This window comes from Rana temporaria, chromosome 11 (assembly GCF_905171775.1).
Source record: "Rana temporaria chromosome 11, aRanTem1.1, whole genome shotgun sequence".
In the NCBI taxonomy this organism is placed as follows: domain Eukaryota; kingdom Metazoa; phylum Chordata; class Amphibia; order Anura; family Ranidae; genus Rana; species Rana temporaria.
In genome coordinates, this window is record NC_053499.1 from 158,162,701 (window position 1) to 158,449,864 (window position 287,164).

At 47.6% G+C, this 287,164-nt stretch overlaps 8 protein-coding genes across 17 annotated transcripts in view; 4 read left to right on the plus strand and 4 right to left on the minus strand.

Annotated features, from left to right (window-relative positions):
- The window catches only part of NFAT5 (nuclear factor of activated T cells 5), a 118,651-nt gene extending 98,192 nt beyond the window's left edge, over positions 1–20,459 (plus strand). For all 6 annotated transcript variants that reach the window (XM_040329530.1, XM_040329532.1, XM_040329531.1 and 3 more), the window contains 4 exons: positions 11,609–11,760; positions 13,666–15,910; positions 17,155–17,372; positions 20,205–20,459. In XM_040329530.1, the coding sequence (XP_040185464.1) occupies positions 11,609–11,760; positions 13,666–15,910; positions 17,155–17,369 (2,612 nt within the window). In that variant the 3' untranslated portion in view covers positions 17,370–17,372; positions 20,205–20,459. The remainder of the gene's footprint in view (positions 1–11,608; positions 11,761–13,665; positions 15,911–17,154; positions 17,373–20,204) is intronic.
- Positions 20,460–31,921: 11,462 nt separating this feature from the next.
- On the minus strand, positions 31,922–44,642 carry LOC120917922 (NAD(P)H dehydrogenase [quinone] 1-like). Its single transcript, XM_040329537.1, has 6 exons — positions 44,511–44,642; positions 36,349–36,513; positions 35,700–35,830; positions 34,755–34,868; positions 33,698–33,799; positions 31,922–32,298 (listed from the first exon to the last, which is right to left on the minus strand). Exons 1-6 carry the CDS (start codon positions 44,515–44,517, stop codon positions 31,987–31,989), a joined length of 831 nt encoding a protein of 276 aa, XP_040185471.1. The 5' UTR covers positions 44,518–44,642; the 3' UTR covers positions 31,922–31,986.
- Positions 44,643–47,652: 3,010 nt separating this feature from the next.
- Positions 47,653–59,824, plus strand: ATXN1L (ataxin 1 like). Its single transcript, XM_040329538.1, has 2 exons — positions 47,653–47,823; positions 57,534–59,824. The coding sequence occupies exon 2, from the start codon at positions 57,651–57,653 to the stop codon at positions 59,751–59,753; it is 2,103 nt and encodes a 700-aa protein (XP_040185472.1). The 5' UTR covers positions 47,653–47,823; positions 57,534–57,650; the 3' UTR covers positions 59,754–59,824.
- A 20,493-nt stretch (positions 59,825–80,317) lies between these two features.
- On the minus strand, positions 80,318–92,889 carry ZNF821 (zinc finger protein 821). The gene is made up of 7 exons (XM_040329539.1): positions 92,769–92,889; positions 90,487–90,575; positions 88,365–88,472; positions 86,881–87,008; positions 85,474–85,575; positions 82,517–82,683; positions 80,318–81,056 (listed from the first exon to the last, which is right to left on the minus strand). Exons 2-7 carry the CDS (start codon positions 90,524–90,526, stop codon positions 80,405–80,407), a joined length of 1,197 nt encoding a protein of 398 aa, XP_040185473.1. The 5' UTR covers positions 90,527–90,575; positions 92,769–92,889; the 3' UTR covers positions 80,318–80,404.
- A 3,759-nt stretch (positions 92,890–96,648) lies between these two features.
- On the plus strand, positions 96,649–110,106 carry IST1 (IST1 factor associated with ESCRT-III). 2 transcript variants are annotated; one of them, XM_040329541.1, is made up of 10 exons: positions 96,649–96,772; positions 99,949–100,048; positions 102,232–102,412; positions 102,495–102,582; positions 102,878–102,961; positions 103,066–103,176; positions 105,102–105,296; positions 107,475–107,588; positions 108,107–108,146; positions 109,421–110,106. In XM_040329541.1, exons 2-10 carry the CDS (start codon positions 99,961–99,963, stop codon positions 109,606–109,608), a joined length of 1,089 nt encoding a protein of 362 aa, XP_040185475.1. In that variant the 5' UTR covers positions 96,649–96,772; positions 99,949–99,960; the 3' UTR covers positions 109,609–110,106. The 2 variants fall into 2 exon arrangements, with proteins under 2 accessions (XP_040185475.1, XP_040185474.1); XM_040329540.1 differs by having other exon boundaries at positions 96,650–96,768.
- A 1,764-nt stretch (positions 110,107–111,870) lies between these two features.
- PKD1L3 (polycystin 1 like 3, transient receptor potential channel interacting) lies at positions 111,871–211,405 on the minus strand. Its single transcript, XM_040327788.1, has 53 exons — positions 211,037–211,405; positions 207,153–207,269; positions 205,928–205,992; positions 204,861–204,918; positions 202,645–202,706; positions 201,082–201,144; positions 198,791–198,958; positions 196,580–196,698; positions 194,776–194,899; positions 192,136–192,264; positions 191,486–191,684; positions 190,044–190,225; positions 188,394–188,624; positions 186,157–186,252; positions 185,863–186,041; positions 185,629–185,775; positions 183,475–183,674; positions 182,091–182,290; positions 181,834–181,975; positions 179,947–180,169; positions 177,141–177,348; positions 176,922–177,012; positions 172,600–172,824; positions 170,375–170,494; positions 167,627–167,652; positions 166,627–166,815; positions 165,229–165,360; positions 162,134–162,307; positions 160,872–160,999; positions 159,201–159,327; positions 157,869–157,997; positions 155,082–155,295; positions 153,136–153,335; positions 152,368–152,598; positions 150,776–150,877; positions 148,583–148,758; positions 146,797–146,943; positions 145,800–145,990; positions 144,348–144,550; positions 142,673–142,856; positions 140,892–141,084; positions 140,575–140,797; positions 138,851–138,950; positions 137,830–137,973; positions 135,071–135,253; positions 128,191–128,473; positions 126,089–126,222; positions 123,594–123,721; positions 122,037–122,197; positions 119,589–119,799; positions 117,372–117,473; positions 114,219–114,350; positions 111,871–112,324 (listed from the first exon to the last, which is right to left on the minus strand). Exons 1-53 carry the CDS (start codon positions 211,305–211,307, stop codon positions 112,214–112,216), a joined length of 8,277 nt encoding a protein of 2,758 aa, XP_040183722.1. The 5' UTR covers positions 211,308–211,405; the 3' UTR covers positions 111,871–112,213.
- A 9,573-nt stretch (positions 211,406–220,978) lies between these two features.
- Positions 220,979–258,458, plus strand: DHX38 (DEAH-box helicase 38). Of its 2 annotated transcripts, XM_040329542.1 has the most exons (26): positions 220,979–221,121; positions 226,701–227,111; positions 231,111–231,274; positions 234,474–234,587; positions 236,334–236,487; positions 236,580–236,698; positions 239,003–239,079; positions 239,167–239,322; positions 239,842–240,003; positions 241,691–241,798; positions 241,881–241,996; positions 242,799–242,936; positions 245,461–245,833; positions 245,921–246,061; positions 247,967–248,077; positions 248,161–248,277; positions 250,217–250,324; positions 250,428–250,540; positions 252,678–252,886; positions 252,974–253,128; positions 253,859–254,014; positions 254,647–254,781; positions 254,868–254,993; positions 256,706–256,801; positions 257,036–257,157; positions 258,147–258,458. In XM_040329542.1, the coding sequence occupies exons 2-26, from the start codon at positions 226,774–226,776 to the stop codon at positions 258,229–258,231; spliced, it is 3,693 nt and encodes a 1,230-aa protein (XP_040185476.1). In that variant the 5' UTR covers positions 220,979–221,121; positions 226,701–226,773; the 3' UTR covers positions 258,232–258,458. The 2 variants fall into 2 exon arrangements, with proteins under 2 accessions (XP_040185476.1, XP_040185477.1); XM_040329543.1 differs by lacking the exons at positions 220,979–221,121; positions 226,701–227,111; positions 231,111–231,274 and adding an exon at positions 234,146–234,294.
- Positions 258,459–261,409: 2,951 nt separating this feature from the next.
- Positions 261,410–287,164, minus strand: part of PMFBP1 (polyamine modulated factor 1 binding protein 1) — a 48,878-nt gene continuing 23,123 nt past the window's right edge. For 2 of the 3 annotated variants that reach the window (XM_040329545.1, XM_040329546.1), the window contains exons 18-40: positions 285,756–285,923; positions 285,513–285,596; positions 284,735–284,902; positions 281,408–281,629; positions 280,492–280,722; positions 278,399–278,629; positions 276,018–276,140; positions 275,804–275,930; positions 275,567–275,724; positions 274,257–274,503; positions 272,582–272,771; positions 272,340–272,493; positions 271,520–271,687; positions 271,273–271,440; positions 270,090–270,257; positions 267,576–267,743; positions 266,924–267,091; positions 265,887–265,949; positions 265,686–265,795; positions 265,475–265,549; positions 264,267–264,360; positions 262,647–262,699; positions 261,410–262,577 (exon numbers count right to left, since the gene is read on the minus strand). In XM_040329545.1, the coding sequence (XP_040185479.1) occupies positions 262,505–262,577; positions 262,647–262,699; positions 264,267–264,360; positions 265,475–265,549; positions 265,686–265,795; positions 265,887–265,949; positions 266,924–267,091; positions 267,576–267,743; positions 270,090–270,257; positions 271,273–271,440; positions 271,520–271,687; positions 272,340–272,493; positions 272,582–272,771; positions 274,257–274,503; positions 275,567–275,724; positions 275,804–275,930; positions 276,018–276,140; positions 278,399–278,629; positions 280,492–280,722; positions 281,408–281,629; positions 284,735–284,902; positions 285,513–285,596; positions 285,756–285,923 (3,411 nt within the window). In that variant the 3' untranslated portion in view covers positions 261,410–262,504. The remainder of the gene's footprint in view (positions 262,578–262,646; positions 262,700–264,266; positions 264,361–265,474; positions 265,550–265,685; positions 265,796–265,886; positions 265,950–266,923; positions 267,092–267,575; positions 267,744–270,089; positions 270,258–271,272; positions 271,441–271,519; positions 271,688–272,339; positions 272,494–272,581; positions 272,772–274,256; positions 274,504–275,566; positions 275,725–275,803; positions 275,931–276,017; positions 276,141–278,398; positions 278,630–280,491; positions 280,723–281,407; positions 281,630–284,734; positions 284,903–285,512; positions 285,597–285,755; positions 285,924–287,164) is intronic. The other variant, XM_040329547.1, reaches the window with a different exon arrangement.

Genomic DNA, 287,164 nt, shown 5'->3' on the forward strand with positions numbered 1-287,164 from the left:
TGCCCCCGGTCTGTACACACCCGCTAGCAAAGATCTGAATCGCCCTCAAAGCCATAGTGATCGTGTGATCTGCACTTTAGAAGTGGGCAGTTCAATGTAGGCAAGTTAGTAAAAAGAACAATAGATTTGTGGTAGCCTTGGATACATGTATGTATAGAAAAAAGTTTTTACATTTTGGCAACTACTTAAAAGCTCAACTCCATTTAATGTCCCTTTAAATAGTTTGGGCCAAGCTATTTACTGCACTCACAGGTGTGCTTGCTCAGCGCCCTGTATTGGCTGTATGTAGCCTCGGCTATAAACAGTAGACAGCGTTGTGTTCCGGCAGTGGGATGGGAACAAAATAGAGTCGCTGCTCAGCCATTTACTGGAAGCTTTCTGGTCTATAAATGAATACAAAGCTTCCTCTGCTTGGCGGAGTCGGAGATTGTGATGTCATCTGCCTTGCACCACCGTGCGGCAGCCAAATGAACTTTGAGATGTCTGTGTGACATTTCAGTGAGGTTCACGTTTAAAAAAACGGTGCAATGCCCCGAGATCAACGATGCACTGATCTGGGGGGACTACACCGCACACCAGCCGCTGATGTAAATGTACCCTAAAAGTGTTTATCATTCTGCTCCCAGCAGAACTATTTGGAGCTCTAACATTGTGGACCGCTGCTTCCTGTTTGGCAACAGTGTATAGGTTTCAATTGTGCCCGTGAAATGGTATCTCCCATCGAGGGTTACCTTCTACGATGTGCCCTTGCGGCCCCGGTCACGTCCCCCCAGCTGATCGGAAACTCGGCAGGAGTGCGGCTCCGTCCTGCGCATGCGCAGGCACTATTCGATGGGGGGGGCACTTCTCGACAGAACACCGGCACCTAGGGGTTAAATACATGTTTTTTTCTGAAAGTTGGGCTTTCAAGTGACATTATTGGCCAGATTCAGGTAGGGCAGCGTAACTTTGTGCGGGCGTAGCGTATGGTATTTACGCTACGCCGCCGCAAGTTAGAGAGGCAAGTGCTGTATTCACAAAGCACTTGCGTCCTAATTTACGGCGGCGTAGCGTAAATGTGCCGGCGTAAGCGCGCCTAATTCAAATGAGGAAGAGGTGGGCGTGTTTTAGGGAAATTAAGCATGACCCCACGTAAATGACGTTGTCAACGAACGGCGCATGCGCCGTCCGTGGACGTATCCCAGTGCGCATGCGTCGGATAGAATGCCTAAGATACGTCGAACACTGCATACGACGTGAACGTAACTTGCGCACAGCCCTATTCGCGTACGACTTGCGCAAATGACGTAAAAAGATAGGCTTGTTCCGACGTCCATACCTTGCGTGGGCTGCGCCACCTAGGGAGCAGCTTTATCTTTACGCCGGCGTATCTCTTATGTAAACGGCGTAACTAATTGTGACGGGCGCACGTACGTTTCGTGAATCGACGTATCTTGCTCATTTGCATATTCAATGCGGAAAACAACGGAAGCGCCACCTAGCGGCCAGAGTAAATATGCACCCTAAGATACGACGGCGTAGGAGACTTACGCCGCTCGTATCTTAGCCTAATTTAAGCGTATCTGTTTTTTTACGCTTAAATTAACGACGGCTTAGATTCAGAGTTACGACGGTGTATCTACTGATACGCCGCCGTAACTCTCTCTGAATCTAGCTATATAAATGCTTTTCGAGTCTGTGTACTGCTTTGGTTTATGGAAATGCAGTGTGATTTGCCTATCATCGGCATAAAGTACATGAATTTCAGCCTGCCTGTAGGGAAATAACACAAACGTGTGATCCAAGAATCGTCAGGATTCACAAGGTTCATCTGATTCACACGAAGGGGCCCGTCCAGTACAGCCGCGCATTAAACGGGTAGTAAATGCCTGTTTACAAGCCACTTCCCCTCTGGCTCCTCCAACACGTGACCGGTGTTTGGTAGGTTGATTTGCATTGCCCTTCTCCCAGATGAAGCTATGGAATGCGGGTTTGTGAATGGCGGGACGTAATGGAGTTGACTTGTGACTTCGATAAAAGGGGAGACCGCCGAGCGAAATGGGGGCAAATAACTTCCCACTAATTCTTAAACACACAACGCCGGTGGGAAATTATTTCTCGCCCATAGAAAGAATACAGCCCAGGTGACGGACAACATCGACCAGCTGCCGAGGTATTCTGCAGTGCCAGACGGCCGTAAAACAAGCCAGCATCTGCAGGCCGCTTCAAAATAACGAGACAGACGCGCGGGGTCCCTTGCCAGGGAACTCCTGTATGGGATTCTTTTTCTAAAATTTGCTTTGAAAAAAACCTCAGAGAGGCTTAAGAACAGTTCCTGTTTTTCCTGTCCCAAAGCCGGCCAAGAAAAGAAGATGCCTCATAATTCCTCAAATTGAAAAATCAGACTGAAACTTAAGTTCTTAATGCTAGACGAGGATCAGACATCTAGAATCTCCGAAATGCTTCCCCAACACACAGGCAGAAAAATGTTACGCACAAATCTGCCGATCCTTCCCGGGTAAAAGAGAGAGTAAAGTGTATTTTTTTCTGTGAGCTCATACTTGGTTCTGATTGATCTACACGGATTTACCTTGAGGATTGTAAATAGTCCATTTTTTTTTTTAATAACAAACATGTTTATACTTCCCTGCTCTGTGTAATGGTTTTGCACAGAGCAGCCTGTGCACAGGGCGCCGGACATTAAAAGATGGCGGCCAGAGCTTCGGACGGCCGGGGGGACACCGGAAATGAAATTTTGAAGCCGCACACTGGCTTGAAATTGCGTCCCCCCTTAACCACTTAAGCCCCGGACCAATATGCTGGCTAAAGACCCAAGGTGTTTTTTACAGTTCAGGACTGCGTCGCTTTAACAGACAATTGCGCGGTCGTGCGACGTGGCTCCCAAACAAAATTGGCGTCCTTTTTTTCCCGACAAATAGAGCTTTCTTTTGGTGTATTTGATCACATCTGCGGTTTTAGTTTTTGCGCTATAAACAAAAATAGAGCGACAATTTTGAAAAAAATGCAATATTTTTTACTTTTTGCTATAATAAATATCTCCCAAAAACATATATAATTATTTTTTTCCTCAGTTTAGGCCGATCGTATTCTTCTACCTATTTTCGGTAAAAAAAAAATCGCAATAATCGTTTATCGGTTGGTTTGCGCAAAATTATAGCGTTTACAAAATAGGGGATAGTTTATTTGCATTTTTATTTTTTTTATACTAATGGCGGCGATCAGCGATTTTTTTCGTGACTGCGACATTATGGCGGACAATTTTGACACATTTTTGGGGACCATTGTCATTTTCACAGCAAAAATGCATTTAAATTGCATTCTTTATTATGAAAATGGACAGTTGCAGTTTGGGAGTTAACCACAGGGGGCGCTGTAGGAGGTTAGGGTCACTTTGTGAGTGTTTACGAAAGTAGGGGGGTGTGGCTGTAGGTGTGACGTCATCGATCGTGTCTCCCCTATAAAGGGGGATGACGCGATCGATACGCCGCCACAGTGAAGCACGGGGAAGCCGTGTTTACACACGGCTCTCCCCGTTCTTCAGCTCCGGGGGACCGATCGCCGCACTCGAGCGGCGATCGGGTCGGCGCGCGCCCGCGACCCACGGCTGGGTACAAGTACAGACGTATATATACGTGCTTGTGCCCAGCCGTGCCATTCTGCCGACGTTATATGTGCAGGAGGGCGTCCGGAAGTGGTTAATATCGCGCCGGGGGCCCACGGCACCCCCTGCAACCCCCCATGCTACGCCACTGAGGTGAAAAAACACCTTGCTGTGCCTGCCCCCCCCCCCCCCGTTTTACTAACCTGAGCCCTGAATTTCCGTGGGCGCGATCCTGCGTCACTCTCCCCACGGCTTCTCGGCTCTTCATTGGATAGATTGATAGCAGCACAGCCATTGGCTCCCGTTGCTGTCAATCAAATCCAATGGCGTGGCTGCCGGGGGGGGCGGGACCGAGTCATACACTCGGCGGCTACGTACGCCGATTGTATGACACGTGCGCGCCCCCGCAAGGTAACCCCCTCGGGCAGGGGCGGACTGAGATAGGAGATTATGGGGCCCCCAGGAAATAGATTATGGGGCCCCCAGGCAATAGATTATGGGACCACACAGCAGGGGCAGACTGACCATTGGGACTCCTCTTCTAGGTCCCCGCCGGCCCTCCTGGCTTCTCCCCCATCGCTGAATGTGAATGTACACAAATACAGTGGGCAAAAAAGTTTTTAGTCCCCACCAATTGTGCAAGTTCTCCCCCCACTTATAAAGATGGGAGGGGCCTGTAATTGTCATCGTAGGTAGACCTCAACTATGAGGCTGCATTCACACCTGAGCGTAGGTCGTTCGGTCATTTTTTTCCGGCGTTTTGTCGCGCGTATTCATGCTTATTTGTACGTTTGCATACAGCGTCGTCCGACGTTTTTGTACTTCGACGTTTTTTATTTTAGCCATAGGAAAAATTATCATCTTTTCATCACTTCTTGCTATGTTGGTAGATTTTTTTTATCTTCTGCCTGGGTGAAATGTTCTGGCCAGTGCCTTCAAATGCATTGGGAGCATTTGATGGCACAGTGGCAGCATTGGGAGCATTGATGGCACAGTGGCAGCGTTTGATGGCACAGTGGCAGTGTTTGATGGCACAGTGGCAGCATTTGGAGCATTTGATGGCACGGTGGGAGCATTGGATGGCACGGTGGGAGCATTGGATGGCACGGTGGGAGCATTGGATGGCACGGTGGGCAGCATTGGATGGCACGGTGCTGAAATTGATGGACACAGTGGTAGCATTGGGAGCATTTGATGGCACAGTGGCAGCATTGGAGCATTTGATGGCACAGTGGCAGCATATGGGAGCATTTGATGGCACAGTGCAGCATTGGAGCATTTGATGGCACAGTGGCAGCATTGGGGGAGCATTTGATGGCACAGTGGCAGCATTTAATGGGCACAGTGGCAGCATTGGAGAATTTGATGGCACAGTAGGAGCATTGGCTGGCACGGTGGGAGCATTGGCTGGCACGGTGGGAGCATTGGCTGGCACGGTGGGAGCATTGGCTGGCACGGTGGCTGCAATTGATCTGCACAGTTGTGGTATTTGATGGCACAGTGGCTGCGTTTGATGGCACAGTGGTGGTATTTGATGGCACAGTGGTGGTATTTGATGGCACAGTGGCTGCGTTTGATGCACAGTGGTGGTATTTGATGGCACGGTGGGAGCATTGGATGGCACGGTGGGAGCATTGGATGGCACGGTGGGAGCATTGGATGGCACGGTGGGAGCATTGGATGGCACGGTGGGAGCATTGGATGGCACGGTGGAGCATTGGCTGGCACGGTGGCTGCAATTGATGGCACAGTGGTGGTATTTGATGGCACAGTGGCTGCGTTTGATGGCACAGTGGCTGCGTTTGATGGCACAGTGGCTGCCTTTGATGCACAGTGGTGGTATTTGATGGCACAGTGAGCTGCAATTGATGTTGTTTTTGTTTTTGTTTTTTCAATTTGTTTGCGCCCCCCCAAAAATTTGAGCAGCGGCCGCCACTGCCAGCAAGTGTCCTATTGTTGGGTGGGATTAGGCAATAGATATAATCAGATGGTCACACGGGTGACACTGGGCCGTGTTTTGATGCCTTTGTACTTCCCCGAATTCATGTAAGAACAAAGTCAGTTCTTTGATGTTGATAAGATCAGAACAAGGGTCCGTTTCGGAGCATTGACTCTGCGGCCTGTTTCCTGCCAGTCCCCCGTCAGGAAGAGATCCAGTCATGGCTGTACTATGCCATACCCAGCTTCTTCTTCTTCATGCATTTCCTGGCCAAGGTCTGGAGACTTATCAAAGGTTCCCACAGAGATTGCAGGCACGGGACTGGCAGTGTCTAGGCTGAGGACCTAGGAGAACAGAGGATATAAAATGTAACGGCTAAGTGAGAGAACAGATGGCGGTGTGAGATGTTTCTCCACAAACCTCGGCGTCTTCTCACATTAAACGCGTCTATTTTTGAACTTTGAGCAAATATTCCATGTGTACTGCTGGCTCCTATCCATTTTATTCATGTGAGAGACTGGGCTTGCCACTTTGAAATTAAACAAGGATATGGGCTGTTTATTTACAAATGATATAACATTTTCACTGCATTGAAGCTACGCTATGTTACCAAAAGTATTGGGACGCCGGCCTTTACACGCACATGAACTGTAATGACGTCTTAGTCCGTAGGGTTCAATATTGAGTTGGCCCCACTCCCTTTGTAGCTATAACAGCTTCACCTCTTCTGGAAGGCCGTCCACAAGGTTTAGGAGGCTGTCTATGGGAATGTTTGACCGTTCTTCCAGAAGCGCATTTCTGATGTTGGAACGAGAAGGCCTGGCTCGCCGTCTCTCTCCTCCAATTCTTCCCAAAGCTGTTCTTTTGGGGGACTCTGTGCAGACCAGTCATGTTCCTCCACCCCAAACTCATTCATTCTTTTAAGGTCCAAATGATTTGGTGGAGGGGGGGTTATGGTGGGGGGTTGTTTTTCAGGGGTTGGTCTTGGCCCTTTAGTTCTAGTAAAGGGAACTCTTAAGGCGTCGGCATACCAAGATATTTTGGACAATTTCGTGCTCCCAACTTTGTGGGAACAGTTTGCGGATGGTCCCTTCCTGTTCCAACATGACTATTCACAAATCAAGGTCCATAAAGACATGGATGAGCGAGTTTGGGGGTGGCGGAACTTGACTGGCCTGCACAGAGTTTGAGGGACCTCAAACCTTCTGTTGCTGCAGCTCCCCCCCCCCAGACCGACACTTTTACTTACCTGAGCCCGATCCAATCCAGCAATGTGCACGAGCGCAGTGGCTCCAGTCGCTGTGTCTCTCTCCTCATTGGACAGATTGCTAGCAGGAGCCAGCGGCTCCCGCAGCTGCCAATCAAATTCAGTGACATGGGCAAGGCCGTGTCCTGCTGTCTGTGTCAGTGGCCGCAGCAGTGGGTCTTGGGAGCGTCTCCGCATGGGTGCCCCCAGGGAAAGCGGCTTTCCATGGGGGCACCTGATGAAGAGGAGGGGCCTGGGGCAGGGCCGAGTCCTGCTGTCTGTGTCAATGGACGCAGCAGCGGGTCTTGGGAGCGACACCGCATAGGTGCACCCAGGGAAAGCAGCTTTCCATGGGGGCACCTGATGAAGAGGAGGGGCCTGGGGCTGGGCCGAGTCCTGCTGTCTGTGTCAATGGATGCAGCAGCGGGTCTTGGGAGCGACACCGCATGGGTGCCCCCAGGGAAAGAAGCTTTCCATGGGGGCACCTGATGAAGAGGAGGGGTGGGGCTGGGTCCTGCTGTCTGTTTCGATGGACGCAGCAGTGGGTCTTGGGAGCGACCCCGCATGGGTGCCCCCAGGGAAAGTGGCTTTCTGTGGGGGCACCTGATGAAGAGGGGCCTGGGGCAGGGCCGGGTCCTGCTGTCTGTTTCAATGGATGCAGCAGCGGGTCTTGGGAGCGACCCTGCATGGGTGCCCCCAGGGAAAGTGCCTTTCCATGGGGGCACCTGATGAAGAGGAGGGGCCTGGTGCAGGGCCGAGTCCTGCTGTCTGTGTCAATGGACTCAGCAGCGGGTCTTGGGAGCGACACCGCATGGGTGCACCCAGGGAAAGCAGCTTTCCATGGGGGCACCTGATGAAGAGGAGGGGTGGGGCTGGGTCCTGCTGTCTGTTTCGATGGATGCAGCAGCGGGTCTTGAAAGGGACCCCGCATGGGTGCCCCCAGGGAAAGCGGCTTTCTAAGGGAGCACCTGATGAAGAGGGGCCTGGGGCAGGGCCAGGTCCTTCTGTCATGCGTGCCCCCAGGCAAAGCGGCTTTCCGTGGGAGCACCTTATGAAGAGGAGGGGCCTGGAGTGCCTGGCGGGACACCCTAGCAGACGAGGATCAGGGCTGCTCTGTGCAAAACCATTGCACAGAGCAGGTAAGTATAGGCATGTTTGTTATATTTATAAAAAAAAAAAGGAGGGTTAACAACCCCTTTTTAAAGTCACAGGAACAGATATGCAGGCACACATAACCTCCATTTTCATACTTTTGCTTGACTTTCACGCCGTCCTATATTTTGGCTTGAAATTTTTATTCCTTGATCTTTCTTCTTTCTGTACACAGACATCCTTTGCCATTTTTGGGGCAGGTTGGGGGTTGCCCATGGCAATCAGCCAGGTGTGGATAAGATCTCTCCATTGTAGAAAGCCGTGTTGTACCGGTTATGCCGTGCTTCTGTACAATCCATTTTCTCTTCATCCTAATATTTTAAAAACAAGCTGGGCCTGTAATTTCAGGTGCCGTGCTTTTTCAGCCTGTGGCACACCGTGCCGCTATTTTAAGGTTTATCCTTGAATCACCTTTGCTTAATCCTCAGGGTCTTAAATCGGCAACACAGCACAGGAGTTCTCCCAGATCTGATGAAGGGGTTATCTGTGGTCAGTGCATTGCTTTCACATCGATGCGTTTTCAAGATAATCGCACCTATGCAAAAATTGTAATACCTGGAGCTTTGCAGTAAAACCTTTTGCACTGCGGCATATGCTATGCAAGGTAAAAGAAATTGCCCAAATTTAGGATATTTTTTTTTATCTTTTAGTTTTAAATAGAGTGGCGAGGGATTACAACACTTGTCCGTTTTTATTGCTGTCTGTGTCCCCGTTGGGGAGATTCACCCTCTTAGGCCCCATGCACACGAGACGCTGGTAAACGCGTGTTCAGAGGCATTTGGACAGCTTTTTCAACACATTCAATGTTATCCTATGTGTCCATGCACACAGTCACGTTTTTCTGCGTTTTTCGGCAGTTGCGTTTAAGCTAGTTTTTTCAGAAGCAAAAAAATGGGTTCAGACGCAAACGTTTTCGCGTTTCGGACGCAAAACGCTGCCAATCGCGGCAAGTGGATAATCCACTTGTGGCAGGTGATGTGGCAAGTGGGCAATTCACAACTTGTGGCAGGTGTCGTGGTCAGGTGACGTGGCAAGTGGACAATCCACAACTTGTGGCAGGTGACGTGGCCAGTTGACGTGGCAAGTGGACAATCCACAACTTGTGGCAGGTGACGTGGCCAGGTGACATGGCAAGTGGACAATCCACAACTTGTGGCAGGTGACATGGCCAGGTGACATGGCAGGTGACGTGGCCAATCCACAACTTGTGGCAGGTGGCGTGGCCAGGTGATGTGGCAGATGACGTGGCAAGTGGACAATCCACAACTTGTGGCAGGTGACGTGGCAAGTGGACAATCCACAACTTGTGGCAGGTGACGTGGCCAATCCAGAACTTGTGGCAGGTGGCGTGGCCAGGTGATGTGGCAGATGACGTGGCAAGTGGACAATCCACAACTTGTGGCAGGTGACATGGCCAGGTGACGTGGCAAGTGGACAATCCACAACTTGTGGCAGGTGACGTGGCCAGGTGACGTGGCAGATGACGTGGCAAGTGGACAATTCACAACTTGTGGCAAGTGGACAATCCGCAGCTTGTGGCAGGTAATGTGGCAAGTGACACACTAAATACACGTACACTGCTGCTCTCTCAGCTGCTACTCACTCTGGTCTCACAAAATGGCTGAAATGGTTAAATAATACTGTTTTTTGAGCTTAGGGAGGGTCTTATGATGTTTCTTAACTAAACGCTTATAAACGCAAACGCGGTAAAACGCCGCAAAATTCGCTGCAAAAACAGGCGTTTTAAACGCCTGTTTTTGTGTGTGAAAACGTGTGTTTAGATGAGTTTGCATCTGCGTCTCGTGTGCATGGGGCCTAACCATTATCATTAACCACTTGCGGACCAGCCGCCTCAGTTTTACTGCGACAACATGGCTCGGCTGGGCGAAACAACGATATGTTAGGTCGCTTCGCCCTGTGGCCACTAGGGGCACGTGCCCGCTGCTTGCCCCCGGAGCGGATGTGAGGGCCCGGCGGGCGCGATGGCTGCGGGCACACGCGATCGCTCGTGACACAGCGAGAACCGGGAGCTGTGTGTGTGTGTAAACCTATAGGAACCTATATAGAAGACCAAAACCTAGCGCTAAGGAATAAAAGGTACAACTGCTCATGAAATGGGTCTTTTGGACAGGCAGTTGGAGGGGGTGGTGGTAAAAATGGGCAGCTGAGCTGGACGGGGCGGCAGTTCAAATGCCTCTGAATTTGTATCTCGCAGTCCTGCTTATCAATCTCATCCATTGAGTTCAGTGTGGTTTTGGAGAGTTAAATCAGGTGGTGAGGTGAAAATATAACACCTCCTCACGGCTTGTCAAATGTCCTCTGAAAAGCACTGCGACTGGAAGGAGAGAGACCGCAAATACAAAAAAGATGGCTCCCTGGCCTACTGCAATATCCCATGTAACGTTTATTAATAGTAAACTTCATAAAATGTACTGGCAAAGCATGCATTATTGTCAGGATATCAGGCTGCTACTCCATAGTGAGGTAGTTCATCAGATGTAGAGTGCTCCCAAGCGAAGTAGAACTCCAACTGGGATCCCACCTGACCAACGAGTTTCGAGGGCTGAACCCTCTTCTTCAGGGCAAAAGTTTGTTATGAAGAAGGGTTCAGCCCTCGAAATGCATTTGCAAGCTTGGATCCCGGTTGTAGTTCTCTTTTTGCTTGGAAGCATGCTGAATCTGACGAACTACGTCGCTACGGAGTAGTATCCCGATATGCTGACATCACTACATGGTTTGATATTGCTGGAAGCCCTTGAGGCGTTTTAGTTTGCATTTGTCGCGCCATACAAGTTACTCACTCACTCACTGGAAGCAGAGAACCTCAGATTGGTACAGTCACTCACTGGAAGCAGAGAACCTCAGATTGGTACAGTGGGGATTTCTGAAGAACAATTGTCGGGCTTCCAGGATTTGCAGCATGCAAGTGCTGACCCAGGAAGAACTTGGCCAAGCAGAGTGAAGATAGAACATCAGAATGTCTCCTAGGCAATGCTTTCCTGCCAGATCACCCCCCCCCCCCCCCCTATACCGATCAGCTCCTCAGGCCCTCTCCTTCCAGATCTTGCAGCTCTTCACATGGATATCTATTGCCTGCCTCAGTGCGTCTCAGAGAGGCGTGGAGGCCTTGAGGGCCAGATAGGGACAGCCTAAGGGCCCAATGGGGTTCTGGGGCTGCAGTTTGCCCAGGTCTGTGTTACATGAATACCAGGGTTACCAGTCAACTGGGTTAGGAAGCACAAGACATTTGTCCTAGGGAGACATGAAGTATACGGGGCCATGGAGACCGATATTCATGCTAGGTAGTCCCAGTGATTCTCCAAACATGCACCATCAGCTTTGATTGGGTAAGGTCGTTTCTGTGAAAGTGATCCCTTTCCAGCATGGAACTCTGAGCTCTAAGGGTGCTTAACCTGCGGCCCTCCAGCTTTTGCAGAACTACAAGTCCCATCATACCTCTGCCTTTGGGAGTCATGCTTGTAAATGTCAGCCTTGCAATGCATCATGGGACTTGTAGTTTTGCAACAGCTGGAGGGCCACAGGTTGAGCACCCCATGGTTTTAATAGATGTCAATGTCTGCCGTGATTTGTGGTGGGAAGCCCCTGTTGCCGTATTGTCTTCTCCTGTATATTTCTACCATCTTACTCTCCTCTTTCTCTGTCTCTCCAGCAACCGTGACCTCACCTGTTTGCAACATTGACCAAGTGAACCTGCTCCCTCCCTCGAGAGGCTCTCCAGTTAAATCCAGCGGCATCATCAAAAATGAAGACGTGGCTCCTATGGAGCTGACCGGAGATCAGAGAGCTTCACCTCTGTACAAAGTACGTGTCTGCTTTCCCCCGGCAAATATTTGGAATAGACTCGATTTTTGGCAGAATTTTTAAGTAGATAACTTATCGCTGCACCAAACGAATCTAATACAGAACAAGCCTAGGAAGAATGGGCAAGGATATACAGCGGAACCTCGAATTGCGGTTAACGAGCATTTTCGCAATACGAGCGCTGTGTTTTAAAAAATCCTTACTCTGTTTGCGAGTGTTGTCTCTCAAAACAAGCGGGATTCAAGCCAAAATGGTGTGCAGTACCGTGCTTGGTCTGGGGGGGGGGGGGGGGCGCTGGAGCCATTCAGAAATGCTTGGGAAAACTCAAATACTCAATTCCTGATCCTTTCTGAGGTTTTCTGAGTTCAGCCGAGCTGTCCTTTCCGAGAGTTTCCGAGGCTTTCCGGCGCCCCCCCCCCCCCCCATCTCTGGCCACATGCGGTATTGCATGCTATTGAAGTCAATGCGGAACAAATTATCTTAGTCTCCATTGACTTCTATGGGGAAACTCACTTTGATATGCGAGTGCTTTGGATTACGGGCATTCTCCTGGAACAGATTATTCTCGTAATCCGAGGTTCCACTGTATACAGTAGATGCATGTCTTATTGAAATTGGTTACAGCCATTTGGCTGTTTGCAAAGCCATAGATTTGGACATAAAGTAGAACTTTTATCTATAAGGCCCCTTTCACACTGAGGAGTTTTTTTTAGGCGGTTTAGCGCTAAAAATAGCGCCTAAATACCGCCTGAAAAACTCCTTTCCTGCAGTCTCAATGTGAAAGCCCGAGGGCTTTCACACTGAGGTGATGCGCTGGTGGGACCGCTCAAAGTCCTGCCAGCAGCATCTTTGGAGCGGTAAGAAGAGCAGTGAGTTTACCGCTCCTTCCCATTGAAAGCAATGGGCACCGCAGCAATACCGCCGGCAATGCACCTCTGCAGAGGCGCATTGCCGGCGGTATTAACCCTTTTTCGGCCGTTGGCGGGGGTTAATGCCGCACCGCTAGCGGCCAAATAAAGATGAGGGACCCCAGAAGAAGAGTATCTGGGCTTCTCTGTGAAAAAGCATTGCACAGAGCAGGTAAGTATGACATGTTTTTTTATTTTTTTTTAAAGTTTAAAAAAAAATGTAAGCGGTTGTATACCTGCTGCACCGCATACTAGCTCATTATGAAATACTTACCTTAGAACGAGACGTCGGACACTCACCTGGTCCACGCCGAGGGAGATAACATGTTGCCTTGGCGTGTCTTTTGGGTATCGCGGCTCCTGAGAGCCGGGCCTTAAGCCGAGAATCCCCTATGCGCATGCGCCGCTGCAGTCAGCGGCTCATTGCAAGGGAAATATCTCCTTACCTACAGGTAAGCTGCTGACTTTTTTAATAATCGGACACTTACCTGTACCAGGGTCCAGCGATGGGGGGGAACAAACCCCCGCTCATCTCCCCCCTCCTCTGCGCGGCTTCACAGTTGGGCACGTACTGCGCGAGCCGCGCTGCGGCTTGCCTGTAGGTAAACCTAAAAAAAAAAAAAAAGACTATACAACCGCTTTAATTTTTAGGGGGCCTGAGGTCGCTGCAGAACACACAAGGTTTTTTTATCTTCATGCATACAGTGCAGTGGTAAAAAACCTTGAGCCTTTAGAACAGTGATGGCGAACCTCGGCACCCCAGATGTTTTGGAACTACATTTCCCATGATGCTCAGGCAGTGTAGTTGAGCATCATGGGAAATGTAGTTCCAAAACATCTTGGGGTGCCAAGGTTCACCATCACTGCTTTAGAACTACTTTAATGTGGCCACAAAGATTAAGGCCATAGAAGCAAAAAAAAAATGTGATATTGCCCTCCCTATATTTAAAAAAAATAAGTTCAATAACCTAAAGGGTCCTTCATCTTTTGTCCACAGACATCCAACATTGCCGTGTCCGCTCAGCAAAACCTGGAGAATTCCTCTCCCAGTGGGTCCTTTTCACCCTCTGTGTCGCACCTTCCCACTGAGACTGACCAACAGACTCTGTTCACACAGGAGTCCCTTTCCACCATCCAGACACAAGACATTGCTCAGCCCAGCAATTTCCAAGCCTCTCCCAGCCATAACGAGGACGCCATCATGCAGCAGACAACATCATTTCAGTCAATGGAGGCCCAGCCGAGAGATACGCTGCAGTCTGATAGGGCGTTGGTCACGCTGTCTCAGATGGCTGAGGCTACACAACAGTCCCACGAGCCGGCATTACAAGAACAGGCTCAAACACTACAGCAACAGATCTCTACCGGTCTGTTTCCACCATCAAACAATGTTGGCCAGATGCAGAACACGATTCACCAGCTCCAGTCTGGCAGCTTCCAGTCCAATGTTTCCAACAACAACACCGACGTGGATTTGGTTCAGCAAGTCCTAGAGGCCCAGCAGCAGTTGTCTTGCGTGCTGTTTTCTGGTCAAGGCAGCAATGAAAACGAGCAATCGGCAATTGGACAAGTCCAAGAGCAGATCAACGCCGGGATATTTCAGCCCGTCGGTTCCATACAAAACCAAGCCGGTCAGGGGATGTTCTCCTCCTCTGACCAAGTACATAGCAGATCGGAGAATGTGCTTTCCGCGAGGTCTGACAGCCTTCTCCAACAGGCTAAAAACGCGATGTCAAGCCAGCAGCAAGCCATGGAAACCAACGCATCCCTTGTTATGGAGATGCAGCAAAGTATTCACCAGTCCCAAGGGTCCATTCAGTCTGACATTTTCCAAGCACAGAGCCCCAGCTCAGGAGCCATCCAGTCCCCTGTGTTCCAGCACCAGCAGGGAACCCATATGATGAGTGGACTCTCCGCCAGTGAAGAGATGCAGATGCAGTGCGATATGTTCTCCTCGCCGGGCGTTACTGGGAATGATGGTTCTGCAGGGCAGCAGCAAGTGTCGGCAACAAACTCCAATATGTTTCAGTCCTCCAGCTCAGCAGATGGCAACGGCACCTCTACTCAGCCAGAGCAGATGCAGAACAGCGTTTTCCCAAGTATGGTCCAAATGCAGCATGGCGGAGACGGCCAAAGCCAAGTGGACCTTTTTTCATCTGCAGAAGAGATGCTTGGAGTCCAGACAGGTGGGGGGCAACAGCAAGGAGCCGGGCTGTTCCAGCAAGCTGGAGACATGATGGGGCTTCAGACGGGCAACTTTTTGCAGCAGTCTCCCCACTCGCACAATCAACTTTACCACTCCCAGAACACGATAGGGGACAACCAGAGCATGGCGCAAGAAACGCAAGGATCTCTGTTCCACCCCCAGGCCTCAATGGTGCAACATCAGAACTCCACTTCTGCACAAGATCAGATCCAGTCTTCGCTTTACCACCTGCAAGGCACGATATCTGCTTCATCAGAGCAGCAACCCAACAATATGTTCTCCATGAGCTCCTTACAGAACAATCAAGTGCCTCAAGAGAAGCAGCTGTCTTTCTTCTCAAGCCAGAACTCTCTTCCTGAGCAGCAGTCGGCATTCCAGCAACAGACGCAACTGTCTCACATCCAAAACTCAATGTTAACCCAGGAACAGCAGCAGCAGTCTCAGCAGAACTTGTTCCAGGCCCAAAACCAACAGAACTCCCTCTTCCAGGCCACTCACTCCATGGTGGGTATGCAGAGCAGCCCTTCTCCCCATGAACAAAACCAAAACCTTCTTTTTAGTGCACAAAGTTCTATGGCCAACATGGCTTCACCTGAGCAACAGCAGAGCATGATGTTTAGCCAAAGCCAGGAGCCAATGACAACCCAGGATCAGCAGAACCAGGCCATGTTTCACTCGCAAAGTATGGAGTTTCAGGCCCAAAGTCCGGTCACCTCGCAGCACGAGCAGCAACAGGCACCCATGTTTCACAACTCCCCCCAACTTCAGCTGGTTCAGCCCTCCTCAACGTCTCAAGAGCAACAAGTGACGCTATTTATGTCCTCTGCCTCCATGTCTGCTCTGCAAAACAATATGAGTCAACAGGAACTCCAACAGACAAGCTTATTCCCTCAGTCTATCCAGGGAAGCACGCCTCCTCCTCAGCAGCAGAATTCTATGTTCCACAGTCCTGCAGGGGGCGCTATGAGCCAGATGCAGAGTGCATCAGCATCGTCTCCGCAAGCCACCGAAATGTTCCTGTTTGGGATTCAGAACAGTAAGTTGTTTTTCTTTTTTAAGGCATGTAGCTTAGTCTCCAATGGAAAAAAAGGGTATCCAAGAGGTGCTGGCGCTTTGATATGAGTTTAACCCCTTCAATACCGGGCTTTAAAACCCCCCTCCATACCGGGCCTATTCTGGCACTTCTCTCCTACATGTAAAAATCCTCATTCTTTTGCTAGAAATTTACTCAGAACCCCCAAACATTATATATATGTTTTTTTTAGCAGACACCCTAGGGAATAAAATGGCGGTCATTGCAACTTTTTATCTTGCACGGTATTTGCGCAATCATTTTTCAAACGCCTTTTTTTTTTTGGACAAAAAATGGTTTCCCGAATTAAAAAAGAACAAAACGGTAAAGTTGGCCCAATTTTTTTGTAAAATATGAAAGATGATGTTACGCCGAGTAAATAGATTGGATCATTTAATGGTAAACTCAGGCTTGTTATATACAGTTAGAAGCCCCAAGAAACAATGGCTTAACTCCACCCACAACATGACACAATGGGTGCTCAATACACATTCCTTTAGATAATGACATTCAGATAATCTACATGAACTAATTACTAGTCATTTACCCAGACGTTCTGACTCCGCGATAAGCTATTCTCACCTGATACACAATACACATTCCTTTGTAGACGTAATTGACATGCTAATCCACTAGAGCTGAAAAGTCAGCCATCTGACCTTTCAGACTGCCAACCCCCAACACATCTATCATCAATAGACTTTCACACAATGAAATATCTTGGGAGCCAGACTCAGTTAACACCTCAACAGTATGTGTCCCCACATGAATGAGTCACTCTCCTATTGACCTATTGACCTGTTGGGGTCAGAATTAACAACTTGTAATATTTCAAGATATCCTGCAATACATGAATTATCATTACTGTCCCATCTCATGTAATCCGAGATATCACCAGAAGGCAAGTGGTTAAAATCCTAAAAGGTGCAGGAATTGAAAAAAAAAATTGTCAGAAGTGATTCATGCTGATAGCAAAGGAAGGAGGCAGCAGACAGAAATGACACTTGGTGTTCTGGATTGAGACAAGTACACACTATAGAGGGATATGCCTTGTTCATATTTCATGTCTGAGGTTTACAACCACTTTAATTCAAAATGTACTCCAATGTCTTTGAACATTCCAGGTCTCTTCTAATTAAAATAAATTGACTAACAACTTTAACTCTATAGATGTCAGTCTAGTAATTCAATTACCATTTTCCATTCAGCTTGCGCTCAGCTTATCTCTGAAGCCTCGGGACAAATGCCCGACCAGATGATGGCGCTATCTCAGCCGGGGCAATCTCAAGGAGATGGGCAGTCTGTGACGTCACTTCTATCCCAGCAGAATTCCTCAATGGCGAACGATCAGAATATGGAGAAGATCAGCAATCTACTGGTGTCTCTCCACAACCAGGGGAACGGCATGTCTGGATCATACTAAATGGTAAACACGGGGGAGGGGCGCATCTTTCTGCTCTCTCCGGTGTCTTTTTTTATCAGTTTGATGAAGGTTATGACATTTATTAAGAAATGTTCAGAGCTCCTTCCATAGTAATAGGTGTCCATTATAGGCCAGTCTTACATACTCCTGCCCTACGTCAGTCATTCTTTCTCCAAACTTTCTCATATCCCCCAGAAAAGCCACCAGACTAGAGGTTATGTTGTCATTTTTTATAGGCTATTAAAAATATATATATATATATATATATATATATATATAATATATATATATATATATATATATATATATATATATATATATATATATATATATATATATATATATATAATTTAATAATAATTATTTTCCAATTAATATTATTATGCAGTATTTTATTCCACCAGTAGTTGGAGCTGTAGTCTTTTTCTTTACATTGTTAGCTATGTATTCTTTTCATCTGTGCAGAAGCTCAATCGGCCATTGGAGCCTCATCTTGTCCCCCATCAGACTCCCCAGTATGAAGTTTTAATCAAATAGACTCATAATGAAGCCTGATGCACACTATGGGGTAGAGTTACTAAGGCTGGAGCACTCAGAATCTGGTGCAGTTGTGCATGACAGCCAATCGGCTTCTAACCCCAGCTGGTTCAATTGAGCTTTGACAATAAAACCTGAAAGCTGATTGGTTACTATGCAGAATTTCTTTACCTTTTTATGCTTTCCTTGCTTTAAGTTAAACCGTGTTTAAGCATTGAATCCCCCCCCCCCCATACTTACCTGAGCCCTCATTCCATCCAGCACTCTGCCGTATCTGTAGCTTTTCTGTTCCCTCGCTTTGCTGGGGCACTGGGAGAAATCTGCTCCCGCTGCTGTAAATCAAAGCCAATGGGGACAGTGCCGAGTCCCACTGTCTGTGTCAATGTACGCAGCAGCATGGACACTGGACAAAGAGGAGGAGCCAGGAGCACCAGCAGGGGACCCGAGAAGAGGAGGTTCGGGGCAGCTCTGTGCAATCCCATTGCACAGAGCAGTTAAGTATAGAGATGTTTATTATATATAAAAAAAAAAGAAAAACTTTTCCAATCACTTTAAGTCCTGTTTCAAGCAGAATGGCCTGCAGCCTCTCCCAGTGTGTTTACATCCTGTCATCTCTAGGGGGTGCTGTTTGAAGACAAGTCATTGCTCTCTATTACATTTAATCTACAGACTGCGATACTTGAGGCCACGCCCACCGCCCCCCTTTTCCCACCACCCTTTTCCCACACCCCCCTTTCCCACCACCCTTTTCCCACGCCCCCCTTTTCCCACTACCTCCTTTTCCCCACCGCCTCTTTTCTTTCTTTTCCCCACCGCCTCTCTTCTTTTCTTTTCCCCTCCGCCTCCCTTTTCCCCTCCGCCTCCCTTTTCCCCTCCGCCTCTTTTTTTCCCACACCCCCCCTTTTTCCCTCCGCCTCCCTTTTTCCCTCCGCCTCCCTTTTTTCCCTCCGCCTCCCTTTTCCCCTCCGCCTCCCTTTTCCCCTCCGCCTCTTTTTTTTCCCACACCTCCCTTTTCCCCACCGCCTCTTTTCCCCACCGCCTTCTTCAGTTTTTTTTCCCCACCGCCTCTTTTCTTTTCCCCACCGCCTCTTTTCTTTTCCCCACCGCCTCCCTTTTCCCCACCGCCTCCTTCAGTTTTTTTTTTCCCCACCGCCTCTCTTCTTTCTTTTCCCCACTGCCTCTCTTCTTTCTTTTCCCCACCGCCCCCCTTTTCCCACCGCCTCTTTTCTTTTTTTTCCCCTCCGCCTCCCTCTTCCCCTCTGCCTCCCTTTTCCCCACCGCCTCTTTTTTCCCCACACCTCCCTTTTCCCCACCGCCTCCTTTAGTTTTTTTTTTCCCCCACCGCCTCTTTTCCCCACCGCCTCTTTTCTTTCTTTTCCCCACCGCCCCCCTTTTCCCACCGCCTCTTTTCTTTCTTTTCCCCACCGCCTCCCTTTTCCCCACCGCCTCCCTTTTCCCCACCGCCTCCCTTTTTCCTACACCCCCCTTTTCCCACACTGCCTTTTTTTTTCCCACACCTCCCTTTTCCCCACCACCTTTTTTTTTTCCCACGCCTCCCTTTTCCCCTCCACCGCCTCTTTTCTTTTCCCCTCCGCCTCTTTTCTTTTCCCCTCCGCCTCTTTTCTTTCTTTTCCCCTCCGCCTCTTTTCTTTCTTTTCCCCTCCGCCTCTTTTTTCTTTCTTTTCCCCTCCGCCTCTTTTCTTTCTTTTCCCCTCCGCCTCTTTTCTTTCTTTTCCCCTCCGCCTCTTTTCTTTCTTTTCCCCTCCGCCTCTTTTTTCTTTCTTTTTCCCCATCGCCTCTTTTTTCTTTCTTTTCCCCACCGCCTCTTTTTTCTTTCTTTTCCCCACCGCCTCTTTTTTCTTTCTTTTCCCCACCGCCTCTTTTTTCTTTCTTTTCCCCACCGCCTCTTTTTTCTTTCTTTTCCCCACCGCCTCTTTTTTCTTTCTTTTCCCCACCGCCTCTTTTTTCTTTCTTTCCCCACCGCCTCTTTTTTCTTTCTTTTCCCCACCGCCTCTTTTTTCTTTCTTTTCCCCACCGCCTCTTTTTTCTTTCTTTTCCCCACCGCCTCTTTTTTCTTTCTTTTCCCCACCGCCTCTTTTTTCTTTCTTTTCCCCTCCGCCTCTTTTTTCTTTCTTTTCCCCACCGCCTCTTTTTTCTTTCTTTTCCCCACCGCCTCTTTTTTCTTTCTTTTCCCCACCGCCTCTTTTTTCCCACACCCCCCTTTTCCCCACTGCCGCCTCCTTTTTTTTTTTTTTGTTACCAGTACATATAATGGTTTCTCTTTTTATTTCCTTTTAGATGCAGTGAAAAGGAGTTTCCAAACTGTTCAAACAAAACTGGATTGATTTGTCTATCCGCCACGGTCCAAGTAGAAAACGGTTCTTCGTGTCGTCCCCTCTGACCCGTCCTCGTCTCTCTTCAGTATTTTAGCGACCAAGACTCTCTATAGTTTTATTATGACATCATACTCCCGAAAGCCGTAAGCTCCGAGGCACTCAGCCGTTAGTTACCGCTTTCTTTCCTCAGTGGTAGTAATGTTTACCTCTTATTTCACCCCGTGTCCGCGTGGTTTTATGTAGGCGTGTAATGTATGTATATAGAAATTTGTACATAATATATAAATATATATATATTTTTCTCTTCTATTTTTTCCCCCCTGAAGGAATCCCATTTAATATCCCTTCTAAGAAACTGTGATAGCGCGCCCGTTGCATTAACCCGCCTCCTAACAGAGCAAGGCCGCAAAGTGTTAGCAAGCAAGGCAAGTCACCTCTTTTCTATGACAGGCACCCGAGATCAGGCTTTCGGTGCTCCGGGGTCCCGGGGTTGGGGACCCGTTTGGCAGTCAGACAAGATTTTCCGTGTCTTGTCATTTACCTAAAACGCATAGCATCTTTACAAAGCACCTTGCTGCATGTGGTTAACGGCCCTTCCCAGGTTAGGCAAAACAATGCTGCACTTAACCTGTCTTCTGTCGCCCCCTAGTGGGGGAGAACAGATGCAGCGACTTTTACTTTTTATTGAGCCATGTAGATAAATACTTCAGTTTTATCTTTTTCTATTTTGTAGCTGACCTCTTGTTTCCCCTCATCGCTCTTTTATGTGTGTCTGTGTGTAACCTTTAACCTCTCCTAATTGGAGACATCGGATCCGCGATTGGCTGCTACTGATCCTTCGGCTGGCAAGGCTGCAGATTGATTGCCCAACGCGCTCTGGGAGCCGACGAGTCGGAAGCAGCAAATCCCTGATTTCAGCGCTTTCAGTACCGATATGAAGGGAACTTTTTTTTTTTTTTTTTTTTTTTCAGTGAGGCCTGATCGCAGGCCGTTTTTTTTTTTTTTTTTTTGTAACAAGTTTTTAATCATGTAAGTTTTTTTAGATGTGTTTTTTTTTTCTGTTTTAGCGAATGTTTAATTTTCTCTTTTTTTTTTTCCTTGAAAGCTCTATTTTGTATTTAGGAAAACTGATATTTTGCTACATGTACTGAGCAAAGTGCGTTAGCAGAAGTATATAAATATATATATTAAGTATATAAAATGAGAAGAAGTTTATATATAAATATTATACATAAGATATTCTTTTCTTTTTTTTTTTTTGTGGCAGGTTTTGTCCGTCTTTGTCTCTGTAGCTCCTTTGTGAAGGGGTCAGGGAACAACTGGAAGTGCTGCTTTTAGCTGGGATGGGGATTTTGTGTAAAACGGTGGCCAGGTGAAGTGATTTTTTTTTTTTTTTTTTTTTTGCGCTGGTCCATCGCTGATTTTTTTTTTATCTCCGCATTTTTTTACATGTAGTTTAAAGGTCCACTAAACTCTAAAGAACGAAATCCTTCGTATGTAGGAGTTGCATTGGTCACTTGGACAGGAAGGAACAGACAGAAATTAAAACATTGTCACTTACTAACTCTGTGCCACTGTTGGAGAGATTTACCATCACTTCCTGTCTAGAAAGTGAAGGGAATTTCTAACCCAGCCGTTCTCAACCTGGGTTCCTCCAAAGGTTGCCAGGGGTGCCTTGAGCATTCATCAATTGGTACCTCTCAGATAAGTTACCACTGACCCCAATTAACTTTTCAGGTAATTGTAATGGTGACATTCTTCTCACTGATCACCAATGTAAGGAACATTCTTTTCACTGATCACCAATGTAAGGAACATTCTTCCCACTGATCACCAATGTAAGGGACATTCTTCTCACTGATCTCCAATGTAAGGAACATTCTTCTCACTGATCACCAATGTAAGGAACATTCTTCCCACTGATCACCAATGTAAGGAACATTCTTCTCACTGATCACCAATGTAAGGGACATTCTTCTCACTGATCACCAATGTAAGGGACATTCTTCCCACTGATCACCAATGTAAGGGACATTCTTCTCACTGATCACCAATGTAAGGGACATTCTTCTCACTGATCACCAATGTAAGGGACATTCTTCCCACTGATCACCAATGTAAGGAGCATTCTTCCCACTGATCACCAATGTAAGGAACATTCTTCCCACTGATCACCAATGTAAGGAACATTCTTCCCACTGATCACCAATGTAAGGACATTCTTCTCACTGATCACCAATGTAAGGGACATTCTTCTCACTGATCACCAATGTAAGGAACATTCTTCTCACTGATCACCATGTAAGGAACATTCTTCCCACTGATCACCAATGTAAGGAACATTCTTCCCACTGATCACCAATGTAAGGAACATTCTTCCATTTTTCCAGCTGGCCACCAATGTAAGGGGCATTTTTCCAGCTGGCCACCAATGTAAGGGGCATTCATCCTGCTGGCCACCAATGTTAGGAGCATTCTTCCCACTGGCCGTCAATGTAAGGGGCATTTTTCCCACTGACCACCAATGTAATGACATTCTTCCCACTGGCCACCTATGTTAGGGGCATTCTCCCTGACAACCAATGTAAGGAACATTCTTCCCACTGACCACCAATGTAATGACATTCTTCCCACTGGCCACCTATGTTAGGGGCATTCTCCCTGACAACCAATGTTAGGAGCATTCTTCCCACTGGCCGCCAATGTAAGGGGCATTCTTCCCACTGGCCGCCAATGTAAGGGGCATTCTTCCCACTGGCCACCAATGTAAGGGACATTCTTCCCACTGGCCGTCAATGTAAGGAACATTCTTCCCACTGGCCGTCAATGTAAGGGGCATTTTTCCCACTGACCACCAATGTAAGGGGCATTCCTCCCACTGGCCGTCAATGTAAGGGGCATTCCTCCCACTGGCCGTCCATGTAAGGGGCATTCCTCCCACTGGCCGTCCATGTAAGGGGCATTCCTCCCACTGGCCGCCAATGTAAGGGGCATTCTTCCCACTGGCCGCCAATGTAAGGGGCATTCTTCCCACTGGCCGCCAATGTAAGGGGCATTCCTCCCACTGGCCGTCCATGTAAGGGGCATTCCTCCACTGGGCCGTCAATGTAAGGGGGCATTCCTCCCACTGGCCGTCAATGTAAGGGCATTCCTCCACTGGCCGTCAATGTAAGGGGCATTCTTCCCACGGAATACCAATGCGCTAGGACCCTTCACTGATCCCCAATGTCATAACCCACTTGTCCACTGACCAGTCAGAGAACTACAATTTTCACTCTGCGTTTTTCTGGCCATTATTATTATTGAAAATCCTTTTGTTGTATAGAGCAGCCCAGGGTGTCAAATAAAAATAGGTACATACGCAACATTCCTAATTGTGATATTTATTCTTTTATCTGCAGCTTCCTGGTCACACTCATGTCTCCGAGTTGTGGATATAATAATTATTGCCCGAGACTGAAGGTTATTTTCAAGGGTTCCTCCATGTTAAAGGTTGCAAAAGGGGCTGGTCTAACCCTTCTCTGCCCTATACACAATATTTGATGCAGCTGGGCTTTTAAAAGTATCCACAACTCTGCATAGAGAAATGTTTTATTTATGTAGCTCTGCTGTGCAGCAAATGCTGACAAACAAAAGGAGATGGCCAAATTACCGCCAGATTTTCCCTTCAGTGGGGTTAATGGGCAGTAAGTTAACTTTGTGTATGAAAAAGAATGCTCTTCCCTATACTAGTTTAATTTTAACATATCCACATTTTAATGCTGAATTCCAGACATTCACAGAAGCCTTTGTATTTTGTGAATGAGTTGACATAATACAAAGGCTTCTGCGAATGGGCAGGAGGAGGAAGAGAAGCAGACATCATAGTTTTAGCAACTCTGCTCGTGAAGGAGCCACGTCAGAGCCTTCCCTTACATCATCACATCAGAGCCTTCCCTTACATCAGGATCACATCAGAGCCTCCCCTTACATCAGGATCACATCAGAGCCTCCCCTTACATCAGGATCACATCAGAGCCTCCCCTTACATCTGGATCACATCAGAGCCTCCCCTTACATCAGGATCCCCATCAGAGCCTCCCCTTACATCAGGATCCCCATCAGAGCCCCCCTTTACATCAGGATCCCCATCAGAGCCCCCCTTTACATCAGGATCCCCATCAGAGCCCCCCTTTACATCAGGATCCCCATCAGAGCCCCCCTTTACATCAGGATCCCCATCATCCCCCCCCCCCTACATCATGATCCCCATAGGATTCCTTCCTTACACCAGGGTTTCTATCAGAGCCCCCCCTTATATAAGTGTTCTCCCTTACATCAGAGCCCCACACTACATCAGGGTTTCCATCAGAGCCCCTTTTAAATCAGGGTCTCCAACAGTGTACCCTGAACATCAGGGACCCCATCAGAGTCCCCCTTAATTTAGGATACCCATCAGCGGAGACCAGCTGATCTGTGTCCATAACCCTTCTAGCATTGCTCTGCAGAATTCTGTTCTTTCCTGACACTTTCATATTTATCCAATCATTTGATTTGAAATCTCGTTTTGCATCAGCCGAGTCTCAGTGAAGGTTTAGTGGTCCTTTAAACTTTTTGTAAACCGTATTAAAGTGATTCACACGTTCCCAATGAAATTTCTGATCTTTCCAAAATGGCATCTGAGCCTCAGTTTCTTTTAGCTAATCTAACATAGTCTGATCACATGACTCCAACACCGCCCCCTCCTCCTCCATTACCCCACCCCTTTATAATCCAGCACCGCAATGTGTAACTGGTCACATGACTCCCCCCCCCCCCCCCCCCCCTCCTCCATTACCCTACCCCTTTATAATACAGCACCGAAATGTGTAACTGGTCACATGACTCCCCCCCCCCCCCCCCTCCTCCATTACCCTACCCCTTTATAATACAGCACCGCAATGTGTAACTGGTCACATGACTCCCCCCCCCCCCTCCTCCATTACCCTACCCCTTTATAATCCAGCACCGCAATGTGTAACTGGTCACATGACTCCCCCCCCCCCTCCTCCATTACCCTACCCCTTTATAATACAGCACCGAAATGTGTAACTGGTCACATGACTCCCCCCCCCCCTCCTCCATTACCCTACCCCTTTATAACCCAGCACCGCAATGTGTAACTGGTCACATGGCTCCACCCCCCCCATTACCCTACCCCTTTATAATACAGCACCGCAATGTGTAACTGGTCACATGACTTCTTCCCCCCCCCCCCCCCATATTACCCTACCCCCTTTATAATCCAGCACCGCAATGTGTAACTGGTCACATGGCTCCAATATCCAGTGAGTCCAACTGGAAGACTGACGCATTTAAAAAAAAAATCCTAGTATACCCTCCCCTCCCCCTCCCCCCCCCCCCCTCATTACCCTACCCCTTTATAATCCAGCACCGCAATGTGTAACTGGTCACATGACTTCTTCCCCCCCCATATTACCCTACCCCTTTATAATTCAGCACCGCAATGTGTAACTGGTCACATAACTCCACCCCCCCCCCCCCCCTCATTACCCTACCCCTTTATAATCCAGCACCGCAATGTGTAACTGGTCACATGACTTCTTCCCCCCTCCTCCATTACCCTTCCCCTTTATAATCCAGCACCGCAATGTGTAACTGGTCACATGACTTCTTCCCCCCTCCTCCATTACCCTTCCCCCTTTATAATTCAGCACCGCAATGTGTAACTGGTCACATGACTTCTTCCCCCCTCCTCCATTACCCTTCCCCCTTTATAATTCAGCACCGCAATGTGTAACTGGTCACATAACTCCCCCCCCCCCCCCATATTACCCTTCCCCTTTATAATCCAGCACCGCAATGTGTAACTGGTCACATAACTACGCCCCCCCCCCCATTACCCTACCCCTTTATAATACAGCACCGCAATGTGTAACTGGTCACATAACTCCACCCCCCCCCCCCCCCCCATATTACCCTACCCCCTTTATAATCCAGCACCGCAATGTGTAACTGGTCACATAACTACGCCCCCCCCCCATTACCCTACCCCTTTATAATACAGCACCGCAATGTGTAACTGGTCACATAACTCCACCCCCCCCCCCCCCCATATTACCCTACCCCCTTTATAATCCAGCACCGCAATGTGTAACTGGTCACATGGCTCCAATATCCAGTGAGTCCAACTGGAAGACTGACGCATTTAAAAAAAAAATCCTAGTATACCCTCCCCTCCCCGTCCAGTGGGGGGGGGAGGGGTGGTACAATCTGTTTTAGGCCTCAAAGTTTCCTGACCAGTACAAGGAGCCTAATCAATGCCGGATTATATTCCGTTTAGTTATTGCCTCTCCTGGACTAACCCAACCCTTATGTAAATGTTCTGACAAAATAGGAACCTCTCTAGAGAAGGATTTGCATCTGTAAACCAACTACAACTGACAGATTTTGCAAAAAAAAAACCGCACACATGCGCCATTATACAAGGTTTTATATTGGTGCAGTACCGCTGCTGAGCAGCAAAGGGAGCTCCTGCGTCATTCTGTAATTTTATCATACATCTCGTTTCCCTGCATCAAGATAAATCTCCCCTCAGCTGTTTTTTTTTATTTTCTTTCTTTCTTTTTTTTTTTCTCAAATATTGGTTACCATTTGCAACAAAAGTGGTTAGAATTTATTTGTTGCTAGGCGGACTTGCATACCCCCCAGCCAAGGTTCCGCTACGTTTTTGAGGCTCTTTTTTTTTTTCCTTCATCTCGGCGGCCATGTTCACTTTGCAGGAAGACGTTTTAATAGAATGATGCTATTTTTTGGTTACTCCTTGTTGTTGTTATAATGTGTTTTTTTTAATAATGATCAAGTTTGAAGAGTGTAGTTGGCCATTGTCAAGCTACGCTTTCTATTGGATAACCCCCCCAGATTTAGGGGGTGCATGCAGGGAGGACGGACAAAGGCTCAAGGTGTTGGCGCTCTTTTAGACAAGACAGTTCGTTGGGTTTGCTCCTGCTGGTGCTGGTTCACAATCTTAATGGGTCCCGGGGTAATCGGCTGATTTTTGGCCGCAAGGACACATGAGAGATTCCCGATGATGTCATTAAATCCCAGTCGCCCACCTAAGAATCAGATCCTTGTTTACATGTGCGTCGCTTTTAAATCCACTTCCATTACTGATCCTGACACTGAGGGGCATCTTGCACAAGACGCAGTACAGTGGAACCTCGGATTGCGAGCAACGCGGTTAACGAGCGTTTCGCAATTCCAGCACTGTATTTAGAAAAATTCTATCTCTGTTTGCGAGTGTTGTCTCGCAGGATTCAGGCCAACGCGGTGTGCAGTACCGCTTTCGGCCTGAGGTGGGGGGGTGCCAGAGCCGAACGGCGCCGATCGTAGCCGTTCATAAATGCTCGGAAAGCCCCGGAAATATTCCATTCCCTAGCCTTTCCAAGGTTTGCCGAGGTGTCCTCTGGCCTTTACGGCTGATTCTGAGGCTCTCTGGTGCCCCCGCCTCTGGCCGCATGCGGTATTGCATGCCATTGAAGTCGATGCGGAACTAATTATTTTAGTTTCCATTGACTTCTATGGGGAAATTCGCTTTGAAGTGGGGAAGGGGGACCTGTCAAAAACGGGTACCTGTCCCCCCCCCCCCCCCGAAAGGTGACAAATGTGGCACCAGAGGAAGTAAATAAGCAGAGGCTCCACTTTTGAGTGGCACTCCGCTCAAAAGTGGACCTTTTACAGAAAAAAAAAAGAACTTGTGTAGTACACCCCCCTTACTCCCCCCCCCATCTTACACCCCTCCATCCCCCATCTTACACCCCTCCATCTTACACCCCTTCATCCCCCCCCATCTTGCGCTCCTTCACCCCCCCATCTTGCGCTCCTTCACCCCCCCCATCTTGCGCTCCTTCACCCCCCCCATCTTGCGTCCCTTTATCCCCCCCATCTTACGTCCCTTTATCCCCCCCATCTTACGTCCCTTTATCCCCCCCATCTTACGTCCCTTTATCCCCCCATCTTACGTCCCTTTATCCCCCCCATCTTACGTCCCTTTATCCCCCCCATCTTACGTCCCTTTATCCCCCCCATCTTACGTCCCTTTATCCCCCCCATCTTACGTCCCTTTATCCCCCCCATCTTACGTCCCTTTATCCCCCCCATCTTACGTCCCTTTATCCCCCCCATCTTACGTCCCTTTATCCCCCCCATCTTACGTCCCTTTATCCCCCCCATCTTACGTCCCTTTATCCCCCCCCATCTTATGCCCCTTCACCCCCCCCAACTTGCGCCCCCCCCATCTTTCGCCCCTTCACCCCCCCATCTTACACCCCTTCACCCCCCCCATCTTACACCCCTTTAATCCCCCTCCCCCATCTTACACCCCCCTCCTTATCCCCACTGTACTTACCTTCAGGGTTGCCGAGTTGTCGGCATCCCCATCTGTCATCCTCCGTTGCACAGCAGGTGCCATTGCCGCGTTAAACTGGATTCTATGTAATAACGGGACCAGGTGGGCACAGATTACAGGTCATACAACTGATGGCCATTAGGGGGCACCAACTACTAAAAAAAAAAAAAAAAAGCCTTTGAATAAGTCATTCCAGCAGTGACCACATGGGGGCGACTGTTAGCAACGAGCTGCTAGTTTTTTTTTTTTTTTTTTAAAGCGGAAGTAAACCCATCTATTTGATAGTTTAAAAAAACAGTTAACATTCCCGGCATGCGGGAAATGCTAGATGTCACATTTGCTTGTGCTCGCAACCAAACTGTCAAACCATCCAATGGCTGGTTTCATAACTGATCATGTGCATCATTGTGCCAGTTGCAGATTAAACCAAGGCCAAGATGGCGGCTTCCTTGGCTGAAAACAATAGGAGGGTTTACTTCCACTTTAAGTCGGCTCCTTGATCCTCTCTCTCCGTCCTCCTTCCATGTAGGGGGCAGTGCAGTGCGCCGCTCTCCGGAGTAACCTGCAGCAGCAAACCTTTTTTCTACCGGGCAACGCAGATTCGGTCTGTCGCGGGGCAGAGGTATTTTTATTGTTTTTAGCAATCTTGTAATAATAACGTGTTAAATATTAAACAAAGGATATTTTGCTTCTATTGGGACATTTGTATACTCTGCAAATATATTTCTGTAAACGGCTCAAAAATCGACAAATAAAAATGTTGAAACTTTTCAGTGTTTTGTTGTGTCCGTGTTTTTAACCACTTCACCTCCGGAAGGTTTTACCCCCCTTCATGACCAGGGCATTTGTAGCTATTCTGCTTTGCTTTAACTGGCAATTGTGCGGTGCAACACTGTACCCAAATGTTTGTTTTTTTACACAAATATAAAAATTAAAAAAACGTGGTTCTATTTATGTAAAAAAAAAACATTTGGGTACAGTGTTGCACCGCGCAATTGCCAGTTAAAGCAGCGCTAGAAAATATAGAATTTTTTAAAATTTTCAGCCTTTTTTGGTCGATATAATAAAAATAAAAAAAAACGTGGTTCTATCGACCAAAAAAGGCTGAAAATTTTAAAAAAATCTATATTTTCTAGCGCTGCTTTAACTGGCAATTGCGCGGTGCAACACTGTACCCAAATTAAATGTTTTTCATGTTTTTTTTTTTACACAAATAGAGCTTTTTTGGTGGCATTTGTTGGGTTGATATTTTAATAATAATAAAAAAATGGGTACAGTTTTGCACTGCGCAATTGCCAGTTAAAGCAGCGCTAGAAAATAGTTTTTAAAAAATGTCTGCCTTTTTTGGTTGATATAATAATAATAATTCAAATTTTAAAAAATGTTCAGCCTTTTTTGGTTGATATAATAATAATAATTCAAATTTTAAAAAATGTTCAGCCTTTTTTTTTTATTTATTATTTCAACCTTAAAGGCAGAATTTTTTTAAAAAATATATATTTTCTAGCGCTGCTTTAACTGGCAATTGCGCAGTGCAACACTGTACCCAAATTAAATGTTCATTTTATTTTTTATTTTTTTAGTTATTAAAATATCAACCCAAAAACACAGTGGTGATCAAATACCACCAAAAAAAGCTCTATTTGTGTAAAAAAATTAAAAACATTTAATTTAGGTACAATGTTGCACCGCACGATTGCCAGTTAAAGCAGTGCTAGAAAATATAGAATTTTTTAAAATTTTCAGCCTTTTTTTTTTTTTTTTTCTAGCACTGCTTTAACTGGCGATGCAACACTGTACCTAAATTAAATGTTTTTCATGTTTTCTTTTACACAAATAGAGCTTTTTTTGGTGGTATTTGATCACCACTGTGTTTTTGGGTTGATATAATAATAAAAAAAATGAAAAACATTTAATTTGGGTACAGTGTTGCACCGCACAATTGCCAGTTAAAGCAGCGCTAGAAAATATATATATTTTTTTAATTGTCTGCCTTTTTTGGTTGATATAATAATAATAATAATAATAATAATAATAAAAGGCTGAAAATTTGAAAAAGAACTTTTCTAGCACTGCTTTAACTGGCATTTGCGCAGTGCAACACTGTACTCAAATGTTTTATTTTTTTACACAAATAGAATTTTATTATTATTATATCAACCAAAAAAGGCTTACAATTTTTAAAAATATATATACATTTTCTAGCACTGCTTTAACTGGCAATTACGCGGTGCAACATTGTACCCAAATTAAATGTTTTTCATGTTTTTTCTTTTACACAAATAGAGCTTTTTTTGGTGGTATTTGATCACTACTGTGTTTTTGGGTTGATATAATAATAAAAAAAATAATAATAAAAAAAAAAATGAAAAACATTTAATTTGGATCACCACTGTGTTTTTGGGTTGATATTTTAATAACTAAAAAAAAAATAAAAACATTTAATTTGGGTACAGTGTTGCACCGCGCAATTGCCAGTTAAAGCAGCGCTAGAAAATATATATTTTTACATTTTCTGCCTTTTTTGGTTGATAGATTTATTTTTATTTTTTATTATTATTATATCAACCAAAAAAGGCAGAAAATGTAAAAATATATATTTTCTAGCACTGCTTTAACTGGCAATCGTGCGGTGCAACACTGTACCCAAATTAAATATTTGATCACCACTGCGTTTTTTTTTATTTTTATTATATCAACCAAAAAAGGCTGAAAATAAAAATATTTTCTACTTTGTATAAAATAAAATGCCTTCATAAATTTAGGCAAAATGTATTCTGCTACATAAAAAAAAGGCAAAAAGTATATACAGTGGAATTCTCGTAATCCAAAGCACTGGCATATCAAAGCGAGTTTCCCCAATGAAGTCAATGGAAACGAAAATAATTTTGTTCCGCATTGACTTCTATGGGATGCAATACCGAATGCGGCCAGAGGTGGGGGGGTCTCGGAAACGCCCAAGGACAGCTCGGCTGAACTCGGGGAACTGAGGTTTTCTTATCGGCTCTGGCGCCCCCCCCACCTCAGGCCAAACACGGTACTGCACAACACTTTGGCTTGAATTTGCTTGTTTTGTGAGACAACGCTCGCAATCCGAGTTAGGGTTTTTAAAAATACACAGCGCTCGTATTGCAAAACGCTCATTAACCGCGTTACTCGCAATCCGAGGTTCCACTGTATGACTTGTGTAGCAATTGTATACACTATATAAAATCCTATTTTTTATTTATTTTTCATCCTGGTGATCGATTGATTGATTATGGTGGAATGCATGTTGTCTCAGAAACATCAGCCCAGTCAGTAGAGCGCTCTGGTTTATTTGCCATGGAATAATAACAATGATGAATAGAGAGAGCGCTCAGAGCTTTGTACAGCCGGCCTTCACCTGGCTGTCAGGCGGCAGCGGTTTGCCCATGTGTTGCCCCACGCTGGGCCCGTAACGCTCCTTGTGCTTCTCCGTCACGTCCTTCTTCAGCACGAACCCCCCGGGGAAGGTCATGTCAAATTCCTCGTTGGGCACGAAGCTGATGGGCTTCTCCTCCCAGATCTTGGCCAGACGAACCTTCCAGGCATCCAGGATGACGGAACGTGTCTCGGGAGGGGTGTGCCCGATGCTGTAGCTGATCTGAGGTTCAAGAACCTGGAAACCACAGAAGTGCAGGACGCCTCTCTGCGGGAGACACAGCGGGAGAGTCAGCAGACACAAGGCCACAGGCTGGCCCCTGATTTATACATAGAAATCCCAATTACACAAAGCACAAGGTAATAACGTGTGAATTCCTTACAGAGGACGGATCATCTCCTCACAGGTCCCGATTACATAGGACTGTGCCGTCACCTGCTTCTCTCATATGGATCAGGGGGGGGTCTCCAAACTTTCTAAACAAAGGGTCGGTTTACAGTCCTTCAAACTCGATGGGGGCCAGTGGGAGGAAAAAATGTCCCATCTTTGGTATTATGTGGATGACTAGTGCCCCATTATTGGTGTCAGTGGGAGAAATAGTGTCTCATCGTTGGTATCAGTGGGGGGGGGGATAGTGCTCCATCATTGGTCAGTGGGGGGGGGGAATAGTGCCCCATATCTGGCGTCAGCGCTGGGGGGGAAGGGTGCCCCATATCTGGCGTCAGCGCTGGGGGGGGAATAGTGCCCCATATCTGGCGTCAGCGCTGGGGGGGGGAAATAGTGCCCCATATCTGGCATCAGCGCTGGGGGGATAGTGCCCCGTATCTGGCATCAGCGCTGGGGGGGGGGGGATAGTGCCCCATATCTGGCGTCAGCGCCGGGGGGGGGATAGTGCCCCATATCTGGCGTCAGCCTGGGGGGGGGGGGGGGACAGTGCCATATCCTTGGTGTCAGTGGGGGGAATAATGCCCCAAGGGGCGGATAAAAGCAACCAAAGTTTGGAGACCACCGATACCATCTTTGTTCTGGTATCATGACTGACGTCATCACAGCTTAGGCAAAGTTACCTGACTTGAACCCAAGGCTTTTATCTGCAGGTAACCCTCCCCCACCCTTCCGATTAGCCCATTGTCCCTGCACCCAATTCGCCTTCGAGCACCGTCCCTTGTCCCTACTCTACTCCCCATAGACCTCCCAGCAACAATATAGACCCCCCCTCAGCAACAACAGATCCTCTCTCCAGCAGCCAAAGGCCCCCTAGCAATAATAGATTCATCCCAGCAACAGTAGATCCCATCTCCAGCAGCCGTATATTCATCCCATCAACAATAGATCCATCAGCAGCAACAATAGATCCACCAGCAGACAGAATCAATAGACACCACCCTCCTGGCAACAATAGACTCCTCCCAACATCAGTAGATCCTCTCCAGCAACAGTAGATCCCCCAACAGCAATAACTCTTCTCCAGCCTGCCCAAGCACCCCTTGCCAGTACATAGGAGTGCCGCACTGTGTACCCACTGAAAAATAATCCCCCGTGGAAAACATAAAGTGGCTAAAAGGCCCCACTAATAAAGCCTAACAATAAGAAAACCCGACTGTTTTTACCTTTTCTATACACAGCGAGAAATACAAAAGTTCACCGAGATCTACAAAGCCGTTACCTGGAGTGGCCAGAGGATGACATTCATGTCGCCATTGACCCCAGTAGACGAGTACATGGACTCCAGCCCCCCGGTGGTGAAGGAAAGAATAGCTTTTTTATTCTGAAAAGAGAAAAGTACAAATTTACAGACTGAATATTAAATACGGGGAGGAGCATTTCATAAATGTAACCTTTTACAAAAGCAGGAAATCTGAATGACTGAAATACAATAAAGACTACTGATCCTCTCTACACCCACCAACCCAGGGGGGGGGGGGGACTGCAGCAGAGCCTTCGGGTCATTACCCAAAGGGAATCTTCATGGACACAAGTGTAATCTCTTCTCTCCTGTCGCGAGATAATAAGCGCGGGGGGGGGGGAGGGACGGGGTTAGTCTGGGGACCATTGGGCCCCTTACAGGTGTAATGCAAAAAATAAATAAATTAAAGAAAAATGAGAGGTGGGCCAGCCGGGCCTGCAAGGGGCTCTGGGGACCATCGGGCCCCTACAGGTGTAATGCAAAAAAAAAAAAAAAAAAAAGGCAGGGGGGCCAGCCGGGCCTGTAAGGGGCCCTGGGGACCATCGGGCGCCTAACAGGTGTAATGCAAAAAAAAAAAAACAGGAGGGGGGCCGGCCGGCCGGCCGGGCCTGTAGGGGGCGCTGGGGACCATCGGGCCCCTACAGGTGTAATGCAAAAAAAAAACGGGAGGGGGGCCGGCCGGGCCTGTAGGGGGCCCTGGGGACCATCAGGCCCCTTACAGGTGTAATGCCTGTACCCCCCTGATGGTGGCCCTGTATGCAATATAAAGACTTAAGTGCATAAAGGTGTAACAGCTATGTAACTGACCTTCAACGACGTGTTCATGTACAATAGTTTTTAATTACAATGATAAATACTGCTTTTTGTATTACTATCTGAAAACTACAGCGAGCATGCGCGGAAGATTGCCTGGCCCTATGGGAGAAGGGCTACAGATGGGGAACCCTAGGGCTGCACGCAATGATGATGAAGTTTGGGGTTCAAGCCTTTGAAGTCGGGTAGAAGTAATAGATAAGGTAGTGATTTCCCCGCTCACCTTGAAGGGCCCATCATAGAACATGTCTGAATAGGTGTATGCGAATCCCCCAATCAAAACGCGATCAAACCAGCCCTTCAGGATCGCTGGAAATCCGAACCAATACATCGGGAACTGTTGAAAACAAAACCAACATTAAAAAAAAAGGGGGGGGGGGGAGGGGTCATCCATCGTGGCGCCTAACTTTGGTCATAAAAACTATGGGCCAGATTCTCAAAGGGCTTACGACGGCGCGCCGTCGTAAGTCCTAATCTGGCCCGGCGTATCTATGCGACTGATTCTTAGAATCAGTTACGCATAGATATCCATTAGATCTGACTAGGCGTAAGCCTCTTACGCTGTCAGATCTTAGATGCATTTTTTTTTCCCGCCGCTAGGTGTCTCCGACATCGTTTTCCCCGTCGTCTATGCAAATTAGCTATTTACGCGAGATTCCCGAACGTACGCGCGGTCGACGCTGAGAATTTACGACGTTTCCGTAGCTTTTGCGACGCGTAAAGTTGCCCCTGCTATATGAGGGGGCATTCAATGTTAAGTATGGCCGTCGTTCCCGCGTCGAAATTTAAAAAAGTACGTTGTTTGTGTAAGTCGTCCGTGAATGGCGCTGGACGCCATTTACGTTCACGTCGAAACCAATGACGTCCATGCGACGTCATTTAGTGCAATGCACGTCGGGAAATTTTAGGGACGGCGCATGCGCAGTAGATCGGCGCGGGGCCGCGCCTAATTTAAATGATCCACGCCCCCTACCTGGATCATTTGAATTAGGCGGGCTTGCGCCGGAGAATTTACGCTACGCTGCCGCAAATTTACAGGCAAGTGCTTTGTGAATCAAGCACTTGCCCGTAAAACTTGCGGCCGCGTAACGTAAATGAGATACGTTACGCCACCGCTGTTTTACGCCAGTCTACGAGAATCTGGGCCTATGTGGCCTTTTTTGCCCACCTGAAATATCACCAGATCGGCATCGGCCAGCTTCTTCTGTTCCTCTACAATGTCTTTACTCAGGCGGCCTTCTTTGTAGGCCAGGGAGGACTCGGCCGGGTATTTGAAGTTCTCTGGATCATGTGGACTTCCTGTATGAAAAAATAATCAATGAGGCAAATAAATATGTATAGTCCTTCCTTGCAGAGTCCCTCACTAAGCAGCAGTATGGTGCAAGGTTGGTGAGCACTTTTTTCCCCCCCTTTGTCTGAATTTCTCACTTCCTGTTCCTCCTCAGTAAGCTTGCCCCCATCATCCGAGCCGTTCTGTCTGGGGGTTAGTCAGCGTGCTCGCCCCTTCCATTGGGACTACATCCCTGCGGGGAGACGCCGTGGGAGCCAGAGCAAGAGGGGGAATCTGTGCTGCACAGGGTGATTAGGGTGTGCCTGGGCACACCTGGCACACCCTGTGCGCACGCCTATGGCCTTTACTAAAACAATCAAAGGACAAAAACAGGCGGAGCCAGGTATAAAAGAGGCACCAAGGGCCGCATGGTGTCTACACACAGCCCTGCCTGTAGGTATTTGGTCGGAAAGCACCCTGTATGATAACATGGCCGCGGTTCCCATTTGGATCTGGTGAAAGATGGAAGGTTCGTCATGTAATGTACCTGTGACGTCATCCCGCGACACAAGAGGGTTGAACTTCATGGCATAGAGGTCAGACACCGTGACGACCCAGCCTTTCTTCTTCAAGGCTTCCACAGCTGCCTCCTTCATGGCGAAACTGAATGAGGTCCGTTCCTGGTGAGCCAGCACCACCAGAGCCTTCTTACCTGGAACCAAAAACACGGGAACAGACTGCTGAGAAATCCAGTTCATGGGAAAGCAGGTCATATATATCATTTATTATTATGACGGGACAATGCAAGGTCAGGGTGAAAATAGCACTTAGGCTGCCGCAGGGTAGTATTCCAACATAATGACCCCAAACACACCTCCAAGATGACCACTGCCTTGCTAAAGAAGCTGAGGGTAAAGGTGATGGACTGGCCAACAGGGATGAGCCAAGCCCCCCCCCCCCCCCCGGGTTCGGTTCGCACCAGAACATGCAAACAATTTATTGGAACACGCAAACACCGTTAAAGTCTGAGGGACACGAACATGAAAAATCAAAAGTGCTAATTTTAAAGGCTAATATGCAAGTTATTGTCATAAAAAGTGTTTGGGGACCCGGGTCCTGCCCCAGGGGACATGTATCAATGCAAAAAAAAGTTTTAAAAACAGCAGTGATTTTAATAATGCTTAAAGTGAAACAATAAAAGTGAAATATTCCTTTAAATTTCGTAACTAGGTGGGGGGGTGTATAGTATGCCTGTAAAATAGTGCATGTTTCCCGTGTTTAGAACTGTCTCTGCACAAAGTGCCATTTCTAAAGGAAAAAAAGTCATTTATAACTACTCGCAGCTATTCATGAATTGTCGGGTCCCGGCAATACAGATCAAAGTCATTGAAAAAAAAAACGGCATGGGTTCCCGCTTTAGTCCATTACCAGGCCCTTTGGGTCTGGTATGAATATTAACCACTTAAGCACCGCCTCCTGCACATTTATGTCGGCAGAATGGCACGGCTGGGCACAGGCACGTACCTGTACGTCCCCCTTTAAGTGCCCAGCCGTGGGGGCGCGCCCGCAACCCGGTCCGAAGCTGCGGGACCCACGGACCCGATCGCCGCCGGTGTCCCGCGATCGTTCACCGGAGCTGAAGAACGGGGAGAGGTGAGTGTAAACACACCTTCCCCGTTCTTCACTGTGGCAATGTCATTGATCGTGTGTTCCCTGATATAGGGAAAGACGATCAATGACGTCACACGTCCAGCCCCGCCCCCCTACAGTTAGAAACACTTATGAAGTCACACATAACCTCTACAGCGCCCCCTTGTGGTTAACTCCTAAACTGCAATTGTCATTTTCACAGTAAACAATGCATTTTTATAGCAATTTTTGCTGTGAAAAGGACAATGGTCCCAAAAATGTGTCAAAATTGTCCGATGTGTCCGCCATAATGTCGCAGTCACGAAAAAAATCACTGATCGCCGCCATTAGTAGTAAAAAAAAATATATATATTAATAAAAATGCCATAAAACTATACCCTATTTTGTAAATGCTATAAATGTTGCGCAAACCAATCGTTAAACGCTTATTGCGATTTTTTTTCCCCAAAAATATGTAGAAGAATACGTATTGGCCTAAACTGAGGAAAAAATAATTTTTTTTATATCTTTTTTGGGGGATATTTATTATAGCAAAAAGTAAGAAATATTGTTTTTTTTTCAAAATTGTCGCTCTATTTTTGTTTATAGCGCAAAAAATAAAAACCGCAGAGGTGATCAAATACCACCAAAAGAAAGCTCTATTTGTGGGAAAAAAAGGACGCCAATTTTGTTTGGGAGTCACGTCGCACGACCGCGCAATTGTCAGTTAAAGCGACGCAGTGCCAGAAGCTGAAATTTTGCCTGGGCAGGAAGGGGGTGTATGTGCCCAGTAAGCAAGTGGTTAAGGGGAAACCTGAACCAAAAAAAGAAAGTGTGGGGGTCCCCCCCCCCAAATTCCATATGGGGCCCTTCAGGTCTGGTATGGATATTAAGGGGAACCTTAGCCAGTGTTCGAGTCAAACTCATGTTCGACTCGAACATAAAGCTCATCTCTATCGGCCAATCTCGTCTCAAGACCTAAAACCTATATTATATATATTTTTATAATAATAATAATAATAATAATAATAATAATAATAAACATATAACTACATTGCATTTATTGACATTTTACATCTGTCTGTCTTTTAGCGTTACCATTTGAATTTAACTTGAATGTTCTTCCAAACGAATTTTCATTATTTCTTTACAAATTTTCTAACAAAGTGTATGGCCGGCTCCGCCCTTGGCAAATATTTGCGTTGCTTGGCAGGCCCTGCTCAGGTGGCGGCGCTGGTGCCATATATAATTTAGCGCGGAGCGTGTTTATTTTGTAGGATTTAATAGTCCCTTATGATCTCAATAAATAGCCCGGCCCAACTCCCCTGTGCAGGCAAGCCTGGAGGTTCAACTGCCAGCAAACAAATACATTGAGTAAGGCAAGTCGCCAAGCTGCGATTTATGAGAATCGCACGTTTTGTGGTCTTAGAATTTGCTTTGGCGTGCCAAGCTGACCAGATTTCCAGAGCTTCCATTTTTAAAAGCTCAAGGCAATTTTTTTTTTCTTTAGCTTTGGATAGAGCAGAAGCATAAGAACATTGTCACCCGGAAAGAGAAAGATCTCCATCCATTGGCCAGCCAATAAAAAGCTGACAGAGCTTCTAACCTTCCTCTACTTGTAGTCAGGGGCAGTCTACTTTCTCCACTGTAAGTGGCGCTTGTCTGCAATGGAGAGGAACTCAAGGGGAACATAGTTCCTCTATGGTTGCCTGGGTCACTAAGGAAGCCATCTGATTGGATGCTTCTGCACCATGTGACTGGCAGCCATCTTGGATCAGGCAAAGCCTATTTAAGGGCCCTAGCACCCAAGCTAATGCCGCGGTCGGAAATTCCACCAGCAAAAGTCTGCTGTGAGCTTTTGGTCGGAAATTCCGACCGTGTGTATGGCTCCATTCGGACTTTTGCTCGGAATTTCCGCCAGTAAAAGATTGAGAGCTGGTTCTCAATTTTTCCAACGGCAAATTCTGTAGCAATTCCGACGCACAAAATTCCGACGCATGCTCGGAAACATTTCGCCGCATGCTCGGAAGCATTGAACTTCATTTTCTCGGCTCGTCGTAGTGTTGTACGTCACGGCGTTCTTGGCGCTCGAAAGTTCAGAGAACTTTTGTGTGACCGTGTGTATGCAAGACGAGCTTGAGCGGAATTCCGTCGGAAAAACCATCCAATCCCCCCCCCCCCCCCCCAAGCACCAATCGCCCCCCCCCCCCGAAGCATCGCTATTTCTGCCCATATCCAATTAACCCTGCTGCCTGGACCCCTCCTACTGGCCTGGGCCCCGTACAAGAGGACTGGTGGTGCCCCGTTATCCACGGCCCTGATAGGGACCAGAAAGTGAACATTTACCCCGGAATCTGTCACATGACTTGTCTAATCCCTCATAAGCCGCCAATAAGACACCACCTGACCCCCCAGTCTTATGATTTGCTGCCAGAGAAAGTTCAGACATTCCTAACATGATGGTAATAATACGAGAAGCCTGGAAGGAAGGTTCTGAAATTCCTGGATGGATTTCATAGTTAATTGTTTCATTTCAAGGCTGCTTTTAACATAAAAAAATAAAGGAATAAAGAAAGAAAAAAAAGGGAAACACCGGACGAAAAAAATAAAAATATATACCCATCTTCAGGGCCGGACTGGGACTAAAAAAAAAAATCGGGTCGGGTATTTTACATCGAGTAGGCCATGAGATATTTACCGGCCCCTTCCCCAATCTCCATCCTGATGGAGGCAAAAGGGGGGGTGGAAAGAGCACAGGGGGGCAGAGAGCATGGGGAGGGGGAAGAAGAGAGCATGGGGGAAGAAGAGAGCATGGGGGGGGGGAGAAGAGCGCATGGGGGGGGGGAGAAGAGCGCATGGGGGGGGGAGAAGAGCGCATGGGGGGGGGGGGAAGAAGAGAGCGTGGGGGGAATAAGAGAGCATGGGGGGGAGAAGAGAGCATGGGGGGGAGAAGAAGAGAGCATGGGGGGGGGAGAAGAGAGCATGGGGGGGGGAAGAAGAGAGCATGGGGGGAATAAGAGAGCATGGGGGGAAGAATAAGAGAGCATGGGGGGAATAAGAGAGCATGGGGGGAAGAAGAAGAGAGCATGGGGGGAAGAAGAAGAGAGCGTGGGGGGAATAAGAGAGCATGGGGGGAAGAAGAAGAGAGCATGGGGGGAAGAAGAAGAGAGCATGGGGGGAAGAAGAAGAGAGCGTGGGGAGGGAGAAGAGAGCATGGGGGGGGAGAAGAGAGCATGGGGGGGGAGAAGAGAGCATGGGGGGGAGAAGAGAGCATGGGGGGGAGAAGAGAGCATGGGGGGGGGGAAGAAGAGAGCATGGGGGGGGGAAGAAGAGAGCGTGGGGGGGGGAAGAAGAGAGCGTGGGGGGAATAACAGAGCATGGGGGGGAGAAGAGAGCATGGGGGAAGAAGAGAGCGTGGGGGGGGGGAGAAGAGAGCATGGGGGGGAGAAGAGAGCATGGGGGGGAGAAGAGAGCATGGGGGGGAGAAGAGAGCATGGGGGGGAGAAGAGAGCATGGGGGGCAGAGAGCATGGGGGGCAGACAGAAAGAAGTGGGATAGAAGATGAGGGAGGAGGCAAACTACTCTGAGTCCACCATATACAGAAAGATGTCGGCTATCTCTGGCCCTGGAGGTTCTCATTAGACTGAAGTTGGCCTGGGACCTCGCTACACACGCCTTCCCTCCTGGCAGACCGCCGTTCTTCCTCTTTGCTGAATAAACAGCGGGTGCCAGCGGATTTAGTGTCCGCGGTACCCACTGCTGGGCTCCCGCTGTGATCATACACACCCCCCTTACACGGAAGAGCTGGGTTATATATAATATATATATATGCCCACACACACACACACACACACCATATATACTCGAGTATAAGCCGAGTTTTTCAGCACATTTTTTGGTGCTGAAAATGCCCCCCTCGGCTTATACTCGAGTCACCTTTTTGCGCCTCATCTCCTGTACTCTGGGGACCCGGTACTGGCCGGCCGTAGGTCCCCTGGACCTAGGGTTGCCACCTCATCCCTTTAAAACAGAACACATATTTATACACAGGTTCTGAGGCTAATTTAATGTAGATAAGGCACCAAGTGAGTTTAATTACCACCTTAATCAGCCACAGAACCTGTGTAATTAATATGTGTTCTGTTTTAAAGGGATGAGGTGGCAACCCTACCTGGACCCCAAACTTGGCACACATGTTTCTCTATAAGTGTGCAAAGTCTGTTGTCCGGGGAACCACCGATTTTTCAAAGCCGGGCACCCTTTCCATAGACTCCCATGTTAAACGACCATCCCCCCAGTGATTTTGGGGACTCGGTTCCGGGCAGCCGTAGGTCCCCTGGACCCGGAACTTGGCACACATGTAGCCCCATTTCTCCTCTACAAGTGTGCAAAGTCTGTTGTCCGGGGACCCTACGGCCAGGGAACCACCGATTTTTCAAAGCCGGGCACCCTTTCCATAGACTCCCATGTTAAACGACCATCCCCCCAGTGATTTTGGGGACCCGGTACCGGGCAGTCGTAGGTCCCCTGGACCCGGAACTTTGCACACATGTAGCCCTATTTCTCCTCTACAAGTGTGCAAAGTTTGTTGGCTGGGAGCACCAATTTTTTAAAGCCGGGCACCCCTTCCGTAGACTCCCATGTTAAACGTAAGTCTAGTCATGGGCACAGTGAGGCCTCGGCAAAGTGAGGCATGGGTACAGTGAGGCATGAACATGGACACAGTGAGGCACAGTGAGGCATGGACACAGTGAGGCATGGGCACAATGAGGAATGCGCATGGACACCCTAGGCTTATACTCGAGTCAATAAGTTTTCCCAGTTTTTGGTGGTAAAATTAGGTGCCTCGGCTTATATTCAGGTCGGCTTATACTCGAGTATATATGGTATCTTTTTCCAATCATAGGAAAGCGTCCTCCTAATTTTTTTTTAGGGAATGCGGTGAAAACGATGCAGGAGAACAAGTACAAACAACAAAGGCAGCCTGGCAAACCTCAGATCTCATCATGATTAAGCAAAATTGCTTTCATCCCGATCACGTGACGTGCGGAGAGGTTCATGTGCCAGAAATAAATGAATGGGAATAAAAGGAGGGCTCTCTGTTCACTCCCTTCCAGGAGGAGTACGGGCGCGCCACCATCCAACACAAACATACATACATATAGGTGGATTCAGATAGGTTTACGCCGGCGTATCAGTAGATACGCCGTCGTAACTCTGAATCTGCGCCGTCGCAAATTTAAGCGTATTCTGGAAACCAGATACGTTTAAATTAGGCTAAGATACGAGCGGCGTAAGTCTCCTACGCCGTCGTATCTTAGGGTGCAAATTTACGCTGGCCGCTAGGTGGCGCTTCCGTTGAGTTCGGCGTAGAATATGCAAATGACTAGATACGCCGATTCAGAAACGTACGTGCGCCCGTCGCAATTAGTTACGCCGCCACCTTGCCCTCCTTTAGTCACAGAGCCCCCCTGCCACCCACCTTGCCCCCAGTCTCTGTCAGCGCCCCCCCCCCCCTTTTATCTACCTCACCTACCCCCATCACAGCACCCCCTGCTTTATTACAGCAACCCCCTTCTACACACCCCAATCCTCTCAATTACAGCGCCTCCCTCCATCATGGCGCCACGCCTACCCACCTCGGTCACAGTGCCCGTCCTCCATCCACAACACTTCCTCGTTTACAGTACCCCATCCCTCTCATTGCCCCCCCCCCTCCACCCCACCTTGCCCCCAGCACCTCCCTCCACTCCACCTTGCCCCCAGCACCTCCCTCCACTCTCCTCACACAAACACAAGTTAGGCACACATTTAACCCTCTGATCGACCAAGCTGTTTAACCCCTTCCTTGGCAGTGTCATTAGTACAGTGACAGTGACCCGGTCCGAAGCTCCGTGACCGCGGCCGCGGGACCTGCGGACACGATCACCGCTGGAGTCCCGTGATCGGTCCCCGGAGCTGAAGAACGGGGAGAGCTGTGTGTAAACAAACCTTCCCCGTTCTTCACTGTGGCGCTGTCATTGATCGTGTGTTCCCCGATATAGGGAAAGTCGATCAATGACGTCACACGTCCAGCCCCGCCCCCCTACAGTTAGAAACACAGATGAGGTCACACTTAACCCCTTAGCGCCCCCTAGTGGTTAACTCCCAAACTGCAATTGTCATTTTCACAGTAATCAGCACTTTTTGCTGTGAAAATGCCAATGGTCCCAAAAATGTGTCAAAATTGTCCGAAGTGTCCGCCATAATGTCGCAGTCACGAAAAAAAAATTGCAGATCGCCGCCATTAGTAGTAAAAAAAATAAAAATATTAATAAAAATGCAATAAAACTATCCGCTATTTTGTAAACGCTATAAATTTTGCGCAAACCAATCGATAAACGCTTATTGTGATTTTTTTTACCAAAAGTAGATAGAAGAATACGTATTGGCCTAAGCTGAGGAAATAAAAATGTTTTTTTATATATTTTTGGGGGATTTTTATTATAGAAAAAAGTAAAAAATATTGCATTTTTTTCAAAATTGTTGCTCTTTTTTTGTTTATAGCGCAAAAAATAAAAACCGCAGAGGTGATCAAATACCACCAAAAGAAAGCTCTATTTGTGGGGAAAAAAGGACGCCAATTTTGTTTGGGAGCCACGTCGCACGACCGCGCAATTGTCAGTTAAAGCGACGCAGCGCCGAATCGCAAAAAAGGGGCATAACCTGCATAATGGTCCGGGTCTTAAGTGGTTAAGTTCAGTAAATCACGGCAAACAATCAGAAATCAAACCGGGACAAATCAGATTCTAATCGGTTGCCAAAAGTTAGCGCACTCAGGAATAGTAATTCTTTATAAAGTACAGCTGTGTTTACACCCAATCCCCCCCCCATCGTAATCAGAGATGGTTCAATCCGCACCCAGCCCCCGGGGAGGTCTCCCTGGGCTCAGTCATTGTAAGAAGAAGAGAGAATAAAATATACAAAGATCTGCAACATTCCTGTCCACACACCATGCAATCTGTGCAACCCGATGGGATCTACATGTATAGATTGCAAGCCTTTGTGCCAAGTTCTGTCCATAAAGTAGAAGGAACTCACCAGCCATGTCCTTGTCCTGGGCAGTCCTCCTCCTTGTATGGTGTACACAGCCAGCATGACAGAAGATGGGGGTGTGGCTGGGTGAGGTTTCTTGGCCCCGCCCCTGGGGAGGAGTTTGATGACAGCTTTCCTCTGGGCGGGGATTCCTCCTGACTCTGTGTGTAGAGAGATACAAACACTCTGATACATTGTAACGTTTTATATTGTTTCATTTATCTCTGAAAATACATTTTACAAAGTTCATGCCGCTCAGCGTTGCCAACCGACCAGATTGAAATGTACTGGCGCAGCCACGTTTTTACTGGCATTTCGCAAAAGTTACTAAATTACATTTTTAGGTGCAAATTTCAGTATTTAGGCAAATAGCAATGTGATTTAAGGTAAAAAAAAACATATTTTTGTTATTATCAATATAATAAGGGCAAATTATTTAGTCACACCACCCTCTGCCACCAACACCCCTCTGCCACCAACACCCCCTGCCTTCACCCCCCTCTATCACCAACACCCCCTGCCTTCACCCCCCTCTATCACCAACACCCCCTGCCTCCATCCCCCTCTGCCACCAACACCCCCTGCCTCCACCCCCCTCTGCCACCAACACCCCCTGCCTTCACCCCCCTCTGCCACCAACACCCCCTGCCTTCACCCGCCTCTATCACCAACACCCCCTGCCTTCACCCCCTCTGCCACCAACACCCCCTGCCTTCACCCGCCTCTGCCACCAACACCCCCTGCCTTCACCCCCCTCTGCCACCAACACCCCCTGCCTTCACCCCCCTCTGCCACCAACACCCCCTGCCTTCACCCACCTCTGCCACCAACACCCCCCTCTATCACCAACACCCCCCTGCCTTCACCCCCCTCTATCACCAACACCCCCTGCCTCCACCCCCCTCTATCACCAACACCCCCTGCCTCCACCCCCCTCTATCACCAACACCCCCTGCCTCCATCCCCCTCTGCCACCAACACCCCCTGCCTCCACCCCCCTCTGCCACCAACACCCCCTGCCTTCACCCCCCTCTATCACCAACACCCCTCTATCACCAACACCCCCTGCCTCCACCCCCCCTCTGCCACCAACACCCCCTGCCTCCACCCCCCTCTATCACCAACACCCCCTGCCTCCACCCCCCTCTGCCACAACACCCCCTGCCTCCACCCCCCTCTATCACCAACACCCCTCTATCACCAACACCCCCTGCCTCCACCCCCCTCTGCCACCAACACCCCCTGCCTCCACCCCCCTCTATCACCAACACCCCCTGCCTCCACCCCCCCTCTGCCACCAACACCCCCTGCCTCCATCCCCCTCTATCACCAACACCCCCTGCCTCCACCCCCCTCTGCCACCAACACCCCCTGCCTTCACCCCCCTCTATCACCAACACCCCCTGCCTCCACCCCCCTCTGCCACCAACACCCCCTGCCTCCACCCCCCTCTGCCACCAACACCCCCTGCCTCCACCCCCCCTCTATCACCAACACCCCCTGCCTTCACCCCCCTCTGCCACCAACACCCCCGGCCTTCACCCCCCTCTATCACCAACACCCCCTGCCTTCACCCCCCTCTATCACCAACACCCCCTGCCTCCATCCCCCTCTGCCACCAACACCCCCTGCCTCCACCCCCCTCTGCCACCAACACCCCCTGCCTTCACCCCCCTCTGCCACCAACACCCCCTGCCTTCACCCGCCTCTATCACCAACACCCCCTGCCTTCACCCCCCTCTGCCACCAACACCCCCTGCCTTCACCCGCCTCTGCCACCAACACCCCCTGCCTTCACCCCCCTCTGCCACCAACACCCCCTGCCTTCACCCGCCTCTATCACCAACAACCCCTTCCTCCATCCCCCTCTGCCACCAACAACCCCTGCCTTCACCCCCCTCTGCCACCAACACCCCCTGCCTTCACCCACCTCTGCCACCAACACCCCCTCTATCACCAACACCCCCTGCCTTCACCCCCCTCTATCACCAACACCCCCTGCCTCCACCCCCCTCTATCACCAACACCCCCTGCCTCCATCCCCCTCTGCCACCAACACCCCCTGCCTCCACCCCCCTCTGCCACCAACACCCCCTGCCTTCACCCCCCTCTATCACCAACACCCCTCTATCACCAACACCCCCTGCCTCCACCCCCCCTCTGCCACCAACACCCCCTGCCTCCACCCCCCTCTATCACCAACACCCCCTGCCTCCACCCCCCTCTATCACCAACACCCCCTGCCTCCACCCCCCTCTGCCACCAACACCCCCTGCCTCCACCCCCCTCTATCACCAACACCCCTCTATCACCAACACCCCCTGCCTCCACCCCCCTCTGCCACCAACACCCCCTGCCTCCACCCCCCGCTATCACCAACACCCCCTGCCTCCACCCCCCTCTGCCACCAACACCCCCTGCCTTCACCCCCCTCTGCCACCAACACCCCCTGCCTTCACCCCCCTCTATCACCAACACCCCCTGCCTCCACCCCCCTCTGCCACCAACACCCCCTGCCTCCACCCCCCTCTGCCACCAACACCCCCTGCCTCCACCCCCCTCTATCACCAACACCCCCTGCCTCCACCCCCCTCTGCCACCAACACCCCCTGCCTTCACCCCCCTCTGCCACCAACACCCCCTGCCTTCACCCCCCTCTGCCACCAACACCCCCTGCCTCCAATTCGGATCCGTCCAAATCGCCAAATAACGAAAATGTCTTAATCCGCACATGTCTAATTCCCATTGGCACACCGCCCCCTGCCGGCACACAGTGACACTACCAGACTCGGAGTATTGTAATTCCCATTGGCACACCGCCCCCTGCCGGCACACACTGACACTACCAGACTCGGAGTATTGTAATTCCCATTGGCACACCGCCCCCTGCCGGCACACACTGACACTACCAGACTCGGAGTATTGTAATTCCCATTGGCACACCGCCCCCTGCCGGCCACTCCCAGGCTCCACAGCCCGACGTGACAAAAAAAACCCGCCGCTTAGCCTTTCCCGTCACCATAGTAACCTCCCCAGGCGCCTCTTCGTCCCCGACTGATGACGGCATCACGTTCGGGGTCACGTGGTGGGCGCCGTTGCTAGGGAGTGACGTAGCGCTCACGCAATTTTTAGACGTCGGTTGCTAAGGGAACGTCACGGTGACGCGACGGCTGCTGTGACCGGGCAAGGCCGCGAGGAGGCGCCGGGGCCGGAGAGAGAGAGAGAGAGACTGAGAGAGAGAGGTAGAGGCCGGGGAGAGCGCCATGTAGAGGCCGGGATCAGGCGGCCTACGGGGAGTCCATCATGAGAAGATGTACCGGTGAGTGGAGGAGGGGTGACGGCTGTATGGGGGGAGGGGGCTGGTTGGGGTTTCCAGGGACATGGTGGGGGGGAGGGGATCCCCCCCTGGGATTGGCTGGATTCCTTCTATAATCAGCTCTGTCCTTGGAACTCCTCCGCCTGGACCGGCCAATCCAATCCCTCCGATGTATCCGGAATATTCTCACCGGACCGGGCATCCGACTCCGGGACTCTGATCCACGCTGAGGGCGGCACAGAGAACGGGGAGATTTTTGTGCCATTTGTGTCCCATTGGGGAGATTTCCCTTCACTTCCTGTCCCGGAGACACAACAGGAAGTGGGAGAAAATCGTCACAAAGTAAGGGGAACCACCATTTTGGTTGTTACGGTAACAAGCGTCCCACCCATTAGAAGATTTCCCCTCTAGTCCTGTCCTGGTGGCCAATCAAAACGTTGGATTTCTCATCACTTCCTGTCCCAGAGACACAACAGGAAGTGGGAGGAGATCTACCATGTGAGGGGAACGCCCTCTCTGGGCTGTCAAAAAGAACGAGTGTCCCCCATTGGAAGATTTACCCTGCGTTCCTGCTTTGGTGACCGATCATAGCGTTGGATTTCTCATCACTTCCTGCCCCAGAGACACAACAGGAAGTGGGAGGAAACATATACAGAGGCCTCTGGGTTGTTATGGTAACAAGTGTCTCCCATTAGAAGGTTTCCCCTCTAGTCCTGTTCTGGTGACCAATCAAAACACTGGATTTCTCCTCACTTCCTGTCACAACAGGGAATAGATTTCCTCCCACTTCCTGTCACAACAGGAAGTGGGAGGAAATCTACCATGTGAGGGAAACGCCCTCTCTGGGCTGTCAAAAAAAAACGAGTGTCCCCTCTGTTCCTGCTTTGCTCACCGATCATAACGTTGGATTTCTCATCATTTCCTGTGGGAGGGAAAAATTCTATCAAGTGAAGGAAACGCTCTCATGGTTGTCATGGGAACCAGTGTCCCCCCTCCCCCATGGAAAGATTTCCCCTCTAGTCACTTCCTGTTCAGGAGCTACAACAGGAAGTGGGAGGAAATGTCCTCCTGGTTGTTACCAGAACTTGTGTCCCCATTGGAAGATTTCCCTTCTGTTCCTGTTTTGGTGACCAATCGTAACATTCTCGTCATTTCCTGTCCCGGGGACACAATAGGAAGTGGGGGGGGAAATCTCCACCAAGTGAAGGAAACGCTCTTATGGTTGTCATGGGAACCAGTGTTCCCCCCTCCCCCATGGGAAGATTTCCCCTCTAGTCCGTTTTGGCAGCCAATCAAAAGGTTGGATTTCTCATCACTTCCTGTTCAGGAACAGGAAGTGGGAGGAAATCTCCACTGGGTGAGGGAAATGCCCCCTGGGTTGTTACCTGAACTTGTGTCCCCATTGGAAGATTTCCCTTCTGTTCCTGTTATGTTGACCAATCAAAACAATGGATTTCTCATCACTTCCTGTCCCGGGGGCACGATGAGAAGTGAAAGGAAGTCTTTACCAGACGGGGGGGGGGGAATGCTCTCTGGGTTGTTATGGTAACAAGTGTCCCCCATCAGAAGGTTTCCCCTCCAGTCCTGTTCTGATGATGAATCAAAACATTGTCTAAGTCAGGGGGTCTCAAACTGGCAGCCCTCCAGCTGTTGTGAAACTACTTCCAGAAGTGCATTTGTGAGGTCAGGCACTGATGTTGGATGAGAAGGCCTGGCTCACAGTCTCCACTCTTCATCCCATAGGTGTTCTATCGGGTTGAGGTCAGGACTCTGTGCAGGCCCGTCAAGTTCCTCCACCCCAAACCCGTTCATCCATGTCTTCATGGACCTTGCTTTGTGCGCAGTCATGTTGGAACAGGAAGGGGCCGTCCCCCAAACTCCTCCCACAAAGTTGGGAGCATGAAATTGTCCAAAATTCCCTCCCCCACCTCCATCAATGAGCCTTCCCTCCCCCACCTCCATCAATGAGCCTTCCCTCCCCACCTCCATCAATGAGCCTTCCCTCCCCCACCTCCATCAATGAGCCTTCCCTCCCCACCTCCATCAATGAGCCTTCCCTCCCCCACCTCCATCAATGAGCCTTCCCTCCCCCACCTCCATCAATGAGCCTTCCCTCCCCACCCCCATCAATGATCCTTCCCTCCCCCCACTTCCATCAATGAGCCTTCCCTCCCCCACCTCCATCAATGAGCCTTCCCTCCCCCACCTCCATCAATGATCCTTCCCTCCCCCCACTTCCATCAATGAGCCTTCCCTCCCCACCTCCATCAATGAGTCTTCCCTCCCCCCACCTCCATCAATGAGCCTTCCCTCCCCCACCTCCATCAATGAGCCTTCCCTCCCCCACCTCCATCAATGATCCTTCCCTCCCCCCACTTCCATCAATGAGCCTTCCCTCCCCACCTCCATCAATGATCCTTCCCTCCCCCCACTTCCATCAATGAGCCTTCCCTCCCCACCTCCATCAATGAGCCTTCCCTCCCCCACCTCCATCAATGAGCCTTCCCTCCCCACCCCCATCAATGATCCTTCCCTCCCCCCACTTCCATCAATGAGCCTTCCCTCCCCACCTCCATCAATGAGTCTTCCCTCCCCACCTCCATCAATGAGCCTTCCCTCCCCCCACTTCCATCAATGAGCCTTCCCTCCCCACCCCCATCAATGATCCTTCCCTCCCCCCACTTCCATCAATGAGCCTTCCCTCCCCCACCTCCATCAATGAGCCTTCCCTCCCCCCACTTCCATCAATGAGCCTTCCCTCCCCACCTCCATCAATGAGCCTTCCCTCTCCACCTCCATCAATGATCCTTCCCTCCCCACCTCCATCAACGAGCCTTCCCTCCCCACCTCCATCAATGATCCTTCCCTCCCCCCACTTCCATCAATGAGCCTTCCCTCCCCACCTCCATCAATGAGTCTTCCCTCCCCCCACTTCCATCAATGAGCCTTCCCTCCCCCACCTCCATCAATGAGCCTTCCCTCCCCCACCTCCATCAATGAGCCTTCCCTCCCCACCTCCATCAATGAGCCTTCCCTCTCCACCTCCATCAATGATCCTTCCCTCCCCCCACTTCCATCAATGAGCCTTCCCTCCCCACCTCCATCAATGAGCCTTCCCTCTCCACCTCCATCAATGATCCTTCCCTCCCCACCTCCATCAACGAGCCTTCCCTCCCCACCTCCATCAATGATCCTTCCCTCCCCCCACTTCCATCAATGAGCCTTCCCTCCCCACCTCCATCAATGAGTCTTCCCTCCCCCCACTTCCATCAATGAGCCTTCCCTCCCCCACTTCCATCAATGAGCCTTCCCTCCCCCACCTCCATCAATGAGCCTTCCCTCCCCCACCTCCATCAATGAGCCTTCCCTCCCCCACCTCCATCAATGAGCATTCCCTCCCCGCCTCCATCAATGAGCCATCCCTCCCCCACCCCCATCAATGAGCCTTCCCTCCCCCACCTCCATCAATGAGCCTTCCCCTCCCCACCTTCATCAATGATCCTTCCCTCCCCACTTCCACCAATGAGCCTTCCCTCCCCACCTCCATCCATGATCCTTCCCTCCCCACCCCCATCAACGAGCCTTCCCTCCCCACCCCCATCAACGAGCCTTCCCTCCACACCTCCATCAATGAGCCATCCCTCCCCCACCCCCATCAATGAGCCTTCCCTCCCCCACCTCCATCAATGAGCCTTCCCTCCCCCACCTCCATCAATGAGCCTTCCCTCCCCACCTCCATCAATGAGCCTTCCCTCCCCACCTCCATCAATGAGCCTTCCCTCCCCACCTCCATCAATGAGCCTTCCCTCCCCCACCTCCATCAATGAGCCTTCCCTCCCCCACCTCCATCAATGAGCCTTCCCTCCCCCACCTCCATCAATGAGCCTTCCCTCCCCACCTCCATCAATGAGCCTTCCCCACCCCACCTCCACCAATGAGCCTTCCCTCCCCACCTCCATCAATGAGCCTTCCCTCCCCACCTCCATCAATAAACCTTCCTCTCCCCACCTCCATCAATGAGCCTTCCCTCCAAACCTCCATCAATGAGCTTTCCCTCCCCACCTCCATCAATAAACCTTCCTCTCCCCACCTCCATCAATGAGCCTTCCCTCCCAACCTCCATCAATGAGCCTTCCCTCCAAACCTCCATCAATGAGCTTTCCCTCCCCCACCTCCATCAATGAGCTTTCCCTCCCCCACCTCCATCAATGAGCCTTCCCTCCCCACCTCCATCAATGAGCCTTCCCTCCCCCACCTCCATCAATGAGCCTTCCTCTCCCCACCTCCATCAATGAGCCTTCCTCTCCCCACCTCCATCAATGAGCCTTCCCTCCAAACCTCCATCAATGAGCCTTCCCTCCAAACCTCCATCAATGAGCCTTCCTCTCCCCACCTCCATCAATGAGCCTTCCCTCCCCACCTCCATCAATGAGTCTTCCCTCCCCCCACTTCCATCAATGAGCCTTCCCTTCCCCCACCTCCATCAATGAGCCTTCCCTCCCCACCTCCATCAATGAGCCTTCCCTTCCCCCACCTCCATCAATGAGCCTTCCCTCCCCACCTCCATCAATGATCCTTCCCTCCCCACCTCCATCAATGAGCCTTCCCTCCCCCACCTCCATCAATGAGCCTTCCCTCCTCCATCAATGAGCCTTCCCTCCCCACCTCCATCAATGAGCCTTCCCTCCCCACCTCCATCAATGAGCCTTCCCTCCCCCACCTCCATCAATGAGCCTTCCCTCCCCCACCTCCATCAATGAGCCTTCCCTCCCCCACCTCCATCAATGAGCCTTCCCTCCCCCACCTCCATCAATGAGCCTTCCCTCTCCACCTCCATCAATGAGCCTTCCCTCCCCCACCTCCATCAATGAGCCTTCCCTCCCCACCTCCATCAATGAGCCTTCCCTCCCACCTCCATCAATGAGCCTTCCCTCCCCCACCTCCATCAATGAGCCTTCCCTCCCCACCTCCATCAATGAGCCTTCCCTCCCCATCTCCATCAATGAGCCTTCCCTCCCCCACCTCCATCAATGAGCCTTCCCTCCCCCACCTCCATCAATGAGCCTTCCCTCCCCCACCTCCATCAAGGAGCCTTCCCTCCCCACCCCCATCAATGAGCCTTCCCTCCCCCACCTCCATCAAGGAGCCTTTTTTTTATTGGATTTATTTTAAAATGGAAAGTAGAAAATATATTTTTTTTTACCCCCAAATTTTTGCTCACTTTTTCTCTTATGTCCCAAAAAATATAAAACCAAGTGGAGAATAAATGCCACCAAAATAAAGCTCCATTGGTGGGAACAAAATGCTAAAAATCTAATTTTAGGTACAGCGTAGCACGACCGCGCAATTCTCATTGAAAATGCGACGGCGCTGAAAGCTGAACATTGTTCTGGGAAGGAGGGGGGTGAAAGTGCCCCCCGGTATTGAAGTGGTTAATGTGCAGTTTGTCTTTTCACCACAATAATTGTGTTTATACTGCACTTAGATGGCGCCCTTCTCTCTGCTAAGCGCTTTCGTTTTTGTTTGACTTTTTTTTGGTCCAAAAGCATTAAAAACCAACTGCAGATAAAGGCCAGGATTCACAAACAGCGGCGCATATTTATGCCGCCGTAGCGTATCTCCTTTTCGCTACGCCGACGCAGCGCAGAAAGGCAAGCACTGAATTCACAAAGCCAGTGCTTCCAAATCTGCGCTGGGTTTCCTAGGCGTAAGCCGGCGTAAGTGGAAGTGGGCGTGAGCCATGCAAATGAGGCGTGACCCAATGCAAATGATGGGCTGAGTCTCAGACGATACGTATAATGAACGGCGCATGCGCCGTCCCGTGGACGCATCCCAGTGTGCATGCTCAGAATCACGTCGGAACAACTCCCTAAGATACGTCGGATCACTGCCTACGGCGTGAACGTAACCTACGCCCAGCCCTATTCACGTCCTGCGTAAACTACGTCGGCTTGTGTTCCCTTTGCATGGATGCTGCTGAGTTTCACCTCCTTTATGGGGCATAACTTTACGCCGGACGTATGACTTTACGCGCACTGCGTCGGACGGACGTACGTTCGTGAATCGGCGTATCTCCCTCATTTGCATATGTGAATAGAAAATCAATGGGAGCGACAAATGCGTCCAGCGTAAATATGCGCCCACTCTACGCCGGCAAGTTATGTCGGTCGGATGAAGCCTAAACTCTAGAAGTTCAATAGAGAGACTCTCTCTACATGCCTCCAAAGCCTCTAGTGCAGGGATCCTCAAACTACGGCCCTCCAGCTGTTGTGGAACTACACATCCCATGAGGCCTTGTAAAGCTCCGACATTCACAGACATGAGTGGGGGATGATGGGAGTTGTAGTTCCTGGAGGGCCGTAGTTTGAAGACCCCTCTGCTCTATTGTGTAAGTGGCCTAAAAATAAAAGTGTAATAAAATCCGGTCACGCGATGCAGCCGATCGTATTGGAGGAGGAGATTCCTGCAGAGGCTCAGATGAGTAACGTGATGTGCTCACATGATACTGAGGTCTGCTGGGAACACACATGTAGGCGTGACATGGGGGGGGGGGGGGGGATGATGCTGAAAACCGGCCTCTGTGAGTGAAGGAAGACAGACTTTAAAGCTCCACCAAGAATAAAAAGAAATTCTAAAATGCTGCAAAAAAAAAAATTTTTTTTTTTAATATTACTTTTGTTTTTTTTATACAAAGCTGAAGTGCCTGTTGCTAGGCAGATCGTCCTAATCTGCCACTTCCTGATCCGCGGTCGGTCTTCTTTCTTCTGCTCCTGTGGAATGGGGGAGCGGTGTCTTCTGGGACCTTGTGTGTGTCCCAGGAGACATCATCCATTCACGTCGCGCCGCGCGGCTTGCACATGCGCAGTAGGGAATCGGGCGGTGAAGCCACTTCCTGATTCCCTCACCGAGGATGGCGGCGAGGAAGCCAAGACCCGAGCGTTTGCTCGGCTTCCGTCATCGCGGGCACCCTGGACAGGTAAGTGTCCTTATTAAAAGTCAGCAGCTACAGTGTTAGTAGCTGCTGACTTTTAACCGCTTAAGGACCGCCTCCTGCAGATATACGTCGGCAGAATGGCACGGCTGGGCACAAGCACGTACAGGTACGTCTTCTTTAAGTGCCCAGCTGTGGGTCCGAAGCTCCGTGACTTCGGGACCCGCGGACCCGATCGCCGCTGGAGTCCCGTGATCGGTCCCCGGAGCTGAAGAACGGGGAAAGCTGTGTGTAAACACACCTTCCCCCGTTCTTCACTGTGGCGCCGTCATTGATCGTGTGTTCCCTTTTTATAGGGAAACAGAATCAGTGACGTCACACCTCCCTACAGTTAGAAACACATATGAGGTCACACTTAACCCCTTCTGCGCCCCCTAGTAGTTAACTCCTAAACTGCAACTGTCATTTTCACAGTAACAGGTCCCAAAAATGTGTCAAAATTGTCCGAAGTGTCCGCCATAATGTCGCAGTCACGAAAAAAATCGCTGATCGCCGCCATTAGTAGTAAAAAAATGTTTTTTATAACAATGCAATAAAACTATCCCCTATTTAAACGCTATAAATTTTGCGCAAAACAATCGACAAACGCTTATTGCGATTTTTTTCACCATAAATATGTAGAAGAATACGTATCGGCCTAAACTGAGGGAAAAACAATTTTTTTATATATTTTTTTATATATTTTTGGGGGATATTTATTATAGCTAAAAGTAAAAAATATTTTTCAAAACTGTCGCTCTATTTTTGTTTATAGCGCAAAAAATAAAAACCGCAGAGGTGATCAAATACCACTAAAAGAAAGCTCTATTTGTGGGGAAAAAAGGACGCCAATTTTGTTTGGTAGCCACATCGCACGACCGCGCAATTGTCAGTTAAAGCGACGCAGTGCCGAATCGCAAATACTGGCCGGGTCCTTTAGCTGCCTAAGGGTCCAGGTCTTAAGTTGTTAATTTTTTTTTAAACCGGACCTCCGCTTTAATATATTTGTAGCATGCCGCCTTCAGAGCGCACTTTGCCGCTGTGCCCTCAGAACCGGTGTAATTTTTATTGTGCTGCCAGCGCTGCAGCCAGTAGGAACAATTGGGGGCGGGATTTAGTGATTGACATGTCAGAAATGATGAGTGGTGTGCAAAAAAAAAACATGATCCAGTCATTAACCGCTTGTCGCCTGCCTCGCGTAGATATACGTCGGCAGAATGGCACGGGCAGGCAAAGCAATGTACAGGTACGTTGTTTTGAATCTGCGGCCTAGCGGGTGCGTTCCCGCAGGACCCGCGGACTGGGTATCCGCCGGTGTCGCAGAGAGGCAGAACGGGGGGAGGCCTTTGTAAACACAGTACTAATGACACTGGCTGGGAAGGGGTTAATTGTGTGCCCAACAAGTGGTATTGTGTGCTGCTTTTTACTAAAAATCTTTGTTCCTTCTCCCTGCTTTGCAGGGAGAAGACACAAAGATAACGTTCCCTCTGTATAGAGTCCTGTTTTGATTGCCAGCAGTGTACAAGGCACATCACTAGGCCGGTACGGGCCGCCCATCCGCAGTACATTCCGGTGACATGTCCGCTGGCATCCGACCCACTAAAGTGTGACGGATGGAAACCCTATTTTCCTTCCATCTGGCGGATCGGATAAAAACGTTCCGCCTTCATCCGATCCCCCATAGGGCACAGTGTGCAGAGACAGACCTGTCACCTGCCTGCTCAGCAGGGATCGATCGACGGAGCGATCCCCACTGAGCAAAGCGGAGCCGGTGCATTGCCATGAAATGAGATTTGCCATGGAATGAGATGGTCCGCCTCCATCACATCCTATTGGCTCACTCATGTCACGTGACAAAACATCAGTCACAGCTAGGCTATCATAGGGAGAGGATCTCCTCTCCCTGTGATAGCCCGATAGCACTGTCAGCAGCGTGCCTCCCGCCAGCGCTAAGTACACCCCGCGCCCGCAGCTCTACTCCCCGATTACGTACACCCCGCGCCCGCAGCTCTACTCCCCGATTACGTACACCCCACGCCCGCAGCTCTACTCCCCGTGCCCCGTTAAGGCTCAGGGAACGGGGCGAGTCTACGCTATTAGACCACCAGCTCTGCCATCATTCTGGGGCGAGTCTACACTATTAGCGTAGACCTAGCGTTGGCTACGTTACGCTACTAACGTAGCCAACGCTAGGTCTACGCTAATAGCGTAGACTCGCCCCGTTTCCTGAGCCCTAACGGGGCACGGGGAGTAGAGCTGCGGGCGTGGGGTGTACTTAGCGCTGGCGGGAGGCACGCTACTGACAGTGCTATCGGGCTATCACAGGGAGAGGAGATCCTCTCCCTATGATAGCCTAGCTGTGACTGATGTTTTGTCACGTGACATGAGTGAGCCAATAGGATGAGATGGAGGCGGACCATCTCATTCCATGGCAAATCTCATTTCATGGCAATGCACCGGCACACGGACAGGTCTGTGTGAAAGGGCCCTTAGGGGGTTGGCTGGGCCCTCCTTTCAAGGTAAAGGGATACAGTAATTAGGTGGCGGTGGGCTGGGGACCAGGGGTTTGGCACATCACTCATGGAAGTGCGGACTTCAGGGGACTATACTTTATTGATGGGACGGTAAAGGTAACAGGAAAGGTATTTAAATATTTCTGCTTGTTGGCAGAAGTCATTGTCTTTCTTGGTTTGTTTCATGTGATACTCTTTGTCTCTTACTAATTCACAGTCTTTTTCTCCAGTTGTTAGCTCAACAAGATGCCCACAGGATCCACGTGGTGTCATCACCAGCCATTGCCGCAAGACACCCATGAAGCTGCCCGAAAGCCATAGAGGCCCCACTAAGAGCTGGAAGCACCATGAAGCCTGCACACGAGCGCAGCCAGGAATGCCTTCCACCAAAGAAACGCGATCTGGTCCAGAGCATTATAAACATAGAGTTGCCGCCCAAGGTGGATAATGTCGCCGCCACCGCCTCCTCCTCCTCCTCCTCCAACCATGGTCCAGCTCCTGAGACACATAACAACTGGCCCAGAGGCGTGCTGGTGGCAGCAGGACAAGGACATGGGGTCAGCTATGAAGTGGCCGGGGAAGGCGCAGAGACTGTCACTGTGGATCAGTATGGAAACCTTTACAAACTTGCTGTCCCATCCGCTGCCTTCTCCTCGCAGGGCCTCCACTCTGTGGTGGGATCCATTCCTCCCTCCTTTAATGTAGCATCTCAGTTGATCCAGCATCCAGGAATGACATATCCACCCATCCATTATACTCCCATTTCCCACGCATCTGTTCAGTTTCTTGGGTCTCCTTATGCCGTTCCATATGCTGTCCCCCAAGGCTTTCTTCAGCGAGCTGTGATCTCTCCTCCCGCTACCATGGCTGCTTCTCATGTTCCTCACTATGTGCCATATAACTCCATTATGTCCGAGGGGGTGACTCCACCTCCGCAGACTCCATCTCCACACTCTTTTAATAAAGTGAACACAGCACAATCACCCCCTGTGCTCCTGGGTGTCGTCCCTGTCGATGTCACAAAGGGAAGGGTTCCCATATTTTATCAGCATTCTTCTCAGCTGCCAGCGGGCTATCCTGTGCATGAAATGGTCTTGACATGCCCTCCTAATCAAGACCATAGCTCGGCCTCTCCAAACCGCAAAGAAGCGTTGATCACGCCTAGCAATGGGGCCCAGAGAGGACCTGATTCTGCCCCCATTCGGAGGGGCAGTCAATCTGTGGACCAGTACATGCATGACGCAGAGCTGCATATGGCAAGGGGTAAGGGTGAAGGTCTGTTGGACTGTGACGTATACTTAGGACATGCACCACAAAGGACAGAAGTCACTTTGATGACCCATCGGAGCACTCCTGATACGGATCTAGAAGTTCAGAGAGTGGTGGGAAGTATGGCATCCCAAGAGTTCTGTACGCCCTCCGTTCAGAGAAAGGACAGGATCAGCCCGTTAAACCTTTCCATCGATGGTAAACATGAAGCAGAGCAGGGCAAAAAAACCATGGCGAGTCCATCCAGAGGAGAACTTAGGGGCTTATACAACGTTCAACACCCTCTCCAATACACAGAGAAAACTGCACTTATATCAAATGGAGACTCAACCCAAGGAGCAATGTGTCACAAAGAGAACCTACCTTCAGAAGTTCCCCAACATGCCTCTAAAACCCAAAGGACAAAATCTCCTGGAGGCCTCAACAGAGATTCTTCTCACCCAGATAGAAGCTCTCCACCCACAGGACCCACTCAGCCTCCACATTCCACCACCCTTCCCTCCCACTTTATGAAAGGAGCCATTATTCAGCTTGCCACTGGAGAACTGAAGAGAGTAGAAGACCTGCAGACCCAGGATTTTGTGCGCAGTGCCGAGGTCAGCGGTGGCCTTAAAATCGACTCCAGCACTGTGGTGGACATCCAGGATAGCCAGTGGCCAGGATTTGTGACCCTTCACTTCATTGTCGGAGAGCAGCAGAGCAAAGTCTGTTTGGATGTCCCACCTGAACATCCATTCTTTGTATATGGTCAAGGCTGGTCATCTTGTAACCCTTCCCAGACCGCTCAACTATTTGCACTTCCCTGCCACCAGCTCCAAGTAGGAGATGTCTGCATCTCCATTAGCCTGCAGAATTTAACCAAGAACGGCGCCTCCCCATCGAGTGGCATCTCTGCTCATCAAGCCCTGCCGCTCCCTAATGAGAAAGCAGTGTTACAGTCTAGGGAGTGCCCAGAGAGAGACGGCGATAAACAGAATCGGCGCCAGAAAGATGGCATGGCACAGAGCTCTCATACCCTGTCCATGTCCTCTCTTCCTTTAGCTCAGTCAAGCTGGCCCAGTTCAGCAGTCCAAAGATACAGTGGGCAGGGTTCAGAAACCCGGCCTTCGCCTTCACGACACTCTTTCATTCCGCAGGAGGTGAAGTTGTCCATCGAGGGCCGGTCAAACGCAGGGAAGTAGCGCTACATACAAAAAAAATAAGGCCCCCTCTGCAAGCGGAATAAATTTGCACAGTTAGAGTACAGGGATAATAAAGGAGGAATGCGGACAGGTCCCTGCTGACGCAGGAGTTTAAAGGGGCAGTCCACCCCAAAAGTGATATTTCAGTTCTGGTGTGTTTGGTCACGTACTAGCTCCGCCACTGAGCTTTCTAATCCTACTCTTCCCTTTGATCTTCTTTTATTTACACTATATGGCCAAAAGTTTGTGAACATCCAACTATGATACCTATATGAGCATTGCGGCTAAACAAGGTCTCAAATCACCTGGGAAGGCCAGTCATAAGATTTTATGCCCATACAGCCAAATCAACATTTGTGAAGTCAGGTACTGATGTTGGATGAGGAGACCTGGCTTACATTTGGCTTTTCAATTCATCCCAAAGGTGTTTATTAAGGTTGAACCATCAAACCATGTACAGAAACCTCAAATTAAAAGCATAATCCGTTCCAGGAGAATGCTCTTAATCCAAAGCCCTTGCATATCAAAGCGAGTTTCCCCATAGAAGTCAATGGAAACGAAAATAATTAGTTCTGCATTGACTTCAATGGCATGCAATACCGCATGTGGCCAGAGGTGGGGGGGGCGCCGGAAAGGCCCGAGGACAGCTCGGCTGAACTCGGAAAGGCTTGGGAATGGAGTATTTCCAAGGTTTTCCGAATGGCTCTGCTCTGGCGCCCCTCTACATCAGGCCATACGTGGTACTGCACACTGCTTTGGCTTGAATCCTGCTCGTTTTGCGAGACAACACTCCCAAACCGAGTGCTCGTATTGCGAAGCGCTCGTTAACCGCGTTGGCTTTGTATAAAAAGACATGTCATGCTGGAGCAGAAATGGGCAGCCAGCAATTCGAAGTATCCACATGCGAAAATCTTTATTTGCTAATGGGCTATGATTAAGGCCAAGTGCGTAAAGCCTCGTACACCCGATCGGATTTTCCAGCAGACAAAGCCTCAGACTTTTGTCCGAAGGGCCTTGGCCAAAAACTTGTCTTGTATACAAACGGCATTGATTCCAAGCATGTGTGTGCCTGCCATCCAACATTTGTCCGCAGGAAAATCCGACAACAATTGTCCAATGTAGCATACAAACGGTCAGATTTCCCTCTAACAGCCTGTCATCACACAATTCCTGTCGGAAAATCCGATCGTGTGTACGAGGCTTTAGATTTTTTTTTACCATCTATTCACCATGTAGAGCAGGGGTGCCCAACCTTTTGAAGAGCGAGGGCCACTTAAGCGACTTGGTAACAAGTGCGAAGTGGGTGGATGGCAGCCCACTCTACTCTATAGAGCCCACTCTACTTTAGCGTATCGGATTGGAGGTAGATGTTTGTAAACGGACACAAGTCCATTTACATCTGCCACTCCTTAGAGATGAATGGAGGGTCCGATTGGGTCGGACTGCCCGCATGAAAGGGACACTGATGCACTGTTGTTTACACGCATTGGGGGTGCAGCACAGTTCACCTGTGGCTTTTCTGCAGGTTAGCTGCACTTTGCCATAGACCTCTATAATATCCTGTAGGTGTGGTGCACTTTCAGAAAGCTCACCAAACTCGCAGGTAATAGAAGTGTATGGCTCAGTGCAGGTAACACACAGGTGCTCTTCTCTGCACCTGCGGATCAGTTTGAAAGCAGCCCAGTAACCACTGCAGAACAGATATGCCCATATATACATTGATTTTAGTAATACATTTACCATTAATAACCGTATTCTATTCCATCCCAGAGCAGGAGGTCGCGGGCCGCATCAGAGGGCTCGGCGGGCCACTGGTTGGGCACCCCTACTGTAAAGAATAGACTTTCTCATGTTGATGCTATTGGCTAGATTTCGGAATCTGCGCCGACCTAAGTTTAAGTGTATTCTCAAACAGAGATACACTTAAACCTATCTAAGATAGGACGGCTTGCGCCGTCCTATCTTAGGGTGCATATTTAGGCTGGCCACTAGGTGGCGCTTCGGATTGCGGTCGGCGTAGAATATGTAAATCACTAGATATGCCTATTCACAAACGTACGCCCGGCCGACGCAGTACAGATACGCCGTTTACGTAACGCATTATCAGGCCTAAAGATATTCTATCAAATAGTTGGAATAGTAATGTTAAAGTATGGCCGCCGTTGCTGCTTCGAAATTCGAAATTTTTACGTCGTTTGCGTAAGTCATCCGTGAATAGGGATTTACGTCCACGTCGAAACCAATAGGCCCATGCGGCGTACTTTGCTGCAATGCACACTGGGATATGTAGGCGGACGGCGCATGCGCCATTTAAAAAAAAAGTCAATCACGTCAGGTCAAGCCCCATTAACATAAAACACGCCCCCTCAGCCAAATTTGAATTAGCCGCCCTTACGCCCGCCTGATTTATGCTACGCCGCCGTAACTTAGCAGGCAAGTACTTTGAGAATCATGTACTTGCCTCGCTAACTTACGGCAGCGTAGTGTAAATACGCTACGCCGCCGCAAAGTTAGGACAGCCTTTGTGAATCTACCCCTTTGAGTTGCCGGCTGTCCATTTCTGCTCTAGCTTTTGCTTGGGTGCATGGAAGACCCTCGCAGCTGGGAATCTGAATAGGCGTTGCCTTTTTGTTGCGTAGTCATGCTGGAGCAGAAGACGTCTTTCACCAAGGTTGGAAGCACACAAGTGTCTAAAACAGTCTTTCTCAGCCTCTTCAACACAGAGGAACCATAGAAATAACTTTCCAGTCTCAGGGAACCCCTATACAATGTATGATACATTAGTGTGATGGTCAGTGGGAAGAATGCTCCTTACGCTTGTGGTCATTGGGAAGAATTATCCTCCTAAAAAGATCAATGGTGTCAGTGGGAACTTATCAGAGAGGAAGAAATTCCTCATTGCTCAAGGAACCCCTAGCAACCTCTGGAGGAACTCTAGAGTTCCATTGAACCCTGGTTTAAAATGTCTTTGTATGCTGTACCATTAATGGCGCGTACACACGATTGGATTTTCGGTCGGAAAAACCTTGGATGTTTTTTCCGTCAGAATTCTGCTCAAGCTTGGCTTGCATACACACAAGTTCTCTGAACTTTTGACCGTCAAGAACGCAGTGATGTACAACACTACAACGAGCCGAGAAAATTAAGTTCAATGCTTCCGCACATGCGTCGAATTGTTTCCGAGCATGCTTTGGAATTGCTACAGACAATTGGATTTTCCGATCTGACTTTTTTTCCGTCTGAAAAATAGAAAACCTGCCCTCAATCTTTTGTTGGCGGAAATTCCGACAGCAAAAGTCCGATGGCGCCTACACACGGTCGGAATTTCCGACCAAAAGCTCACATCAGACTTTTCTTGTCGGAAAATCCGACCGTGTGTACGCGGCATTACAGTACTCTTCACTAGAAACATGTGAACTCCACATACATTTGGCCATATGGTGTATTTTATAGGGAGCAATGGGACTTCTCGGGAGCAGCGCCACTCCAGAATGGGAAGGAGATGAATACTCACTGGAGGGATTTCGCTTCTGGAGTCCCCTAGCGATCGAAGGAGACGTTGGGGAATGTATCTCTCACCAGCAACTGAAGTATACATTTTACTTGAACTGACCCTTTAATTACCTCGACTAGACAGTTACTGCCTGTTATTTAGAAGGAAAACTTCAAAGGCTTTTATTTTCTTTGTAACCATGTGAAACATATTGTACTCTTCATAAATTGTTGTTCTCCATGCATTAAACAAGAAAGAACTTACCACAACTGCTGTTAGTGAGGTTCCCAATCAGTGCCGGGAGGATTCCATTGGCCGATTTCCTGGAAGATGTACTTGTAGGCTGGTTTGTCACTGCGTGTGATGCCTGCCTGGTGTTTGATTCTGGAGGTTGGCCAATGAAATCCTCTAGCTCTGAATGAGAACCAAGGCCATGTTGAGGCTCCCAATCAGGGCTGGTATGATCCCATTGGCCGATTCTGGAAGCCATGGTTGTTTAAACGGCTGGTTTGTCGCCATGTGTGATGGCATCCTGGTTTTTCTACACCAGGGCCAGCATTGGTTCTGGAAGTTGGTTCTCATTCAGAGCTAGAGGCTTTCATTGGCCAACTTCCAGAACCAATGCTGGCCTCAACATGGCCTTGGTTCTCATTCAGAGCTAGATGCTTTCATTGGCCAAGGCCATGTTGAGGCTCCCAGTCAGGGCTAGTATGATTCAATTGGCAGATTCTGGAAGCCATGATTGATTAAAAGGCTGGTTTGTCACCATGTGTAATGGCATCCTGGTTTTCTACCCTAGGGCCAGCATTGGTTATGGAAGTTTGCCAATGTGATGCCTGCCTGGTTTTTGATTCTGGAGGTTGGCCAATGAAAGCCTCTAGCTCAGAATGAGAACCAAGGCCATGTTGAGGCTCCCAGTCAGGGCTAGTATGATTCCATTGGCCGATTCTGGAAGCCATGATTGATTAAAAGGCTGGTTTGTCACCATGTGTGATGGCATCTTCGTTTTCTACCCCAGGGCCAGCATTGGTTCTGGAAGTTGGCCAATGAAAGCCTCTAGCTCTGAATGAGAACCAAGGCGATGTTGAGGCTCCCAATCCGTGCCGGGATGATTCCATTGGCCAATTCCTGGATGCCATACATGTTTAAAAGGCTTTTTTTTTGCTGGTTTGTCACCATGTATGATGGCATCCTGGTTTTCTACCCCAGGGCCAGCATTGGTTCTGGAAGTTTGCCAATGAAAGCCTTTAGCTCTGAATGAGAACCAAGGCCATGTTGATGCTCACAATCCGTGTCGGTATGATTCCATTGGCCAATTCCTGGATGCCATACATGTTTTAAAGGCTTTTTTTTTTGCTGGTTTGTCACCATGTGTGATGGCATCCTGGTTTTCTACCCCAGGGCCAGCATTGTTTCTGGAAGTTTGGCAATGAAAGCCTCTAGCTCTGAATGAGAACCAAGGCCATGTTGAGGCTCCCGGTCAGGGCTGGTATGATTCCATTGGCCGATTCTGGAAGCCATGATTGATTAAAAGGCTGGTTTGTCACCATGTGTGATGGCATCCTGGTTTTCTACCCCAGGGCCAGCATTGGTTCTGGAAGTTGGCCAATGAAAGCCTCTAGCACTGGATGAGAACCAAGTGTCGGGATGATTCCATTGGCCAATTCCTGGATGCCATACATGTTTAAGAGGCTTTTTTTTGCCATGTGTGATGTCATCTTGTTTTTTTTCTGGTTCCCAGGGCCAGTATAGTTGGCCAATGAAAGCATCTAGTGCTGGATGAAAACCAAGGCCATGTTGAGGCTCCCAATCTGAGTTGAGATGATTCCATTGGCCACTTCCTGGAGGCCATATTTGTTTAAAAGGCTGGTTTTGTCGCCTTGTGTGATGGCATCCTGGTTTTCTACTTCAGGGCCGGCATTGGTTCTGGGAGTTGGCCAATGAAAGCCTCTAGCGCTGGATAAGAACCAAGGCATTGTATGTAATGGCAGTTGTGATAGGCTCCCGTTACAAGTTTTGTGCAAGGATCGGGGGAGGGGGAGCAAAAAAAGGGGGTTTTAAAATATTGCAGAGTGAGATAATATTTTGCAGAGAAAAGAACACTGGCTATTTTTGGTATGCGTCTTCCTGGGTTTTCTTCTAGGCTTCCACTGGAACTGCATGTTCTTTCGCGACGTTGATTTGATCATTCTTCTTTTAGTTTGATAGGCAGCTTTTCCGACTCCTTTCTTTAGCACCGAGCAGTGTTGCAGTGCCGGTGAAGATCCATAACACACCCAGGACTTCTGAGAGATGATGTTTGCTGAGTAGCTGACATTCCCGAGCCAGCGCCATAGTCTTGGCACAGCAGGGTTCCTAATCTACCCCAAAACACACCCAGAGTGCAATAAAAAGGTACATGTCCTGTTGTAGCATTGGACCCTGGCTCTCCCTGCACCTTGTTTGATTCTGACTGAAAGCTTTACCTGCAGAGACATGTTATGTTATATAATATATATATTGATCTCAGCTCTGGAATACACTTGGTGTTTGGTAGTATGCTGTTTTTTTTTTTTTTTTTTTATTGAATTTCCACACTGCCAAACCTGCTTTAGAAGGCACCTGTACCCATTCTGGAAATCACTGGACACTACATTAATTCTCTTATTACCCCCCCCATCCCTTACCCTAATTTCTATAAGGACTCTTACTCGCTAGTGTTATGATGCTTCTACCTTCATCTGATCACATGTGAACAGAAAGACAATGCCCGGATGATTTTCCCGAGGCGGCGAGCAGTCAGTGCACTGGCTTGCTGTGTCTTCCTTACACCCAAATACAACATGGGAAGGGGAGATAGAAAGCCAGGGACTGGTCCTTCTTAATATGAAGATATTATTGCAGGTGGAGTGCAGAAAATACAAAGGCTTAAGTGTTTCGTCCTATAGCCTAAAGCTGGCTACACATTACGCGTTTCGTCCTATAGCCTAAAGCTGGCTACACATGACATGTTTCGTCCTAAAGCTGGCTACACATACAATTACATTTTTTTTTAATTACCTTAAAGCGGTGGTTCACCCTCCATAGCAACATTTTAGCATAAATTAAGGCATAGTAGCGCGAGCTACAGTATGCCTGTCTTGATTTTTTTAGCGCGGTACTCATAGTGCAATCCTGTATAGAAGATTCCGACTCCCCGCGGGGAATGGGCGTTCCTATCCAGACGGAGGATGATTGACGGCCGGCTCTGGCACGTCACGCTCCCCGAAGACAGCCGGAGTAGGTCTCGGCTCTTCACGGCGCTATACGGCGCCTGCGCACAGACTATGCGCAGGCGCCGTGAAGAGCCAAGCCTATTTCGGCTATTTCCGGAGAAGCGTGACGTGCCAGAGCCGGCCGTCAATCACCTTCCGTCTGGATAGGAACACCCATTCCCCGCGGGGAGTCGGTATCTTCAATGTAGGATTGCACTGTGAGTACCGCGCTAAAAAAAAATCAAGACAGGCATACTGTAGCTCGCGCTACTATGCCTAATTTTATGCTAGAAGAAAAAATATATATATTTTTTTTGTTTATAGGGTGAACCCCCGCTTTAAGGCCCCTTTCACACAGTCGAACCGTTCAGGTCCGCCTGTCAGTTCTGTCGGCGGACCGGTACTGACTCCACGCAAGCCTATGGATCGTCGGATGTCAGTGGCGTCATGTCCGCTGACATCCGATCCGCAAAAATCAGCCGTATGTCGATACGTCGCCATCCTTCCATATCGGATCGGGTGAGATCTGATAAAAACGGACATGCTGTCCGTTTTCACCAGATCTCTCCATAGGAGACAGCGGCGCTGGACAAGCCCCTCCCCGCTCAGTAAGCAGAGAGGGACCTGTCATCCGCCAGCTCAGCGGAAAGATTTCCCGTTGAGCTGGCGGACTCCGTAGCAGTCCGCCTCGTCTGAATGTAGCCTTAGATTTACCTTCAACTATGTAGTGCAAGGGCCTGCCTGATTGCATACAGTTTGAAAGTGTTTGGGTTTGACCTCCTATTATATGGTTTTGGTAAATGTAAAGGAAAATTGTATAATGAGTAGTCCGCTTTAGTCATTGCCATGATGGCACACGATCGTAAAATCCAACAAGAAAACCGTGGTGTTTTTTTTTTTTTCTAACGGAATCTTGGCTCAAACTTGTCTTGCATGCACACGGTCACACCAAATTCCGACCATCAAGAACGCGGTGACGTACAACACTACGACGAGCCGAGAAAAATTAGGTTCAATGCTTCTGAGCATGCGTCGACTTGATTCCGAGCATGTGTTTTTTTGGTGCGTTGGAATTGCATACAGACGATTGGAATTTCCTCCAAGAGCTTTTCTTGTCGGAAATTTTGAGAACTAGCTCTCAATTTTTTTTGGGCGGAAATTCCGACAGAAAAAGTCCGGAGCCTACACACGGTCGGAATTTCCGACTAAAAGCTCACATCCGATTTTTCTTGTCGGAATTTCCGATACGGTGTACGCAGCATTAGGCTATAGGCTGAAACGCGTAAGCCTTTGTATTTTCTGAACCCCCCGAGTTGCCGGCTTCCTATTTTCATCTGATCACAGCACTGTGATAAACTAGCAAAGAGCAAATATTTCTCTAGGGCAAGTGCAGGTGGTCATTTTTTTTTGGGTGGTTTGGTAACCATTGACTGCACCTTAAACACTGGACACTCCTAGGTATGGCCAAGAAGATATTCCTTTTGGCACATGTCCTGTTTAGATTGTCAGTTCCTTGATAAAGTTTCACCTTTAGTGAAACTGGTTGTACTTGTGTTTACTGGAGTCGGGGATCTTGCTGAGGCTTCGAAATTGGGATCCCAATAAGAGGGTTTTACTTATCTGGACCCGGTTTTCTTCTCCCGAGGGACGAGCACACTAGCTGGTGTCTCGTGTCCTGATTGGATAGATTGATAACAGCGCAGCCATTGGCTCCCGCTGCTGTCAATCAAATCCAATGTTGCGGGCGCCGGGGGGGGAGGGGGCTCCTTTCATGGGGGCAAAAGGATGGGATCACCTAATCATTTGGCATTAGGGAGAATTTGTTGAGGGACCTCAACTCAATGGTTGGGCTTTGAAGGCCATGGCTGTTATGTAGAGTTGAGAATTCCAGTAGGTGTTTTTTTTTTCTACTGGAGTTCTTTAGAGCTAAAGAAGCCAGCATGTGATTCAGTTGAAGAGCAAGGCAAAACAGACCTTCCAAAAGAAGTAAAAGCACCTGCATATGCCATAGAGGGCAGTTGTCATGAGGACTATTTTCACACTGCAGATGAAGGTGGACATGTGTTAGTATGCTCAATGGGAAGTTTTAAGAAGGGTGGACAAGTCACTGGATAGAATAATGACCAGTGTTGGTTTTATCATGAACTCTAAAGATAGGAAACAGATTTTAAGCAATGTTGTAGGATGGGGGTGAGTGGCACCATTTTATAGCATGGGGGTTAAGTGGTGCCATGTTATAGCATGGGGGAGTTAAGTGGCTCCGTGGTATAGCATGGGGGGGGGGTTGAGTGGCTCCTTGCTATAGCATTGGTGGGCGCGAGTGGCTCCATGCTATAGCATTGGTGGGCGCGAGTGGCTCCATGCTATAGCATTGGTGGGCGCGAGTGGCTCCATGCTATAGCATTGGTGGGCGCGAGTGGCTCCATGCTATTATCATTGGTGGGCGCGAGTGGCTCCATGCTATTGCATTGGTGGGCGCGAGTGGCTCCATGCTATTGCATTGGTGGGCGCGAGTGGCTCCATGCTATTGCATTGGTGGGCGGGAGTGGCTCCATGCTATAGCATTGGTGGGCGGGAGTGGCTCCATGCTATAGCATTGGTGGGCGGGAGTGGCTCCATGCTATAGCACTGGTGGGCGCGAGTGGCTTCATGCTATAGCATTGGCGGGCGCGAGTGGCTCCACGCTATAGCATTGGCGGGCGCGAGTGGCTCCACGCTATAGCATTGGCGGGTGCGAGTGGCTCCACGCTATAGCATTGGTGGGCGCGAGTGGCTCCACGCTATAGCATTGGTGGGCGCGAGTGGCTCTATGCTATAGCATTGGTGGAAGAGTGGTGTAGATGGTCCCAGCCAGTGTTTGCTATTTTTTTTTTAATCAAGAAGCTTTATTAGGATAGAAAGAGGAACACGAGGGCAAGCGCTTTTACTGCATTCACACACCGTGTTCAATGAAGGTACAGCTTCAGACGGAGCCTTTGTTCAGCCCCTTTTTATTTTTAAAGCTCAGCCCACATTTTTATGATTATTTTAATCAGTCCCCAGATCCTACGTTCCATATAATTAACCAATAACCTATTATGCATCCTTCGAAGCCTTAGATTTTAGGCAGGTGCTTCTTATCCTATTATGCTACCTGATCTTTAACAGAGCATTAATCTATATTTTGTTGTGCTTTTTTGTAACAGTTTTAAATAAATCAATTTGTACTGTATATTTGTATTCCAGCTGAGAAGCATTTCTTTTTTTTATTTTTTTTTATTTTTTCTCCTTTTTGAAAAAAAATCTCTGTACTTGGGTTGTATAAAGACTGTATTTTCGTGCTAAATCACATTTAACATATGTAAGCATTCTATGTACCAATATGCCTATATATAAACACATAGCTCTTTTTTTTTCTGGGTGTGTGTTCCTTGTTCCTGGCCGGATCGTCTCCTGTCTATACTAAGCAGTGCTGAACCTTACGGGTCATCCACACTCGGCAATACATTAAAGAGGACCTGTACTGTTGCTAACACTGAATTGAGGTTTTAATAAAAAAAAAAGAGTTTTATCATTGACCTGTAGATCTTTAGTAAATGCCACATTTTGCCGGCGGCCTATCGGTTTTTGTGACAATTTCACCCTCGTTTTAATTGTTTACCTTGGCCTCTAGTATAGTAGAACTTTAAGTCCTGATATAGTGCATTCCCAGCGCTTCACTTTCGCTTTTGTTCATTGATGGACACAGCACCCTTGACCTTAGGGTTATATCGCCACCTTTAGCCCCCATTCACATCTAGGCGTTTTTACGCCTGTAGCGCTACGCCGCTGCCGCCAGAGGGCTGGAAACACATTTCCCTCTATGGAGATGGTTCACATCTCCACGCCTGCCGCCTGAAAAAAGGTCCCGGACCTTTTTTTCAGGCGTCTTTCGGCGTTCGGCTAGGAGATGGGAAGCATCTCCATAGAGGGGGTCAATCTGGGGCACATCTAGGCGGACAATACCGGCGTTTTGTCGCCGCAAATCGCGGTACAAAACGCTGCTATTTGTACCGCGATTTGCGGCGACAAAACGCCGCGATTTCGTCCGCCTAGATGTGAATGGAGCTTTAGGAGTAGGACTAGCAGAAACCAAAAAACAAGCACAGCACTGCCCAGGGGAAGTCTTTACTGGTAGAACCCCCCCCCCCCCCCCCCCACTCTGCTCCCCGCAGCTCAGTTTTTTCTGCCTAGTCTAGGAGAAAGACCTGGCTCCCTGCTGGGACCTGTGGCTTGTTTTGGTTTTATTTTTGATTATTATTTTTTCCTGTGTTCCTACCCCTCGTTGTGGCACTGCTTTGGGACGTCCCTAAGGTCAAGAATGAGGTGCTGTGTCCGCCAATGAACGAAAGAGAAAACTGGATTTTTTTTTCTACTCCCCCCTGTAAAATCCCTTTTTCTGAGTTCATTGACGGACACAGCACCCACCCCTCCTGTTTTTGTTTGTACTGCTTTGTAATGAACTGAGCTGCCAGGAGCAGAGTGGGGGGTGGTTACTACCAGTAAGGACCGCCCCTGGGAAGTGCTGTGCTTGTTTTATTTTTTGTTTCTGCCTAGTCCTACTCCTAAAGGTGGCGATATAACCCTAAGGTCAAGAATGAGGTGCTGTGCCCGCCAATGAACAAGAGAGAAAACTGGATTTTTTTTTTCTACTCCCCCCTGTAAAATCCCTTTTTCTGAGTTCATTGCCGGACACAGCACCCACCCCTCCTGTTTTTGTTTGTACTGAACTGAGCTGCCGGGAGCAGAGTGGTGGGGTGGTTACTACCAGTAAGGACCGCCCCTGGGCAGTGCTGTGCTTGTTTTTTTTTTGTTTGTTTCTGCCTAGTCCTACTCCTAAATGTGGCGATATAACCCTAAGGTCAAGAATGAGGTACTGTGTCCGTCAATGAACTCAGAGAAAATGATTTTATAGTAAGTAGAAACAAATCTATTTTTTTTTCCACATTTTGGTATGTTACAACCTTATTCCAAAATTGATTAAATTAATTAATTTCCTCAAAATATATATATATTTGACTTGGTTTGCGAGTGTTGTATCGCAAAACGAGCAGAATTCAAGCTAATGGGGTGTGCAGTACCGCATTTGGCCAGAGGTGAGGGGGCGCTCGGAACGGTTTGGAAATACTCAAGGGTTTCCAAGATCAGCTGTCCTTGAGTATTTCCGAGGCTCTCTGGCGCCCCCCACCTCTGGCCACATGTGGTATTGCATACCATAGAAGTCAATGTGGAACGAATCATCAAGGTTTCCATTGACTTCTATGGGGAAACTCGCTTTGATATGCGAGTGCTTTGGATTACAAGCATTCTCCTGGAACGGATTATACTCATAATCCGAGGTTCTACTGTACAAAGATTCACAGGTAAAATATTCCAAGACATGCAGCTGGCATCAGAAATATCAGTTCACCTTCATGGAGGTGGCTGCTGCTTAGCTTTGTAGTATTATTTCACATTTACTGCAGATGTGGTCCAGTTTTTTTTAGATTCATACTTACCTAGGTGGATGCTGCATCTGTCCCTCGGCACCTCTGCACTGAGAACCGAGCGATCAAATGCCACTGATTACTCAGTTCTCACAGCTCCGTTAGTGGAGAGCTGGTGACTGTCAGTCAGCAGCTCTCTGGAGTGTTGGGCTGTAGAGGGGGCAGGAGCGGCCAGCTCAGGCTCTCAGTAGCTCGCTGAGAGGCTGAGCCAGGTGCTGGTCCAGGCATGGGGGGCGGATCCTGCCTCTGTGGTCGAAGGTAACGCCCCGAGCCTGGACCAGCTCTGGGACTTCAGCCCAATGTCTGCTGAAAACGGGTCACGGGAGTGCAAATCGAACTGCTCTCCTGGGATCCACCATTGAAGTACAGCCAACGGAGCTTTAGGCTACTTTCACATTGAGGCGCTGGCCGCGATGACGGTAAAGCTCTGCTAGTTTTGGCTGCGCTTTTAACCCCCCGCTAGCGGCCAAAAAAAGGGTTCAAAGCGCCGCTCGCTGCCAGAGCGCTTTGGCAACACTAGCTATTGATTTCAATGGCAGGGGCGTTTCGGGAGCGCTGTATTCTCCACTCCTAAACCGCCCCAAAGATGCTGCATGCAGGACTTTTTTTCCCGTCCTGCAAGCGCACCGCCCCAGTGGGAAAGCACTTGGGCACAAGGCAGGCAAATCACAATCTTATACAGTGAAATCTCGGATTGCAAGTAACGCGGTCAACGAGCGTTTCGCAATACGAGCAATATTTTATTTATTTTTTTAAATCCTGACTCGGTTTGCAAGCGTTGTCTCGCCAAACGTGCAGCAGTGTGCAGTACCGCATTTGGCCAGAGGTGCGGGGGGGGCGCCGGAGCTGATTGGAGCCGTTCGGAAACACTTGGAAAAACTCTGAGGGTTTTTGGGAGTTCAGCAGAGCTGTCCTCCCCAAAAACCGAGCTGAGTATTTCCGAGGCTCTCTAGTGTATGGCCATATGCGGTATTGCATGCCATAGAAGTCAATGCAGAACAACTTATTTTTGTTTCCATTCTATGGGGAAACTCGCTTTGATATGCAAGTACTTTGGATTACAAGCATTCTCCTGAAAGGGATTATACTCGTAATCCAAGGTTCCACTGGACTTACATTTTGGGGATCTTCTCTTTGGATATCGGTTGCTAGAAAAATCCTCCATTGATTTGTGTCATTACATCCTCTGATGGTAAGGTAGCGTTTCTCGACCTTTTTTCAGTCAAGGCCTATTCCCTAGGACAGGGGTGTCAAACTCAATTTGCTTGTGGGCCACATCAGCATTATGGTTGCCCTCAAAGGGCTGGTTGTATCAGCACCCCACCCCCCCTTACATCAGATTTCAAGAGCCCATCACCATCAAGCATCCCCCCCAATATCCCTTACATCAGTGCACCCCCTTGTCTTGTGCTGCTGCCAGGAGGACTTGACAGAGAAGTACAGGATCTGGTGGAGGAGTCCTGTCCTCTCTGCTGTTGACTGCTGAGACCAGGTGGGGGGTGTGAGGGCCACATGAAATGACCTAGAGCAGGGATCCTCAAACGACGGCCCTCCAGCTGTTGCGGAACTACACATCCCATGAGGCATTGTAACACCCTGACATTCACAGACATGACAAGGCATGATGGGAATTGTAGTTCCTGAACAACTGGAGGGCCGTAGATTGAAGACCCATGACCTAGAGTGTGGGATTCAGCCTGCGGGCCTTGTGTTTGACACCTGTGCCCTAGGGTCTCTGCTTAAAAAAAAAATATATATATATAAAATGTTGGGGATTCAATGCGTTTCAAAAATTGCTGTGCAAATACCATGCGACATAAAAAGTTGCAACAACCACCATTTTATTCCCTAGGGTCTCTGCTAAAAATGTTGGGGTTTCTAGCCACTTGTCCATCAGGCCAATTTCAGCACTTCTCTCCTTCATGCAAAAATCACAATTTTTTTTGCTAGAAAATTAATCAGAACCCCCAAACATTATATATATTTTTTTTAGCAGACACCCTAGGGAATAAAATGGCGCTCATTGCAACTTTTTTTCTCGCACGGTATTGGCGCAATAATTTTTTAAACGCCTTTTTTGGGGGAAAAAAACGGTTTCATGAATTAAAAAAAATAACAAAACAGTCAAGTTAGCCCAATTTGTTTGTATAATGTGAAAGACGATGTTACGCCGAGTAAATAGATACCCAACATGTCACGCTTTAAAATTGCGCACACTCATGGAATGGCGCCAAACTTCGGTACTTAAAAATCTCCATAGGTGACGCTTTAACATTTTTTACAGGTTATTATTTTCGAGTTACAGAGGAGGTCTGGTGCTAGAATTGTTGCACACGCTCTAACGCACGCGACGATACCTCACATGTGGGGTTTGAACGGTGTTTACATATGTGGGCGGGACTTGCAAGCGTGTTCGCCGCTTCTGAGCGCAAGATAACGGGGACAGTGGCGTTTTGAAAGAAAAAAAATGTTAATTTTATTTTTATTTTACTTAATTTTTTTTTTATCACTTTTATTCCTATAACAAGGAATGTACACATCCCTTGTAATAGGAATCAGTGTGACAGGTCCTCTTAAGGCTGCATTCACACCTGAGCGTAGGTCGTTTTTTCCGGCGTTTTGTTGCGCATTTTCATGTGTATTTGCATACAGCGTCGTCCGACGTTTTTGTACTTCGACGTTTTTTATTTTAGCCAATAGGAAAAATGATCATCTTTACATCACTTGTTGCTATGTTGGTAGATTTTTTTTTATCTTCTGCCTGGGTGAAATGTTCTATTGATTAAAGCGACAAAACGCCCGTAGCAAACGCTCGTTGTCGCGCTAGTCGTTTGAATCGAGCGTTTCCATTACTTTCTACGAGAAATGGAAACGCTCAAAAACGCCCAAACCCCCCCGATAAAAAAGGGTCCCGGAACTTGTTGGAGCTTCAGGCGTTCAGCGCTTTGTAGTGGAGATGTGAACCATCTCCATAGGGAATAATGTATTTTTTCCCCTCTAGCGTTTTTGAGCGTCGCGCTTCAGGCGACAAAACGCTCAGGTGTGTATGCAGCCTTATGGAGAGATGTGGGATCAATAAGACCCCACATCTCTCCTCCAGGCTTACAAGCATGAAATCGGTGAAAAAAAAAATCACTGATCACATGCCGACAGCCACGATTGCGGCTTTGTTTACTTCCGGGTACCGGGCGTGACATCATAACGTCGTGCCTGGGCCTCCGACGGTCATAGAGATGACCGGTGACCATCTGGTCACTAGTCTTCTCTATGCTTTCCAGGCAGCGCTGACCAATTCGCTCTCCGGGCCCCCGATGGCACGGGAGAGCCCGGAGAAGCACCGGATGGCAGCGGGAGGGAACCGCCGCTTTGATCGTTCTTATCGTGCACAGAATCAGCAGCTGAAGACGGCGATATCTGAACGATGCCTGTAGCTGCACCCATCATTCAGGTATCACCGCACAAAGTGGAGGACGTCATATGACGTCCTCCCGTGGACAAGTGGCTAGCAAAAAAAATGATGATTTTTACATGTAGGGGAAGAGTGTCAGAATAGGCCTGGGCTGGAAGTGGTTAAAATGCTAAACAGGAAAAAGGTTTTTGTGTAAAACTAAAGCCATTATCACTCTATATTAAAATAATTTATTGTCCACATAACATTTTGTACAGTTACACTGATGCCGTTGCAATACCTCTGCGCACGCACGCGCACACACACACACATATATAAATAAACCATACTACACACATACTCACACACTGCAGAGTTCAGACACGGCATCGGCCATGGGAACGGCGTGCCGACTCTGCTTATTTTCTTCATACCCTGTTGTATAACACAGTCTGACCTCTACAGGAGGGCCGGAGGCTGCTCATCTCTCACATTGCAGGAGAGTCTATGACTTTTGAACCCTGCACACATATAATAATAATAGTCTCATTGTCGTTGGGTGTACAGGATGCGCACACCAGAAATAAAGACATTGACCTTTTTTTTCATTCCTCCAGCAGCTTTTTGTAATCCAAAGTGATGTTTTTTTCCGCGTCGTCCACCCCAGGAGGCAGTGCAGGGCTCGTCTCTGTTCTTATGATTCACAGTCAGAGAACCCAAGCAAGAGGTATAGAAAGAACCCATGAAATTGTATCACATTCTAAAAGGAATTATCGTTCGTACTGCTTGTCCCTGTGTGCGGTCTGATTTAAAGAGAACCTGTCATTAAATTTAAACCTAAGGTTTTGTCATTTTTGTAGCACAGCGGGCATCTGATACATCCAGTCTCCTGGGGGCCTTTCCAGAACTCAAATGCTCAGTAGATGGCCATGGTCGAGAGGCTGATAAAGATCCCCCCCCCCCCGTGGTCGAGAGGCTGATAAAGACCCCCCTCACCTTCTCCTCCTTGAGGCCTTTCCAGAGCTCAAAGGATCAGTAGATCCCCCCCACCTTCAAAGGAAGCCAACTCAAAGGATCAGTAGATGGCCATGGCCGAGAGGCTGATGATCCCCCCCACGAGGTCTTTCCAGAACTCAAAGGCTCTGTAGATGGCCAAGAGGCTGATAAAGATCCTCCCCTTCTTCTCCCCTTGAAGGCCCTTCCAGAACTCAAACGCTCAGTAGATGGCCATGGCCAAGAACCTGATAAAGATCCCCCTCACCTTCTCCCCCTGGAGGCCTTTCCAGAACACAAAGGCTCAGTAGATGGCCGCGGTTGAGAGGCTGATAAAGATCATCTTCTCCCCTTGAGGGGGGGTGCAGAGGCGACAGCCGTGGATGGAGGGAGGGGGGGTGCAGAGGCGACAGCCGTGGATGGAGGGAGGGGGGGTGCAGAGGTGACAGAAGTGGAGGGAGGGGGGGTGCAGAGGTGACAGAAGTGGATGGAGGGAGGGGGGGTGCAGAAGCGACAGCCATGGATGGAGGGAGGGGGGTGCAGAGGCGACAGCCGTGGATGGAGGGAGGGGGGGTGCAGAGGTGACAGAAGTGGAGGGAGGGGGGGTGCAGAGGTGACAAGTGGATGGAGGGAGGGGGGTGCAGAGGCGACAGCCGTGGATGGAGGGAGGGGGGTGCAGAGGCGACAGCCGTGGATGGAGGGAGGGGGGGTGCAGAGGCGACAGCCGTGGATGGAGGGAGGGGGGTGCAGAGGCGACAGCCGTGGATGGAGGGAGGGGGGGGTGCAGAGGCGACAGCCGTGGATGGAGGGAGGGGGGGTGCAGAGGTGACAGCCGTGGATGGAGGGGGGGGGGGGGGGGGGTGCAGAGGCGACAGCCGTGGATGGAGGGAGGGGGTTGCAGAGGCGACAGCCGTGGAGGGAGGGGGGTGCAGAGGCGACAGCCGTGGAGGGAGGGGGGTGCAGAGGCGACAGCCGTGGAGGGAGGGGGGTGCAGAGGCGACAGCCGTGGAGGGGGGGTGCAGAGGTGACAGCCGTGGATGGAGGGAGGGGGGGTGCAGAAGCGACAGCCGTGGATGGAGGGGGGGGGGGGGGTGCAGAGGCGACAGCCGTGGATGGAGGGAGGGGGGTGCAGAGGTGACAGCCGTGGATGGAGGGAGGGGGGTGCAGAGGTGACAGCCATGGATGGAGGGAGCGGGTGGCCTAGGTGACAGACCCTGCCACAACCAAAAGTCTACTGGCTGCCATTGGCCAGCTCTTGGAAGCAGCGCCAGTTATGGGGAAGTGCACTCCTCGGGGACATCACACATAGATGAGTGTCTTCTCTGGGGAGATTGGCTCGGGGTGGGGGGGTCTCATCAGGAACAGCCTCTCTCATCTGTGAATGCTTCACTAAGACTGAAAGGGAGAAAAAAAAAAAACCTGGAAGCCGATTGGTTTCTATGCAGAGACGCACCAGATTTTGCACTCTCCAGTTTTAGTGAATCTCCCCCAAAGTGTCTGACCACCTTGAAGGCAGGTGATGTGCCATTGGGTTCTGGTAGGTCCTAGGGACACAAAGAACATTTTAAACGACCATTAAGGGCCTACCCGGCACCCCCACCCCCCAAGCATTTTCCATTGAAAACATTTTAATGAATAGAAATGCATTTCAATGAAAAAAAGCACTGAACCCACGAGGTAGGAATAGACCCCGAAGGTCCACAAGACACCTTTAGATGTTTTGCTAGACGATAATCAAACATTTCTTTATATTAATGACAGGTTGGCTTTAAAAGGCACATGTAATGTTGGAGAAAACAAAATCCTGGTGGAAAGATGGTAATAAAGACTAACCGTGTGTTCAGCCTTGTAAGGAACCATTGTAGCTTTGTCCTGTATAATGCCTTTTCCTAGGCCACCATCCTGACCCCACCATCCACCGTCCTGACCCCACCATCCACCATCCTGACCCCACCATCCACCATCCACCGTCCACCGTCCTGACCCCACCATCCACCGTCCTGACCCCACCATCCACCGTCCTGACCCCACCATCCACCGTCCTGACCCCACCATCCACCATCCTGACCCCACCATCCACCATCCTGACCCCACCTTCACTACTTAGCCAGTCACTGACCAAAAATAAATAAATATGTGTGCTTATCAGATGTCCAGACACCAGATGTACACACGGTCGCTCCAGGTCAGTGGCTCACCAAGGGAAGAAGTCAGGTTCTGTGTGCTGGCCCGGTACGGCCTCTTCAGAAAGAGTTCAGCAACAAGACCCTTAAATCTCTCCCAGTTTTGGATAAGAGAGGTCAGGTTGGTGCGCCTTGCCCCGGTGTTCTGAGGAGCCAATAAGACAGCCGAGTCTATGTTACCCAACCTGCCACAACATTTTCCTACAGCCAGACCACATGGAGGCCTCCATGGCTAGAGGAACCCTACACTGGAAGTACAGAGCCAAGGCTACAGCCAGACCACATGGAGGCCTCCATGGCTAGAGGAACCCTACACTGGAAGTACAGAGCCAAGGCTACAGCCAGACCACATGGAGGCCTCCATGGCTAGAGGAACCCTACACTGGAAGTACAAAGTGAAGGCTACAGCCAGACCACATGGAGGCCCCCATGGCTAGAGTAACCCTACACTGGAAGTACAGAGCCAAGGCTACAGCCAGACCACATGGAGGCCTCCATGGCTAGAGTAACCCTACACTGGAAGTACAGAGCCGAGGCTACAGCCAGACCACATGGAGGCCCCCATGGTTAGAGGAACCCTACACTGGAAGTGCTACAGCCAGACCACATGGAGGCCCCTATAGCTAGGGGAACCCTACACTGAAAGTACACAGTACAGTGCCCACCTCTTTCCTGTTCCACGGCTTTTGTTTCCTACAAGTACAGGTGCTTTTCCAGGACAAGCAAATCTACAACTGAGATTTCAATTCTGAGTGAATGTCAACAGACCGACCCATCCCCAGGCTTCCCGTCTCATAATTACCTTCACTGGAGAGCCTGACCACCCCACTGGGGAGACCATTGAAGGCCAGATGAAGCCAAAAGTTGCTTTAAATAGAACAGCGAGGAGTTAAAATTTCTGGCAGGATTTAAATTAGTATTAAACCCAAAAGCAAACATTGATTATATTATATGAATTAACTCCTGTGATCCCAGCCGGCGGGTACTAGAAAGCTCCCGATGCATAATAGCGCTTGGGAACTTTCTGATCATGTCACTGTTGTGACCGCTGTGATTGGCTGTCACATGACCCGAATGCCCGCCTCCCGGCTTTTAGAACCCTCAAAAGGGCTGGGAGGCGGTCGGCAGGAAGAGGCTAAGCACGACTGCGATGCTAAACATTCTCAGCTGCTGTACCTGCGGGAAATGCAGGGAAAAGGTCGCACCTTTTTTAAAACCTCATGGTTCCAAGTAGGGTTGCACCAATATCGTTTTTTTTAATCGGCGGGTACAAGTGCAGACACTTTGGGGGTCCATACAAAACGAATGTGCGCAGAAATGCGTTGCGATTTCTGTCCGAATGCGGTTCCCGCTGCTCTGTGAACCCAGGCTTGTCATAGTGATTTCAGCCTGGAGCGGTGCTGGAAACCGCATGCGATTTGGGGCAGGAACCGCACCCCATTCCTGATCGCACCGCAAAGTATCAGTTTTGGCATTGGGAGCATTTTCACAAGGACTCGTAAAAATACTCGGTATTGGTGCAAACCTAGTTCTATGCGTTTCCGTGCATGAGAAACTGCGCCGTTGTTTCCAGTGCCTAGGGGTGCCATTAATAATTATTGGCACCCCCCCATGCATCTGCTAAACAGCAACGCGTTTCTGCTGATCGGTGCGAGAATGCATGCGATTCACATGCAGCCCTGCACCCACATAGATGTGAGCCCCTGCCTCAATCCACTCCAATTACAACCGCAGTGAAAGCGGGAGCTCAGCAATTTTTCCAGTGGGGGGGGGGCAGCACTGTCAGCATTCACTCAAACCAAAATCGCAGATTTGGATCTCTTTAACCTTTTACCGCTGGATAAAAGTGTCAGCGGGTCAGTGGAGAGCGCCATTACTCTGATCGTCCAGCGCAATCTTCCCGAGAATCTGCTGCTCCAGCTCATTGTTCCCCACCGGAAGCTGAAAGAAGTTGATCTCGGCAGCTAAAGTGGCCATGGCGGTGGGGTCCTGCCCAAACTGCGCCCGGAGCATCATGTCCATTTTCTCCAGGCGCCGTTTCAACCGCTTGGCCTCGCGCTCCTTAACAAGTCTGGCCTGCCGCTTCTCCGGACTCTCGTTGGCGCGCTTTAGCCGCATGGCCTCGCGGTCCCTCTGGAGGCGCCTCGCCCGCTGTTCATCCGTCTCCTGCATCCTCTGCTGCCTCTTGGCTTCCCGGTCCCTCATCCTCCTGACCTCCCGCTCCTCGGGGGTTTCGCTGTCTCTCCGGCTTTTCTTGGCGGTGCGTTCTCGCTCCAAGCGCTGCATTCTGGCCTGCACGGGCTCGTTCTGTCTGCGGGTCGACCACTTGCGCACCGCGGGGCTCTGGGATGTCACCATCTTCCGGTAGGCCACGCAGTTGTTGCACACGAGTAACACCCCTGCCGGGTAGATGGGGGTGAAATCTTCGTCTTTTCCTTCCTCACTATTGGGGGATTTGTGATTGTTCTGGTCCCAGGAGTCTGAAGACAAAAGCTCAGGGAGCTTCTCACTGAAAAGGAAGCGGAGGAGACTTAGAAGACTGGACTGGAAAGACACACAAGTCAAGACTAAAAATACTCCGTAGATATCAACCACCAGGCTTTTTGCGGCACTTTTTGTGTACAAGTTTAAATCAGTATTGTTTGCTAGAAAATTACTTATAACCCCCAAACATTTTAAATTTTTTTTTGGAGCAGAGACCCTAGGGAATAAAATGGCGATCTTTGCAATTTTTTATGTCACACTGTATATGCGCAGCGGTTTTGCAAATTATAAATTTATTTTAAAAATACACTTTAACCACTTACCGACCGCCGCATGTATATGTACGTCCACAGAATGGCACGTACAGGCATATGGGCGTACATGTACGTCCCTGCCTTTCCACGGGTTCGATCTGGACCCCCCCCCCCCCGCTACATGCGGCGGTTGGATACCCGCGGGGAGCGATCCGGGACGACGGCGCGGCTATTCGTTTATAGCCGCTCCGTCGCGATCGCTCCCCGGAGCTGAAGAATGGGGAGAGCCGTATGTGAACACGCTTCCCCGTGCTTCACTGTGGCGGCGCATCGATCGAGTGATCCCTTTTATAGGGAGACACAATTGATGATGTCAGTCCTACAGCCACACCCCCCTACAGTTGTAAACACACACTAGGTGTACCCTAACTCCTACAGCGTCCCCTGTGGTTAATTCCCAAACTGCAACTGTCATTTTCACAATAAACAATGCAATTTAAATGCATTTTTTGCTGTGAAAATGACAATGGTCCCAAAAATGTGTCAAAATTGTCCGAAGTGTCCCTAGTAATGTCGCAGTCACGAAAAAAAAATCGCTGATCGCCGCCATTAGTAGTAAAAAAAAAAAAAAATTTATAAAAATGCAATAAAACTATCCCCTATTTTGTAAACGCTATAAATTTTGCGCAAAGCAATCGATAAACGCTTATTGCGATTTTTTTTTACCAAAAATAGGTAGAAGAATACGTATCGGCCTAAACTGAGGAAAAACATATTTTTTTTATATATTTTTGGGGATATTTTTTATAGCAAAAAGGAAAAAATATAGAATTTTTTTCAAAATTGTCGCTCTATTTTTGTTTATAGCGCAAAAAATAAAAACCGCAGAGGAGATCAAATACCACCAAAAGAAAGCTCTATTTGTGGGGAAAAAAGGACGCCAATTTTGTTTGGGAGCCACGTCGCACGACCGCGCAATTGTCAGCTAAATCGACGCAGTGCCGAAAAGTAAAAACTGTCCGGGTCCTTTACCTGTATTTTGGTCCGGGTCTTAAGTGGTTAATAAATAAACAAAACACAATATTTCCCCAAATGTTTTTGTTCTGAAAGACGTCATAGGTTGTCCAGTCAGAACGGGAGAGCCACCGCCCGGCTGTCATATTGCTCATAGGCCAAGCGGGATGTGGATAAAGAGATTATTACGTCAAACGTTCGCTCTCTTTAAATTCACCTGTTGAACGTTTCAAGGGTGGAGAACTGAGCCCCGCAGACGGCACAGTTGGAAAGCTGATCGTCTGAATGTATAAGAAGGTGACGTCCCAAAGAACCCGGAGAGCTGAGAGCGCGGCCACATACCGGACACAGGTAGCTCTTAGCACTGACCACTGCAGCCGTGTGCTGGAAAGAGAGAGACAAGAAGATAGATTGTGGAAAGTCTCCATTTGTGTGTAAATCATACCGTATCCGCGGTCCCCCTAAAACATGCCGTATCTGCGGTCCCCCCTAAAGCATGCCGTATCCGCCGTCCCCCCTAAAACATGCCGTATCCGCCGTCCCCCCTAAAACATGCCGTATCCGCCGTCCCCCCTAAAACATGCCGTATCTGCAGTCCCCCCTAAAGCATGCCGTATCTGCTGTCCCCCCTAAAACATGCTGTATCTGCCGTCCCTCCTAAAACATGCCGTATCTGCGGTCCCCCCTAAAACATGCTGTATCCACGGTCCCCCATAAAGCATGCTGTATCCGCCGCCCCCCCAAAACATGCTGTATCTGCCGCCCCCCCCCCTAAAACATGCTGTATCTGCCGTCCCCCCTAAAACATGCCGTATCTGCCGTCCCCCCTAAAACATGCCGTATCTGCAGTCCCCCCTAAAGCATGCCGTATCTGCTGTCCCCCCTAAAACATGCTGTATCTGCCGTCCCTCCTAAAAAATGCTGTATCTGCGGTCCCCCCTAAAACATGCCGTATCTGCGGTCCCCCCTAAAACATGCTGTATCCACGGTCCCCCATAAAGCATGCTGTATCCGCCGCCCCCCCCAAAACATGCTGTATCTGCCGCCCCCCCCCCTAAAACATGCTGTATCTGCCGTCCCCCCTAAAGCATGCTGTATCTGCCGCCCCCCCCTAAAACATGCTGTATCCGCCGCCCCCCCCCTAAAAACATGCTGTATCTGCCGCCCCCCCCTAAAACATGCTGTATCCGCCCCCCCCAAAACATGCTGTATCCGCGTTCCCCACCTAAATCATGCTGTATCCGCATTCCCCCCTAAATCATGCTGTATCCGCGTATCCCCCCTAAAGCATGCCGTATCCGCCGTCCCCCCTAAAACATGCCGTATCCGCCGTCCCCCCTAAAACATGCCGTATCCGCCGTCCCCCCTAAAACATGCCGTATCTGCAGTCCCCCCTAAAGCATGCCGTATCTGCTGTCCCCCCTAAAACATGCTGTATCTGCCGTCCCTCCTAAAAAATGCTGTATCTGCGGTCCCCCCTAAAACATGCCGTATCTGCGGTCCCCCCTAAAACATGCTGTATCCACGGTCCCCCATAAAGCATGCTGTATCCGCCGCCCCCCCAAAACATGCTGTATCTGCCGCCCCCCCCCCTAAAACATGCTGTATCTGCCGTCCCCCCTAAAACATGCCGTATCTGCCGTCCCCCCTAAAACATGCCGTATCTGCAGTCCCCCCTAAAGCATGCCGTATCTGCTGTCCCCCCTAAAACATGCTGTATCTGCCGTCCCTCCTAAAAAATGCTGTATCTGCGGTCCCCCCTAAAACATGCCGTATCTGCGGTCCCCCCTAAAACATGCTGTATCCACGGTCCCCCATAAAGCATGCTGTATCCGCCGCCCCCCCAAAACATGCTGTATCTGCCGCCCCCCCCCTAAAACATGCTGTATCTGCCGTCCCCCCTAAAGCATGCTGTATCTGCCGCCCCCCCCTAAAACATGCTGTATCCGCCGCCCCCCCCTAAAAACATGCTGTATCTGCCGCCCCCCCCCTAAAACATGCTGTATCCGCCCCCCCCAAAACATGCTGTATCCGCGTTCCCCACCTAAATCATGCTGTATCCGCATACCCCCCCTAAATCATGCTGTATCCGCGTATCCCACCTAAAACATGCTGTATCCGCAGTCCCCCCTAAATCATGCTGTATCCGCAGTCCCCCCTAAATCATGCTGTATCCGCAGTCCCCCCTAAATCATGCTGTATCCGCAGTCCCCCCTAAATCATGCTGTATCCGCAGTCCCCCCTAAATCATGCTGTATCCACGTTCCCCACCTATATCATGCTGTATCCACCGTCCCCCCTAAAACATGCTGTATCCGCGTTCCCCACCTAAATCATGCTATATCTGCAGTCCCCCCTAAAACATGCTGTATCCCCCGGGCCCCCCTAAAACATGCTGTATCCCCCGGGCCCCCCTAAAACATGCCGTATCCGCGGTCAGCCCTAAAACTGTTTTTTGAATTTGTAATATTTGTGCCACAATTAAATAATTTTGTATTCATTTTTTTTTTACTTTGTCCTAATCTATTACTTATTTTTTTTCTTTTTAACAAACTTTCATCAGAGTAGTTCAGCATCACCATAGTAACACTGTACTACTCTGGGGGTAATCAGGGATTATTATTTTATTTGTTTACACTTTTCTGTTACGGTGAAGATCATTGTAACAACAACGTTTTCAACTGTCATGAATGGGTTAACCATTTATGACAGCTGTGATCACTATTGATCCGTGATTGGCTACAGCTATTCACATGGTACAGGGTGCTGCGATTGGCCCAAGTACCATGTGATAGCTGAGGGTCAATCACAGCATAGTCAACACAGTTATGAATGAATTCATTCATAACAACTTTGTTGACAGCAAAGTTGGCAACTGCCATGAATGGGTTAACCATTCATGACAGCTGTGATCACTAGTGATTGGCTACAGCCATTCACATGGTACAGGGTGCTGTGATAGCTGTGGGCCAATCAGCTTTTATGAATTAATTCATTTATAACAGCTTTGTTGGCATTGTGATCACATGATCTTCGCGATCCGCAAGCCGCTGTTGACTGCGGGTGCCGCCCAGCCACAGTAAATGTACCACGGCTGGTCAGCAAATGGTCTATCAACTTGCATACAGCCGTTTCAAGCCGGGTAACTTTCCTTGGTGAAAGATGCGCACTGACCTGATATACGTGACTAATAAGTTGCTCCTGACTTTCACACTCCAGCTGGCAAAGTGGGCACAGATACAGAACGGAATCCAGGTGACCGAGGGCGTGGGGAACCTACAAAGCCAGAGAAAAGAGGACCAGTCACCTTTGTGTTTAATACATAATTATTCATTACAAACCAACTGGATCCATAGTATTTCAAGCACATCCTTGGATTCCTTACCGCGGTCGGGTATTTAGGCAAGGACTCCAGAATTCCCTTTATTTCATTGCCCAGGAGTCACCGGTGTTTTTGTACCGCCGGTCTGTACAAATCAATGACAGGCTGACAGATGTCACTGCTGTACGCCCATAACCTCACATCAAAGCAGTTACAAGAATGGATGTAATCACCTAGGGTGCAAACTGCCTGCGTCCAGAGCCGCTTATCCACCCATGTATGCACGCAACTACTCCGATGGGCGGTTATGGAGCAGCACAGCATTGAGGTCCGTCAGCCTGCCATTGATTTGTACAGGTGGCTGTACCCAAAACCGCTTGCGACTCCTGTGACTTCCAGGGGCCAAAAAAACACTGAATTCTGGTGGTGTACAACCCTCTGCCCCATGTGCAGAAGCCCCAATAGAGAACCCTGAGGTTTTAGGGGCCCTGCGGCTCTCTAGAAGAAGCACCTGCTATTGGATACCAATATGATTATGGCTCCATTGAGGGGCACTGCTAGGTCTACAAAAGATCTGGGGCTAGAGCCCACAGCAATGACGTAAAGAAAGTCATACGCTTGGGCGGGCATACACATGTATATAATATATACAGTATGCATAGGTGTGCGCAGCCTATTGCATTAGGGTGTGCACCCCAAAGCCCAAACACACACTATCGATGGCTCACGATGTTCATTCAGAAAGGGAAGGGGGTCGGTAAATTACATATTTACTGGCCCCTTCCCCACTCCTAAAACATCCCAGCAGCAACAGCCGATAAGAGAGGAGGGAAGCTGGCAGTGCTGCGGGGGTAAATATGGGAGCCAGGGCAGTAGGAGGAATCTGTGCTGCACAGGGTAATTAGAGTGTGCCTGGGCACACCCTGTGCGCACGCCTATGACAGTATGTATGTGTGTATGTATATATAAAGATACAGATATAAAGATCTGTATGAAGAGGACAGTAGAGAAAACGTCCGTGGGCCGGGTGCCCACATTCAGCGGTGGCAGGCCGGGTGTGGCCCAAGGGCCACGGGTTTCCGACCCCTGCCCTAAAGATTCGGGACTATAGCCCCAGTAGCCACCCCCTAGCGACGCCACTAGCTCCATTACAGGTACACTTTTATGGGTTAATAAAGGAGACATGCAGGACCAACAAGGCGCCAGCAATTTGGAAGCAATGTTACTTTCAGCATTTTTAAATAGCGGCGGTCACCTACCCCACTGACAGAACGGCTCTCTTCCTTCCCTCCTCTGCTGACTCCTGGCTCTTCTTTGTCACCGCTGTCTTCTTCTGAAGCCGGAGAAGACAGGTCATCAATTGTGGTCTCGTCTTCATCGCTGTCACCTGCGGTACAGATAGGTGAGGCGCCTTGCAGTCAACGACTAATACAGACAGTAATAAAAAGGATAATTGAAACATATACATCACACACACCTCCTAAAAAGGTACATACACCTCCTACAAGTCCTCAATAAAATGCAAAGGGGCTCATTTAGAATAGAGAACAGATATCCAGAGACGCACACGCACGTGCACACAATTTCCAATGCAGGTGGAGCCAAAAGGGTTCTTTCTGCTTAACACACCTTTGCGATTTCCCCGTGGCTGATACCTTGAGATCCACCCCTTCTGGTAAGAGGCGCTTATTGCATGTGGGAAGATGAACTCTGAAGCCCTTTTTTTGTGAATCACTTTTCACTTACAAGAGCACTTCAACCGGACTCTTTTTCATTTATTTTATTCATTTGCCTTTGGACTTAAAAGTAGAATATATATATATATATATATATATATATACACACATATACATATACATACATATATACACACCATATTTATTGGCGTATAACGAGCACTTTTTTCCCCTTAAAATCAGGGGGAAATCGTGGGTGCGCGTCATATGCCGATCTCCGCTTTCTGAGCGCCGCCGCCGACATATACCGAGTGCAGGAATCACACTTGTGCGGTGCGAATTTCAGCTGATCCATTGCGTTTTAGCCGCAGATTAGCTGCGAATTTGGAGACCTGGGAGAGGGGAGGGGGAGGGGGGAAGTGTATTGAGCTGAATGAGACAAATCCTGAAGAGAAATGAACACATCTGCGAATCAGCTGCGTACCCATAGAAGATAATGGGCCTGAATTCGCACCTGAGCCGCACCCCAATGCCTAAAATACGCACACGTTTTTTCTGCAATGCGCAGTGCGAATGCATCGCACATATGTGAACCAGCCTCATTGAAAACAATGTATTTAGAAATGTTCTGCGCATTGGATGCGGTTTAAGCCGCACTCAATTCGCATAGGTGTGAATCCGGCCTCAGTCGGAAAAAAATGCACCGGTTTCTTGCTGGAATTTCCGATCGCGTGTACGCGGCATTGGTCGTGTATTTGGACTTTATAAGTAGCAGCATCTTCAAATTATACACATTTTGCTTTTTTAGGGTGAGCGCAAAATATATTTTCTATATACTGATCGCCATTTAATTCCCTAGGGTCTCTGCTAAAAATAAAAAAATAAAAGATATAAAAAGTAATATAATTTTCTTGCAAAAAAAACTCAGATTGAAACTTGTAAACAAAAAGTGTCAGGAAGTGACTGATGTGGATACAGAAGGCACAGGTGTGAGTAGGAAGGGTGAATATCACTGATACTAGAGTCTCCCGTCACTCATCCGCAGCCACACGCGGCTCCATACTTACTGCTCATCCTGTCACTTTGTTCCATCATAGAGGCTTCCTGTTTTATGATTTCTGTTTTCATCATTGCTTGACGAGCCTGCTGCTCCAGTCCGGCAAACATCTGCTCCCCTGCCCAGGAAACAATAGGAAGCGTTACAAGTCTTTGTAGGGTACAAACACAGAATAAGGAAGGTCATGGGATTCTTCTACTATTTATCAGTAGCGGCTTAAAGCGGAGATCCATCCTCAATCACAACTATGGCTTGAATAATACAGGACCCCAACCCTCACTCATTATATATATATATATATATATATATATATATATATATATATATATATATATATATATATATATATATATATATATATATAAAAAACACAGTGGAACCTCGGATTGCGAGTAACGCGGTTAACGAGCGTTTCGCAATACGAGCGCTGTATTTTTTAAAATCCTAACTCGGTTTACGAGTGTTGTCTCGCAAAACGAGCAGGATTCAGGCCAAAGCGGTGTGCAGTACCGCTTTTGGCTTGAGGTGGGGGGGGGGGGCGCAGAAATGCACAGGAAGGCCCGAGGACAGTTCAGCTGACCTGGGAAAAGCTTGTGAACAGAGTCTTTCCGAGGTCAGCCGAGGTGTCCTCGGGCCTTTTCTGAAACTCCTCGGCGCCCCCCGCCTCTGGCCGCATGCGGTATTGAAGCATGCCATTGAAGTCAATGTGGAACAAATTATTTTCATTTCCATTGACTTCAATGGGGAAACTCGCTTTGATATGCGAGTGCTTTGGATTACGAGCTTTCTCCTGGAACAGATTATACTCGGAATCCGAGGTTCCACTGTATATATATTTTTTTTGTCTTTTTGTACATTTTCTGTTGTCTGCTGTACCTCCGTCCTACCTAGCTGCGGCGCGGTACGTCACTTCCGCTTTCCCATTGGCTTCTGGGATAGCTGTGTCATTAATCCCAAGAGTCAATGGGCCTCACCCCCACACCCCGCCGCAGCTAGCATCGCGTTATTTAAAAAAACAGAATGGACGCGATGCTAGGTGGAGATAGGCGCCATTTTTCAATTGGGAATAGAGGGGTAGATTCACAGAGAATTTACGCCGGCGTATCCATAGATACGCCGCGTAAATTCAAATCTGCGCCGGCGTATCTACTTTCTGTATTCAGAAAGCTAGATACGCCGACTTTAGCCTAAGATACGACTGGCATAAGTCTCTTACGCCGTCGTATCTTAGGGTGCATTCTTACGCTGGCCGCTAGGGGCGCTTCCGTTGTTGTCGGCGTAGAATATGCTAATTTCCTAGATACGCCGATTCACAAACGTACGTGCGCCCGGCGGTCGTTTTTTACGTCGTTTGCGTTAAGGCTTTTTCGGCGTAACGTTGCTCCTGCTATTAGGAGGCGCAGCCAATGTTAAGTATGGACGTCGTTCCCGCTTCGAAATTTGCATTTTTTACGTCGTTTGCGTAAGTCGTTCGCGAATAGGGCTGGACGTAATTTACGTTCACGTCGAAACCAATACGTCGTTGCGCCGTACTTGGAAGCAATGCACACTGGGATATGTACACGGACGGCGCATAAAACGTCAATCACGTCAGGTCATCATACATTTACATAAAACACGCCCCCCTTCCACATTTGAATTACGCGCGCTTACGCCGGCCCCATTTACGCTACGCCGCCGCGACTTACGAAGCAAGTGCTTTGTGAATACTGCACTTGCTCCTGTAAGTTACGGCGGCGTAGCGTAAATACGAGAATATACCCCTTAGTCTTTTGTTGGTATTGGTGCTGGGTGGAGGTGCAAGTACCGGCAGCGACTGGCGGCCGGAGCAGCAGGCACAACAGGAGCAGGATTGCTAGAACTCCAACGCCGTCATCGCTATGGAAACCTGACCGACATACAGCGGGGCACGCTTTCTTCCCACTGCACATGAGCAAGATCGGGTGGTGCATGCTGGGAGCTACGGCTTCATTCCCGCAGCCCGGTATGAACCTGGGGCTGGAATTATAATTCGGGGTAGTGAGCCCTCCTTTCACCAATCGTATACATACTGCGCAGTAGGCGTGTCTCACTTCCATACTGTACATGTGTAGAGGGGAGCCGTTTTATTGGGTCACTTTCCTGATACTCACAATGTACTTTATTTGGAGTTGTTTGTTTCCTCCGGGACATTTTATGACGAAGGCTTCACATCCACGCCGTCCCTCTACACAGAGCAGCTCTGAAACAACAAGGAATGGCGAATTCAACACAACAATTCCAATTCGCTTTTTAATAACCACTCCAGTCCAAAGCCAATTCTGACATTTCTCTCCTACGTGTAAAAATCTGCATTTCTTTGCTAGAAAATGACTTAGAACCCCTCAAAAACGTTTTTATAATTTTTAAGCACAGGCCCTATAGAATAAAATGATGGGTGTTGCAATTTTTTTTGTATGTCACACGGAATTTGTGCTGCTTTTGCAAACAGTGTATTTTTTAAAATAAACTTTATTAAATTTTAATGCACAAAAACACAGTGCAATACCCAATTGTCTGTACAAATATAAAATATGACGTTACACGGAGTAGATAGATACCTAACATGTCAGTCTTTAACCGGTTAAGGACCGGCTCCTGTAGAATTACGTTGGCAGATTGGCCACGGCTGGGCAAAGTAACGTATATTTACGTCACTTTGAAATTCCCGCGAGCTCCGTGACCGTGCCTGCGGGACCCGCGGACTCGATGTCCGCCGATGTCCCACGATCGTGTCACAGAGCTGCAGAACGGGGAGAGGCCAGTGTAAACATGCTTTTCCCCGTTCTGCCTAGTGACATGTCACTGATCGTCTGTTCCCTCTCATCGGGAGCAGCGATCCGTGATGTGTCACATGTAGCTACGCACCCTAACAGTTAGAATCACTCCACTTAACCCCTTCAGCGCCACCTAGTGGTTAACCCCTTCACTGCCCGTGTCAATTTCACAGTAACCAGTGCATATTTGTAGAACTGAGCGCTGTAAACACGACAATGGTCCGAAAAATGTGTCAAAAGTGTCCCTCGTCTCCTTTCCATTCCTCTCCAGTGCAGCTGAGGCTGCAAAGAAAAGGACTGGGGAATCTCCGTCCTCAGTCCCTTGCCCTGTCTCAAAAAAGGGAAGATGTCAGGAGTCTTTTTAGACCCCTGATATCTCACCAAAGCCCCCCCCCCCCCCAATAGGGCTGATAAAAAAACTAAAATAAAGAATTGTAATAAATATGTTAAATTGTTAAAAAACAAAACAAAAAAAAAACACTGACACCGTCCACTCCCCTCCCCCCCAAAAAAAGAAAGCATTGTCAAAAAATATATATAACAAAGAAAATATAAATATAAAAATAATAATAATAAAAAAATAAATAAAATACTGACACAGTCCATGCCTCATCAGTGCCTTTAAGTGCTGCATATTAGTGCAGCCTCATCAGTGTTGCGAATAATTGAAAAAAAGTATTGGTACTTGTAATCAGTCTTAAAAAAAAAAGGGGGGTACCGGTTCAACCCTGCCGGGAAGGCTGCTTACCACCTGCAAAAGTGATCCAGTGGCTAATTGGCTGCTGGGATCACTTTTACATTGAAGCCAACTGGCTTTAACCTGGCGACGTACGGGTACATCAGCGAGGGTGAAGTGGTTAAAGTTGACCTCCAGGCAAACATTTCCGTAATACAGACATACAGGAGCTGCATTACCCCCCAAAGGACTTGTCATTTCAGCCGGCCCTTCCTGAGACTTAAAGGTGTTGTAAAGGTTCACTGTGCAGCTTCAAGTGGCACCCCAAATCAGTGCGGCACCGCAAATTCGGCATCGCATCGATTTGAACATGGCCACTGCCAGCAATAGGATGCGACTTGTCAAATCGCTCCAATGAGAACGGGGCTTAGATGCACACAAAACTATACGCATCTAAAACGCTGCGTCTTCGTTTTTTTGGGCTCTATATCGCTCACAAATTTCAGTAGCGCAACTGAACTGCCAATAAATGTCCCATGCCACCACCGCCGCCACCTGATCAGCCAGAAACCAATCCGGTGTGGGCGCCTGACTGACGACAAGAACAAATCGGAAGCAGATCATTGGCCGACCATACATTAGGAGGATGCAGACGGCGCAATTATTATTGATGCTTCCAATGAATGACCTGCAGGCTGCAACAATAAAAAAAAAAAATCTGTCTGCTGATGGTGATCCCATAGAATACCTGCTGTGCACCATTGCAGGAGGGGTATGGAGCATGCATGGTGCAGGGTTGCCCGGATCCCAGCCACCTCCTGCACCCTGCACCGCTCACCAGTCTGCTGCATTAGAATGGGGGAGGAGGGGGCTCCAGGAAGGACACAAATTACAATGGCTCCACCGTGCACTGACAGGCGGCCCTGTGCCCACGCCTACCTACCTGCATGGTGTCCCGGTCACCCCGGAGCGGCCCGCCCCCCCGGTATCCCGGGTGTGTCCCGGTTCCCGGCGGCTGCTGGATTCTAGAGGGAGAGAGGCCCTCCGGTGACGTCAGCGTCACATGACCCGTCGGGGGGAAGGAGGGGGAGTGCATTGTGTCTGTGGAAGAACTCCTCACACATACAAACAGTACTAATAAATCACTCAATATCAACCCCAATGTGTGACAGGAAAGTGTAAGACACCCCAAAAAATGAGCCCGTTAAAAAAATCACACTGAGGGCCCCATTCACACATTGCGTTGCGGCAACATGCGCCATGGCCCTGTTCACACGGTGCGCCACACGTATCCTTGCATACTGCGCGTGGCGCCCATCTTTACCCACTATCTGGGAAAACATGGCCATCACAGGGGTACGCATTGGTATGCCCTGTCCTGTGCGTTGCGGCCGTGCGCACTAAGGCCTCATTTACACGGGGCGTATGAATGCGTACCGCGCATGGCGGCCATGTTTAACCAGAACACCTGTGCATCCACGTGTGGAAAAACATGGCCCTCACAGGGGTACGCATTGGTATGCCCTGTCCTGTGTGAACAAGGACCTGGTCACACTTGTGCGTTGCGGCCGTGCGCATCAAGGCCTCATTTACACGGGGCGTATGAATGCGTACCGCGCATGGCGGCCATGTTTAACCAGAACACCTGTGCATCCACGTGTGGAAAAACATGGCCCTCACAGGGGTACGCATTGGTATGCCCTGTCCTGTGTGAACAAGGACCCGGTCACACTTGTGCGTTGCGGCCGTGCGCATCAAGGCCTCATTTACATGGGACCAGTACTGTGCCCTCCTGACCTACCCTGTACTGTGCCTTTCTGCCTCCCTCTGTACTGTGCCCTTTGTGTTGATTAGTCTTTGATTTTATGGCATTTCTCATTGTTTCAAATAGATTTTATTGAAAGTACTAATCAATATATTTTAAATTCTATCAACTATTCATACTATAATTCTTCAGAGTAGGGGTGCAAATTGGGGCAGGCTGGTAGGGGTCCCAGTGTATTACTTTGTCCAGGGGCCCATGATGTTATTAAGACAGTCCTGCATTATTGGCACCCTCAACCGCTATGGTCATACAAGTTGATGGTCCTTCTACTGAAAGATCTTATGGCCATCACATCTTCACATCTTCACACCGCCATCTCTGGTCAATGATCAGACATAATCCCTAAAGCCAGTGATTGTTTCCTTTATTGGTCACATGACTGGACTGGGTGTAACTCTGTGGATATGACAGTCTGTGTACAATGAGCGGCGCTGTGTTCCGGTGATCTGACGATATGGTTCCGGCTATCGAGATGGTTCCTGTAAGGACTGCGCAGGCGCAATCCTTGCCGACGGAATATACCGAACCTCCAGGGTGACGTTGGAATTTGAGGTAAGTGGCCAGTCGGCCTCACGTCCTTGCTACGCTCGCTCGGCCTCCTGGCTCTTTTTTTAACATCCTCCAATCCAATGAGCCTGGATGCCCGTGATCTGACGATATGGTTCTGGCTAAGGAGATGGTTCCTGTAAGGATTGCACAGGCGCAATCCTTGCCAACGGAAATCTCCGAACCTCGGCCGGCATCCAGGGCGACGTGGACATTGAGGAAAGTGGCCAATCGGCCTCACGTCCTCGCTACGCTCGCTCGGCCTCCTGGCTCTGTTTTTAACATCCTCCAATCCACGGGGATGTTAAGGAATGAGCCTGGATGCCGGCCGAGGTTCGGAGATTTCCGTCGGCAAGGATTGCGCCTGCGCAGTCCTTACAGGAACCATCTCGATAGGGGAAACTTAACGACAAGTCACCGGCCGAGGTTCGGAATTTCCGTCGGCAAGGATTGCGCCTGCGCAGTCCTTACAGGAACCATCTCGATAGGGGAACCTTAAAGCGGGGGTTCACCCTATATAAAAAAAAAAAAAAAATTTCCTCTAGCATTAAATTCGGCATAGTAGCGCGAGCTACAGTATGCCTGTCTGTATTTTTTTATCCCCGTACTCACTGTGCTATTGTACATTGAAGAATCCGGGGAATGGGCGTTCCTATGGAGAGAGAAGGTGATTGACGGCCGGCCCTGGCACGTCACGCTTCTCCGGAAATAGCCGAAATAGGCTTGGCTCTTCACGGCGCCTGCGCATAGCCTGTGCGCAGGCGCCGTGAAGAGCCGAGACCTACTCCGGCTGTCTTCGGGGAACGTGACGTGCCAGAGCCGGCCGTCAATCATCCTCCCTCTCCATAGGAACGCCCATTCCCCGCGGCAGACGGAATCTTCAATGATCAATAGCACTGTGAGTACGGGGATATAAAAATACAGACAGGCATACTGTAGCTCGCGCTACTATGCCGAATTTAATGCTATACTGTTGTTAAGGAGGGTGAACCACCGCTTTAACGACAAGTCACCGGCCGAGGTTGGGAGATTTCCGTCGGCAAGGATTGCGCGTGCGCAGTCCTTACAGGAACCATCCCGATAGCCGGAACCATATCGTCAGATCACCGGCAGCAAGGTGGTCAACTTCCTTTCTGCTGCTAGATATAAAGAGAGCTCAGCTGAGTGCTTCCCCACCAATCAGAAAAAGACTTGTATTTTTGTCGATGAACACAAAGCTTCCTCTGATTGGATGAGGTGGAGAGGGAGGAGGATGACGTCTCTATTTCCACCTCAGCCAATCAGAGGAAAGCTTTGTGTTCATTGCTAAAAATACAAGGCTTCTCCTGAATGGTGGGGAAGCACTCAACCCCACTACTTTCTTTAGACGAAATGTTGGCATTACTGCTGCCAGAACATAATGCCGCTTGTTGTTGTTGTTATTACTATTTTATTCTTATACACCATTTATTGTATTTGTTGTATGTAGTTGTTGCCACAAGGAAATATTACAGAATAGCGGCCATGTCATTATCTTATAAAAATAGATTCTTTGGGCCAAGCACGCTATTTAAAGTGACATTGAGGCCGGAGTTCTACTTTAAATTGAATCTAGAGCTATTCTTTTTTTTTTTTTTTTACAGAAATAGAGCTATTATTTTACTTTTTTTATTTTGTTTGTTTATTTATTTTTTTGTGGTTGAACTGGATGGACTTGTGTCTTTTTTCAACCTGACTAACTGTAACTTTTGAGAGAGAAGAAAAAGATCAGAACCCCTGCCGGGTTTTGATTGCTGTCTTTGTCCGCCGCTGGGGAGATTCACCTCTCTTTTTGTTGTGGTGATGGGCTGATCGCAGTCACTGGGACAGAGAATAATGGGAAGTCCAACATTATATCTGTCATCAGAACAAGAGGTGAAGAGAAATCTCCCGGTGAGGACACCTTTTCTGGTGACAACTCTGTTTTATTCCTAACTTTGGTGGAATTTCCTCACTTCCTGTTGTGTCTCTGTGACAGGAAGTGAAGGGAAATCTCCCCTGTGGGGGTCACAAAGAAAATAAAACCTGATAGAGGTTCTAACACTTCCTGTCTGTATCCAGTCTACAAATAAAGACCGGGCCTTAATATGAGTGTATGAGGAGGACAAGTCACATCCAGAGTACACCGGACCCTTCTTTGTTGTCTGTGTTTAATGGAAACTTCACAAATCAGCTTTCTGGATCTTTACTGACTACTTTGTATGAAATAAATAAAACGAGAACAGGGAACTCTCTCTACAGCCCGACATTCCTGAAGTTTTACACAATTCTATCAAAAGACAAACAAAAAACCCCAGAAATAGAACATGACACTCCGCTTTATTATCACTTCCGCACATGTGACCCCCCCTGGGCTGTCACATGACGTGACGTCACCCGCAGAAACACGCACTCACCCACCTATCAGCTGCCTGCTGCTCCCTTCTCTGGTCCCGCCCACCGCCCGGCACATGACTGTGCTGTCAGCGGAGGGGCGGGGCTCCGATACGGCCAGGGGGAGGAAGGCAGGTAGAAGGAGGAAGAGGCCCATCATCACCCGGAGAGGACAACGCCGGTCTGTATATAATATATACTGTATATAGAGGAGTATATACTATATATATCTGTATAGAGAGGAGTGTATATACTTTATATAAAGGTGTGTGTATATATGAGAGTGTATATCTATCTATCTGTATATATATATATCTATCTGTATATAGAGCAGAGTGTATAGTATATACTGCATATAAAGGAGTGTATATAATATATACTGTGTGTAGACTGATATATCTGTATATAGATATATATATAGAGGAGGGTATAGTGTATATACTGTATTTGTGTCTGTATATATCTATCTATCTGTATATAGAGCAGAGTGTATAGTATATACTGTATATAAAGGAGTGTATATAATATATACTGTGTGTGTAGACAGATATATCTGTATATAGAGTGTATATTGTGTGTGTGTATATATATATAAGGAGGGTATAGTGTATATACTGTATTTGTGTCTGTATAAATCAGGGGTCTTGAATTAAAATTCAAGGAGGTCCGGTCACTAAAACTTTTTTTTGGGCCGAGGTCCGAATCTCAAGTCCCCTTCACAGCGCCCCTTAACATCAGGTGTCCCCATCAGAGCGCCCCTTAACATCAGGTGTCCCCATCAGAGCGCCCCTTAACATCAGGTGTCCCCATCACAGCGCCCCTTAACATCAGGTGTCCCCATCACAGCGCCCCTTAACATCAGGTGTCCCCATCACAGCGCCCCTTTACATCAGGTGTCCCCGTCACAGCGCCCCTTTACATCAGGTGTCCCTGTCAATTCGCCCCTTTACATCAGGTGTCCCCGTCACAGCGCCCCTTAACATAAAATCAGGGTCACGCTGATGGGCACATTTTATGCTAAGGGAAACCCTGATGGGCACAACAAAACGTGATCCTTAACATAAAATATGTCCAACAGCGTGCCCCTTAACATAAAATGTGCCCATGGGCTCGTTGGCGGGAGGGGAAAGGAAGGCTCGTTGGCGGGAGGGGAAAGGAAGGCTCGTTGGCGGGAGGGGAAAGGAAGGCTCGTTGGCGGGAGGGGAAAGGAAGGCTCGTTGGCGGGGGGGAAAGGAAGGCTCGTTGGCGGGGGGGAAAGGAAGGCTCGTTGGCGGGAGGGGAAAGGAAGGCTCGTTGGCGGGAGGGGAAAGGAAGGCTCGTTGGCGGGGGGGAAAGGAAGGCTCGTTGGCGGGGGGGAAAGGAAGGCTCGTTGGCGGGGGGGAAAGGAAGGCTCGTTGGCGGGGGGGGGAAAGGAAGGCTCGTTGGCGGGAGGGGAAAGGAAGGCTCGTTGGCGGGAGGGGAAAGGAAGGCTCGTTGGCGGGAGGGGAAAGGAAGGCTCGTTGGCGGGAGGGGAAAGGAAGGCTCGTTGGCGGGAGGGGAAAGGAAGGCTCGTTGGCGGGAGGGGAAAGGAAGGCTCGTTGGCGGGAGGGGAAAGGAAGGCCCGTTGGCGGGGGGGAAAGGAAGGCTCGTTGGCGGGAGGGGAAAGGAAGGCTCGTTGGCGGGGGGGGAAAGGAAGGCTCGTTGGCGGGGGGGGGGAAAGGAAGGCTCGTTGGCGGGGGGGGGAAAGGAAGGCTCGTTGGCGGGGGGGGGGAAAGGAAGGCTCGTTGGCGGGGGGGGGAAAGGAAGGCTCGTTGGCGGGGGGGGGAAAGGAAGGCTCGTTGGCGGGGGGGGGAAAGGAAGGCTCGTCGGCGGGGGGGGGGGAAAGGAAGGCTCGTTGGCGGGAGGGGAAAGGAAGGCTCGTTGGCGGGAGGGGAAAGGAAGGCTCGTTGGCGGGAGGGGAAAGGAAGGCTCGTTGGCGGGAGGGGAAAGGAAGGCTCGTTGGCGGGGGGGAAAGGAAGGCTCGTTGGCGGAGGTGGGGAAGGCTCATTGACAGAGGTGGGGAAAAATGTAATTGTGTTCTAGGGCTGATCCATCTTACCCACTGCTGTAGGCCCAGTCCTAGGAAGATCTCCTGGTTTATAGGACTGTAGTGTAAGCAGGTAATGCGCTCAAAGAAATGACACCTCTGTGTCCTGAATAATGTAGAAGATACCTGTGTGTGGTGTTTCTGTTCTCTAGGCTGTCAAAGGGCAGAAATAAAGGGCACTCATATTGCAGTATCTGTGGAGTTATCTCACTGGCTTGCTTCCCTGTGGTCACAATGCAATTTTGTATATGGATCATGGAGTAGTCATTATAAAGCTAGAAGTGGGTCTATGGATAGGGGAGTAGAAATGATAAAGATAGAGGTTGGTCTATAGATGGTTGAGTAGAAATGTATAATGGAAGTGGGTCTATGAATGGTGGAATAGAAATGATAGAGATGGATGGTGGGATAGAGATGGAAGGGGGGGGGGATCACCGCCGACTGTCCTTGTGTTCTGCTCCGTGTGTCCCCCTCCGTTCTGCTCCGTGTCCCCCCTCCACCCCCTCTGTCCTCGATCTGTCAGGATGGAGAGTGGAAGTAAGAGCCGGTAAAGCCGACTCCTTCCTTTTTGCAAATAAACAGGGTCGGTGATCACTGACTCTGTCCATTCACATAACTGAGACATCGTAACCTGTGATTACAATGTCTCAGTTTATGAATGGAGAGGAGCCTCTGTCTTCTCTCCATTCATTTTTAGTTCTGCTGAGAAAGGCACTTGGGAAATCTCTATCCTCAGTCCCTTTCTCTGTCTCAAAGGGAAGATGTCAGCGGTCTGTTAGGATCCCTGATATCTCACCAAAGCCCCCCATCAGGGCTGATAAAAATTGCAATAAATAACCAAAAAATTAATTGGTCAAAATAATGATTTTTTTTTTTTTTATAAAAAACACACTGACGCGTCCACCCCCTAAAAAGAAAGCATTAAAAAATAAAAATGACAAATAAATTGTAAAAAAATAAACTGACACCAAAGTATTGGGACGCCTGCTTTTACACACAGACTTTAAAGGCGTCTTGGTCCGTAGGGTTCAGTATTGAGCTAGCCCCCGCCCTTTGCAGCTATAACAGCTTCAACTCTTCTAGGAAGGCCGTCCACAAGGTTTAGGAGGGTGTCTATGGGAATGTTTGAACATTTGTGAGGTCAGGCACTGATGTTGGACGAGAAGGCCTGGCTCACCATCTCATGTGCGTGTAAAGGCCGGCGCCCCAATACTTTTGACAATACAGTGTGTGTGTGTATATTATGACTTTAGCTTTCATGATCTTTTCACATTTTATCTTCACCTCTCTTGGCAGTAATCGGACATCATGTTGGGTTCTGGGTTCAAAGCCGAGCGGCTTCGCGTGAATCTGCGACTTGTCATAAACCGGCTGAAGCTCCTGGAGAAGAAGAAGAGTGAGTTGTTGTTCTACCATTGGTCCTTTTACATGCCGGAGTCCAATCACTCTGGGCAGCCAGAAGTAGATGAGGGGTTGCTTACTGTTTTTTTTTTTTTAAAGAGACTAATGGGTCCATGGAACCATAACCTGAGGTCAGGGCCGCCATCAGGAAGGTGCAGGCAGTACACCTGTAAGGGGCCCAGTGGTCCCCAGGGGCCCGGATGGCAACCCCCTTTTTTTGTATCTTTTTTTTCATCAGCACCCAAAGCCCCCACCTCACCTCTAAGGGCCCCCTTCTCAACTTGCGACACTCCCCCCCCCCCCTTCTCAATTTGCCCCTTGCGCCAGCAGCCCCCCCCCCCGACTTCTAAGGGGCCTGGATGGCACCCCCTTTTTTTGTATCTTTTTTCATCAGCACCCAAAGCCCCCCCCCCCCCCGACTTCTAAGGGGCCCGGATGGCACCCCCCTTTTTTTGTATGTTTTTTTTCATCAGCACCCAAAGCCCCCACCTCACCTCTAAGGGCCCCCTTCTCAACTTGCGACACTCCCCCCCCCCCCTTCTCAATTTGCCCCTTGCGCCAGCAGCCCCCCCCCCCGACTTCTAAGGGGCCTGGATGGCATCCCCTTTTTTTGTATCTCTTTTTTCATCAGCACCCAAAGCCCCCCCCCCCCCGACTTCTAAGGGGCCCGGATGGCACCCCCCTTTTTTTGTATGTTTTTTTTCATCAGCACCCAAAGCCCCCACCTCACCTCTAAGGGCCCCCTTCTCAACTTGCGACACTCCCCCCCCCCCCCCCTTCTCAATTTGCACCTTGCGCCAGCAGCCCCTCCCCCCCGACTTCTAAGGGGCCCCGATGGCACCCCCCTTTTTTTGTATGTTTTTTTTCATCAGCACCCAAAGCCCCCACCTCACCTCTAAGGGCCCCCTTCTCAACTTGCGACACTCCCCCCCTTATCAATTTGCACCTTGCGTCAGCAGCCCCCCCCCCCCCGACTTCTTAGGGGCCCGGATGGCACCCCCTTTTTTTGTATCTCTTTTTTCATCAGCACCCAAAGCCCCCCCCAACTTCTGAGGGGCCCGGATGGCACCCCCTTTTTTTGTATCTCTTTTTTCATCAGCACCCAAAGCCCCCCCGACTTCTAAGGGGCCCGGATGGCACCCCCCTTTTTTTGTATCCTTTATTTTCATCAGCACCCAAAGCCCCCCCCCCGACTTCTAAGGGGCCCGGATGGCACCCCCTTTTTTTGTATCTCTTTTTTCATCGGCACCCAAAGCCCCCCCCAACTTCTGAGGGGCCCGGATGGCACCCCCTTTTTTTGTATCTCTTTTTTCATCAGCACCCAAAGCCCCCCCGACTTCTAAGGGGCCCGGATGGCACCCCCCTTTTTTTGTATCCTTTATTTTCATCAGCACCCAAAGCCCCCCCCCCACCTCTAAGGGCCCCCTTCTCAACTTGCGACACTCCCCCCCCTTCTCAATTTGCACCTTTCACCAGCAGCTCCCTCCCTCCCCCCCCCCCCAGTTCTCTGCTCCAGGGGGCCCATGCCTGAAGCTGTGTAAAATTCCTGCCTGAGGTTAGCGTTTAGTTACTTTACTTACACTTTACTTACACTAATGAAAGCTTGTTTGTGATAGGTTGCTACAGACTCTGCATTGCATTTTTATTTATTTTTTTGGCACCAACAACCTGCTTTCTTGTACAGAATGATCTTGCTGATTCTAATAGTGCAGGGGTATGCAATTAGCGGACCTCCAGCTGTTGCAAAACTACAAGTCCCATCATGTCTCTGACTCTGGTGTCATGCTTGTGGCTGTCAGAGTCTTGCTATGCCTCATGGGAATCGTAGTTCTGCAACAGCTGGAGGTCCACTAATTGCATATTCCCGTAATAGTGTATGCTAGGATCCCGCACACAGCCGCCTCCTTGGCTGTGAATGGTCACATGTAGTTTAGTGTAGTAGCTCTTGCCAGAAATTTTCATGAACCAAGAATATAGCAGAAGTGGCTCAGATATTTATTTATTATTTTAGGCCTTATGTACACTGGACATGTTGCTCTCTCTCCTAAACACCTTTCCTTCAGACAGCAGTGTTTTGGCATTGATGCCTGTAAACGAGCGTCCAGCGCCTTGGTGTTAAGTCATTTCATTGGCCAGAATAATTATTTTTTTCTGTGTGTCCCCCCCCTCCCTTCACAGCTGAGCTGGCACAGAAAGCGAGGAAGGAGATCGCTGATTACTTGTCCACCGGAAAGGATGAAAGGGCGAGGATCCGGGTGGAGCACATCATCCGAGAAGATTACTTGGTGGAAGCGATGGAGATCCTGGAGTTGTACTGCGACCTGCTGCTGGCCCGATTTGGGTTGATCCAGTCCATGAAGTAAGGACTCTACCTGATAGGCCACACATTATGGCATTGGATCGGATTCAATGGTTTCTTATTCCGTCTCCTTCCATTGTAGAGAGCTGGACCCCGGCCTGTCTGAAGCAGTCTCCACCCTCATCTGGGCGGCTCCACGACTACAAACTGAGGTTTCTGAGCTCAAGACGGTGAGTTAAAGGAGTTGTCTACTTTGCTAGAATAGATTCTATTCCCATCACCTCTCGATCTTTGTCATAATGACTAATCTCCTGCAGGAAAAAACGCTCTCGCTTGTTTTAGGAGAATGAATAAGCAGCTTGTGGCATTTTAGTTTGTTTTGGCCATAAGGTAGCCAAAGCTACAGTAGAAAAGCCTGTTTCTACAGTAGAAAGTTTGGAGACCCCTGCCTTAGAACATTCCAGAATGTAGGAAATTGCGTTTCCTTCTCTAACAAGTGATATTCCCTTCTTCTTCTTCCTGCAGGTTGCCGATCAGCTGTGTGCCAAGTACAGTAAAGAGTACGGCAAGCTGTGCAGGACAAACCAGATTGGAACAGTAAACGATCGGGTATGGCGGGGAAGCGTTTTTATGCATTTTATTGTCTCATTTCATGATGAAGACAGAAACTCCAGAAGTTGGAAGATAAATGGTAACCTGTTCTTTCCCCTTAGCTGATGCACAAGCTGAGTGTGGAGGCCCCACCTAAAATCCTGGTGGAGAGATATCTGATCGAGATCGCCAAGAACTACAACGTTCCGTATGAACCGGATTCTGTCGTCATGGTAGGTGAAGATCCTGCTACTGTCAAAGCGTTAGTAAACCACATTTTTTTCCCCCCCTTCTCACCTGAAAGGTGATGTCATAGGGCCAGATTCAGGTACAATTGCGCCCGTGTAACGTAAGCCGTTTACGTTACACCGCCGCAAGTTTTCAGTTTTAGTGCCCGATCCACAAAGCACTTACCTGGAAACTTGCGGCGGTGTATCGTAAACACGTCCGGCGCAAGGCGGTCCAAATCGAATGGGGCGAATACCATTTAAATTGGGCGCGCTCCCGCGCCGGACCTACTGCGCATGCTCCGTTTCGAAATTCCCGCCGTGCTTTGCGCGAACTGACGTCATTTTTTCGATCGGCGACGAGCGTAGCGTACTTCCGTATTCCCGGACGTCTTACGCAAACGACGTGAAATTTTAAATTTCGACGCGGGAACGCCGGCCATACTTTATACAGCAATACGTTTGCTGTGTAAAGTTAAGGCACCCAAAACGACGACTAACTTTGCGACGGGAAACTAGACTAGCGGCGACGTAGCGAATGCGAAAAACCGTCGTCGATCGCCGTAACTCCTAATTTGCATACCCGACGCTGGTTTACGACGCGAACTCCCCCCAGCGGCGGCCGCGGTACTGCATCCTAAGATCCGACAGTGTAAAACAATTACACCTGTCGGATCTTAGGGATATCTATGCGTAACTGATTCTATGAATCAGCCGCATAGATAGAAACAGAGATACGACGGAGTATCTCCTTTGTGAATCTGGCCCATAGTGTGCTAGTGTGCATTGCATACTAGCACATTATGTGAAGTTTACCTGAAAACGAATGTATTATGTGGGAAATACTACGAATCCAGTGCGGGTTCCCGCATCGCACCTGAATCGCCGGTGGTTCACCCTGCCCAATGCGAACCGCCGTGGGTGTCAATGCAAAGTTAAAGGGGTTGTAAAGGTACAATTGTTTTTCCCCTAAATATCTTCCTTTACCTTAGTGCCGTCCTCCTTCACTTACCTCATCCTTCCATTTTGCTTTTAAATGTCCTTATTTCTTCTGAGAAATCCTCACTTCCTGTTCTTCTGTCTGTAACTCCACACAGTAATGCAAGGCTTTCTCCCTGGTGTGGAGTGTCGTGCTCGCCCCCTCCCTTGGACTACAGGAGAGTCAGGACGCTCTCTACGTTGCAGATAGAGAAAGGAGCTGTGTGTTAGTGGGCGTCCTGACTCTCCTGTAGTCCAAGGGAGGGGGGGCGAGCACGACACTCCACACCAGGGAGAAAGCCTCGCATTACTGTGTGGAGTTACAGACAGAAGAACAGGAAGTGAGGATTTCTCAGAAGAAATAAGGACATTTAAAAGCAAAATGGAAGGATGAGGTAAGTGAAGGAGGACGGCACTAAGGGAAAAGAAGATATTTAGGAAAAAAATCGTACCTTTTACAACCCCTTTTAATGACATCCCCAGATCGGTTTGTGAACTGTGAATTTGGACAGGAATCGGATCGCATGGGTGTGAAAGCCCCTTCGATATGATTCTGGTGCGTACAAAAAAAAGGGGTCCTGCACGAGTTGGGTCCAAATGCAAATTCAGCCATACAGTTTTTATATCTGGCATTGCGCCAGTGTAAATTGGCCCTTACTGGGAAGCACCAATACTGAGCCATGGGGAGCAGATTAGAACTGTCAAAAGACCTGCGTAACAAGGTAATTTTTCTTTATACAATTGAAAAAGGAAATAAAAATGCCTCTATATGAGTCAAGGGTTTGTTTAATTGATATGTTGATAATTACTCGTTCACACAGCATAGCTTTTCATTCTAAACTACATCCGCCATGCTGTGCTCTGTCTAGGAATATCAGACCTTCCTTCCATATATAACCAGTCAGTTTGTGTCATGTGACTTGATGTTCTTTTTTTCCTTTTTATGCTTGAAGGCCGAGGTTCCCGCTGGTATAGAGGCAGACCTTATAGATGTCGAATTTTCAGATGAGAAAAAGCGAGGAGGAGGAGGAGGAGGTGGCGGCGGCGGCGGCGGTGGAGGAGGTTTTGCAATGCCATTGCCAACAATGGGTGCCATGCAGATGCCCACTCCCACGATTCCTTTCTCCTACCCTGCGCCTTCTGGTCCGGTATGTGTGTTTTTTATATATATATTTAATAGGGGGCGGTATGCAATATATAGGATTTACTGCAGGAACAAAAATTCTATACAGGCAGTCCCTGAGTTACGAACATCCGACTTGTGAACGGCTCCTACTTACGAACTGGAGGCGGCGTGACGTCTCTGCCATTCTGCGCATGCGCGGCCACTTTTTCGACAGAACATCAAGAATGTACTGTTCCGACTTATGAACAAATTCGACTTAAGAAGAAACCTACAGTCCCTAGCCCGTTTGTAACTCAGGGTCAGGGACTGTCTGTACAGAATAGATTGACGCAAAGACAATGGTTACATTGCGATAAAACAAAATACGTCAGTGTCTTCTATTCATTACATGGAAACCTTTGGTAATATGCTTGGTACTAACTCTCTGAATATTCATTAGGGTGGCTCTCCAAGTAACCCCAGAAAAATACTAGAGAATAAGAAGGGAACAGGGGAAGATTAGGGGATTCTAGTCAAAGTTGAGAGGGAAAGGTGTGTTGGAATAGAGGAGGGGTTAGGAGGAGGTTATAGTCCAACCAAGAGCCCCCTTAGGTCTGAAAGACTGTAAACTGGCCCCTGTTTAGAAAGTTTGGAGACCCCTGATATGTAGCATCAATTACATACAGTATACAGTGCTGTGTTCTGGCAGTGAGATGGGTTTTCTCATCCTGCAGGGGCGCTGTATATACTGTATATAGCGTCAATTACAGTATACAGCGCTGTGTTTCCGACAGTGGGATGGGTCTTCCCATTCTGCGGGGACGCTGTATAGCGCTGTATATAGCGTCAGTTACATACAGTATACAATGCTGTGTTCCGGCAGTGGGATGGGTCTTCTCGTGGGGGGCACTGTATAAACTGTATTTGGCATCAATTACATACAGTGCTGTGTTCTTGCAGCGGGATGGGTCTTCCCATCCTTCGGGGCGCTGTATATGGCATCAATTACATACAGTACTATGCTCTGGCAGTGGGATTGGTCTTCCCGTCCTGCAGGGGCGCTGTATATAGTATCATTTACATACAGTGCTGAGGTGGAGATCATGACATCATACACCCATCTCAGAGGAAGCCATGTATTTAAATACGAACAATAAGGGCTCTTTCACACAGGCGGACCGTTCAGTCCCGCCTGCCAGTTTTTTTTGCGGACCTGAACGGGCGCTCCGTGCTCCTCTATGGAGCCACGGATGTCAGCGGTGACATGCCCGCTGACATCCGATTCGCCAAAGTGTGACGGAGGAAAAACCTACTTTTTCCATCCCTCGATCGGATCGGGTGAATACGGACAGATGGTCCGTGTTCATCCGATCCCCCCCCATAGCGGAGAGCGGAGAAAAAGCCAGGGCGGTCCTTGCACAGTGTGCGGGGACCGCCCTGTCATCCGCCGGCTCAGCGGGGATCAATGGAGCGATCCCCGCTGAGCAAGCGGAGGTTCACAGGGCGGATCATTACTGATCTGCCCCGCGTGAAAGGGGCCTTAGAGGGATTTCATACAATCCTTATGTAGACCTAGCAACAGTATGGATGTGGGAAAAAAAATAACTTAAAGCGGTAGTTAAGACCTAAAAAAATCGGACCCTGCTGCAAGGCACATTGTGCTAGTGGCACATGCATTGCATATTGTGCTAGTTCAAATTGCATACTAGCACATTATGACAGACCTACCTGTAAAACAGGTCCCTCCAGTGGGGCACTGTCACTGCATACAGGGGTCCTGTCTTCGATTGGCCTTCCTTCCAGGTTCACGGGCTCCGGCCCGCGATGACGTCACTCCCGCACATGTGCACTGGAGCCGCAGTCACGGCACAGAGCTCTGGCTTTGACGATACATTGTGTGCCCCCAATTCAGAGCGCAGTCTGCATGCGTTGGTGACGTCACCGGCTTCAGAACATGTGCACATTTAGGAGATGTTCCTTGTATCTATAGGTCAGTTGTTTTTATTAAATAACCTCCTTGTGTTTATACAGAACAATAGCAAAGGGCTGCCGTGTACTCGAGTTTAATGCATAAGAATTAATATTGTAATTTTACCCCAAGATTGTAAAATTGGCCATTTTTAGTTTTTCTAATTTATTTATACAGTATTATAGGATATACTTTAAAAAAAAGTTTAAATTAACAGACATTTCATGTACTTCTCCAATCATATTGTAATAGGAGAATTTCAATGGACCTGCCGTGGGAATGTACCAGCCTTATGGCAACCAGCATCCTCCACCGATAGGAATTGTGCCACCGCCGATCCCAAACATGCCTCCTTCATATGACTTTGTAAGTAGTGAGGGATGGCTCCTTCTTTTACTGGACGTATGCTTCATTATTAGATCATGTTACAACTGTAATTCGGGGGTTTATAACAAGTGAGGCGGGCCTCCAGAACCTCCTTGTGACACTTCCAGGAATTAATCTTCTTTTGTAATAAAAAAATAAAATAAAGTCACGCTATGAATTAAGTTCAACGAGGTGCATGGCACCTCCTGGGCTTGTGTCTATTATTTTAGTTCTGACCGCTGCAGCTGCTGTACCCCCTCTCCCTGCCCATTCACAGAAGCCTTTGTATTTATGTGAATTGATTCATAAAATACAAAGGCTTCTCTGAATGGGGAGGGGTGGGCATGGCCGCTCTGTGTGCCTTTCTCCTCTCACAGCCCTCCGGGTCCCACAGTGCAGTTATGAAGTCCAGTAGAAGGATTCTTAAAACTGAATTTCCTGTGTTATTGGGAGGTGTGTGTGTGTGTGTGTGTGTGTGTGTGTGTTTTTAATGCTAACCTATCCCTTTCCTCCAACAGATTAAGAATGATGGACCTAATGCTCCTCCAGCACAAGATGGTAAGGATATCTGGCAATGCATAGCTTGTCGTCAGAACTGTATGATTGTAGATATATTGTGACCTGACATGTGCCAGCACCTAACCACATGTCCTTTGGGAAAATACAAAAAAATCAGAAATGCTCAATCCAACTAGTCGGCACAAAAAACCCCAATAAAATTTGTTTTTAAACTTAAAAATCCAAATAGAACTCCCTTATATTATATCTATCTGTAGGGATAGATGGAAGGTAGGGTTGTCCCGATACCACTTTTTTAAGACCGAAATGTGCTGAAAAACTCGGTTTATACTCGAGTATATACAGAACCGTATTTATCGGCGTATAGCGCGCACCCCAAGCTGAGGAGGGAAGTTTAGGGAAAAAACGTACATTTTGGATGTCTTGCCCGGCGGCCTTGTCCGGCGTCTGTCTGCGGCCTTGCGCGGGTCCGTCTGCTGTCTTGTCCGGCATCCGTCTGCGGCCTTGCGCGGGTTCCGTCGAGCCTTGTGGGTGTCCGTCTGCGGTGGTGTTCGTCTGGGGGTTGCAGCGTCGTGTGTTTGAATTTGGCGCGCTGTGCAGAGCTGGATTTCCTGCGCACTCGGCTTCTCTCGCGTGGCTGCGGGCGGAGCTGAGCGCGCACTACACTCGGCTCGGGAGATGTCGGAGACAGCGGGGATCGACGGATATCGCGCACCCACGATTTTCCCCTGATTTTAAGGGACTCCAGCGGCGATCGGGTCCCGCGGCCACGGAGCTTTGGACCAGGTCACGGGCGCGCGCCCACGGCTGGGCACTTAAAGAGGACGTACAGGTACGTGCGCGTGCCCAGCCGTGCCATTCTGCCGACGTATGTCTGCAGGAGGTGGTCCTTAAGTGGTTAAACACAAATAAGACTGAACAAAACCTTCAACGCAGCACTTGAAAAATGTACAAATACATTGGTACCAGTACCCAGGAATGGCGGTCAGGAGAGGCAGGGAGGCAACCGGCACTTTAGAGAGGATGGAGCAGCTAAAATAGACAATGAGAACACAGCCCAGCTGCCTACCTGGAACCCCATCATTTATATTCATCTCAATGAATGAAGAGCAGGTTTGCCTTGGCGGGAGCCTCATGGTATGTCCCTGGGTGTGCCGAGTTTATAGTTGGGGACCACACTTTGTAGAGATGACATGGCCGTGTGCCTTCGCATGTGTTTGTACTGTACTGTGTATTTCCCTACCCATGGTGCACCTTTCCTCCTAAATGTAAAATTGATTCTAGTTGCCATCTTTTCTTTGACGTTTCCCTAGGTCCAGCAATAAACGCTCCTGTTGCCAAGCCACGGTCAAAAATGGCAGATAACTTTGTCTTGCCCGAGTTACCTTCCGTTCCCGACACCCTTCCATCCGCCTCAGCCGGAGTGGGCACTTCCAGTTCAGATGATATTGATTTTGATGACCTCTCACGTAGGTTTGAGGAGCTAAAGAAGAAAACCTAAGCGGTGGGACGATCCTCCCAACTCCCGACCCCTGACTCTCTTTTCTGAGAAGGAATTTCATATCTAAAAACTTTTACTGTAAATCCTGCAATGAGCGGCTCCTTCAGATACCTCCTGCCACAGGCAGGGAAAGTGAACTCTCCTCTACTTTTGCAGGTTCTTCATGACCCTTGCACTAACAATGGGGGGTAGCTTTTGGCTATAGTAGGGAAGGGTGTATGTTTGTTTTGTTTTTTTTGTCAACAGGGGGGTTTTCAGTCTTAAAGTCTAAACCAAGAACCCATTTCTCTAAAGCTGATGCCTTTTTTTTATTAACCAAGAACTTTGGAACTCAACTTGTGGAATTATCAACCCGATAAAATGTAAGACTTCTCTTTGCTTAGCACGTAACGAGCGGCTCTTAATACATGATTTTCTAATCTTTGTATATATTCACGAACTTATGTTAGGCTTGTTTAAGTGTGCTGTTCTTCAAAATAAAGCCATGGCCTTCTTAAATGTGTGTGCAGTCTTATTGGGACAAGCGACGTTTGCGGCAAAGGTAGTAGGCTTTACAGAGGCCGATTGTAATGCCCTGCCCCGGGGGTAATCCCATGTGGCGGTGACTGTCTTGGTAGAGGAGCCAAGCTTTGATTTTTTTTCATGTCGTTCCCAGTTCCCATTGCTGGTGGTCTGATGACTGGTGAGGGGATTTCCGGACTAGATGGACACTTACAAAAATCTCTTGGTAAATTAACCACTTCTCGCCCGGTCTATAGCAGATTGGCAGCCAGGAAGTGGTTATGTTATCCTGACTGGGCATCGTATGGCGTCCGGCAGGGTAACATGCAGGCGCGCGCCCACAGGACCGTGCAGTCTGACACGCCGCATCTCCGATCTTGATAAGGAGCCTCTGTCAGAGGCTTCTTACCACGTGATCAGCTGTGACCAATCACAGCTGATCATCGCGTGAACCAGGAAGTGCCGGTAAACGGCATTCCTCAGTTTGCGCCAACAGGGAGAGCTGAGTGGTGGCTCTCCATGTCACTAATTGACACTTGGTGCCCCAATAATAGTCTGCCAGTGCAATCGATGCCCAGCAGTAACACCTGTCAGTACCTCATTAGTGCCACCTGTTGGTGCCTATCAAGTGCTGCATATCGGTGCCGCCTCATCAGTGCCCATCAATTCTACACATCGGTGCCCGTCAGTGAAAGGGAAAACAAAATTTTACGACAAACGAATAAACTTTTTGGTATTTTTTTAGTTTGTTTAACAAAAAAATAAAAACCCCAAAGGTGCTCAAATACCACCAAAAGAAAGCTCTATTTGTGGGAAGAAAATTATAAAAAAATGTAGTTTGGGTCCAGTGTTGTATGACTGCGCAATTGTCATTCAAATTGTGACAGCGGAAAATTGTCCTGGGCAGGAAGGGGCGAAAGTGCTGGTGATCTGACAATATGGTTCCAGCTATCGAGATGGTTCCTGTAAGGACTGCGCAGGCGCAATCCTTGCCGACGGAGATGACTGAACAGGGGGTGGCCATGGATAGATTTGTGCTATGCATGAATCTATTCATTAACCATATAGGGGGGTGGCGTGGACAGGGGGGCCGGCACCCCCAACGGATGGGCCACCGCTGGCGGTAAGGTAAGCGGGAAGTGTTGGTAATTTCAAACAACTTTTTGAGATGGGCATCTAGCAAACATACAGGGATATAGGAAGTAGAGAAATAATTGCAGACATACACCCACACAGGTTGGATTGGTATCTTTATTCAACCTTGCAAACTATATAATTTCACAGGAGTTCCAGTTGAAGCACATCTCAGGGCAGTTCTCATAAGTGAAACCATTTTGATTCTCTCTTGGCAAAACTACTGTGTTTCCCCCGAAAATAAGACCTAGCGTTATTTTCCAGGAGGGCTGCAATATAAGCCCTACCCCCGAAAATAAGCCCTAGTTTAAAATGCTTGTAAAATCCTATAATCCACTCTTTATTACAGGAGTAAATAATGTACAATCTGTGTTTTTCTGTAATATAATTGCGTGGAAGAGAGCTCCGGCGGGTCACAGAAGCGCAGAGAGACGCTATAACGAAGGTATTTTGCACAATTATATTACAGAAACACACACATTGTACATTATATAATACTGTAATAGAGTGGATTATAGGATTTTACAAGCATTTTAAAAACTCGGTTCACACTGGCGATTCCTGACAGGCATGGGGGGAGAGAAGACAGCACATTACACGGTAAGACCTACCCCTGAAAATAAGCCCTACTGTGTCTTTTGTTGCTAAAATTCGTATAAGACCCGGGCTTATTTTCGGGGAAACACGGGACTACTTGCTTTCACAGTGGATAAGTATTCGTACCCCGCTTCAAGTAAATGTAGGGAGAATATTTGATTGCACGGAACACCGTTACATCCCAGTGCAGGCAAACATGGCCCTCACACGGGCATACACTTGAGTGTGAACAAGGCCTAAATCTCCGGTGCCCAACACAATCTAAACACCAGTTTTGGGTGGTCTGGGGCTTCATGACTGGTAACATTGGCGTCTCAGTGTCACTTCTACATTGCGCTTCGCTGGTGAGTAATCCGGCTGTAATGTAATCTCTTCACTCCTCCTTTTCCTTCTCTTCTGCGGTCTCCTCCTCCTTTTTTCGTATTCCCAGCGCCCCCGACAGCTTCGTTACCAGCATGTCCACCAGTTCCTTTTCTTTATAAGGCTAGAAGGACACAAGGCACCAGTTACTAGAAGGGAACCTTTCTTGAGAAAAAATACCTCTACTACTACTACTACTACTACTACTACTACTACTACTTCCCCTTTAGAGGAGGCTGGTTCACTGGCGGCCATGATGGACCTTTGTCTTTACTAGGGGGTAACTGAGCAGAAGAAAGCTTGCAGTCAGGTTAGTGGGGCATCCAGGCATCTAGCATTTTCGGGAGTAGACAGCCACTGTATGCCTGTCAACACAGGGTTTGTTTAGGGCCCTGGTGCCCAATCTGCTGCCTGTGGGCCCCATGCAGCCCATTGGCATGAAATCTGTGTTTCCCTATTGCCCTGTAATAGTAGTAATATGTCTCCAGTCTGACTGTCACCTGAAGCATGTCCCCATTCTCCAGCAATTCCTAGAGCATGTCTGCCGTCTCTGACCATCTTGTGTGTCATATCTGCCGTCTCTGACCATCTTGTGTGTCATATCTGCCGTCTCTGACCATCTTGTGTGTCATATCTGCCGTCTCTGACCATCTTGTGTGTCATATCTGCCGTCTCTGACCATCTTGTGTGTCATATCTGCCGTCTCTGACCATCTTGTGTGTCATATCTGCCGTCTCTGACCATCTTGCGTGCTATGTCCGCAGTCTCTGACCATTTCTTGTACCATGTCCCAGTCTCTGATCATTTCTTATACCATGTCCGCAGTCTTTGACCATTTCTTGGGTCATGGCTGCAGTCTCTGACCATCTCTTGTATCCTGTGTGTAGTCTCTGACCATCTATTGTGTCATGTCTGCATACATTCTACAAGAGATGGTCAGAGACTGGGACATGGTACAAGAAATGGTCAGAGACTGCAGACATGATACAAGAGATGGTCAGAGACTGCAGTCTCTGTACATATCTTGTACCATGTCTGCAGTCTCTGACCATCTCTTGTATCCTGTGTGTAGTCTCTGATCATGTATTGTCATGTCTGCATACACGCTACAAGAGATGGTCAGAGACTGGGACATGGTACAAGAAATGGTCAGAGACTGCAGACATGATACAAGAGATGGTCAGAGACTGCAGTCTTTGTACATATCTTGTACCATGTCAGCAGTCTCTGTACATATCTTGTACCATGTCTGCAGTCTCTGATCATCTCTTGTATCCTGTGTGTAGTCTCTGATCATCTCTTGTATCCTGTGTGTAGTCTCTGACCATGTATTGTCATGTCTGCATACACGCTACAAGAGATGGTCAGAGACTGGGACATGATACAAGAGATGGTCAGAGACTGCAGTCTTTGTACATATCTTGTACCATGTCAGCAGTCTCTGTACATATCTTGTACCATGTCTGCAGTCTCTGACCATCTCTTGCATCCTGTGTGTAGTCTCTGACCATGTATTGTGTCATGTCTGCATACATGATACAAGGGATGGTCAGAGACTACAGACATGATACTACAGACTATGCAGTCTTTGACCATCTCGTGTACCATGTCTAAAGGTCCCTGACTACATCCCGTTCTGTGTCTGTCCCTGATATTGAATATTGTCTGAATTTTAGGTGTGGCCCTTTGGTTACTTTGGGGGCTGCACATGAGCCCCCCCCCCCCCCCCAAATATCATAAGAAAGTTGACCACCACTGCTTTAGAGAGACATTGCCTCCTTGCCCATTCAGTACAAGTGTCAGTGTCTCTGGAAAGGGCATTCCCCCAACCCACATACAATATACTTACCATTGTCCCTTCACAGTTGCCTGCTTCGCCGCAGCCAGTGACACTCCCTAGCACTTGGGGAGTATGGCGGAACATCTTACCTGCCCCCTGTGATGAGGTCTGGGACTAGCAGCCACTTTCCCAGAGTTTAAGAAAAAATAAATAAAAATAAAAATCAATGTGTAATTACCGTGGGGTTCTTGCGCTCGCTGGAGAATACATGAAGCAATGCAGACAAGAAGACGTTCACAACTACCAAGACTAGGAATACGACACAAGTGAAGATGAGCAGCGATCCCAGGACTGGGTCCAGGTTGATGACCTGAAATGAAACGGACAATTCAAGAAGAACTAGAATTATAGAAGAGGAGATGAGCGAGGGAATGACGGGAACTACATGTGAGCAGAACGAAACCCCTCTAGCGGGAAGTCTGAACAGAAAGGGCCAGATTCAGGTACGAGTTACGACGGCGTATCTCCAGATACGACCCCTGTGCGGGGTCGTATCTATGCGCCTGATTCTTAGACTCAGTTACGCATAGATTTCCCTAAAATCCGACCGGCGTGAGTCTCTTAGTTGCATATTTACGCTGGACGCTAGGTGGCGCTTCCGTATATTTACGCGTAGAATATGTAAATTGGGTAGATACGCCGATTCAGAAACGTACGTGCGCCCGGCGCATTTATTTACGTAGTTTACGTAAGGCTTTTTCCGGCGTGTAGTTACCCCTGCTATATGAGGCGTAGCCAATGTTAAGTATGGACGACTGGACAGCGTCGAATTTTCCGTCGTTTGCGAATAGGGCTTTGCGTAAGTTACGTTCACGTCGAAAGCATTGACTATTTGCGGCGTAATTAGGAGCATGCGCACTGGGATACGTTCACGGACGGCGCATGCGCCGTTCGTTAGAGACATCATTTACGTGGGGTCATGCTTTATTTGCATAAAACACGCCCACCTCTTCACAATTTGAATTAGGCGCGCTTACGCCGGCACATTTACGCTACGCCGCCGTAACTTCGGGCGCAAATTCTTTCAGAATACGGGACTCGCTTCTCAAAGTTACGGCGGCGTAGCGTATATGAGATACGCTACGCCCGCCTAAAGATAGGTGATTCTTACTGAATCCAGCCCAATATATTTACAAAAAATTTAATTTTGAAAATCTTCATAGCAGTACAATAGTCACCACTGCAGTGACATGGATGGTGTCACATAAGGGCATTGCACCATACAGAACAGAACTTGGAAGTCCTTGAGAGCTTTTGCCATAATGGAGAGAATTAGCAAAGAGTGGGGCGAGATTTATACCTTCACTACTCTTCTCAGCTGAGGAAGTGGAGCAGATCTTGTTCCCATTCAACAAAACTGATGCACAGAGAGAGCAGTTCAGCTGGAGATGCATGCCCTGGATCGCTCTGCCAGACTCCTTGCTCAGCTGATATTTGAGAGGGGCTGTTAACACTGCAGGCTCTGCTTGTGCAGTTTAATCACTGCACGGGTAGAGAGGCATGCGCACTATCGGCGGGCATGCCATGCACTGTACACCAGGTCTAATCTGGTGGGGATCTGCGGCAGTTTGATGTCAGAAAAACTTGCCAGAAGCGACTCATGCAGACCGCAGAGGAAGGAAGCAGCAGACAGAAATTACACTTAGAGCTAGTTTACAGTTGCTTCAAAACAAGGCTTCGGACAGGCTTTGTTAAAGCTCTCAGAATAACAGTTAAAGCTTCTGTCACTAAATATAATGATTAGCTTACAGTCCTGTATACACCTTGCTTTTGCTTGGTGCTTCAATGGGGCTTCGATGAGCCTTTGGTGAATCTTTAATGAGGCTTTGGTGGGGCTTCGATGAGCCTTTGGTGAGACTTCGATGAGCCTTTGGTGAGACTTCGATGAGCCTTTGGTGAGACTTCGATGAGCCTTTGGTGAGACTTCGATGAGCCTTTGGTGAATCTTTAATGAGGCTTTGGTGGGGCTTCGATGAGCCTTTGGTGAGACTTCGATGAGCCTTTGGTGAGACTTCGATGAGCCTTTGGTGAGACTTCGATGAGCCTTTGGTGAGACTTCGATGAGCCTTTGGTGAGACTTCGATGAGCCTTTGGTGAGACTTCGATGAGCCTTTGGTGAGACTTCGATGAGCCTTTGGTGAGACTTCGATGGGCCTTTGGTGAGACTTCGATGAGCCTTCGGTGAGACTTTGATGAGCCTTTGGTGAGACTTCGATGGGCCTTTGGTGAGACTTCGATGAGCCTTTGGTGAGACTTCGATGAGCCTTTGGTGAGACTTCGATGAGCCTTTGGTGAGACTTCGATAAGCCTTTGCCATAGACTTCTATGGAGGCTTTGAAGATGCTTTGAAGCACAACTAAAGCGACATGGGGTATAATTTTTTAAGCAAAGCCAAAGCAAGGCATAAACAGGACTGTAAGCTAACCGTTTTTTTATTTTTTAGTGACGGGAGCTTTGACTGGCATTCAGAGAGCTTTAACAAAGCCTGACAAGTACACACTATAGAGGGAGATTTATATATATATTTATGGTCCAAGGAAGGAAAACCGACCAACTGGTGTCAGGGTCATGTGTTGCCAAGGATCATTGATGGACATGGAGAGTGAAGGCTGGTCTATGGAGTCTAGTCCAAAAGAAGAACTACTGTAGATCAATATGCTGAGAAGGTGAATGCTGGTTCTGATAAAAAGGTGTCAGAACACACAAAGCATCGCAGTTTGTTGTGTATGGGGGCTGTGTAGTCGCACACCAGTCAGGGTGTCCATGTTGTCCCGTGTCCACAGCCAAAAGTGCCCACACTGGGCAGGTGAGCCTCAGAACTGGACCATGGAGCAGTAGAATAAGGTGGCCTGGTCCGATTCTTTCAAGAATGGTTTGAGGAACATAACAAGGAGTTCAAGGTGTTAACCTGGCCTCCAAATTCTCCATATCCAGTCAGGATGTGCTGGAAAAACAAACCCAGTCCATGGATCCTGTAAGGATCTGCTACTGATGGCTTGGTGCCAAACCCCACAGCATACCTTCAGAGGTCTAGTGGTGTCCATGCCACAGTGGGTTATGGCCATAATGTTATGATCAGTGGTTCTCAACCCTGTCCTCATGTACCCCCCAACAGGCCATGTTTGCAGGTTTTCCTTTATCTTAAACAGGTGCTTTAAATCAGAGTTAATGGCTTGGTACTTTGGACAGCTATTTTATCCAAGAGAAATTCCCAAAACATGGCCTGTTGGGGGAACCTGAGGACTGAGGAGGAGAACCACTGATGTAGAGCATGTCAACATGGGACATCCCATGGAGTGTGGTTGGAATTATTTGATATTATGTCTCTTACCTCATTATAATCAAATATCCCAATGAGAAGACTAAAAATGGTCACAAAGGCTTTCACAGGAGTTCTGTAGTCGCTGATAGTCCAACCAAACAGCAAATTGCACTGAAAGGAAAAGCAAGAAAACGTCACACAAGGTTCTTCCTCGTCACGACTGTCCTGGGTACAATTTTTGCAGCAGATGCAACCAATTTTTTTGTATTTTATGATGGTAACACAAAACCACAACGGTGATATTATAGTGTCAGTGAAAGTTATATTAACCCCTTCGTGCCTGAGGGTAAAACGAAGATGGATGGATGCACCCAGAAGGAAGAGGGGCGAAGATGGATGGATGCACCCAGAAAGAAGAGGGGCGAAGATGGATGGATGCACCCAGAAGAAAAAGGGGGCGAAGATGGATGGATGCACCCGGAAGGAAGAGGGACGAAGATGGATGGATGCACCTGGAAGGAAGAGGGGCGAAGATGGATGAATGCATGCACCCGGAAGGAAAAAGGGAAAAGATGGATGGATGCACTCAGAAGGAAGAGGAGCGAAGATGGATAGATGCACCCGGAAGGAAGAGGAGCCAAGATGGATGGATGCACCCGGAAGGAAGAGGGGAAAAGATGGATGGATGCACCCCGAAGGAAGAGGAGAAAAGATGAATGAATGCACCCGGAAGGAAGAGGGACGAAGATGGATGGATGCACCCAGAAGGAAGAGGGGGCGAAGATGGATGGATGCATGCACCCGGAAGTAAGAGGGACGAAGATGGATGCATGCACCCGGAAGGAAGAGGGGCGAAGATGGATGGATGCATGCACCCAGAAGGAAGAGGGGGCGAAGATGGATGGATGCATGCACCCGGAAGTAAGAGGGACGAAGATGGATGCATGCACCCGGAAGGAAGAGGGGCGAAGATGGATGGATGCACCCGGAAAGAAGAGGGGCGAAGATGGATGGATGCACCCGGAAGGAAGAGGGATGAAGATGGATGCACCCGGAAGGAAAAAGGGAAAAGATGGATGGATGCACCCAGAAAGAAGAGGGGCGAAGATGGATGCACCCGGAAGGAAGAGGAGCGAAGATGGATGGATAGATGCCCCTGGAAGGAAGAGGGGCGAAGATGGATGGATAGATGCCCCTGGAAGGAAGAGGGGCGAAGATGGATGGATGTAACTCGGAAGGAAGAGGGGGCGAAGATGGATGGATGCACCCGGAAGGAAGAGGGACGAAGATGGATGCACCCGGAAGGAAAAAGGGAAAAGATGGATGGATGCACCCAGAAAGAAGATGGGTGAAGATGGATGCACCCGGAAGGAAGAGGAGCGAAGATGGATGGATAAATGCCCCTGGAAGGAAGAGGGGCGAAGATGGATGGATAGATGCCCCTGGAAGGAAGAGGGGCGAAGATGGATGGATGTAACTCGGAAGGAAGAGGGGGCGAAGATGGATGCACCCAGGAGGAAGAGGAGCGAAGATGGATAGATGCCCCTGGAAGGAAGAGGGGTGAAGATGGATGGATGCACCCGGAAGGAAGAGGGATGAAGATGGATGGATAGATGCCCCTGGAAGGAAGAGGGGTGAAGATGGATGGATGCACTCGGAAGGAAGAGGGGCGAAGATGGATGGATGGATGCACCCGAAAGGAAGAGGAGCGAAGATGGATGGATAGATGCCCCTGGAAGGAAGAGGGGTGAAGATGGATGGATGCACCTGGAAGGAAGAGGGACGAAGATGGATGGATGCACCCGGAAGGAAGAGGGACGAAGATGGATGGATGCACCCGGAAGGAAGAGGGGGCGAACATGGATGGATGGATGCACCCAGAAGGAAGAGGGGTGAAGATGGATGGATGGCTTGGCAGTCAGCACCTCTCATCCAGATCTATCCAGCCCCAACTTTCCTTTTCTGAGGCATAGTGCCGGGGATTGGAGTGTGGGCAGACACAGAGGGGTAGGAGTGGGGGGGAAGAGGTTCAGATGGAGCCCTCTTTCCCATCCCATCTGTGTGTTGGGGGGGGGGGGGTGGTTGGTGTTGGCTTTGGGCACTGTGAAAGAGTAACAGACACTCTCAGCTTAGACAACTGCAGCCAGCAACCCAGCTGGGAAGCCATAGTCCAGTCTAAATAATGCATGATTCCAAACCCGAACTGTCCGGGTGAATCCTGGACGGGTGGCAACCCTAGAGTGTAAGGATCCTAAGGATATCAGTAATATATATGAATCTACTCACAGAGATGCTGTAAGCCACCAGGAGGATGATGATGGTGAGAAGGAAGCCGCTGATTTCATTCCAGGACTTCTGGAGGGTTGCTGTGATCAGATGCAGGTTGGGGTTTAAGTTGAGGAGGTGCCACAATTTAGCGGTCATAAGAGCGACAAGAAAGGCAACTCCATAACCTTGCGCTGAGTCGATCATCGCTGTCTCATAGAAGCTAATAAACCTGTATGGAAAAAAATAAACGCGATTGTCCATTATTACCCAATTTGTTGTATTTATTGCTCGCAGTATCTCAGGAGCCATTCACCTTCCTTTATTCCTGTGTGTGGTATGAACATGTTTGTTAAAGTGCTATTACACACAGAACAATGGGCCAGATTCACAGAAGAGATACGACGGTGTATCTCCTGAAACGCCGTCGTATCTCTTGTCGTATCTATGTGGCTGATTCATAGAATCAGTTCCGCATAGATAGCCCTAAGATCTGACAGGTGTAATTGACTTACACTGTCGGATCTTAGGATGCAGTACCTCGGCCGCCGCTGGGTGGAGTTTGCGTCGTTTTCCAGCGTCGGGTATGCAAATTAGCAGTTACGGCGATCCACGAAGGTTTTCGCGTTCGTTATGACGGCGCAAGTCTTTTTTTCCCGTCGCAACGTTAAGTGTGCTATTAACATGGTGTAAAATTACTCCACCCAGTCGCGATTCACAAACACGTCGGGCCGCCGTAATTTCGCACAAAGCACGTCGGGAAAATTGTGAACGGAGCATGCGCAGAACGTCCGGCGCGGGAGCACGCCTAATTTAAATGGTACACGCCCCATTTGAATTGGGCGGGCTTGCGCCGGACGGGTTTACGTTACACCGCCGCAAGTTTACAGGTAAGTGCTTTGAGAATCAGGCACTTACACTGAAAACTTGCGGCGGTGTAACGTAAACGGAATACGTTGCGCCGCCGCAATTGTACCTGAATCTGGCCCAATGTTCTTATGTAACAGCCTGATAATAGACATGTGCAATTCATTTGAATTTCGACAAATTTGTTAAATTCGGAAACAACTAATTTAACGAAAACCCTTTTAACAAATTTTTCCAAGTATTCGAAAATTTGCAAATTCGTCAATTCGCAAATTAGAAAATTCGTAAATTTTCAAATTCATCAATTCGCAAAATTCGTAAATTCAAAAATTCGCAAATTCATCATCTAATAAATTCGAAAATTCTTCAATTTGTAAATTCGAAAAACCCAAAAATTAAAAAATCTGAAATAATTAACTAACTATTAAATTATAGGTATTGGAATTTTTAATTATTTCAAAATTTGGCTGTAAGGGAATGTCATGTATACAAATTTATCCGAAGTTACGAATTATCCAAAATAACGAATGCCGGATAATTCGTAACTTCGGATAAATTCGTTATAAGTTATGTTTACTGACAAATTTGAAAGGAAATTCCAATGCCTACAATTTAATAGTTATTATTATTATTATTATTAGTTAGTTAGTTATTTTGGATTTTCTAAATTTCAGGTTTTCAAATTTTTGTATTTTCAGTCTTATTTTCGGATTTTCATTCTTATTTTCGGATTTTTTAATTTTACAAATTATCCGAAATGACGAATGCCGTATCGAAACAAATGGAACGTAATGAATTAATAATCAATAGCAATAATAAAAACTTGTTATTATTTATTATTTAATTTGTTCCATTCCATTTGTTTAGATGCAGCATTCGTTATTTGGGAATTCGTTACGTTCACTAATACCGCGTACACACAACCGTTTTTCATGACGAAAAAAATTCCATTTTTTAAATTGGTCATTAAAAACGATCGTGTGTAAGCTCCACAGCATTTTTCTCGACGAAAATGTAAAAAATTTAGAACCTGCTCTATTTTTTCTCATCATTTTTCTCGTCGCGAAAAACGGTCGTGTGTAGGCTTTAACCACGGGGAAAAAACGCGCATGCTCAGAAGCAAATTATGAGAAGGGAAATTTGCATAATCAGCTCAAAGGGTGGCGCCATTCGAATGGAACTTCCCCTTTATAGTGCCGTCGTACGTGTTGTATGTCACCGCGCTTTGCTCGAGTGTTTTTTTCGTGTGTATGCAAGGCAGGCTTGACAAGAATCACGTCGAGAAAAACTTCGTTTTTTTTTCCCATGACATGAAAAACTGTCGCGTGTACGCGGCATAACAGACACATTTTAAGGGAAATTATAATACCTATAATTTAATAGTTAGTTATAATTAGTTGGTTAGTTTGTTTATTCTTTTCGAATTTTCGGATTTTCTTTTGGATTTTCAAATTTCCAAACGTTCGGATATACGAATTTTAACATTTACAAATACCACATCTAAACAAATCCAACAAAACAAATTAAAATTTCTTCGAAGTTTACGAACTTATTCGAAATAACGAATTTCGATCATAAAATGACCAAATAGCGTCACCTTACCTTGAGTGATCAACGTGGTAGCGATTTATATCCCGCCTCCTAAGAATTATCCGCTTAATATAGAGCCCAGTGTTGGCACAACTTATGAAAATAATGCAGAGATCCAGTAAGTTGTGCGTCTGACGGAAATACGACCATTTCTGGTCTTTGAGACGCATCACCTGAAAAGGAAATACGGATCTGGTCTATTGCCAACTCCTGCACATTGTATGGAGACATTCAAGATCTGGATATTTGCCAGGATAGCATTCAGGAAAGGACTGAGAACCTCTGGTCCATGGGGGTCATATACAACCAAGTGGCCCTTTCATGGAAGGGACAGATTTCTATTATTAAGGGTAATTTTTTTTTTTTTTAAATGTCATCTTCAGTTAAAGTAGAATTCCGGAATACCACCTAACCAAACTACCGTAAGTCTTAAAACTGTACCTTCCCCCCTCCTAACACCCAGGGCCGGGACAAGAGGTGGGCAGAAGGGAAAAAACTGCCCTGGGCACTGTGAATTTTGGGGGGCAACACAAGGAGATTGAAGGGAGGGGATTTGTGCTTGGATACCCCATCACCCATCTCAATTAATGGCATCTCAGTCTTGGTCTGTAGGGTTCAATATTGGCCCACTCTTTGCAGCTATAACAGTTATTACTCTTCTGAGAAGGCCGTCCACAAGGTTTAGGAGTGTGTCTATGGGAATGTTTGACCATTCTTCCAGAAGCGCATTTGTGAGGTCAGGCACTGATGTCCTGGCTCGCAGTCTCCGCTCTAATTCATCCCAAAGGTGTTCTATCAGATTGAGGTGCAGGCCAGTCAAGTTCCTCCACCCCAAACTCGTTCATCCATATTTTTATGGATCTTGCTTTGGGCACTGGTCCACTGGGATTATGGTGTGGGGTTGTTTTTCAGGGGTTGGGCCCCTTAGTTCCAGTGAAGGGAACTCTTAAGAAATCAGCATACCAAGACATTTTGGACAATTTCATGCTCCCAACTTTGTGGGAACAGTTTGGGGACGGCCCCTTCCTGTTCCAACATGACTGCCCACCAGTGCACAAATCAAGGTCCATGTTTGGGGTGTAGGTACTTGACTGGCCTGCACCTCAACCCGATAGAACACCTTTGGGATGAATTGGAGCAAGGACTGAGAGCCAGGACTTCTCATCCAACATTAGTGCCTGACCTCACAAATGCTCTTCTGGAAGAATGGTCAAACACTCCCATAGACACCCTCCTAAACCTTGTGGGCGGCCTTCCCAGAAGAGTTGAAGCTGTTATAGCCGCAAAGGGCGGGGCCAACTCAATATTGAACCCTACAGACTAAGACTGGGAGGCCATTAAAGTTCATGTGAGTGTAAAGGCCGGTGTCCCAATACTTTTGGTAATATAGTGTATCTGGAAAGACATCCCCTCATCTACTGGGCCCCACACAGTTGCATCTCAACAGTAATCTATATCTCATAATATCCTTATTTCAAATTGTATTTGCAAGAAGAGAATACTTCACAGGAACTCATAACCTAATTTTTGTAAAGTTCTTTAGGTATATGGTGATTGGGTCTTTCTTACCTGAATTATAATGGTGTACAGTAAAATGAGGAAAAACAGAATATCAGCCCCAAGCTGCAAGGTCACCGTTGTGTCAGTGGTCGAGTAAAGACGCATGATCTGCAGGTCAATGGATGGCACTAAGCCTCCTGTGATAGGGAGGGACAAGGGTTAGATTCAGCTACAAGCAGAACGCATTATAGTGAATGCCAAGCAAATAGAAAAATAGACAGTTAAAATACAAATTATGAAGATATCTTAACTGTGAAAGGATGTACAGCTAGGTTTGTGGTCCAAGCACCCCTGTTACAAAGCACAGACAGGTCCCGTACCTCCAGAGAGGCAGCAACACACATTGATCAAAAGCACAACCCAAGCTTACTGATTGGACGATGAGGGAACAGCAGTGCACTCTGGGCCACCAGTTCTCCTGTACGGAGCCCAGGCAGCTGGGTGAATGTAGGCAGGGAGGGTGAGGAGGCAATTACTGGAACCGATCTCCTGTATGGCTCTCTCCGCAGCAGCTGAAAGCTGCCTTCTCCTCCTCTCCCTCCCATGGCCGTATTTAATGTTGATTGGACCCTGGGCAAAAAAATTCTTCGGGCCTCCCCCCCCCCATGCAATTTTGCCCCCCACCTGCCCTGAGACATTTAATAAATATCAGCTAGACTTAAAATCAGTTTATCGGATCAGGCAGTGGTTGCGATTGGTTGCCAGAGGATACAGCATATCATTACCACTTACTGACTGGTTGCTAGAGGTTACAGCACATGATTTATTTTTGTTGATTGGTTGCTAGAGATCACTGTACAGTAATACTGCTCACTGATTGGTTGCTAGATAAATATTAATGACAGTTATTTACATGTAAACACAGGGTCTGCAGGTGAGTCATCTGTACACGATGATAGGGCAGAGCTGGGCAGCATTAGTAGCAGCACTTCACACTGAGATATCAGGACACAGCACATGACTAAAACCTCAAGGGAATTTAAACTGGGATGGTTGGCAGCTGCTTTGGGCCCCATGACAGGGTCCAGGGCAGCTTCCCCTTTTGCCCTGCCTTAAAGACGGCCCTGCTCCCTCATCCAGGCTTTCAACTGCTGCAGAGCGAGCCCTACAGGGGAACGGTTCCAGTAATCCCCCCCCCCCCCCAGCATGACGGAGCATCTTGCCAAAAGTGATAACTAAGTGGTTGGGGAACAACACATCAACATTTTGGGGCCATGGCCAGAAAACTCCCCAGACCTTAATCCAATTGAGAACTTGTGGTCAATCCTCAAGAGGCGGGTGAACAAAAAAAAACACAAATTCTGATAAACTCCAAGCATTGATTATGCAAGGATGGGGGGCTACCATCAGTCAGGATGTGGCCCAGAAGTTAATTGACAGCATGCCGGGGGGAATTACATAGGTCTTGGGGGAAAAAAAGGGTCAACACTGCAAAATATCCGTCAATAAAAGCTTCATGTAATGGTCAATAAAAGCCTTGGACACTTATGAAATGCTTGTAATTACACTTCAGTATCCCATAGTAACATCTGACAAAAAGATCTAAAAACACTAAAAAAGACTTTGTGAAAACGAATGTAACGGTATGGCCCGTGGGACCCAGAGGCTCTTGAAGGATGCGGGGTACTCCTGTGTCAGCTTCACCAATGACTCTTGTGTCTAGGGTCATCCTATGTCCACTAGGGGCATAGGATGACTGAGAAATTATATCATGGATTACATGAGATGGGACAGTAATGATAATTCACGTATTGCCGGATATCTTGAAATATTACAAGTTGTTCATTCTGAACACAACAGGTCAATAGAGTGTCTTCTTCAATGTGGAACATAGACTGTTGAGATGTTAATTGATGTTAATCACCTCCAGCGACCTGGCTGTAGTGATAAAAGCTTGCTGTGATTGCATTCTATTGTCTATTGTGCTAATTAAGTCTGCCTCTCAAGAACCTTTTATTGTGTGAAGTTCTATTGATGATAATATGTGTTGTGACTTAGCACCCTCTAAAGGTCAGACATCTGACTTACGTCTACAAAGGAATGTGTATTGTGTAGCAGGTGAGAATAACTTATCGCAGAGTCAGAACGTCTGGGTAACGATTAGTAATTAGTTCATGTAGATTATCTGAATGTCATTATCTAAAGGAATGTGTATTGAGCACCCATTGTGTAATGTTGTGGGTGGAGTTAAGCCATTGTTTCTTGGGAATTCTAACTGTATATAACAAGCCTGAGTTTACCATTAAAGTATTCATTCTGTTTGGAACCAGAGAACAGAGCTGTGTCTCGTTATTCTGGGGAAAATCCAATGGGTCCTGTCTGCTGGATTGTGGAGTGTCAATAAGCTGTCTTGGGTTGGTGGAATGGAATATCGTAACGGCGTTAACCCCTGACCGTTACTATTAATATTTGTGTCATTCTCAAAACTTTTGGCCCTATTACAGTAGATCTGCCTTGAGTTCAGCTTTAAAGAGGAGTAAAGGCTTTTTTAGCTGTTACTTTACCGATCACAGTGGTCTCCAGGATAAAGGTTACAATGGCAAAGAGGTTGATGTTGGCATTGTACACATTGAACTCCACAAAAAAAACTTTGGTCAAGCCGTCTAGCCAATAACTGCTTTCCAGCTGATCAAGAATACTGTAGAAATAATACAGAGATTAAATAGTTAACTTTGTTTTGACGCCATTTGGGTAAAAAAAAAATTATATACTGAGCTGAATGGTTAATTATACACATCTGAATTTGCTGAGCCTTCCATGGCCATTGGTCAAAATAGACGCAAGGGTGTCAAATTCAATTTCATCATGGGCCGCATTACGATTGCCCTCAAAAGGGCCAGTTGTATTTGTAAGATTAGATGTCCAGCGCATCCCCTCCCCCTTACATTAGATGTCAAGAGCCACCCCACCATCAGAAGTTGAGTCCCCCACTCTCCCTTACATCACAGTGCACCGCCCTTTCCTTTATGCTGCTGCTGGGAAGAAGCTGGATGCATTGCTTGAAAGCAGAAAGTAAGGGTCTGGAGTAGGACCGGAGGAGGGCCACATGAAATGGCCTGGAGGGCCGGATTCGGCCCGCGGGCCTTGTGTTTGAAACCTGTGAAATAGAGCATCTGAGATTTGACCCATGCTACCCCATTGATTTACATGGTTCACCCAGGAGATAAGTCAGGCAATGCATATGTGGATTAAAGGATTAGTCTACTCAAAAGTTACAGCGGCGTAATAGTAGAGCCCTGTGGGAGTCAGCCCCTGGCTTCTCATGTGCCTTGGATACTGCAGTGGTGAAATCCCCCTGTCGCAATTCCTTCCCACCTGGGAATTTCTGGCGTTCTCACCCACCTTTGAAACTGAAAATTGAAGAAACTGTATTACGGAAGAGGTAGAGGTAAAGGGATAAGTCCTATGTGGGAATGGCTACCCAAACTTTCTAAATAAAAGGCCAGCGGCATAAGTTGAAAGGGGCGCTTCACAACAACAGGGAGAACTAAGAAGGAAAGTCTGTGCCAGAGGGGATTTCACCTGGGGATGATACTAAATCTATACTTCGAGAGATCTCAATTTCTGCAATCGCATGAATAGCCTTGAGCCCTGGAAACGAAAATAATTTGCTCCGCATTGACTTCAATGGGATGCAATACCGAATGCGGCCAGAGGTGGGAGGCGCAAGAGGACACCGAAAACGGCCGAAAAGGCCAGAGGACACTTCGGTTCGTTTCCTGCGCCCCTGTACCTCAGGCCAAATAAGGTACTGCAGGCCTATTTAGCTTGAATTCTGCTCGTCTTGCGAGTCAACACTCACAAACGAGTCAGAATTAAAAAAAATAAGTTGCTCGCAAATCAAAACGCTCTCAAACCAAGTTACTCTTAAACCGAGGTTCCACTGTACTCTGCTTGTCTTGTATTGTTTTCCTACAATTGTAAGTCGTTTGTATGTACAGCATTCTTGTTTAGTAAGCACATTAAAGCGGAGGTTCAACCTTAGACAGCACATTTCCCCCTTAGATTCCTGCTCGTTTTGTCTAGGGGAATCGGCTATTTGTTTTAAAATATGAGCATTACTTACCCGTTTACGAGATGCATCCTCTCCGTCGCTTCCGGGTATGGGCTGCGGGAATGGGCGTTCCTTCTTGATTGACAGTCTTCCGAGAGGCTTCCGACGGTCGCATCCATCGCGTCACGATTTTCCGAAAGAAGCCGAACGTCGGTGCGCAGGCGCAGTATAGTGCCGCACCGACGTTCGGCTTCTTTCGGCTACGAGTGACGCGATGGATGCGACCGTCGGAAGCCTCTCGGAAGACTGTCAATCAAGAAGGAACGCCCGCTCCCGAAGACCCATACCCGGAAGCGACGGAAGAAGATGCATCTCGAAAACGGGTAAGTACAGCTGATATTTTAAAACAAATAGCCGATTCCCCTAGACAAAACGAGCAGGAAGCCAAGGGGAAAAGATAAAAAAATAAATAAATGGTTGAACTCCCGCTTTAATATACTACAGGAGCTTCTGCTTCCTTGCTTTACTGAAAAGTGACCTAAAAGATGCAAAGCTATGTATACCCCTTGTGGTTTAGATGTATATAGCACATACTGTATCACCATGTCATACCTGGCTGCAGATGTATTGTCCAGGCCTATCTCTGTCACATAGCCACCTCCAGAGTAGTAACCTTGCTGCGCCCAGATAGGATACCCTCCAAGCTCCTCTTCCGAGTAGTATGACCACATGTCCCCTGGGGTATCGTTGTTGCGGACAACGCTCCACTGAGGACTGTAGCTGCTGGTGTCCTCAGAGTCATAGAGTTCTGCATTTCCACCACTGGTAGGGACTCTCCTCAGCTGCCGGATTCGGGGGCTGCCCACGAGGAAGCAGTTCCCGTCTGTAATGAAGCCTGGAGCAATGCAACAGAACAGGAAAATCATGAAAAATTAAGTCAGAGAAACAGTTAAAGCGGAGGTTCACCCTAAAAACATGTATATAACATTACATTCTGCATACTTCCAACATTTACAGTAGGCTGTTTTTATTTTGCTGTACATACCGTATTATTGCTATTTTCCACCTGGCTTCCGGGTACACACTCCCGCGGGAGTAGGCGTTCCTATGCAGAGGCGCAGAGTCATGTGGGACTTCGCCCAGATGATTGACGTCTTGAGAAAAACTTCCCCTCGGCGGATAAGGCGTGTCACGAGTTTCCGAAAGTAGCCGGACTGCGAGTCGGCTCTATACGGCACCTGCGCACCGACTAGGAGCCGTGTAGAGCTGACTGCGCAGGCGCCGTATAGAGCCGACTCGCAGTTCGGCTACTTTCGGAAACTCGTGAAATAACTAAATATTAAATTATAGGTATTCTAATTTCTTTTAAAATTTGTCTGTTAGTGAACGTAACGAATATGAATTTATCCAAAGTTACAAATTATCCGAAATATAGAAAGCCGTATCTAAACGAAGGGAATGGAACGCATTAATAATAATAAATAATATTAAAAACTTTTTATTATTATTATTTATTATTAATTCGTTACGTTTGTAACCTCGGATAAATTCATATTTGTTACGTTCACTAACAGCCTAATTTGAAAGGAAATTCAAATACCTATATAGTGGAACCTCGTATTGCGGTTAACGAGCATTTCGCAATACGAGCACTGTATTTAAAAAAATCATAACTCGGTTTGTAAGTGTTGTCTAGCAAAATGAGCAGGATTCAGGTTAAAGCCATGTGCAGTACCATCTTTGGCCTGAGGTGGTGGGGGGTGGCGCTGGAGCTGAGCCGAACGGCACCAATTGCAGCCGATCGTATCTTTGGCTCCGTTTAAGGTCCGAATTCAGGCAAAAATTTGGACCCGATTCATTCCGGAATCGGAGAACAGGGAAGCACCGGACCCCCTGCTGCGAGCCGCGGCCTGCAGCTAGTGTGAACCCGGCCTGAAGATACTTTTTATTGGAGAAGGAAAGAGTATACATTATGTCCAGGCACCTGTAGCGTCCTTGCAAAGCCCTGTTGGGAGTTGGTACACTCTGTGAACTTTGGGGGTCTTTAAGCTCCGCGAGACAAGTGCGTAAAACCGTGTCAGTAAAGCAAAGGGTCTTTATTGGTGACCAAACAAAACAAAATAAAGCTTTTCTTCAGCATCCAAAACGTCACAACAAAAGTCCTGCTTGTTTCCAGCATAAATTAGGAAAAAGTCTTTCTTCAGAAAAAACAGCCAAAAGAAAGGCACATACGTTTTTAGTAAGAAGTCCTCCAGACCTTCCCTGCAGACACAGCTTCACTTCCAAACTACTCACAAGTCCTCTCTGAGCAGCTAGCAGACTTCCATCTTGTCCTCACAGGTGCACTCTCCCAACTCACTCACTCCCTCCAGCATCACTTCCTGCTTTAATGGGTGGTTGTCTGAGATTTTAACCCCTTGTGCGCTGGCTTCCAGGGTTTAGGAGTGGAGGCTCCATCCCACCCAAATAACACTTTGGAGCCTCCAAAATTCCAGGCCCCAAACTACTTTATTAAGATAGAGAAGACTGCAAGCCAGTCCTCTCTGAATTAGCGCCTGCCTGGAACTTTTCACCCACTTTTGGGTGACCCCCTGAACCTTCTACCTCTATTTAAATGGACCATAGTCCAAACAGTGGTGCCGTATAGCACCCGTCCAGTACCCACCCCCTGTGTCCTGTACATATCCCCCCCCTCTGCCTCAACGCGGAGGTGTTGGAGGCAACAGTAGACACCATACAATGGACTCGGGAGAGGGCATCGGCATTCTGATGCTGTCTCCCGGGTCTGTGCTCTACCATGAAATTGAACTCCTGCAGAGACAGAAACCACCTTGTTACCCTGGCATTGGTGTGTTTGTTCTGTCTCATCCACGTAAGAGGAGCATGGTCTGATATAAGGCGAAACTTCCTACCTAGGAGAAAATAACGCAGGGAGTCCAAAGCCCACTTGATGGCAAGACATTCGCGCTCCACCACCGCATAGTTTTTCTCAGCTGGCGTCAGTTTCCTACTAAGAAAAACGATTGGATGCTCCTCTCCGTTGATTTCTTGAGACAGAACTGCTCCTAGCCCTTCACTTGAGGCATCTGTCTGCACTACAAAATCCTTAGAAAAATCTGGCGCCACAAGCACCAAACGGCATTCTTTTATACTGGAAGTGACCTTCCGGGGTAGAGAAAGCTGTTTTCTCTCTGGCCTCCTTGGTCAGGGGAATCTGCCAGTAACCTTTTGTGAGGTCCAGCGTGGTGATGTACCTGGCAGGACCCAATCTCTCAATCAGCTCATCTACCCGTGGCATGGGGTATGCATCGAACTTGGAGACCTCGTTGAGTTTTCTAAAATCGTTGCAGAAGCGGAGAGTACCATTGGGTTTGGGCACCAACACGATTGGACTGGACCACTCGCTCTGCGACTCTTCGATGACCCCAAGTTCGAGCATCCTTTTAACCTCTCCAGACACTGACACTCTATGAGCTTCTGGGATACGGTAGGGTTTAAGCCGGATTTTCACCTTGGGCTCGGTCACAATGTCATGCTCAATGACGTTGGTGAGCCCTGGCAACCCTGAAAACATGTCCCTATTCCTTTGCAGAAATTCTTTTACTTGCTGGGTTTGGGGCCTAGTTAGGGTAGCCGCAACCTGCACCAGGTTGATCCCTACATGGTCCCCTAACTGTACCGCCACCACCGCGGACACCGGTTCTCTGTCTCTCCAGAGCTTCAACAAATTTATGTGATAAATCTGGTAGGGTTTTCTTTTTCCTGGTTGGTGTACCTTATAGTTTACCTCACCCACTTTCTCTACTACTTCAAATGGACCTTGCCACTTGGCCAAGAACTTGCTCTCCACTGTGGGTATTAGGACAGCTACCCTGTCTCCTACTTGTAACTGTCTCACTTTAGCCGACCGATTATATACCCTTCTTTGGGCATCCTGAGCCTTCTGCATGTGCTCTCTCACCATCGGCATCACTTTAGCCACCCTTTCTCGCATTTGAGAAATATGCTCTACCACGGTTTTGTGCGGGGAGGACTCACTTTCCCACGTTTCCTTTACCAGATCAAGCAACCCCCGGGGCCTTCGTCCGTACACCAGCTCAAATGGCGAGAAACCCGTGGATGCCTGAGGTACCTCCCGGATAGCGAACAACAGGGCAGGGAGTAACATGTCCCAATCTTTCCCGTCTTTCTGGACCACTCTTTTTAACATGGACTTTAGAGTTTTGTTAAACCTCTCAACTAGGCCATCGGTCTGCGGGTGATAGACGGACGTCCGCAACTGCTTAATCTGAAACAGCCTGCACAAGTCCGCCATCACCTTTGACATAAAAGGGGTGCCCTGATCCGTTAGTATTTCCTTGGGGAACCCAGTACGTGAGAACATTTGAAATAACTCCCGGGCAATGGCCTTAGAGGACGTTTTTCTCAATGGGACTGCTTCTGGGTATCTAGTGGCGTAGTCTAGGATGACCAATATGTATTGGTACCCCCTTGCCGACTTTACCAGGGGTCCCACAAGATCCATAGCGATCCGCTCAAATGGGACCTCAATAATTGGCAAGGGTACTAGGGGGTTTCTATAGCGGGGCACTGGGGCAGTTATCTGGCAAACAGGACAAGACTCACAATATCTTTTAACCTCAGCCTTCACCCCTGGCCAGTAAAACCGATCGGTTATCCTGGCCTCCGTTTTCTCCGCCCCCAGGTGTCCTCCCAGTGCGTCGTTGTGGGCTAGATCAAGGAGCATCCGCCTATAGGGTTGAGGGACCAGCAACTGCTCTATGGGTTCCCCTCGGCTCTCAGCCACACGATAGACTAGGTCCCCCTTCAACGCAAAATGAGGAAACCTCTGATCTGCACCTGGTATTTGTGAAACCCCATCAATGACAGAAACCTGCTCTCGAGCGTTCACTAAGGTAGGATCCTGTAACTGGGCGGTGCCAAACGCACCCCTGGGTACATCCAGGTCTGGATGCACTGGCCTTGGGGATGTTTCCCCCTCACCCTCCTCAATCGGGGAGAGCTCCTCGTCATCCTCCCCCAGCATGACTTGTAATGGGGAGACTTCCCCCCCCTCAGAGTTCAACTTGGTTTTGAGACCTGACACAGGACCACTATTATTAGAACTAAGATTCTCTGCAACGTCATTATCACCAACAGGTATTTCCACATTAGAGGGGTGTGTTGTGGAGGTTTCAGGCCCGGATCCCCCAGACTCTGTCCCTTCCAAGCTCAGTGTCCCCAGTTCTCCTGGCAGACCCGTCTGTACCTGGTCCCATAGTTCCAAAAATAGTGGACAGTCCCGCCCCACTATGATGTCATGTATCAAGCTTTTTACCACCCCAACCTCCTGGGTAACCGAGGTATGGCCATAGGACACAGTTACCGGGACCAAGGGGTACTCCTTGGTGTCCCCATGGATACATACTACCCGTAGAGTCTTAGTTACTGGGCCTATCCTCCCAAGCACCCTGGCATGTACGAGTGTGACCATGCTGCCGGAGTCCAGTAGAGCCCTGGCAGGAAGGTGGTTCACCCACACTTCGCACTCAAACCGTCCTGCAGCCAGGTCAAGATGAGTGGTACACACACTTCGCATATAGAAGGAGCTTCTCCGACCAGTTCCGCACTCCATAGGCTCCTCCTGCAGTGGGCATTGTGCCCGGGTATGCCCCCAGGACCGACATCGCCAACATTGTATGTCTCCCATCTTTGGTACAGGAACCGACCTCCGTGGTTCTAGGGCAGATGGTGTAAACCTGCGGACGCCAACATCTGGCAAGGCTTCTCTCCTCAGGTTGGTGACTGGTCTGGGTGTCCTTGGCGTGGGTTCTCGACGCTTGGTAGGCCCAAGCAGGTCCTCCACCACGGTGTACCGTTCAACCAGCTCGACCAGCTGGTCAGCATTAGTAGGGTTTCCATGGCTTACCCAGCGCTGTAGGTCATCTTGTAGGGACCGTAGGTACCGGTCCATCACCACTCGTTCCACCATTTGTGGACCTGACAACTTTTCTGGCTGCAGCCATTTTTTAACCAACTGAATTAGTTCATGCATTTGGGACCTGGGGGGTTGGTCAGGTTTGTACCGCCAGCGATGCACCCTTTGAGCCCGGACGGCTGTGGTCACTCCCAGGCGGGCCAGGATCTCGGTTTTTAGACGCTCATAGTCCCTGATGTGCTCAACTGGGAGGTCAAAATAGGCTTTTTGCGGGTCACCAGTGAGGAAAGGGGAGATAATGCCAGCCCATTGGTCCCGGGGCCACCCCTCTCTCTCTGCTATCCTTTCAAAGGTGGTGAGAAAGGCTTCCACGTCATCGCTGGGCGTTAGTTTTTGCAAAAAATGGCTGGCCCTCACAGACACTGGGTTGCTAGTGGCAACGACCGCTTGCACTTGTCCCTGAGCCAGCTGCTGTACGGCCTCCTGCAAAGCAGCCACCTGTGCTTGAGTGGACTCCTGCTGGGCCGTAAACTGGGCGGATAGCAGCCGTGTATTTTCCTGCTGCGCAGCTATAGCCTGTGCCAGGGCCTGCTGCTGCTGAGCCATCGCTTCCTCATGGCGACGGTTTGACTCTGCTGACGCTTGCTGTTGGGCCACAGTGGCTTGCTGCTGGGTCACAGTGGCTTGTGCCAAAGCCTTAACGACCTCCTCCATGCCTTTGTCTGCTGTTTGTAACGCCTGGGCAGACTTCACCCAAGACATGCCATAAGTATACGGTCTCTTTAAATGTCAGTTTTAAACGTTTTTTGCGCCTGCAAATGCACTTTGCCCGCATTCGACACCAGTTGTGAACTTTGGGGGTCTTTAAGCTCCGCGAGACAAGTGCGTAAAACCGTGTCAGTAAAGCAAAGGGTCTTTATTGGTGACCAAACAAAACAAAATAAAGCTTTTCTTCAGCATCCAAAACGTCACAACAAAAGTCCTGCTTGTTTCCAGCATAAATTAGGAAAAAGTCTTTCTTCAGAAAAAACAGCCAAAAGAAAGGCACATACGTTTTTAGTAAGAAGTCCTCCAGACCTTCCCTGCAGACACAGCTTCACTTCCAAACTACTCACAAGTCCTCTCTGAGCAGCTAGCAGACTTCCATCTTGTCCTCACAGGTGCACTCTCCCAACTCACTCACTCCCTCCAGCATCACTTCCTGCTTTAATGGGTGGTTGTCTGTGAGATTTTAACCCCTTGTGCGCTGGCTTCCAGGGTTTAGGAGTGGAGGCTCCATCCCACCCAAATAACACTTTGGAGCCTCCAAAATTCCAGGCCCCAAACTACTTTATTAAGATAGAGAAGACTGCAAGCCAGTCCTCTCTGAATTAGCGCCTGCCTGGAACTTTTCACCCACTTTTGGGTGACCCCCTGAACCTTCTACCTCTATTTAAATGGACCATAGTCCAAACAGTGGTGCCGTATAGCACCCGTCCAGTACCCACCCCCTGTGTCCTGTACAACTCCTACAATGGCATTGGTTCCCCCCTATAGGTCACATGACACACTCACCTGGGTATTGCCCATACAAGTTGGGCAACAAAGTGCCTCTTGACCAGCTGTAAAAGTCCGATATGGCTCCAATCGTGGAGTAGGACTCGGCGAAGCTCGTCCTGATTGTGCTGTACAAATTGTAATCGTTCCCTTTGTCACCGTATGCCATAACCATAGTGGTGGTGAGGAATATCAAGTGGACTGCGGATATAGAAAAAGAAGCATGGCAGAGTGACTTGGCACACTTGTTAGGTTACAAAAGCCGACAAAAGTTCTGCGTTTTCCATTCAAATATGCATGCGACTGCGTTCAAATGGAAATCGCAGTGCTTGCAAAGAAAAGGCTTAAGGCTGCATTTGGGCTGCTTTACCTGCAGCTGAAAAACAACTAAATTGGATGTGCTGCATCCAAGGAAATGCGATGCACAGAGGGTCAACTGCCGCCTCTGAACCACCATTTCTACTGCTCCTATGAAGTCAATGGGATTTTGCTGATCTGCGTTTGAAAAGTGCATCAAACACAGAAAAACAAGACCCAGCTACATGAGATCCTTCAAATCCTGGATAAAAAAAAAACATACATAGTGCTATCCAAAATTTGTGTAAAAATTTGACAAATTTAAGTAAAAAAAAATAGAAATTAATTCAATATGATAAAAAAGCTCTTTCACTGCTGAACTAATCAAAATCTTCTTCCGCTCCAAAATGTTTCAACTACTTCATACTTTCACCTACAGACGCCAAATAAACTTTAAAATGTTCACAAAATATTTAGCTATTCTGCTATATCTTTTCAGTTTGATATCTTTTACAGTTTTTGTGAAAAAGCTGTTTAGGTTTAGTGATCATTTCAGGAAATGTTATCGATTAAACAGAGGGGGCCAGATTCATAAAGCACTTACACCGTTTTTTTGGTAGATGCACGGCGTAAGTGCAGATTTGCGCCGGCGGATCGCTGCGCCTTACCCAGAGAACCAGATTACGCCTCCAAATAGACTTCATCGCCTCGGTGTAACCTTTCCACGCCGGTGCGGCGTTGGCGCAGATTTACGCTGGTCGGATCTGGCGCGGCCATGGTTTTTGTGTTTTAAATATGCAAATGAGGAGAGCAGCTAAAGCAGCAGTGTTACAAACGAACTGAGCAACAACACTTGCTGGACAACACATAGAGGCGGTCCCCATGTTGGGAGAGGCCCTCAATAATAACAGCCCTCTCCTCTGGGCTGAAATTGGTCATCCGCCCACCTGAGGATTCCTCATCAGCCATAACTGCCCCACCACAATGCAAACGACCTAGCTTAGAAAAAAAAAAAGCTTCAGTACATTTGCACCTGCAGGGCGGAAGTCTGGGCTGATTCATGGACTGGGCTTTGGTAGTGGGTCGGCGTAGCTCAGGGATCACGCCGGGGCGCAGTTCTGAGCATGTGCAGATTGGGGCATTTACCCCTGGATGTCACTGAGCATGTGCGGTCTAAGATGCGCCCCGGCGTGACCCCTGCGCCACGGTCGGCACTTCATTAGCATAGGGTGACTCCCAGTTGGCCTTACCCCGCCTTACGCCGTCTAAAATCCGCCCCGCTGGGGCATCGTATACAAAAAAAGTTTCTTGAATCACCTAACTGCCGCTCCGCGCTGGACCGGTGTAGTCTAAAAATGATGCACCACGCCGGTGCAAATCTGCACCATTGTATATGAATCTGCCCCAGTGTGTATTGGGCTTATTCTTTGCAAACTGTTTTATGAAATTCATGTTTATTTTAAAACCATTCCTACTTTTCCAACTCTTCTCACTTCTTTAACTTTTTCTTACGGATTTAAGCTATTCATCCAGTTAGCTTTAGCAATTCAGCTATTCAGCATTCCCACACATTTTCTGCAGGAAATGCATTTTCTAGTTATTCTTTTTAATTTGAATTTTATTCCGTACGTTTTTTTGGCTCTGCGTAACTTCTACATACTTTAGGCTATTAAAACCATTCAACTTTTAAAATGTTCAGCTCTTTCAGCTAATGATGGGACCTCTTCAACTTTTTTTCCTACTATTTATACTTTTCAAAATGTTAAGCTTTTTACCACTTTTTTTTAACATTGAAGTCAATGAGAGCATGCTTCAAATCCTTAAAATCTTCTTCCGCTCCCAAATGTTTCAGCTCCTTCATACTTTCACCTACAAACTTTAAAATGTTCACAAAATATTTAGCTATCCGGCTATATCTTTTCAGTTTGATATCTTTTACAGTTTTGTGAAAAAGCTGTTTAAGTTTAGTGATCATTTCAGGAAATTTTAATCAATTAAACAGAGTGTGTATTGGGCTTATTTTTTTCCAACTTTTAAAGCCAACAATTCAGTTTAGTGTCAGCTTTAAAATAATAAAAAAAAGCTTTTCAGCTTTTACTACTTTTCCAACTCTTCTCACTTCTTCAACTTCTTCTTACGGATTTAAGCTATTCATCCAGTTAGCTTTAGCAATTCAGCTATTCAGCATTCCCACACATTTTCTGCAGGAAATGCATTTTCTAGTTGATTCTGTTTTTAAATTTTTTCCCTGCCATGTTGGTGTTATATCTTTCACTTGGATGACAAGTTGCACTGAGTAAATACAGATGGATAAAACAAAAACTGTGTCTGCCTTCATTTCAGGCTGAAAAGCAACAAAATTTGATAATTTTAAAGGAAGATGATTCTTTTCTATACCCACTGTATATAGCTATATGAATACTCTGTAAAGACGATGGCGTTTTTTTTAATAAAGCAGAAATGGTGATCAATTTTCATACCGATAATGTCATGAATTAACGTGTAAAGTTTCCGCTCCATCACCCTCTGTTTCTTCAGGCTGGTTGTGTTCTTGTTCGGTGGAGCACAATAGACTGGGTTGGTTGGGTCTCTACATCCTGACAGCTCCCAGTCTGGGCGACTTTCTGCAAAAGAGGAAAAACAATCAATGTAACAAATAAATTATTCCAAGTTCTTATTTAACAAGAATGGAGGTGAAGCTGGAGGTATACCGTATATACTCGTATAAGTCAAGTTTTTCAGCCCTTTTTTTGGGCTGAAAGTGACCCACTCGGCTTATACTCGAGTCAGTGTTCCATGACATGCAGATTCAGACGGCGGGCAGTGTTAAAAAGTCGCTCTCCTCCTTGTCCTGTTCTGTGATAGGCGGAACACTCAGTTTCCCAGCAAACACTGTGTTCAGTGTTCCGCCTATCACTGACGCCCTCTTGTCCTCTCGTCTACCACAGCGTCCTTGATAGGCGGAACACTGAACACAGTGTCTGCTGGGAAACTGAGTGTTCCGCCGATCACGGAACAGGACAAGGAGGAGCGTGACTTTTTAACACTGCCTGGCCGCCGTCTGAATCTGCATGTCTGGGACTATCACGAAACAGGACAAGGAGGAGTGCGACTTTTTAACACTGCCCGGCCGCCGTCTGAATCTGCATGTCACGGACTCAGGTACACGGCAAAGTGATTCTGCAATGGGCATGGTGAGGTCTGGCTTCAATGGGCACAGTGAGGTCTTGCTGCAATGGGCACAGTGAGGTGAGATTGCAATGGGCACAGTGAGGCATGCAAATGGGCATTGTTGACCCTCTTTTCCACTTACAGTAGCTGCTGCATTCTCACTCTAGGCTTATACTCAATACGTTTTCTCAGTTTTTTGTGGTAAAAGTAGGTGCCTCGGCTTATATTCGGGTTGGCTTATACTCGAGTATATACAGTAATTTGGGTGTTTATTTAGAGGTGTGATTCGAGATCTAGCTTCTAACATATCGTAGCCAATTCTATACAAACCTAAAAGGCCAATAATCCCATACAACTGCTGCTCTTCTGCTGCATCTTCAATGTTGACTCGTCTCAGCACACGAAACATGATGATAGTTTGTGCAAAGACCTTCATGGAGAATAAGGGGACACAATGGCAGAAACAAAGTGTCAACAGTAGCGGCACAGAATGCAAGTCTATTACATCCACATTGCGTTTGTAGGAGTCTAACCATAGTTTGCTATATTTTAATAGCATAAAGTTAAATGACTGACCAGCTTTCTATATCGCTGGAAACCCAAAAAAGGGCTTTCTGGCTTGACTGGCTGATTGTTTGTTCCTAGTCAGTAAGCAGTTAAACAAATAGTATGACAGCCCTGGAGCCCTACAAAGAGATGCAGCTTACATATTCCTATCTTAACCATCTCCCTTAAAAATCGCCCACAACCACCCTTGGGTGAACCATTGTCTTCTACCAAACTTTAACTCTTTCCTACTTGAATCTTGACACTCGACAATATAAATTGTTTATGCCATCTGAGCCACATACCTTGGGTGGACCATTGTCTTCTACCAAACTTTAACTCTTACCTACTCGAACCTTGCCACTCTACGATATCAACTGTTCATGCCATCTGGGCTGCCCAAACTTTGACACTTTCCCACTTGAATCTTGACACACTACGATATCAACTGTTCATGCCATCTGGGCTGCTCAAACTTTGACACTTTCCCACTTGAATCTTGACACTCTACAATATCAACTGCTCATGCCATCTGGGCTGCAGGCCATGGCCTACATGACCCTTGGGATGATCCCTTCCCTCTTCTCCTTTTCTCCCATACTCCTCTTCTTTCCTTATTTTTATTTATCCACAGCCCCCCCCCCCCCCCCCTCCGAAAAAAAAAACTATTGTCAATCTCTGAAGTCTAGACACCATAGTCTCTACCCCTTTCCCCCATTTTTTTCTATGCGACACCTTTATAAACATGTATACTTACGACCCCTATCCTAGTAGAACATCTATCTTGCCAAATATTCCTATGAGGCGTCCAATCACAGCAGAGGACGAGAGGAGGAGCGGGCGGGAGAAGACATCGGGGTCGGGGAAGATGGAGGACACCGCTCGCCGTCTGTCGCGTCACCCGCTGCCCAACCGAGACAAGGTAAGTGCCGGGCAGATGACGGGGGGCACAGTGGCAGCACATGGGGCACAGTTGCAACACTTGGGGCACAATGGCAGCACATGGGGCACAGTGGCAACATTTGGGGCACAGTGGCAGCACTTGGGGCACAGTGGCAGCACTTGGAGCACAGAGGCAACTTTTGATGCACAGTGGCAGCACCTGGGGCACAGTTGCAACACTTGGGGCACAATGGCAGCACATGGGGCACAGTGGCAACATTTAAGGGCACAGTGGCAACACTTGGGGCACAGTGGCAGCACTTGGGGCACAGTGGCAGCACTTGGGGCACAGTGGCAGCACTTGAGGCACAGTGGGAGCATTTGATGGGCACAGTGGCTGTGTTTGATGGGCACAGTGTCTGCGTTTGGTACAGTGGCTGCAATTGATGTTTTATTTTTTATTCCTTCCAGAATTTTTCCCTTATAGAGAGCTAAAAAGATCAATGGTGTCAGTGGAAACTTATCCGAGAGGCAGAAATTGCTCACTGCTCAAGGATCCCCTAGCAACCTCTGGAGGAACCCTGGGTAAAAAACCCTGGTTTAGACACTTCTAGTGAGTTGTGTACCTTAATTGGTGGTATTAAAACAATACTCTGGAACAAGGAGAGGAGTATAGATATGAGCCAGCTGATGGCCTTGTCCTTCGTCATATCCAGGCTGATAAGCACCATGTAGTAACCTGAGAAGGAGCTGATGGCAAACAGGAAGAACCAGCACAGAAAGGTAAAACATTTCGGCATACGGCAGCATCGCTTTTGAGCCACGGTGACGGGAAAACTGTTGGTCACACTGTAGAAGGAGATACAAGAAATAACCAAAAGTGTAACGAGGAAGTATGGGGAAAAAGCCACCTTTGTTTGGTGGGATGACAATTACTAAATACCTGCTGGGAAGTGGGGCATTTGACACATTTTGACTTTTCAGCAGTTCTTTCAGGTCGTACAAGATATTGGAGGCTTGGATGTAATCGACAGGCCTGGAAACATATGTAAGGTCCACGGAGGCAACTTGATATTGGAGCTTTTCAATTACTTTGTACACATAATGTAGAAAGTGACAGTGCTGGGCTGTGATCACTAAAGGAGAAGCATAATGAAAAGTAATTAAGTTGCAGGTCATGAATATATCTCCAAACTGCTTATATTTGTAGAAAACAGTCATTTTGTTCAAGTATGGACAGGTGTGATAGATTATTCTAAAATTACTATTTTTAAGTTAGGCTAATTCTTTTATATTAGAATGTTTTCTCTTCTTATATTATTTTAATTTATTTTTATATGTGCATGTGTGAAAAAGATGTATCACAATAGTGTTTATTTTCCTTGAAGAGATTTGTCAAATATTGTTTTAAAGGCACAGTACATACAGAGAGAGCTATTGAAATCAAAAGCAGCTCCATCCCCCCTCCTTTCTACTGCACTCCTAAAATTCCTCATTCCAAAGAACAAATATGGTCTTGCAAGAGGAAACCGCCCCTCCCCCTCCTTCTCCTTCTAGTATGCACTCAAAACATGGCGAATGTGAAAGAGACTTTACATGTGGACTGTTTGTACTATGAAGAAGCCCTTGCAGAGCTGGCTAAGGAATCCCTGTATATGAATTTTGGACAAAGAACTTACATGCCCAGTACATGTGCTTTGGAAATGTGAGCCTATGCTACAGACGTCACAGGGGGGTGGGTGAGGGGGTTGGTTGGGTAAGTGGGAGTGGATGTATAAGTTAACCAATTGAATGCATATGTTTTGTGATGTCATATTGTTTATAAAAGGCCAATAAATGGGTTTGGCCTTCCTGTTGGGCTGAGCTGAAAGGTGAGAGAGATGTAGATTCTTTGTCTGCTCTGCATATTTCACCTTATAATTTGAATCAAACGGCAGAATGGGTTAGCCCTGAAGTTGGATCAGGGGTCAAATCGCTATCACAGGCAGTGGCCATCATCCTTAAAGGGGTTGTAAAGGTTTGTTTTTTATTTTCTAAATAGGTTCTTTAAGCTCGTGCATTGTTGGTTCACTTACCTTTTCCCTCGATTTCCCTTCTAATTTTTTTTTTCTTTGTCTGAATTTTTCACTTCCTGTTCCTCCTCAGTAAGCTTGACCCCATCACCTGAGCCGTTCTGGCTGGGGGTTAGTCAGCGTGCTCGCCCCCTCCCTTGGGACTACATCCCTGCGTGGAGAGACATCATCCAAGCTGTTCTGGCTGGGGGCTAGTCAACGTTGCTCGCCCCCTCCCTTGGTACTACATCCCTGTGTTCACAGCGTCTCCCTGAAGGGATTTAGTCCCAAGGGAGGGGGCGAGCACGCTGACTAACCCACAGCCATAAAGGCTTGGATGATGGGGGCAAGCTTACTGAGGAGGAAAAGAAAGTGAGAAATTCAGACAAAGAAAAAAACATTAAAGCCTCGTACACAGGACCGGTTTTCCCGGCGGGAAAACTGCCAGGAGAGCATTTGGCCGGGAATCCCGTCAGGAAAAAGCCTGACCTTTACCCCATACCTCACAGAAAGAGAAAAAAAATACGTAATCATCCAGAAAAAAACACCCACAGCTACTTTTCTTATACTTCTTGAACCCTTCCGACTGCTACAAAATTCCTGCTTTACAATGTCATCATTTAAGACTATCAAATGTTGTGGGCTGTGCATGGTAAGGGTATGACTTACGCACCAGTCACGCGCCGAGTGTTGTCATGACTCACTCCTTCCATACACACATAGTTCTGGATCAGATGAGAAATCGAATCCAAATATTCAATAAATGATTCGCTATTTGAGGTTAGCAAGTGCTCTGGGCTATCACCAAGAACCTGGATGATGTATTTCTGTAGGAAGTCTACAATGCCTTTTATGTCCTGGGGGAACAAAATAATTCAGTGTTCATCAATATTACGTGATTCACTATTACAATTTGATGAATAAGCGTAAGTGGATTAAAGTAAGACCAGGTGTTGGCTAATTCAGTAGAACATCCAATTTTCCGAAACACATTAGTGGGTTCTTCGCCATACTTCATGATCCATTGAGTTAGACAATAAATGGTATCAGAATAAGATTACTGGAAACATGTTAATGCTTTTAATAAATAAATACAGTGCCTTGAAAAAGTATTCATACCCCTTGATATTTTCCACATTTTATCATATTTCAACTAAAAACGTAAATGTATTTTTATTGGGATTTTATGCGATAGACCAACACAAAATGGCACATAATTGTGAAGTGGAAGGAAAATGATAAATGGTTGACCTCATGCCTGCCTCCTTTGCCTCCTTCGTCTCCTATGCTGACCTCGTGCCTACCTCCTTCGCCTCCTCCGCTGACCTTGTGCCTACCACCTTCGCCTCCTCCGCTGACCTCGTGCCCGTCTCCTTTGCCTTCTCCGCTGACCTCGTTCCTGCCTCCTCCGCTGACCTTGTGCCTACCACCTTCGCCCCCTCCGCTGACCTCGTGCCCGTCTCCTTTGCCTCCTCCGCTGACCTCGTTCCTGCCTCCTTCGCCTTATCCGCTGACCTTGTGCCCATCTCCTTCGCCTCCTCCGCTGACCTTGTGCCCACGTCCTTTACCTCCTCCGCTGACCTCATGCCTGCCTCCTCTGCCCTCGCCCTCTTCACGGTCAGCACCTCAGCCCTGTGTAGGGACCCTTGTGTTCCCCAGCCAGGCTAATGGGGAAGTGGCTGCACCCCCTAGGCACTTAGCGGGAGCGCCTGCCCTGCATACTTACCAACTAAGCTGCCTGGCCGATGTCATTTGCCACAACCCCACCAATGTTATGTGCTTCAGGAATTGTGATGGGTAAACCTACTGACCAATAGTAAGAAATATACTCAGGAGGGGGTGGAACTAGCACCAGCAACCAGGAGACACTCATTGATAATTGCATGGCATGCTCTACAGGGGAGCAGTAGCGTTAGGCAGGCACCTTAAAGGACTCACAGTTTAAAGTGTCCTCTGCCATAGTGCAGTAACACAGAGCAACTAATAGGAATCCAACCTGTACCATTATGACTTTACTACAGTGCAGTGTTCATTTTGTTGACAAAAATATTTTTTGTTGATGACTAAAATACAATTAAAACTAAAATGGCATTTTAGTCAAAAGACTATGATGACTAAAACTAAATCTGATGTAAAAATAAATAGAGCTACTGTGAGTTCTGCACTAACTCTTTATTGAAGAAAGCTGAAGAAATGTCACATGGTCAAAAAAAAAACACATGTACAAATCTTGCCACTAGAATCCCAACGATATGAAAAAGGTTGACCTGTGACGAAACCCGTAAGGATAACAAACATCTTATTCCACCCTTTGTCCATGCTTGTCCTCTATTAGTTTGCATCCTTACCCTGAGTAGCTCCTGTCCCACAGCTTCCATGGCCGGTGGCTTTGCAGTCAGGGACACCCGCAGTTTGTTGATAGTGGGGTTCACCTGGTTCACCTGCACCTGGATGAGCTGGAACATCTGTACAATCAGGAGATTCACCGGCAGCAAAAGAGCTGAGGACTGGAGGCTGATCTTTATTTGGGTTAAGGTTATGAAAAAGTCCCCTGTGGAGAGGAAGGGAGACGAAAACCAGTCAACCTAACTGGCATATTTGCATGCGGCTATCAAATTGTTTCCTAAACTACTGAACCCAAGTTGGGTTGAGGAAGTGTCTGCGATGTGTCCCCATTGGACTGTATGGTAAACATAGACTATGTTGTCCAAGAAAATCAGTAATGAATAATAAAGCTTTTTTTAAAAAAAAAAAAGCCTGCATATCTGCCAATGAAAGTGGTTGTTATAGAAGCTATACACACACATGGCTTTTTTTCTCAGAGACTAGGCACAGGAACTCCCCCCTTGTCTCCGCCCCTACCCACCTCCGAGCACCATCCCTTGGTTTCACACACTTCCCAGCAATGTCCCTTTTAGGCCTAGTACACACGAGAGGATTTATCCGCGGATACGGTCCACCGGACCGTATCCGCGGATAAATCCTCTCGAGGATTTCCACGGATTTGGATCCGATGGAGTGTACTCACCATCGGATCGAAATCCGCGCCGAAATCCCCTCGCGATGACGTGCGCGACGCTGTCATAAAAGGAATTCCACGCATGCGTCGAATCATTACGACGCATGCGGGGGATCCCTTCGGACGGATCGATCTGGTGAGTCTGTACAAACCACCGGATCGATCCGCTGGTTCCGATTCCAGCGGATAGATTTGTAGACATGTCTACAAATTTTTATCTGCTGGAATTCGGAAATATCCGCGGATAAATATCCGCAGGAATGTACACACCATAGAATCTATCCGCTGAAACCGATCCGCTGAGATTTTTCAGCGGATGGATTCTATCGTGTGTACGGGGCCTTAGAGAACCGAATATCATTTTACCAAGAAAGGCAGCAAAATGGATCCCATGTAGACAGAAACAATAGACCCCCTCCAGCAAACAAAGCCCCCCCGCCCAGCAACAATAGACTCCCAACAGCCATCATCAATAGATCTGCCAGCAACAAAAAACCCTCTCTCAACAGTAGATTCCTCCCAGCAATAATTGTCCCCCAGCAACATAAGACCCCCAGCAACAATGGATCTCCCCACTAGCAACAATAGACCTCCCCAGCAAAAATAGACACACACGCAAAAATAGATCCCCTCTATGAACAATAGATTTCCCAGCAGTCAGCATCAATAGACCCTCCAACACACCCCAGCACCCCTTGCTATTATGAACATTCAGTGCTGGAGTTGTCGGACCTGCGCTCCCCCGTGTTCCCCCATGTTCCCAATGAACATACACGAGTACCTGTCTGTGAATCTTCATCAGAGTGATCATTCCAGAACATGATATTAATGACCAGACTGCAGAACAAGAGGCACATACAGCAGCAGATCCGCTGCACGCGGGTGAACGGGCTCCAGGGACAGCGAGTCCACACAGAAAACCACAAGTGGTCTTTAAGGAACTTCTCCACAGTACCAGAGAAGAGAAGATACCTGGAAACAGAAGGCGGGATGAAATCACATATTTGGATGATTGGAAGACACAAAGACACATCACAGTTCACCCCCCTTACCTTGTGCTGCTGCTGGGAAGAAGCTGGGGGTGGAGATGGGAAGCAAATAGTGCAGGGTCTGGAGGAGGACCAGAGGGGGGTTGGAGCCAGCTGAATGGCTAGACCAAGAGAGGGTGGAGACCAGGGGGTGCTGCGGCTACATCTGTAGGAGGCACAGGATCAGTAGAAGGATTTCTGGCCTCCTCTCTGCTGCCAACTGCTGAGATTGGGGGGGGGGGCAGACATGAGCCTCTCTGCAGCTGCACAGAGAAGGGCAGGATCTGGCAGAGGAGATCTGTTTTCCTCTCTGCTGCCCACTGGTGAGACAAGGTGGGTGCAGGAACAAGGAGGTTGTCACAGCTGCAAGAGAGGTGCGAGGGCCAGATGAAATGGCCTGGAGGGCCGGATTCGGCCCGCGGGCCTTGTGTTTGACACCTAGGCTCTAGAGGTTGCTAGAGATTTCTTGAGCAATGAGTAGTGTCTTCTTCCCATATAAGTTCCCACTGACACCATTGATCTTTTAGCTATTGGTAGAGGGGGTTTCTTCCCAATGACCACAAACATATGGAGTATTCTTTGAATTCACCATCCCACTAATGTACGGTGGGCTGTAGATAGAGTAAATGTTTGCACAGGTTCCCTGTGACTGAAAAGTCATTTCAAGGGTTCAGCCACATGAAACAAACTTTGTTTATGCTGAGAACATTCCCCGTCATCCTTTCTCCTCCTTTGTTATACTAGACTCACCTCAAAGACATCAAGTTGACTTTGGAGGCTGATGGGAAGATCCGGTCCAGCTGACAATCGGCCAAATCTGCCGCCAACCAGGAGTCACACAGGAAATACCACGTCTTCTGGGCAGCAAGATCCGTCACAGTGACCCGATGAACATACCTGTTATGGAAAGCACCAATAAAGAAATTCATAATCGGTGTGACATAAAAAGTATTGGAACGACAGACATTTTATTCTCTAAGGCAGGGGTCTCCAAACTGCGGCCCGAGGGCCAGATGTAGCCCTTTGCTAGCCTTTATTCGGCCCGAGGGGCACAATTCTTCCCACTGATATGAGGCACTATCGTGTTTCCCTGAAAATAAGACCTACCTCGATAATAAGACCCAGCATGATTCTGGGGGAGGGCTGCAATATAAGCCCTACCCCGAAAATAAGCCCTAGTAAAATTAGTTTAACATTTTTTTAATCCATTTTGCAGAATGATTGCAGCGGCTCCCCCTCTCCTCCCGCCCGATGCACGCAGCCCCTCCCTTTTCAGCACATGGAGCGGGCAGACGCCAGCGGGACACTGGCTCCCCCCTCCTCCACTCTCCTCCCGCTCAATGCCCGCAGCCCCTACCTCCTCAGCGTACAGAGTGGGCAGATGCCAGCAGGACAACGGCTCCCCCCTCCTCTGCTCTTTTCCCGCCCGACGCCCGCGGCCCCCTCCCCAGTGCACGGAGCAGGCATGGAGCAGGCCGACGCCAGCGGGATCCTGGAGCAGAGAAGAGCCCAGGCAGGCCATGCGACAGCCAGGAATGTCAGGGAAGCTGCAAGAAAGGTACCCACTTTAGGGTCATTGTACATACCATAGTTAAATAAGACACCCCCCGAAAAAAATCCCTAGTGTGTTTTAGGTTGCCAAAATTTATATAAGACCCGGGCTTATTTTTGGGGAAACGCAGTATATTTATCCCACTGACACTAACAATGGGGCACTATATATTCCACTGATACCAATGATGGGATACTATTCCTCTTACTAATAGTTTGGTGGACTCAGCCCGGCTCCCGTGGGTGTGCTATGCGAGGTAAGCGAGGTAAGCCTGCGCTTAGTACGCCCACCCCCCTCCCACAAAAACCACCACACTTACACTCGAAATTGGGTTAACATGCACGCACTTTGACCACGCGGTCTCTAAAAAGAGAGGCGAAGGACTAACGGTGCTGGTTGAGCGGGGTAGATCCTCTCACTCCCTTATAGGGAGTCCCTCTGCCCCGTTGGGCTTCAAAGCGGAGCAGGTAGGGCGGGCTGTGTGGGAGGACCCCCTCACACACCCGCCATTGCCACCCGGGGCATGGAGAAAGGTGGCAGATTGCCTCTGGGGAGGCCTGCCTACTCCCAACTCCTGCAGTCCGGCTCCTCTCTCGAGTACACGCACAAAATACACTTAAAAAATAAAAAAATTAAAAATAGGGGGAATATCTCTCCTCCTATTGACCACCAAACCCGAGGCCATATTTATTCTCACTGATGCTGGGCCCGTGACATTTCCTGCCCCTGTTGGCCACAATCCGGCCCTCCTAAAGTCTTAAGGACAATAAAGTGGCCCTGTGTTTGAAAAGTTTGGAGACCCCTGCTCTAGGGTGTCTGAAAAAAAATATATCTCATGTTTGGGGGTTCCTAGTATTTTTCTAGCAAAAACCTGATTTTAACTTGTAAACAACAAGTTTGAAAAAAATGCCCGGTCCTTAAGTGGTTTTAATATGAGTCTGTTTACTAATGATCATATCACGACCATCCCCTGTGGGCACTTACCAGGAGGGACTGCTGCCGGAGTTGCTGTGCCACAATCGCATGCTGTGTAGCTCTCCTAGAGGTCGAGTTTTCAAAAGAAAGACATCCACTGCCCCTCTATGGAATATTTCCTTCTTAGAATCTGTTATTAGATGAGGGTCACTTTGTCCTTCAGATCCATACAGAGTTAGAACCACCTGACCAGGTAGATACGTGGTGTAAGGAAATTATGAAATAAGTCAGGAGTTATATTGGGGCTGTAGAATGTAAAAAAGTAACTCAAAAACTGTAATTTCAGCATTAAAGTGGAACTAAAAGCAATTTTTTTTAAATTTTTGGACAAAGTATGGGAATGTATAACTCCTGTAGGCTTTATTTTTGCCATCTGTATCCCATTGGGGAGATTTCCCTTCACTTCCTGTCCCATATCCACAACAGGAAGTGAGAGGAAATCCCTCCAAAGTGAGGAATTCCCTAGTTTTCCCCATTGAAAGATATCCCCACTATTGCCATTCTCGGCTATTTTGCCTTCACATACACTTTAAGGTCTACAACAGCAGGGACGTGCAGTCAGGGGAGGCAGGTGAGGCAGAGCCAAAATTGAGAAATTGAGCTTTCAGGGTCGTAGTTTGGCGACCTGAGGCCACAGAGACCGCAAATTAAGGGTTGTAGGTAGCCTAACTCCTACCCCAAAAATGGGGCTCCTACGATCTATGGTTCCTGAGATACAGGACTCCTTGCGCAGCCTGTCAGAAGCTACATACAGAGCGGCCAGTTTAAAGGGGTTGTAAAGGTTTGTGTTTTTTCACCTTAATGCATCCTATACCCCCCGTTTTACTTACCTGAGCCCGTTCACCTGCTCGGCTCATACTCGGCGTCCTCTTTTCCACAAAGTCTCAGCGTTGATTGGATAGATTGATAGCAGCGCAGCCATTGGCTCCCGCTGCTGTCAATCAAATCCAATGACGTGGCCGCTGGGGGGCGGGACCAAGTCATACACTCTGTGTCTATGGATGCCTAGTGTATGAGACGGGAGCGCGCCCGCAAGGTAGCCCCCTCAGGAAGAGAGCTTCCCAGAGGGTGTTAGCTATTGCGGGGAGGAGCCACGAGAGCCGCCATGGGAGCCCAGAACATGAACTGCACAGTGGAGGTAAGTATAACATGTTTGTTATTTAAAAAAAAATAAAACTGAACCTTTACAACCACTTTAAATACATCCAGACACACTGAGAGGATACGCTCACAGTGCCTCTCCTTATTTCTTGTCAGAGGCACTGAGCTCAATGGACAGCTTGGAGTCTTGGAACAATGGTAAAGGACCATTAGCCCCAGCTGTCCAATAAAAATGCTGCAGTGGAGGCACGCCTCTCACTGCAGTGTCATAGAAGGGGGCGTGTGTCTAAAATGTGCGCCGGCGTATGTGTGCGGCAGACCCACGAACCAACATGCGCCTAAAAACAGGCTACACCCCGCCGACGTAGCTTGCACACGCCGGCGTAGGGTGGGCGCACATATGGGCTGGACGCATGGGGCTGCTCCCATTGATTAGCCATTCAAACATGCAAATGAGGGAAATACGCCGATTCACGAACGTGCGTGTGCCCGGCGCATGCTACACGAGAATGCGCGTAAGTTGTACGTCCGGCGTAAAGTGATTCCCCATAAATGAGGTGCAACCCGGCAACAGACATGCTCAGGCCTGCACCAGGGAACACAAGCCTGGCGTATTGTGCGTTGGACGTGTGTCTGGCTTGGCGTACGTTATGTTCACGGCGTACGCGGTGATCCGACGTAGCTTAGGCAGTTGTGCCGGCGTGGTTGTGAGCAGGCACAGGGGGGTGCTGTGTATGCGTCCATGTCACGGCGCATGCGCAGTTCGTGATACGTACCTGTCTGACGCTCGGCCCATCATTTGCATGGGGTCACGCCCACTTCCACCTACGCCGGCATGCGCCTTCGAAACCTATGCCGCGCTGGCGCAGCGTTGGGAGCACTGGCTTGCTGAATGCAATGCTTGCCTCTCCGCGCTATGTTGGCGTAGCGTACAGTGTTTGCTCTACGGCGGCGTAATGTGCGCCTTGCTCTCTGTGAATCTGGGCCAGTCTCTTTTCAGGCAAAATCTTCACCAGTGTCAAGTCGGAGATGGCTGTACATGACCAACTAACACAAACTGAGGATATACAACATAAGGTCAGAGACGGATGTATCACCTACCTGAGATGTGGTTCCAGATCCCATACGATGACCAGTACATATCTTAATCATATATCGGCAGTGAGAAGCGGGGTCGTTATCTGTAAGAATGGCTACTCTGACCTGTAAGGGGAAAGAAGACATAAAGGGAACATGGTGTCCCTGAAGTTGATGTGTTGAAAGCAGAAAAAATGGGCAAGCGTAAGGATTTAAAGTGATACTAAAGCTTCACATATATTTTTTTTTTAAATAACAAACATGTCAGGCCCCGTACACACGTCCGAGAAACTCGACGGCAAAACACATCGTTTTCCCCGTCGAGTTCCTTGTTCGGCTGTCAGAAAACTCGTCGAGCCAAATGTTCCCATTGCCCAACGAGGAAATAGAGAACATGTTCTCTTTTTGGCTCAACGAGTTTCCCGACGGGTTTCTTGGCGAAAAGTGTACACACGACCGGTTTTCTCGGCAGAATACGTCTCCCATCGAGTTTCTTGCTGAATTCTGCCGAGAAAACCGGTCGTGTGTACGGGGCCTTATACTTACCTCCACCGTGCAGCTCGTTTTGCACAGAGTGGCCCCGATCCTGATCTTCTGGGGTCCCTTGGCGGCTGTCTCGGCTCCTCCCCGCTAATGATAACCCCCTCTGAGAAGGTCTCTCGCAAGGGGGTTACCTTGCGGACGCGCTCCCGAGTTCTGTATTCGGCGTCCATAGCCACCAACTACAGGACTCGGCCCCGCTCCCCGGCCCTCGTGTCATTGGAGTTGAAGGACAGCAACAAGACAGTGACCCCAAAACAGCAACAGATTAACAAGCTGGAGCACTAGAAGGGGTATACCAGAATCATTAACGTTAGCCAGGCCAGGGTCATCAACGGGAGGTCAGCAGATGGGACAGAGAACAAACAGGACCGGGATGGATTGATCAGGCTGCAGGGTAGAGGTAAAGGTAACAGGAGGGACAGGTTTAGGATAGGCTCGGGATCAGATATAGGCTCGAGGTCAGGTACAGGTAGGCACAGGTTCAGATAACAGGATCGCAGGTCAGGGCACAAGGACGATACCAAGGCAACTAGAGAGTGCAAGTTGCCGGATATTTATACATATCTCCTGCAATCGCCTGACGCCTGATTGCAGGAGATAATGTCGGCTCAACACTCCCGCTGGTGGACACCGGTACTACAGCCCATGGATCTGACAGTGCCACCAGCAGGTGAAATCCTTTATTACAGATCCTGGCTGCAAGAAAACACCCGCTGGTCGACACCGGTACTGCAATCCACGGGACCAACAGCGCCGCCAACGAGTGAACCATTTCCTAACAGTATGGGGGCTATGTAGCTGCAGAGTGGTCTGTACCCAGAAAATAACAATCAAAATTTGGCTACACGAGTAGCTCTTCTTCAGAGGATTTGATAAAAAAGAGTTAAAAGAGGCGTGACTTTTCCTTACCAATCAAAACCCATCTCTTATCTTCTCAATGTGAGTTACGATATAACAGCTAAAATCAGACTGCTATGGGCTGCACCACTATTTACGATTTATATAACTTTCATTAACCAGCCCCTCTGTGCTCAGCCTTCATGCCCACCATGATAAACAGCTCACCGGCTTACCTTCTTCAGGTCATCCTGATCTTTCTTCTGTGCCCACACCACCACAGTCAGGAGAAATCCAACCAAAGCACCAAGCAAACCCACACCTACTGGGTTATTGGCCACGTTGGCAAAGAGCGCTAGACTGTCGCTGATATCCACCACGTGTGGCATGACCAGAAATGTGCTGGCGAAGAAGGTCAGGTGGTTACACAGACAGTGGGTCTCGGAAGGTGTCGTTTGGGGACCAACCTGCAGATGTAGAAGCAAGAAGCATATAGTAGAGCAGCCTTGCTTAACCTTTTCAACACAAAGGAACCCTTTAACCACTTAAGCCCCCGGGCCATTTGGCTGGCCAAAGACCAGGCCACGTTTTGCAATTCGGCGCTGCGTCAATTTAACTGACAATTGCGTGGTCGTGCAACGTGGCTCCCAAACAAAATTTACGTCCTTTTTTTCCCACAAATAGAGCTTTCTTTTGGTGGCATTTGATCACCTCTGCGGTTTTAATTTTTTGCATTATAAACAAAAATAGAGCGACAATTTTGAAAAAATATATATTTTTTACTTTTTGCTATAATAAAAATCCCCAAAAAAGACATAAAAAAAACGATTTGTTTCCTCAGTTTAGGTCGAAAAGTATTCTTCTACATATTTTTGCGGGAGTTGTCCGGCCGCCATGGGAGAGACCTGTCAAAATGGGCCAATCTGGATGAAGCCCAGGGCCAAATTTCTGTCCCAGTCCAGCCCTGCTATGATCACACCCAGCAAATCGTATCCTATACTTACACGACAGCCGTATTCATTCCATTCTCTCATATCATCATCCCAGAACACACATTGGCTGGCGAAGAGGCTGACCGCAAAGTCCAGAGACGTCCTCTGTGCCCATATACTCTCATTGGTCACCGCAACACTGATATAATAAACACCGGTGCCATTCATGAACATGTCTGAGGTCAGCACCCAGGTATATAACCCATTTGAATCTGCGGAAAAGTAGAGTTGTGTGATATTAACAGTACTGTTCTGCCCTTCTTTCAAGCATTTTTATGTCTTGTACAGTAAGTGAGTGTAACGCAATGGCCCGTGACACCCAGAGACTTTTGAAGGATGTGGGGTACTTCTGTGCCAGCTTCACTAATGACTCTTGGGTCTAGGGTCATCCTATGCCCCTTTTGGGCATAGGATGGCTGAGAAATGATAATTCATGTATTGCAGGAGATCTGGACATGTTACAGGTGATTTCATGCTGTCCCACAACAGGTCAATAGAATGTCTCCTTCAATGCTTAACATAGACTGTTGAGATGCTAATTAAGTCTGCTCCTAGATATTTCATTGTGTATGCTAATGACACAGTTTGGTGTGAAGATCCTATTGATGATAGAGGTGTTGTGAGTTAGCAGTCTAAAGGCCAGACATCTCTTTTCAGGTGTAATGGATTAGCATGTCAATTACGTCTACAAAAGAAATGTGCATTATGTAGCAGTGAATAGATTATTGCGGAGTCGGGACGTCTGGGGGGATGACTAATAATTAACTCATCTGAATGTCATTATCTAAAATAATGTGTATGAAGCCCCATTGTGTGATGTTTTGGGGGTGGAGAGTTTCATTGTCCCTGTAACATGCTTTTTGGTTGTGAACTGTATAAAAACTTGAGTTTTACCGTTAAAAGATTCATTCATTCATTTTGAAACCAGAAAGAACAGAACTTGTGTCTCGTCTTAATTCTGGGGGAATGGATCGTGTCTGTTGGATGGTTGGAGGGTCAGATTAGCTGTCGTGGGGCGATGGAATGGAATATCGTAAACGGTGGTGACCGTTACAGTGAATGAGTTTGAAAATTGTATAGCGCTACATATGCGAACTGAATCGCCTCAAGGCGCTACAGTAATACTTCGGATTGCGAGTAACGCGGTTAACAAGCGTTTCGCAATACGAGCCCTTATTGTTTTTGCAAATCGAGCAGGATTCAAGCCTCTGCGGTGTACAGGTCCGCATTTGGGCAAGGGTGTGGGGGCATCGGTGACACTCGGAGCCGCTCGGATGCACTCGTAAACACTCTCCGGCGCATCTCTGAGCGGTCTCTGAGTATTTCCGAGTCTCACCGGCGACCCCCCCCCCCCACCTCTGACCACATGCGGTGCTGCATACAATAGAAGTCAATGTGGAAAGAATTATCTTTGTTTTACTTCTATGAGGAAACTCGCTTTGATATGCGAGCGCAGCCATTGGCTCCCGCTGCTGTTAATCAAATTCAATGATGCGGGGGCGGGGCCGAGACCTGCTGTTTGTGTCAATGGATGCAGCAGCAGGACACAGGAGCTCGCCCGCACGAGTGCCCCGAGGGAGAGCGGCTGTCCAGCGAGGAGAGGAATTGTGCCCCATCATTGGTGTCAGTGGGAGGAATTATGCCCCATCATTGGGGTCAATGGGAGGAATTGTGCCTCACTGTTGGTGTCATTTAGGGGAATTGTGCCCCTTCAATGATGTCAGTGGGGGGAATTATGGCCCATTGTTGGTATCAGTAGATAAAATAGTGCCCCAAAAGCCAGATAAACGCAAGCAAAGGGCTGCATCTGGCCCCAGGGCCGCAGTTTGGAGACCACTGCTCTATAGAAAGCTCCATGCACAGTCTATTTGCCTTTAGTAAATCCACCCCATAGTGTCTTGCAGATTCCTGAATATGGACTCTCCTATGGAACTGTCACGTAGAATCCTTGTCCTTACCATCCGGGAGGGAGATGTTCTGCAGGAGACTGCTGTTGGGTTGTTCCTGGAACCAGAGGTGCAGGGCGATCGGCACGGCGATGTCCGGCTGCACGATCAGCACCACGGTGTGGTTATCAGAGGTCACATTCATACTCAGCATTAGGTTCTTGTCCTTCGCCAAGCTCATCTTTGACTCGTTGACCGGTGAGCTCTGATTCTTGACCAGTACAATCTACAAATAAAGGCAAGTCAAAATCTAGCAGAGCACAACCCACGGTCCTTACTGGAGGGTACTTTAGTCATTTTTTTTATAGTAGGCATTGTCTCTGGTTGTCAGAGACCCCCCCCCCCCCAGGGCTGTTTGAAGGAATTTGGGGGTCCCAAGCCAAATGGGGGCCCCCAAGAACCCCCCCCGCACGCAAAAGCCTACGTTAGCTCTACACTCATTTTTTACACCCATGTTCTTACTCCCCCCCCCCCCAGTCCCTATGTTTTTCTATTCTCACCTCCCCTTCTTCCCTGTAGGCTGCCGCTGTAGCGTGGCCGAGCTCCTCTTCCTCCTGTCAGTCCGGTTTTCTATCATTAGATCCAGTTTCCTGTGTTCCCAGTGTGCACTTCCTGTCAGTCTGGCCATGAACAGGAAACAAAATCTCCTGTACCACGCGCGGTACCCGGCCAGACTAACAGGACTCCAGGAGGAAGGAAGAGGAGCTATGCCACGTTACTGCCTGGGAAGGGGAAGTTGGGGGCCCCAGGCCGATTCTGGGCCCCAAGCAATTGTTTGTTTTGCCTGTCCTGTATCGACGGGCCAGCCCCCCCCCATGAGCCCCAAATACCCAAAACCCAGGTCTTCTGATATGCAAAAAGCAATAAGCTCTTCTGGTCACTGACTTTGGTCCACCCCGTACTATGCTTCAGGGCCGGTGACTTGTCCTCAATGTTCCACTGTGGGGGAAGTTCCTTCACTCACTGCGCAGGCGCAAACTTCCCGACGGAAATCCCCGAACCTCGCCCGGCATCCAGGCTCATTCTTTAACATCCCCGTGGATTGGAGGATGTTAAAAAAAGAGCCAGGAGGCCGAGTGAGCGAAGCGAGCCGTCCGAGCGCAGCGAGGACGTGAGGCCGACTGGCCACTTTCCTCTAAGTCCACGTCGCCCTGGATGCCGGCCGCCGTTCGGGGATTTCCGTCAGCAAGTTTGCACCTGCGCAGTGCTTGAAGGAACTTTCCCGATAGCTGGAACCATCTCTGCGCATCAGTTCGCGCATGCGCTGGAACTTCCATGATACATGGAACCAGCACGGCAGATCACCGGCCCAAGACATTGTGCTGCCCAGGTCCAAGAATGGAATTCTGCCCTCACCCTCCCCCCCAAAAAAAATCACGCCCACCGAAAGTCCCCCACATCTATTATTTTTTTTATATTATGATAATTAAAACTAAAATTTGATTTATCAGGTAGTCAGATTTACATACAGCAGCACCTTGTCTATATGCAAAATTACATGACATACCATTATGTTCAATTCCAAGGGGCAGGCTAGGGCAGTATAGGGGTGGGCTAAAGTAGTATAGGGGTAGGCTAGACAGGCTAGGGAAGTATAGGGGCAGACTGGTATATTATATAGATAGGCTAGGGCAGCATAGGGGCAGGCTAGGGTAGTATATTGAAAGGCTAGAGTAGTATAGGGGCAGGCTAGGGTTGTAGATAGACAGGCTAGGGTAGTATATGTACATGCTAGGGTAGTCTACGGACAGGCTAGGGCAGTATAGGGGAAGGCTAGGGTAGTATAAGGACAGGCTAGGGCAGTATAGGGACAAACTTGGGTAGTATATAGACAGGCTAGAGTAGTATACGGATAGGCTCGGGTAGTATAGTGACAGGCTAGGGCAGTATAGGGGCAAACTGGGGTAGTATATAGACCGGCTAGGGTAGTATATAGAAAGGCTAGAGTAGTATAGGGGCAGGCTAGGGTTGTAGATAGACAGGCTAGGGAAGTATAGGGGCAGGCTAGGGTAGTATATAGATAGGCTAGGGTAGTATACGGACAGGCTAGGGTAGTATACGGACAGGCTAGGGTAGTATACGGACAGGCTAGGGTAGTATACGGATAGGCTAGGGTAGTATACGGACAGGCTAGGGCAGTATATGGGCAATCTGGGGTTAGACAGGCTGGGGCAGTATAGGGGCAGACTAGGGTAGTATAGAGGAAGGCAGAGCGGTCTGGGGGCAGTTGTAGATAGACAGGCTAGGGAAGTATAGGGGCAGGCTAGGGTAGAATATAGTTAGGCTAAGGTAGTATATAGATAGGCTAGGGCAGTATACGGACAGGCTAGGGTAGTATATAGACAGGCTAGAATAGTATAGGGGAAAGCTAGGGTAGTATATAGACAGGCTAGAGTAGTATACGGAAAGGCTAGGGTAGTATATAGACAGGCTAGATTAGTATACGGACAGGCTAGGGTAGTATACGGATAGGCTAGGGTAGTATACGGACAGGCTAGGGTAGTATACGGACAGGCTAGGGCAGTATAGGGGAAAGCTGGGGTAGTATATAAACAGGCTGGAGCAGTATAGGGGCGGACTAGGGTAGTATAGAGGAAGGCAGAGCGGTCCAGGGGCAGTTGCAATCACGACGCAGGCGCCCAATACGTGGTAACATAGTGTATATATATATATATATATATACTGTATATATATATATATATATATATATATATATATATATATATATATATTGTATATCCATTCCAAACAAAGACATAGTTTTCCCTTGTCCCTGAACAGTGTAGGTCAGGAACTCACCTCAATGTAGTCGGTCAGATTTGCAACATCAATGGGCCCATCATCTCCACCAAGCTCAATGTTAACCACGGGCCCGTCTATTACCAAAGGACTTAAGTGACTGAATGGGTTAACAGACAGAGCCAAGACCTGCCATTAAGGAAAAGGAGAGATGTCGGTACAGCAAACATTGATACTTCATTTTTTTTAAAGTACCAATCACCCAGACACAGTGGAGGGAAATATTTTGTTAAACAGTGTGATATACACCGATCAACCGTAACATTATGACCACTGACAGGTAAAGTGAATAACATCGATTATCTTGTTACAATGGCATCTGAAAGTTGGTGGGATATATTAGGCAGCAATTGAACATGTTGTCTCTGAAGTTGAAGTGTTGAAAGCAGATACAATTGGCAAGTGTAAGGTTTTGAGCGACTTTGGCAAGGGCCAGATTGCAATGGTTAGACGATTGGGTTAGAGGAACTCCAAAACTGCCGCTCTTGTGGGACGTTCCCGGTCTGCAGTGGTCGGTTTGCAGCAATCTGATCTCCAGTAGCTCTTCTATTGGATCAGACTTCACGGGCCAGCCTTCGCTCCTCATGTCCATCAATGATGCTTGGTCACCCATGACCATGTCACCGGTCCATGGAAGGAGAACCAGTGACATGGTCATGGGTGACCAAGGATCATTGATGGACATGAGAAATGAAGGCTGGCCCATGTAGATCTGATCCAATAGAAGAGCTACTGGAGCTCAGATTGCTAAAAAAAAGTTCATGCTGGTTTGTTAGAAAGGTGTCAGAACACACAGAGAATCGCAAGTCTGTTGTGTATGGGGGCTGTGTAGTGTCCGACCGGTCAGGGTGCTCATGCTGACCCGTGTCTACAGCCAAAAGCTCCTACAATGGACACATGAGCTCAAAACTGGACCATGGAGCCATGGAAGAAGGCGGCCTGGTCTGGTGAATTCAAGAATTTTTGAGGGACACAAAAAGTTCATGGTGTTGACTTGGCCTCCAAATTCTCCAGACCTCAACGTAATTGAGCAACTGTGGGATGTGCTGGAAAACCAAGACCAATCCATGGAGGCCCTACCTCACAACTTACAGGAATTAGAGGATCTGCTACTGACGGCTTGGTGCCGGATACCACAGTGTACCTTCAGAGGTCTAGCGTTGTCCGTGATGCCACAATGGGTTGGTGGTCATAATATTATGGCTGATTGGTGTATGAGTGAATCACTAGGAATTAAGCCTTACAAGAACAAGGAAGCTTGGATATGTAGGTTTCCATTCAGCATAACAGCCAGGACACTGACATTTCCCCAGACGCACACATTGGACTCACCATGACATTTACTGTTTCGTATTGGCTGGTTCTATCACTCAGGACAGAACAGACAGGGAAGGTGATTCTACAGAAAGCGGGCAGGCTGGTGCTGAATGCTCCGCTCGTCAGGTCTGCCGACTTCACTCTGATGACACAAGACAAGCTCTATGACTTTCACCATTTAATTTCAGGTCATCTAGAATGATTTTTATTCCCAGTTTTTATTAAACTTTACACTGTAAGATATTGTCTTGTTCACCACAAATGATGTTTGGAATGCCAGCATTGTTTGTAATTGTATGAGCAGGTTGGCAGTGAAAGAAAATGGCACTATATGGCATGAAGGGATAGGGGGACTACTGTATGCTATGGAGACATGGTGGCTAATGTATGGTATGAAGACATGGAGGCTAGTGTATGGTATAAAGGCATGGAGGCTACTGCACAATATGAAGGGAAGGGTGGCTACTGTATGGTATGAAGGAATAGAGGGCTACTGTATGGTATGAAGGAATAGAGGGCTACTGTATGGTATGAAAAGAAAGGGGGGTACTGTACGGTATGAAGGGATAGGGGCTACTGTAGGTTATGAAGGGATAGGGAGCTACTGTATGGTATGAAGGCATAGGGGGCTACTGTATGGTATAGGGAAAGGGGCTACTGTATAGCATGAAGGGATAGGGGGCTACTGTATGATATGAGGGCATAGGAGGCTACTGTATGGTATGAAGGGAAGGGTGGCTACTGTATGGTATGAAGGGATAGAGGGCTACTGTATTGTATGAAGGAATAGAGGGCTACTGTATGGTATGAAGGGAAGGGTGGCTACTCTATGGTATGAAGGGATAGAGGGCTATTGTATGGTATGAAGACATGGGGGCTACTGTATGGTATGAAAAGAAAGGGAGTTACTGTATGGTATAAAGGCATAGGGGCTACTGTAGGTTATGAAGGGATGGGGGCTACTGTATGTTATGCAGAGATGGGGGTTACTGTATGATATGAGGGCAAAGGAGGCTAGTGTATGGTATGAAGGAAAAGGGTGTATGGTATGAACAGATAGGGGGCCACTGTATTGTATGAAGGGATAGGGGGCTACTGTATGGTATAAAGGGATAGGGGGCTACTGTATGATATGAGGGCATATGAGGCTACTGTATGGTATAAAGGGATGGGGGGCTACTGTATGATATGAGGGTATAGGAGGCTACTGTATGGTATGAAGGGAAGGGTGGCTACTGTAGGGTATGAAGGGATAGAGGACTACTGTATGGTATGAAGGAATGGGGGCTACAGTATGGTATGGAGACATGGGGGCTACTGCATGAATATGAAGAGAAGGGTGGCTACTGTATGGTATGAAGGGAAGGGTGGCTACTGCGTGGTATGAAGGGATAGAGGGCTACTGTATGGTATGAAGAGAAGGGCGGCTACTGTATGATATGAAGGCATGGGGTTTACTGTATGGTATGAAAGAAAAGGGGGGTACTGTATGGTATGAAGGGATAGGGGGCTACTGTTTGGTATAAAGGGCTAGGGGCTACGGTATGGTATGAAGGCATAGATGGCTACTGTATGGTATAAAGGGATAGGGGCTACGGTATGGTATGGAGGGATAGGGGGCTACTGTACTATAATCTTAATTCAGAGGTTTTTTTTTTTTATAAGTGACTAGCAGTATTGGGTTACCTGGCCACTGTCATACTGGACAGATCGGAGGAGAAGGAATGGTTTTGAGTAGAGGAGTTTCCAAGTGACAATAGTGCCGTCTCTACAGATTCCATGGAAGAAACCGAGGTTTCTATGATGTGAACCATCTAGATAAAAGACAAAAGGTAAAAACTGTATGAGATTTCTGTGCCTGTGTTGTGTGAAATTTGAAAATGTATTTCTCCATAATGCCTATAGATACAGAGGTGAATGAGGGGAACGCTTTAAAATGCTTTAAGCCTTGGTTCCCACTAGTGCAGATGCAAATGAATACAATTTTCAGTGCATTTTTGTAGCGTGACATCCAATGCCTTTAATTGCGTTTTTGGCAAGTTTTTTTCAAGCTGCACATGTTTTTTTGTTGTTGGAGAAGACTGGATTATATATACAAAACTCTCGGGGGGGATCAGGAAGGATTTTTTTCCCCCTGCTGTAGCAAATTGGATCATGGCTCTGCTGGGGGTTATAATAATAATAATATAAACAAAATATATAAATCGTGTATAATAATAATAATAGTATAAAAAACAATGATGCTTTAAAATCACTTTAGGTCATTGATCACCGCCGTTACAGTATAAAATAAATAAATAAAAATTCCAGTATATATACCATCATTTGTAAAATATTGTAAGAAAATATTGTAGAATACTGTAGATTAAAAATATTGTAAAAATAAATAAAATATTATAAAAAAATATAGTAGAATATTGTAGAATAGAGATATTGTAAAAATAAATAAAATATTGTAAAAAAAAATATAGTAGACTATTGTAGAATACTGTAGATTAAAAATATTGTAAAAATAAATAAAATATTGTAAAAAAATATAGTGAAATATTATAGCATACTGTAGAATACAAATATTGTAAAAATAAATAAAATATTGTAAAAAATATATATTTTTTTGTTTATTTTTTTGTTTATTTTTTTATTATATATTTTTTTCCGATTATATATAAAAAAAATCCAGTGGTGATCAAATACCACCAAAACAAAGCTCTATTTGTATGTTTTTTTTTTTTTTATAAATTTTGTTTGGGTACAGCGTTGCATGACTGAAAAATTGGCAGTTAAAGTAGCCCAGTGTTTAATAGCAAAACAATGTCCTGGTCATGAAGGGGGTAAAACTTTAGGGAGCCGAAGTGGTTAAAATAACATAGGTCCACATGCTATGAATATTTTGGTTAACTAGTCAACGACACCAACTTTAACAAAGTTGTGTGGGTGAACCAACAGACCTGATCAGATGTTAAGTTTTCAGAATTCTCCAATGATGCTTTCATCGTGACGTCAAAGCCATTAAATAGTGACTGAGCTGCATCAACCACAACATCTTTGGTCACATTAACATCCTCTATCAATGTGCCCGTCAGTTGCTCTCCAAGACTAAGCAGAAGGTCGCTCGCATTGACCTGAAAAAGTAAAGCAACGTCCACTTCATCACAGCAAAGCCATAAAGTTAGCCAGGTGAATCTGTAAAGAGTAGCCTAGAGCTCCACCAGCTGGCTGCAATTTGTACATATCATTCAATATTATTAAATCTAAGTTTTTCTTTTTAATTTTTCCAACTGCCTCCTGTGGTGTGATCCTTCCAGGCCAGCTTCCCAAGCTCCAGCCCGAGGTAACCCCCCCTTGGCGAGGATACCTCAAGGACCTCCAACAGCCTCCCTCTGCATTGCTTTTCCATCTACCACCGACTCTTTTTTCTGGCACGGTCCATGCCTATTTATGGGTTTTCCAAGTCCCCTGCCAAGCCTACTCCTGGGGATTGGCTGAGGGCCCAAAAATATTCAAGGCAGGCCCTCCTAACCTCTCCGCCCACTAGTTCCAGAACATTCTCCAATATTCTAGAAACAGGGGGAGACCCTGTCACCCAGCCCTGAACTCTAATTACCCTGACCCAGATTTAGTGATTCAGGTTTTTCCCAGATCCAGACAAATGCTTTTATCTACACTCACTTCTGATAGTACACACTAGAGGGTGCTACACTAGGGTAGGAAAGAACCTCTGAGGATTTAATTTCTGTATGCTCTCAATTTAGGAAGATCTCTTCTCTTTTCCTGTTCTGATACTTCTCATGTAGACAGGAAATAAGAAAACATTTCCCATGTGTGGGCATGGATGCAACAGCAATAGAAAGTGGACAGCAGAAATCTGTAGATTAGGATTTGCTGTTGCCCACTTACAAAGAAATGAAGGGTCTATAGTTGTTTTCATAGGTGTATTTTATATGATAGAGACAGAATATCAACCAAAAATGCAGAAAAAAACACAAAACAAATGTTATAAATTGAGTTGCAGTTCAGTGAGTAAAATAAGTATTTGATCCCCTTAGTAGTTGGTGGAGAAACCCTTGTTGGGAAGCACAGAGGTCAGATGTCTCTTGTAGTTGGTGATCAGGTTTGCACACATCTCAGGAGGGATTTTGGTCCACTCTTCTTTAAAGATCTTCTCTAAATCCTTAAGGTTTCTTGGCTGTCACTTGGCAACTCAAAGTTTCAGCTCCCTCCATAAATTTTCTATAGGATTAAGGTTTGCAGACTGGCTAAGCCACTCCACGACCTTAATGTGCTTCTTTTCGACCCACTACGTTGTTGTATTGGCCGTATGTTTTGGGTCATTGTCATGCTGGAAGACCCATCCACGATCCATCTTCAGTGTTCTGTTTGAGGGAAGAAGGTTCTCATCCAAGATTTTACAATACTGTCAGGGCTGGGCTCAGCCCTTCCTTCTCTGAGCTGTCGGCTCATTGCTAGCTCCTATCTCCCCACAGTGACTCACCTGTTCATTATCCTGCTCGTCAGTCCTGCCTACTTAAGCCTTCCAGTTCAGTTGCTCTCTGCCTTCGCCTTAGTCAACATCACAGAGACGATCTCCTGCGTTCCTGTTGAAGACTTGCTTGGCTGACGTCCCTTCTGACTCCTGATCCCGCTTGCTGTTCTAATCTACACGTTCTTCTCTGGCTCCCTGATGTTTGGCTTGGCTGACTATCCGATCCGGTTTCTGAACTCTGACTTTGTTTTGACTACGCTTACTCTTTTTATCTTTTTATTATTATTATTATTATTATTAATAATAAACAAGTGTGATTTAACTGTACTTCTGTCTCGGTCTGATTCATGGTTTCTGACAAATACATGGCCTGGACCCATCTTCAGTGTTCTGGTTGAGGTAACAAGGTTCTCATCCTAGATTTTACAATACTGTCAGGGCTGGGCTCAGCCCTTCCTTCTCTGAGCTGGCCACTCAGCTGTCTGCTAATTGCCAGCTCCTACATCTCCACAGCGACTCACCTGTTGATGATCCTGTTTGTCAATCATGCCTACTTAAGCCTTCCAGTTCAGTTGCTCTCTGCCCTCGCCTTAGTCAACATCACAGAGACTATCTCCTGCGTTCCTGTTGAAGACTTGCTTGGCTGACGTCCCTTCTGACTCCTGATCCCGCTTGCTGTTCTACACATTCTTCTCTCGCTCTCTGACGTTCGGCTTGGCTGACTATCCGATCCGGTTCCTGAACTCTGGCTATGTTTTCACTACGCTTACTCTGTTTATTCTTTTTATTATTATTATTATTATTATTAATAAACAAGTGGATTTAACTGTACTTCTGTCTCGGTCTGATTCATGGTTTCTGACAAATAAAGCATAATGTTTCCCCCTCCGTGCTTGACTGTAGTGATGGTGTTCTTAGGGTCATAGTCAGCATTTTTCTTCCTCCAAACGCGGTGAGTCGAATTGATGCCAAAGAGCTAAATTTTTATTCTCATCTGACCTTAGCACTTTCTCCCAATCCTTCTCTGAATCATTTAGATGTTCATTGGCAAACTTCAGACGGGCTGTACATGTGCCTCCTTGAAAAGGGGGACCTTGCGGGCGATGCAGGATTTCAATCCATGGCGGCGTATTGTGTTACCAATGGTTTGTTTGGTGACTGTGGTCCCAACTGCCTTGATATGCTTCACAAGCTCCTCCCGTGTAGTTCTGGGCGGATCCCTCACTGAGGAGAAATCTTGCATGGAGCTCCAGACGGAGGGCGATTGATGGTTATTTTGTGTTTCTTCCATTTGCAAATAATCACTCCAACAGTTGTCTCCTTCTCACCAAGCTTCTTGCTGATGGTCTTGTAGCCCATTCCAGCCTTGTGTAGGTCTACAGGGCATCAAATCATCATTTTCCCCACTGTAACTACAACCAATAAATGTGCTCTATTCCGACACACACCTAATGTAAGAAATCAGATGAACAGGTACTCTTTCTTGCTGTTGAAAGGTTTCTAACGCCTTCTCCATCCCTCCAACTCCAAATGAAAATAACTCTGTCTTTGTCTACTTACCTGTGTCTCCGGTACCAAATACGCACTGGAGTTCACCAACTGTGTCAGTATATTGGAAGCTTTAGACACAAGTGACACCACCCAGATATCTTGCACCACGTCCTCCAGCTTGGCTACAAGGTTGGTGGTGGCCTGTGGGTAAAAAGTTGATTAGCTTAAAGTGTCAATCATCAAAAACTGTCAATACACGCTATATTACATTGTGTACATACTCACTCATCCACTACAGCCTTTGTTTTCTGTAGACTGCATAAATCCTGTCCCTTCCTCCTTGTCTGTGTCCCCGCTGCAGCCTGAGATTGTGAAGAGCAGCTGTTAAAGGGGTTGTTAAGCTTTGTGTTTTTTCACCTTAATGCATCCTATGCATTAAGGTGAAAAAACACCTTGCACTCTCGGGCCCCCCAGCCCGCCCTTTTACTTACCTAAACCACGAAACTCTGTGGGCTCGTTCCCACAATGGTTTCCCCCAGCTTGAGGCTTCTCGTCATTGGAGATTGATAGCAGCGCAGCCATTGGCTCCTGCTGCTGTCAATCAAATCAATGACGTGGCGAGCCGGGGGGCGGGGCCGAGTGATACAGTCGGCGGCTGTAGCCGCCGGCTGTATCACAGGAGTGAAGTGTCAGAATTGGACTGGTTGGCAAGTGGTTAAAAAGGTTCCTGCACTACTTTGGTGCGACTTTCATGTGACTTACCATATTTATCGGCGTATACCGCGCACTTTTTTCCCCTTAAAATCAGGGGGAAATCGTGGGTGCGCTATATACGCCGATCCCCGCTTCCCGCACTGTGCCGCCGCCGACATATACCGAGCACAGTACACTCGGGTACACTTGGCCAGGCTCGGCTCCCCTCGTGTTCACGCCCTGTGCCGCCTCCTAGCCTTTATGCGAGAGAAGCCGAGCGTGGCCGAGCGTGGCCGAGCGTGCCCGAGTGTACTGCTCTCGGTATATGTCAGCGGCGCCGTTCAAACACAGCGTGGGAAGCGGGGATCGACTCAGAAACAGCACGGGAGAAGCGGGGAGGACACCACCAGGGCCGCAGACGGACGCCGGACCGGACAAGGCCGCCGATGGACGCCGGGCAAGACACCGACGAGGGGCATTCAAACTGTAAATATTTTCTTTTTTTCCTGAAATTTCCCTTCCAGGTTGGGGGTGTGCGCTATACGCCGGGGCGCGCTATACAAAGATAAATGCGGTAAGTGCCAAAGACTGCAATGTAAACCTTCAAAAATTGCATGTATGTCAAACCTGAATGTTCTACATGCAACAGTTGTCCATTATCATTGGTGAAAGCCAAAGTTGCATCCAAGTCGTACCCATCCAAAGTTACACCAAAGTCACATGGCTTTGGAGTCGTACAAATGTGAATGGAGCGTTACCAGAAATTAGACTTACCTGTCTTATGGCGTCAAGGGTCATGTTGTCCAGAGAGTCGGCCTGCAGGGGAGTGAGGGCATCCAGATTGGGCGGAGTGACCGTCCCGGTGGTCTTTGGTTTCGTTGGCGCTGGCTTTTTGGTGGTGGTGGTGGTGCTTTTCTTCCAGCTTGCAAAAAGAGTTAAGTAATTCTGGAGTACAGAACGGCTCTGGAGAGGAGAAGACGTAAGCGAGGGATTCCATGGTGAATTATTTATTTTAACAAACAACTTCCCTCTTACATGTAAGCCTAGAAAATTTGAGAAAATCTTGAAATTTTTGGTTGTTTTGGGTTTACAGGCTGTAAAATTGAAAGCAATCCTCCTGACCTCACTTTGACCTTGATACTAGAGATGCACCGAAATTTCGGCCAACAAAATTGTTGCCGATAGAGAAAAAGGTGCAGATAATGGCACTGAAAACGCAGTTTTTGCCAGGATTTTACTGTGCTTATGGTGTGTGTTTCATAGGTCATGTGACACGCGTTCTTGCTGCATTTTCAATGCATTTCAACGGGGAGTTGCGGTTTTGGTGCAGGTTTTTTTAACCGGTTTGCCGACCAGCGCACAACGATATATACGTCGACACAATGGCACGGGCAGGCAAATGGGCGTACCTGTACGTCCCTTTAAATTTGACGCCCACGCCGCCTGAGGCGCGCGCGCCCCTCGCCGCGTGCCTCGTGACTGCGCCCGCGGGTCCCGGGAACTCGATGTTCCCGGGGCGGCCCGCGATTGCGGTCTGCAAAGGCAGAACAGGGGGATGCCTTTGTAAACATTTTATTCTCTAAATTCTCTGCTAAAAAAATATACATATATATATATATATATATATATATATATATATATATAATGTTTGGGGGTTCCACGTAATTTTCAAGCATAGAATACGGATTTTAACTTGTAAACACCAAATGTCAGAAATAGGCGTAGTCATGAAAGGGTTAACAGACAGGAGATTCGAGGATCTCCGGTGGCTTACCTTGATATTATGTGATCTCGGCACATCTAGAAGATAAATGGAATGATGTTCCTGTTAGTTTATTCTGAGTCCAGTTACATCGTACATACGGAGGACATGCAGTTTAAAGGGTACATATTCATTTACAATACAAATAATAAATAATCAGTTGTATCAACATGATATTGTTTGTCTGCTGCGCTTTAGAAGCCGCACAACGCTCATTAGACATCTGCTCAGCAGACAAAAGCATCAGGAAGGACAGAGTGGAGACCACAAGTACAGCTGTACTAACAAGGCAATAGGAAGATTAGTTTAGTACATAGGCTGCATTCACAATCCGGCCACTATAACCGATTTTTGAAGCTCAAAGCTGTACATTGTTTTGCATGTGTAGCACTTTGATGTTTAGGCGGGCTTGCTCTTAAATTTACCTGCCAGGTATACAGTGGAACCTCGGATTATAATCTGTTCCAGGAGAATGCTTGTAATCCAAAGCACTCGTATATCAAAGCGAGTTTCTCCTTAGAAGTCAATTGAAACGAAAATAATTTGTTCTGCATTGACGTCAATGGTATGCAATACCGCATGTGACCAGAGGTGGGGGGGGCGCCAGAGAGCCTCAGAAATGCTCGGGGACAGCTCGGCTGACCTTGGAAACCGCCGGAAAGGCTCGGACACACTCGGGAACTGAGTATTTCCCGCACCTATGGCCAGATGTGGTAGTGCACACCCCATTAGCTGAAATTCTGTTTGTTTTGCAAGACATCACTCGCAAACCAAGTCATAATTAAAAACAAAAAAGTTGCTCATCTTTCAAAAACGCTCGTTAACTGGCGTTATTCGTAAACCAAGGTTCCTCTGTAGTTGACTTGGCCAAATTGTTAGGAGATCGATTGATTTCACCCTAATTCTGGAATCGCTGCACTTCTCTCTTCTGTCACTAGGTGGCCGGGTGCTTGGTGGCATTAGATAAGACAAGGGCATTGCAAGGACAGCTTAGGATAAGGATAAGTTTGGGCTTGTTGCACTTTTTCTCTTCTGTCACTAGGTGGCCGGGTACTTGGTGGCATTAGATAAGACAAGGGCATTGCAAGGATAGATAAGGATAAGTTTGGGCTTGTTGCACTTTTCTCTTCTACCACTAGGTGGCCGGGTGCTTGGTGGCATTAGATAAGACAAGGGCATTGCAAGGACAGATTAGGATAAGGATAAGTTTGGGCTTGTTGCACTTTTTCTCTTCTACCACTAGGTGGCTGGGTACTTGGTGGTACTAGATATGAGAAGGGCAACTCAAGGTCAGGCTATGGGTATATTGGGTGTGTCAGCCAATGGGCAGGGATTTTCTTGGGTCCCTGCTGGGAGAACCTACATATTTGGGTGGAGACAGGTGATCGGTGTTCTGTGCCACCTGGGGTGGACATGTGTTATGCTACCCCCGGGCAGCTAGGCCAGAGCCTGAGGCCTATCCTGGGGGTATCTGGCTGCTAGGCTGTCTGAGGGCCTATACAGAAGCAGGGGAGCAGCGCAGGGTTGGGATTGCCGCTTGCAGTCCAACCAGAAGTGACAGTTCTGTCGGCCAGAGAACCTATCATGGTCGGAGGTAGAGGGGAATCTCCTGCTGCTGTCAATCACAGCCAGAGAGCCAATAAGAAGAGAGAGGGGGCAGGGTGGGGCCAAGCCACGGCTCTGTGTGCGAATGGACATTTCAAAAAAGTTATTTGAAGCTGAAGTGTATAGACTGGTGCTTGTGAGTTGGTGGGCAATCTCTATACCAGTGGTCTCCAAACTGCAGCCTGTATTTAAAAAAATCGTGACTCGGTAGCTGAGTTGAATGTCGCCGATCACAGGCCATCGGCGCCATTCGGAAATGCACGGAAAGGCCAGAGGACAGCAAATCTCAGGTAGGAAGTCCTTCTGAAGTTTGCCGAGGTCAGCCGAAGTGTCCTCTGGCCTTTCTGGCCGTTTCTGAGGCTCTCCGGTGCCCTCCCACCTCTGGCCGCATGCGGTATTGCATCGCATTGAAGTCAATGCGGAACAAATTATTTTCGTTTCCATTGACTTTCCATTGACTTCAATGAGGAAACTCGCTTTGATATGCGAGTACTTTGGATTACGAGCATTCTCCTGGAACAGATTATGCTCATAATCCGAGGTTCCACCTGCAGCCAGAAACAATAGATCCCCCTATCAACAATAGACCGCCCGCAACAAAATCCCCTCCCCCACCCCCAACAACAATAGACTCCTGGCAGCAACAACAAATCTTCCTACAGCCAGCATCAATAGACTCTTCAAAAGCCTGCAACAATAGACCCCTCCCTCAACAGTAGATCTATCCCAGCAACAACTGACCCCCCCCCCCAGCAACATAAGACCCACCCCCCAGAAACAATAGGTCAACCCAACTGCAACAACAGACCTCCTCAGCAACAATAGACCCCCTGCAAAAATAGATCCCCTCTAGCTAAAATAGATCCCTTACCCCCCTCAGCCCCCCTTGCCCTTAGATACAGTGAGTCCCATGGGTATGTGGAATTGCGTTCCTGCAGAAAAAATGCCCTGCACGCAAGTCATAATATGTGAAGATAGAGGGTTTTAAAAAGATATGATCCGTCAAAGCATTTAAAAAAAACTACTAGTCTTGGAGAGGATAATAACTATTAAATCAACCAAAGATGTATTGCATTTTACCCACCTTTCAAATGGGAGACTTAACCATCCAATGAGCTTCATCCTGTGAATAATTACCAACTGAATTGTACTTACCAAACGAACAGATAAATCCCATTATTTCATCACAGCTTGATGCACGTTCCAAGTTATCGGAGCCTTGGAATATTATGGGACAGAAATCATCACTGGGCACCTCCTTCTGTCTTCGTCTATCTGTGAATAGGTGACAATTGAATCAGATTTGGGTTATTCTCTTGTATGACCCCAGGTTACCTGCAGGGTAAGGACATTTTATGCCATGCCCATGTATGGGTGACCTCTATGACATACCCATGTATGGGTGACCTCTATGGCATGCCCATGTATGGGTGACCTCTATGACATACCCATGTATGGGTGACCTCTATGGCATGCCCATGTATGGGTGACCTCTATGACATACCCATGTATGGATGACCTCTATCACATGCCCATGTATGGGCGACCTCTATGCAGGGCTGGACTGGGACAAAAATTTGGCCCTGGACTTCATCCAGACTGGCCCACTTTGACAGGTCTCTCCTGTGGCGGCCGGACATGTATGGGTGACCTCTATGACATGCCCATGTATAAGTGACCTCTATGGCATGCCCATGTATGGGCGACCTCTATGAGATACCCATGTATGGGTGACCTCTATGCAGGGCCGCCATCAAGAATTATGGGGCCCCTTACACAGCTTCAGACATGGGTAAAATATATACAAAAAAAGGGGGGTAGCCATCCGGGGCCCTGGGGACCTCTGGGCCCTTTAATAAAAAGAAAAAAAGAAATAAAAAATATATATTGATTTATATATATATATATATATATATAAAAGAAAAGAAATATATAAAAAAAATATATAGAAATATATAAAAAAAAGATTTGTTTTTAATAAAAAAAAGGGGGGTTGTCATTCAGGGCCCTGGGGATCCCCGGGCCCCTGGGGACCTCCGGACCTCTAAAAAAAAAATATATATATATTTTTTTTTAAAGGGGGTTGCCATCCGGGCCCCTTACAGGTGTACTGCCTGTACCCCCTGATGGCGGCCCTGCCTCTATGACATGCCCATGTATGGGCGACCTCTATGAGATACCCATGTATGGGCGACCTCTATGACATACCCATGTATGGGTGACCTCTATGACATACCCATGTATGGGCGACCTCTATGAGATACCATGTATGGGCGACCTCTATGACATACCCATGTATGGGTGACTTCTATGACATGCCCATGTATGGGTGACCTCTATGGCATGCCCATTTATGGGTGACCTTTATCACATGCCCATGTATGGGTGACCTTTATCACATGCCTATGTATGGGCGACCTCTCCTCTGTCACATGCCCATGTATGGAGATTTTGACTTTTTATGCATTTTTTAAAGAAACTAAGGGCCAGATTCTCATAGAATCGGCGGCGGCGTAGTGTAAGCCATTTACACCACGCCACCGCGACTTACTGGAGCAAGTGCCATATTCTCCAAGCACTTGCTCCGTAATTTGCGGCGGCGTAGTGTAAATGGCCCGGCGTATGGCCGCGTAATTCTAAGGGGGCGGCTTGTATTCAAATTAAGCGCGCCCCCGCGCCGATCGAACTGTGCATGCGCCAGGCGGAAAAATAGCCCAGTGACGGAAAACGTCAATGACGCCGACATGAGCGTCATTGACGTTAAGTCGTATTCGCGGACGACTTAGTAAAACAACGTAACCGACGGAAAAAGACGACGCTGCCCCGGCGCCATACATAACATGGCATACGGTGGACTGGCGTAAGGTTACCCCTCATATAGCAGGGGTAACGTTACGCTTACGGAAACGACGTAAACGACGACGACGCGGCACAAATTCGTTCAGGAATCGGCGTATCAGGCTCATTTGCATAGTCAAATGAGAACTGAAGGTAAACGCCACCTAGCGACCAGCGTAGAATTACATCTAAGATCCGACGGTGTAAGTGACTTACACCTGTCGGATCTACGCCGTATCTATGCGAAAATGATTTTAGGAATCATACGCATAGATACCCAGGGCCAAAAACAGAGATACAACGGTGTTTCCTGAGATACACCGTCGTATCTCTTCTGAGAATCTGGCCCTAAATAAATAAAAACAAATTTCGGGAGTAACTAAATAAATGTATTTTTCGGAAGAAAACAAAATTCCGAAATGAAATATTTCAGTGTGCACATATCTATTGATTTTACCCGTTGTCCGCTCAACCCACAACAAAAAATAAAATACATTTTGATTCTAGACATTCCAACCTAGTTGATGCTCCTGTGCACTTACTATGCTGACGGTCCCCATAGTGAAGCCTCCTCTCCGTCCTGTGCGGGATATCCACCCAGTATTTTTCTCCATCATCAATCAGTGAAAGTAAGAAGTTCAGCAAGTTGACTTCTTCAATCTGGACCAGCTCTCCTTCCCATTTCCGGCACCAGAATTCGGCTTCTTGATAAGTCACCCGTTTTGGAACTATCAGGATACAGTTCCCGGATACATACCACGTGCCGTCTGGGCAGTCAGCAGAGATCACATGAAATCCAGACACATACAGCCACAGCAGAGTGACGACCAACCACATAGCACTGGATTTACAGGACAGAACCTATATCTATCTAATGGCTGAGCCACTATGGACCTGTGGGACAGGTAAATGGAGCTGGTGGCTTATGGAACCGGTGGGTTCAGGTAAGCCCTCTCTGTTCCTCCAGACAGGAGATAATGGGAATGAAAAGGACAAGGCACACCCAGTAGTGGCAGGTGCAGGTCTCCTAAACATACAAGACAATGGCGTACAATGCCGTACAAACTGTCTAAACACACACAGGGGACGGTTCTGTGTGCTGCAAATTGTTTTTTTATTGTACATGAAGAGGTAATAGGTCTTTGCAGCATGATACATGATACAGGCAAGAAGGAAGGCCAGCAAAATCCTGGACTCTGTGAGTAAAGTGATCTACTATTACAAGTGACAAATGGCTGCTCTTGCTGGTTTTAAGGTGATAAGAAGGGTCAAACTCAAATTCTACCTACCCCTAGTAGCCATATGATGATATATATCAGCCCTTCTCAATCTTTTCAAGAGGAACTCTGGAAATAACGTTCCAGTCCCAAGGAACCCCTGCTAAAATCTACTATATCTAAACCCATGATAGATTAGAGCAGTGGTCTCCGAACTGTGGCCCAGGGGCCGGATGCTGCTCTTTGCTTGCCTTTGTCTGGCCCTTGGGTTACTGATATGAAGCACTATTCCTCCTGCTAACACCAAAGATGGGACACTATTCCTCCTGCTAACACCAAAGATGGGACACTATTCCTCCTGCTAACACCAAAGATGGGACACTATTCCTCCTGCTAACACCAAAGATGGGACACTATTCCTATTGCTAACACCAAAGATGGGACACTATTCTTCCTGCTAACACCAAAGATGGGACACTATTCCTACCACTGACATCAATGATGGGACACTATTCCTACCACTGACATCAATGATGGGACACTATTCCTTCCACTAACACCAGAGATGGGACACTATTCCTCCCACTAACACCAAAGTTGGGACACTATTCCTTCTACTGACATCAATGATGAGGAAGAATTATTCCACCGACATCAATGATGGGACACTATTCCTCTCACTGATGCCAATGATAAGGAACTATTCCTCCACTGACACCAACGACAGGACACTATTCCTACCACTGACATCAATGATGGGACACTATTCCTTCCACTTACACCAGAGATGGGACACTATTCCTCCCACTAACATCAAGGTTGGGACACTATTTCTCCCACTGACATCAATGATAAGGAAGAATTATTCCACCAACGTCAATGATGGGACACTATTCCTCCCACTAACACCAAAGTTGGGACACTATTCCTCCCACTGACATCAATGATGAGGAAGAATTATTCCACCGACGTCAATGATGGGACACTATTCCTCTCACTGATGCCAATGATAAGGAACTATTCCTCCACTGACACCAACGACGGGGCACTATTCCTCCCACTGACGCAACACTATTAATCCCACTGACGCCAATGATAGGACACTATCCCTCCCCCCTGGCGCCAATGTATCTAACAGACTCATAGATTGGTATTAGGTCACATGCCCGATGAAGGGGTCCTACATGGTTACGAAATTATGTGATCGCTGATTCAAGCTTTGGACCCACTCTGGAGATCCTTGGTGTACTGGTGACATTCTTTTGCTCTAACTTGACACGGTTCCAGCTGATGGTCACTTTAGCACCCACTTATATGCACAGCCATTTCTACAGGAATGTGCATGTTGGGATTAATGCGTTGGTATCTAACAGACTCATTGGTGGGTATCTAACAGACTCATAGATGGGAATTTAACAGGCACTCTTTACGTCTAGAGGAAAATAGATTTAATCTCCAAATACGGAAAGGTTTCTTCACAGTAAGAGCTGTGAAAATGTGGAATAGACTCCCTCCAGAGGTGGTTCTGGCCAGCTCAGTAGATTGCTTTTATTTATAGGTAAAGTTGATCCAGGGAAAATCCGATTGCCTCTCGGGGGATCAGGAAGGAATTTTTCCCCTGCTTTAGCAAATTGGATTATGCTCTGCTGGGGTTTTTCGCCTTCCTCTGGATCAACTGTGGGTATAGAATTGTGTATATGGGATTGTATGATATTTATTTTATTTATTTTTATGGTTGAACTGGATGGACTTTCTTTTTTCAACCTGACTAACTATGTAACTATGTAGGTTCATGGATGGGTTTCTACCAGATCTTACAATCGTAAGTTATTGATCACATCTCTGTTTCCATCATATAATCTCATGATTCGATTAATCAGACCAAAATCATATTTATGAACAAAGAATCTCAGTGCTGCTGATTGATGGAAAGCAGTCACCAATATTCCGCCCTGGCCGATTGACTCAGTTTAATCAAAATTGAGTCTAAACTTATCGGAAGGGAAGGTATGGCTAAAAAAAAAAAAAAATCAGAAGATGTTTGACCACCATAACACACTGACTGGAGACGGCACTGTTACCTCTATCCTATGAAGACCGGAAGTTAAGGGAAGCAGCATCAAATTTTGTAAACTGGGGTAAGAATTTTAACAAAAAGTTTACTGGGGAATGTTATTTTATTGTGCTAAGCTAAAAACGCTGAGGGTATAATACTACAAATAATTATCACTTCTTACTTGAATGAACCTTAAACTCTGCACCCAGATCTCTAATGTTACACATTTAATAGATTCAATTGAACAAAATAGAATAAAAAATCATAAAAATAAATTCACGAATTTCCTTTTTATCATACAATTCATATTTCAACGTATCAATAATGTGACTTTTTTATCGATCCCGATTATTCTGATCATCAATAATATACAGTTTGATGTACAATAAAACTGATCTTCACTATTTCTCAGGGCTCTGGATCAGCTGAGTTAAAAATTGTCTTCCACGGAGCAGAGATTCAGGTAGACCCGATGTCGGGGCAATGAACTGGATATCTGTTGTCAACTCAAGCTGTCAGAATGCCGTGTCATCAAACGTCTGATATTCTTCTGCGGGATGAAAAGAAATTAAGACCGTTAGGCCCAGGCTAAATAATGAAGGTCCAGGTGGTCTTACAGCACCATTAGTGGTCACCTACTGTTTAGCACACCATACTGGTCTTGACTCTTTACTTAGGGTGCTTCTGTTGCAATCGGCGTAGCAACATAAGCCCAACCAATAACAATAGTTCCCCCACCAGCAACAATAGACTGCCAAGCAAAAGTAGATGCCCTCCAGCAACAATAGATTCCCCAACAGCCAGCAACAATAGACCCCCTCCCTCAACAATAGATCCTTTTCAGCAACAACTGACCCCACCAGCAACATAAGTCCCCCTCAGCAAAAATAGTAGACCTCCACCATGCAAAAATAGATTCACTCCAGGAACAATAGATCCCCCAGCAGCCCACATCAATAGACTCTCCAGCACACCCCAGCACCCCTTGCTATTACATTCAATGCCGGAAGTGGCGGAACTGCGTTCCCCCGTGTTCCCGCTGAAACAAAAAAGCCCTGGGTGTATAGCATTGTGGAAAACACATATGAGATATGCCTCCATCAATGTCTTTTATTAACCACTTAACCACCTGCCTCTTGCTCCTGTCGGATCTAAAGTGTTTGACCCCTGGGCTGGCTTTCACTACCGTCTTTTGCACACACCACTGCCAAGTGTTACTGAGGATTCCTAGAGACTTTGGCCCTGCTGTGTATCCTGCATTATCCAGTATACTTCAGGTGACCACCGGCTCTACTCCCCTGTACCCATCCTGCAACCTGTGCTTCTCTGGTCACTACACCTTCTGTACCATCTTCAGGGGTGTACTGCGCTTAGCCACAAGGGGAGCCCTCTCGGCATTTCGGCCTCCAACCAGGTACGTGACAGCCCCACTACAAATAATGAGATTAGGTCTACCTAAATGGAGATAAAACAGAAGTTTTTACCCTTCCCCAATCTATTCAAACATTTTGGCTGGAGTTGTCTTTAAAAAAAAAAAAAATGAAGGAATTTGTTCAATGAAATGCTGGATTGGTAATCCAGAAAAACCAACCTGGTAGTCCCAATTCTCCATCCAAAAGATCTTCTTCATCTTCATCCACCTTTTTCAGCACCAAAGCAAAGAACACTGCAAATCCCACCACCTGTCAATGACACACAATTGACTTTTGCACCAAGAAAGAATCATCATTAGCAGCATAAAAAAAAAGTTGTGTATGGGAATGTTTCCTGGAAAGCTAAAGTGGAAAAGGACTTGAAGGCCATCACTCACCTTGAGAGGCTGCAGAATGAAGATACTCTGGAAGAGTGACAGGAACATGGAGACGATCCATCGGATAGAGCTTTGCTTCCCATACAGGAATCCGTACATCATGGTGAAGTAGGTGGACACAATGCTTATTGATATCAGAAGGAACCACCCAATGTACAGGAACCACCAAGGGAGACGTTTCTTTTTTATTGCCTTCTTTTGAGGGGACCTGTAGAAGTACAGTTTTACAGGTATAATCTGTATGGAATATAGTGCATGGACAGCTCAATTTACATTGCCACTGCAAGCCCTGTGTGATGGGATGGCTGGCTCCTGCGCATGCACAGGAGTTACGTCACCCCCCCTGCAGGCCAGTGAAAAACCACAAAGACTGAAACCTGGTGAGAAGTGACTTTAGTTCTGCTTTAGGGTGCTAACTATCACTAGCAGGATGCTTAAATGGCATATAACACTGTCTGAGAAGCTACTTTTCTTAAAGTGTATATCCAACCCCAATTTTTTTTTTCATGTGAGTGCTGCCTGTCTGCTGGACATCTTTCCACAACTTCCTGGATTCCTGGCATGCTTTGCAGTTTCTCCTCTGCTGTTTGCTTTCAGTTTTTAAGGACTACATAATATCCCATAGTTGCTGCCTTCAAACAGATTCCTGTACTGACCCCGCCTCCTAAAACTCCTCCTCTCAGCACCTCTGTAGTTCAGTAGGAAGGTTCTGTGAAATGTGTGACACCGCAGTGCCTGCTCACAGGGCTTAGTGACTACGTGTCAGGACCTGAATCACCTGCTGACAGGACTGTGATTCCCAGTGGGTGCCTCCCAGCAACCAGCAGTTTCTAGTAATCAGTCTCCACCTGATGTTGGCTGCTGGGCGGGTATATAGGTCCTCCTCTGCCATTACACTTTGCGTCAGTGTTTTTCCTTCTTTGGTGCCAGATACTATATGCCATTTACCCTGCTCCTGACATTGATCTTGCTTTTGTCCTGCATCCTGTACCCTGCTGCCTGATTTCTGCTCCCCATTTAGCTGATTCCAGTCCTGGTTACATAGTTACATAGTAGATGAGGTTGAAAAAAGACACAAGTCCATCAAGTCTAACCTATGTGTGTGATTATATGTCAGTATTACATTGTATATCCCTGTATGTTGTGGTCCTTCAGGTGCTTATCTAATAGTTTATTGAAACCACTGATGCTCCCTGCTGAGACCACCACCTGTGGAAGGGAATTCCACATCCTTGCTGCTCTTACAGTAAAGAACCCTCTACGTAGTTTAAGGTTAAACCTCTTTTCTTCTAATTTTAATGAGTGGCCACGTGTCTTATTAAACTCCCTTCAGCAAAAAAGTTTTCTCCCTATTGTGGGGTCACCAGTACGGTATTTGTAAATTGAAATCATATCCCCTCTCAAACGTCTCTTCTCCAGAGAGAATAAGTTCAGTGCTCGCAACCTTTCCTCATAACTAATATCCTCCAGACCCTTTATTAGTTTTGTTACCCTTCTTTGTACTCTTTCCATTTCCAGTACATCCTTCCTGAGGACTGGTGCCCAGAACTGGACAGCATACTCCAGATGCGGCTGGACCAGAGTCTTGTAGAGTAGGAGAATTATCGTTTTATCTCTGGAGTTGATCCCCCTTTTAATGCATGCCAATATTCTGTGCTGCCGAGTCCGACTATTCAGATGGCTGGACGTGAGCGCCGGCCACCTGAATAACGGCAGCTGGTTGGCTGTGCGGAAGTACCGAGTACAGCCCTCGGCTCCCGGGAACGTATCTATGGGACGTACGGGTGGCCCTCGGCTCCCGGAAACGTATCTATGGGACGTACGGGTGGTGCGTTCCTTAGATAAGACTGACAGGCGTCTCAGCCAATCAGGTTCACCGGTTCTGGCATCATCGAGGGCGGGAGAAGACATCGAGGGACGAAGACATCGAGGCTGCGTTTGATGGCATGGCACAGTGACTGCGTTTTATGGCATGGCACAGTGGTGACAATTGATGGCACAGTGGCTGCGTTTGATGGCATGGCACAGTGACTGCATTTGATGGCATGGCACAGTGGTGACAATTGATGGCACAGTGGCTGCGTTTGATGGCATGGCACAGTGGCTGCGTTTGATGGCATGACACAGTGGTGACAATTGATGGCACAGTGGATGCATTTGATGGGCACAGTGAGGCTGCAATTGTTTTTCTTTTTTTTTCGTTTGCGCCCCCCCAAAAATTTTGAGCACCAGCCGCTACTGCAGTGAACCTCATTTTCCATGTAGTTGCCCACCCTATTCATTTGTTCAGATCTTTTTGTAAGGTTTCCACATCCTGCGGAGAAGTTATTGCTCTGCTTATCTTCGTATCGTCCACAAATACAGAGATTGAACTGTTTACCCCATCCTCCAAGTCATTTATGAACAAATTAAATAGGATCGGTCCCAGCACAGAACCCTGGGTGATCCCACTACCCACCCCTGATCAATCTGTCTATTCCCCATTTATCACCACCCTCTGAACTCGCCCCTTTAGCCAGTTTTCAATCCATGTACTCACCCTATGGTCCATCTACTCACCCTATGGTCCATGTACTCGACCCATTGTCCATGCCAACGGACCTTATTTTGTACAGTAAACATTTATGGTTCTCCCCTTCCCTTCTGTTTCCTACATCTCCAGTTACTTCAATTTTTAAGTTTGCTGTTTGCTGGTGTGTGGATGACTTTTATATACTATGCGATGGTTGCGAGCATTATCAAATATTTGACTTTTCCTCCATTGTGGAGGTCTGGCACTCCAGGGATCCCCCAACATGCGACTCACCTTTGTATGGGCACTGATGGTATGGATTTTTCCAGGACATTCATTAGCGCCTGTAGCTGTATAGAGAACTCTTCGTACTGCTGCTTGTCTAGGACTTGCTGGTTCTCCAGTTGCCTAAGATCAGCAGACACTTTCCGGAGCTTCTGAGAGACATAATTTCCACAGAACAAGGCATGCAACTCTTCACCAGAGAGCTGAGCCAACGGTACGGAGACTGTCAGGGCTAAACAAAAAAAAAAAACAATATCATGAAACTTCCTAATCATGTCCTAGGCATCTTAAAGAGAAACTATCATATAATTTGGTAGAAGAATGCATTTCAAGCAAATGTTTATACTTTTATCGGAAAATATTTGATGTATCTTTCGCATTTCTGGTTAAAAAAAATGGTCTCTACTTTGTTCCACAAAACAACAATGGCTGAACAAACAAAAAAACCGAGCTGATGCCCCCATCCACACATTCGAGGTGGATGGGGAAAATCCTAACCACTGTGACATGAGATGATCGAGTGGAAATTTTCCAATAAGACCATTCATAAGAAATTAATTGATTAATCGAATTCTCATGAATAGGAACAGCCATTCCCGGATCAAAATTTGTCCGGTTCCTGCTGAACTGGCCTGTCCCACAGTTAACAGTGCATGTCAGAGCACAAACCAAGCCATGAAGTCCAAGGAATTGTCTGTAGACCTCCGAGACAGGATTGTATGGATCTCAATGAGCACAACTCCATCAACCCGAAAATAGAAGTTTGAAACCACCAGGACTCTTCCTAGAGTGGATCGCCGGGCCAAATTGCGATCGGGGGAAAAGGGCCTTAGTCAGGGAGGTGACCAAGAACCCGATGGTCACTCTGACAGAGCTTTAGAGTTTCTCTGTGGAGAGAGGAAAACCTTCCAGAAGAAAAACCATCTCTGCAGCACTCCACCAATCAGGCCTGTATGGTAAAGTGGCCAGACAGAAGCCACTCCTCAGTAAAAGGCACATGACAGCCCGTCTGGAGCTTGCCAAAAGGCACGCGAAGGACTCTCAGACCATGAGAAACAAAATTCTCTGGTCTGAGGAAACAAAGATGGAACTCTTTGGCCTGAATGGCAAGCGTCATGTCTGGATGAAACCAGGCACCGCTCATCACCTGGAAAATACCATCCCTACTGTAAAGAATGGTGGTGGCAACCTCATGCTGTGGGGATGTTTTTCAGTGGCAGGAACTGGGAGACTAGTCAGGATCGAGGGAAAGATGAATGCAGCAATGTACAGAGACATCCTTGATGAAAACCTTCTCCAGAACGCTCTGTACCTCAGACGAGGGCGAAGGTTCATCTTCCAACAGGACAACGACCCTAAGCACACAGCCAAGATAACAAAGGAGTGGCTACGGGACAACTCTGTGAATGTCCTTGAGTGGCCCAGACTTTAATCAGATTGAACATCTCTGGAGAGATCTGAAAATGGTTGTGCACCGACACTCCCCATCCAACCTGATGGAGCCTGAGAGGTCCTGCAAAGAAGAATGAGAGAAACTGCCCAAAAATAATAGGTGTGCGGAGCTCGTAGCATCATACTCAAAAAGACTTCCAATTATGCAACATAGTAATACTTCCTATCGGGTTATTTCACTCATGCGCAGGAGACAATTTTTGTTGCTATTGGTGATCCAACCAATCAGGTGTTATCTTTCAGGCCTTGTTCACATGGGCGGGTGCAGGTGCACAACTCGTGTGAATGAGACCTTATAGATTGACTTGTGTACAAGCAGACTCTTGGCTTTTTCCCTGAACAATGCTGCCAACATTAATCATTATATTCTGCAGGCAGGGAAGGAGTGATTCTCCCATCCACATCGTAATAAGATGAATCGTGTATGGCCAGCCTTAGACTTACTTCCAGAAGGTATTTGCTTTTGCAGCAGGTGTGAGATGATCTGTAGAAGAACAGTAAAGTCTGGACTTGGCTCTTGGTTTAGGTCCACTTCCATGTTATTCCACGAGTTTTGCCTCAGCGTTTGTGCCACCGTTGACAAGTTCTTAAAAAAAAGTAAAAAGTATTGTATGAGGAAGGAATATTTACCCCAGAGGGAAGAAAACTACCATTCATACCACTGGAGGTCCAAGACCACTGAGCCTTATCTGTAACCTCACCTCTAGTATGGTGGCCAGACTCTGTTGGCTGGATGGGCCCTTTTTGGCATTGGCAGTTTTTTTGCCTTTCTTATCTCCCGATTTACATTCCTTGGGTTGAGTGTTTCTGAAGATGTAGATGATGAGCAAGTTGACGGGAAACATGAGCAGAGCGCTTTCAATCGCTATCATGATGTCTTTCCAGGATATGTTGATGTCACCTGCAATATATGAAAGAAAGGTTAATGCATACCTAAACACAATAACAAAAATCTATGATGCTGATAGCGACGTCATCCCGTAAGTGGGCGCAGTTATCCGAAAACCTGATGGGAGTGTGGTATATGTGAGTAAACCCGGTAAGGATGCTAGCTGCTTGGTATACATGCCTGGTCTGAGATTGCCAAGTACAATTGGATCTGTAGCATTTATGACTGTGCGTTGATACACATTTTATATAATTTCCTATTGGACTTCTTATATGTGGCAAGAATTATCGATTTTGTGGTTTTTGGGAGCACCACATTTTTTTTTATTTACATTTCCTTTTTTTTTTTACCTGGTAAGCCTGCCAGTGAGTGGCACTTCCTGTCCTATGGTAACAATACCCACTTACTGTACTATATCTATTGGGAGGCAGTGTTGTCACCCTAGGGGTAGATGACAGAATACCTCCTCTTCTCCTCTTCTGCATTATATGGGGGGGGGGGGGGGTGGTGTTCCGCAGTCCAAACAAAATTACCATCTCACAGACTTTCTGGCAGAATCAACATACTCAATGGAATATTTAACAGGCCAAAGGGGAGACGCTGGGGCCCCACCATGCCCATAATGGGTAAAAAAAATTCAAGCAGAGGCAAATTAGGCGGCCGCTAGGCTCCTGTGAGTGCGAGGCCTTGGTGAGAAGCCATGTGGGGGACACAGCAAACATGTGGAAGAAGGTGCTCTGGTCATATGACACCAAAATTGAACTTTTTGGCTTAAAAGCAAAACGCTATGTGTGGGGAAAAACTAACACTGCACATCACCCTAAACACACCATCCCCACCGTGAAACATGGTGGTGGCAGCATCATGTGGTGGGGACGCTTTTCTTCAGCAGGGACAGGGAAGCTGGTCAGAGTTGATGGGAAGATGGATGGAGCCAAATACAGGACAATCTTAGAAGGAAACCTGTTAGAGTCTCCAAAAGACTTGAGACCAGGGTGGAGGTTCACCTTCCAGCAGGACAACGACCCTAAACATACAGTCAGAGCTACAATGGAATGGTTTTGATCAAAGCCTATTCATGTGTTAGAATGGCCCAGTCACAGTCCAGACCTAAATCCCATTGAGAATCTGTGGCAAGACTTGACAGATATATTGGCAGATGTTGGAGTTTGAGAATTCAGATAACATTCACTCACCCATACTGAAGATTATGGGGTAGTTGGATTGGGGCATTTCCCAGAACATCAGATTGATGACCATGGTACAGAGGAAGAGACACATGCAGCAGGATATCTTCTGAATACGGGTGAATACACTGCGCGCCGGGTGATTAATGACCGAAATCCAGATGTTATCATTTTGCAAGCCCAGTAACGTTTTCTTCATGAAGATATTCCTTGCGGGAGAGAACACACACAGGAGATGTGAAAACCTCAGACCAAACCTTTTTTTTTTATAAAACCAAGAATAATGTCCATCAACAGGAAACCCCTGCCAGCAGGGCCGGGACCGGGGGTGGGTAGGAGGGGGAAACTGCCCTGGGCCCTGTGGTAACATGTAAGAGGGGGGCACCACATGGAGATTGAGGGGGGATTTTTGTTCGGAGGAAGAATTTGGGAAAACAGAGAGGAAAAAATTGTTCTAGGAGGGGCAATCTGGGGGGAGGGTGTGCTAGCAATGGGGATTCAGGGGGGTTTGTTTTGGGAGGGGGATGAGAGAATGGATGTGGATGTGTGCTAGGAGGGTCGAATTTGGGGGGGTTGTGCTAGAAGAGGTGATATGGTAGAGGGGGAGGGGATTTGTGCTAGAAGGAGGCTTTTTTTTGTGGGGCGGGGATTTGTGCTAGTAGGGATGATTGAGGGATATTTGTACTAGGAGGGGGATGTTTGTACTAGGAGGGGGATTTGGAGTAGGGGGGAGAGAATGTGTACTTGGAGGGGAAATTTGAGGGGTGATTGACTTGTTCTAGGAAGGGTGAGTTTTTCATTTTTTTGGGGGGGGGGGGGCATTGATATCGCTTCGTCAGGAGCCATGGGATCCATTATCACCTTTGATACCCCCTTACCCTTTGGGTAACCAGACTCCCCACCATCCCCTCATCTGGCTTCCGTCTGAGTCAATAGCTCTTTGGTCGTTCTGGATTTGTCGTGGTTGTCGGGACTTTGTGCCCTTAGATTGTCTCCTGACAAAGCGATATCAATCGCGAAAACTAGTAGAGACTAGAGATTGTCTTCTACGTGACCCCAACTCCTCACCTGAAACCTCCCCCTCCCTGAGGGATTACACGCTCAGGGTGATCAGTTTGTCGTCACGTTTTACTGTATTGTTTTATCAATATGTTGTGTTTTTAACTCTTGTTTTTTATATCATGTCAATACATTTTGTTAAATTCTGTTCAATACTAGTTCGATTCTGAGTATACTCATCTCACTAAGTACCGCTATAGTCCTCCCTGCCCATTTCTATTGTAGGCGTTCAGGGTTTACGGGGGTCCCCTGAACCCCTCACCTATTTCTCAAATACTAGGATGATGGTACATCTTCAATTAACTAATTTTTTCCAATGTTAGAGGTTCAATTTATTTATTATGGATGGCTTAAAGGACAAATGAAATATCAGGTCTTGTAACTTGCAACGTGTGCCATGATGCCTCATTCATTGGTGGGTATCCGGAATGGTGGATGTTCCTAAAAGACATGTTCCTAAAGGACATATAAAAACATCAGGTTTCGGCTACAGAACATGTACTGTACCATGCAACATGTGCCATGGGGCACCATTCATTGGTGGGTATCCTGATCGGTGGATGTTCCTAAAGGACATAGGAACTATGTGGAACTATCACCAAATCTTGTCACATGTCTAAACAAGGTCTAATCCTTCCTTTGTCTATCCAAAAACTAAAAGAAAGTTTTTTTGGCTACAGATACAGTATAAATAATCATGTACTCTACCATCTCCTTCCAACTATCGGTTAGGGTGACAACATTTCCAAACTACCATTCAGGGACACCCCCTCCTCCCAAAAATCAGCTTGTGCTTTAACGAATCACAGTACAGTGATTGGACATAAGAGGCGGGATTTATGATTTCTCCAATCACAAGCAGGGGGTGGGGATTGTGCTCCTCCAGGCATTCCCGGCCAGGACAAGTACTGTCAGTGAGTAAAGCGGTGATGTGGAGGCCTTTTTTGGGGGCATCAGTTTGGCTTGGGGGGTGGCCGTGTCAGTTTTTCTTTCCGGGACACTGTATTGTCCTGGAATGAAGGTGCCCGGGACAGACCTGCAAAATGCGGGACTGTCCCGGGCAATCTGGGACACGTGGTCACCCTACTATCGGTATTTGGTTACCTAAAGCTTCTCAAATCTTGATCAGTAGCAGCGGTGAAGGTCTTGCTGGAAGTGTCTCCTTTGGCTGGTTCGACTAGCCATGCATTGCACAGAAAGTACCAAGTTTTCTTCAGTTGGACATCTTGAACCTTCACTTGGGTTACATACCTGTGGTAGAAATAAAGAGGCCAAGGTAAAGTCTCAGCAACGGGGGGCATAAAACTTGGAGCCTTTACTATCAGACTGTCATCTCACCATCTTTTACGAGGACCGGATCCATCATGGCTGAGCGTGATGCTTTTAATCTCACCCAGAGGATACGGCAAAGAAAGTAGGAAGATATCCTTACTGCCTTTATTGAACACTTTAGATTTGGTGTCTGATAGGAGAATCGGGCCAAACTGACCATGTAATCCACCAATAGACAGGTACACCTAGAAATAAACATGAAATCATGGGCCAATGATGTTCTGCAGACCAACGTTCTCAATTACAGTTATTTTATGGTTAACATTGTAAGAAACAAAAATGAAGTTCAGTTTTTCTCACCTTGGCACTGGTACCTGCCCGATGCCCGGTGTGCACAGTTATCAGATAGCGGTATAATCCACAAGGATCATTATCTTGAGGTACTATTATTCGATTCTGGAAGTAGAAATAATAGTTATACCATCCGTATAATAAAGACAGACAAAGATAAAAAGTAACCTTACAGGGCTAGATTCAGATAGATTAGCGGATCTTTAGATCCGCGTAACCTATCTGATTTACGTTACGCCGCCGCAATTTTGTGAGGCAAGTGCTGTATTCAGAAAGCACTTACCTCAAAACTTGCGGCGGCGTATGGTAAATCCCCCGGCGGAATTCAAATTCCGCGGCTAGGGGTAGTGTAGTATTTAAATCAGGCGCGTTCCCCGCGCCGATTTAAATGCGCATGGGCCGTCCGCGAATTTTCCCGGCGTGCATTGCTCCCAATGACGTCGCTAGGACGTTATTGGTTTTGGCGTGAGCGTAAATTCCATCAATCCGTATCCGCAAATGACTTACGCAAACGACGTAAAAATTCAAACTCGGCGCGGGAACGACGGCCATACTTAACATAGGATACGTCTCACATAGCAGGGGTAAGTATACGCCGGAAAAAGCCGAACGCAAGCGACGTAAAAAAAAAGCGACGGGCGGGCGTTCGTTTCTGAATCGGCGTAAATGCTCATTAGCATATTCGACGCGTAAAAGACATGGAAGCGCCACCTAGCGGCCGGCCTGGAATTGCAGCCTAAGATCCGACGGTGTAACACAGTTACACCTGACGGATCTTAGGCATATCTATGCGTAACTGATTCTATGAATCAGTCGCATAGATACGACCAGCCGGCCTTAGATATACGACGGCGTATCAGGAGATACGACGGCATATCAGGAGATACGCCCTCGTATCTCCTATCTGAATCCGGGCCACAGTGTCTCTCTAGCCAAACATTTATTTGTACTTTTGGAACATCTAGAGCAGCCTTTCTCAACTTTGTTGTCACTGGAAGAGGAGGTGTTAGAAAGTCTTCCAATGAGTACACAAGGTGCCGGGTTTTACGCCTCTTGATTGGCCAGTCTGAGATGCATGGGCGTCCGCAGGTAGGGGCAGGGGGGGGGAGTGCCCCCCCCCCTGGAATCAGGGATCGGCAAGGTGTCCGCCATAGGCATGCGCACAGGTTTTGCCCAGCTCTGCATTATACAACAGAGGAGGGGGCGGGTTATCCACAGCCCCTCAATGCATAATGGCATAGCACACACCTGGAATCTGCACCCTGTACATAGCACCGACTGGAATATGCACCCTGTAAATAGCACACATCTGGAATCTGCACCCTGTAAATAGCACACGACAGGAATATGCACCCTGTACATAGCATACGCCTGGAATCTGCACCCTGTACATAGCACACGCCTGGAATCTGCACCCTGTACATAGCACACGCCTGGAATCTGCACCCTGTACATAGCACACGACAGGAATCTGCACCCTGTACATAGCACACAACAGGAATTTGCACCCTGTAAATAGCACACATCTGAAATATGCACTTTTACATAGCACACGCCTGGAATCTGCACCATGTACATAACACACGCCTGGAACTGCACCCTGTACATAGCACACGCCTGGAACTGCACCCTGTACATAGCACACGCCTGGAACTGCACCCTGTACATAGCACACGCCTGGAGTCTGCACCCTGTACATAGCACACGACAGGAATCTGCACCCTGTACATAGCACACGTCTGGAATAAAGTCTGGCATTTCCCATTTAAAAATAAGTACTTGTGAGTCACGGCTAAGCCCCCCCCCCCCCTTCATTACATTGTCAAAAGGGGGAAGAGCATGGGTGACCTTAAAATGATGCCCCCCCCCTCCGAAAACACTTCCGCAGATGCCCATGCTGGGATGATTTCATGTGCTTGGAAGCCAGTCATTCCGGCACAGCCAGAGTGTTCTGGGAATGCATGCCGAGCTGCCCATTTATTGCACAGAGGAGCACAGAGATATATAGACAACATCTATGGGTCTAAAAATAAGCAACATAGTGAAAACGGTTTTATTCAAAACAATTCTTAGCATGTCGATTGGGGGGGGGGGGGGGGGGGGGGGGAAGGTGAAATACATGCAGATTAAACTTGAGCTTAAGTGCTAGGGATGGGTTTGGGAGATGCTTTAAACATCTGCCCCAAAAGCTACCAGCTCAGGACTCCTGGTGTCCAAAACAAAATACAATGTGTAAGTTCCATTACCTTCACCTGGTCCCTGAGGTCCCTCCGTCGTGCCCATAGAACACCAAGAATGTAACAAGCGTAGAAGCATGCCAGCAATATGACAATGACAGGATTCTGTGAGATCTGAGAAAAATATTCTGCTGTACGGGTGACATCGATCTGCACTGGGAGCACCAGGAACGAACCCCCGAAGAACGAGAGGTGATTGCAGAGACACTGGACTCCGTCCGCGGTGGTCTGGGGGCCAACCTACAACACACACAGAAGCAGTACACACAGGCCGATATAAAATAAGTTAGCCAGTGGAAGATTTAGATTCAACAAAGAAAGTATGGCAAAATAATAAGGAAAATCATCTATAAGTAAGTTTGCATAAATATACAGTTCTCTTTCAGGACCTGCCCCTACCAAAATACTCCAGTAGGAGGTATTTCTAAAAAACGTCTTCTTTCTTTTCTTTTATGTCACAAATTTATGGTCTGGCTTATGTCTAGTTTTACCGTATCTACTCGAGTATAAGCCGACCCGAATATAAGCCGAGGCACCTAATTTTACCACAAAAAAATGGGAAAACTTATTGACGGGAGTATAAGCCTAGGGTGTCCATCTGCATGCCTCACTGTGCCTCACTTTGCCTCACTGTGTCCATGCCTCACTGTGCCTCACTTTGCCTCACTGTGTCCATGTGCATGCCTCACTGTGTCCATGCCTCACTGTGTCCATGCCTCACTGTGCCCATGCCTCACTGTGCCCATGACTAGACTGACGTTTAACATGGGAGTCTATGGAAGGGGTGCCCAGCTTTGAAAAAACGTTGGTTCCCCAGACAACAAACTTTGCACACTTGTAGAGGAGAAATGGGGCTACATGTGTGCCATGTTCCGGGTCCAGGGGACCTACGACCAGCCATTACCAGGTCCCCAAATTTACCAGAGAAATTACCGTTTAACATGGGGGTCTATGGAAGGGGTGCCCGGCTTTGAAAAATCTGTGTTCCCCGGACGTTTTTTTCCCCGGACAAAAAACTTTGCACACTTATAGAGGGGGGGGGGGGCTACATGTGTGCCAAGTAACGGCCGGTAACAGGTCCCCAAAGTCTGGGAGATCAGACGCAAAAATGTGTTGAAAAACTTGGCTTATACTCGAGTATATATACGGTAATCATTTGTATAAATAAATTATAAAGATGAGTTTAGTCCCCTGAATTTTTAATATTGTACTGGTGTGGCTTTTGCCTGGGGCACCTCAAAAGTTCACTGTGGGCGTCTCTTGTACTTGATGTACAACACACTGGTTAAAGCGTTTGTAAACCACACGTGGTAAAAAAAAGAAATCACTTGTAAGGCAATTGTAAAATGTGCTAGTATGCATCGCATACTAGTACATTATGGAATACTTACCCTAGATCGAAGCCCTCCCGCTGCGGTCACCGCTGAGAGGGATGACATCTTCCTCCCGGTCTTAGCAGCCAATCAGCTTCTAAGTTCAGCTTGTTCAATTAAGCTTTGACAAGAAAACCTGGAAGCTGGTTTCTATACAGAGATGCACCAGATTTTGCACTCTTTTTCGTTTTAGTAACCCCAACCACAATGTGACACATAGCTATTCATGTGTGTCATCTCAACCGGTCAACTGGGCCAGAAGGTCTTGCCATAAGTCTGTACTAACCATGCAGCCATCAGATTTCCATTTCTGAGGGTTTGGATCCCAGTAAGCGCATTGCGCTGAATAAGCAGAGACGCCAAACCGAAGGTTGTTTACTGAGGAACCATTGGAGGGGGCCACAAGGAATATCTGTTTAGCCGTGGGATCAGAGAACATTGCTGGAGTCACTATCCATGTGTGGGAGTCTAGAGAAGAGGAGAGCTAAAAGTATCAACATTATACATCATACATATGAGACATAAACATAGGTATCTATTCAGCATAAATTCTATACACTATATTACCAAAAGTATTGGGACGCCTGCCTTTACACGCACATGAACTTTACTGGCATCCAAGTCTTAGACTGTAGGGTTCAATAGAAGAATATCCACTGCTCTTAGTCTCTACAAAGCAGTTAGGTTGCAAATCTCACCAGAGCCGCTGCAGAGATATGTGAACCGGCTCCATAGAGAGCCGGTGACAATCTCCTGTTATACCAATTGTATGCGGGGAAACCCCCATCCAATTTGCATAGGTATGAACCCAGGCTCAAAGGCTTTATTGTAAATATATCCAAAATACTCACTGTTAAAATCGTAGAAACAAGTGTGTCACGAAACATAAAATTGAAAGGTTTCCAACCAACAAGATGGACTTGAAACATAAAATTGGAGGGTTTCCAACCAACAAGATGGCCTTGAAACATAAAATTGGAGGGTTTCCAACCAACAAGATGGCCTTCAAACATAAAATTGGAGGGTTTGCAACCAACAAGATGGCCTTCAAATATAAAATTGGAGGGTTTGCAACCAACAAGATGGCCATTGAAACATAAAATTGGAGGGTTTCCAACCAACAAGATGGCCATTGAAACATAAAATTGGAGGGTTTCCAACCAACAAGATGGCCATGAAACATAAAATTGGAGGGTTCCCAACCAACAAGATGGCCCTGAGACATAAAATTGGATGGTTTCCAACCAACAAGATGGCCATCTTGTTGGTTGGAAACAATCCGGTTTTATGTTTCATGATACGCTAGTTTTTATGGTTCTAAATGTGAGTATTCTGGATATATTTACAAAAAAGCCTTTGAATGTTTTGATATACTGCACTATGAGGTGTTGTCTGTTCTCATTCTGATATATGTGACCCGTGGAGAGAATATCTCAGAGGGGCCAACAGGATCCATTTGGGTGCTATCATTGATGAGTGGAGATAAGCCAGAGAGGAGTTGTTGGATTGCTTGTATGACCACCTATAAATTTGGTGGTACATACCTGGAGGTATGCTATGGTGTCGGGGGGGGGGGGGACTTTTAGTTCACCTGCTGTCTTGTGTTCTGGTGATTGTGAACACTTATTTAATTATAAGCGCTGAATAATAATAATAAGACATAGAACCATTAGTATTTGCCATCACTTAGCTTCATAAAGTGCAATATATAATTGAAGCAGCTGCTACCTGTGTCATTGATCCGAGTCACAACCGGTTTTGGCAAAATTTTCTTTCCATGGTAAAGATCCAGCTCCACCCCGTGGTTTGCAGACACGATAATAACCAACGTGCTGCCCGATGTGGGCGCCATCAGAGACAGTTGTAAAGCTTTGTCTGTACTCGTCTGGATCGGTGTTGAGTTAGTTGGACTTTGAGGGAGAAAGAGCTGCCATCAGAAAAACAGCATTAGTAAAAAAAATTACAAGATCATTACTTAAAGAGAAACTGAACTCTAGAGGCTGTGCCTAAAAACTATATTTGTGGGAGAAAAAGGACATCATTTTTATTTGGGTACAACGTCGCACGACCACACAATTGTCAGTTAAAGCAACAAAGTGCCGTATCGCAAAAAATGAGCACATTAGGAATGAGAGCGTTGGTCAAGGACAAGGTAAGCAACAAAATGGCTCCAGTTCCATGGCCATGGAATATAAGTATATACAACAACTGTGACCAGGCTGAGGGGGGAGGCAGAAGAGGAAGTCATCTTGGGTGCTTCACCAAAAAGAGCAGGACTTGTAACCTCTGCAGTGGTTTACAGCTTATTGGTCGGTGCATTTTGGCCTTTTTGTCTTGAATGCTCGAGGACCTGGTCCTGGCACTAAATGAGCACAAACCTGAAAGTTATCTGTTAAATTGTGAACTCCGATCTCTTGATTCTGAGAGACGATGGACAGGCCAATGACGGTGCTGGTGATATTGAAAGAAGAGTCTATAATAAAGGGGTTCTTTGCAAAACTCATCATCTGTAGAGAGAAAAAAATGGCATTTATTATCCCTCATAGCGTGAGATAACTTGAGCTTCTCAAATGTTCATATTTACATTAAAAGCATGCAGATGGGCAGCTTTACTATCGGGATACTAGGCAGGGCTGCTGCTGGAAATCATGGGGTCCCGTACAGCCTACATGACAGGTGAATGAGCCCTTAATTATGTGTTTTTCTTTTATTATATTTTACAATTTTGTTTTATATTTTTGTCAGGGCTGGGCTCCTGTTAAAGACTTGCTGGGCTGACATTCCTTCTGGCTCCAGATCCTGCTTGCTGTTCCACGACGCTGATTCCTGGCTTCCTGACTTTCTGGCTTGTCGGACACTCCGTTCCGGTTACCGAACTTTGTCTATGTTTTGACTACGTTTGTTCTATTTACTTTTATTATTAAACAAGTGTGACTTAACTGTACTTCTGTCTCAGTCTGATTGATGGTTTATGACACTTTTACATTTTTAACAGCTCTGCTTGGGAAGGGGGAGGGGGTTGGTAAAATATCAGGGGCCAGATCCTCAAAAGAGATACGGCGGAGTAACTGCTGTTACTCCGTCGTATCCCTGGTCCTAACTATGGAACTGATCCACAGACTCAGTTTCCCATAGTTAGGACGAAGATCCGACATGTGTAATTGAATTACACTGTCGGATCTTAAGGATGCAATTCTAGGCCGGCCGCTAGGTGGCGAGGCCATTGCGTCCGGTGTAGAATATGCAAATGACCAGTTACGGCGATCCACGAACGTTCCGACGGGCCCGTCGCTCTAAATCTACGTCGTTTACATCGAGTTCCGCCGCGTAAAACTAGGGCTAAGCCCTAGTTGTCTTAAGCCATGTTAAGTATGGCCGTCGTTCCCGCATCAAATTTTAAATTCTACGTCGTTTGCGTAAGACGTCCGTGAATGGCGCTGGACGCCATTTACGTTAACGTCTAAGCAAATGACGTCGGAGCGACGTCAGTTAGCGCAATGCACGTCGGGTAATTTACCCGACGGAGCATGCGCAGTACGTCTGGCGCGGGAGCGCGCCTAATTTAAATGGGACTCGCCCATTTGAATAGGAACGCCTTGCGCCGGACGGATTTAAGTTACAGCGCCGCAAAATTCCAGGTAAGTGCTTTGTGGATCGGCACCTAACTTGGGAATTTTGCGGCAGAGTAACTTAAATCAGAAAAGTTACGTTGCGCCGCGGCTTTGTGGATAACCCCCCAGGGGTCTAAACTGACCCCTGATGTCTCACTTTTGAGACAGAGAAAGTGATTGAGGAGACAAATTTCTTAATCCCTTTCTCTGCAGCCTCAGCTGCAATGCAGAATTAATGATCATGAAGCGCTCTGTACAGAGGCTTCTTGTTCATTCACAAACTGAAGCATAGCACAGTTTACTATGCTTCAGTTATGAATGAACGCAGTAAGTGATCTGTACTGAACATTTATTGTGTTCATTCAGGAAATAAAGGAGCCGGTAAACATGACCTATTTACCGGCCCTTCCTGCACTCCTTCCTGAAACAATCTCCCTGTGTGCCCGCAACAACTGACAAACCAAGGGAGGGAGAGTTGGAGAAGCTGGCAGCACCACGGGGGGACACTCAGGGGGTTCAAAGCTGCAGAAAGGAAGAGGAGTCAGATCTTTTACATGGAGGGTGATTGGTGTGGCAGGGGCAATTACTGGAACCAATCCCCCTTTGGCTCCCTGTGCAGCAGCAGAAAGATGGTGGGAGGGAGAAGAGGAGAAGCTGGCTGTGCTTTACGGGGGATTGGTTTTAGGAATTGCCCCCTACCACTTCGATCACCCCTTCCTGTCCACAATCTCCTTCCCCCTGCCGGTCATCTGCCCGGGCCCCTCTGCTTAACTGATGGGGCCTGGACCCCCTACAGGAGGGCTGGTGCTACCCCCTTAGCTGTGGCCCAGGTATTAGGTACGCACACAGCCCCAAATGGCCAGGACCAGACCAGAGAGCTGTGTAGCCTGGGCCACTCGCTGATCTTAGGCAAGTACAAGTAGGTGTAGTAGAATAAGTAGGGTGGGGGGCTTTAGAAAAGCACACATATTCCTTACAGGAAACTGGTTTCCGACCGTAATATAGGGTCTTCCATTTCTGACCTTCTTCTCTAAAGACTAGCTGCCTGGCTGTCCTCAATCTCACTACTTTTCAAGTCACAGATTTGGAACAAGCATGTTTCAAGTAAAGTACTTGGATACTTGCTTTGGGTCAGCTGCCTATACATGTGTGACAACCTAATTTACAATCTCCATTAGTTCTGCCAACAACTATGGTGTGCAAGGGTCTGACTGACCAGGTAAAAAAAAATATATATTTTTTAGGTAGTCCCTCATATTACACAATTTATGATGAGGCTGTAATCTGTGTGACCAGCTAAAGAAGGTAGTAAATTGGACGTTCAGTAACTTTACAAGGGCCATTTTTTTTGTTGATGCCCAGATTGGGTCTGTCTGTCCTCCATTGTTTCTTTCATGTCCACCTCACCTGAATCTGAACGGATTGTAGATTTGACAGCAATGACATTAGCGCTGACTGAGATGGGAAAACCACTTCCACCGATTGGCCAGGAAAAGAGAAGGTCTTGCTACCAATCGCTGATGAATTCTCACTGGAGGGGAAAACACACGTTATCTGTGATGGTCAGCTTGTTGTCCATTAGTGACGGTCAGCTTATTGTCCACTAATGATGGTCTACGTATTGTCCATTAATGATGGTCATAATGATGGTCAGATTATTGTCCATTAATGAGGGTCTACGTATTGTCCATTAATGATGGTCATAATGATGGTCAGCTTATTGTCCATTAATGATGGTCTACGTATTGTCCATTAATGATGGTCAGCTTATTGTCCATTAATGATGGTCTACGTATTGTCCATTAATGATGGTCATAACGATGGTCAGATTATTGTCCATTAATGATGGTCTACGTATTGTCCATTAATGATGGTCATAATGATGGTCAGCTTATTGTCCATTAATGATGGTCATAATGACGGTCAGCTTTTAATGATGGTCGACTTATTGTCCATTATTTATGGTCATAATGATTGTCTAAGGTTATCAGTGGTGTACCCCAAGGTTCAGTGTTGGGACCCTTACTTTTTAATATCTTCATAAATGATATTGGGTCTGGGATCAAAAGTAAAATTTCTGTCTTTGCAGATGACACCAAGCTATGCAGTGGAATAACGTCCTTGCAGGATGTCTCCAATTTACAAGCCGACCTCAATGCTCTGTCTAATTGGGCGACTATGTGGCAGATGAGGTTTAATGTTGATAAATGTAAAATTATGCACTTGGGGGCTAAGAATATGCATGCATCATACATACTAGGGGGAGTACCTGGCAGGACCTGCAGTGGAGAAGGATCTGGGGGTTTTGGTAGATCATAAGCTCAATAATAACATGCAATGCCAAGTTGCGGTTTCCAAAACGAGCAAAGTCCTTTCTTGTATTAAGAGAGGTATGGACTCCAGAGAGAGAGAGATATCATTTTGCCCCCCTGTACAAATCATCAGTAAGACCTCATCTGGAATATGCAGTTCAGTGTTGGGCACCAGTTCTCAAAAAGGATATCGGGGAACTGGAGAAAGTGCAGAGAAGGGCAACCAAACTGATAAGAGGCATGGAGGAGCTCAGCTATGAGGAAAGATTAGAGGAACTGAGTTTATTCACTCTTGAGAAGAGAAGAATAAGGGGGGATATGATCTCCATGTACAAATATATAAGGGGTCCATATAGTGAACTTGGTGTTGAGTTACTCACTTTACGGTCAACACAACAGACAGGGGAGCGCTCTTTACATCTAGAGGAAAATAGATTTCACCTCCGAATACGGAACGTTTTTTTCACAGTAAGAGCTGTGAAAATGTGGAATAGACTCCCTCCAGAGGTGGTTCTGGCCAGGTCAGTAGATTGATTTAAGAAAGGTCTGGATACTTTCCTAAATGTACATAACATAACTGGGTACTGACATTTATAGGTAGAGTTGATCCGGGGAAAATCCGATTGCCTCTCGGGGGATCAGGAAGGAATTTTTTCCCCTGCTGTAGCAAATTGGATCATGGCTCTGCTCTTTTTTTTTGCCTTCCTCTGGATTAACTGTGTGTATATAATTGAGTGTATGGGATTGTACGATATTTTTTATTTTATTTATTATGGTTGAACTGGATGGACTATGTAACTATGTAACTGTCAGCTTATTGTACATTAATGATGGCCAGTTTATTGTCTACAACACATGCAACGGATACATTGAACAATAAGCTTTGCATTTCAAATTACCTGCTCAGAAGCATGGAGTACATTGGGGTCTGCAGAATGACCGGGCCAGAAAAATTAGCAAGTGTGGCAAGCTGAAGGTTATTTAGAATGTCCAACGCAGAGTTCGTGAAGGATTGTATCTAAGAAACACATTTTTGTTAAACATGTTATCGGTGTATACGGTTAGTAATTTACAAGAGCTGAGACCTGCAGAGGCAGCTATACTCCAAATAAATGATGAAGTATTTCTCACTGGCATAGGCTAATACAAGGTAGCCTCTGGTCCAGGTGTAATAGGTCACCACACCCTGAATATTTGGCCTATATTGTCAGGTTTTTTTGCTTAACTACCTTCAAAGAGGAACTTGATTCCCCGCCATCCTGTGCTCTTTTTTTCTTTCACATCTTTTCGGTTACCTACAGTTGCAATAAAAAGTATGTGAACCCTTTTGGAATGATATGGATTTCTGCACAAATTGGTCATAAAATGTGATCTGATCTTCATCTAAGTCACAACAATAGACAATCACAGTCAGCTTAAACTAATAACACACAAAAAATGTAATGTTACCATGTTTTTATTGAACACACCATGTAAACATTTACAGTGCAGGTGGAAAAAAGTATATGAACCCTTAGACTAATGACATCTCCAAGAGCTAATTGGACTCCTCATGTCTGACACCTCACTCCAATCAATGAGATGAGATTGGAGGTGTTGGTTACAGCTGCTCTGCCCTATAAAAAAAAAACACACACCAGTTCTGGGTTTGCTTTTCACAAGAAGCATTGCCTGATGTGAATGATGCCTCGCACAAAAGAGCTCTCAGAAGACCTACTATTAAGAATTGTTGACTTGCATAAAGCTGGAAAGGGTTATAAAAGTATCTCCAAAAGCCTTGCTGTTCATCAGTCCAGGGTAAGACAAATTGTCTATAAGTGGAGAAAGTTCAGCACTGCTGCTACTCTCCCTAGGAGTGGCCGTCCTGTAAAGATGACTGCAAGAGCACAGCGCAGACTGCTCAATGAGGTGAAGAAGAATCCTAGAGTGTCAGCTAAAGACTTACAAAAGTCTTTGGCATATGCTAACATCCCTGTTAGCGAATCTACGATACGTAAAACACTAAACAAGAATGGATTTCATGGGAGGATACCACAGAGGAAGCCACTGCTGTCCAAAAAAAACTTTGCTGCACGTTTACAGTTTGCACAAGAGCACCTGGATGTTCCACAGCAGTACTGGCAAAATATTCTGTGGACAGAAGAAACCAAAGTTGAGTTGTTTGGAAGAAACACACAACACTACGTGTGGAGAAAATGAGGCACAGCACACCAACATCAAAACCTCATCCCAACTGTGAAGTATGGTGGTGGGGGCATCATGGTTTGGGCTGCTTTGCTGAGTCAGGGCCTGGACGGATTGCTATCAACGAAGGAAAAATTATTTCCCAAGCTTATCAAGACATTTTGCAGGAGAACTTAAGGCCATCTGTCCACCAGCTGAAGCTCAACAGAAGATGGGTGTTGCAACAGAACAACGACCCAAAGCATAGAAGTAAATCAACAACAGAATGGCTAAAACAGAAGAAAATACGCCTTCTGGAGTGGCCCAGTCAGAGTCCTGACCTCAACCCAATTGAGATGCTGTGGCATAACCTCAAGAAAGCGATTCACACCAGCTATCCCAAGAATATTACTGAACTGAAACAGTTCTGGAAAAGAGGAATGGTGAAGAATGACTCCTGACCGTTGTACACGTCTGATCTGCAACTACAGGAAACGTTTGGTTGAAGTTATTGCTGCCAAAGGAGGTTCAACCAGTTATTAAAGCCAAGGGTTCACATACCTTTTCCATCTGCACTGTGAATGTTTACATGGTGTGTTCAATAAAAACATGGTAACATTTAATTCCTTGTGTGTTATTAGTTTAAGCAGACTGTGATTGTCTATTGTTGTGACTTAGATGAAGATCAGATCACATTTTATGACCAATTTGTGCAGAAATCCATATCATTCCAAAAGGGTTCACATACTTTTTATTGCAACTGTATCTTATCCTCAAAACCAGTGGCGTTGTTGGGTCTTTTTTTTGGAGGGGGGCGGCAAACAACCACCCCCCCGGCCACCCGCCATCTAGACGGGGCAGACACCGAATGGGGGGGGGGGGGGGGTGGCAGTGCATCTCAAGGTGAAACCATCAATGTCACCTACAGGGGACCTTTAAAAAGTTACCTCTTGTGTAGTCCATGTGATTTGAGAACACGGGGCCAAAACAGTCCCTACTATGCTGTTTACACCAAAATACACCACGTTGCTCAGGTTGGTAAATAAATCCGATGATCTGATGTCTGGATTTGTAAGGGTGTCAGATAACTGATCCAGAAGAGACAACGTAAAGTTCTGCAGGCAGAGAAACACAATGTCAGTCTATATATCCTTCTGTAAACAAGACAACTTTAGATTGGCTAATCCACAGGTTCACGTTATTAGCAACCCAACCAGCTGTTTATTATTATTATACAGGATTTATATAGCGCCAACAGTTTGCACAGCGCTGTACAATATAAATATTATCTTCCTTTGACATTCCTTTCTGCCCCTGAGAGCAAAGAAAAATACCTCCAGATGTGAAGATTGTGACTTACTACCCTTCTTGCCTAATCACTTCAATCACCTCCAAAATGGTGGTGCTTAGTGATTGGCCCTTCAGGCACCCAGTTTTGTCACTTGGTGGACAAAGGGAAACCTCGGCCCTGTGTAAGCTCCAAGTCCCAGCTTAAAGGGCGTCCTGCTGCTGTCCCTCGCTGGCGCTCCTGGCCCCTCCCTCCTGCCGAGAGCCGCCATAGCAAGCTGCTTGCTATGGGTGCACTCGAGCCATACCCATGCTCTGTGTGACCATTGAGACACGGGACCACGGCTCGGCTCGGTCCCCTCTCTCTCCTCATTGGCTCGCTGACTTTGATTAACAGCAGCAGGAGCCAATGTCTACCCTGCTGCTGTCTCACCAAAATGAGAAGAGTTAGGGCTCTTTCACACAGGCCCGTCTGCCAGTTTTTTAGGCGGACCTGAACGGGCGCTCCGTGCTCCTCTATGGAGCCGCGGATGTCAGCGGTGACATGCCCGCTGACATCCGACCCGTTCCGATCCACCAAAGTGTGACGGAGGAAAAACCCACTTTTCCATCCGTCTGGTGGATCGGGTGAACATGGACAGACGGTCCGTGTTCATCCAATCCCCCATAGGAGAGAGCGGAGAAAAGACAGGGCGGTCCCTGCACAGTGTGCGGGGACCGCCCTGTCATCCGCCGGCTCAGCGGGGATCAACGGAGCTATCCCCGCTGAGCAAGCGGAGGTTCACAGGGCGTCCATATTCCATTGGACGCTATTTTTACAGAAATACTTTAGAGGGTTTACTTCCCCTTTAAGTGCTTGCTGACCGCCGCACAACTTTTTATGGCATGGCTGGGCAAATGGGCGTGTATATATACGTCCCCATTAATTTACCGCCGCGTGGTCGCACGTGCGCCACCGCCGGCGTGCTCACGACCCTGTTGCAAGCTCCATCACCGTGCCCACGGGACCCGCGAACCCGATGTCTGCCAGTGTCCTGCGATCGGATCACAGAGTTGAAGAACGGGGAGATGTCAGTGTAAAAACACAACATGCTCCCTCTCATCGGGAACAGCGATCAGTGACATGTCACTCGTAGCCACGCCCCCTAAGAGTTAGAATCACTCTCTAGGACACACTTAACCCCTTCAGTGCCTCCTACAGGTTAACCCCTTGACTGCCAGTATCATTTTTACAGTAATCAGTACATTTTTATAGCACTGATCGATGTAAAAATAACACTGGTCCCAAAATGGTGTCAAAAGTGTCCGATGTGTCCGCCATAATGTCGTAGTCACGATAAAAGTCACGCTGATCGCCGCCATTACTAGTAAAAAAAAAAAAATATTAACAAAAATGCCATAAAACTATCCCCTATTTGGAAGACGCTATAACTTTTGCGCAAACCAATCAATATACGCCTATTGTGATTTATTTTACCAAAAATATGTAGAAGAATACGTATCGGCCTAAACTGAGGAAAAAAAACTTTTTTTAGATATTTTTGGGGATATTTATTATAGCAAAAAGTAAAAAAATATTGATTTTTTTTCAAAATTGTCGCTCTATTTTTGTTTAAAACACAAAAAATAAAAACCGCAGAGGTGAGCAAATACCACCAAAAGAAAGCTCTATTTGTGGGGAAAAAGGATATAAATTTTGTTTGGGTGCCACGTCGCACGACCGCGCAATTGTCAGTTAAAGCGACGCAGTGCCGAATCACAAAGGGAAGAGGGTAAATTCTTCCGGGGCTGAAGTGGTTAAAAACTATTAAGAGTGATGCTATATAAATCCCTATTATAAAGGCCGCTGAGAAGGATAATGCGAGTAAAAATACATCATTATAGAGTGTCAGATAATAAATGAGCAATGACATAAACATTGAGGTATAGAAGACATTATCTGGAGTGTCACCAGCTGTGCTGTATTGGCATCGTCTTCATCTTGCATCCTGGAATTTAATAGGATGAGCAGGCTCTGTAGTGAGAACATAGAGATACAGGAATAATATAAGCACAGCTATAATCACAATCACTGTATGGAGACAGGCTCCTATAGCTAAAGCTATATCATTTATATTGGTGATACGCATGGCTACCCTTACATATTGTGTGACCATAATACATACAGCTATATCTACTTTATAACTAGAGGCAGGCCTCGACAAAATCCGGGCGCCAGGTCGCAATTGCGACAAAAAAATTGTGACCTGGTGCCCATGCCCGCCGGTAATTGAGGCGAACAGACAAAAAATTAGTGTGAACACACGAACACCGTTAAAGTCTATGGGACACGAACATGGAGAATCAAAAGTGCCAATTTTAAAGGTTTATATGCAAGTTATTGCCATGAAAAGCGTTTGGGGTACCCGGGTCCTGCCCCAGGGGGCATGTATCAATGTTAAAAAATAAATAAAGTGAAACAATAAAAATGAAATATTCCATTATTAAATATTGTGCTTGGGGGTCCCCTTAGTGTACATGTAAAGTAGTACATCTTTCCCATGTTTATTACAGTACCGCAACAAAATTACATTTCTAAAGGAAAAAAATGTGTTTAAAATTGCTTGCGCCTGTAATGTATTGCCAGATCCTGGCAATATACATAAAAAATCATTCAGAAAAAAAAAAAGGAGTGGGTCCCCCCCCAAGTCCATTACCATGCCCTTCGGCTCTGGTATGGATACTAAAGTGGACCTCCACACCAAACTTTTTTTATTTATTTGGCGTGGGGTCCCCCCTAGAGCTGCACGATTTATCGAGGAGAGAATCGCAATCTCGATTCTCCCCGCCCCCGATCTCCCCGCGGGATGACCCGCGATTCTTCTGTTTCACAGCCGGTTCCACGTAACCAGCGTGAAACGCAAATGGCGCCGATATCGGAACCGACGTCAGCAGCCTGCGCCGCTGGATGGATGCCTGGGCTTCTCTTGCAGATCTGTACAACTGTAGTGTGTATCCATGCGCCAACCAATGGTTGCTGGCGGTACTGCTTCTGATGTATAAAAAAAGAGACCAGTGATATGTCTATAATGTTAAAGACCATATAACTCCTATGAAAAAAGCAGAATCAAAGTTTGATTCTGCCTTTTTCATAGGAGTTATATGGTCTTTAACATTGTAGACATATCACTGGTCTGTTTTTTATATATTCATATTTTCAGATAAATCACAGGTTTATTTATTTGGGGGGGGGGGGGGTTTCTGGCATTCAGTTTTTGAGAATCGTGAGAGAATCGTGATCTTTAGTCTAAGCAAAAGAATCATGATTCTCATTTTGACCAGAATCGTGCAGCTCTAGTCCCCCCCCCAAAATCCATACCAGGCCCTTCGGGTTTGGTATGGGTTTTAAGGGGAACCCTGTGCCAAAATGTAAAAAAAAAAATTGCTGCATTGCTGTATAATGATTGGCCAAAGCATGCACCTGACCGGCCAAAATAAATTACCATTTGCCAAAAAAATAAACTGGTATACTCACTGTGAGGTTGTGACCTCCTATTAGAGGTGTCTGAACTTGTTGCAATGCCATTTGGAGAATATCTAGAAGTAGAATGGAGAGACACAGCCATTTGTGAGTTAAATTACTGAATATACAGTATATTGATATTAAAAGGACGTTTTGCTTGCAGGAGAAAGACTGAAGTCAAGTGGTGGACAAAGTTACTGAAGGACTCCCATGTAAGAACAATGTTGGAGTTGTGGTTTGGATGAATCAAGCTTTTACCTGCTGACCACTTGGGGCAGTTGAGCGCATTCTCCCCACCACTTGAGTGTGAATGCTCTGAAACGCGTCAAAAGCACGCCAGTGATGTCATCACGAGCTGTGGGCCAGGGAGCGTTCCAGCCCTCAGCCTCGGCTTTCCCTCATTATACCATCATCCTGCGCCCCCCCGCAGCCGTAAGAACGGCCAGGAGGGCTCTCAGCATGGACCAGTTGCGATCTATGCACCACCAGACATGATGTGCCTGTATTGTCTTCCTTACATGTGAGTTTTATTTAGAGCCCTTTTACACTGGGGTGTTGGGGACGTCGGCGCTTTACCGTTTTAGGGTTAAATTGATTTCAGTGGGCGGGGGCACTTAAGGAGTGGTGTATTCAACGCTCCTAAAGCACCTCAAAGATGCAGCTTGTGGTTCTTTTTTTTTTACGTCCTGCCAGCGCACCGCTTCTTTGCAGCGCATTAGGAACGGTGAACTCACCGCTCCTAATGCGCCCCTGCCCACTGAATTCAATGGGCAGCGCCGCCGGACCGATGGCAAAGCGCTGCTTTTAATCCTTTTTCGGCCGCTAGCGGGGGTTAAAAGCGACCTGCTAGTGACCGAAAAGCGCTGCAAAAATTACAGTAAAGCACCGCTAAAAATAGCGCCACTTTACTGCCGACGCCCAATCGCTTTCAGTGTGAAAGCAGCCTTAGACCCCTTTCACACTGAAGGCATTTTTCAGACTCTTTAGCTCTAAAAATAGAGCCTGTAAAGCACCCTGAAAAAAAGCCTCACCTGCGCTGGCAGGGCGTCAGAAAAAGTCCTGCTAGCAGCTTCATTGTAGCGCATTAGGATCGGTGAACTCACCGCTCCTAAAGCGGCCCTTTCCATTAAAAATAAATGTGAAACGCGCCGCCAAAGCGCCTCGGCAGTGGCGCTTTGTGGACGCTTTTAACCCTTTATTCTGCCGCTAGTGGGGGTTAAAAGCGCTTTTCGGGCACTGGTAGTGTGAAAGAGCTCTTAGAGGCGCGTGTATCTTTCTTCTCTTCGCGTTCAACAGGTTGCTGACCCCAGGCATGCGCTTTTCTTGGTTGAGGTCGAGGGGACACATCAGAGGACTTCGAGGGCCACATGTTGAGCACCCTTCTATATATACTATAGGAAAAGCTTGGAGTAACTGTCTCATCTCCAGATCTGCATCATGGATCATGCAAGCATCTGCTCTGATTATCTGGCCACGCCGTGCAAGCGGGAGGGACCAGTAGCGGGAACAGCATCTTTAGTTAATGTTATTCGTTATCTGTCATTAAGCGGAGTTCCGCCCAAAATTGGAACTTCCGCTCATCTGCTCCCCCCCCCACCCAGTGCCACAATTGCCACCTTCTTTTGGGGGGGGGGCAGGATACCTTTGACAGGTATCCTTTCCCACTTCCGGGAGTCTGGGCCGCGGCCCGTGACGTCACCCCTGGGCTCCATCCTCCTCCTCCCCCGGTCGCCGGGCCAGTAGGAGAGAGGAGCGGAGCCTCGCGCGTGCGCAAGAGGGTTCCCGGCGTAAAGCCAAAAGGCTACACTGCCGGGTTCCCTTACCCGCAATGGCGACGCCAGCACTCGACAGCTGATGTAAACATCAGATGCGGGTGCCGACATAGCTGGACTCCATTACAGGTAAGTCTCCATTTATTGAAAGCCAGCAACTGCAGTATGTGTAGCTGCTGGCTTTTAGTAGTTTTTTTGGGGGCGGAACACCGCTTTACTTTAATAAAGGTTATACTTCTGAATATTTGTGGGATCTTTCTTTGCACATATTGAATACAACCTCCAAAATGTACACTATCACGTATCAGTGATAGCATAGTCATAGCAGTCATAAAGGTGATTTGTATTTATGGCCTCCAAGTGTGGAGCCGCAAAATAATTTTGAATAAACAAGCCGCGGAAAGACGGCAGCCAGAGGTATTGTTAGCATTGAGAGTAGAGGTCTGCTCTATGTACCTGGCGCGTCAACCTTGAAGACAACCAATCTCTTTGTTCTTCTGGAAGAATGTTGTCTCTATAAAACAATATAATGACGATGTTAGTGGCAGTTTTCTTAGAAGCCATTCTTAGAATATAGAACCGTTCCTAGAATACAGTATGGAAGATACAAATATAGTAATAATACACGCAAATAGTGCAATGTGATCTGGAGAGGGTAATCAGGTATGACTGCACCAGGAAACCGACCTCGGTCCTCTATGCACATCTCCTTGGAGCAGTGGTTCTCAACCTGGGGGTCGAATGATGATTTGCCAGGGGTCACCGAATCCTGGGCTGTTCCTGAAGCCCACACCACTCTCCCAGCCTTTTTGGGGCCACCAAGCAGGGCGATCACTAGAGCCTGTGGCCGCCCGGCTGTTCCTGGAGCCCACAGCTGCCCACTCAGCCTCTTCACAGGCACCCATTCAGTTCACAGCATGGCCGGGGGGCAGAGACTAGAGGTCAGCTGACTGGTGATGAATGTGAAGTGGGAGGGGCTGAAGGAGACCCTATCTCCTGATTTCAGCATAGGTGTCACGGCTAGGATACACCACAAATTCGGAGACACAGTAAAGCTGGAGACACAGTGAGCAACACTACCTGTGATTAGAGTTGCCATTAAAATGACTCAGGTAGTGCTAAATGTCTGTGGGTTAGGGGCACAAATTACTTGTCTTGCCTTGGGTGCTGACAACACACGCTACGAAAATAATTTTACTGTTAGGGGTCCCCACAACTTGGGAAATTTTATCTAATAGGAGGAATACTCCTCCTATTGACCACCAACCCTGAGGCCATTTTTATTCTCACTGATGCCGGGCCCGTGACATTTTCTGCCCCCGCTGGCCACAATCCAGTCCTCGTAAAGTCTGAAAGACAATAAAGTGGCCCTTTGTTTGAAAAGTTTGGAGACCCCTGCTATAGTGTATGCTAAAACAAAAAAATGTACTGAGTGTGTCGCTAAAGTGTTCAAGTTTGTCTTGAAGAAAAAGTGGCAACCCTTGGCAACCCTGTATACGATGGGCCTATATTGTATGTCTTACCTGTACATGGTTGTCCACAGGTGTGGTGGATCTGTTACTCCTCTCAGAGCTACAGCTTTGTCCCTCTGCAAAGAAACAATGCCAACAATTACCATTGTTAAAGTTGAACTGAACTTAAAAGTGAAGATTTACTATGTTATTGGGGCATTTTAAATAGTAATAGTACCAAAGCAATGCCCTAAAAGATTTACATTTTAACTTGCAATCCTCCTAAAAAACAAAACAAAACCAGTGCACTTCCTTTGCTTTATACATACTAGTTCTATAACCTCATTGATGTATATCTACAATGTGAGGCACTGTGCCTCTGCTAGTTTCACAAGATCTAGAGAAAGATTTAGGGATGTCACTCCTGTGCTGCTTACTGTTCTCCTTGCTGGAGAGGAAGATGTACCTGTGGGCCTGCAGTACAGCGGCTCAATGGCAACGACGTGAACGTAACCTACGCCCAGCCCCATTTACGTACGACTTACGTAAACGACGTAAAAAGATACGCTTGTTCCGACGTCCATACTTTGCATTACTTGCGCCTCATATAGCAGGGGTAACTTTACGCCGGACGTAAGCCTTACGTAAACGGCGTAGCGGGCGCAAGTACGTTCATGAATCGGCGTATCTAGCTCATTTACATATTCTACGCATAAATCTACGGAAGCGCCCCTTGCGGCCAGCGTAAATATGCACCCAAGATACGACGGCGTACGGCAACTTACGTCTGTCGGCTGAAGCCATATTTCAGGCGTATCTAGGTTCATGAATACAGGGCATAGATACGACGGCGCATCTTTGAACTTACACCGCGTATCAATAGATAAGTCGGCGTAATGCGTCTGTGAATCTGGCCCACTGAGTGTTGAGCACCATGGGCCTCATCCTTCATAGTGGCCCCTCTGCCCAGCACACATGGGGGATATGCCACTGAATTCAAGGCAACCAATCAGAAATTGTCTTTCCCTTATTTTACTTTGGTAACCTAAACATCTGATTGGCTGCTATGGGACTCATTGAATAATAATAAAAAAAAAAAACATAACAGAATTTGAAGCCTTTATTCCTCCATCTTTGATCCTGCTCCGTGCGCAGTATCCACCCTACACAGAGTATCCGCATCTTTCTTTTTCTTTCTGGCCTCTTCATTGTATCACTTCCTACATAAAGATGTGTCTTCAAAACAACTACAGGATGTGAAGTGGTCAAAAGCAGACAACATGAATTATTAGCTTACCTGTCTGGCAGATGAAGCCATTTTGTTGTAGACAAGGTGCCTCCTGTAGAACCCCTGAGTAGGACAGAGCTGGGCATAATCTCTGTACAACGGCATCTCCATGCCACAAAATATCTGCTGTTGGGAAAAAAAATATCTGGTAAAGTTACTGCAACATCTACCATGGTAGAGACACCAATTAACAAAAGATAATTATCGACCAATTTGGGCAATAACAGCTCTGTGTTTTGGGGTCGTTTTTTTTTGTCTTGGTCATATAGTAAAGCAGGTTGCACAACAGACATTTTTGCTAATGCGATCGTTCTACTAAAATCTGCTGTGATTAATTGCTAGCAATAGCTACAGGTGGAAGTAGGAGCCGTGGACTGCACAAATTGTGCTACCAGTAGCGATTAAGGGTCCTAGCGGACCGTTCGTCCGTTCATTACAAGTCCGTTTACGGACTTGTAATGAATCCCTATGGGATCGCGTCCGTTAGCGGATGGAGCATCCGCTAACGTCCGCAACCATCCGCGTCCGTCGGGATCCGCTTTTGCGAATGGAAGAAACCCTATTTTTCTTCGATCCGGCGGATTGGATCGGATGCAGACGGACAGACGGTCCGTCTGCATCCGATCCCCCATAGGGGAGAGCGGAGCAAAGACAGGGCGGTCTTTGCACTGTGTGCGGGGACCGCCCTATCCGCCGACAGCAGGATCCCCGCTGAGCTTTGGCGGACACACGGAGCAGACACAGAAACGGTCCGCTCCGTGTGAAAGGACCCTAAAGGTCAGTTCATGCTACTCTTCATTGTCCCTTATGTGTAGTAACCTGTCCTTTCAAGGAACAGATAAATGAGTTGCCCACGCAGGGGCTGCATAAGGAGCATTTAAAAGGGTTGTAAAGGTTTGTTTTTTATTTTCTAAATAGGTTCCTTTAAGCTAGTGCATTCTTGGTTCACTTACCTTTTCCTTCCATTTCCCTTCCCTTCCAGTGCTGGGGACCCCCATGGCTCTTGATCAAGATATAAATTGTGATATACACTACTATCAATCGGATAGATTGGCAATACACACTGGTATCCTGTAAATGGCATGGCGCCCTTTCCCTTTTACATGAACCCCTTTATTATTATTTTGGAGCTTCCTCTCAGAATCCATAAACATTCTGGTCGGTTTACTGTCTTTCAACACTAACCCTGACGCCAACACTAGAACCAGCTCTCGCATTCAATTACTGTATCCACAACACCAATCCTTACACTAACTCCCCCAAGTAACTATCAGGGCCGATCCTAGGGTCACAGACGCCTGGGTGCAGAAATATGTATGGCGCCACCCACATGGGTGTGGTCATCTTACCAACTCCTCCCCTTTACAAATGTTTCTATGGCAATGACTCAAACACAGAGATGCTCCCCTAACACGGACAAGGAGAACACGTCAGGCACGGACCGCCCCCCCAGCGGCTGGTCTCTCCACACAGGAGGAGGGAGGGGGGGATGAGCTTGGGCAGGAAACACAGTAGCGGCGGTGGTGACCGGCGGAGAGAGCCGCCTATGGACACGGACAAGGAGAGGAGGAGGAGGGAGGGGAGCACTCTGGCGCTTCAGTGCCCCCACCTCTGTGGCGCCTGGGTGCACTGCACCCTACGCACCTGCCTAGGATCAGCCCTGGTAACCATCTCACACTAACCTTCCCTGTAACCGTTAAAGTAATCATCTATTGGCAAAACGTAACCCCTTGTCTGCATACATTCCTCACCTGCGTTGGATTTCTCCACACCAAAGACTATCCTGCACACAAGGATACCAGTACTGAGGTCTTTGGCACTTCTTATTTAGAGCAATGGTGCTTAGTGTGTTTGCCGTAATATTAGTAAAAAGTAGTTTATAGTATACAGCGTGTACTTCATCAACAAAAATGATAATATACCATTGGGGCTGAGACTTTTTTTTTTATTTCCCCATGACTTTATCATTATGATCAACGGCACAATCATTGGTGCCTCCACACATGCCAGGGTGCTGGGTGTAATCCTAGACTCTGACCTCTCCTTCAGCCCCAACGTCCAATCATTGGCTACATCTTGCTGCCCTAACCTCCGAAACATTTCCAGAATTTGCCCCTTCTTGACTAACGACACCACAAAACAACTTACCGTATTCACCCCTTGGTTATTTCCTGCCTTGACTACTGCAACTCCCTCCTCACTGGCCTACCCTTACACAGGCTATCCCACCCATAGTCTATTATGAATGTGTTAATGTGCTATTATTATGTTACAACCAAAAATGTATTTTATTGGAATAGGCCAGGGGTCTCCATACTTTCTAAACAAAGGGCCAGTTCGCCGTCTTTCAGACTTTAGGAGGGCCGGATCGATGGCCAGCGGGAGTGGAATTTTTTCTGGCATCAGTAGGAGTAAACATCACCACATTTGGTGTTCGGTTAGGAGGAATAGTGTCCCATCTTTGGTATCATAGGGAGTAATTGTGCTCCATTATTGGTGTCAGTAGAAGAAATGGTGTCCCATTGTTGGTGTTAGAATAGTGTCTCATATCAGTGGGAGGATTAGTGCCCTAAGGGCCGGATAAAGGGCAAGGAAAGGGCCGTATCTGGCCCTCGGGCCGCAGTTTGGAGGCCCCTGGGATAGACCAACACAAAGTGGCACAGAATTGTTAAGTGGAAGGAAAATGATAAATGGGTTTCAACATTTTTTACAAATAAATCTGTGAAAAGTGTGTGTGTGGGGGGGGGGGGGGGGCATTTGTATTCAGCCCCCTTTACTTTGATACCCCTAGCTAAAACCTAGTGGAACTGATTGCCTTCAGAAGTCACCTAATTAGTAAATAGAATCTAACTGTGTTTTATTTAGTCCTGGTATAAATACAGCTGTCCTGTGAAGCCCTCAGAGGTTTGTTTGTGAACCTTAGTGTACAAACAGCATCGTGAAGGCCAAGGAACACACCAGACAGGTCAGGGATAAAGTTGTGGAGAAGTTTTAAGCCGGGTTATGTTATAAAAAAAAATATCCCAAGGTATGTTTTTGGTTGTAACATGACAAAATGTGAAAAACCATTGTCTGGCGCTGCTGTCAATCACAGCGGATGACGCGGCACGCGGGGGCCGAGTGATACAGTCGGCGGCTATTCCCGCCGCTGTATTACAGGAGTGCGCTCGCAAAAGCTTTCCACCATGCAAGCTCGCATGAAGGTGGAAAGCTTTTGCGAGGAGGAGCCGAGACAGCCTCCGAGGGACCCCAGAAGACAGGGTTAGGGGACACTCTGTGCAAAATGAGCTGCACAGTGGAGGTAAGTATAACATGTTTGTTATTTAAAAAAAAAAAGTTTGCCTTTAGTGTTCCTTTAGAGTTGAAAATATATTTATTGGTAGCGTAATAAACAATACACAAAAAATACAAAAGGAAACAATAATCAATGTTACATAAAAGTGACAATCGTGAGCAAACAAGTAACTTGAGTCAGCCCAATGGCTATCGCCCATAGCATAACTCCTGATGTCTTATAAGAAATAATGAACATCATCGGTCGTCCTTAGGAGCAAAAGACGACTCCCGTCAAGAGGGTGTCATTGTTTCCGATCAGGTAACATATGGAAAATTCAAAGTAAATAAAAAAGAGAAAGAGAAGGGGGGGAACGACCCAAAGAAGGTCGTGGAAAGGGAAAAAGAGGAAAGGAAAGAAGATGGGCAGGAAACAGTGGGAAAAGCGCACAATGGCTGCTGTGTAAACATTGGCGGGGTAGGGTAATCAGGAGGATAGTGGGGGGGGGGGGGCATCTGGGGGTATATGCCTCGACCAGCCAGTGTTCCTTTAAAAGTGATATTAAAGCTTTAAAAAAATAAAAAAATTGGGGGTGAAATTGGCACTTTCCATTTCTTACCTTCAATATCTTGCCCAACCCACCAACTTGTTCCATTGAGGTGATCCCTCAGGAAGGTCAGGAGGAGCGAATTTTCCGTCACGTTGGCCAGCCGCCCTCCGCAGTCGAAGCAGGACTTCCTTGCCCCCCAGAAATCAGTCTCTTGATCCACAAAGCGATAGCAGGAACCCAAAAACGCGAATGTTGGCCCCGGGCATGGCACGGCTTCACAGATACCCAGCTGGCAGCATCGGAAAAGTGCCCAGATCAGCAGAGCAGGAATTACAAGCATCCTAATCTGGGTGGAGGATTTCCCATACAGTAACCGTCATCAGGAAGCCAGGGAGCAAAATGTGAGATGTGTTTATGAAAATCAGGTAATAAGGATGGCAGGCAGAAGAGGAGGGAGATGTACAGATCCTCATCCCCCATCCAAATTCTCTACACGCCAAACAGAGAGAGTTATTATGGCCATGTGAGGCTGGAAGTCATTATTCATCACTAATAACAGCAAATAATCCCCTAATTGCATTTCTTAAAAAAATATTTAGTATTTACTTAGTTCCAACCTATTAGGCTTGGCTTCACGCTCAGAGAACATTTTATGACATCAATCATTGTAGGGAGCATACGTACCGGTAGCACGCTCATCCATTTAAGTATACCTACATACTGTGGGGCAGATCCACAAAGAAAGTACGCCGGCGTATCTATTGATACGCCGGCGTAATTTCAAAATTCCCGCGTCGTATCTTTGTTTTGAATCCTCAAAACAAGATACAACTGCATCTGGATTAGATCCGACAGACGTACGCCTTAGTAAGCCGTCGGATCTTAGATACAACGTTTCGGCGGCCGCTAGGTGGCGTTTCCGTCGTATTGTCCACGAACGTACGAGCGGCCGTCGCATTTTTTTACGTTGTTTCCGTTCAGCTTTTTCCGGCGTATAGTTAAAGCTGCTATATGGTGGCGTACTCAATGTTAAGTATGGCCGTCCTTCCCGCGTATAATTTAGAAAATTTTACGTCGTTTGCGTAAGTCATCCGTGAATGGGGATGGGCGCCATTTACGTCCACGTCGAAAACAATGACGTCGTTGCGACGTCATTTGGAGCGATGCACCCTGGGAGTTTTTACGGACGGCGCATGCGCAGTTCGTTCGGCGCGGGGACGCGCTTCATTTAAATGAAACGCGCCCCCTACCCGCCGGATTTGAATTCCGCGCCCTTACGCCGCGAGAGATACACTATGCCGCCGTAACTTACGGTGAGAATTCTTTGAGGATTCAAACCAACTCAAAGTAAATTACAGTGGCGTAGCATATCTTACATACGCTGCGCCCGGCAAGTTAAAGTTACAAGTTAAAATCCATATTTTTTGCTAGAAAATTACTTAGAACCCCCGAACATTATATATATTTTTTTAGCAGAGAATCTAGAGAATAAAATGGCGATTGTTGCAATATTTTATGTCTCACGGTATTTGTGCGGCAGTGTTTCAAACGCAACTTTTTCGGAAAAATGTACTTTCGTGAAAAAGTAAACTTAGCCCAATTTTTTTGCATAATGTGAAAGATGATGTTACGCCGAGTAAATAGATACCAAACATGTCACGCTTTATAAGTGCACGCACTCGTGGAAAAGCGTCAAACTACGGTACCTAAAAATCTCCATAGGCGACGGTTTAAACTTTTTTTACGGTTACCAGGTTAGAGTTACAGAGGAGGTCTAGAATTATTGCTCTCGCTCTGACGATCGCGGCGATACCTCACATGTGTGATTTGAACACCGTTTTTATATGCAGACGCGACTTCCGTATGCGTTTTCTTTGTTGCGCAAGCTCGCGGGGAGGGGGGGCGATTTAAAAAAAAAATAATCTTATTTATTTTATTTATTTTTATAATATTAAATTGTTTTTTTTTATATTTTGATTACTTTTATTGCTGTCACAAGGTATATAAACATCCCTTGTGACAGTAATAGGTGGTGACAGGTACTCTAAAAGACCCCCGATCCCTCCTTTGCACTTCAATGTATTCAGAACGCCGAAAACGGCGATTCTGAATACTGTGTACTTTTTTAAATCCGGCGCCATTGGCAGCTGAGAAACCCGGAAGTGACGTCGTGACGTCACTTCTGTGTTTCCATTGCGGAGACTGAATCAAAGCCGTTTACGGCTTAGTTTCAGTCTGCCCCTGGACACTGGAGGTGCCGGACCGAGGATCGGGTCTCCCGGTGGGACGGTAGGCCCGGCCAGAGTGGCGAGAGGCGGCGGGAGGGGGGGATGTCCCCTCCCGCTCCTCCGGCATAACAACCGAGCGGCTCTAAACAGCGGTACCGGGATGATGCCTGCGTCCCCTGACAGCTGCAGCTGTCAGGGGACGCAGAGCGCCCCAAACCCACCCACTTGTGACATTAGTGCATCAATATTCGCTATTGTCTTTCGGCTTCTCCTCCTGGCCAATCAGGACAGGAGGCAGATCTTAAGACTGGATTAGCCAGGAGAAGAAGCCGGGGAAGCCGTGACCTGGATGGGGTAAGTGGGGGCCTGGGGGGGGGGGTTTGTTTGTCATGCCCTCTTTTCCCAAAAAAATGGAGCACCAGCCGCCAGTGATGGCTAGCTTGACAGGTATATCCATTTCAGTGACCACTTTAATATTTTGGATCACTTTCTGAAATTGTCACCGGGATGAATAGAGAGAGTGCAGTGGCGGATGCTCATAAGCGGCACAGGGGGGTCGCCCCCCCTAATCCTTGTGCCCGGCCCCTAATCTACATGCAGGGCGTCGGATGCATGGATTTCAATGGGGTTTATATATTTTTTTTTGAAGCACATGATTAGAACCTGAGGCTGTAATTGGCTTCAAAAAAGGGTTGGCTCGGAGCTCAGAGCACTGCGCCCTGAGCCCACCACCTTGTGTTGCATTAGCGACATTGATACTCGCTAATGTCTTCCTGCTTCTCCTCCCGGCCAATCAGGAAGCGGGCCCAGAGACCCGATTGGCCGGGAGTCCTAAGACCCGATTGGCTGGGAGTCCTAAGACCCAATTGGCCCGGGAGGAGAAGCGACTACGGACAGCGGACTTGGGAAGGAGATGCAGGAGGGAAGCCGCCGAAGCCGCAAGCTGGATGGGGTAAGTGCGGGGGCTGGCGGGCGGCCTGGCTGGCGACGGGCGAGTGAGCGAAGCGACGGGAGGGGGGTAATGAGTGGGCCAGGTTTGTTTTCCGTCCTCACTGCGAAAGTGAGTGACACCAAGCATGAAATAAAAAAAAAACTCACTCCATGAATTAAAAAGTGCTGAGCTGTAGATGATGAGCGGGTCACCTTGTCGGTGTATATTGGTAATTATGACTGTCACTCAGGAGGATATTAGGCTTGCGTGTCTAGCACCTTTGTACAATGCTGGATGTTTGCGCTGTGTGTTTACTCGCTCAGTTCAGCGCACAGTTCACCCTCATCAAGGTATTGTGTATTTGTGCGCTGTGTTTACTCTCATTTGAATTTCTCGCCTTACATTTGCAAGCAGATCAGCTGGTCAGATCATCATGCGTCACACGTAGGACTGCTGGGGATGCCCTGCGCTCTTTGGCCCAGATTCTCAAAGGGCTTACTACGGCGCAGCGCCATGTACGCCGTCGTAAGTCCTAATCTGGGCCGTCGTATCTATGTGACTGATTCATAGAATCAGTTACGCATAGATAACCATTAGATCCGACAGGCGTAAGGCTCTTACGCCGTCGGATCTTAAATGCAATTTTTTTTTTGGCCGCTAGGTGTCGCCTCCGTCATTTTCCCTGTCGAGTATGCAAATTAGCTAGATACGCGAATTCCCGAACGTACACGCGGCCGACGCAGTAAAGTTACGACGTTTACGTTAGGCTTGTCCCGGCGTAAAGTTGCCCCTGGTATATGAGGCGCAATCAATGTTAAGTATGGCCGTCGTTCCCGCGTCAAAATTTATTAATTTACGTAGTTTGCGTAAGTCGTCCGTGAATGGGGCTGGGCGCTATTTACGTTCACCTTGAAACCAATGACGTCCTTGCGACGTCATTTGGAGCAATGCACCCTGGGATATTTTATGGACGGCGCATGTGCAGTACGTTCGGCGCGGGAACGTGCTTAATTTAAATGCTACATGCCCCCTACCCGCCTAATTTGAATTACGCGGGCTTGCGCCGGGCGATTTACGCTACCCCGCCGCAACTTTACACGCAAGTGCTTTGTGAATAAAGCACTTGCATGAAAAACTTGCGGCGGCGTAACGTAAACGACATAAGTTACGCCGCCGCAGAGATACGCCCAATCTACGAGAATCTGGGCCTTTGTATCTTAGGGTTTCTCATTTTACTTTCTCATATTATGTCTCTGCTTTTTTACGAGTTGGACCTAACTGACATTTGTGGTTTTGTCAGTAAAAATAGTCAGTTGAACATGGCTTTGCCGCACACCCCACTGCCCCCCCCCCCTTAAAGTGTTACCAAACCCACAACAGTAAAATCAGTCTGTATATGCAGTAAAGCATGCTTGTTATACTTACTGTGGAACCTAAGGGGTTAATCCTCTGCATTGTGTAAAAAGGGCTGTTTGATCCTGTCTTCTCTACACCTCCACTTCTTCCAACATCCCCAAACCATCTACTGATAGAACAGAGGCTAGTGGGCACTCTGCACATGCTCAGTTCGGTGTCTATTGCTAGAGAGTATCTATGCGCCTGATTCTTAGAATCAGTTACGCATAGATATCTGTTAGATGCGACAGGCGTAAGTCTCTTACGCCGTCGGATCATAACTGCATTTTTACGCTGGCCGCTAGGGGCATGTACGCTGATTTCCGCGTCTAAATATGTAAATCAGCTAGATACGCAAATTTCCCGAACGTACGCCCGGCCGACGCAGTAAAGTTACGCCGTTTACGTTAGGCTTTTCCCGGCGTATAGTTACCCCTGCTATATGGTGGCGTAAGTGCGGCGTACCAATGTTAAGTATGGCCGTCGTTCCCGCAACGAAATTTGAAAATTTTACGTTGTTTGCCTAACTCGTCCGTGAATGGGGCTGGACGTAATTTACGTTCAGGTCAAAACCAATACTTCCTTGCGGCGTATTAGGAGCAATGCACACTGGGGCCCCGTACACACGAGAGGATTTATCCGTGGATACGGTCCACCGGACCGTTTCCGCGGATAAATCCTCTCGAGGATTTGCGAGGATTTTGATCCGATGGAGTGTACTCACCATCGGATTGAAATCTGCTCCGAAATCCCATCGCGATGACGTGTCGCGCCGTCGCCGCGATAATGACGCGGCGACGTGCGCGACGCTGTCATATAAGGAATTTCAACGCATGCGTCAAACCATTACGACGCATGCGGGGGATTCATTCGGACGGATTGATCCGGTGAGTCTGTACAGACCAGCGGATCAATCCGTTGGGATGGATTCAAGCGGATAGATTTGAAAGCATGTCTTCAAATTTTTATCCGCTGAAAATCCATCCCAGGGGATAAAAATCCACGGAAACAGATCCGCTGGATTGTACACACCAGGGGATTTATCCGCTGGAGCCGGTCCGCGGATCAATTCCAGCGGATGGATCCTCTCGTGTGTACGGGGCCTGGGAGATTTCCACGGACGGCGCATGTGCCGTTCGTGAAAAACGTCGATCACGTCGGGTCACAGCACATTTACATAAAACACGCCCCCCTGTTCCAAATTTGAATTAAGCGTGCTTACGCCCGCCGATTTACGCTACGCCGCCGCAACTTTCGGAACAAGTGCTTTGAGAATACAGCACTAAGTTGCGGAGGCGCAACGTAAATCGGATACGTTACGCCGCCGCAAAGATACGCCGCTGGACGAGAATCTGGCCAACAATGTTTAAGAAATAGGCAAATAAATGAAATACAGATGGCAATTCAGACAGAAAAAAAAAAGAAAAACACACAAAACATAAAACCTGCAGCACTAAGGCCATATTTGCATAGATGTAGAGACACCTACTGTGGTTAGTATCAGTAAAATGAAGACACTACAATAAACACAAATCACTCAAACAAACTAGCGCTTGATAATAGTAACCTTATGACTTGACATTTCCTGAATTCCGCATCAGGTTCTAATGTAAAGATCCAAGCTATGTAAATAATGATGTTATAAAGAAATGTGTACACAAGCTACTCACATCTCCAGTATACAGTATACATGGCACCCAATGGATAGACAGAAACGTGTGTACCCATAGAGGGACAAATGGAGTTATATCAGGACTACACCTAGGACCTTGGCATGTGGGGACGGGCTCATAATTGTGTTATAGATTTTGACAGAGAGATCAGAGGATGGGCACGTGGGAAGGAAGAATTCTAAGTTCGGTCAGTGGTGGTGCGTCCAAAAAGGGTGCAGGAGCGCCGCCCCCCTCTCCTGGCACCGCTCTATTACCATAGATAGATTCATGTATTGCATGAATCTTTCTATGGTCATTGCTGACACCCCCTATTCAGGTGCCTGGCCCATTTTCGGGTGCTGGGCGCCTGAATTACAGTGGCGGGGGTGATTTTTGGAAGCACCCGATTAGAGCCATAGGGCCAGATTCAGGTACATTTGCGGCAGCGTAACGTATCGCATTTACGTTACACCGCCGCAAGTTTTACGGGCAAGTGCTTGATTCACAAAGCACTTGCCTGTAAAGTTGCGGCGGCGTAGCGGAAATCCCTCCGGCGCAAGCCCGCCTAATTCAAATGATCCAGGTAGGGGGCGCGGATCATTTAAATTAGGCGCGTTCCCGAGCCGAACCTACTGCGCATGCTCCGTTTTGAAATTTCCCGCCGTGCTTTGCGCGAAATGACGTCGCACCGACGTGATTTTTTGAACGCCGACGTGAGTTACGTCCTTTCCTATTCACGGACGACTTACGCAAAAAATTTGAAAATACGCCGGAGTATCAGTAGATACTCCGGCGTATTTCTTCTGTGAATCTGGCCCATAGGCTTTAATAGGCGCCCAAAACAGTGATCAGCGGGCACCATGCTGGGCATGGGTGTGTATTAGCAAAGCGAAGGAATTTGCTTTGCTAACACTGAACTGCCTCTCAGCCAATCAGGTTGCCAAGTCTGTTACCGGTCACCTGATTGGCCGAAATGTCAGGCGCTGTGATTGGACGTCTGAGAAAGGACGGAAGAAGACATGGAGGGTGTGCAGGAGACTGACGCTGACCCGCTGCGAGACAGGTAAGTGCCAGGCAGCATCCAACGTTTGGCGATGGGAATGAGGGACACCTATCAGCAAAAGTATGTAGGCATAAGACACACCCCTTGCCACACCCCCTCAAAGGAGAATTGTACAACGAAAAACAAGATTGGTTAAACCCACAAGTGTTTTTTTTACCACTACAATTCCTTTATATTGGCTTTTGGAATTTACAAATTCAGCAATTTAGAAATCAGATGAAAGGTATAGCGCTGGAAAACACTTTTTGATAGATAAAAAGTGCATTTTATATACAACTATATAGATCAGAACAACATGAGGGACAAATGAGGAGGAATGAGGGACAGAGGGACATTGCTCCAAATCAGGGACAGTCCCTCGAAATCCGGGACAGTTGGGAGATATGCAGCATCTAATGGGCACGGTTGTGGCAATTGATCGGTACACTGGCAGCACTTGATGGGGCACAGTATAGGGTGAACAGACACCCCAACGCCTCTCCATGTTATATATATATTACCCCCCCCCCCCCCCCCCATCAGCAACAACAGAAGATCTCCCAGCAGCCATAGGCCTCTCCCTCAATAATACATTTGCGGTATTTACCTCACATTCGTAATGAATTTGTGGTATTTATCTCACATTCGTAATGAATTTGCAATATTTACCTCACATTCCTAATGAATTTGTGGTATTTATCTCACATTCGTAATGAATTTGCAATATTTACCTCACATTCGTAATGAATTTGTGATATTTACCTCACATTCGTAATGAATTTGCAATATTTACCTCACATTCGTAATGAATTTGTGGTATTTATCTCACATTCGTAATGAATTTGTGGTATTTACCTCACATTCGTAATGAATTTGCAATATTTATCTCACATTCGTAATGAATTTGTGGTATTTATCTCACATTCGTAATGAATTTGTGGTATTTATCTCACAATCGTAATGAATTTGTGGTATTTATCTCACATTCGTAATGAATTTGTGGTATTTACCTCACATTCGTAATGAATTTGTGGTATTTACCTCACATTCGTAATGAATTTGCAATATTTACCTCACATTCCTAATGAATTTGTGGTATTTATCTCACATTCGTAATGAATTTGTGGTATTTACCTCACATTCGTAATGAATTTGCAATATTTACCTCACATTCCTAATGAATTTGTGGTATTTATCTCACATTCGTAATGAATTTGTGGTATTTATCTCACATTCGTGATGAATTTGTGGTATTTATCTCACATTCGTAATGAATTTGTGGTATTTATCTCACAATCGTAATGAATTTGTGGTATTTATCTCACATTCGTAATGAATTTGTGATATTTACCTCACATTCGTAATTAATTTGTGATATTTACCTCACATTCGTAATGAATTTGTGATATTTACCTCACATTCGTAATGAATTTGTGGTATTTATCTCACATTCATAATGAATTTGTGGTATTTATCTCACATTCGTCATGAATTTGTGGTTATTATCTCACATTCGTAATAAATTTGTGGTATTTATCTCACATTTGTAATGAATTTGTGGTATTTATCTCACATTCGTGATGAATTTGTGGTATTTATCTCACATTCGTGATGAATTTGTGGTTATTATCTCACATTCGTAATACATTTATGGTATTTATCTCACATTCGTAATACATTCATGGTATTTATCTCACATTTGTAATGAATTTGTGGCATTTATCTCACATTCGTGATGAATTTGTGGTATTTATATCACATTCGTAATGAATATGTGGTATTTATCTCACATTTGTAATGAATTTGTGGTATTTATCTCACATTTGTAATGAATTTGTGGTATTTATCTCACATTCATAATGAATTTGTTGTATTTATCTCACATTTGTAATAAATTTGTGGTTATTATCTCACATTCGTAATAAATTTGTGGTATTTATCTCACATTTGTAATAAATTTGTGGTATTTATCTCACATTCGTAATGAATTTGTGGTATTTATCTCACATTCGTAATGAATTTGTGGTATTTATCTCACAATCGTGATGAATTTGTGGTATTTATCTCACATTCGTAATGAATTTGTGGTATTTATCTCACATTCGTCATGAATTTGTGGTATTTATCTCACATTTGTAATGAATTTGTGGTATTTACTTCAAAATTGTAAAGTGCTGTGCAAATTGGCGGCGCTATATAAGTACTTGAAATAATAATAATAATAATAATTTGTAAAGAACTTGCGGTATTTACCTAAAATTCTATATTTTACCTTGATGAATTAACTATTTTATTATTGCATGCAATATATATATATATATATATATATATATATATATATATATATATATATATATATATATATATATATATATATATATATATATATCTCGGATGTGAATATAACTGATTGTATTAGGCTTTTGGCTTTGTGAATTGGGCCTTTTGTCTTTGAACTACTAGAAACCTGCCACCTATGTGGGTGTACAAACATGGCAGCTGGCTCTCTATACGGCTGCTACACAATAAAATCTGACAGAATACCATCCAATTGGGTGTATAAATATGGCGGTTACATCTCTACTCAGAGTAAAAGTAAAGGGTCGGTCAACTTGGGTGTACAAATATGGTGTCTGTACCTCAGTACCGCGTCACAAGGAAGCTAACTCTAATTGGGTGAACAAACAGGACGCCAGCACCGCCTCCTACGTTTTGGAGGCGAAGCGCAAGCTGCGTGGGTGTACAAACATGGCGGCTGACGGCGCACGCTCGCAAGGAACCTGAGCGGGAGTCCTAAGATGGCTGCCTGATGGCGGAAGCGGGGATCTCTGTTAGCGCTCTGATCAATAAAGTTTTATAGAGAGAACAGCGATATGCCGGGATGATGGCGGCGCCCACTGGTTGAGGTAAGAGGGATAGGCGGAATGTAGGGGTGTGGGGGGTGGAGATGGATGGACTGTGTCCTGTCAGTCCTATACAGACACTGGGGGGCCCCTGAAGGCAGGTGTGCGGCTCCCAGCTGTAGCCGGTGATGGCTTCCATGTAATGATGGCCCCTGTGTGGGGAGAGCACCATAGAGGCCTGGGAGTCCTCCTCATCCACAAGCCTGCCGGGGCCAGACCTCCATATCACTGCAATGTACAGCGCTGCCCCCTACCTGTATACATCGTATAGGGGGGGCCCTCGGATGAGGTGTCTCCCCCACCCCCCCCCATCATGAGAGGTGCCCCCCGGATGAGGTGTCTCCCCCATCATGAGAGGGGCCCCTAGGATGAGGTGTCTCCCCCATCATGAGAGGGGCCCCTAGGATGAGGTGTCTCCCCCATCATGAGAGGGGCCCCTAGGATGAGGTGTCTCCCCCATCATGAGAGGGGCCCCTAGGATGAGGTGTCTCCCCCATCATGAGAGGGGCCCCTAGGATGAGGTGTCTCCCCCATCATGAGAGGGGCCCCTAGGATGAGGTGTCTCCCCCATCATGAGGTGCCCCTCAGGTGAGGTGTCTCCCCCATCATGAGGTGCCCCTCAGGTGAGGTGTCTCCCCCATCATGAGAGGTGCCCCTCAGGTGAGGTGTCTCCCCCATCATGAGAGGTGCCCCTCAGGTGAGGTGTCTCCCCCCCCCCCCCCCATCATGAGAGGTGCCCCTCAGGTGAGGTGTCTCCCCCCCCCCCCCCATCATGAGAGGTGCCCCTCAGGTGAGGTGTCTCCCCCCCCCCATCATGAGAAGGGCCCCTAGGATGAGGTGTCTCGCCCCCCCCAATCATGAGACGGGCCCCTAGGATGAGGTGTCTCGCCCCCCCCACACACGAGAGGGGCCCCTAGAATGAGGTGTCTCGTCCCCCCTACACACGAGAGGGGCCCTCTAGAATGAGGTGTCTAGCCCCCTTCACGCATGAGGGGCCCCTAGAATGAGGTGTCTAGCCCCCCCACGCATGAGGGGCCCCTAGAATGAGGTGTCTAGCCCCCCCACGCATGAGAGGGGCCCCTAGAAGGGGTGTCTCACCCCCCCCCCACGCATGAGAGGGGCCCCTAGAATGAGGTGTCTTGCCCCCCACGCATGAGGGGCCCCTAGAATGAGGTGTCTTGCCCCCCACGCATGAGGGGCCCCTAGAATGAGGTGTCTTGCCCCCCACGCATGAGGGGCCCCTAGAATAAGGTGTCTTGCCCCCCACGCATGAGGGGCCCCTAGAATGAGGTGTCTAGCCCCCCCCCCCAGGCATGAGAGGGGCCCCTAGAATGAGGTGTCTAGCCCCCCCCCACGCATGAGAGGGACCCCTAGAATGAGGTGTCTCGCCCCCCCCATGCATGAGGGGCCCCTAGAGGTGTCTCGCCCCCCACGCATGAGGGGTTCCCCCATCGAGAGGGGCCCCTAGGATGAGGTGTGCCCCCCCCATCGAGAGGGGCCCCTAGGATGAGGTGTGCCCCCCCCCATCGAGAGGGGCCCCTAGGATGAGGTGTGCCCCCCCCCATCGAGAGGGGCCCCTAGGATGAGGTGTGCCCCCCCCATCGAGAGGGGCCCCTAGGATGAGGTGTGCCCCCCCAATCATGAGAGGGGCCCCTAGGATGAGGTGGGCCCCTAGGTTGAGGATGACGGGCAAACCTGACCCAAGGTATCCCTCTGTGTCCCCATTAAAGGGCCTCTTGGTTCAGGTGTTTCCATCAGTGTGGCCTCCTTAGATCAGATAGGGAAAAATATATATAATATAAATTAGTGAACAGGCCGGGTCTTTGCTGCAATAAAATACAGCTGCCTGCTGCTTTGCGATCCCAGAATGTACACTGAGCTGCGGCCAACCAAGACGGGGGAAGCCGCACCCAGAAGGTCCCGGTGAGGGTAGGGAAGCCCTCACCCAGAAGGTCCCGGTGAGGGTAGGGAAGCCGGCACCCAGAAGGTCCCGGTGAGGGTAGGGAAGCCCGCACCCAGAAGGTCCCGCTGAGGGTAGGGAAGGCCGGCACCCAGAAGGTCCCGGTGAGGGTAGGGAAGCCCTCACCCAGAAGGTCCCGCTGAGGGTAGGGAAGGCCGGCACCCAGAAGGTCCCGGTGAGGGTAGGGAAGCCCTCACCCAGAAGGTCCCGGTGAGGGTAGGGAAGCCCTCACCCAGAAGGTCCCGGTGAGGGTAGGGAAGGCTGCACCCAGAAGGTCCCGGTGAGGGTAGGGAAGCCCTCACCCAGAAGGTCCCGGTGAGGGTAGGGAAGCCCTCACCCAGAAGGTCCCGGTGAGGGTAGGGAAGCCCGCACCCAGAAGGTCCCGGTGAGGGTAGGGAAGGCTGCACCCAGAAGGTCCCGGTGAGGGTAGGGAAGCCGGCACCCAGAAGGTCCCGGCGAGGGTAGGGAAGGCCGCAGCCAGAAGGTCCCGGCGAGGGTAGGGAAGGCCGCAGCCAGAAGGTCCCGGCGAGGGTAGGGAAGGCCGCAGCCAGAAGGTCCCGGCGAGGGTAGGGAAGCCCGCACCCAGAAGGTCCCGGCGAGGGTAGGGAAGCCGGCACCCAGAAGGTCCCGGTGAGGGTAGGGAAGCCGGCACCCAGAAGGTCCCGGTGAGGGTAGGGAAGCCGGCACCCAGAAGGTCCCGGTGAGGGTAGGGAAGCCGGCACCCAGAAGGTCCCGGTGAGGGTAGGGAAGCCGGCACCCAGAAGGTCCCGGTGAGGGTAGGGAAGCCGGCACCCAGAAGGTCCCGGTGAGGGTAGGGAAGGCTGCACCCAGAAGGTCCCGGTGAGGGTAGGGAAGCCGGCACCCAGAAGGTCCCGGCGAGGGTAGGGAAGGCCGCAGCCAGAAGGTCCCGGCGAGGGTAGGGAAGGCCGCAGCCAGAAGGTCCCGGCGAGGGTAGGGAAGGCCGCAGCCAGAAGGTCCCGGCGAGGGTAGGGAAGGCCGCACCCAGAAGGTCCCGGCGAGGGTAGGGAAGCCGGCACCCAGAAGGTCCCGGCGAGGGTAGGGAAGCCGGCACCCAGAAGGTCCCGGTGAGGGTAGGGAAGCCGGCACCCAGAAGGTCCCGGTGAGGGTAGGGAAGCCGGCACCCAGAAGGTCCCGGTGAGGGTAGGGAAGCCGGCACCCAGAAGGTCCCGGTGAGGGTAGGGAAGCCGGCACCCAGAAGGTCCCGGTGAGGGTAGGGAAGCCGGCACCCAGAAGGTCCCGGTGAGGGTAGGGAAGCCGGCACCCAGAAGGTCCCGGCGAGGGTAGGGAAGGCCGGCACCCAGAAGGTCCCGGCGAGGGTAGGGAAGGCCGGCACCCAGAAGGTCCCGGCGAGGGTAGGGAAGGCCGCAGCCAGAAGGTCCCGGCGAGGGTAGGGAAGGCCGCAGCCAGAAGGTCCCGGCGAGGGTAGGGAAGGCCGCAGCCAGAAGGTCCCGGCGAGGGTAGGGAAGGCCGCAGCCAGAAGGTCCCGGCGAGGGTAGGGAAGGCCGCACCCAGAAGGTCCCGGTGAGGGTAGGGAAGCCGGCACCCAGAAGGTCCCGGTGAGGGTAGGGAAGCCGGCACCCAGAAGGTCCCGGTGAGGGTAGGGAAGCCGGCACCCAGAAGGTCCCGGTGAGGGTAGGGAAGCCGGCACCCAGAAGGTCCCGGTGAGGGTAGGGAAGGCCGCAGCCAGAAGGTCCCGGCGAGGGTAGGGAAGCCGGCACCCAGAAGGTCCCGGCGAGGGTAGGGAAGCCGGCACCCAGAAGGTCCCGGCGAGGGTAGGGAAGCCGGCACCCAGAAGGTCCCGGCGAGGGTAGGGAAGGCCGGCACCCAGAAGGTCCCGGCGAGGGTAGGGAAGGCCGCAGCCAGAAGGTCCCGGCGAGGGTAGGGAAGGCCGCAGCCAGAAGGTCCCGGCGAGGGTAGGGAAGGCCGCAGCCAGAAGGTCCCGGCGAGGGTAGGGAAGGCCGCAGCCAGAAGGTCCCGGCGAGGGTAGGGAAGGCCGCAGCCAGAAGGTCCCGGCGAGGGTAGGGAAGGCCGCAGCCAGAAGGTCCCGGCGAGGGTAGGGAAGGCCGCAGCCAGAAGGTCCCGGCGAGGGTAGGGAAGGCCGCAGCCAGAAGGTCCCGGCGAGGGTAGGGAAGCCGGCACCCAGAAGGTCCCGGCGAGGGTAGGGAAGCCGGCACCCAGAAGGTCCCGGCGAGGGTAGGGAAGCCGGCACCCAGAAGGTCCCGGCGAGGGTAGGGAAGCCGGCACCCAGAAGGTCCCGGTGAGGGTAGGGAAGCCGGCACCCAGAAGGTCCCGGTGAGGGTAGGGAAGCCGGCACCCAGAAGGTCCCGGTGAGGGTAGGGAAGCCGGCACCCAGAAGGTCCCGGTGAGGGTAGGGAAGCCGGCACCCAGAAGGTCCCGGCGAGGGTAGGGAAGGCCGGCACCCAGAAGGTCCCGGCGAGGGTAGGGAAGGCCGGCACCCAGAAGGTCCCGGCGAGGGTAGGGAAGGCCGCAGCCAGAAGGTCCCGGCGAGGGTAGGGAAGGCCGCAGCCAGAAGGTCCCGGCGAGGGTAGGGAAGGCCGCAGCCAGAAGGTCCCGGCGAGGGTAGGGAAGGCCGCAGCCAGAAGGTCCCGGCGAGGGTAGGGAAGCCCGCACCCAGAAGGTCCCGGTGAGGGTAGGGAAGCCGGCACCCAGAAGGTCCCGGTGAGGGTAGGGAAGCCGGCACCCAGAAGGTCCCGGTGAGGGTAGGGAAGCCGGCACCCAGAAGGTCCCGGTGAGGGTAGGGAAGCCGGCACCCAGAAGGTCCCGGTGAGGGTAGGGAAGGCCGCAGCCAGAAGGTCCCGGCGAGGGTAGGGAAGCCGGCACCCAGAAGGTCCCGGCGAGGGTAGGGAAGCCGGCACCCAGAAGGTCCCGGCGAGGGTAGGGAAGCCGGCACCCAGAAGGTCCCGGCGAGGGTAGGGAAGGCCGGCACCCAGAAGGTCCCGGCGAGGGTAGGGAAGGCCGCAGCCAGAAGGTCCCGGCGAGGGTAGGGAAGGCCGCAGCCAGAAGGTCCCGGCGAGGGTAGGGAAGGCCGCAGCCAGAAGGTCCCGGCGAGGGTAGGGAAGGCCGCAGCCAGAAGGTCCCGGCGAGGGTAGGGAAGGCCGCAGCCAGAAGGTCCCGGCGAGGGTAGGGAAGGCCGCAGCCAGAAGGTCCCGGCGAGGGTAGGGAAGGCCGCAGCCAGAAGGTCCCGGCGAGGGTAGGGAAGGCCGCAGCCAGAAGGTCCCGGCGAGGGTAGGGAAGGCCGCAGCCAGAAGGTCCCGGCGAGGGTAGGGAAGGCCGCAGCCAGAAGGTCCCGGCGAGGGTAGGGAAGGCCGCAGCCAGAAGGTCCCTCCCTCTGGACTTGTGTCCCTCTGGACTTGATTTATTTTTTACAAGCTTTATTTGAACGTACACTTCATTCACCACAATGTCAGGCAGCATGACGTTGCAGTGCGATTCGGGCCGGTGCTCTGCGATGAAATGCAGCATGTCTGGCATTTCTAGCAACAAATACTGTGTTTTTTTTTTGTTTGTTTTTTGTTTCTCCTCCATGTAAACAAAATGTGTCTGAAAAAGTCTTCAAGTGGTTATTTCCTTCTTTTTCCAGAAGTCCCTCGAGATAGACGGCTCTGCGTTTTTTATTGCATGTGTACTGAGGAAGGCGCCGTTCCATCAGCAACATGGAGGACGAAGCCTCGCTGCACAGGCTGGAGGGCAGTGAGCCTTCTCTGGAGGAAGGAGGACTGGTGATTAAGAAGAAGAGCTCCAGCAACGAGCCGCACGTGTTTAAAGCCCCCGCGCCGCGCTCCTCGCTGCTGGGCCTGGACTTGTTGGCCGCTCAGAAAAGGAAGGAGCGAGAGGAGAAGGAGCGTCAGGAGGGGGACAAGAAAACGAAAGGCGGTTCTAAAGACTGGGAGGAACGAGAGAAGGAGAAGTCTCCCGAAGGATCCAGTGACAGGATCAGCCGGGAAAAGGAAGGATCCAGTGACAGGATCAGCCGGGGAAGCCATGGCGATAGGTAAGAAGTTTTATTTTTTTCTGGTTAAACCATCAGCCCTACTTACATTTTATTTAAAGGTGAACTGCAGGAATTCAGCCACTTTGTAAGAATGTGCTGGCATACTATGGGTTAAGTCCAACAAGGTGCATGCCGCCTTATGGACTGATCTCTCTTATTTTACAGAGCTCCGGGAGTACAGCTCTCGTTCTGACAGGAGAGACCCCGATTTCTTTTTTTTTTTTTTTTTTTTTTTTTTTTTTTTCTCAAAAAGAATGTTTATTGACACATCTGACAACAATCACAGATACATTGTACTATACCGAACTGTATCAGTCATTCCAGAAAATATTAACATAGTATATAACTAACCAAAAAGGTCTCTCCTGCATTCAGTACAGTTGACATCATTTTACACATTTCCCACCAGGCGCAACTGGGCTCCATCCATCACCCCGGAACTGTGCTTCCACCTCCCACGCCCGCATCTAAACTAATAGTCTCTCCAGAACCAGTTCCAGAGGAGCCAACCCAGGGGTATCCAACCATGGCGCCCACAGAAGATCAAACTTCCCCCGTCGGCCCCTGTGCTGATAAATATATTTCTCCATGCGCAGCGTAACTCCCATCTGTGTTATCCATTCGTTGACCTTGGGAGGCTCAGTCGCCTTCCAATGACGAAGGATAAGTTTTCGGGCCTGAAAGAGGGCCCTGCCAACGGCCTGCTTAGGGTTGTCCTCAAGCGTTATATCGTCCAAGATGCCCAGGACACAGACCTTCGGGTCCTGGGGGATCGTGGCCGAAAACGCCGTGGACAGAGTGTTGAGAACCCCACTCCAGTACAGGTGTAATTTGGGGCACCTCCACATCAAATGAATGAGGTCCCCACGGTCTCGTGCGCACCTAGGACAGATATCATCTTCCCCCAATCCCATTCTAAACAGTCTTTCAGGCGTGTAATGTACCCTCATCAGAATATACAGTTGAGATATACGTTCTGCAGTGTTAAGTGAGCACCCTTGCACTGCCTGTAAAGCTCCCTCCCACTGATCATCCTCAAAGGTCCCCACGTCCCTCTCCCAGGAAGACAGTACTTTTGTCGGGAATCCCGGCAGAAACGAAGAGAGCAACATGGAGTACGATTCTGAAATGAAGCCCCTAAAACTTTTCACTCCCGACATGTATTGGAAAATCGGGGCGGAGGAGAGAATCCATGGATTATCTCCCGCCTGGGCCCTAATAGCATGCCTCAGCTGCAAATAATAAAAGTACATGGACTGAGGGAGACTGAATCTCTCTTGCAGTTCTGTAAAGGAATGCAGCTTGCCACCCGAGAAAATATGTACCAAATGTGTCACCCCATATCTTCTCCATCTCTCCTCACATGTCAACTGAGCCAATTCCCCATAATACTGGTTTTTCCATATTGGCCCGTGTCTTGTGAAACCCTCCACATCCTGAAGCTGGCGTGCCTTGTTCCAGATTTTTTGAATCAACGCATACGTGGGAAAGCGCTTGTTGGATTTGGCAAATTGTAACGCTTCGAGGCCCATAATTACTGTGTCTGCGCCTGTGGTGTATCTTAACAAAGCTTTCATAGGATCCCCCCCAAGTCCTTCCGGAGACCCCGATTTCTAATATTTCTCAGCCCACCCCTCCCATCTGCTATTCATTCACAGAAGACTTTGTATTCTACAAAGCACTCTGTGATTGGGCAGGAGTAGGGGAGGGGCAAGCACAGTGACTGCATGCGATGCTGCAGTAGCTGTGTTCAGAAGGTCCAGCATCAGAATGGCAGAAGTGGAGCAATCGCTACGTCACGGTACTCGGTAAAAATAAAAAATTGTAAATTATCCACTTCATCTCCAGAAGGTTTGACCAGGCCGTTTTTTGCGAAGTGGTACTTTAACCACTTAAGACCCGGACCTTTAGGCAGGTAAAGGACCTGGCCATTTTTTTTTGCGATTCGGCACTGCGTCGCTTTAACTGACAATTGCGCGGGCGTGCGACGTGGCTCCCAAACAAAATTGCCGTCCGTTTTTCCCCACAAATAGAGCTTTCTTTTGGTGGTATTTGATCACCTCTGCGGTTTTTATTTTTTTGCGCTATAAACAAAAATAAAGTGACAATTTCGAAAAAAAATAATATTTTTTACTTTTTGCTATAATAAATATCCCCCGAAAATATATAAAAAAAAATCATTTTTTCCTCAGTTTAGGACGATACGTATTCTTCTACCTATTTTTGGCAAAAAAAAAATCGCAATAATCGCGTTTATTGATTGGTTTGCGCAAAATTTATAGCGTTTACAAAATAGGGGATAGTTTTATTGCATTTTTATGATTATATATAAAATTGGCGGCGATCAGCGTTTTTTTTTTTTTCGTGACTGCGACATTATGGCGGACACATCGGACAATTTTGACACATTTTTGGGACCATTGTCATTTTCGCAGCAAAAAATGCATTAAAAATGCACTGATTACTGTGAAAATGACCATTGCAGTTTGGGAGTTAACCACAAGGGGGCGCTGAAGGGGTTGAGTGTGACCTCATCTGTGTTTCTAACTGTAGGGGGGGCGAGGCTGGACGTGTGACGTCGTTGATTGTGTTTCCCTATATCAGGGATATGCAATTAGCGGACCTCCAGCTGTTGCAGAACTTCAAGTTCCATGAGGCATAGCAAGACTCTGACAGCCACAAGCTTGACACCCAGAGGCAGAGGCATGATGGGACTTGTAGTTTTGCAACAGCTGGAGGTCCGCTAATTGCATATCCCTGCCCTATATCAAGGAACAGACAATCAATGACAGCGCCACAGTGTAGAACGGGGAAGCTGTGTTTACACACAGCTCTCCTCGTTCTTCAGCTCCGGGGAGCGATCGCGGGACTCCAGCGGCGATCGGGTCACGGAACTTCGGACCGGCCCGCGACCCACGGCTGGGCACTTAAAGAGGACGTACAGGTACATGCTTGTGCCCAGCCGTGCCATTCTGCCGACGTATATCTGCAGGAGGCGGTCCTTGCGTGGTTAACTGACAATTGCGCCGTAGTGTGACGCTGTAGCCAAATAAAATGTATGCCCTTTTTCTTTTGGTAGTATTTGATCACCACTGCAGTGTCTTTTTTTTTTATATGCAGGTCACAAGGGGCAATTACAGAACCAATCGTGTCCCTCTCTACCTCCCTCCCAACAGCTAAAAGCTGGCTTCTTCTCTCCCTTCCGCCGGCTTTCAGCTTCTTCAGAGAGCTAAACACGGGATTGGTTCCAGTAATTGCCCCTCCTGTTCACCATACATTTCCCCCTGCTGCCCAGCCCCCCCCCCGTGTGCCCCCACCCCCATAGTGCTGGTGACTTTCCTTTCCACCAGAAGCTGCAGTGATTGGTACCAATCACTCACCGTGTTCATTCCTACCCGAAGCCCTGTCGGGTTGGCTGTATGGGGCCCCATGGTTTCTAACATCAGCCCTGTGTGTGCCCATAGAACAGGGGATGCAATTAGCGGACCTGCAGCTGTTGCAAAACTACAAGTCCCATCATGCCTCTTCCTCTGGGCGTCATGCTTGTGGCTGTCAGAATCTTCCTATGGCTCATGGGACTTGTAGTTCTGCAACAGCTGGTGGTCCACTAATTGCACATCCCTGCCATAGAAAGTGCCTCTTATCCACCGGGGGTGCAATGCATTGATGATCCGTGCATCCTCATGCAGGCAGTCTCATTGGTGTCGCAGCAGCGGGACGGACACTGGCGCTGATTCCAATCTGGAATCCACGTGGGTGCGGATGTAGGGCCCTGAATGCAGACAGTGTGTGCTCGGGGGCAATGCACCCACACAGATGGCAGATCGGGAGAAGCATGCACCTGCTGCATTCCAGTGGACGTCGATGGGGCTCCCTACATGGAAATAATATCGCCTCTGATTTTTTGTTTATGCCCAATTTCCTTTTGAATGCGTCGGGTTCCTCAGGTGATTAGCACAATTATTCTACTCCGTTTTTAATTTAATGTTGTTATTTAAGACATTACAGAGCGCCACGTGTGGAGACGCCGACTTATACCGGGGGGGTAAACGAGGAGTTCCTGGCTCGGAGTCGGCAGAGGGAACGGGAGAGGAGGGAACATGGCGTCTATGCTTCATCGAAGGATGATCGGCGGCGGAAGGAGCGCAGCAGTCGAGACAGAGGTAAGCTGGAACTCCTAAATGTTTAGGTAACGGGCTGGTAAACCTAAACTACAGGTTGGTCCGTGCAGTTTACAAATGGGATAAATAATGAACAGTATACGTAAAAATAAACCACAGCATTGTGGGTAGCCAGGTAGGGGCAGGCCTTAAAGTAGAACTGTGGCTAGGTTATGGACATTCAAATCATTTACCATATTAGAGCCCAACTCCATACAAAGGATGAAAAAAAAATCACAATGGCTGCAATACTTGCCTCCTTTCCATCGCTGTTCTTGGTGATGTCCTCTGTGTTCCTGGCTGGATGGTGCCTAACAAATGAAACTGAGAGTTAACTTTGGGAGGGGGAAGCCCAGTGTTGGACTTTAAAGTTTATATTGAAGGCATAAAAAAAAAAAATGTATACTTGCCTGCTCTGTGCAGTTGGTTTTGCACAGAGCAGCCCCGATCCTCCTCTTCTCGGGTCCCCTGCCGGCGCTCCTGGCCCCTCCCTTCTGTCGAGCACCCACAGCAACAGGCCTGCTTCTGAGCAAAGGCTCTGTGTTCTCTTTTTTTTTTTTCCTCTCCTTCTTTTTCTCTCCTCCCCATTGCTCTTTTTCTCTCCTCCCCATTGCTCTTTTTCTCTCCTCCCCATTGCTCTTTTTCTCTCCTCCCCATTGCTCTTTTTCTCTCCTCCCCATTGCTCTTTTTCTCTCCTCCCCCTTGCTCTTTTTCTCTCCTCCCCATTGCTCTTTTTCTCTCCTCCCCATTGCTCTTTTTCTCTCCTCCCCATTGCTCTTTTTCTCTCCTCCCCATTGCTCTTTTTCTCTCCTCCCCATTGCTCTTTTTCTCTCCTCCCCATTGCTCTTTTTCTCTCCTCCCCATTGCTCTTTTTCTCTCCTCCCCATTGCTCTTTTTCTCTCCTCCCCATTGCTCTTTTTCTCTCCTCCCCCTTGCTCTTTTTCTCTCCTCCCCATTGCTCTTTTTCTCTCCTCCCCATTGCTCTTTTTCTCTCCTCCCCATTGCTCTTTTTCTCTCCTCCCCATTGCTCTTTTTCTCTCCTCCCCATTGCTCTTTTTCTCTCCTCCCCATTGCTCTTTCCTTTCTTTCTTTCTTTCTTTCTTTCTTTCTTTCTTTCTTTTTTCTCCGAGGCTCTTGTGCACATCGCTGGATCAAGATGGGGCTCAAGGTAAGTATTTGGGGGGTCCTGCTGCACCCAGAAGTTTTTTTTTTTACCTTTCATGCATGAAGGTAAAAAACCTTGAGCCTTTAAAACCACTTTAACAAGCAGTAAATAAACTTTGAACCAAGCCCTCACTGACTTTTTTTGTAGCTACTGTGGAGCAATTCTTCCTGAAGCTTCTCAGCTTTACTATCCCCCCCCCCCCTTTTTTTTTTCTTCCATAGTTCAACTTCTCCTCCCAACAGTGATCTGACCGCTTGCCTGCTATCTAGTCTGTATAAGGCTACCGTCACACTTTTGTGTGGCTTATTTAAATGGGCTGCTGTGCCTCTAGAAAATGCAGGGATAAGGTCCCTCAACCTTTTCTGAAAACACGGCCGGCATGGAAACCTGCAGGTGCAGTGCGGGGAAATAGTGCTGCGTTTTGCAGTGTGCGGGGGGAGGCTGGGCTATTCGCATTAATAGGTGCCCCCCCCCCCAAAGCTTCGCCAGTGTTTTTTCTGTCCGGACCAGAAAGTGGGAACCACCTGCACAAGTGTAAACCTAGCCTTATAAATGGTGCAGGTGAACTGGAGAGAAAGTGCTCAGACCCAATTTGAGCGGGTTTATTGCTTCTGTTGTGAACTTTGAGGATGAATTTCTCCACAGTGGTTGTAAGTACAGTGATGGCTTATTCAAAGCTTATTTACTGTTTTAACTATGACTTTGAAAGGGCTTTTTTTCCCCTAAAAAATAACAAACATGTTATACTTGCCTGTTCTGTTGCAGTGGGTTTGCACAGAGCAGCCCAGATCCTCCTCTTCTCAGGTCCCTGTTCTGTAATTCTGGCTCCTCCCTGTTGCATGCCCCTATAGCAAGCGGCTTGCTATGGGGGCAACCGAGCTGAGTTTCAGCTCCCTGTGTTGATTCAGACACAGAGCCCTGACTTGGCCCCACACCCTCGCTCCCCTGATTGACTTTGACAGCAGCAGGAGCCAATGGCGCCACTGCTGTGTCTCGGACAACCAGGAAGGAGAATCTGGACGGCTGAGACACTTGTGGACAGAGGGACCTCAGGTAAGTGTTAGGGGGGCTGCTGCACACAGAAGGCTTTTCATCTTGATCCATAGAAGGCATTAAAATAAAAACCTTCTGCCTTTACAACCCCTTTTGAAGGGATTGTAAATGCAATTTAAAAACAAACTGGTTTATACTTCCTTGCTCTGTGCAATGGAATTGCACAGAGCAGCCCCAAACATCCTCTTCTTGTGTCCCCTGCCGATGTTTCTGGCTCTTGCCCCCTCTGCCAGGTGCCCCCATAGGAAGTGGCTTTCTATGGGGGCACCCGTGGAGGCTTGCCCCACTGCCTGTGTCTATAGACACAGGGACTTGACCCCACTCCCTCGTCGCTGTCTTTGATTGACAGCAGCAGGCTGCCCGCTGACTTGGCAAAGCCTGTGAGACCAGGAAGTGAGGGGGAGAGAAAAGCTGCAGATGGGCACAGAGCTCGATCGAATGAGTGCTCAGATATTGGAAAAGTGGGGAATGAGGGGGCGATAACTGATGCCTAAACCTTCTTTTTTTACTTTAGTGCAAGGAATGCATTAAGGTAAAAATATTTTGGCCTTATAACCTCAAAGTTTTGAGAGAAGAAATACTTTCACTTTCATTTTCCCTCACTAAATTGTTTAGGTCCCCTCTCCCAGCAGTGACTTGGCAGCCTGACAGCCCTCTAATCTCTAATATAAACAAAGAGCAGGTGAACAGGAAGAGGGGAGAAAGCAGAATTTCAACTTGAATAACTTCTCTAGATCTTTTTGAAAATTGAGGATGAATTTGAAAATTGAGGATGAATTGCTTCACAGTATCTGCAGCAACAGAGGTCAGTGGGGGATTATTTTAAAGCTTATTGACTGCTTGTTAAGAATATGTAAACTGTTGAATGTTCATAGTGTGGCCACAGTTCTGATTTTAAGGTTATATATGATTAGGTGGCCACAATATGTTGCATTGAGTTTTTATTTTTTCTTCTTTCTTTTTTTTCAATGACTTGTTTACTAGATGACCGCAGTCACAGGAGCAGCAGGTCTGAACGTGATCGATCCGAGCGGGACGGTGGATCAGAGAGAAGTTCAAGACGTGGTGAACCTGACTCTCCGAGGCACAAGGCCAGAGGTATGACCCAGTGGTGTATAGTATGAATGAACCAATACCATTTTTTTTTTTTTTGTAGCTGCCGATGCCAATCACCGATACCCACTGCAACTGTTTTGTTTACACTTTAGCTGCCAGCAATGGTACAAAGCATTGAAAAGTTATTTACAAATTAAGTAAATTATTATTAATTTTTTTCAGTTTTGCGCTTTTCAATGCAAGACATGTAAATATGTTAAAGGTGTAATAATATTTAACTAACAAAGCAAACAAAAGAAAAGTTTTATAAAATAAAAGTGACCAAAAAAAATATATATAATAATTAATTGGAGGAGAATCAGGAGTTAAGGCTGACTAGAGTAAATTAAGCGTTTAAAGAGGGGGTTCTCACCCTATAAATTTTTTATTTTTTTTTCTAGCATTAAATTAAGCATAGTAGCGTGAGCTACAGTATGCCTTTATTTTATTTTTTTGCCCCGTACTCACTGTTTAATCATATAGTGAAGATTCAGACTCCCCGCGGGGAATGGGCGTTCCTATCCAGAGGGAAGATGATTGACGGCCGGCTCTGGCGCGTCACGCTTCTCTGGAAATAGCCGAAATAGGACTTGGCTCTTCACGGCGCCTGCGCCTAGTCTGTGCGCAGGCGCCATGAAGTGCCATAGCCGGCCGTCAATCATCTTCCCTTTGCATAGGAACGTCCATTCCCCGCGGGGAGTCTGAATCTTCACTATAGGATTAAACAGTGAGTACGGGGCAAAAAAATAAATAAAGGCATACTGTAGCTCGCGCTACTATGCTTAATTTAATGCTAGAATGTTGTTATTGAGGGTGAACCACCGCTTTAATAAAGGGGTTAAACAAAGTTCATTATTTTGATCTGCAGATGAAGAAACGGAAAGATACAAAAATAAAAAATGTTTCTTTTTATCTTAGTGTTTCAGGGGCTGAGCATGTTGTTGCTAAACCTTGCACCGCTTTAAGCTTTCAACGATAAGTTGAAAGGTTAATGTGTTTCCTGTCTGCACTGGGTATATGTAAAAAAAACAATTTTTTTTTATTTATGTCCTGGCACTATCGTTTGCGCTCACGGCTGAATGTTTGTTTTTCGAAAATGGGTTCGGCCAATTTTTCGTATTGTGTATGGCCAGCATTTTTTTTTTTTTTTTGGGGGGGCGTGAACTCTTAAGCTGTCATGGCCAGGTGCCCACAGTTGCTATGACAGCGCTGAGGAGGGGGAGAGGAGCGAGGCTCCGGGCGCCCGCATCGCTGGGTGGTGGGACAGGTGAGTGTCTGTTAAGTCAGTAGCTGCTGACTTTAAATAAACTTGAAAACGGGTGGAACTCCGCTTTAAACTGTCAACAGGATAAGCCCATCGACAACTGAGTCATCGGATGTTAAGGACGCAGCGGCCCTGCTCCTTAACAATTGATAATGGCCAGCTTCTTCTTTTTTTTTTTTTTTATATTTCAGCTGTCAGTGGGGGAATCCTGCTGAAAGTATTGGTGCATTTGCAGTACTGATACTTGTGCAAATGCTTAGTATCGGCACCGATATCGGTATCCGTGCAACCCTAGTGTATAGTCCAGTCCTACTTTGTTCGTAGGACACATAAAAGTTCAGAACTTGGCAATGATTAGCCTCTGGCACGGCCTGCTGGATGTCATAGCCTAGCTCACAGTCTTTTAAGAGTTGCAGTCTATTCGTGTCTCTTGTAGTTTTATCTTTTTAAATTTCTCTTTTTTTTTTTTTTTTTTTTTTTTCTAGATTCCTCGAGTCCCTCTCGTTCTGGGTGGGAGGAGGATGACAGCGGCTATGGCAGTTCTCAGCGCTCTCACTGGGAGTCACCTTCCCCGTCGCCATCATCCAAAGACTATGACCGGAGCCACCGCAGTGAGAGGGACAGTTCCAGAAAAGATCGGTCAGTATTTCTTGATCTGTGCACTTTTTTTTTTTTGCAACAATGCAATGTTACTAAAGGAACTCATAAATAATGTTTTTTGTTATGCGCAGGTCAGTGAGGGTCAGCTACACGGATGATACTCCGCTACCGACACCATCCTACAAGTTCAATGAATGGGCTTCTGAGAGGCGCCATTTTGGGTCCACCCCACGGCTCTCCCAGGGCAAGGGTAAGTGATGGTCAGCAGGTAAATGTGGTAAAGATGAATGTGAGCAGAAGTGCTTTTGGGGAAGGTAGTTAACAAGCTGGCTCGCAGTACAAAAATGTCCATAAGTATTGAGTTATGTTGGCAGTAGGGATAGGTCCCAACTATTCAAATTTTAACGGCTTTCCGACCACCCACCACAGATATACTGCGGCAGGGTGGCCGCTCTGTGCCAGATCACTTACCTAGTACGTGATCTGACACTTCCGGGTCTGGGGCACGCATGCCTGCAGCCAGCGACCTGATTCCACTGTGATCACCCACACAGCAGGAGCCCAGTGAGGGGTACCGCGGACTCGATGACCGGCAGCACCTGTAAATTTTACAGTACAGAGGCAGAATGGCTAGTAGTAAACTGTGGGGGGGGGGGGGAATTACATACATTTTATTTGGGTACAGTGTCACACTGAAAAAATTCCTGCTTATGTAGGAAATAAATCTTCTTGAGGTCAAGTGATGAAATACATTGGCATTAATAGGGGAGGCAAGACTTAAGAGAGACGCCATTATCTTTCACATGCAGGGCAAAGCGGTGTCGCTACAAAAGGGCATCCCCCTGACGCTCTTAGTTCTTTGCTGTTCTGCATCTGATGAGATGAGACTTCTTGGTATGGGAAAGCATGTAACTTGCTCCCCTGTGACAGTGCCAGGGCCTAGCAGCCAATCGCTAGGTCAGAGCACTGTCACAATTTTGGTGGAGTAATGTTCCTTCTACTGCAGGTTGCAAGCACAGCAGGGAACTGCGACATAGCATTGGTAAGGGTATAGGGTTGCATTGCTAAGAGTGTATGGGGATAACATGAGCAATGTGACAGTGCTTCTTTTAAGGGTTTATTTTTATTTTTATTTTTTTATTTTATTTTTAAGTTCTAAGCATGCAATGGGATTTTCTCTTAAAGCAGTAGAACACACTTTGAGGGGGGGGGGGATTCCCCCTGCAAGGCAATATAATGCACATTAAGAAAGATTGCCTTAAAACGAAGCCCTCCAGCGGCACGCTGTCACCGCTGACAGGGCTTCCATCTCCACCGGTCTTCCTTCTGGGTTCGCAGGCTCTAGCTCAGGGGTCTCAAACTGGCAGCCCTTCAGTTGTTGCAAAACTACAAGTCCCATCATGCCTCTGCCTGTGGAAGTCATACTTGTAACTGTCAGCCTTGCAATGTCTCATGGGACTTGTAGTTTCTCAACAGCTGGAGGGCTGCCAGTTTGAGACCCTCCTGCTCTAGCTGTTTGCATGATTGAGCCGCGATGACGTCTCGGCCATGGCACACGGCTCTGAAGGAAGGGAACATGCATGCATCAGACGTTACTGTTCAATAGAATATCTTCTAAACTGTGCATGTTTAGGAGATATTAATTTTACCTACAGATAAGCTTTATTCTAACCTTGCCTGTGGGTAAACATGTGAAACAAGAATTTATTACCAACCTAACGTTTTTGTGCCAAAAAAAATCCCTTGTTAGCTGGGAACATTATGCTGGCAAGTACTGTAACCCTAACATTTATACCAATGCTTCAAAAAACGTTTTTTTTTTTTTTTTTTTTTAAATGTGTGCTGTCTTAAAGAAAAGTGATGTCTTTCTAAGTGCTCAGTTTGTTTGGAACATTGTTTCTTGACCTCTTTTGAGTCACGGACCCCTTTAAGAATCTGATGAAAGCTCTGTACCCCTCCCCAGAATATTCACATAAACACAACTTTTCATACAATATATGGACTTTGTTTTATTGACATTTGATTGCTTCATACTAGTAACTTATTTATTTTTCTACTGTCATTACTACTACCCTTTCTCCCTCTTTTTGTATTTTGTGTTGCTTTCTTCTCTTCTCCTCGTTTTCGTCTTTTTTTTTTTTTTTTTTCCTCTCTCCCTTTTTTTTTCCTCTCTCCTTCTCAAAGCTAAGTGAATTTCTTTAATGCAAATTTCACCTAAGCAGTCCACAATGAGGGGTAATTTTTGTGAAAATCCTTGCCATTACACATAAGAGTGACTGGTAGGGGCAGGTATCAGAGTTGCCTATGTGGGTAAAGATTGGAATATATGGAACTCTGCATCCGAATGATACTGTGTATGCTGGGCTGCATACAGCCGTAGAAGGTGTGCAATGGATTGGGAGACTGCTTGGATACTTAGGATGGACAATATAAGTGTAAAGTCTCGTAATGCTTCTAGGACTGGGCTGACGGATGAGTCTGTTGTTCTGTATATCTGGAGGTGGAATAAATGTATCTGGTAAAAGTAGTAATTCATTCTGATGATCTTTTGTAGGAAAACAGGACGGTGATGAAGATGGGATTCGTTTTACAACAGATGATGACCAGAGACAATGGGAGGAAGACCAGAGGGTGAGTAACCCCATAATATAATGTGTATTGGTTTATTCTGTCTTTCTGCATATGTAGTATTTATATCTCCTTTGTCTCCCCTTCTAGCAAGCTGATCGAGATTGGTACATGATGGATGAGGGTTTTGATGAATTTCGCAACGCTCTGACTAACACCTCTGAGGACTATGTACGCAAGAGGGAACAGCTGCTTCAAAAACAGGCGCCCAAGAGGGTTTCTGCTCAGAGACGGCAGATCAATGAGGTGACCGTAACTCCGAACATAGAAAGGACCTGCTCTCTGCGTTTTCTCCCCTCTCTCCCTTTCTGGATTTTCTGTGACAATGCCTTCACCTAATACTGTCACGTTTTTTTTTTCCTCTTTTTTTTTTTTTTTTTTTTTCTTTTTTTTTCCTCTTTCTTTCCTCTCCCTCTTTCTTTCCTCTCCCTCTTTCTTTCCTCTCCCTCTTTCTTTCCTCTCCCTCTTTCCTCCCTCTCCCTCTTTCCTCCCTCTCCCTCTTTCCTCCCTCTCCCTCTTTCCTCCCTCTCCCTCTTTCCTCCCTCTCCCTCTTTCCTCCCTCTCCCTCTTTCCTCCCTCTCCCTCTTTCCTCCCTCTCCCTCTTTCCTCCCTCTCCCTCTTTCCTCCCTCTCCCTCTTTCCTCCCTCTCCCTCTTTCCTCCCTCTCCCTCTTTCCTCCCTCTTTCCCCCATGTTTTCAGATGGCTTTTTGTAGACCTTGGTCATACAGTGTTTCATGTAGTAACCTATGCTTATATCTTCTGCAGGACAACGAGCGGTGGGAAACGAACCGCATGCTGACGAGTGGGGTGGTTCAGAGGTTGGAAGTGGATGAGGACTTTGAAGAGGACAATGCCGCCAAAGTGCATCTGCTGGTCCATAACTTGGTGCCCCCTTTTCTCGATGGCAGAATTGTCTTTACTAAGCAGGTATGAATGTGTGTTGCGATCCAATCACAGGTTGGGGGTAGGTTTATGACCAAGCAGTCAGTGGAGAGGATTGAAGGCTAAGGTAACCATTTTATGAAAACAAAACAAAAAAAAAAAAGATAAATTCACATATTTTTTGGGGGGAAAATGTGCATTTGTTTTTAACTGCAGCCTGCAAAGTATTGCCACCGTGATCAGTGCGTCATTGGGTGCATTGTGGGGCTCCTGCAGACAGCTCGCTACTGGTACCTCTGTATGGGTTTTCAGTTGCAAAGCTGTAGGGGCGTGTCAGTGGAATGGACAAAGAGTGTAGTGATCAGCACACTTTTGAGAATTACAAGTTCGTCTGGCATGGTGGTTGATGGGAGTTGTAGTTTATACATTCAAAGATCTCTGTGAATGAATGATGCGGCTGAGCAGCCGAGGGCTTTCACACTGAGGCGATGCGCTGGCGGGAGACAAAAAAATCTCCTGTCAGCAGCATCTTTGGAGCGGTGAGAGGAGCGGCGTGTATACAGCTCCTTCCCATTGAAAACAATGGGAGACCGCGGCAATACCGCCCGCAATGCGCCTCTATAGAGGCGCATTGCGGGCGGTATTAACCCCTTATCGGCTGCTAGCGGGGGTTAATACCGCACCGCTAGCGGCCGATTACTGCGGCAATCCCGGAGGTATAGCGCCGCTATTTTTAGCGGCGCTATACCACCACCGCGGCTACAGGTCCAATGTGAAAGGGGCCTTAGCCCTGGTTCACACCGGGGTGACTTTTCATGCGTTTTGACAGTTTAAAGTCGCACCTGATTTGTGCCTATGGAACCATTCAAATTGGTGCGACTTTGACTTGCACCAATTTTTTTATTTTTTTTTTAAAAAGGTTTCTTCATTACTTTTGGCGATTTTCATGTGACCTGCACAGACATCTGTTGGCAAGCTGCACATGAAATCGCGCTGAAGTAGCGCAATTTCAAAGCCGCATTTAGTGTGCACTGTGGCTTAAAATGAAATTCTTCTTCTTAAACAAAAAAAACAAACCTGTTCTTGCCTCCTCTGTGCAGTAGTTTTGCACAAAGCAGCCCCGATCCTCCTCTTCTCGGGTGCCTCGTCGGCGCTCCTGGCCCCTCCCTCCCTGCAGAGTGCCCCCACAGCAGGCAGCTTGCTATGAGGGCACCCTAGCCGCTGCTCTGCGTGTCCATTCAGACACAGAGCCGTGACTCGGCCCTGCCCCCCCATCTCTCCTTATTGGCTCACTGAGTTTGACAGCAGCGGGAGCAAATGACGCCCGCTGTTGTGTCCCAGCAAATCAGGAGGGAGAGCTGTGATTCTGCCTGCAATCTCAAAATGCACTACAATGAATGGCAAAACGTAGGTTCAGGTGCCATTGTTTTCAATAGCACCTAAAACACAGTGCGATTTTGCCGTGGTTTATTGTGGCAAATGGCATTGCGTGAAGCCTGTCACCCAAAAAGGAGCAGGAGCGTATTTTGGGCAGGACTGCACCACGTTTTCGACGCCATTGAAAACAATGGCGCCTGAACCTGCGTTTCGCCATTTGTAGTGCATTTTGAGATCTCGGGCAGAGTCGTAGCGCCCAGGTGTGAATGGAGTCCAATGCTGACCTTCTCTAAAACTGAAGAAACATTTTGCCTGTAGTTCATTTTTACTCCTTTCTTTTCTTCCTGAATTGTAGCCTGAGCCAATTATTCCAGTGCGGGATCCAACTTCTGACATGGCAATCATCTCACGCAAAGGCAGCCAGCTGGTGCGCAAGCATCGCGAGCAGAAGGAAAGAAAAAAGGTAAGTGGTGAAATCCTTCGTTATGGTATCACTTGTATATGTCGGTGTGAGATGTGTTCTGTAACAATGTTTTCTTGTGTAGGCTCAGCACAAGCACTGGGAATTGGCTGGGACCAAACTGGGAGATATTATGGGAGTGAAAAAGCAGGAGGAGGAGAAAGAGAAGCCGATGGCTGAAGACGGCTCTGTAGATTACAGGTATGTCTGTGTTTTTCTTTTTTTGTGTTCATGGGTGACAGAGCAGACACTGTGTAAACCAGAAACCTTAAAGCAGAGTTCTGGCAGTTGCATCTTTTTATTTATTTTATGATAAAATTACCCCCCTCCGTGATTGTTGTCGCTCGTTCTTTCACAATTGCCAATCAAGTGTCCCCCCTTTTTGTATATGTGCAGCAATTGATTACTCGCTTAGTTCTCCTTCCGTACAGAGCGGCCATCCCGACTCTGGGCTTGTGAAGCCCGCTGGGTCTCTCTTCCGGGATTGGGTGTATGCTGATCTTGCGCATGTGCAGTGTGAAGGAAGCGTGCCCCTGGCAACAATGCAAACAAGACTGCCGCAGTACATTCCTTAATCAAAAATGACGCCGACCTCCGCCTAGCATTACGTCACTTCTGTTTTGAAATAACGCGATGCTAGCGCAGCGGTGGATGCCCAGCCCCCCTAATACTTACCTGAGCCCATCTCGATCCAGCAATGTTGCACAAGAGACTCGGCTGTCTGTGATCCCCTTCTCATTGGCTGTGGACCGCAGCGGGCGCCATTGGCTAGGGTGCGTGCAGGAGGGAGGGGCCGGAAGCGCCAACGGGGGGCCCGAAAAAAGGTCGGGGTTGCTCTGTGCTCATTACACAGAGCAGGTAACTATAACATGTTTGTTATTTTTAGACAAAATCACTTTGTTTAAAGCTTCACAATCACTTTACATTGATTTGCATGTATCATTTTATTTTGTGGAGATTGGAATCTGTGGGTCATTGTTATTGATGTTGCTTTCCCTTCCAGGACGGAGCAAAAGTTTGCAGATCACATGAAAGAGCGCAATGAGGCGAGTAGTGACTTTTCCAAGAAGAAGACGCTGATGGAGCAGCGGCAGTTTCTGCCCATCTTTGCTGTTCGGCAGGAACTGCTGACCGTAATCAGGTACTGATCTGTTTGCAACTTGGACCAATCTGTATTTCCAAAAAAGTGTGTTTAGAAAGACCGCTGTGCAAATACCGTGTGACATAAAATATTGCAACAATCGCCATTTTACTCTAGGGCAGGGGTGTCAAACTGGCGGCCCTCCAGCTGTTGCGAAACTACAATCACCCATCATGCCTCTGCCTGTGGGAGTCATGCTTGTAACTGTTAGCCTTGCAATGCCATATATATATATATATATATATATATATATATATATATATATATATATATACAGGGAGTGCAGAATTATTAGGCAAATAAGTATTTTGACCACATCATCCTCTTTATGCATGTTGTCTTACTCCAAGCTGTATAGGCTCGAAAGCCTACTACCAATTAAGCATATTAGGTGATGTGCATCTCTGTAATGAGAAGGTGTGTGGTCTAATGACATCAACACCCTATATCAGGTGTGCATAATTATTAGTCAACTTCCTTTCCTTTGGCAAAATGGGTCAAAAGAAGGACTTGACAGGCTCAGAAAAGTCAAAAATAGTGAGATATCTTGCAGAGGGATGCAGCACTCTTAAAATTGCAAAGCTTCTGAAGCGTGATCATCGAACAATCAAGCGTTTCATTCAAAATAGTCAACAGGGTCGCAAGAAGCGTGTGGAAAAACCAAGGCGCAAAATAACTGCCCATGAACTGAGAAAAGTCAAGCGTGCAGCTGCCAAGATGCCACTTGCCACCAGTTTGGCCATATTTCAGAGCTGCAACATCACTGGAGTGCCCAAAAGCACAAGGTGTGCAATACTCAGAGACATGGCCAAGGTAAGAAAGGCTGAAAGACGACCACCACTGAACAAGACACACAAGCTGAAACGTCAAGACTGGGCCAAGAAATATCTCAAGACTGATTTTTCTAAGGTTTTATGGACTGATGAAATGAGAGTGAGTCTTGATGGGCCAGATGGATGGGCCCGTGGCTGGCTTTGTAAAGGGCAGAGAGCTCCAGTCCGACTCAGACGCCAGCAAGGTGGAGGTGGAGTACTGGTTTGGGCTGGTATCATCAAAGATGAGCTTGTGGGGCCTTTTCGGGTTGAGGATGGAGTCAAGCTCAACTCCCAGTCCTACTGCCAGTTTCTAGAAGACACCTTCTTCAAGCTGTGTTACAGGAAGAAGTCTGCATCCTTCAAGAAAAACATGATTTTCATGCAGGACAATGCTCCATCACACGCGTCCAAGTACTCCACAGCGTGGCTGGCAAGAAAGGGTATAAAAGATGAAAAACTAATGACATGGCCTCCTTGTTCACCTGATCTGAACCCCATTGAGAACCTGTGGTCCATCATCAAATGTGAGATTTACAAGGAGGGAAAACAGTACACCTCTCTGAACAGTGTCTGGGAGGCTGCGGTTGCTGCTGCACGCAATGTTGATGGTGAACAGATCAAAACACTGACAGAATCCATGGATGGCAGGCTTTTGAGTGTCCTTGCAAAGAAAGGTGGCTATATTGGTCACTGATTTGTTTTTGTTTTGTTTTTGAATGTCAGAAATGTATATTTGTGAATGTTGAGATGTTATATTGGTTTCACTGGTAAAAATAAATAATTGAAATGGGTATATATTTTTTTTTGTTAAGTTGCCTAATAATTATGCACAGTAATAGTCACCTGCACACACAGATATCCCCCTAAAATAGCTAAAACTAAAAACAAACTAAAAACTACTTCCAAAAATATTCAGCTTTGATATTAATGAGTTTTTTGGGTTCATTGAGAACATGGTTGTTGTTCAATAATAAAATTAATCCTCAAAAATACAACTTGCCTAATAATTCTGCACTCCCTGTGTGTGTGTGTATATGTGTATATATGTATGTATATATATATATATATATATATATATATATATATATATATATATATATATATACACACACCCATTGGCTCCCGCTGCTGTCAATCAAATCCAATGATGCAGGGCCGAGTCCGGCATTCTGTCTTTACAGGCAAATGCTAGACTCTTGATTGCGCCTGCAGGGTAACCCCCAGGGGGCTTACCGATGTGAGGTGGAGCCGCAACCGATACCGGAGGACCCCAGAAGACGATGACCGGGGCCACTCTGTGCAAAACGAACTGCTGTATGATGATTGATTGTTTAATAATAATAAAAAAAGTTTACAATCACTTTAAATATGTTTAGGTGAATGAGACCGAATTCCGAGAGCACTATAATTTTCCTAAAGGGTGAGCACAGCAGTAGTAGCCGCCTCTCGGGCACTGCTGCCTGATTTGCAACCTCAAAGGAGTCCCTTCTCCTGACTCATTAACTTTTGTGTGTAACTTTCAGCTTGAGCTATTGAGCTCTGTGAACAATGGCAGGCATTTTATAACCTAAGATAACAAGGAGCATAGATCTTCACCTGCTGAATTGAAAAGGGAAAATGTCAACAATCCATACATTTTTAAATATGAAATACTGAACAATTGCCATATATTCTTTTTTTAGTAACAAGTTATTTTGTATCTTCTTTAGAGATAACAGTATAGTCATTGTAGTTGGAGAAACGGGCAGTGGCAAGACAACACAGCTGACCCAATACTTGCATGAGGACGGCTACACAGATTATGGCATGATCGCTTGCACGCAGCCCCGTAGAGTGGCCGCCATGTCTGTGGCAAAGCGAGTAAGCGAAGAGATGAACGTGAGTCTGGGGGAAGACGTCGGCTATGCTATTCGGTTTGAGGATTGTACATCGGAGAAGACCCTCATTAAATACATGACTGATGGTATCTTGCTGAGAGAATCTCTGCGTGAAGCTGACCTGGACCACTACAGCGCCGTTATCATGGACGAGGCCCACGAGCGCTCGCTTAACACAGACGTACTGTTTGGCCTTCTGAGGGAGGTAAGATCACAGGGGAGCGATCGGCATTTATTTGTGTTACACATCAACCTTTTTAAACCAAGTGATCATAATAATTTCTGTCTTCAGGTTGTCACCCGGCGGTCGGATCTGAAATTGATCGTTACCTCAGCCACAATGGACGCTGATAAATTTGCCAATTTTTTCGGTAATGTCCCCATTTTCTATATTCCTGGGAGGACGTTTCCTGTGGACATCCTGTTCAGCAAGGTGAGTTTTTCCGTTCCTAGCTTTTGTTTTGGGTGCATGTTACAAGAGCTCCGGTGAGCTCCAGCCAATCTGATTCCTTTATCTCCCTTCCCCAGCAAATTGTGGAAAAAGAAAAGGGGGGGTGGGTGGGAAACACAAACAAGAGTGCTCACCGGCCTAGTGCATTATCCCACAATTTTTTTTAAAGTAAAATACAGTAAAACAAGCTAAATGTTTTTTTAGCCACTTCATTACTGGGCACTTAAACCCCCTTCCTGCCCAGACCAATTTTCAGCCTATTGCGCTGACGCATTTTGAATGACAATTGCGCGGTCATACAACACTGTACCCAAATTATATTTTTATAATTTTTTTTCCCCACAAATAGAGATTTATTTTGGTGGTATTTGATCACCTCTGCGTTTTTTTTTTTTTTTTTTTTTTTTTTGCGCTATAAACAAAAAAGACAGAAAATTTTGAAAAAAAATCCCCCATTTTTGTACTTTTTCTTAAAAAAAAAGGGATATTATTATAACTGTTTTTTTTTCCCCTCAGTTTAGGCCGATACGTATTCTTCTACATATTTTTGGTTAAAAAGGCACGCGCATCAGCATCTCACCGATGCGCCGGGCACAAGTTTTTCCCCCGCTGCGTGCCCGTGGAATGCAAATAAAAGGACGTCCAGGGACATCCACCTGGCAGTTGAGAGCCGCGCTGTGGATGTCTTTCGTCTACAGTGCGGGTCTCAAGTGGTTAATAAATTTTGCCTTGATATACAAGTGATGTCTTAATATAAGAGTAGCGTTATGTCACAACTGAGTATAAAAGAGAAGAGTTGCCTCTAAGTGTAGCAATATGGTTACATTTAATGAAGGTATAACATTTAGCAACTTATTGCTATACTTAGAGGCGCCTCTCTTCTCTTTTTATACCCTGTAAAAAAAAAAAATGCTTTGATATACAAGTGCTTTGGATTACAAGCATGTTTCTGAAACGAATTATGCTTGCAATCCAAGGTTTTACTGTAACTTTTTAAAAGTGGGTAGAAAGAACTCGTAAGCAGAGCTTAAGATATTTTACAAAGAAGACTGGAAAATGTCCCTCTCTAGATGTGCAAAGCTGGTAGAGACGTCCCAAAAAAGACTTGCAGCTGTAATCGCAGGGAAAGGCGGTTCTACAAAGTTTTGACTTCGGGGGGCGCCATACAAATGTTTTTGGTTGTAACATGACAAGATGTGGAAAATTTCAAGGGGTATGAATACTTTTTAAAAGCGCTGTATGTGCAGGAGATGATTGCTATTGTGGAAGAAGAAGAAAAAAAAAAAACCTGATTGTTGGGCAACGCCTCTATTTTACATCAGGCCTCCTACAGAAATGTATATTTTGGTAGCGCGAGGAGAGAACGCAGGATCCTAGAGCAAGCTTTTTTAGGGGTCCTGCTGCTTTTTATGGCCATCGGGAACAGAAATAGGAGGTTTTATGTCTGATTTCAAGTACAGTGGAACCTCGGATTGCGAGTAACGCGGTTAACAAGCGTTTCGCTATACGAGCACTGTATTTAAAAAAAAAAAAAAAATATCCTGACTGAGCCATTCGGAAATGCTTGGAAAGACTCGGAAATACTAAGTTTCCGTGCTCAGCCGAGGTGTCGTCTGGACTTTTTGGCCATTTCCGAGGCTCTCCGGCACCCCCACCTCTGGCCGCATGCGGTATTGCATGCCATTGAAGTTAATGCGGAACAAATTACTTTCGTTTCCATTGATTTCAATAGGGAAACTCGCTTTGATATGCGAGTACTTTGGATTACGAGCATTCCCCCTGGAACGGATTTTGCTTGTAATCTGAGATTCCACTGTAATGTGTTTCTTGGTGGCTGGTAACTAATTTTTTCCCTTCACACTTTTTTCCTTCGCTGACACTCTACAGACACCACAGGAGGATTATGTGGAGGCTGCTGTAAAACAAGCACTGCAGATCCATCTTTCTGGATCTCCGGGAGACATATTGATCTTCATGCCTGGTCAGGAGGACATTGAGGTAAGCCTTGTCCATTGCTCAGTGACGGGAAAACTCGTTCCACAATAATATGAAACTAATATATTCTCCGTAACTTCTTCTAGGTGACCTCGGATCAGATTATTGAGCGACTGGAAGAGCTGGAGAGCGCCCCTCTTCTGGCTGTGCTGCCAATCTACTCCCAGCTTCCCTCTGATCTCCAAGCCAAAATCTTCCAGAAGGTAGGTCAGCGCTGGTACCTGCTGAATAATTCACAATAGATGGGTGTTTTCTATTAGATTCCCCAACGCTGCCAGTAAAATACCCAAACCAAGGGTCTTCTCTGACAATGGGCTGGTCTGTTTGTGGTTGGATCATTAGACTGTAAGATCTGATGGCATGAAGACTAGTGATGGTTCCACTCTGTGTGGCCAAAAGAATGTGGACCAAAGGTATGGTTAAAGAACAAAGGTATGGCCAAAGCGCTTTTTACCCTACTTGTCCTGTGGGTCACAGGAGTGCACTTAGTACTGATGTCACAGAGAGGGCCCAGGTTCTGCAGGAACAAGAGCCCGAGCCGGTTGCTCCCGGCCCTTCCAGATTCCAATGCTCCAGTGAGCGCTGGAGGGGAAGTAACTGTCACTAGTTCTCTGCTCACGGAAGACTGAGAACCGAGCGGTCTTGGAGGCGGCGGGGAACAGATGCCATTACATTTAAGTACTCTGTAAAATGTCTAATTGCATGCAAGTGCTGTGTACGAGGTAATTAGATTTTCTTTCCTTTTTATGGGGAAAAAAAATGTTCTACTCGCCTGCTCTGTGCAAGGAAATTGCACATAGCGGCCCTTACCTCTTTTTCTGGGGTCCCCCGCCAGTGCTTCCCGCTCCTCCTTTTTCTGAGTGTGTCCTCATAGTAAGCTGTGTGCCATGGGGGCAGATGTGTGGGGCTCGCTCCCAAGCCAGTCTTCATCCATAGACGCACAGCGTGGCTTGGCCCTGCCCCACCCCCCCGCTCTTCCTCACTGGATTTCACTGACGGCAATTTGGGAGCCAATGGTGCCTCCAGTGAATACAGAAGAGGAGAGCAGAGCTGGCGTTGATGGCAATAGCACTGGATTGAGAGAAGACTCGGGTAAGTGTTGATGGTGGGGTTGTTTATCTAAAGTCAATTTATTTAATTTTTTTATTTTAAAGTATTCACCTTTTACAGAAAATCTGTAAGGTAACCTAACACCCCCCCCCCCCCCCCCCCCATCATGTGCTGTCAGGGACCAGCAAGCTACTCCACCAGTTTGAAATCCCAGTGGCTTTCTCCTCTCCATGCAGCGCTGACAGGACAGGGTATATGGATTTTGATTGGTCAGTGCTGCTGACCAATTGGAATCGGTCTTGTCCATACTGGTTGCGCAGTAGGAATTCAAATTCCTGGACCAGTGGATCCACTTGCAGGAGGCAAGTATAGCAGGACTAGAGGGGTAGGTAGGGAGGGGGGCCTTGTGTTAGGTTATCTTACTGATTTCCTGTAAAGTTGAGCTAACACTTTAATTTTTGGACACTTTAGAGCACAGGTGTCAAACACAAGGCCCGCGGGCCGAATCTGACCCTCCAGTCCATTTTATGTGGCCCTCTGACCTCTCCTGCGGCTGACGGAGAGCTCCAGCCCTCCTCTGCTCCTTCTCCAGACCCTTACTTTCTGCTTTCAAGCAATGCATCCATCATCTTCCCAGCAGCACCATAAAGTAAGGGGGGTGCACTGTGATAAAAAGGGGACACAACTTCTGATGGTGGGGGGGCTCTTGACATCTAATGTAAGGGGAGGAGATGCGCTGGACATCTAATCTTACAGATACAACCGGCCCTTTTGAGGGCAATCATAATGGCTGATGCGGCCCACAATGAAATTGAGTTTGACACCTTTGCTTTAGAGGATACATTAAGGTAAAAAAAAAAAACTTGATGGGATCTGTTCCCCGCCGCCTCCAAGACCGCTGACCGCTCGGTTCTCTGTCTTCCGTGAGCAGAGAACTAGAACCACTTCAATTCCTCCACTATTTTCTGTTTTCTGGTTGGGTTTTGGGTCCACCCCTCCAATCTCACAGCACTAGATGTGTAAGGATGACTATGCAGGACTCTGTGCAGGCTCTTTATTGCTGTAATCCAAGCTTGTCCCTTTTCTTTGCAGGCTCCGGATGGCGTTAGGAAATGCATTGTGGCCACTAACATTGCAGAAACTTCCCTGACTGTGGATGGTATAATGTTTGTTATAGATTCTGGATACTGCAAGTTAAAGGTAAAAGTTTTGCCTCTGTTTAATACTTATATATATATATATATATATATATATTTCAGTAGACCAATTTTATTACTTAAACTCTCTTCTATCTCTTACCCAGGTATTTAACCCACGCATTGGCATGGATGCTTTACAAATTTATCCTATCAGCCAGGCCAATGCAAACCAGCGCTCGGGTAGAGCTGGCAGAACGGGTCCAGGGCAGTGCTTCAGGTAAGTAGATGATGGTAAAGGGTCGGGGGGTTGTGTCTTAGTATTTCAGTCTGGGCTTCGTGTATCAAACTGATTAATTGATATCAGAGCGGGGCACTGCAGCAAAGAAGGTTTTCTCTTTCGTTCATAGACGGACACAGCCTTCATTGACCTTAGGGTTATGCTTCTTCCTACCAGGAGATTTCCTGGTAGGAAGAACATAACCCTAAGGTCAAAGGATGCTGTGTCCGTCTATGAACTCAGAGAAATGGATTTTACGGTGAGTACAAAAATCCCTTTTTCTCTTTCGTTCATAGACGGACACAGCATCATTTGACCTTAGGGTTATGTTCTTCCTACCAGGAAATCTCCTGGTAGGAAGAAGCATAACCCTAAGGTCAATGAAGGCTGTGTCCGTCTATGAACTCAGAGAAATGGATTTTACGGTGAGTACAAAAATCCTATTTTTTTACCTTAATGCATAGAATGCATTAAAGCGGAGTTCTGCCTGTGGGGAGAATTGGGAGCTACAAAAACTGCAGCTGCTGACTTTTAAAATAAGGACACTTACCTGTCCAGGGCGCCCGCTGTGTCCTTACCCGAAGCCGACCTGTCCCTCGGCTTTCGGGTGGAGGCACCGGCATCTTCGGAAGGCGAATCGGGAAGTGAAGCCTTGCGGGTTCACAGCCAGGTTCCCTAATGCGCATTCGTATTTTGCGCTGCATGTCCTGACTGGTCCCTGCTGTCTTCTGGGACATGTGTGTCTCCCCCAGAAGACAGTGGGGGGGGGCTTTGAAGGGGCCGGACATGGCATAGCTCGCCACAGATTCTGTGTCGCTCTATCGCCTGATGTGGGAGCAAATACCTGTATTAGACAGCTAATGGGCAGCTTCACTGGCTTATAGACAGTTGGAGAAGGTGAACCAGAGCTAACTTTGGTCAGAACTTACATGACGGAGCTCTGAGGGCATTGAAGTTGCCTGATCACCCTGCAAATAAACCAAAGCATCATGCAGATACCTAGGAGTGCAGAAGAATGTTCTTTAAATGGTAATTGAGTTTTCTCTTAAAGTTGAATTCCAAGAATCCTACAACTTTGCAAAAAGTACAGACATACTGAGTTAAGTCCAGTTGGGTGCATGTCGCCTCTGGGACTTTTCTCTATTACTTATTTGTGACAGGTTTGTTGCACTCCTGGAGGAAACACGCCAGGCTTTGATAGGAGAGAAGCACACATCAGCTTTGACTACACTTCTGCTTTGCTGCCCATTCACAGAAGCCTTTGTATTTTGTGAATGAGTTTACATATCACAAAGGCTTCTGTGAATGGGCAGGAGGAGGGGGGCGGGCCTTGCAGTTCCAGCGACTCAGAAACAAAGACCACAGTGCGCAGCATCGGCTCTGGAAGTTCTTTTCCTGGAGCACAATAAACCGGTCAGATGTGAATAAAGTCTAATGAGGTTGCGGCAGACCCCTCATTGGACTTAATTCACAGTATGCTTGTAGTTTTTACAAAGTAGCTAAATTCTTGGAACTGAGCTTTAGCCCAGGTTCACACTGGGCTGCGGGAGTTCAGCTGAACTCGCACGATTTCACTCCCGCTGGCAGTCCCGATTTTGGCCGATTTCAGAGACATCTGTGCAGGTTTCTGCATAGATGTCAATGTAATTCGCGGCACGAAATCGCAAAAAGTAGTGCAGGAACTACTTTTTGAAATCGGTGCAGCGTCACACAGATTAGGACGGTGCCATTTTCGACAATTGCCGGCGGTTTGAGATGCGATTTGACATCTCAAATCGTACCAGTGTGAACCTGGGCTTAAAGGTGCTTGTGATGATATAAATTAAAGGATTGCTACTTTTGAGGGAATCTGGAGGATCAGAGGTCACCTGAAGCCTGAAATATATAAAACATTTTTTTCTCTTGATGGTGTGAGAGGTCAGGTAGTAACTATGAGGCTTTGTGACCTCAGACCCCTGGAAATTTCCACTCCTTATTATACAAAAGGCAGCAGTTGCTTTGTTATGAGTTGTCCCCTTTGGGTTGGTCCATAGATTCTGGCGGGAGACGATCTTGGTGCCACTCTACAGACACAGCCCAGACCTTTTGGATCCAGCTACTGAACCCCCCCCCCTCTCTCTCTCTCCCTCTCTGGCAGGCTGTACACGCAGAGCGCCTACAAGAATGAGTTGCTGTGCACTACAGTGCCCGAGATCCAGCGAACCAACCTGTCCAATGTGGTCCTGCTGCTGAAGTCCCTGGGAGTACAAGATCTTCTCCTCTTCCACTTTATGGACCCACCGCCAGAGGACAACATGCTCAACTCCATGTACCAGCTGTGGATTCTGGGGGCCCTGGATAACACTGGTAATAGGACTCCCCACACCCTCTTCAACCTACGAGCAACCCCCCCTAATTTCTGAGTATTCATCTTCGTTTGTATTCTACTCCTAGGCTCGCTCACTTCCACTGGACGTCTCATGGTCGAGTTCCCGCTGGATCCAGCTCTATCCAAGATGTTGATCGTATCGTGTGATATGCGCTGCAGTGCTGAAATCCTTATTGTGGTGTCCATGTTGTCTGTGCCAGCCATATTTTACCGACCAAAGGTATTATGTGATGCATGATATGTTTTTAAAGTGATTTGTAAACCCATAATTTTTATTTTATTTTTAAATAACAAACATGTTCTACTTCCCTGCTCCTAAGCAATGGTTTTGCACAGAGCAGCCCCCATCCTCCTCTCATGGGTCTCCTGCTTGCACTACTGGCTCTTTCACCCCCCCCCCCCCTTATCAGGTGTCCAGTATTGCAATACAGGGCCAGGGCTGTCCATCGACATTCAGAGCATGACTCGGCACCTTCTTCTGTCAGCACCTGGCTACACTTGGACCTCGTTCACACAGGGCATTTCAATCCTTGTCACGTGCAGGGCCGTGTTTTACCGGCATGGTGTGCACAGTTGCATGCAGGCTCTTTCATTGCTGTCTCTTGGGATGCAGCAGCTTCATGTACACAGCCACTGCTCCCAATGTGACATCGGATGTGCGGTGCATGAACCCGAACACACCCAGGATGCATTCAGGGCCGTGGACCCGCATGTATGTCACATTGGAAGCAGCAGTTGTGTCCGTACAGCCGATGCATCCCAGTTGACCGCTAAGGGACTGCATCCCAGTTGACCGCTAAGGGACTGCTGGCACAGGTATGTACAGAACACCTGTGAGTCTTGGGTCTCGCCTAGTAAATGGATTTGGTGCTCCTGTCATACAGGCGCTTTTCTTTGTACTTGGTCAGATGTAGAATTTACATTGGATATGTGTCCTTTTTCTTTTTCAGGGACGTGAGGAAGAAAGCGACCAAGTCAGAGAGAAATTTGCTGTCCCTGAGAGTGACCACTTGACCTATCTGAACGTATTCCTCCAATGGAAGAACAATAACTACTCTCGTGGCTGGTGCAACCAGCATTTTATTCATGCGAAGGCCATGAGGAAGGTGAGTACAGGTCATTTATTGCAGGGACATTGTCTTACAGCACTGGAATCTCTACCCCCCCCCTCCCCCCACAGGGACACTCTACAGCAGGGATCCTTAAACTACGGCCCTTCAGCTGTTGTGGAACTACACATCCCATGAGACATTGTAACACACTGACATTCACAGACCTGACTAGGCATGACGGGAATTGTAGTTCCTGAACAAATGGAGGGCCGTAGTTTGAAGACCCCTGTTCTACAGCAAGAAAGAGAATGGTCCTAGTTTGGCACCTAGATGGACTGAGCCATCTACATGGGTGCTCAACCTGTGGCCCTCCAGCTGTTGCGGAACCACAACTCCCATCATGCCTCTGCCTTTGGGAGTCATGCTTGTAACTGTCAGCAGCTTGCAATGCCTATGGGACTTGCAGTTCCACAACAGCTGGAGGGCCACAGGTTGAGCTCTACACTATACTGTGCTTCTGGTTCCTCTCCAATCGTTTGGATTTGGTCACCTGGCTTCTGATTTTCCAAGCCCAGAGTGTGCATCTTTCTGGCCTTGGATTATGAGATACTCTGCTCCATGGCCTGATGTGAATGGTGGTTCTTCATAATTTTGTCACTGAATAAAATTGTCATTTGTGAAACCAGGTACGGGAAGTTCGGGCCCAACTAAAGGACATCATGGTGTCTCAGCGCATGTCTCTCTCATCCTGTGGATCGGACTGGGATGTGGTCCGGAAATGTATCTGTGCGGCTTATTTCCATCAGGCTGCCAGGCTAAAGGTAAGTGAAGGTGTCTGATGGGGGTGTGATATATATTGGTGGGATGAATGTGGATCCAAAGTGACTTCTATTTTCTGTTCCTGCAGGGAATCGGTGAATATGTAAATGTACGGACGGGGATGCCCTGTCACCTTCACCCAACCAGCTCCCTGTTTGGTATGGGATTCACACCGGACTATATTGTTTACCACGAGTTGGTGATGACGACCAAGGTAAGGAGAGTTCCCTGTCTGCAGTGAACAGGAATGTGATCTGTAATTGTATATTTTTAATATGATGCTATCTAGAGACCCCTGAATGGCAGAATTTTATATTGGTCAGTTTTCTGCCTCTGTATTAGAATGTCTGATGTAAAGAAACTGAATTGGTAATCTCTTATTACCATGGTGATATTCGGTTGTATTTTCTCCATATGTTCATTGGGGGGGGGGTCGCAGCAGGCCGGCGCGGTATAAGCCCTTCCTCTAGGACAGTGGTATACAACTGCAGCCTGGGGGCCAGATGTGGCCCTTTGCTTGCTTCTATCTGGCCCTTGGGACATTGTTCCTCCAACAGATGTTAATGAGGCTCCGTTCCTCCCACTATTCCTCCTGCTAAGACCAATGATGGAGCACCATTCCTCCTGTTAAAACAAATGATGGGGCAGTGTTTACTCCCACTGATGCCGGGACATTTTCTGCTCACACTGGCCACAACCTGGCCCCCCCTAAAGCCTGAAGGACAGTAAACTGACCCTTTTGTTTAAAAAGTTTGGAGACCCCTGCTCTAGGAGGATGGACAATGGCAAAAGGGCATGTCCCCCCCCCCCCCCCCGTAACCTAGATGGTGGGCTATTCCCCTCTTCAAAGGCAGTGAGTGTTCAGTTTTAGCTTAGTATTCTGGAAGGTGCACTATACCCCCTTTGCAGAGGCAGCTGCAGTGACAGGATCTACCCTATCTCTGGTCTGGGGGTGCTGTAAAAAAAGTCAAGGGGGGGAAATGTCAAGCAACTGTGTGTGAGTAACTGACAGTCTATCACATGGTGTCATGACCTGGGAAACTAGTATGTACTGAGTGGTTAAACAGAACCTGTGTCCCCTGGTATCGCATGTCCTTATAAGAGTCCCTCCTTACATCAGGTTCCCATTGGGGTCACAATCGGCATGCCCCCTCTTCATCTGGTGTGCCCCTTTATGTATTATCACTTATCCCTATCAGAGTGGCCCCCCTCTTCACCTGGCGTTGCCCATGAGGGTGGCCCCCCCCTCTTCATCTGGCGTTGCCCATGAGGGTGCCCCCCCTCTTCATCTGGCGTTGCCCATGAGGGTGCCCCCCCTCTTCATCTGGCGTTGCCCATGAGGGTGCCCCCCCTCTTCATCTAGCGTTGCCCATGAGGGTGCCCCCCCTCTTCATCTAGCGTTGCCCATGAGGGTGCCCCCCCCCTCTTCATCTGGCGTTGCCCATGAGGGTGGCCCCCCCCCCCCTCTTCATCTGGCGTTGCCCATGAGGGTGCCCCCCCTCTTCATCTGGCATTTCCCATGAGGGTGCCCCCCCCCCCCCTCTTCATCTGGCGTTGCCCATGAGGGTGGCCCCCCCCACTCCAAGTATCTGCATAAGACTGGTTCATGGATCAGTGGCTGCACCACCATTTTTAACTCTTGTGTTCTCCAAGGTAGGTTGTTCCTTTTTGCATAGGCAGTGAGAGTTCAGTGTTCTCCATGTCCTGGGAGGTCGGCTATAAGATCGGCACCGGAAATGAGAGTTGGACCTGATTTATCAAAGTGTTTAAAAAAAAAAATTGGTTGTTTGGCTGAATACAAAGGTTTCAACCAAACAGATTGCTGTAAATTGTGTTCGGAATTGATTAGTGACTAGAATAGTCTAATATGCATTGATAAATGTTTCCATGAGATTTTGGTGGTCATTGTGTTATTTTCTGTCCTAGGAATACATGCAATGCGTCACGTCGGTGGATGGAGAGTGGCTGGCGGAGCTCGGTCCCATGTTCTACAGTATAAAGCATGCTGGGAAGTCCAGACAGGTAAGTGAGCGGTATTCTAGGAATGACCCCGTTGTCTGTTCCCCCTTTTTGTTTGGGGGGACAGAACTATTGAGATGAGGCTTGATCTTCTGGCCTTTGCTTGGATGTTCTCTCAGAAGAAAATACCTCCTATAGAAATATGGAGGCCGCCATTGCTGACCACCTGGGAAATGCTCCCAGTTATCGGCACTGACCATACTGGCGTCTAACAATTCTCCTCCTTGTGGTATTCAGGAGAACAAACGCAGGGCCAAGGAAGAGGTGTCGGCCATGGAGGAAGAAATGATAATGGCGGAAGAACAACTTCGAACGAGGAGAGAGGAGCAGGACAAGAAAAGCACACTCGGCAGTACCAGGTAAGTCCTCATTATATATGAATAGGGCTGCGATCGTTACTGTGGTGCATATGGCGGATCCCAAAGGGATTGACAGGCTTGTCTTCTAGTGCTGCTGTTGTAAGTGATAACTGGTATGGAGGCACATTGACCGAGTACAGGACCTCTTCATACTACAGTGTGTGCCCTTCCTGTCCTCCCTCTACACCCGTGTGCTTACTTCTGCAGTACAGGGGCGCTTTACAAAACTCGGGCAAGAAGGAGGGCATTGGGAATGTAGACTGTCTATACCCTAAAGAATGGCGGCATCCCCACGAGTGCTGCCTGTCCAAGCTCTAGAGACCAACAGTGTTTCTGAGGGTGCAAATTGCCTATCGGTGATCTCCAAACCACAGCCCAGGGGTGGGATGCAACCATTTGCCTGGGGCACTATTCCTACAATTAACATGGGGCATTGTTTACTGTCACTAACGGGGCATTTTCTGCTCAGTCTGCCCCCCCAAACCTTGAAGAACCTTATACTGGCCTTTTCTTTGGAAAGTTTGGAGACCTCTGCTGTAGAGAGCAACAGAATCACTGAAAGTGTTGCCTGACACTAGCGAACTGTAGCATTGCTAGATGTGCAGCCTGGACAGGGCTGTGGGGAAAAGGGGTTGGTAATGTGGGGGGAAAGGGAGAGGAGAGGACACTACGGAGGGGGGGGGGGGGGGGTTGGTGATGTGAAGGGGGGCAGAGGACACTATTGTGGAGGAGGGGGGCAGAGGACACTACTCTGGGGGGAAAGGGGTTGGTGATGTAAAAGGGGGACAGAGGACACTATATTGTGGGGGAGGGGGCAGAGGACACTATTGTGGGGAGGAAAGAGGACACTATTGTGGGGTGAAGGGGGGGGCAGGTAACACTATTGTGGCGTGAAGGGGGGCAGCACATCCGGTGCCTTGGACCTCCTGCTTTCTCAGCACCACTTGTTGTTTTCAATCTCATGTGACTCGTGTTTCTTCCCTCTGCAGGTCTGTGAAGATCTACACACCGGGGAGGAAAGAGCAGATGGATCCGGGGACCCCTCGCCGCACCCCCGCACGGTTTGGCCTGTGAGGACGTCCTTGTACCCCGTCCTTCTCCTTCCACCCCCACACAAATCATTTCCTGGAGGGGGCCCTCTACTCATGAAATCTGGGACTTGGTAGCTTTGTGACGGACGGAGTGTTTTCATACAGTTTTATTGTAAAGTGGAATGTTATTTTTAAGCAATAACATATCTTTTGTTCTGATTGTGTCAAAGTGGAGCCGTTATTTTTTACATAACATTGCTGTAAAGATTATCCGGCCTTCGAGTGATTATTCCAAACGGCGCTTTTCTCCGATGTTTTATATGTAATGGGGGGGAGGGGGGACGGAGACTCTCTTGTGATAAGTACAGGTTTGTGTTCAGAGAATTAAATTGTATCTAAACCCCAAAAACACAAATGTAATCTATTTCAGCTTTTGCAGTCTTTGGATGGAGTGACTGCATTAGGTTTCATTGCCCCCCCCCCCGATCATCCATGGGGGGGGGCAGCCGATTGTTCTAAGCAAACATTGTTATATTGCTGCCTGCAGGAGAAATGGACACCGCTGGGACTTTTGGATCTAGAACTCCCTTTTGCCAATTTATGCTTGGAGGTTAATTTACAAAATCTGGTGCAGCTCTACATGGTAACCAATCGGCTTCCAGGTTTTATTGTCAAAGCTTAATGCTGGGTTCACACATGCCAATTGGATGTGGAGCGTACAGCGCATCCAATTTGAAAGTATGTTTTCATTCATTATTTTTTTTTTTTTTACAACTTTATTTGTACAAAGTGACACTTTGCACACAGCTATGCAGTACCATCCAGTGCGGTGCGATTACAATGCAGCAAGTCTGCATCTTGCCGCAGCTCCCTTCACCTGCGGGCTGCATTGCAGTTTGAATGGGACACAATGACAAACCATTGTTCTCTATGTCTGTGGTCATCAACCCTGTCCTGCAGGGGCCACTAGCAGGCCAGGTTTGCAAGATAACTGAAATACATCACAGCTGATATAATTTGCTCCTCAGTGATTGCAGTATTCTAGTCTGCATCTCCCCAAGGTAATACATAAAACCTGGCCTGTTAGTGGGCCCTGCAGGACAGGGTTGATGACCACTGCTCTATGTGACTGGCTTTTTTCTGAACCAGAAGAACACAAATCGCTGTACTAATATGAACAAGCCCCTTATGCTACTCGTAGGTCCTGTGTCTCCTAGCAGCAATCTAATGCAGTGTTTCTCAACTCCAGTCCTCGAGGTGCCCCAACAGGTCATGTTTTCAGGCTTACCATTATTTTGCACAGGTGATTTGATCAGTTTTACTGCCTTGGTAATTACCACAGCCATTTCATCTGAGGGAAATCCTGAAAACATGACTTGTTGGGGTGCCTCGAGGACTGGAGTTGAGAAACACTGCCTTAGATTGCTGCTAGGAGACACAAGACCTAAGGCAGTGTTTCTCAACTCCAGTCCTCGAGGCGCCCCAACAGGTCATGTTTTCAGGATTTCCCTCAGATGAAATGGCTGTGGTAATTACCAAGGCAGTAAAACTGATCAAATCACCTGTGCAAAATAATGGTAAGCCTGATAACATGACGCGTTGGGGCGCCTTGAGGACTGGAGTTGAGAAACAGTAATCTAAGGGACCCAAACTGACCAAGACAGACCATGGATCTGCTTTCATGCTTGCTTGGTGTGGTCAGTTTAATAAGAAAAACTCATTTAAAAACCTTACAGGCTGTATTTGAAGTAATATAAAGGTAAGCTAACATATAAGGCGTCTTGGCTTTTGGGGGTAAAATATACTTTAAATGGACGATTTCTGTATACAGTGGAACCTCGGATTACGAGGATAATCTGTTCCAGGAGAATGCTCGTAATCCAAAGCACTTGCATATCAAGGCGAGTTTCCCCATAGAAGTCAATGGAAACTAAAATAATTTGTTCCACATTGACTTCTATGGCATGCAATACGGCCAGAGGTGGGGGGTGCTAGAGAGCCATAACACTTGGAAAGGACAGAGGATAGCTCGGCTGGACCTGGGAAAACATCGGAAATTTTGTATTTCTGAGTTTCCGATCGGCTCAGCTCCAGCGCCCACCCCCACCTCTGGCCAAATGTGGAACTGCACACCCCATTAGCTTGAATCCTGCTCGTTGTCAAGACACTCGCAACCCGAGTCGGGATTTAAAAGAAAAATACAGTGCTTGTATTGCGAAACGCTTGTTAACCGCTTTACTCGCAGTCCGAGGTTTCACTGTACCTTGTTGGTGCTCAGAGACTGGTGGCAGAATGAACAGAGCCAATAACGATTTGAGGAGTTCCCAATATTAATTTATTACAAAATAATATAAAATATATTAAAATGATTTACAATGGATTTATAAATATATAAAAAAAACACAGTGCAATGATTGATTGTGTCTGCAGCATTGGAAAGGTCAATTCACAGCATTGGATGTCCATACAGAACAAACAGGAAACTATTATACGGCTATTGGGGGGGGGGGGCTGGGACTGACTTCACCCAAAAGTCATCAGTGTTTATCAGATTGCAGTCAGACTGATTTCATTTTCTGTTTTCTGAGATTCCAGTGGTGGAAACCCCCCCCCCCGGCATTCAATTGTATAGGAAGTCACAGCCCTGTAACCACCAAAGAGAAGTTCTGACTGTAAACTGGTTCCAGGTCACTTCCTCATTGGGTGGTAAAGCCGGGCTCAGGATGACTGCTCAGCAACTGAAATCTGTTCTACTTTTTCCATCTAACCATAGATTATCTGCAGATTTTCTATGGTTAGATGGAAAAAGTGGAACAGATTTCTTCATCTACGCTGAACTGTGGATGAAAGAATCTCCCACTGGGCCAAGCTTCAGTATCTTGCTAGTCGGCCCCGCTGGCTCTCAACCTAAACAATTCCTGCACCCAATCAGAATGTTCAGGTATTGTGAGAGCCAGCGGGGGCCGACTAGCAAGATATGGAAGCTTGGGGGGGGTCGGGTCTAAACGGTGCCTCAACCTTTACCCCACACAGAGATTAAATTGTGAGCTTTCCTGGTGCGAAGCCCCACCTTCTATAGCAGGGATTTGCAATTAGCGGACCTCCAGCTGTTGCAAAACTACAATTCCCATCATGCCTCTGGGTGTCATGCTTGTGGTTGTCAGAGTCTTGCTATGCCTAATGGGACTTGTAGTTCTGCAACAGCTGGAGATCTGCTAATTGCATATCCATGTCCTATAGTATACACTTACCAGAGCCTCTCTTGTCAACTGTGAGTCTTAAGCCCCGTACACACAGGCTGAACGTCGGGAGGCATTGGTCAGTTCACTAGAAAGCGGCCGACCTTGGCTCATGCAGCCGGTCCATCAGAAGAGGTCTGCTGACCGGCCCCCAATCAGCCCGTTCAGCTAATGGCTGAGCATGCTGATTGGTCTGTTCTAAAGGGGCGTCCCTCCCTCACCAGAACGTGGTTGCCCTAAAAACGTGTGGAACTTGTAACATTTTCCTGAAGATGAACCTATCCTTTAAGGCCCTGTATGCAGCCTGGGTCTAAAGCCCAATGGGCTCCATAGAGACTCGCGGACTGATACCTGTAGGTGCCACTTCACCAATGTTACCCGAGGGACTCTTAATGTGAACCGGTTTGGATTTAAAGTGGGAACTTGGAATACGACTTTGACCGGGTCCGGTTTTGGACCTCGGGTCAGTGCTGATAAATTAGGGACACCAGTTCTTCTTTGTGGTATGAGCCATAAAAAGGAACTGGTTACAATGGGCCAGATATTGGTTTTGCTAATAAAATGTCTGCCTCCTGGGTGATTGGAACCCGTCCGTAAGAAACTGACCTTATTCCAGACTCCATGTCTTTGTAGTATTGCCCTAATTTGCACTGTGCGTGTTTTCTGCACCTCTGTATACAATAGGCACGGTGTTCGGTACAGGCCAGTTTTCTAGTGACAGGTTCTCTTTTGTATCTATGACTTCCATGCATTGTACAAAGTGGGAAGGGTATTTGCTGCCTAAAGTGACAAATGAGGCGTCTGCTTTTCATGTGGACGAGGGCGATCCTTGCCTGACATCACTTCTAGGAGTCCCCGGTGTATAGAGCTTCTTTGTTCTGAGATTTGTTTGGGGTCACGGGGGTCTTGGCACCTGTGTGGGGTCCCGGGGGTCTTGGCACCTGTGTGGGGTCCCAGGGGTCTTGGCACTTGTATGGTCTGTAAAGTGATAAAGTAAAAGCAGCGTCTCTACATTTAGTGTCATTGTGCTCTCTGTGGTGACCGGCGTCTAGGTAGTAGATGGGCATGACCTTGGCACTATGATCCTCCACGTGGTTTTGTCCTCAGGTTGCCGGCGCTGGTGAATATTCTTCTGGCCGAGCGCAGAGACCTGCGGAGAGATTAGTCGGTGATTTGCACCCAGAGACCTAGAAAGGGCTGCTCTGGATCTTGTACTCACCCCGGGTCCTCCGAGGGATGATGGAGTTCCAAGTCTGACTGCCGCAGTGATAGCTGAAATAAGAGACAGCGGGTCAGTATCTGGGTGAGATGTCGTCATTTAATCTCTCCCCTTCCCGGTCCCATGTCTGTCTCCTTGCAGTGCCCATGTGTCTCTCTCTCTCTCTGCGCCCCTTCCCGCCTCGTAGCGCCCATGTGTCTCCCCTGTCCTGCACCTTGCCGTGCCCACATTTCTCCCCTTCCCCTGTCCCACATCTCACCCATGTCTCTCCCCCTTCCCCTGTCCTGCACCTTACCTGGTAGCGCCCATGTGTGTCTCTCTCTCCCTTCCCCACATCTCACCTCGTCGTGCCCACGTCTCGCTCTCTCTTCCCCCTACCTCACCTCATAGCACCCATCTCTCTCTTCCCCTGTCCTGCATCTCACCTCTTAGTGCCCACGTCTCTCTCCCCCTTCCCGTGCCTCGTCGCGCCCATGTGTATCTCTCTCTCTCCCCCTACCTTGTAGCGCCCACATCTCGCTGTCCCTTCCCCTACCTCACCGCCGTAGCACCCACATCTCTCCCTTCCCCTACCTTACCTATTAGCACCCATGTGTGTCTCTCTCCCCCCCCCCCCCCCCCCCCTGCATCTCACCTTGTAGCGCTCATCTCTCTCTCTCATCTCACCTTGTAGCGCTCATCTCTCTCTCTCATCTCACCTTGTAGCTCTCATCTCACCTTGTAGCGCTCATCTCTCTCATCTCACCTTGTAGCTCTCATCTCACCTTGTAGCGCTCATCTCTCTCTCTCTCTCTCTCCTCACCTTGTAGCGCTCATCTCTCTCTCCTCACCTTGTAGCGCTCATCTCTCTCTCTCTCTCTCTCTCTCTCTCTCTCCTCACCTTGTAGCGCTCATCTCTCTCTCTCTCTCTCCTCACCTTGTAGCGCTCGTCTCTCTCTCTCTCTCCTCACCTTGTAGCGCTCATCTCTCTCTCTCTCCTCACCTTGTAGCGCTCATCTCTCTCTCTCTCCTCACCTTGTAGCGCTCATCTCTCTCTCTCCTCACCTTGTAGCGCTCATCTCTCTCTCTCTCTCTCCTCACCTTGTAGCGCTCATCTCTCTCTCTCTCCTCACCTTGTAGCGCTCATCTCTCTCTCTCACCTTGTAGCGCTCATCTCTCACCTTGTAGCGCTCATCTCTCTCTCTCACCTTGTAGCGCTCATCTCTCTCTCTCACCTTGTAGCGCTCATCTCTCTCTCTCACCTTGTAGCGCTCATCTCTCTCTCTCTCTCACCTTGTAGCGCTCGTCTCTCTCTCTCTCTCTCACCTTGTAGCGCTCATCTCTCTCTCTCACCTTGTAGCGCTCATCTCTCTCTCTCTCTCACCTTGTAGCGCTCATCTCTCTCTCTCTCTCTCACCTTGTAGCGCTCATCTCTCTCTCTCTCACCTTGTAGCGCTCATCTCTCTCTCACCTTGTAGCGCTCATCTCTCTCCCCCACATCTCACCTTGTAGCGCTCATCTCTCTCCCCCACATCTCACCTTGTAGCGCTCATCTCTCTCCCCCACATCTCACCTTGTAGCGCTCATCTCTCTCCCCCACATCTCACCTTGTAGCGCTCATCTCTCTCCCCCACATCTCACCTTGTAGCGCTCATGCTCTATGCGCCTCTCATCTTCTAGGCTCCTCAGATGTCTGTTCTCTCTCTGCAACTGTTCAATCACCTCCTGCATGTGACTGGGCAGTAAAAAAAACATTGCCTGAGCTTTACTCTCTTAATCAGCTGTGCTACTACTGCACATATTCTCTATACAGTATATATTTAGTGTTCGCAGGACTCAGGAATGTTTATATGCCCGAAGGGCGTTGGCCATGAACTTGTGCCCTCTCCCCTCTCAGGGCGGTGCAGATACCCGTATAAAACAGGTATTTGCACCACTGCCTGGTATAGACTCCCGACCCGCCGCGTCCCAGAACACAATGGGGCACAGTAGGGAACTGGGTAGTGAAGCCGCATCGCTTCACTTCCCGAATTTTCCTCACCGAGGATGTCGGCGGGGGAAGCCTACGTCGCGGGCGACCTGGACTGGTGAACCACAGCTTTAAATCCACCTTGGTGTGTGTGGATCACTCCCCCGTGTCCAGAAATGAGCAGATGGGGAAAAACAGGCGCCCCCCAGAACATCGAATAGGAGATGAGAGTTATTCATAGACAGGATCGTCCTTGAGAAGAGAGGCCCTCTCCAACCCCAAACCTGGAAGACCAGACCAGGAGTAAGGATGAGCTCCGGCGTGTTCGCAGAGCCCGTCAGGAAGTCGGCACCGCTCTGGGCTAATCACAGGTAGTGAGACATTTCCCGATCTCTGCAGCCCAGCACCGGGGCAATGTCTCACTGCCTGTGATTAGCGCAGCCTCAGAAACACCCGGGAACAGAGGATTCCAGAGTATTTCTGAAAGGCTCCGAACCGTTCCAAGTGTCACCGGCGCCCCAGCACCTCTGGTTAAATGCGGTACTGCACACCCCATTAGCTTTAATTCTGCTCGTGTTGCAAAACAAAAATCCTGACTCGGCTTGCGAGTGTTAAAAAGTTGCTCGTCTTTCAAAACGCTTGTTAACCGCATTACTCGTAAACCGAGGTTCCACTGTAAGTACATTCCCCACCATGTTTTACAGTTGGTAAAATAAATTGTAGGTTGAAGGCATTTTATGGCTTTTTTTAAAACCTAAATTTATCTGGATGGAAACGGGGCAAAAGTACCCATTATAAGCACATTCTATGAATGGAAACTTTGATCCAGAACACACAGGAAGGTGCGGCTCACATGGGACGGACGAGGTGGGATACTCACTCTTTTTCTGTAGAGAGTTGCTGGATCTGCTTACTCTGATCCCGGATCTTCTCCCCCAGAGATTTGTTGGTTTCCCTGTCATAGAGGAAAAACGGCGATCGTAAACGTGAGACTATGAAGAGATTGGATGCTGATAACAGCGGGTCTGGGTGACTTCTCCTTACGAAGAACTTTAAATTCCAGCAAATCCATCCATTTAAAGAAAACTTACTTTTGTTCACCGACCCAATCATTGACATTGGAGACGACCAGTTCACTCTCGCGGTGCAGCCGCCGGCAGTCTTCCCGCGATGCTTCCAGGGAGCTTCGCAGAGTCTCCAGCTACAGCAAGTGCAGAAAACAGAACTGAATCATCCAACACCCAATTTAAAGGGTGTAATAATGTCAGAATGAACACGATGTGCGCACATACCTCGCTGGTGGCCGCGTTGTACTTCACCTTTAGCTGGTTCATGGTGTTCTGCAGATCATCCCTCTGTAGAAAGAAGAAATCGGGTCTATAAAGATTATTTTATAGATTTGGGTAATGAAAGGTCACTAAAGGGTACCACATCCCCCGATAAAGACATGGGGATGGACGAGAGGAGAGGCGGGGCCGCCGGGGAGCAGAGTGACATGAGAGAGAACGCTACTCTGCATGCTGGCTAAATCTTCATCTCCCCTTCAAGCGCCAGCTTTCGGCGATTGACGGGTAGATCGCTGCAGACCTCCGATGTAGACTAGGCGGCCCCTGTAACCAGCCCACTGGGAAACTTCCGGTAGTCCCGATGGGCAGAAAATGGGACTTTAAAAAAGGTACAAAAACATATACAATATTACACACCTTTTCTTTAAAATCTTAATGTACATTTAGAAATAAAAGAAAAAATGTGTGTGCTAATTATAAAGGTACCAAAAGAACATATACAATATGATTTTTTGTTTTTAAATATAAACTTTTATTAGCACAATTGCTCTTTAAAATGTCTTTACATGTTTCGCTCAGTGAGCTTCTTCAGGAGTTTTAAAGACATTTTAAAGAGAAATTGTGCTAATAAAAGTTTATATTTAAAAACAAAAATATCATATTGTATATGTTCTTTTGGTACCTTTTTAATTAGCACACGCAATTTTTCTTTAAAATCTTACTGTACATTTAGAATAAAGCATATCACTTAAAGATCAGGTACAACTCCTTCATACTTTACATGTTTCGCTCAGTGAGCTTCTTCGGGAGTTTTAGAGTATGAAGTAGTTGTACCTGATCTTTAAGTGATATGCTTTATTCTAAATCTACATTAAGATTTTAAAGAAAAATTGTGTGCGCTAATTAAAAAAGGTACCAAAAGAACATATACAATATATATATATATATATATATATATATATATATTTTTTTTTTAAACATAAATTTTAATTAGCGCACACAATTTTTCTTTAAAATCTTGATTTTAAGTTCTTGATTGTTACCTCTTTGCCTTCCGTTTTCAGCTTCTCCATCAATACTGTGAGCTGTTCCTGGAGTTGCCTCACGTCGTCTTCTCTTTGTTTGAGTTTGTGCGCATGCTCGTGGTGCAACCTCTGCCAGTGCTTCAGCTGATTGTTCATCTCTCGGGCGCGGCTCTCGCTTGCCCCCACCTATTACACAGGGGGGCAGTAAATGGGTAACCAATTCTCACATATAGATGTGGTGATACAAGGGAACAAAATAATAAAAAAACAGCCCAGATATCCATAAATACAACCAGCTTGCTGGAGTAGTAGTCCTAAAAAAATAAATAAAAAAGCGCATTGTCCAAAGACCATCAACACCAAAAGTGTTTTTTGTTTTATATATTTTTAAGAACACTTTTTGTGTTGATGGTCTTTGCACAACTACTACAGCAAGCTTTTTCTATGGACCATAAACTGAAGGACTTATGAATAAATAGTTGTGGAACAAATGACCTGAGTTTACATTATTTCTTATGGGGAACTTCGCTTTGATATACAAGTGCTTTGGATTACAAGCATGTTTCCGGAACGAATTCTCGCAATCCAAGGTTTTTACTGTATTGGTACCCCCCATTGGAAAGGCGCGGTTGGTTCCCTCCAGAAGACAATTTCCCCCCCTCCCATTTACCTCTTGCTCCTTCTGCTTTTGAAGCTCGTGTACGGCGCTCATCTCTGCGCTCAGCCTGCGGATTCGCTCTTCCTGAGACATACATTCCCTTTCCAGCTCCGCCTTCCTGTGTTGGCTCCTCTGCAGCTCATTCTTCACAGCGGCCAGCTCTCTGTTCTTCTCACTGAGCTGCAGAGAAAAAAAAACGTTATATTATGACACAAGCTAAAAAAATTATTTACCGCGTTTGTGCCGCTGTAAAGATGGCTTTATCCTTAAAGCGGAGTTCTGACTGAAATGTGACTTTTAAGATAAAAGTACCCCATGAATACTCATTTCTCGTGCAATGTAACAAAAGGTATGCTGTAAACTCTGCCCAGTTTTCTATATATGCAGCATCGTTTTCTTACTTTGTGAAGTTCCTGTACAGCGCGGCCATCTCCAGTGTGGGCATCTGAAGCCACAGGGTCCTTCTTCCTGGATTCTGTGCATGCTGGCTACCCAGCATGCACCTACCGATCTTTCACATGTGCAGTGCGGTAGAATTTTGGTCAGCTTGAGCCATGCCAAGCTGGCCAAAATTTTCCATAGACACCAATGTTAAATGTTACTGGAGCCGTGCGATGCCAAGCTGGCCAAGATTTTCCATAGAGGCCAATGTTAAATGTTACTGGAGCCGTGCGATGCCAAGATTTTCCATAGACGCCAATGTTAAATGTTACTGGAGCCGTGCAATGCCAAGCTGGCCAAGAATTTCCATAGACGCCAATGTTAAATGTTACTGGAGCCGTGCAATGCCAAGCAGGCCAAGGTTTTACATAGACGCCAAGCTGACCAAGATCTCACAGGAGCCAACGCAAAACCGGAAATGACGCCAGGGCCATGATTCCAGAAGTTGGTGTTACCCAGCCCTGTTACATCACATTATTACATCTTGCTTTGTTTTGGTTTACATTGATATGCTTTGAGATTTAAAGTATTACTAAACCCACAACAGTAAAATCAGTGTAAAGCATGCTTGGTATACACACTGTGGAACCTAAGGGGTTAATCCTCTGCATTGTGTAAAAAAGGGTGTTTGATCCTGTCTTCTCTGATCCTCCCCTTCTTCTACTGTCTCCAATCCAACTCCTGATAGTACAAAGCCCTTGGAGTCACTCTGCCCATGCTCAGCTTGGTGTGTATTGCTAGAGAGTTTTTATTGGGAGAGTGCATGTGATCAGCACAGGGCCAATCAGCACTATCCAGACAAAGGATCAGGGGTCCTGCATCCTGATAGGACAGTCAGTGCAGTATGAAAATTGCAGAAGGCAGAATTTTTTTTATCTTAATGCATTCTATGTATCAAGATAAAAAACCTTCTGTGTGTAGCAGCCCCCCCCAATAAACTACCCGAGCCCCCTTCTCTCTCCAGCGATGTCCACGATCCCCTCAGCCATCCAGTACACTCCTCCTGATTGGCTGAGACAGAGCAGCAGCGCCATTGGCTGTCAAAGTCAGTCAGCTAATCAGAGGGGACGGGGCCAGGCCGGGGCTCCATGTCTGAATGGATATGCGGAGCTCTGACTCTGCTTGGGTGCCCCCTGTAACAAACTGCTGGCTGAGTGGGCACTCAAACGAGGGAGGGGCTAGGAGCAGCAAAGAGGGACCCCAGAAAAGGAGGATCCGGGCTGCTCTGTGCAAAACCAACTGCAAAGAGGAGGCAAGTATAACATGTTTTTTATTTAAAAGAAAGTAAAACGAGCCGTTACAATCACTTTAACCAGACACTGATAGAAGTCATATGACTGCTATATACTGCTAAGAAAAGGTCTTTAGCAGTTTATATTTATGAACATATTTGCATTTCCATGTTCTGTGTAATGTGGGAGACCAGATCTAGAGACTGCAGGCTCCTGGGGAGACCCGATATAGAGACTGCAGGCTCCTGGGGAGACCAGATCTAGTGACTGCAGGCTCCTGGGGAGACCAGATATAGTGACTGCAGGCTCCTGGGGAGACCAGATATAGAGACTGCAGGCTCCTGGGGAGACCAGATATAGAGACTGCAGGCTCCTGGGGAGACCCGATATAGAGACTGCAGGCTCCTGGGGAGACCAGATCTAGTGACTGCAGGCTCCTGGGGAGACCAGATATAGTGACTGCAGGCTCCTGGGGAGACCAGATATAGAGACTGCAGGCTCCTGGGGAGACCAGATATAGTGAATGCAGAGTCCTGGGGAGATCAGATATAGTGACTGCAGGCTCCTGGGGAGACCAGATATAGTGACTGCAGGCTCCTGGGGAGACCAGATATAGAGACTGCAGGCTCCTGGGGAGACCAGATATAGTGAATGCAGAGTCCTGGGGAGATCAGATATAGAGACTGCAGGCTCCTGGGGAGATCAGATATAGAGACTGCAGGCTCCTGGGGAGACCAGATCTAGTGACTGCAGGCTCCTGGGGAGACCAGATATAGAGACTACAGACTCCTGGGTTTAGTAACACTTTAAAGATACTGGAACAAGCCCTTATGCACGGAGCATCATGCGTTACCTGCTCTCTGGCCTCACGCTGGGCAGCCTGCGTAGCAGTCAGCTGGTTTTTCAGTTCCTGCAAACTTTCTTGCGCAGTGTTTAATTCCTGGCTCCTCCCTCTCACTGTTTTCTGCGCTGCCTCCTCCTCCGATCGCAGTCGTATCAGAGAATCCTCAAGGCGCTTTGACTGCAAGAAAGAAAGAAAATCCATTAGAATGATACGTTAAAGGGACACTATGGCGGAGAGCACTATGTATATCTGCCATATGGCGGAGAGCACTATGTATATCTCTTTTTACATGATACGATTGTGGTACCGGAAATCTTGTGCCAATTGATTGGAGCCGACTGGAGTGCAGAGAGAGGGATCCTGTATGTCGGCATCACCCGGTATTACCATCAGCCAATTAATACCCCATTAGGGAAAGCGCTTGTGACCCTAGTCTCAGGGGTCTACGTTGGGAGGTGAGCTGCTAGTGGTACAAGTGGTGGACGTCTCTCACGGATTCACCTGCATGGATTTTATCAGCACTATTATGGACACTTAATATTTGGTGCTTACGTTCTTGCCTTTGATCATTATTATATTTTATTTTATTTAGCGCTGCACTGTTTTCTTACTATATTTCCCTTTGTCAGGCCAAACCTGACTTCAGATATCAGTAGGGGCACTATAAGAATTTTATGCTTTCCCCAAACCCGAGTTGGGTCAAATCAAATTGGATTTAGACTATGTATGTCTGATTGAGTGACTGTGGTAGGCTCATCAGACACTGAGTTTCTCTATGGCAGGGGTCTCCAAACAGCGGCCCAGGGGCCAAATGCGGCCCTTTGAGTGCCATTATCCGGCCCTTGGGCCACTTTTCCTTTCACTGATACAAGATATTATTGCTCCCACTGACACCAATGGTGGGGCACTCTTCCTCCCACTGACACCAATGATGGGGCACGATTTCTCCCACTGATATCAGCAAAAGGGCACTATTTCTCCCCCTAAAACCAGAGATGCATTGTTTAATCCCACTGATTCCATGATCATTTCTACTGCCACTGGCCACAGTCCTGCCCCCGTAAAGTCTGGAGAACAGTAATTTGGATCCTTGTTTAGAAAGTTTGGACACCCCTGCTCTATGGGATGGTAATGAGGTTGATGATGCAATGTACTCCCTAAAGTGCAACCTGATTGGACTACATGCACTCACCTCCTGGTTCTGGCTCTGGATCTTCCTCTGGGCTTGTTGCAGAGCGTTCTTGGTCAGTTCTAGCTGAGAGGTGCCGTCTCTGGCCTCCTCCTGAGCAGACTGACATCTTCTCTCCAGCTGCGTGTAGCTGCTTTGTAAGCTTTGTAGTGCTCGGTCTCTCTCTGTAAGCTGCAAGAACACATGCAAATTAAAACTCGGTCGTCCTGCCGTTACCAAGACATCATCGTTTTCTAATGGCGGCACTCACTAGGCGGTCCGAGTGCTTCACCCTCAGGCTCAGCTCCTCCACCTCTCTCTGCAGTGTATTCTCTCGCTCCTTGGCCTTGTGATGTTGTCTTTGGAGCTCCTCGTGTCGGCTCTGCTGCTGCTCCAACTCCGACCTGAGAGACTGCTGACTTGTGTTATGTTCCTGGAGCTGAAAGACGCAGATGTCACAATTTACAATGGCAATTTTATATATATTTTACCGCCTGTGAACCGCCAGCCCTTGTTTAACCCTTTAGTAACCAGAGGTAATTGATGTCTAGACACTCAGGCCAAAATTTAGAGCAGAAGCAGCATGCTACGGTTAAAAGCGGAGGTCCACCCAATTTTTTTTTTAAAAGCCAGCAGCTACAAATACTGCAGCTGCTGACTTTCAATAAATGGACACTTACCTGTCCAGGGTGCCCACAATGTCAGCAGCCAAGGCTGAGCAATCGCTCGTCTCTTGGGTGCCCCCGCCACCATCCTCGGCGAGGGAATCAGGATGTGAAGCGTTGCGGCTTCACTGTCCGGTCCCCTACTGCGCGCCCACACTGGTCCCCGCTGTCTTCTAGGATCAGTGTGTTTCCCAGAAGACAGCCGGGGGTGACGTAAAGGGGCGTGACTCCCACGGGAGTCTATTCTCCGAAGTGGGTGCAAATACCTGCATTATACAGGTTTGTGAAACTCCAAGTGCCATCATGCTTCTGCCTGTGGGAGTCATGCTTGTACCGGTCAGCCTTGCAATGCCTCCTGGGACTTGTAGTTCTGCAACAGCTGGAGGGCCACAGCCTGAGCACCCATGCCTTAGTACATTGCATTACCTGTTGCTGTAGAGCGATGCGTTGCTCCTGGTCACTGGTCTGATCCAGCTGTAGTTTGCTCAGTGAATGCTGCAGTCTCTGGGCTTCCTGGGATGATGTCTGGTGCCTCTTTTTTGCCTCGTTCAGCTCCAGTTTCAGGCGTTCCACCAGTGTCCTATTCACACACACACACACACACACATGATATAAGGTGGAGAAGGCACAGAACATGGATTACTGCAGGTGACAGACCAGTACAATACCTGCATTGTTCCAGCTCCTCGTCACTGGCAATCACTCGCTCCCTCAATGAGCGCATCTCGCTCTCCAACTTGCGTACGTGTTGCTCCTGCCTCACCACCTCAGCTACGCGATCGCTCAGCTGCTCCTGGGTGCTCTGGAGGGCGCTCTCCACCAGAAGAGTTTTCTCCTCCTGTCCCGCCAATGTCTGCACTGGTCACAAGAGCATGCACAGTTATTTTTACAGAGTACCGTTCACTCTACCCCTAAGGCTGGGTTCACACTACGGTTTTCCCGTCCGTCAGCCGCATACGATTTATATGAAAAACCTTATGCGGCTGAAACGGACGGGAACGTATGGAACCGCACACATGTGCGTTTTCCATTGACATTAATGTCAAGAGAAAACGTATGCGTTTGCCATACTGTTTTAAAAACGACCGCAAAACCGTGGTTGAACACGGTTTTGCGGACGTTTAAAAAACGTTTTGCCAGCAAATCGTACGCACCCGGATGCATCTGAGTGCATACGATTTGCAATGCATTCTCTATCTATACGTTTTCCCGTCCGGGCCCGTACGTTTTCAATACTGAAATCGTATGCGGCTGACGGACGGGAAAACCGTAGTGTGAACCCAGCCTAAGGGGCCCCACAATCTATTGTCTCTTCCATACTCACACACATCAGGACCCAAATAGGCTAAAGCAGAGTTCCACCCAAACATGGAACTTCCTCTTTTTGGAATCCCCCCCCCCCCCCGGTGTGACATTTGGCACCTTTCAGGGGAGAGGAGGGATCAGATACCTGTGCAATACAGGTATTTGCTCCCACTTCTGGGCATAGGTGGCCTCGGCGACCTACACCACGTCCGGCGCCTACTTCGTCCCCCCCCCCCCCGCTGTCTTCTGGGAGACACACGGGTCCCAGAAGGCAGCAGGGACCAGTGGGATCGCGCAGCGCTACTCGTGCATGCGCATCAGGTAACCAGGAAGTGAAGCCTCAAGGCTTCACTTCCCGATTCCCTTACCGAAGATGGCGGTGGCAGCATTCGAGAGCCGAAGGACAGATCGGCTTCAGGTGAGGACATCACGGGCGCCCTGGACAGGTAAGTGTCCATATATTAAAAGTCAGCAGCTACAGTATTTGTAGTAAAAAAAATGTTTTAATAATAAATATTATAATAAATACAATAATATAATAATAAATACATCATAACAGTATATCGGAATCCAATGGAAAACATTCAATGTAAACCTCAAAAAGACAAAGCTGCAGGAAAATGTGCCCATAATAGACACATATGGTAACAGATTATGCTATACGGCGGCACCCTGAGAAAAACGTAATTTTGTCTTGTGTTCCTCCTCATACATTATCAGTACACTTCCTGGTATGTGGGGGGTACCTAGGCACTCCTGCTTGCTCTATATCCGCAGGGGGAGATCATCTAAGATACTGTTGCCTCTGACGGATAGACTTATGATTTGGTGATGTCACTCCTGTGCTGCTCATCGTTCTCCTTGCTGGAGAGGAAGATGTACCTGAGGACCTGCAGTGTAGGATCACCCTGCTTCATTCATTCTGTGAATCTGTACTTCCTCCACCTCTCTTGTTGCTACTTAAATATTCTCCCACCAGTCATCAGATCACCAGTCACTGCTGTTGCACAAACATCTGTACTCCTGGTGAGGACTTACCTGCCTCCTTGTGGAGTTTGTAGGTCTCTTGCAGCTCCTTCTTTAGCTCCTGCATTTCTGTCCTCAGGGCGGTATTCTCCTTGTCTCTCTGCTCACACTCCCTCTGTGTACTCTGCGCTCTCCTCTCCATTCCCCGGGCAGACTCCTGGTGGCGCTCGATCTCTTGACTGAGTGATTTCAGGGTGCTGCGAGCTTGAAGAAGATCCGCTTCTGACTGACGCAGGAGAGCGTCCCGCTTATGGATTGCCTGAAGGATGAGCAGAATGTCAATTTACATACATGTGGGAGGACCATGTGACACACTGGCCCCTCCTTCCTCTATGAGATTTGCACTCGTGTCATTCTGAATAACATTCACGCCGATCATTACAGGTAGAACATTTAGAAGCAATAAAAACAATATTGCAGCAGGGCAATAACTTCTCCGCAGGATGTGGAAACCTTGCAAAAAAGATCTGAACAAATGAATGGGGTGGGGCAACTACATGGCACATGAGGTTCAATGTAGAAAAATTTAAAATAATTCATTTGGGTGACAAAAATATGAATGCAATTTATACACTGGGGGGGGGGGGGGGCTCTGGGGGAATCTAGGATGGAAAAGGACCTGGGGGTCCTAGTAGCTGATAGCAGCAGCTTGGCATTGCTGAGCCTAACAAAGCAAACAGAATATTGGCATTAAAAAAGGGGATCAACTCCAGAGATAAAAGGATAATTCTCCCGCTCTACAAGACTCTGGTCTGGCCGCATCTGGAGTATTCCGTCCAGTTCTGGGCACCAGTCCTCAGGAAGCATGTGCTGGAAATGGAGCGAGCACAAAGAAGGGCAACAAAGCTAATAAAGGGTCTGGAGGATATTAGTTATGAGGAAAGGTTGTGAGCTCTGAACTTATTCTCTCTGGAGAAGAGACCCATGAGAGGGGAGATGATTTCAATTTACAAATACCGTACTGGTGACTCCAAAATAGGGAGAAAACTTTTCCATGGAAGGGAGTTTAACAAGACACGGGGCCACTCATTAAGATTAGAAGAAAAGAGAAACTATGTAGAGGGTTCTTTACTGTAAGAGCGGCAAGGATGTGGCCTTGAAGTAGTACAGGAACCTTTTCTGAAGTCGGAGCGACTTCAGTAGTGTGCATTAAGACGGATCTCATTCACTTCAATGGAATTTCTTATGTCCAGCGACTTGGGGCAACTTGAGGTCTGACAAGTTGTAGTGTGAACCGGCACTGATGGTTCACTCAATGAAGATGGACTAACATGACATGTTATCTTTTCTATTTCTCCCTGACTCCCCCGGAATCTTCCTACCTGCTCTTTATGGCTGGTCAGCTTGTTGCTCTCTTTTAGTTCCTCCTGAAGTTTCTGGATCTGCTGCTGTTGCTCGGACACAAGTCGCTTGTGCTCCTGAACTTGGGTTTCGGTGTTTCTTCTAAATGAAGTGACCTCCAGCTGCAGCCGCTCCACATCTGGGCAAAGAAGACACAGTGAGGACTCCCGACTCTCCCAGCATGATCCGTATTTATACAGCGGATGTCCTAGGATTACCTTTCATAGTGCTGCTTCTCTGCTCTCTTTCCTTTGTTAGATCCAGCTTGACTTCCATCAGGAGAGCCTGACTGCGCTCCGTCTCCTGCATCCGTCTCTGGACCTCCTCCTCCGACAACGTCAGTTCCTGAACATGGGGGACAGAGTTACTACACACAGGATACAATGGGCACTGTGGAGACGTAGGCAGCGCTCCCGTAGCCTATCAGCTCACCTGTGTTAGCTGGCGCACGAGCCTCTCCATGTCCGCATAGCTGCTGTCGCTGTATCTATGGGTCGCTTTATAGGAGGAGAAGTCCGTCTGCAACTTCACAAGGTCTTCCTCAAACTCCACCGCCTGCCAGAGTAAAAAGCAACGTCAGAAAGAGATAATTCTATCACATGTTAAAGGTTTGGACTTCAGTGCGCGTAGGTATAAACATTTGTATTTCTCTTAAATATCTTCCCACTCTCCTTGACCCTCATCTGCTTTTGAACTACCGTATACACTCGAGTATAAGCAGAGTTTTTCAGCACATTTTTTGATGCTGAAAATGCCCCCCTCGGCTTATACTCGAGTCACCTTTTTGCCCCTGATCTCCCGGACTTTGGGGACCCAGGCCCCAAACTTGGCACACATGTAGCTCCACTCTTCCTCTACAAGTGTGCAAAGTTTGTTGCCTGGGGGACCTACGGCTGGGGAGCAACGATTTTTCAAAGTCAGGCACCCCTTCCATAGACTCCCATGTTAAACGTTAAATTCCTCCAGTAACTTTGGGGACCCGGTACCGGCTGGCCGTAGGTCCCCTGGACCCGAAACTTGGCACACATGTAGCCCCAGTTCTCCTCTACAAGTGTGAAAGGTTTGCTGTCTGGGGGACCTACGGCCGGGGAGCACCGATTTTTCAAAGCCGGGCACCCCTTCTATATACTCACATAAACGTAATGGACACAGTGAGGCATGAGCACAGTGAGGCACAGTGAGGCACGGGCAAAGTGAGGCACGGACACAGTGAGGCATGGACACAGTGAGGCATGCAGATGGACACCCTAGGCTTATACTCGAGTCAATACGTTTTCCAAGTTTTTGGTGGTAAAATTAGGGGCCTCGGCTTATATTTGGGTCGGCTTATACTCGAGTATATACGGTATATGGGGGATTCTTTCTATATTTTCTACTAGAATTATCCACCTTGCTGATTATCTGTCTGCAGTACTTCTCCATATATTGGATATTGTCTGGCGGAAAACGCTCCGGCCATTGGGCTCCTTCAAATGAGACCTAGTCCACTATAAGGTATCCTCTGGTTCATCTATGTCTCCATGTGCCAACTGTTTTTTCCATAGGACAGACTAGCATATGCTTTTTACTTATTATATTTAATGGTATGTGTTATTTTTTTAATGTGTAATTCGATTATATCTCGTTCCAGATAGCGAGACTCGTTCTCTCTTTTTGTTACTTCTTTGAACCTTGACCGGATCCTGAAGAAGCCTAACAGTGAAACGCGTTGATGCACAAGGGCTCACTGTACAAATTGTATAATTTTACATGATTTTTATCCATTTTGAACACGTGTGATTATACTATGTACTTTTTTAAATAAAATGTTTATATTTTGTATCTCTCCATTGTTTTCTATGCCTCTAAAGTCTGACCTATGGTGACTTTTTGAGTACCCTTTTTCTTGTTCCCTCTCTAAATTTACAGATGTGGCAATGTGAGTGCCTCCATATTAAATGTTTCAAAGCTCCAGCTTCATCTCATTACAATTTCCATTTAAAAGTTTATTTTATATTTTTTACATTTAAGGCAGTGTGGCCTCTCTAAAATGTTAGAGGAGATCTATCACCAATGAATGTACAGATGTGCTGAAAAGTTTGCATCCCCTGGCAGAAATCGTACAATTTTGACATTGATAAATAAAATGATATGTGTGTAGGGGGGGGGGGGGGGGAGAGAGTCGTTTTTACATTTATCTTCTTCACATTTCATTTTGTATTGCTTTCACTGTGCAACTTTATTTTTTTTATGTGGACTGCTTTAAAACAACAGAAGATATGGAAAGAGAAGAAAAACATTTGAAAAGGAGTCTAAAGCTCCATCTGCTGGCTGGATAGTTATATGCAATATTTTGTAATTGCCTAAGAAATATGTTCAAAATCACTATATACTGTATTTATCGGCGTATAACGCGCACTTTTTCCCCCTTTAAATCAGGGGTAAATCGTGGGTGCGCGTTATACGCCGATCCCCGATGTCTCTGAGCGCCACCGACAAAGACCGAGCCGAGTGTACTGCGCACTCAGCTAGGCTCGGCCACGCTCGGCTCCGCCCGCAGCCACGTGAGAGGAGCCGAACACAGCGCGCCAAACTCAAACACACAACGCTGCAACCCCCGGCAGATGGACGCGACAGACACCGACAAGGCTGGACGGACCGGCAGACGGACACCGACAAGGCTGGACGGACCCCACGCAAGGCCGCAGATGGACGCCGGACAAGGCCGCCAATGGAGGCCGGGCAAGACAGCAGACGGACACCGACAAGGCTGGACGGACCCCGCGCAAGGCCGCAGACGGACGCTGGACAAGGCCGCCACACTGTACACTGACCTGGCTCTGTAATTGTGCAGCATGTTCTCGCACAGATTGCAGGATCTCTTCGCTCTGCTGCGCGTGTTCCCGGCTAGATGTTAGGTCCACCTGCGTTTCTTGAAGTTCATGAGTTAGCTGATCAATGGCTTCCTCGCAGCCCTCCAGTTCTGTACATTTCCCCTCCAGCTCCTGCTGCAGAACAAGGAGTTCCCCGCGCAGGGCGGACAGACGGGAATCCCGCTCAGACACCTGTAAAGAATTGCAAAGTGAAGAGTGCCAGTGATGATTAATTGCCCTGTGATTGGTCTGCTGTCTTCAGAGGAGGAGTCTGTTATTAGTAGTTTATAGTCTGCATTTTTGATCATACATAAAGCAAGGGGTTTGGCAGAGAGCCTAAAAGCACACATAACTGGTAAATGAAAGGACTGCACACATAACTGGTAAATGAAGGGACTGCACACATAACTGGTAAATGAAGGGACTGCACACATAACTGGTAAATGAAGGGACTGCACACATAACTGGTAAATGAAGGGACTGCACACATAACTGGTAAATGATGGGGCTGCACACATAACTGGTAAATGAAGGGACTGCACACATAACTGGTAAATGAAGGGACTGCACACATAACTGGTAAATGATGGGGCTGCACACATAACTGGTAAATGAAGGGACTGCACACATAACTGGTAAATGAAGGGGGGGCTGCACACACAACTGGTAAATGAAGGGGGGGCTGCACACATAACTGGTAAATGAAGGGGCTGCACACATAACTGGTAAATGAAGGGGCTGCACACATAACTGGTAAATGAAGGGACTGCACACATAACTGGTAAATGAAGGGACTGCACACATAACTGGTAAATGAAGGGGGGGCTGCACACACAACTGGAAAATGAAGGGGGGGGCTGCACACACAACTGGAAAATGAAGGGGGGGCTGCACACATAACTGGTAAATGAAGGGACTGCACACATAACTGGTAAATGAAGGGACTGCACACATAACTGGTAAATGAAGGGGGGGCTGCACACATAACTGGAAAATGAAGGGGGGGCTGCACACATAACTGGTAAATGAAGGGGCTGCACACATAACTGGTAAATGAAGGCACTGCACACACAACTGGTAAATGATGGGACTGCACACACAACTGGTAAATGATGGGACTGCACACATAACTGGTAAATGAAGAGACTGCAAACATAACTGGTAAATGAAGGGACTGCACACATAACTGGTAAATGAAGGGACTGCACACATAACTGGTAAATGAAGGGACTGCACACATAACTGGTAAATGAAGGGACTGCACACATAACTGGTAAATGAAGGGACTGCACACATAACTGGTAAATGAAGGGGCTGCACACATAAGTGGTAAATGAAGGGGCTGCACACATAAGTGGTAAACGAAGGGACTGCACCATAAAGGGGCCCAATTCCTACCAATTACACCAACAATGGGGCCTAATGACACCAATGGTGGGGCCCAATCCCTCCCAATGACAGCACTGATGGGGCCCAATCCCTCCCAATGACAGCACTGATGGGACCCAATTCCTCCCAATGACAGCACTGATGGGGCCCATTTCCTCCCAATGACAGTACCGACGGGGCCCAATCCCTCCCAATGACAGCACTGATGGGGCCCAATTCCTCCCAATGACAGCACTGATGGGGCCCATTTCCTCCCAATGACAGTACCGACGGGGCCCAATCCCTCCCAATGACAGCACTGATGGGGCCCAATTCCTCCCAATGACAGCACTGATGGGGCCCAATCCCACCACTGATGGGGCCCAATTCCTCCCAATGACAGCACTGATGGGGCCCAATCCCTCCCAATGACAGCACTGATGGGGCCCAATTCCTCCCACTGACAGCACTGATGGGGCCCAATCCCTCCCAATGACAGCACTGATGGGGAATGGTTTACTCCCACTGATGCCGGGACATTTTTTTTACTGGTCACAGTCTTGCCCCCCTAAAGTCTAAAGGGCAGTAAACTGGCCCTTTGTTGAAAAAGTTTGGAGACCCCTGCTGAAGAATAATGGAGAATACACATAGAATCTAGCGCCCCCCATGGGAGGGTAAACACACACCTCTTGTTTCATGTCCCGCACTTCATCCTCCATCTGTCTCAGACTGGCCTCCAGCTCTCCCGCTCGGCTCACACAGGCCTGGTACTTGCTGCGGTAAAGCTCCATGCTGCTATTGGAGGAGTTGCACTGACTCTCGGCACTGACCGCTCTCTCTTCCGCTTCCCACAGCCGTGACTGCAGCTTCTGCAACTCATCATCCCGCTGACGCAGCTCATCATCTCGGTGTGACATCTGGGACAAAGGAAGAAAGCAGAGAGGATTGGGAGATTTGTAAAAGGCTTCAAATCTTAGGGACCACATTTGTGGCCTCATGACTCCAAGGAGGAGATTTACTAACACTGGAGGACTCAGAATCTGGTGCAGCTGTGCATGGGAGCCAACCAGCTTCTAACTTCAGCTTGTTCAATTAAAGTGATTGTAAAGGTAGAAGGTGCATTCTATGCATTAAGATAAAAAGCCTTCTGTGTGCCTTAGCCCCCCCTAATACTTACCTGAGGTCCACCTATATCCAGCGATGCTGTAGGAGTGTCTCAGCTTCCCGGGACTCCCCTCATTGGCTGAGACAGCAGCGCAATGTCATTGGCTCCCACCCAGGAGAGAAAGGGGGTGGGGTCGGGCCGCAGCTCAGTGTCTGAATGGACACAGGGAGCTGTGGCTCGGCTCGGGTGCCCCCATCACAAGCTGCTTGCTGTGGGGGGGCACTCAACAGGAGGGAGGGGCCAGGAGCACCGAAGAGGGACCCTAGAAGAGGCTGCTCTGTGCACATCCAAAACCTTTTCTCTGACACTTATCATCTACCTCGGTATTCTATTGGTTTAGCCAGTGCTCAGCACACTGTCTTCTTCCTGTGCTCTGTACATCTATGGGGGCGGCTGGTTTTCAGAAGAACAATCAGGAGAAGTCGCAGTCCTTTTACCTGCTCCTCTAGCTGCAGCTGTAGATGTTGTGCCAGGTTCAGGTCCTGTGCCAGTCTCTCCATCTTCACTCTGCTGTGCTGCAGTTCCAGCTCCTGCTCCTCCTTCCTCCTGGTAATGGTCTCCAGCTTCTCCTGGAGCCGCACGGCGTCATTCCTCATCCGCTCCGTGTCTATCTGGTGTGTCTGCTTCAAAGAGGAAAGCTGCTGCTGCAGCCTCTGCATCTGTGGAGATGAACGTTGACTTTAATTAAAGCCTGCCACCAATTAAAAGAAAAAAAAAAAAACACTGAACCACAAAAACTAACAGATCAGAACATATGGTCTCCCCACGTGAGGTTCCAGCTCTCCTTTAATGCAGGGGTGTCAAACTCAATTTCATTGTGGGCCGCATCAGCATTATGATTGTCCTCAAAAGGGCCGGCTGTATCTGTAAGATTAGATGTCCAGCGCATCCCCTCCCCCTTACATTAGATGTCAAGAGCCCCCCCACCACCAGAAGTTGAGTCCCCCACTCTCCCTTACATCACAGTGCACCCCCCTTACCTTATGCTGCTGCTGGGAAGAAGCTGTATACATTGCTTGAAAGCAGAAAGTAGGGGTCTGGAGGAGGACCAGAAGAGGGCTGGAGCTCTCCTGCAGCTGCAGAAGAGGTGCAAGGGCCACATGAAATGGGCCCTTGCACCTGGAGGGCCCATTCGGATTCGGTGTAGTGGTCTGTGTGTGGTGGCCGGTGTGTATTGTGTAGTGTTCTGTGGGTAGTGTATTGTGTAGCAGTCAGTGTGTGTATTGTGTAGTGGTCTGTGGGTAGTTAATTGTGTAGTGGTCTGTGGGTAGTTAATTGTGTAGTGGTCTGTGGGTAGTTAATTGTGTAGTGGTCTGTGGGTAGTCAATTGTGTAGTGGTCTGTGGGTAGTTTATTGTGTAGTGGTCTGTGGGTAGTGTATTGTGTAGCGGTCAGTGTGTAGTGGTCTGTGGGTAGTTTATTGTGTAGTGGTCTGTGGGTAGTGTATTGTGTAGCGGTCAGTGTGTATTGGTCTGTGGGTAGTATATTGTGTAGCGGTCAGTGTGTATTGTGTAGCGGTCAGTGTGTAGTGGTCAGTGTGTATTGTGTAGTGGTCTGTGGGTAGTATATTGTGTAGCGGTCAGTGTGTATTGTGTAGCGGTCAGTGTGTAGTGGTCTGTGGGTGTATATTGTGTAGCAGTCAGTGTGTATTGTGTAAAATGAGGAAAAAAAGTTGCGCTAACTGTAAATATTGTAAACCAGTAGCAGCTAGCACCAACAAAAGACAATATTGTGTACAAAGAATAAAAAAGAAAAAGTGCAGCGCTGAGTATTCAGTGAAATGAATCAAAAAATATGGTAAATAATCAAAATTCAGTGAAAAATCAAAGAAATTTGAAAAAGAAAAAAGAGGGGGACACACCCCCAAGTAATGTGACAGGTAAATAACCTGAAAGACAGCTAGAAAGTGAGATCTAGCTGGATAATGTGTAATATAAACACACCGTGATAGGTGAGAGGACACAAAAATAAATGATAATGAGAACCTCAAATGAAGTCCATATAATTTATACGTGTAACTCCAAAATGTAAATGTGATAGTCCAAGGTCAAAATGGCCTATACAGTCCAAAGAAATATATATATGCAATGTATTTCCTTTATTGGAGTTGGTCAAAAGTTCTTTGTGGAAAAGACCAGATGACTGTAGAGGAATGGAAGATGTTGTGATCTTCTCAGGTATGGAACTCAGATGTTCTTAATAAGCAGTTGGAACCTCGTCAGCAATCCACAATGGTATCCAAATAAACAAGTATAAAGATGGGTACTCTTACCGGAAAGTGTGGACATACACGTCAGCGACGGTATGTCAAACACGCATGTACGAGCTCCTAGGCAGCCGTGATGTCAATGGGGAAGCTGTTTGATGTGCCAGCCTTTAATCCGCCAGGACGGGTCCAATCCAATGAGAGGAGACAGCTCGTGCAGGTGTGGTTCTCAGATGAAAGAGTGTAGTATGCAGGCCAAACGTAGAAACCATGTAAGGGAAAACGTACTCACATAGTGCGGTTAATCCCAAAACAAGCCTTTATTAGGCATAGAAAATAAAAGCCAAAATAAACAAAAAACTGGATAAAAATATATAAAATAGATAAAAAAGTACAAGCCCAGTGAAAGACGAGTACAAGTGATCACAAGTAAAATATGGCGTAATGAGCAAGTAGCGTATGAGCTATGTACCCGACATGTTTCGAGCGGCAGAGCTCTTCAACTGGGGCAAGTTGAACTGCCCCAGTTGAAGAGCTCTGCCGCTCGAAACATGTCGGGTACATAGCTCATACGCTACTTGCTCATTACGCCATATTTTACTTGTGATCACTTGTACTCGTCTTTCACTGGGCTTGTACTTTTTTATCTATTTTATATATTTTTATCCAGTTTTTTGTTTATTTTGGCTTTTATTTTCTATGCCTAATAAAGGCTTGTTTTGGGATTAACCGCACTATGTGAGTACGTTTTCCCTTACATGGTTTCTACGTTTGGCCTGCATACTACACTCTTTCATCTGAGAACCACACCTGCACGAGCTGTCTCCTCTCATTGGATTGGACCCGTCCTGGCGGATTAAAGGCTGGCACATCAAACAGCTTCCCCATTGACATCACGGCTGCCTAGGAGCTCGTACATGCGTGTTTGACATACCGTCGCTGACGTGTATGTCCACACTTTCCGGTAAGAGTACCCATCTTTATACTTGTTTATTTGGATACCATTGTGGATTGCTGACGAGGTTCCAACTGCTTATTAAGAACATCTGAGTTCCATACCTGAGAAGATCACAACATCTTCCATTCCTCTACAGTCATCTGGTCTTTTCCACAAAGAACTTTTGACCAACTCCAATAAAGGAAATACATTGCATATATATATTTCTTTGGACTGTATAGGCCATTTTGACCTTGGACTATCACATTTACATTTTGGAGTTACACGTATAAATTATATGGACTTCATTTGAGGTTCTCATTATCATTTATTTTTGTGTCCTCTCACCTATCACGGTGTGTTTATATTACACATTATCCAGCTAGATCTCACTTTCTAGCTGTCTTTCAGGTTATTTACCTGTCACATTACTTGGGGGTGTGTCCCCCTCTTTTTTCTTTTTCAAATTTCTTTGATTTTTCACTGAATTTTGATCACTTAGTGTGTATTGTGTAGCGGTCAGTGTGTAGTGGTCTGGGGGGGGGGTGGCGCCACAGGATTAGCTCGCACAGGGCAACTGAACACCTAAGGCCGACCCTATTGCTCTCTGTGGCTCTCTTACCTCTTCTATACTGGTCTCTCTTTCCTGTTGAAGTCTCTGTATGATGGTTTCATTTTCCATGGCGCTATTTTGTCGCTCTGAGCAGATCTCTTGGAGGCTGTGTACATCACTCTGCAGGTTTTTCAGCTTAGAGCGAGTGTTACTCAACTCCTCCTCACGTTCGGTGAGCTGCAGAATACGTCAAACATCAATACATGCTTCACTGGTGAAAGTCAAACGCTACAAAAATAAATAAATAATGCAGCATCTACAATATGTCTACTATGCAAGCAAATATTTTGTAATTTAGTGATGGTGAAATGTACCTTTCCATTTTAATCTGTTGATGATATGAATTTTTTTAAAGCTGTCAAAAAAAGTCAAAAAAAAAAAAAAGTCGCTTTCTTGCAATATGGCAAACCAGAGCCATCTATACATGAGAGGAACTTACCTGGTCCACGCCGAGGCGTGTCTTTCGGGTATCGCCGCTCCAGCGCTGTGATTGGCTGGAGCGGCGATGTCGTCACTCCCCGGCTAAGTCCGGCGGCTGCCGGGCCTTTAGCAGAAGATCTCCGCTGCGCATGCGCCGCTGCAGTCAGTGGCGCATTGCGAGGGGAATATCTCCTAAACCTTACAGGTTTAGGAGATATTCTTTATACCTACAGGTAAGCCTTATTATAGGCCTTAATATAGGCTTACCTGTAGGTAAAAGTGGTAGTACAGAGTTTACTACCACTTTAAAGATCCCTCTCCTTGATGAGGACGGCGGGCCCCACCCCCCCCCCCCCCCCTTTCATACCTCACTCCTCGTTTGCTGCAGCTCTTGTTCTCGGGCGGTGAGGTCGGTTCGGATGTTCAGTATTGTCTGATCCCTGCTGGAGACCTGAATTATATGATAAGTACAGAGTTACTATGAGGTTTTGGCTTCATAAAGAACAGAAAGAATAGAATAAGAAGCTGTGATGGAGATGGACGGACACGGAATACATAAAGATGGATCTATTGAGCTACAATACAAAGCAAACCAATCCCATCCAATCACCTCTTTCTGGGCAGCTTTGTGCTTCTCATTGATGATGCCGAGATCTCGCTCCAGTCTCTCCACAGTGCCGGTGATCTGAGAGATCTCCTTCTCCCTCGCTCTCTGCTCCTCAGTCACAGCCGCTATCCCCCGTCTCTGCTCTTCCACCATTGATTCACACTGACTCAGCTGTTAGGAAGAAAGGAAAGTATGTGAATGATCAGCTATATGTCCGTTCCCAATCTGTGCACATCTTCAGCCTCATGAAAAACAATACCAATAAGGCCACTTTCACATTAATAATGCATATGCGTGGTGACCCTAACCCAGAACAGGCTGGATGACACCTTAGGGTCACAGTGCCTTGCTATACATACCTTGCTATATATATATATATATATATATATATATATATATATATACACATATACACACACACACACACATATATATATATATATATAAAACCATGCCCCCCCCCCAATGACGTCAGTTGTGACAAAACATGTAGGGGTGGAGTTTACGTATGTGCTGTCGCCACGCAACTCCTATCCTGCTGTGTGCACAAGCTGATTTTGCTTCCATGCTGCCTTTGGATTTTGATATGCCAGTTTTATTCAATGACATTGTGAGTAGCCTCAATCCCCCCCTTTTTTTTTAAATAAAGTTTTAAACAGATTTGCACCATGTGGATGCTCCTTTTCATTACATATCCGTGATGGGAATGTGTTCTTGCTTATCCACGGAGTTGCCATTTGAATTTGCTGTATGTTTGATCTTGTGATTGGATGGCATCTGCTACCTCTTATACACATTGGGCGTTTGTGACTCCATATTAGAGTCCTAGTATTCTGGTAAGAGTCCAACTTAATGCGGCGGTGGATCATGTGGTGAAATCATATCACTTATTCATTCTGAATTACAAGATCTTCATGGACACTTCTTTTGGATTCTTTTCACTTATGAACTTTTGTTCTACATGATTTTTTTTTACATTGTGTTTAGTATCACTATCATGGATCATCTACCTTGATTTTGTTCCTACTTTTAGACCCCTTTCACACTGAGGGCGCTTTGCAGGCGCTATAGCGTTAAAAATAGCGCCTGCAATCCGCCCTAAAAACAGCTGCTCTATTCACTCCCGTGTGAAAGCCGAGTGCTTTCACACTGGAGCCGTGCTCTGGCAGGGTATCAGAAAAAGTCCTGCCAGCACCAGCAGCTTCTTTAGAGCGGTGAACTCACCTCTCCTAATGCGCTCCTGCCCATTGAAATCAATGGGCAGCGCCGCTGTAGCTGCGCATTGCGGGCGGTTTTAAATGGTCACTAAAGGCAAATTTTTTTTTTTTAAATAACAAACCTGCGATACTTACCTCCACTGTGCAGCTCGTTTTGCACAGAGTGTCCCCTAACCCTGTCTTCTGGGGTCCCTC

What these genes read in the sequence shown, in the direction of transcription:
- LOC120917922 (XM_040329537.1), bottom strand. An exon ending in CCGATCTGGTGATATTTCAG is followed by an intron (nt 34,869 to 35,699) that starts GTGGGCAAAAAA and finishes TGTTTTCAACAG; the next exon opens with TTCCCGATGTATTGGTTCGG. An exon ending in TCATCCTCTGGCCACTCCAG is followed by an intron (nt 32,299 to 33,697) that starts GTAACGGCTTTG and finishes TGTCTCCCGCAG; the next exon opens with AGAGGCGTCCTGCACTTCTG.
- ATXN1L (XM_040329538.1), top strand. Translation starts at nt 57,651, where the DNA reads ATGAAGCCTGCACACGAGCGCAGCCAGGAATGCCTTCCACCAAAGAAA.
- ZNF821 (XM_040329539.1), bottom strand. Translation starts at nt 90,526, where the DNA reads ATGTCCCGGAGGAAACAAACAACTCCAAATAAAGTACATT. An exon ending in AACTCCAAATAAAGTACATT is followed by an intron (nt 88,473 to 90,486) that starts GTGAGTATCAGG and finishes TTTCCTGGGCAG; the next exon opens with GGGAGCAGATGTTTGCCGGA. An exon ending in ACAAAGTGACAGGATGAGCA is followed by an intron (nt 87,009 to 88,364) that starts GTAAGTATGGAG and finishes TCTGTACCGCAG; the next exon opens with GTGACAGCGATGAAGACGAG.
- IST1 (XM_040329541.1), top strand. Translation starts at nt 99,961, where the DNA reads ATGTTGGGTTCTGGGTTCAAAGCCGAGCGGCTTCGCGTGAATCTGCGA. An exon ending in AACCGGATTCTGTCGTCATG is followed by an intron (nt 103,177 to 105,101) that starts GTAGGTGAAGAT and finishes TTATGCTTGAAG; the next exon opens with GCCGAGGTTCCCGCTGGTAT. An exon ending in TGCTCCTCCAGCACAAGATG is followed by an intron (nt 108,147 to 109,420) that starts GTAAGGATATCT and finishes ACGTTTCCCTAG; the next exon opens with GTCCAGCAATAAACGCTCCT.
- PKD1L3 (XM_040327788.1), bottom strand. Translation starts at nt 211,307, where the DNA reads ATGCTTGTAATTCCTGCTCTGCTGATCTGGGCACTTTTCCGATGCTGC. An exon ending in TGGCTTCATCTGCCAGACAG is followed by an intron (nt 205,993 to 207,152) that starts GTAAGCTAATAA and finishes GTTTCTTTGCAG; the next exon opens with AGGGACAAAGCTGTAGCTCT. An exon ending in TCATTCTGCAGCCTCTCAAG is followed by an intron (nt 177,013 to 177,140) that starts GTGAGTGATGGC and finishes TGTCATTGACAG; the next exon opens with GTGGTGGGATTTGCAGTGTT.
- DHX38 (XM_040329542.1), top strand. Translation starts at nt 226,774, where the DNA reads ATGGAGGACGAAGCCTCGCTGCACAGGCTGGAGGGCAGTGAGCCTTCT. An exon ending in CGGGGAAGCCATGGCGATAG is followed by an intron (nt 227,112 to 231,110) that starts GTAAGAAGTTTT and finishes TTGTTATTTAAG; the next exon opens with ACATTACAGAGCGCCACGTG. An exon ending in AGTTGGTGATGACGACCAAG is followed by an intron (nt 254,994 to 256,705) that starts GTAAGGAGAGTT and finishes TTTCTGTCCTAG; the next exon opens with GAATACATGCAATGCGTCAC.